We start from the raw sequence: 243,793 nt of genomic DNA, 5'->3' as shown, positions 1-243,793 counted from the left end.
AGAAAAATAACTATTATGCAGTTTTGTATTGTTTTTAGTTAAATTGCATTGTTTGAATAGTTCATCAAGGGATTCTTTTGACAATGAAAAATAAAAGGAAAATAGTACAGTATTTTCTAGGAATATTTTTCAGTCATTTAAGTACAGTCCCATTTTGTAAAATGAATCATGAGAGAATCGTATCGTGAACCCAGTATCATGAATCAAATCGTATCGGGAGTTGAGTGAATCGTTACATCCCTAGTTAAAAGTTTTAAATGGTGGCTGATTACTGATAACCAAGCAGGTGCTTACAGACAGATGAAGAGTCACAGGAAGACTGACGCAAAGTAGCAGATCAGTTAGTGGCTGCACATTCACTCTCAGCTGGAGCCACATGAGTCACGACCTGTACAGACTTCAGGAGTATCCATGACCCTGACAGAAGTATAGACAATCTATCCTCCAACTTAATGACTGAATAGATTTATAGACAGTTAAGCAACGCACTTTTATACACTTAACATCGTCACTCACTGACGTATATAAGTATGAGTATACAAATAAGTATGTTTGAAATGGCATACTTTGTACCATGCACTACAGACTCAATGAGTATATACTGTGTACTATATACTATTAGCATACGCAGAGTTTGCATGGGGGGACATTGCCCTCCCTAGTGATCAAAAGTTTTCATTTAAGTTTTCCCAAATTCATTCAAAAAAATCTAATGATGTAATATAATGTACATAATGTACAAATATTTTAAGTGCCAAAAACACAGTGACTAGGAAATGATAAAAATGTAAAGGTTCACAAAATTAAATCAAGTAAAAAAGTACTGATGCAGCCAATGACATTTGACCCTCCTGCTTCCTGTAGCAGCTCAGAGTTTTGTTTACAACATGGCGGACACCGCGGGTGCTCCGTGGACTCATAAATCTGTTGTTTGTAGTGATACACCAAGAAAACAAGCCGTCTGGAACAGCACACGAGCAAACCCCACACTCTTGTCTGGATATAAAGTGATAGATTTAGCAGTTGTTGTTCTAATCTACTCCCGCCCCCCCACGACAAAAATCGGCATCTACTGGCTACGGGTGGAAGATGGAGTTACATTGTTAGACACTTTAAATCCCATAATCTACGTTGTTTGACTTTTAAATGCGTTTCCTCCTTTAATTCTCTCCTACTTGGTGATTTACAACTAATAGCAAGTCTATCCCTCCATGTTAATCTCATATGTATCACATATCACGTATCATGCATCATAAATAATAACAACTTTACTCTCTCCTTTTTTAACTTACAGTGGGTGCTGAACATTTCAAGCTGCTTTTTGGATTTATTTTGGCAGGTCCATAATACAGCTTTCAAAACTTATGTTACAGAAATGAGAAATGATTATAATAAAAACAGTTAGAATGGTACATTTGTTTTTATTCCTTCTTCTTACGTTCAATATATTTAACTCTTTTTTTTTTTTTTTTGCTGCCCCGCCCTCGACAAGAATCTCAAGCTCATATTGGCGGGCAATGGCAGCAGCTGTGCTTCAAGCAAACAGTGAAACATGCACATTTCTCCTTAAATACGGTATTATATATGCAGATATTTTCACCATGCGTTTATGTACATGACATATTTGTGTGTAATTAATCTGACTATTAGTATGATTAGGATGATGATTGTTCTCACTGAAGTATACTTCCAAGGTTCCCGAGATGTATTTCAAATAGTGGTGTTAAATAAACACATTAATGGAGATTAGTAATTATAGTCATAATTAGCGCGTTATCTTTTTTAATCACGTTAATCTAATTTTTAATTTCTAATTTATTTGCTTTAATGTGCAAGTTGTCTTTTTAAAAAATCCGTTTTCATGAATTGGACCTCTAATTCTTGTGCTGTTGGGGGTGGGAGTCAGTCACTCACACCCTGAAGTGGATGTTGATTGGCTGTCATTGGCCACGTTTACGCGTTTAAAGCGGAATAAAAGTTCATTCCTCTTTAACTTGACCTTGTAAACACATAATTCCTAATTTCATTCCGAATTAAAGTTAATTCCAAAATACAGTAGGTGGCTGGTTTATTCCGTTTTTAATTGCGAATTAGATAATTCCTCTTTCTTGGGTAATTCCGCTTTAAGTTAATTCAGATCGTTTTGCACTTGTGTGACTTGTGGCGATGACGTGCGGGTGACGACATAATCAAAGATGGCGGCGACCCGGACTCCGGCCTAGACTATTTAATAAGAGCCTTAAAACACATTAATATAATGAAAAGATTGGATGGACGGAGACAAACATGTAAGCCTTTCACACGGACACACACAGACATTTTAAACGCACACGGACCTCTGTAAACACGGTAAACGGAACAGGCTTCACCAGTCGGCAGGCACTAGGACCCGGAGGTGGAGTAAATACATTCCCGTACTGCATGTACAGGCTGTAATATCATCAAGTTTATCATTTTACCAGTTGTTAGAGCTACTATCTTTACCAGGGAGCAACTATTTATTCCTGGTGATTGTTTTTCAGCGGTTTACTGGGCTTTATTTACCAGTGATTAGTTCCTATTTTCCTTCCACTCCGCGGTCCAAACTGAAACCGTGTTATTATCAAGCTGCTGCGTCAAAACAGTTCTCATGTGTGGTCGTCTGTGTTATAGCTGACAGTAAAAGGTTTTTTGTGTGTTTCTCCTGATAGACGTGATAGGTCACGTTCTCCCCCTGTCCAATCAGAGCCTTCCCAACCCCCAGACCTAAAGCGGAATTATCTAATATACCAGTTCTCCACGTAAACCTCATTCGGAAATTACCATTTCCATGTAAACACAAAGAAGAACACTTTAATTCTGAATGATTTAAATTGGAATAAATAATTCCAAATTAAAAACATCATGTATCCGAGGCCACTGTGTTTGAGCTTGCTCCCACTGTAGTTGGAAGGGTAAGGCGAGGAGACGTAAAATGGAGGAACATGCAAGAGGTGTTGGTCCAATGAATGGGAAATTTAAATATAAAAAATGCGCTGACAGCACCATTGATAAAAGTAGTTTGATATGTGTTCTTTGTAAGAAAAAGTTTGCTTACCACCGAAGCAGTTCAAGTTTAGCCTTTTACATTTACAATGCACCCGGTTGCGAGTGCAGCTGCAGCTAACGTCAGCAGAGAAGACTTTAGCAATTTAGCGAGCCATAGACCTTTCACACGCTAACCCTTCATACACAATTGTAGTGTATGCGGACGTCCAGTAAAATGTTAACACAGCAGAAAGCCGGGCAATTTAAAATAGATCAGAGAGTCTACACAACTTCCTTCACGGATTTGCCAAAAATTAGCTTTGCCAACGTGGCAAGAGTCGTGGAAGAAAACTCTGTCACCAAGAAGAAGAAAGTGGATAAAGGATACAAATTTTTCCATAAAGAATTTGTCCATAAGTATCAAGGTAAGTAACATTAGAGAGCATTCAGGTTAACTGTTACTGACCTGTTAACTAGAATGATTAATCATTAGTATGTCCGCTGTCAGGGCAAAAATTGTTAGTTATGTTTATTAACATATTTACTCATAGACCTTATTCTTTTTAAGGCTTTAAGTTGAGACTTTTCATTTCTGCTGTCTCATGTTTTCTGCTCTCTTCTCGAGGTCAGCTTCCCAAAACACATCTTATCCCTCAGACACAGAGGCGTCACACACTCACATGCCTACACACACTCACATAGTCACACATACACACCCAATACACATCCATTCATACACACAAACACCATACACGCACACACCTCCAACACTCACGACAATCAGGAGATACCAGAGAACTGATTGTTTTGACCTAAAGAAGAAACTGTCTCTTTTCACCCTCTTCTTTCACCTCCTCTGTCCTCTTTATCTCCTGGGGGGCAGGAGGGAGGGGGACTGAGGGGGAATACACGTGATGAGTTAGAACTGTGGGCCACTCTGTCATCGGACGTCCGCCCGGGGCTGTTACTAATTTTGTCCATCTTTGTACTCCTTTTTATTTAGTTTTAGAATAAACCTTTTTTATAAAAACATCAATGCCTCGCCTGGACTCCGTCACTCAACCAGAGCAATAAATCATGTCTCCAAATGAGGTCAACCGCAAATTTTCCGTGACAGCGCTTAGACTTAGGGTTAGATTTATAGGGTTATGTATGGATAGTATATAAGACATGTACTACTTTATTAAAGCAATATAATAGCCGTGGTTGTGATGTTAAAAGCAATATGACACAACGTGAATGGCCTAAGTGTAGTGACAACCTTTAACTTAGCTGTGGCAAAAGATTGACAAATAGTTACAGTTATTGAAGAAGACATAATATTAAAGGTGGTGGAATTTCTTACCCGCGGGCATTGTCGTCGTCGCATAATCATGGTCTAGTTTCAAAGCTTTCTTTGCAATTTCTTTTACGTCGACTCCTCCTACCGACTTTAACGGCTGCCATTTTTGGCACCGCTCATAAACAGACTCCCTTTTTCCTAAAGAGGTGTAATCATTCCAAGGAAAAAGGCTGGGGACAGACTCTGGTTTCAAGTGGTGAACAATGATCCCAAAGACGTAGTCTTCTGGTGTGAAGTGTCTGCTGCAGACATACAGTAAGTACTCCCCTTTTTAATAGTGAACGTTGGTCCTTCATCCCGCCAAAGAGCCTGAAACCATTTTTGTCTAGCTTCACCGTTAACAGGGAAGAGGTGGAATGATACATAAGGCTGTTTTTTGGCTGACCACAACAGGAAGTAAGTTTCCACAACGATTGCGTATTTCCGGTACAAAATACGGAAGTTGTGTGAAAGGTCTCATAGCAAAGCTCTTCACCAAACTACACTGGAGACCACCACGCGTATGTGCAAGTCTGCCACCGACAGGCTGACGAATGTTATTGCCAAGTGGATAACCCTAACCCTGTGTACCTTGTGAGAGACTGTTTAGCCTCGCAGGCCACATACTGCAGACAAAAAGAGCAGCCTTGCTACCATAAAATGTAACCAAGCTGGTCTGTCTCAGCGACTGGCTGAAGAAAAAGAAATAGAAGTCATTACGTGACGTCAGCACAGCTGCTATGTCCTCTGTAGCCTACTAGAAAGGACTGCTTGATGTTATTTCAGCACTTTATTTTTTTTTTGATGTGCTAATTTACAGCAATGTGATTGATGGGTCTGTTAGACTGTTTTATTTATATCATCTGGAGGAGACAAAAAGCAAAACGTTCTGTGTTCAATAATTGTATTGCAATTTTCCGACTGTTTTTGATGTGCTTGTCTGTTCTATAAAGCCACTTTGTTATATATCATATATATATATATAGACAAGAAGAGAGGCTTTTATTTTGAAAGGGGGATGTTTGATTTTTAGTTTGAAGCTAGTCCCAAGATGAGTTTACATTCCCCTTACACTTCATCATGGGGTGGATGTATACCATGTAGTATACATCCAAGTATTTCTCACATACTTTATTTATCTATAAAAGCAAGGAATCTCTGTCTATGTGTGGCTCAAATATTTCTGCGGTTCAGGGAAAGACGGAGCTGAGACTTTCAACATGGTTGCTGCTTGGTTCAAGGGTATGCAACGTTGGATTTGTTTGGACTGCAGTGATACCATTAATCATTAATCATAATTTCATAAATGTAGCTTTGCAGAACAGCTCAACGTTAAGACATTTTTATGTCACAGTTTCTCTGGAATAAAGCAAGTTCCTTTGCTGACAATGACGTCATAGGTTCTCTCTGAGTCCCAAGCCTGGATGTAGGAGGAGGGTTGGACTTTTTAGCTAGCAATTCCAACCCACATAACAGTGTTTTAATTAAATTTGATTTTCTAATATTCAACAATACAGGACAAAATGTATTTATGTAATGTGGGTCTAAAGCATCAAAGTCATGAAGTAATTAGATAACAAACAGTAAAGTCTTTAACCTGCTTTCTGTGAAGTGTCTTGCAATAACACATGTTATGAATTGGGGCTATACAAATAAAGATCAATTGATTAGTGAAGTTATTTTGAGATGTAATGGCCTCTTTCAATAGCAAAATAAAAAAATAAAAAGCAAGAATCAACAGAAGAAAGTTATTTTGTAGTTCAAACTCTCTCAGCAAGCTGCAGATGTATGCTAGCCTATAAAACAGTGCTAAATATATACATATACATTCCTGGGTACTGCACTAGTACTATCTAATGTGAACACACTACATACTCATTTTGATGTCAAACTTAATGAGTAATACATTAGTATGAAATTTCAAACACAGCCACACTCTCAACCACTGAGCACACATGTACACACACCCATAGCCCATCACAACACACACACACACAGACACACAACCATGATAACATAACATACAGTGTACATAGCACTTACGTGACGATAAAGCTAATGTATTTATTCTATTCTTTCTATGCTATTTCAAGCTTCTTTGCATCTTTCACACACTCAAGCCTTTTTCTCATTTTCTCTTTTCTTATTTGCTAACATTTGTTTGATGTAAAAAAAAAAGTCATCTCCGCCAACCTTGAGGGACACTTTATGAGATTAGATCTAGAAAAGATGCTGAATGTTGGAGACGGTGGAGATGGAAGGGTGATAGACAAGAAGCCGGCTCAAGGGTACTGATCATCAATGTGACAGAGAGGAAAACATAATTACCTGAGCTTTTTTGATTTATGCTGTCACGCAGTCTTGGAGCAGTGCCTGTAGTTTGTCTTGTTGTCTGATTCACTGCAGCGTGAGTCTGCAGGTGTCAGTTTGTGTATGAGGGAGAGCTGAGACACGCAAGTGCTGTTGGAGGAGAAATGAAAGGAGCAGCTGCCCTGTAGGCTCTAAAAACCTGCACTAGATTCTAAATGTCAGAGCTCCCTGCTCCACTGCTTCCTTTAAATCCACACATAATCATTCAAAGGTTACGATGAAAAAGCAGCGAGTTCAGAGCTAGCTAAGCAGCAGCGCAGAGGGGCTTTTACTTTGGTGCTCCAATACCCTCCTCACTTTATTTGGAGGACACACTTAATTTCACGTTGACCCAAAAGGACCGTTTTAGACCAAAACGAATGAGATGTTGCAGCCTTCTGGCTTAGCTGTCAATATATGCAGTAAGCATTCACAACATGGTCCCAGTTAGCTTGAAATCCCTAATGTTTATTAACATAAAGTTGTAGGTGTGCTTTTTAAAACCCGTGTATGTAAGTGAGGAAGCACTGCTTGGTGTATTTGAGCATAAAGTTTGAAATCAATAAAAGCTCTAAAGCTACTGCTGCACTTCATTAAAACAGGAATATGAGCAGCTATGTTAGTGTTTCTATAAAACAGGGTCATTTAAAGCCCTGATGGAGAAAATGTGATTAATAATAACCTCGTAATAAATTGTATACGATTTCATACACTCACTTTAATTGATTTGCACATAAAACATAATATTGGCATGCAGTCCATTGCTGCTCCAACAGAAGGTGATTAATCACATCCCCGATGGCTATTGCTTGGGCTCTGAAGGTTTATGTGCTACTTTCTAATTGATCAGGATGGGGTTTTTTTAAAAAAATAAATTAGTTAATGCATAATTTCTGATATCAATGAGATGGTTTTTTTTAAAACAAACAAACAAGATTCACAAATATTGTTGGTAAATAAGACTATACATCTTAAATTCTCATGATTTACTTTATATTAACGAATATAAAAAAAATTGCAAGTCACAATGATGATCGATACCTCAAATGCAGATCTTAGGCGAGTCACTGGGACTAAGTTTGAGGTTTACTAAGATAACGTGGAAAACGGATAAGTCGACATTAAATGGACTGTAGATTCTAGGAACTGTTTTTATTTTTAGTGATTTCTATCAGTCCTACATTCAAATGTTGAATTGTTGAACAGGAGTTATTTTCTTTAACAATTACTAGTTAAAGCTGCTGTAAACGAGTGGTTCCCAAACCGTGTGCCGTGGGATTTTGTGATAACCGTACTGTTGCAGCGATCTGCCTGAGTGCTCCGAGCGCATAATGCTGGGTGCATGTGCCGCTCCAAGCGCATGCCGGCTCACGCTCATACTGCTCCATGTGCAGTACCTCAACAGGTGAACGCAATCGCACTTAGCTGTGCACAACAGAGCTGAAACCTGAAACATGCACTGCACAACACACATAGGAAAAGGACTGAAACCAAAGGGCTACCGATGAGCTCATAAGGTCTGGACTGTTAAAATGTGAACTCATCATTGTAAAATTAATTTGCTGAGTTAATTAAGTTGTTCATATGAGAAGAGGAAAATAGTTTAAAATTTGCTTAAAACATTGTTTATGTATTTAAAGGCTAAAATAAGTTACGTAGTATTTAAAATATAGTAAATTTCTCTTTGATAAAATTCCGACTGAAAATATTTAATTTATGTATGAAAATAGTATAATATAAAAGTATTTCTGTTGAGAAATTGTAAATTAAAATTGTAATTGTAATATCTGTAACTGATATAAACATAAGAAAAAAGGTTTCAATTTTACAGATGACCTACCTGCATTGATTCAGTAAAAGTTTAAAATATACTTTTACCAAATTAAATGTAGGGGGGAAATTCAAAAACTGCCTTGATTATGGGCGTTACTCCTAAAACACGCCCACTCACAGTGCACAGTAACATCTGTGATCAAATACTATAATCAGACAAAAACAATCCCCACATGAAGCTGCACCCACCCACACACACACTCTACACACACTATCACTGGCGTTCCAGCCTCCGTTCATGGCTCAGCAGAGGCTGATGCGCTGCTTACACACACACAGGAAGACACACACACGCGCAACAAGAACGTCCGCGGACACGGAGAGACAGACGGGAATGCACACATGATGTGTCTGTAAATACACATAGCTTGATAAACCCTCTGATTAGCACATAATCTGCTCTTTATAGAAGCACATACAAAATTTCACAGCTGAAGAGAGCAGTTCTTTCATTTAGGCTGTCAATCAATGCTCACTGAGGGCTGTGATTGGAGGAAACCCTCCTCCCTCCTCTCAGCTTTTATTGGGGCTAACAGTGAAAGCTGATGACGCATGGGAATCTTAAAGAATCTGTTTCAGCCAATATCAAAATTCACTTGTAATAGCCGACATTCAACCCTTAGAGGCCAGTAACTCTGAAATTTTACAACTAAATACCCAAGAGTGGGATGAATAAACAGCACTACTTAATACCCAAATACATACATATATATTCAGTGGGTTTGGGGTTTAATTACTCATTAAGTCTTTGTTTCCTGTTGTCTGTTGGAGTCATTTTAAGTGCTTGCAATCACTTACAGAACCAACAACATTTCTTATCAATTGTGTGAGTATATTTTAACAGGGGCCGATCACACACACACACACACACACACACACACACACACACACACACTTCAAGGTCTCCTTCATGTGTGAACGAGCACAGAATGATGTGCTGATGACATCTAAACAGATTGTATGATTACTCCTGCTCCAGCGTCCCTGGCCTGTAACACAAGTTTATCACAAATCTAAACTTTTACTGTTAGTGAATATTTTGGTACCTCAGGAATTTATGATGTGTGGCGTTTTAATCAGAATCCTTAACCAAACCAGTGGAAGGCTAAAAGCTTTATGGACCTCAGGTGACATTGAATGATTACAGTCCAAAGGAATGGATACATGGACTTTGGTGAGTAGCTGCACACACACAGTGCTGTGTGTGTGACTGACAGACAGGTCAAGTTTATCCCAGTAGAACTATTGCACCCTGAAGCTCTGAGTTTATATCAGACATCAACAAAAACAAGCCGAGAACTCGACCTGTTTATTTGCTGTTTACCAATGGTTTGAGGCTACAGGGGCCAGTGGTCTAAATGTGACTTGCCATGGCAGAATAACACTATAATTTGTTCCATTATTAAACCTGTCTGTTTATTATCCCTCCAGCACTCTTTGCCTTACAGCAGAACAGACCGTGAATATAACAAGTTATTCATACCTACTTAAGAGACATCAAGTACTGCCAAGAGCAGATGGGATAACAAAGCTTTTATCTGAGATGGTTAAATCATAATTTACCCCACAGGTCAGGTTATTTTTAATTAGCATATTAAGGCCACTTCATTCAGTCACTGCATCTGAGTTCATTTGGATTTTCATTTAGATTTTGAACACATTAGGGTTAAAGACAGCATGTATACTGTATATCAAATGTAAGTTAACTTATTACACCAAACTTGTATGTGAACATGCTTGTGCGTTCTAAATCTGAGTATATTCATTGTGTAATTTAGTTGAGTTTGTATCTCTTTTCTAGTTGTTGTGTTTGACATTGTTAAGGTTTGGGTTTTGAGGTGAGAACCTAAATGTACATAATCATGGAGTTTTTACATTTTAAGAACAAATTCACCTGCAATATTTTTACCAAGTAAATAAATGTGTAGTGACTAGAGATGTAACGATTAATCGTAAGGCAGTTAAAAATCGATTCATAGGTATCACGGTTGATATCGATTTTCTGAAAATTGAATCGCAGTACTTTTTTTAACCAGCAGAGGGCGCTATCCACAAGTGTAGGCGGCGGGCGGAGTCTGCTAATACTTTCTTTCTGGCCGCCTTCTACTTTTAAATATATTAATAAATGATTATTTACCCCTTTAACACCGAAAGAATATCTGTAATATTACTTGAATATCTGTAAAAGTCACGTTTTTCTATTAGCTCTGTCTGCTAGCATAGCTTCTCTTCTTCATTGCAAGATATCTGCATGCCAACCGACCACTGTGTTACCCGCGCCCTCTGCTGGTCCAAACAAATATGACGTAAATCAGTGCAATGACATTTTTTTTTTTTTTAAAGTCTAATTGTTAAGGCACAAAATACATTTTCAGTTGCACTTTTAAAAGAAAAATAACTATTATGCAGTTTTGCATTGTTTATTATAGAACCAGAATTTAAATTAATAGGCTTCATTTTCATTTGTATTATTCCTTTATTTATTTCATTCAAGATTTATTTTTAGTTAAATTGCATTGTTTTGAATAGTTTATCAAGGAAATCTTTTGACAATGAAAAACAAAAGGAAAATAGTATAGTATTTTCTAGTTTTTTTCCCAAAAAAAAAATTTGTCTACAGTCCCATTTTGTAAAATAAATTGTGAGAGAATCGTATCGTGAACCCAGTATCGTGAATCGAATCGTATCGGGAGTTGAGTGAATTGTTACATCCCTAGTAGTGACAGCATAGAACACAGACGTGTGTGGCAATATAGAACCCATCACATGATAGTACTTTAGATCTGGGGTGCCTGTGCCGGGGACCAGTACCGGTCAGTGGACTATTTATGACTGGACCTTGACTGAATTTTTTTTTTTAAATTAATTGCGGATGTTTCGATAATTTTACCCCAAAAAAATTGTCACTTTTGCTTTTATACTCAATTCTCCTTCACTTGACTGTATTTGATTAGACTCAGCACTGAAGCAAGGTAGGTTGACTCCATCACAGAGCATATTTATTGCGTGGAAGTCGTGTGCACGTGTGACCTGAAACCTACGCACAATGATCGGTCTAAAGCTAAATAAGAAAAAAAAATTCTAATTCATATAAGAAATGCCTTTGAAGTCATTTATATCAACTGTTAGCCTTTAACTGCACGTAATATCCCTCAATATGTCGGCATCAACGTTAGCATATTATGTTGTCGTAAAGTGTCATCCATCCAGTTCCTTCAATGTTATGACATTATTTCTAAGAAGACCAAAAACATTACGGTGGATGGATGTTGTTGTCCCAACGAAGCAGGAAACAACTTTAGTGCAGTATTTGGACGCCACTATAAGCCATTCAGCCATCTAACTACAGATCCATAAATATGACATGTCTACTTTATGATCGTACCCAGAGTTTAATAATCACACTTTTAAATCATACTGTAGGCTACAAATTTAGGGGGCTGTTTATTTGTTGCATGGCCTGAATCCAATCAGACACTTCATTTTCAATAAATAAAGAGTAAATAATATCAGGTTTTGGCTGACCTTCCACTCATGGGGAAATAAATAAAAAAAATGTCTTGGAGCGGTTAAGACACGCCCACTCTATACCAAAAAATCTCCAAAGAACAATCTATGCTTTGCAAACAACTAGCTACTGAACAATACTCACCTCTGTAGTCAAAAGGTGCTAGTTTGTATAGGAGGGGCGGGGCTTACAGGGACACGAGAAGCCGCCAAAAATTGGATAAAAGTTAAAAAAGAATTTATTTTTAATTTGTTATATTTATTGACAAAATGTAGCTTAAGTCTAAAAGAAGTTTTTTGAAAAGGGGCAAAAATGGGACAAAGGACGTTGCAAAATGACCAATGGAAAAAGGTAAAAAGAGGTTAAAAAATGTCCCCCTTTTAAGGTTTTCTGGATGAAGAATATTTCAAATTAAGACATAAAAAGCCTCATGTTGAGCATCACTGACTTAATAACGGCGTCTACACTGATAATGGAGTGGACTGGTCTGGATAGAAAATGCCGGGGCTGAATTTTTGCAGTAGTGGAAGCCCCTGATGGGACACAAGCCCCTGGCTAGACGGAAGTGCCCCTGACGTGACAAAATTTTAAGTATGATAAAAATGCAACCAAGCAAAAAAACAAGGAATTGAAGTATCAAGTAAGAGTACGCTAACCACGAACATTGGTTCTTCTAACAATTTCTCATTGTCATTTTATAATTTTCTTTGGTGAATCTCTGAGGTAGATTTTCTGAACTTTGGTGAAGTCCATGTCTGTTATTTGAAGTGATTCTTTTCTCACAATTTGACACCGAGCATTGTCATTGATAGCTTTTGTCCACAGCGCAGGATCATCTGATATTATTTGATTTACTATTATCTGAGCACCTTCTGGTGATGTGGTGTCATGGTGAGGAGGTGGTGATGGAATGCTGTGCTGCCATGCTGCTGCTGCTGCATGAAGGTCTCATCATGTCCTACTCTTCTTCTTCAAGACCCCCCTCATGATCTGAGGTTGATATTACTAGAAAGAAAATAGTATAAGAAACAATTGTTTAAAAAAAAAAATATTTGTGTTGTCATATTAAATCAGATACCTCCCATGATATATTTTAAACTTTAACATTCATTTTAAAAAGTTAAACTAAATAAGTTCCCACTTTAATCTAGAGAGGTCTGCTGTTGCTGCTGCTGCTGTTGTTGGTGTTGTGGTGATGGTGCTCCAAAAAACTTTGACAAAACGTCTTTCAATTCTACAGATTAGCCACAGTCTAGACTATATTGACAGCAGGATTGACGCTGGTATTATTTTTACCATTTGACAACAAATACTTTATTCTGGGATAAAATATCATTGGCAGCAAAGGACTAACTTATTGTGTGTCTATGAATGTACAGAATGTACACAGCCATTGGCAACAAGACTTATGATGTGTAAGCAAAGCTGGACTATTAAACATAAAGCTGTTAAAATTGATGTTTAAGTAAGAATAAATATGTGCTCTAAGTTTGTCATCCCACAGAAGTTTGTTGTTAACCAAATTTGAATGGTTCATATATACATATAAACACACTTTATGAATGTGTTTAGAAGTAAATGGCTGAATTCACTTTACACAGACTTAAATGTACAGTTAACTTTTCTGGTGCTGGGTGGATGACTGGGAGTTTGGGACAAAGTGCCTGGGACTAACTGGGACAAACTTTTTAATAATGTAACACACATAGTTTACACATTCTCACTTACCACGATCACATTTTTTCTTTTCATTATCATCTTGCCCTGAGGGATATGTCCACTTCATTTTTTCGGTGTGTTTGATAACATCAGCACGTTGATGCAGGGACCGGTAGTCGTGGGGCCCCATTAGGGAGGTTCCCGCAGTAACACTGTAATGAGGGGTTTCAAGTTGTGTTGCTGATATTTGCCGTCTGTCGGGGCCCCCTACCAGCAATTAGCCAGTGACTACTCAGAAAGGGCCCCGTGCAGGGGATTTTCAATGAACTGTCGCTGTAGCGTCTCAAAGCAGTTTCATTATTTTGTCATTGAAATTGACAGTCAGCCATCCCTCAGGGCCTCCTTCAGGAGGTGGTAGCGTTTAGGGTTAGTAAAAAAGAAAGGTAAGTATCGCAAAGTTGCCAGAACAGTGGATAGGGTTATTGGTCTTCTACATCACTTCCACCCAGCCAGAGGCTTGTCTCATCAGGGGCTTCCACTCCAGGGCTGCAGCTGAATACTACTCATTTTTTGTCCCAGTCCACCCCTGGTTTCAACTCATAGAGGGCAGTCACTCTTCAGGTCAAATTGAAATACTTTGACTAAAATGTCAAGAGTTGGACAAGAATCAATCAACAACACTTCTTCAAACCCAAATACATTTGTTTTTAGCAGAAAAAACTCGTTTTGGGGTTTAGTTACTCAATAATAAAAACAGTCCATCCCATACAAGCTGCTGTGAAGTTATTGGATGTCTGTTTATTACATTACACAATGTCAGCACATTAACACGTGCTGACAAACCAAAACACACGTAAAGGAGTCACATGCTCGAGGTCTGGATGTGAGAAAATAATATGAGGAGGTGGATCCAAGAGGTTTGAGAACCCTTCGGCTCAGGGACTGCTTTCTACATTCAGAATGCCCGTGACACTTATCCCTTTTCAGGGATAAAGAATCTTCTACTGTAGCCTTCAGACCACGCTGTCAATATTCTAAGTCCTTTAGAAGAGGATTAGGAAGGTGAGGATTTGCTACAACAGGTAGACTTACTCATTGCATGAAATCATGCTCACAAAGCATGAAAGCTTTCTGAAGAAGACTTCACGTGTATGCTGTCCATGTGTGGGTACTTGCAGAGGTTTAAAAACCGTATGAGGTATGCTCAAATAAAACGAGAACAAATGATGTATCAAGGATATATAAGAAGTTGAGGTATTTTACGTTCACCAGTTTATACAGCTTACAACACTCACCAGCAGCCACAGGAATAGAGTCTAAAAATCACACTAACGAGACCTTTTCATGTCCCCTCACATCCTGGAAATCACTGACACGAACTCACTGAGAAATGACTTTTTAAGTCTCACAAACCCACATGCGCATTGACAGAGTAACTAATTGTTCCAAGCAGGACTTCAGTCTCAGAGATTACGAGCCTTTGTTCCATCCTGAAGCGCTAGAGTGAAAATCAGCAGAAGCTAATATGTAGCCTCAGCAGTACAAGACAGTCAATTAGGCGCAAATCTTCTAAAGTTATCGTCTTCTCCGTAGTTCTTTGTGCTGCAGCAGAAACAGTTTCTTGCTGAGCAGCAGATATAGTGTCCCTGTGAAGTCCACAGTGAACCTTTCACTTTGACTTTAAAGGAAAATATTTGAAGGCTTTTCAGGGTTGTTTTATTTTTCTAGTTGTATCAAACCTCTACACCATTTAAACACTCATACATGTCAGTCAGGCTAATGCAGATCAAACTTTTATTGTCATAGTTATGAACTCCAATGTTACAAGATACTGAGATTTAAATAATATCATCCTGTGTTTACATACCTTATCCACCTTATTCCTGCCGCCCCTGAACTTTTGTTTAACTTGTGAAAACTATTTCTATTTTGTCATGTTACTAAACAGTTAGCCATGTTTAATGTTCTCTTTTCCCCCTTTTCCAACAGAAGAACCAAGTGCTCGTTTGGTGCTATGGCCAGGGCCAGTGCTTAGTTGGTTCTATTGCGTTCGTCTTAAGAACCAGTTTGATGTTCCATCAGTAAAGATAATGATTTTTAACAATGAACGGGTAAACCTTTGTTAAGCTATGTACAATGTAAAATTAACAGTAAATATGCACTGTGTTGACTTGTATATGAACTGTAAGTATATTAGATTAAAAAAAGTTCTTTATATACCCATTTATGTTTTCATTAGGCTGTATTATAACGTCACATCATTTCAATGTCAACAAACGTAAGACAACCACATTCTAATCACCTAAATGTATTTAGTAAGTGGTTGATAAGTGGCTATTTTAGATTTCTTGCCCACCTGTCTTAAAATATAAGGGATACTGGATTGGTTGGGGTGGTGAGTCGGCTCGAAGTGGGGCCAGAAAATTTTCCATATTTTTAAAACAAAAACTTGACTAGTATGCGTTTGCATCGAGTACAAAGCAGTTAAACAGATGCATTAAGTTGTTTATCGGTATAGATGCTCTTAAGGCTGACTGCTAGAACACCTCTGTGATAGTGCTGCTGGTGGGACTTTGTAGGAAAAGATTTCAGCGCAAGTTTGTGCAAAACGTCTGTGTCCTTGCATCGTTCCATACCATCTGCGATCAGACGGAGGACCTACTTTGTGTGTGACTGAAGGGATGTTGATATATTTATATAAAGTGTGATGAGATGTACAGATGTTAGTGTTAGACCCCGTTCACACCTAGCCGGGTATCTGCTAAAACAAATACATTTTTCTACAGTTTGGCATCCACACAAAAACGAAGTCTGCGCCATCTACCCTCTCCGGTGGTCCACTGTATGGACGGGCTGGACTCACACCAGACAGGCCTCCTACATGGACTGAGTCTCAAACATTGTTAGGCAGGTGAGCTAAACTATAACGGTGCACTGGGACGACAATGCTTTAAGCTGCCAACCACAGAGTGACGTCCATTCACTTGTGGACAGCACGTTTATGCGGTTTTGTGTGAATGGAATTTTTTTTTAAACAATAATGTGTGGATGTAACTTTTTTTAAAAATGGAGGATGGTGGATGTGTGTTTATAAAAATACCCAGCTACGTGTGGACAAGGACTTAAACAGTCCTCTTCATGCTGTTGTTCAACTTGTTTGTGCTGTTATTGATACGACATCCACATTCCTTTTATACCCACTGCAGTTTGATTTGTTTCAGTACATTGTTTGAGATTCTTCTATTTACCGGTAAATGCCATTTTTAGGTCAGTATTGCATGAATTTTTTACATTTCCCATACATTTTTTAAAATCACCTGTCAGGTTCTGTTTAGTTTTAGTTGTCTGGAGCCCTTGTGATTCTCTTTTTGTCCTGTAAGTCTTTGTTGGTTCTGATTAGTTTCCATTATAGTTCTAGTTCCATGTGTTAATTCTTGTCTTTGTTTATTTATTTTAGGGACAAAAAGGGCTATTTTTTTATCTGTAGTCCCTGGACAGTTATGTGTTAGCCTAAAGGAAATAAAATTACAATTATACAAATAACACAATGCGATAAAACACAACACAGTAAAATATATGTTTTTTAAAAACAGCACTCTCAATAACACAAGCCAAACATGACAGACATTACAGCAAGACTGTTACGAACTCAACAACAACAGAGACCAGTCAGACTAACAAACAAAGGACAAGAGACCAGTAGGTAGCAGCGAGAGGTGATCCTGTCAGTGCTGACAGCTCTCACAGGTGGGGTTGATGACAAACCATGTATTACTTTATAGATGAGGCAAAGATGAGAGTATTTGACCATGTTTTTCCAACTGAGTAAATGATGCTTTTGTAATAGTGGACAGTGATGATATGAGAGTGGTTTGCGGTCCAACTGAATATGTGTAAAAATGTGTGCTCGTAGAAGTATGCATTGAACAATAATCAAAGTATTTGTAGAATATAGAGGTAACATACATAAAAATTACAAATCAACTCAATGTATTGAAAAAATAAAACATTTATGCAAAAGTTTTTATCTTCTTTGCTGCCCCTCCAGAAACAACACCATCGCCTCATCAGTCCAACCAGTGCTGTAGAGTTTTCATCATGAGCTGGATGTTGTGGAGCATGGCAATGGTTTGGTCTTTGTCCTGCTGGGTCTGTTCCATGCACCATGTTTCTGACCGCTCCATGGAACCAAATGTGTAAACATCTCCCTTCGATTTTCCTGCATTAAAGCATTCAAAATATTAGTTGTTACTATAGTTTCCTTTATTCGTAAACACAGTTAACTTCAAGTAAATGTTGTACATTGGGATTTCAAGATGGGCCAAAAGATAACGTTGCTTATGTTGATGTTTGCATGAATGAATCTTAATGAATTAGTTCTGAGTGGAAAACGAGGCAGATGAGCAGCAGGAGATTCTGGCTGTGGAAACAGCTGCCTTCAAATAAGCAAGACATGTTATTGATTATATAGTTCAGTAATATTATTAAATGGGAAATATTGTAACAACAAGGGAAGTTCTGAATACAGGTCTTGCAATGTATATTGTTGCTGATTTTGTCAGGGATCCTAAAGCATTGTCATATTTATTAGCTTAGCAGTGGCTAGTAAACAATAGCTGACACCACGTTAAGAGACGTAACGTTTGTAATATTGATGAGGGAATTTTGTAGCAAACGTATTCATAGCAGGCCAACAACAGGTTGAAATAAAACTTTTCATATCACAAACAGGGTTCTGCATAATGAGCTCCGTCATGGCTAAAGTTGGGTTCATTCCGCCGGGCTTTCCCCTGAATCTCTTTGGACAACAACAGTCCCAGGAAGCCCTGGCTTTGTCCTCTGACCTCTGCTACTTTTGTTGTTTTTGCTCCATTTCAGGTTTTCTTAAAGAAAGTTTTGAGATTAACTCCAACAGACGACTCTCAACTCAGATTTAAAAATTGATTTTCCCGAGAATCAGCTCTTGATAACTTCCCGACCCCTAACATATCTGGTGCTTTGTCCTGGCCCAGTCACAACGTGGTGCCTGCTGAACACCGTTTTTTAGCTCCTGGAACAGGTGCCATGTTGGTAGAAACAGAAAGAACCGATGCTAACTTAGACGCGAGCACCAAGTTAGCACCAGCACCAAGTCGGGGAAAAGGGGTATTTGGGGGTGTACGTATTTTTCAAAATAATGAAAAGAGACACAAAATACCTGAAAAAGATGTTTTATGGGGGCCAGATGAAGATCTGAAAAGCTCAAAATCACAAAGCACATCAGGATGAAACTTTGGTCACCATCAACAGACATGTCATTTTTAAATGTCTGACTTCATATTGGATTTCTGTCAGTTTCTCTGATAACAGACTGTCTCTGTTCCTCTGAAGTCAATCTATCCCTGCTCTGCATTCATGTTCAGAGCAATATGTATTAGGGCAAAGTGTTAGCTTCTTCTTTGTTTGCTAGCAAAGCCCCAAGCAGCATGGGATAATTAAGTTTCTCATCTGCTCAACAGCTCATCTGTATTGTGGCCATACCAGCCTGTCACTGCCCGATCTCGTTAGATCCCGGAAGCTAAGCAGGTCTGGGCCTGGTTAGTAGTTGGATGGGAGACCACTGAGAATTCCAGGTGCCACAGTGGGGTCACACGCTCCAGTGGTATCTGTCATTGTGTCCTTGGGCAAGACACTTCACCCACATTGCCTAGTATGAATGTAGTGTGTGAGTGAGTGCTGGTTGTGGTCGGAGCGACTGCTGGTGCACTATGGCAGCCTTGCTTCTGTCAGTCTGACCCAGGGCAGCTGTGGCTACAATAGTAGCTTAAAACCATTAAGTGTGGAGTGAAATAATAATTCCTTAATTCTGTAAAGCGCTTTGATAAAGCGCTATAAAAAAGTTCCATGTATTATCTGCAATATTACAACTTCTATTTTTCAGGTTTACCAATATTTTCCCAAAAAGATTTGAAAGATTCAAACAAGATTCTTGCTTGGATGCTGATGTATATGTTTTGCATGTAACCCCAGGAGTGCCTTCACATGCCCATAGGTGAAAACAACTGCTTCAGGGGCCTCCCAGTGGCAAAGAGTTTAATGACAATTCAGTTCAAACAACATTAGGAACGCTGCTCCATTTGGTGCTACAGTATGTACAAGGAAAAACAGTAAACATAGCATTAAAATAGACAATTTAATAAAAGTTAAGTTGTGTATTGTATGCCCAGTGAGGGGGTGGAGGATAGCACATACATTTATTGCACAAAAGGAGATTTGTATACAGTGAGTTATGTGTTGATGAGTGTTCAGAGCCTGTCATTTCTGAGGGCTATTCCATAAAGTGGGTTATGTTCAAACTCTGAGTATATTTGGGCTCAAATGAGGGAAATTCATCCCATCCCATTCCTAAACTCGATGTATGTTCTTCTCTGAATATGTTACCATGGCAACATTGTCCGTGACCTAAACCTGGTCGCTGGCAGGTTTTATCGAAGAAACCCTGGGTTTCTACCTGGCTCCGCCCACCTGAACACCGTTTCTGAACACTTTAATGCATCTTGACACTCTTCTCTGAAATACATTAGTAACATTACACACCACAGACGTGTTCACATCATTACTAATGTTGTGTTGCTTTATGTTTTTTTGGGGGTTTTCTGTGCAAATGGTAGTTTTCTGTATAACATTGTGGATACAGAGCAATAAGTGAAAGTCACTGAGAGGTTGATCTGCAATAAAACATCTACTGACGTCTGTAGTAAAGTTCCCTGGATACAAACCTGTGCAGAATGTAAAGGGAGGAGATGACATTTTTAAATGAATCCACTTTTAAGGCTCGATTGTTGTTTTATACTGTAATACAGTTTGATCAATAGATCACATGTCTTTGAAGTTATGGTGGCACAGTGAATTATGACACCGCTGTTGGAAGTGATAGAACACAGGTTCACGCCCATCTTCAGTCTTTCTTTATGACATTCTTTTTTGACATTGAGATGACTCCGGCGACAATTTTACATTAAAAATCAATATAAATGATGCAATATTAAGCGGCAGTCACTGTCTTTATATCCAGTGTAACAGGAGGGCTCTCAATGCAGCCATCCTATGCTGCTGCCACGCCTCCTCAGACACATTTTATTCATGTTATTCACCACTCATCATGTCACTGAAGCAATAAAGTGATGAAGTGACCAAAAAGCGAGACTAATCACGGGTGATTTAAGCCACTATAGTCACTGAAGGTGCGTTCTAGTGTGAATGCACCTTTAGAACAGGCTCATATTCCTCAAATGCCGGCTTATTTCACCCATCAGGGTGAATAAATCACTCTCTTCCAGGTGGTAGCCATGGTAGTTCGTCTAACCTTCAATACATTGATGATGTTTTTTTATAGCGCGCATGCACGCAAGTAACCTAAGGTTTACATACTCAGGGTTGATTAACCCACTTCATACCAGCTGTAATGGAATCAGATACCCAGAGTTTCCCATCGCGGGGTATGTTGACCCAGAGTTTATGGATAGACTGAGAGTTTGTTAACCCTCCTTTATGGAATATCCCTCTGGTCTTGTGTGACCTGTAGTGCCAGCCTGAGAGCAACAGGCTGGGATGATCCTTTAGGGCCTATGCTACGAATCTAGATTGATTCATCTCCGTTAGCTGGCTTCAACTAACCAAACATTCCCTGTCAGACAGGAGCTGTCCTACGAATGTTGATCGCCTCTGATCACAACACGCTAATTTAGGCCAAGTGATTACAGCCACGCTACATGCAGGGGTGGAGATTGCAGGGTCTGACCAATAAATGGAGAGAACTGGCAGACTGAGTGTCTTTACAATGAATGGAGGAACAGTTTATGATCTTACAATCTTCTTATAATCTTCTGCATGAGGACCTACGCCGTGCACACGGTGTAGGTCCTCACGCAGAAGTATATATCAGGCTTAAGGCTGTTGAAGAACAGCTAATAATCTTATCACCATAATTTTTCTCTGTTTGTTTTCACAGCAAACGTTTTGCAGCCTCTGATGCAGTTCCATGAGCTACTTAGTTTGGGACACCGTTACTGAAGTAGAGGGCAGACAAACAGAAATGAGAAGAAAAAGCTCTCATCCATTGAAAATTCTGCCTTGTCAGCCTGTTTTGTTTCACACTGTAGCCGATATCCTGTCCACCCACGATGCCGTGCACTTTAAGTCGTTTGTGTTAATAGCGCACCTGAATCGCTCTCGATTGCGTGTCCACACTAGCTAAACCAGGCGGACTATCCGGGAAAATGAACCCACTCTAGGATTCTTTCACTTAAACTCATCCTAAATGTTTAGATACTGCAGATCTTCAGGCAAACCAGATTTGCCAAGATGGGATTTAGTCCAAGTCACTGGTAAACTTTGAGAACAGAGAACTGTTACAATTAAGACTCACCAAGCCAGACTTCTCCATCAGAGATAGAGGGTGGATGGATGTAAATTCATATGACACACTTTGAAGTTCAGTTTATTAATCTTCTAGCACTGCCCCACATTTAGAAACAGGGAGACTTCTTCACTACATTCCATCTGTTATGATTTTAGGATCCATTATAGAAAGCAGGAACCCTCCCATGCACTGTCTGGGAGACACAAAGCAGGTGGTGCAGTCTACTTTGTTATCCCTCATCCTTCCCGGAGATCTTCATCAAAGTGAGCCTAAAAATAACCTAATTGTTTCCAGAAAACAGTATAATTTTATTCGCTGTGAAGCGATTCATCATTGTTTCATTGTGGAAGGACATTTATGGAGGCATGTGAGGATATTGACATCTTCTTTGAGCTTCTATTTTCTTGATAGATGAGAGTGATGAGGGGTTTAGTGGGAAGACAACTAAGGATGCTCACATGTAGATCAATCATTGTGTTCACTGGGGTTTGGATGGAAGAGGATGGGATGGGGAGCAACACACAAGGGACACACAAGCATCAGACACACACAAAGCCCACCTGTCGTGTCAATATAGGTACATATAGGTAAAACTCTATTTCTAATCACCACAATGGTTAATTCTTCCTTCTGTCCTTTACTACAAGACCGTGCAAACCAGAAACAACTGAGACGTGGATAAGACCTCAAATTAATCATTTATGTGCAAAAATTCTTCTCCCCCCAACCCCCCACCACCTCCAGATTTATCTGCACTCAAGTTCAAGTGAAGTGAAATTACTTTATTTTCGCCCTGGGACCATGCCTTTGTTTCCCCCTGTTGAAACGAGCCAATGTTTTCTCTCCTCACAGCGTACGCACGGCCATCAGCAGCAGTAAAAGCCTCCTTCTGTCTTCACCTGTTTGTAAAATGGACCGAGACACTTCTGCGTCCCAGGAGAGGCACCTTGTTTTGGAGCACAACAACAGACATGAAAGAGGGCATGAATATTTATGAGTGGTAATCACTGTGAACTGTTATCATCATCGCCACACATTCTTATTCAAGAAACACAAAGGCTGCATATATATGCAAATAAATTAGGTTCAACAAACAAAGAAACTTGAACATGATTAACTTAAAAGGACCATTTAAACTTTATGATGGAAACCAGAGTTAGTAACATACATATATATATATATATGGTTCATGCTGTGCTGCTCACAGCTCCAACAAACCTGCTTAAAACAACTTATCAATTAGTGAGATTGAAGATTGTGAGGAAAAGCAGTGTGTTATTTAGTGTGTCATAGATATTGGTATTAGTTAAGGATGTCACTTTGACACGTTAAATGTAATTAATTAATTATAGGAAAAAATAACCTCTCATTTAAAGAGTTCCCGGTATACCCATAATACTGATGCACAGACTACAATAGAAGAAGGGAGACTACTGAGCTTCTCAGCTATGTTGGTGTTCATTTTGGCTAATAAAAACACTGGATGGAAAACAAAAGCCCAGTTGTGTGCAAATTGTGCAAGAAAGAGTTTGCGGATCACCGGAGCTTTGTAGCCTCCGCTACCACCTCAATGCTAAACATGTAGCAGCTAGCACAGAAAGCTAGCATGGACACTCGGACAGTGTTAACTGCTACATGCTGTGAGCAGGGCTGACTCTAGGCATAGGCAAACCAGGCGTTCGCCTGGGGCACCATCTACTGGAGGGGTGCAAAAACTTCCTGGTCCGGGACCATGGAGGCTCTCTGATCCTGATACACCGAGGACCTCCCCGCAGTGATGTGATGTGACTGGGGCAGGAAAGACTGGGCGCAAGGTGAGCCTCCGCTTTGTCAGCGAGTTGTGGCGGGTTTAGTTTCAGCGGGGACGGCCTCTGCAGGGGCCGCACTCTAGGGTTCACCTTACGGACGGATCCCCAGGCACAAGCTTTGGGTTTATTATTTAAACGTTGTCCTTATTTGTATTCACCGAGGCCTACCCCCAAACCCCCCCTCTGATATGTCATTACAGAATCTCTCCTGGTCAGTTCTGGTCAAACTGCCCCAAGTACAGTCGGCCAGATACCATCGTACTGATAACATTTACCAATGTCTTTTCTCAGAGACTCTGTCATTGTTATTGTTAGTGCTATCAGCAGCATACAAAACCCTGAGAGCACAGAACAGCTACAGATTCATGGGACACAGACACTGAAACCTTTGAATCCCAGACCGGTCTGCCCCAAAAAACCCTTAGACCAAATAAAACCCGTGTCCGCATTTCACCTTTAACCCTTCAACTTGACTTTGTCTCTTCTCATTGAAAACCGCAACACCCTCAATCCCACACTGCTGACCTAAAAGAAAAGCTATAGGCGACTTCCGGTAGAATCCTTCCAACCAAAAGCAAGTAGCACCCCCCCCCCCCCCCCCCCAAGTGATTGCTTATTATTTAACAATTTCTATTAATTTTGTCCAATAAATGAATAGTAATACAGGGACTAGATTAAAACAAAAATACATTTGCTTCTATGTTAGCATTTTTAGATGGTTAACACAAGTAAGATTAAACACATAGGTGATCATTTGAGTTATTTATAAACCGCAAAAGGAAAATTCTTTACAGCAGCAATAAGAAAGAATGAGGAAAATGAAGAACATTTTGCGACAACGATCCATAAAATATATACATATTAATAATAATAGTATCAACAGATGCTTGCTCATTTTTTTGTTTTGTTTTTTTAAATTAAAACAACTATATAATGTGTCAATGAGTTGACTTGTTGTATTTGATGCTGTACAAATAAAGTTGAATTAACTTATGAACATTGATCATGATAATAACTATTAGTAATTAATTAATCACACAATTTTTTAAATCTCTTGACAGCACTAGTATTAGTATTAATTAGCACTTCAAACAAAGGAATATACATATTGATAAATGGGTTACTGAATTTAATCGATAAACACAGTAAATTGACAACAAGCTGCGTGATTTAGTTTTAGTTGTCAGTGGTATTGTTTTGTATTGATTTTCATATGTTAGGTTTCTGTTGGGAGAATTGTGAATTGCAAATAGAAAGGTATAGTGAGTATTGAGTAGCCTACAAACAGTGGACTAGAATTTAAAATACAGTATATGAATATATTTTGGACTGTGAGTTGAAGCCGGACAACAGAGCACCCAAGCACGTTGACAACAAAGTTTCAGGTCATAATGATGCTAACCACCACAGCTATTCTCCTAAAACTCTACAGTTGTGATAATAAAATAATAATACTACATCCAATTTTTATAGGGCTTTTTTGGACACTAAGACGCTTTACATGGGGAATAAAACAAAAAACGAGATTTATGGAAAAGCCAGTTTGAACAGGTGAGTTTTTAGTAATGATTTGAAGTTTGGTAGTGAGTCAGTTTCTAATGGTCGGTAGGAGTGAGTTCCAAAGGGTGGAGGCAGCGATGGCTAAGGCTCGGTCCCCCAAGGTCCCGCGGATAGTGCGGGTGATGGGAGTGAGGCTTCTCCTTTCCTTCCTTATGTTTAAAGTTTGAAATAATTAAGATAAAAAAAATTATTTATGAAATCTATCTTTAATAAATACATTATACAACAACATTTGTTTTTTTTCCTTTTTATTACAAATTTTATATTTTGAAAATGCTTTGAGATGACTTGTTGAAATTGGCGCTATACAGTATAAATAAAGTTGAATTGAATTTCATTGAATATCTTACCAATGGCTCTTTCAACTCTAGAAATCAATCAAAAATCTTAAAAAAAAATAAAGAAATGCTTCTAAATGTATTCATGCCGCCATTCATCTTCTAAACCTAAATTTTCTCCTACAGGTAATTTAAAGTCTCTAATTAAACAAACTAACAGAAAAGGTTCTTGACTGTTGGAGGAAATCAGAGTATCAGGGGAAAATGATACATAAGCTTTAGAACTACATAAAACCTTCAGAGTAAAAACTTAGACCACTGTTTTGCCATGATGCAGATTCTGGTTGACAAATGATTAAAAATCCATATACTGCTGTGTCATTGTATAGCACTTAGATATGACATGTGCACAACAATAGCAAAGTAACGCATTAAGGATTCATTCATAAAACAAGTATTCTAGAAATGGGAGATGATGATTCATCAGTCCTGGACAAACTGTCTTCAGGGGTTAGTCTGACTGCTAATCTGTTTATTATTATTATCATTATTATTATTCTAGCCAGTTTATAGTCTGTGTGTATATACGTAAAGCACACAATATTATCTAAACAAAACTAAATCTGTCTCTTTTCAGCCATATTGCACTGTTTATTTTATACCTTGTTATAAACCTGTGTGCAGTATCATCTTATGTGGAGGATTGATATACGAACATCACAGATTTAATTTAATCTAGTTCAGCATGAATAAATTCGAGTCTGATTGATAAACAGAAGCCAAAGGATGTTTTCACAGCGTTTTACTGACATCTAGTGCACAAACATGAACACGTCTGCAGTGTTCTACCCATGCATTAGTGCAGGGGTGTCAAACTTATTTTAGTTCAGGGGCCAAATAAGAAGCAGTTTGACCTCAAATGGGCCACAGATTTTATCCACGTATTTTATTCTACGTATACATAAAATACAAAAATATGTAGTAAACTGACAATATCCAAGCAATAAATGATAGATATATTGACTTATTTATATAATGATTCATATTTTCTCTGTCATTTTTACTTTCTCCTGCAGGCCATGACTTTGAAACATGTACATTAGTGAGTGCACTTCAGGTAGTCTTCCTTTGCTGTAAAGTGTTTACATGAGATTAAGGCCAATAAATTAGCACTGATTCATTTAAAGAAACAAGTTGGATTTAATATACAGTGTGACAAATGACTTTGATCCCAATTTAAACAGCCACAACTGACCTATGTGAAGTCATACTCTGAGCAAATGTGCTAAAGTCGTATCATCTGCTTCAGCGCTACAATGACAAAAAAAACAAAACAAAACAGCAAATTTGCATGTAATTAGTAGAAATCAATTTTAAATAATGGTGTTGAATATAGATGAAAGTCTTAAATAAACAAAAGCAAGGTTTAAAAAAAATGTTTAATACAAAAACCAACAAACAAGTTCATAAACCACAGTCGTTTAGAGAGAGAGTTGCGACATTTCTTTTTTTTTTTTTTTACATGGAGCCTTACAATAGTTTCCGGGAGTGAGCAGTTGACAATAGAGGGTTTTCACGCCGTGATATGCAGCAGGTAAACAAAGCGCACACACACAAGCAAATCCCAAATTTCGAGCGAAATGGTGAATTCTTGCCGTGTTTTTGGCTGGACCAATCATTCAGACCGTGAAAAACAGTTGGAGTTTTATAAACTGCCAAAAGTTATAACAAATCAGGGAGAACAATGTCAAAAGTTGTCAGAGGAACGGAGGCGCTGGTGCACCGGGTCCGGCGACATGAGCGAGGGGCAAGCAGGGCCTTAAGAACCTTCTGTAAATGTCTGTCTTCATGTCCCCCTTCCCTCGAAATATGATTTTATATTACACAAAAAATAAATACATCTTTCGGCATAAGCGGAGGCCAGAGCGCGCACACACATTCTGTTATTTCACCTGTCCGACCTGGGCTTCGTGGTAATCATGGAAAACAACATGTCCCCAGCACAGGATATTGTTTTCCTGGGGCTGTTCCTGCACTCGGAGCCTTTCGCGGCATGCGTCTTGGCGCAACAGTTGAAAGCTTTCGGGGCGTGTCTCTTGCTTTTCCAACCGGGAAAATCTGTTCGATTCAGGTTATGTCTGCGGTTACTCGGGCTGATGGCGTCTATCATCCTCGTAATCCAGCTCGGTCAACCCAACATAAGAGAATACCAGCTGTGGGTGGCCTCATGCGGGCTGAATACTGTGTGTCATGGCGCACGGACAATGCTTATGGGCACCATCACGTCCAGGATGGTGGTCACCACGGATGCCAGATCTGTGAGGGGCCACTGGAATGTGGACCTTCAGCGCTCAGTGTGTGTGTGTGTGTGTGTATGTGTGTGTGTGTGTGTGTGTGTGTGAGTCAGTTATCAATCAATCAATCTTTTATTTGTATAGCGCCAAATCATAACCAATGGTATCTCAAGACACTTTACAGTAGAGCAGTCTTAAGGACGAACTCTTCATTTTATGGATACACACATATGCATATATACGTATATACACATACATATGTATCCCACACCCAACATGAATTCATCATGGCGGCAAGGAAAACCTTCTGTTAAGCAGCAGGAACCTTGTGTGGATCCCATTCCTATGATGAACAGCCATCCACGTTATGCTGTGTTGGGTGTGTGCAGAGGAAAGGGTGGAGACAGAGTTGTTGAGACTCTGTAACTCCACACTGAGGATCCCACGGACCTGCAAGACAAAAGCCAGAAGGAGTACAGGAGCAAACACACAAGAGAAGAAGCAGACATAGAGGGAGTGTTTGAGAGAGGAATGGGACCCTCTCCGGTCCCTCTCTAACCTAAATGACCTCTCTCTTAACGCCCTCTCCAACCTCTCTCCAACCGAGCATGCCAGACCCCCCCACCAGCAGTCTATGCCTATTGCATCTTAACTATGAGCTGGTTCCTAACTAAAAGCTTTACCAAAGAGGAATGTTTTGAGCCTAACCTTAAAGGTAGAGAGGGTGTCTGCCCCCCCGAACCGTGGTTGGTAGATGGTTCCAGAAAAGTGGGGCCTGATAACTGAAAGCGCTTCCTCCTAAACTACTTTTAGAAACAAATGGAACAACGAGTAGTCCAGCATTTTGAGAGCGTAGTGTTCTGGGGGGATTGTATGGCACTACAAGCTCCTTGAGATAGGCTGGTGCCTGTCCGTTTAGGGCTTTATAAGTGAGAAGAAAAATCTTGAATTCTATTCTATATTTTATGGGAAGCCAATGCAGAGAGGCTAATACAGGAGTAATGTGATCTCTTCTCCTAGTTTTAGTCAGTACACATGCTGCAGCATTTTGAACCAGCTGAAGTGTCTTAAGCGACTTGCTCGGGCAGCCTGCTAAAAGAGAATTACAATAATCCAGTCGAGAGGTAACAAAAGCATGGACTAGCTTTTCGGCGTCGCCCTGAGACAGGATAGATCTGATTTTAGCAATGTCACGGAGATGAAAGAAGGCAGTTCTTGAAGTTTGTTTTATGTGAGAGTTGAAGGATAAGTCCTGATCAAATAGAACCCCAAGGTTTCTAACAGTTGTGCTTCGTGCCAGAGTAATGCCATCTAGGGCAGTTAGGCTAGCATAGGTTTCTCTAAGGTGTCGTGGGCCCAGTACAGTGACCTCAGTCTTGTCTGAGTTAAGAAGAAGAAAATTTTGGTCCATCCAGGCCCTAATGTCCTTTAGACAGGCCTCAAGTTTAGATAGCTGATTTGTCTCACCTGGCTTCATTGATACATACAGTTGGGTATCATCAGTGTAGCAGTGAAAGTTAACAGAGTATTTTCTCATAACATTACCAAGGGGGATCATATAGATACAGAAGAGGATTGGACCTAGCACAGAGCCCTGAGGAACCCCGTAGCTTACTTTAGTGTACACAGAAGACTTATTATTCACGTGTACAAACTGGTACCTATCAGATAGGTAGGACTTAAACCAGTTTAGGGCAGTCCCTGTGATTCCAAGTAATTCCTCTAATCTCTCTAGTAGAATATAGTGATCTATAGTGTCAAAAGCTGCACTAAGATCTAATAAAACCAGCACTGAGAGTCGTCCTTCATCTGAAGCCCAGAGTAGATCATTAGTTACTTTAACTAAAGCAGTCGCAGTCATTGCTGGCCAGGGGGAAGCTAAGCTAGAGCTAGCACGGTCCGCACCGGCTAGGTCCTGCTTGCTAGCTTCGGTTTTGGTATCAGGGGTGCGGAACCGCTTCTCCAGATTGTTGATCCTCGCCTCCATATCTAACAGTACGCTACACTTTATGCAACTACCATTGTCCCTAAAGGAGGACGAGGAGTAACTAAACATCTGACACACCGGGCAGGAGAGCGGAGGGGAGGGGAGAGAAGCCATAGGTGCTAAATTTAAGCTAAGCTAAGCTAAGGACAAAAGGACGTTTAAAGGAGATTACACTGCCTATAAGAGGCGAGATTACTTTTTACTTAACCTTTGTACGTTTAACTGTACGGTAAAAAATTAAAACAAGTGTTTTCAAGGCTAAAATATCAATGACAACAAGTTTGATTAGAGTTAGCAGAACACAGTAGTAGAGCGTAAACAGGAAATGATCAATACTTCACCACGTCAGCAGCACGTCCAGAGCAGTTAGTTTCTGTGGAGCCCTAAAAGGAGGAGAGAACAGAGGAGAAGGATGGGAGTGGAGAGGTGTTTATAGGACACACAATTTATGTAGCCTGTAACAGTTTATTTTGTTAGATGGCTTTGTATATTTACCTATATACAGTGCTACATTTGTTGCTGTATACAGATGCACTATTTTGTAAATCTACAGATGTTCTCTGTGGCACTTGTTAAAAAAAATTCACAGTGCTTATGATGTTACGAGCTGAAACATAAGTTAGACAAGATCTGGACCCCTTCCTATTTAATTTTGGAGTGATGGTGAACGGCTGCTGTTTGTTTTGTGCCAATTTGTTTAGGGGACATAAATACTGTGTTGATTGTATGATTGTAGTAAAGCAAAACACAAAACCTTTATGTACAGTATATTATTTGTTGGTGTTTGTTGTGTTAGAATTCACTAGCATCTCCTATGAACAATATGGACTCCCACTAATAATCTCTGGAGCCCCACCACTACGCTGGTGGTACTAGCAAAGCTAAACCAGGATCTACGAGGCAAAAATCTGGACAATATCCAAATTTATTCGGCCCATTTCTTGTCAGGTAAGTGAATTTAAACTTTGATAATGATAAGTGCTCTGTAGTTTTTGTGTAGTGTATGCAGAAATGTAGACATAAAGAAACATCAAAAAGATAGTTAAATATAGCCGCAAGCGGCAATAAACCCTCACCTTTGCCACGCCCCTTTGCTGCATCGCCCTCACCAAATTGCACCACCTTTGCCATGCCACCTTCGATGCACCGCCTTCGCTGTGCCGCCTTGGATGCGCTGCCTCAAGTTCATACAAAGACATAATATAACAGTGAATTTTATACTATCAATGCATTATTATTGATTTGTTTAGACAGAAATGTACTATTGAGATATAAACTTGGACCTATTTATGATTTTTGTTGTTGTACTAACACATTCAAGAACAATGCTGGAGTTGTAGTTGTAGTAGTAGTTGTAGTAATAGTAGCTCCAGGAAGCGTGTGTTAAAGTTTGAGGTGACGATTTTTAAAATTTGGCCAATTTCCTGTTAACACAAAATTGAGAGTATTTAGACACGATAAACATAAAGTAAAAATCCCTCGTAGTGTGGCCACTACGAGAGCAAGAGGCCTTTCGCCAGCTTGTGGCGCTCGGGCCTAATAAACAAAGACTAAAAAAAGATGTTTACATACAGTAAACTATGTTGCATTAAATACTATGCTTTGATGTAAACTATAACTAAATGCTGACACAAACAAACCCAGGATAGTAAGTGTTACAAAAGCAAAAGTAAGTTATAGCTAAATTAATAAATGCAAAATAATTTATGACAATAAGTGACAATGGGGTGAATCCACTCCTCCACTTTGTCACAGTATAACAGATTAATAATTTACATCCTAAATGATGTAGCACTTGCATCCTCCAGTTTGAGGTCACGGTGATCCAGATAGGAATTCAGTCACACCCACAGCTGGACAGAAACCAATATTAAAAAAAAAAAAGAACCATCTTTAGGAGCCACCTCTGTGCGGCATGTTAATACTCTTAGGTATTCCACATTGACTATTCCATTATTATTATTATTGCAATGTAATTGTATTTAATCACGTTTAGATTAATGCAGGGGTTATGCTGTTGTTATTTTTTGTCATTGTATCTCCACACAGTTCAACATAAACACACCACTAGAGGGAAGCTGGGTGAACTGAAAATAATGTCTCTTTGTAATTTAATTAGATTCAACTTCATTTATATTGTGCCAATTACAACAATAAGTCATCTTATAGCACCCATTACGAACAGAACACAGAAAAAGTTAAAAATAAATGACAAAATAATACTGTACTACTGCCATGTAGAAGATGGTAACTTCCTTAAAGTGATTTTACTTTAGTTTATAGCTCCTCTTTTTTCTAAACTTTGAATGCTTCTTTTGGAAATGTACTGCATTAATAAAAGTCACGTCTCTGTCCACATTAGGAAGTAGTCTGGACCATCAGCGCACCCATCTGATTACGCTTGGACCAGTGAACTTTGGACATGATAATGTTTGAACAGGTCGAACACAAACAATAAATTACACGAGCACAACATACCAAGAGAAATTAGGAACAGTGTGACACAGATCAAACATGTGACTGTACAGTTGTTGGCAGAATGAAGATTCTAAATTTCACAGCAATCTTCCAATTTGAACCCTTTATTTCAAACATATTGCGATCTTTTTGTTCAATAGTATTTAAAAAAAGAAAAGTAAAATTAGTAAAAAAGTTTAGCAAAAGTTTTAAACCACTGAATCTAAGAACATGTAAGTATCACAGCCACACTGTACTTACTCAAACTAGAAGCCAAGTGAATAAACGTACATGACATAACATGTACTGTATGTCAAACTTCAAAACCCTTAACCCACTGCCCTCACCCACCACGGTTCAACATGAGGGCATAAAACTGCAGTGGACTTTGAAAGAGAACATAGTCTCATCCTTATGTAACACAGTGAGTTAACAACAATCAGTCTGTCAGGGTATGATAGTGTTTCAAGCATCCATGATGTTTGGTTACGATTGGAAGAAAGAGTCAAAAAGACTTCTTCAATCTCTTACACATTTTCTCATCTACGGCTTAAACGTGTCTTAAATAAATACATTTTAAAATCAATGCAAAGATGCAAAGACAAACACCATAATGATCACATACCTATGCACATTTACACCAGTGGTCAAACGCTTGAGAAAGCCACCACAGACAACACCGTAACCAGGGGTGGAATGGGTCTAAAATTCAGCCCTGGCATTTTCTGTCCAGACCAGCACACTACATTATCAGTGACGCCACCTAGAAGCTGTTATTTAGTCAGTGATGCTCAACATGTGGCTCTTTGTCTTAAATTTAATTATTATTCCCCCAGAATACCTTAAAGGGATAAACTTCTTAAACTCTTTCTACCAATTTCCTTTGGCCATTTTGCAACTTCTTTAGCTACCTTTTGCCAAAAAATACCCCTTTCCCCCTATTTTTTGTCCATTTTTCAAGTTCTTTTTGACACTTGTCCTGCCATTTTTCATCCAAATAAGCTAGCTTTAACCCAATCAATACCACTTGTTCCCTTTTTACACAAAGTTTTGCTTCTTTTTGTTCCACAGTTTTTGCCCTTTTTCACTATTGTTGCCACATTTTGCTCATTTATGCTACCCTTTGCCATTACATACCACCTGGTTCCTCTTTATTTGCCAATGTTTTGACAACTCTTGACCTGCTTTTGGCCCATTTGAGTCATTTTACACTCTTGTCTTAGCACGTTTTGGCCACTTTTGGCCAAGTGATACCATGTCTGTCTCTACTCACTCGTCATAAATAACTAAATCTTAGCAGGCCGGACCAGCCCACTCCGGGTGGACGTCCCACCGGGACAATGCCTGGAATGCCAGTCCACTCCTGACCTTAAACAACTGAGTTGAGAAGAAAGAGAGTTTCATAAATTAGGGTGACCATATTTTGATTTCCAAAAAAAAGGACACCATCATACTCAAAGTACTTGATGTTTTCTTAATTGAATATATACATTTCAATAAATAACTGTGAAAGTTTGCATTACATGGTCCCATGTGGATTTTCTGTCTGTTTTCTGGGAGGTATTTCGTAGGTGTAGACCAGATGATGAAACTGTGGAAGCTCTGCTCATGGTTTTCGTGTCCACTCTCCATGTACTTGAAGAAGAAATAAACGAAAAGTTACATATAGTCATTTCATTGCACATTTCATCAAAAGGTAAACTGAAATCGATGGAAACAATCTCTTTCTTCGATAGAGCAAATAAAGAGTAAAGACATTTACTGTCTTTTAAATAAGCCTTTTCACACTCGGAAATCTTGCTCTCGTTCAGTTCTCGCGCAAGAGTTCAATGGTCCAGAGGGATAAACTCGCCTTGACTGACAACGAGTCTCACAAAGATTTAGATTATTTTTACTGTTAGAGCGTTGATTGCTTGAAAGATATTTTGCAGAAACGTGGTATCGGTCTCCATGGCAGAAATGCTACACATGGCTTTTTAAACAGTGACCAATCAGCTCATCAGTGCTGGTCACTTATCGACCTGTCCATATTGTGCACTTCCTTCAAATTTGTCAATTTAAATAAAATAATAGCTTAATAAAAATAATCATGGACCTGGTTAGTGAATGGTGTGCACCGTACAGTAAATTTACCTTTTCAAAGTGAGAACTCACACTGTCCTTTTCACACTCAAATCTTGCTTGTCCCATCAATAATAATACATTTTATTTATGTGCACTTTTCCAAAACTCTAAGACACTTTACAGATGTTAAAACAATTACACAAATCGAAAAAAAAACTAACAATAATAAAGGTAAATACACAACCATAAGTTAAAAGCTCTGGAGAAGGAGTGTGGAAGCAGAGGAGGTCAGTTGCTTTGATACTGCTTCTCTCATTGGTTTTACAAAAGTGCTTTGATATGTGCATCATTCCCGGATAAAGTCCACCCGCTGGAGACCCAGGTAGTCTCTGTTTTAGTGCACCAGGTATAATCTGTGTGGAAGCAAGGGGACTGCATCGCTTCCATACCAGGTTAGTCAAATTTTTGTAAACATGAATCAGCTGATCAGTGTAGTGTCACTTAATCAGAAAATACATTATTTATTATTCAGTTAAATAAACGACCAGTTTTACAGAGTTCACTTATTAATCAATTGTATTTGTCAAAATAAGTAAATGGAGGTTGTTTTGGCAAATGTATGGGTTCTGTCTACACTGCTTAGGCTCCATAAAGTGTTCTAGGTATATTGTGCTGGTATGATGTACAGTACTAAACATGATAAAAGGCCAAAATAATGGTCAGATTCAAGTGATTAGAAATAAGTGATACAGTATACTCTGTTCTTCTGTGTATTTTCACCATCTCACAGTACCACTGCCATTTGTTTATTTATAATATAATATGTAATTTATATTCATCAATTTTAATCACATATTCAACTAACCATAGGTCATGTCAGGCACATTATTTTTTGCGACTCCTCGTCCATTAGAAAACATATCAAAAATCAGGCTTCGACCTTCGATGCGTACACATCCATAGATTATAACTACCAAATTTCAGCCTAATCCGTTCACGAATAACAGAGAAGCAGCGATTTTAACTAGTTACACTACTTTTAAACAAACAATATGTGTACAGTTTACAGTGCAAAATGAAGCATTAAATAAGAATTATTAAAACAATAATTTTAAAACATTTACCCTAAAATATAAAATGTACCAAAGGCTAAATTTATAAATACACTATTATAAATGTAAATATTGCAGATGATTAGGTTTCTTTAATCATGGGAACCATAATCGTAATTAAAATTTGATTAATTGTGCAGCCCTACAGGGCTGTATTAGAAAGTACACACTAGTCACCCTACGTTGTCATGCAGTTACCCAGTACTTATACTCCAAGTACCCGGGACCTCCCCTGTATGTAACAGGGACCTTTGCCATAAGTACCAGGGACCTCCACTGTAATTACCAGGGACCACACAAAAAAAAAAACAAGAACAAATTTGGCCCTCAACACTTTCTATTTGCGCGATTTAATTTTCTTTTTTTTCTGTTTTTGGAGGTGCTTTTTCTTCTTTTCCTCATTTTTCTTCTTTTTCTCCTTCTTACCCCATAAGACAGCGAGCGTTACCCCGTAAGACAGCGAGCGTTACCCCATCAGACAGCGAGAGTTACCTCATAAGACAGCGAGAGTTACCTCATAAGACAGCGAGAGTTACCCCGTAAGACAGCGAGAGTTACCCCGTAAGACAGCGAGAGTTACCCCGTAAGACAGCGAGAGTTACCCCGTAAGACAGCGAGAGTTACCCCGTAAGACAGCGAGAGTTACCCCGTAAGACAGCGAGAGTTACCCCGTAAGACAGCGAGAGTTACCCCGTAAGACAGCGAGAGTTACCCCGTAAGACAGCGAGAGTAACCCCGTAAGACAGCGAGAGTTACCCCATAAGACAGCGAGAGTTACCCCGTAAGACAGCGAGAGTTACCCCGTAAGACAGCGAGAGTTACCCCGTAAGACAGCGAGAGTTACCCCGTAAGACAGCGAGAGTTACCCCGTAAGACAGCGAGAGTTACCCCGTAAGACAGCGAGAGTTACCCCGTAAGACAGCGAGAGTTACCCCGTAAGACAGCGAGAGTTACCCCATAAGACAGCGAGAGTTACCCCATAAGACAGCGAGAGTTACCCCATAAGACAGCGAGAGTTACCTCATAAGACAGCGAGAGTTACCCCATAAGACAGCGGGAGTTACCCCGTAAGACAGCGAGAGTAACCCCGTAAGACAGCGAGAGTTACCCCGTAAGACAGCGAGAGTTACCCCGTAAGACAGCGAGAGTTACCCCGTAAGACAGCGAGAGTTACCCCCGTAAGACAGCGAGAGTTACCCCGTAAGACAGCGAGAGTTACCCCGTAAGACAGCGAGAGTAACCCCGTAAGACAGCGAGAGTTACCCCGTAAGACAGCGAGAGTTACCCCCGTAAGACAGCGAGAGTTACCCCGTAAGACAGGCGATTTACTTAAAAGAAATTGAATAGAATTGTTTTTACCACTGTCTTTAATGTATAACACTTCACAAAATGTAGACGCTTAAAAAATGTGAAATAAAAAAAATATGAACTATAATATCAATATATTTACCACAAAAGAAACCTCCTGTGAATAAATAATAAGAGCAATAAAATATTGTACATACAACAATTAACATCAGATTTAAATAACCACACTGTTTGCAACAAAAAATATATACATAAGCTACATTTATAATACGTAATAACTATATACAAAAGCTGTACAACATACTTGTATACAACTATTTGCAAACTATGTACAAAAAAGGCATTCATAAAGTCATTGCAATATTCAGATTGTTCACAATCAGTAATTCAAGTTGTACAACATAATCATTCATTTTCATAATTGGGCCCATTCAAAACCAAGGTTGGTTTACAAAATAGAAAAAGGTAATTTCATCAAGGAAAAAAATAGGTGTAAACAACAAATGAAAGCGTTTATCAAACATCCAATTGTTCCCTGAAGTCCAACCTCTGCTTCGGTTTAATTAACTTTCAAAAAGAAATAACAGTTTTCTATACCTTGACGTAACTTCGTTTAGATGTAATGTGAAGAGTCGATGGCTCGCCGGGTTTCCAACATGGCGCTTAGCTCCTCCGCTACAAACAAACGGGAAAACTACAGATATCTCTTTTTAAAGATTATAGTACTTAAAACTGAACAGACCGATACACTCACCGTTGAATCCGATTAAAGGTCGCTTTTTGAGCGTCGATCCATTGATTTAATTCGGGACGTTTGTGCCGGTTCACGGTAGGAGTTTAACACAAATGCAGCTGGGTTGCCGATCAACCGGAACTTAAAACAACCATGACCCCATCTTGGAGGCGGAAAACACTGGCGCGCCGGAAGATTTTCAAAATAAAAAAAATTCGAGTAACGTATTTTCCCCTAATTTTCTAGCACCCCGCCTTAGGCCACAGCGCCCTTAGCATTTGTCTTTACTGCCTAGCCGCCAGCCGCCAGCCCTGGATACAAGTCATATATTTGTGCTCTTGGGTGAAGCACGGAACAGTCCTCATATGCGCTCTTACTTTGAAAACAGCAACTTCCGGTCTAATCAATCGTATCAAAAAACGTACTTTTTGTTGTGTTTCTGTCTTCCACGAGTTAATGCTTTTGCTTTTAGAAGAAAAAAATAAACCGGTTTTTAAAGTTTTGCTTATCTCTTCTCGACCCTGAACTTTCATTTTAAATTAAAAAAATTAAATGTAAAAATTAAAATCATCCTAATTTTTCTGAATGGAAAATCCATTGACTAAAACACACTGACCATTCGGCTACATTAGGTGTTTAAATACTTTCTGGAAACAGTGGAAAGGCAGCAGCAAAAAGAAACAACAATGCACAGGGTTATAAATAAATAATGATTATTAAAATAAAAAACTAAATTCAAGATTATCTTTATTTTTGCCTGATCATATTAATATAATCCACTGAAGTATTTATCAGTCAGTGATTCAACCAGTCTCTGTGTGTCGCTCCACCTACAGTACATGAGGCAATATTGCGCAATCGGCGCATGCCTGCGATCTTTCTACCGCGTCAGCAAACACCGGCTCAGCTCAGCGGACCCGGGACCCCCACCCCCAGGAAACAGCTGGCTACCACTGGTCTGTCAGGTTAGTGGTGTGTGTGTGTGTGTGTGTGTGTGTGTGTGTGTGTGTGTGTGTGTGTGTGTGTGTGTGCGTGTGCGCATGTGTGCGTGTGTGTGAGATGGGAGACCTTGACCCCCAATGTGCGCCCCTCCCCTCTGCCTCGCGCACATTGGGTGCACCCTCATGGCCAGTTTGATACCTGGTCAGGACCCACTCCACACCCACTATACTTAAAGAGATCCCACCCATCCTTTAACCTGCTCTCTGTTGGATATCACAACTAGAACAATATTCCTTCTTGGACTGGATTTAGACTCAGTTTAGTTACATTTGAATCATCCAATCAGAGATCAGCATGGCTCAAGGTATGAATGCAGCTACAAATATCATTGTTCAAAATAATCTCTTTATAATTGCTTCTGTCTGGAAGGTCTGGCTTATTTGTCAGGTAATATAAAGATGACACCACAATATGAACTATGTCACATGTGTCATTGTTGATAATGCAGGAAGGTTTCTTTTTCTTTCTTTTTTTCATTCATTTATGATATAATTCATATTATAATTCCTCCAGATTGACAGACACGTGTACACTAGTGAATGGAAATAGCCACAAATCATGTTTTCAATGATTTGCCATACCAGTTTTCTTAACCACGCAAGACTATAGTCAATGATCTATAAATCGAGCAGCCAGTGTGGACGTTTGTGACATAATGTTATCTCTGAAGTCTGAGAAAATATGTAAAGCAAATGGGGTGTACAAGTCTGTACCGTTTCTTTCTAAAAATTGGAATTAAAATCAAATGTTCACTAAAAAATGCTACTGAGAGATTGTAAATCTGCATGATTGGTAACACTTCAGTTTTCTACACAAGGCTGTCATTATCATGAAGGCTGTCATTAAGTGTCGTTTACTTAATTATGACACCTTTGGAGCTATGTTGGCATTTTTTGGCTCAGGTGGAGGGATCTAGTGGGGTTAGGTTAGATTAGGTTAGAGCAGCGGTCTATAACTTTTACTCTACAAGGAGCTATTTTGCCTCATCTCACCTGGATTAAAGTCATTCCGGAGCCGAAAAAATACCTTCTCAATGAAGACAATACAGTGTATTAAATTATATACAGTTAAAATGATATAAAATAATGTTTGATTTAATTTAATGTTGATTTTTATTGATCATGTAAATGGAAACTTTAAAAAATAAAATAAATTGACATCAAGAAATAAAACAGTATCTTGCATCTTCAAATTCTTGCACATCTCAGTTTACATGAACACAATGTTATATAAAGAAGATTTTTTTTAGTTAATGTATTGAAAGGCTACAAAAAATGATGATGTGGTGAACACATGCTAATTACTCATTTCTTGCCACACGTAAAGCATGCATATTTAACCCACACAATTATAATCTCTATTTTCTTCTAGAATAGTGTTTTTGTTGGTTTAATTGTCTTACCAGGGATTTAAAACTTAAGGTTTGTCACAGGAAAGTTGATGGTCTGTAGATGTTGCAGGAGGTGAAGTAGAAAGATGCTGGAGTCATTGCACAACGTGATTTATTTTTAAGTTAACAAATTGTTATATATTGATTTTATTTGTTATTAATCATTCATAGCATCTGTAAGAAAATAACAACTTTTTATTTCAATATATATATTTTAAAGCTATAGGGAGCCATTGCAAAATAGTCAAAGAGCCACATTAGGCTCCTGAGCCGCAGGTTGCAGACCCCTGGGTTAGGGTTTGGGTAACGCACGACACTTAATTACAGCCTTCATAAGACCTATTCATGCTAATTACAGGTGTTATGTCATAATAATGACAGCGTGATGTCAGCATTTATGTATAAAACTTCAAGTAAGGTGTTAACACATGATTTAAACATTCCAATTCCTATTTTTTAATTTCTTTATATGCAAGTAATTGTATTTGCATTAATATCGAGTACAATCGATTTATTGGTTTGCAATTTCATATTTGGTCATTTCTTCTAAATAAAGTTCTCTTATCAATCACTGTCAGACTGAGTAGTGTTACTGAAACATGAGCTAATGATTCTCCATGTGTCTCTAAACAGTTCGTGAGGATATGATTGAGTTCTGGAAGGAACATTCTCAAACTGGCACCGTGGAGGAGATGATGCTGGATTCTCACGCTAAGGAGCTGACTCAGCAGGAGGTGCCAGAGATCCTGTCCATGCTGCCCAGTCTGAGTGGGTGCAGGGTGCTGGAGCTGGGGGCGGGGATCGGGTGCGTCACACGGTTTCATTCATTGCACTGTGGTTTGATGCTGAAGGGCACTAAGTAGAGACAGTATGGTTTACCATGTCCTTTTTATTTTCAGTCTATCAGCTATTGCCATGAAAGCATATTTAAAGAAAGATTACAGATGTATTATATGATACTGTATTCTGTCCCTTTAGCCGATACACCAGCCACTTCCTGACCATGGCTGAGCACGTGACTGCTGTGGACTTCATGGAAAGCTTTGTGGAGAAAAACAAAGAGAACAATGGCCACCATAACAATGCAACCTTCATCCAAGCTGATGTCACAAAACTGGAAATTCCTAACAACAGGTGACTTTTGACACAATTGCTGAGAATACTTAAATACATTAACGGTTACACACTGATTTACACATATATAGAAATACATACAAATGGATATAAACACAAAATTGTTCAAAAGTTAAAAATAATAAAATAAATTGAGTTGTCTGTAAAATAATTTGGTTTATTTGATTTATTTGTTAACTCTCACTGAAAACTGATTCATTAATTTAAGCCAAAATGACCCGAAATGTAACAAGACCCGAATTGTGACCCAAAATGTAACAAAAGTGCTGAGCCCGATAAGTAATTATTATTTTTTTCAATAAAAACCAAAATGTTACAACTGGTCAATAATATAACAAGATGATGACCCCAAAATGTACAAACTTTGTGCCGTCGTTATTACATTATGGGGCAGGGAAAATATATTTCCCCTAATAATGTAATTATTCTATTACATCTTAAAGTGATTCAATGATTTATGGATTAAAAGGCTTATTGCTTCAATGTAGAATGTAGTATCATACACAAATGTGTGTGCGTAAATATGCAGTTTGTGTGTGTGTGTGTGTATATATATATATATATCTATATATATATATATGTATACCTGAGTGTTTGGGCTGCTTAGATGAACATTCAGCTCCATATTTAATGCCAATGCCAAGTAACTTGTTTGACGAAATTATTGAGTCTTGTTTTAAACTTCTGTCTCTCACACTTGTGAGAATGAACACCACTACAGACACTCTTCTCCACACATTATTCTCAAGGTAATAGAAATGATGCAATACCTACAGCCAGAACTGACCAGCAGATGGCAGCAAAGCCATAATAATAATAATAATAATAATAATAATAATAATAATAATAATAATTTACTTTGTAATTGTCATGGAAATTCTGTAAAAGCTAATCTACATTGTATTTAAACAAAACTGGAGAATCATGTTACAGTTCAATGGCTTACACATACGAAGTTAACACTTAATAAAAAATGTTTAATCTCAAGTTTACCTGTCAGTTCTTTTAATGATCATTTTACCATTTAAAAAGAAATTGAAATTTAGGGATATTCTGACAGAAAAAAGGCTCTGATGCCCACACCAGAAATATTGATACCAATATTTTTGATGGATAAGGAAGCCTAACAAGGAAACCAAGAGATGGAAAACAAATCATTGACATGGGTCAAAACTGGCCCGTTATCATAAGAGATGCTAACACAAAGCTAACACAAGAAGAATTAAAGGTTTTTATGGGATTATTTAATAAAGGCTCAGTAATTGTGATTGATTATAATTTAACTTCAATAATTGTAATTGACTTTCAGGGGAAAAATAATAATGGTAATTTTAATTGTAATTGGAAAAAATGTGGGTCAACGTATTTGGAATTGAGTTGAAATTGAACATGGATAATTGAAGAAGTAATTTTAAATGTAATTGATCCCAACCCTTTGTGGCACCATGTAAAGGGAAAAAATAAGTAGCCTTAGAGACTCTGCCCTAGGTTAAGGGTCTTTGACACAGACAGGCAGGTTAGTTGTTAAGATGGTTTATTGCTTTGCTCAGTTTTAACTTAAATATACATCATAGTGCCAGAAACAGTATAATATAAAGCAGAAGGGACCTCGCTATAAGTGCAGCAAATCATCCTTGTCAGAGGTGTTCCCGAAACCACCCTCCCCTGATATAGGAATTTCTATATTTAGATTTAGACAGATTTCACAAAGATCATTGATGAAAAATAACATTATTATTTATTCCCATCAAGTTTTCTTGCAACATATAATATTAATCTGCTAAACGCAAATGTTTTTTTTTAATTTTTTGTGCATGTTCAGAAACATCAGCTTCCAGCTAAACATTAATGCAACTTGAAATACACACAAAATTAATGAAACCTCAACTTTTAAACACAACATCATTCCAAAAACAAACAAAATGGCAAAAAAAAATCAAGATGATTTAAAAAATACACAAAATCACAAAAATATACAAAACGACATGAAAAATTTACGAAACGAAAGAAAAATATTCTAAATGATTACAAAAACACACAAACCGTTTGTTGTTTCCTGTATTAATGCTCAGATCAGTCATTATTTTAAATGCTGACATGAATGTTGAACCTTGGTTTAGCCAGTGTTTCTCAAATGGGGGAACACGATGGCACTACAGTGGAAAACTAACAAATAAAAACATTAAAAATATGGGAATTTTTGGTTAAAATGATGTATCACAAAACGAATCCTAATAATGATGATGAAAATGATCTTGATTTGAACATAAACTGAAAATAGAAGAGTCAGTCTCTGTCCCACACCAGGACTGAGATGAATGTAAATGATAAATAAATCTATTCAGAAAGCACTAAATACTGTTTCATTCAACTTATTTACAAAGTTTGATTCTTTAAAATGTGTGTTATCACTCATCCATTTCATCATTATTCTCTATAGTTGTTTTTTTTATTGAATTCAGAGCATAATATTGTATATGGATAAAGTGGGTACAGTACTTAGATTCAGAAATAAAAAAGAAGCCAAAACATTTTGAGAACAACTGCTTTAGACGATCATAATATTGTGGCCCCCACTGTGATAACAGCTGCCTTTCCCTGCTGTACACGATAGAAAGGAAAGAAAAACATTACAGGAAATAAACTATGAAGGAAATATAATGTGTCTGTGTCTTTTTTTCTTCTCAGTATTGACTTCATTTTCTCCAACTGGCTTCTGATGTATCTGAGTGACGAGGAGTTGAAGTCCTTAATGGAGAAAATGCTCCATTGGCTGCGGCCTGGAGGCTTTCTTTTCTTCAGGGAATCCTGCAATCACCGCTCAGGTATTTTTATTCTCCCACAAGTAAAACCTGCTCTTTTCTATTGTTCTAAGAAATCACTTCATAACTGTCAACATAACAGTTTGACTCCTTTGTGCACTGAGGCTCTGCATGTGCAGCAGGAGCATAGTTAGTCATTGTTGACTTCATGAAAAGGAGTGGCATGGTTTATTCATTTCATATAAGAATGCAAGAAAAAATCTCTTCAAAGTCTGATTTGATTTCATTTACATGTTGTAATGATTACATTTTTGTGAAATTTGCAGTTTTCAGCAGGGTTGGGGTCAATTACAATTGTATAATCGATAATCAATTACAATTATGGCATAATTGTAATTTCATTTAAAAAATATGTTGCTGTTGTAATCAGAATTAAATTTTAATTGAGTTTAGATAATGGACTTTGTAATTGCAGTTGGCATTAAAATTGTATAAAAAACTTCAATTATAATTTAATGCAAAATTGGGGAACCGTCTTACAGTTCTATTGACAGTTTCATACATGTGTAGTTAATTATTATTATTAGAACATGTTTCATACCAAGCTTTACCACATTTTGCCATTTTAAAGAATTGAAATGGCGGTGTATACTGACACCACACCAAATATATTAAAACCTTTATTTTCATTGATTAGGAAGCATAACAATTTTCCAGCTGATTTAGGACCTGTTATCATAAGAGATGCTAACAGAACGCTAACACAAGAGGGACGTTAACTTTTATTAGGTTATTTAATTTAGATTCAGTCATTTGTATTATTGTAAATAGGGGTGTAACGATACACAAAAATCACGATACGATACGTACCTCGGTTTTGAGGTCACGGTTCGGTTCATTTTCGGTACAGTATGGAAAAAAATGCAAAACATAAATTTGCTTGTTGTTTATTCAAATCATTAGTAAACCAACAATGTATTTAACATTATACAGAATATGAAAATAAAGTTAAAAAAATTACTATACTGTTGTAAAGTGCTGCCTGGTAATAATAATATTCTCAAACAAAAAATACATCAAATATTATTAAAAAGAAATAAGCTCCTCATAGCTTGTTAACAGCTTTTATCCACTGCTATAAAAACTCAGATGGCAGTTGTTAAAGCCTTGACCAGATCTGAATTTTTGCTTGAATGTCAAAGTCAGCTGCGTTTGCACAAAGGACGTTTCTTGTCACAGTGATATTCTCGGGTGGTGCCGTTTCAAGTGAGTTAGCATGTTTGTCGTGTTCCCGAGAACATACCCGATCTCAGCTGAACAAAGTCGGCACACTGTCCTCGTATTATCCATTGGTCTTTCTCCGTTGCAGTATTTCACCTGGAAGCCGAAGTGTTCCCAAGCAGGAGACTTTAGCGACAGGGGAGGGGCCTCCAGCTCTGGTTTCTCGCTAGCGTTACCCATGACATGCACGGACTTGCACATATAGCTGCAGGCAGAAGTAAACACACGTATCTTCCGTTCCGGGAACTCACCCGTGCACAACCCTGTACCTCAACCGAAGAACGTCCTGTACCGAAACGGTTCACTACAAATACATGTATTGTTACACCCTTAAATGTAATTGAACTTTAGCAATTGAGAACATAATTTTAATTGACTTTCTGAGGATAAAAACAATTGCAATTCATTTTTAAATGGAGAAAATGCTGGTCACTGTAATAGTAATTGAATTTTAATTGAACATGGATAATTGAAAACGTAACTGAAAAATGTAATTGACCCCAACCCTGGTCTGTGTATGTTTAAGCTTTCATTCAAATGATCCCAAAGAAGAATCTCTGTCTCATTTATAGCAGATTGTGTGGTGTTTAACGTTCTCAATTTGAAACAACTGTTTGTTAATATAATGTTCTATCAAGGTGACAGCAAGAGAGACTTCAACCCCACCTGTTACCGCACTGAGGAACAATACACCCACCAGGCTACGTCAGTGGAGGTGGAGGTTCCAAAGGCTGACCAAAAGTTTGGTTTTGACATTGTGTTAAAGAAGAAAGTTCAAACTTATGTTGAGGTAAAGACATTGTAGTTGTTTATAATCATCAGGACTATAACGAGTCTGCTATGTATTCTGAAACGGATTCACTTAAATCCTCTGTTTCCAGATAAAAAACAATCCAAATCAAATCTGCTGGCTGCTGGAGAGGGTTCCCCGCTCCTCCAACTCCCAAAACGGTTTCAACACTTTCCAGCAGTTCCTGGATAACCAGCAGTACACCAGCCGTGGCATCCTGCGCTATGAGAAGATGTTTGGGTCAGGTTACGTCAGCACAGGAGGGCCCAGCACCACTAAAGTACAATTCCAGTTTGAGAAAACAGATATAAGTGCATTAGCTCTGTTGTTTTTTACTGGATGGCAAATACAAGTGCTAATCATGTTTTGTTGAACAGGAATTTGTGGACCTACTGAATCTTAAACCTGGACAGAAGGTTCTGGATGTGGGTTGTGGCATCGGCGGGGGAGATTTCTACATGGCAAAAGTAAGAGACAGAAAATTTAATACATGGTTAATAAAAGAAGATTACGAAAGCGTATTGCTATTGCAATCACTTGGAGAAAAAAATCAGATTTTTCTGAATAAGTAATTTCTTTGGTTTGTTTTTTTTCCACTAGTACAGTACCCGTCGGAAGTACGTATTCATGTGGGAGCTTAAGTAGAGTTGTCAATTATTGGCAAATGAGTATGTGTTTGATGGTTGGATGTATAAAGAGGTGTACATACTCTGTAGTAGGGATGTAACGATTCACTCAACTCCCGATACGATTCGATTCATGATACTGGGTTCACGATACGATTCTCTCACGATTTATTTTACAAAATGGGACTGTAGACTTTATTTTTTAGAAAATATTGTACTTTCATATTTAATTGTCAAAAGAATCCCTTGATAAACTATTCAAAACAATGCAATTTAACTAAAAATAAATCTTGAATGAAATAAATAAAGGAATAATACAAATGAAGAAGAAGCCTATTAATTTAAATTCTGGTTCTATAGTAAACAATGCAAAACTACGTAATAGTTCTTTTTCTTTTTAAAAGTGCAACTAAAAATGTATTTTGTGCTTTAACAATTGGACTTTAAAAAACGAAAAAAAAAAAAAGTCATTGCATTTTATTTACGTCAGATATTTGTTTGGACCAGCAGAGGGCGCTGGTAACCCAGTGGTCGGTTGGCATGTAGTTATTCTGTGCAGTGAAGAAGAGATGCTACGCTAGCAGACAGAGCTAATAGAAAAAAACTTGACTTTTACAGATATTCACATAATATTACAGATATTCTTTCGGTGCTAAAGGGGTAAATAATCATTTATGAACATGTTTAAGAGTAGATGGCAGCCAGAAAGAAAGTAGTAGCAGATTCCGCCCGCCACCTACATTTTTAGATGAGGAGGATAAATATATAGCGCCCTCTACTGTTTAAAGAAACTACTGCGGATCAATTTTCAGAGCATCGATATGAACCGTGATACCTATGAATCGATTTTTAACTGCCTTACGATTAATCGTTACATACCTACTCTGTAGTGTTATAAAGGGGTATATTTGCCGTTGGAAATAAAAATAGTCTGTGCGATTTCCGTGCTTTAATTCTATGGGACATGCGCTTAATGAATTGATAACTAAAGTTTGTGCAGAGGTGATTATCGTGTGTGCGTGTATGTGCGTGTGTGTGTGTGTGTGTGTGTGCGTGCGCGCGTGTGTGTGTGTCTCACGACCTGTCTGTGGGCTCCTCCGTGGGCGAAAACAGGAATTCAAAAAATTAGAATACTGTGAAGAAATTACCATTTACTTCTCAGTTAAATCCAGTGTGAAATATCCAGTCAGTCATGATTCGGGGTGCAATGTTCTGTTCTATTCGTCACCCGTCTTCCTCCAAACCCTTGGACCTTGATTGAAAGACACACTTTACTTTCATCAGAAAAGAGGACCTTTGATCACTGGCCAACAGTGCAGTCCTTCTTCTCCTCTTTTTTCTGCAAAATCCAAGAAGTTAATGGTGATTTCTTCACAGTATTCAATTTTTTTGAATTCCTGTTTTCGTGGGTTTTATGAGCTGGAAGCCCAAATTATGTAAAGATAAACAAATAAATACTTTTTGAAATTTGAAATTAAACTTCTCCATGATATTCTAATTTTTTGGAAAGGGCCTGTATATACCAAGGATGACTCAGTCTCTTACCATATTCATCATCACCTTCTCCTATTCAACAAATAACTTTTAGCTTAAAGGTAAGGCTGGAACAAAGATAAAAACAACAACAAAAAAAGAACTTTAGCTTTACTTTACTAAATTTGGCCCTCAGAGATGTATACATTGTAAAATTTTCCACACCAATGGCACTCGCTCGCGCGCCACACAATCCCCCTATGCTGTGAAAAATACCTGACTTTACGCAGGCACCTGAGGACTTTGCTGTTGTTCAGGAGGAAAGCCCATTCAGATCTGCAGGACATAGTGAAGTTTCTCCATGATCAGTTCGACAAATATGCCATGTTCCATGGATATAAAATTATGCATTTGAAGTGCATTCAGGCTGAAGATATGATCAGGAGACTGCTGGAAATACTGGATCTGCACAGTGTGCAGCAAGGAGTCGCCATAGGGCGGATGTTCTCGCGGGATTTCCAAGTATCTCGATAATAAAAAAATAAAATGAGCCCCAAAAAACAAATTAGAAAAAAAAACACTTTTTTTAGCAAATGCAATACGCTTCTATAGTACAGTGTTTTTCAAATGGGGGTACGTGATGGCACTATAGGGGGTATTTGAGAGAGAGAGAGAATGGAAAATTAACAAGTGAAAACATCATAATGTTTATTCTTAACTGAAAATTTATAATCATGCTAAATATTACTAGCAACTCACAAAATGACAACAATAATACAAAATGAGTGAAAAATATACTGAATAATAAAAAGAACAGACAAACAACACCAGAATACACAAAGTGACATGTAAAACACAAACACTAAGAGAGGAATTTACTTTATATTACCAGCAACAGACAAAACGACAACAAAGACACTAAATGACTGAAAAATACACGAGATCACTACAGAATAAAGAAAAATGACAGAGAAACATACAAAACGACACCAAAAACACAAACATTGAGAGAGAATAATTTAAAAGTTAACGTTTATTCTTAATTAAGAAATTACAATCATACTAAATATTATCAGCAACTCAAAAAATGACAACAAAAACACACAGAATAAGGAAAAAATATACTGAATAATAAAAAGAACAGACAAACAACAACAAAACACACTAAATGACACAAAATGATAATAGAAATGATCTTGATTAGAACATGAACGTAAAATAAAAGGTTCAGTCTTGATCCCATATCAGGAGGTAGATGACAGTAAATGATGAAAAAATTATAGAAATAAATCTATTCAGGAGGCACTAAATACTGTTTCTTTCCACTTATTTACAAAATTAGATTCTTTTAAATGTGTGTTATCACTCTTTCATTCCATCATTATGCTATAGAGTTGTTTTTCACGGAATTTTGAGCAAAATGTGTTAGTCGAACAAAGGGGGTACTTTGATTCAAAAGTTAGAGAAAGGGGGTATTTGAGACCACTGCAGTAGAAAATGACTAATTTTCTTATAAAATAAATATTGTTCTATCTTTTTTCAAGACGTTTGGAGTTGAAGTGCTGGGCCTGGATCTGTCCGACAACATGGTGGACATCGCTATGGAGAGAGCAAGAAATGAAAAGTTACCATTGGTACGTACATGTCACGCATATGCCACTGAACTACACAGAGAACAGAATATTCAGCGAACGACTTTGGTTTGGTTTGGTAACCTCAGGTGCAGTTTGAGGTGGCTGATGTCACTAAGAGAACGTTTCCTGAAGCTTCATTCGATGTGATCTACAGTCGAGACACAATCCTGCACATTGATGACAAACTGGCTCTTTTTAAACGCTTTCATGTGAGCTTATTTAAAACGTTATTTAATCTGTTTTTTTTATTCCATAAGGTAGGAAATCATAAACACTAATAGTCTCTTGATACTTTGTGTCCAGTCATGGTTAAAGCCAGGCGGTCAGCTGCTAATCAGTGACTACTGCTGTGGAGAGAAACCCTGGACACCAGCATTTGAAGCATACGTCAAACAGAGAGGCTACATCCTTTATACACCAGCACAATATGGAAAGGTATGTAAGGAAAGGTTCTCAAATGGGGGTACGCAGTGGCATTACAGGGGGTACTTGAAAGAGAGAGAGTGGAAAATTAACAAATAAAATGTCAGTCTTGGTCCCACACCAGGAAGGAGATGACCGTAAATTATAAAAAAAACTATTGAAATAAATCTATTCACGAGGCACTAAATCAGTGTTTTTAAACCTTGTGGTCAGGACGACATGTGATGTCGCCTGAATTTTTTAAAACATTTAAATAGGGATGTAACAATTAATTGTAAGGCAGTTCAAAATTGATTCATAGGTATCACGGTTCATATCGATACTCTGAAAATTGAATCGCAGTACTTTTTTTTAAACAGCAGAGGGCGCTATCTATTTATCCTTCTCTTGTCCAGAAGCGTAGGTGTCGGGCAGAATCTCCTACTACTCTCTTTCTGGCCGCCTTCTACTCTTAAACATGTTCATAAATGATTCCTTACCCCTTTAGCGCCGAAAGAATATCTGTAATATTACGTGAATATCTGTAAAAGTCACGTTTTTCTATTAGCTCTGTCTGCTAGCATAGCATCTCTTCTTCACTGCAAGAATATCTGCATGCCAACCGACCACTGGGTTACCAGCGCCCTCTGCTGGTCCAAAAACAAATATCTGATGTAAATACAGTGAAATGACTGGTTTTTTTTTTTAAAGTCCAATTGTTAAGGCACAAAAAACATTTTCAGTTGCACTTTTAAAAAGAAAAAGAACTATTATGCAGTTTTGCATTGTTTACTTTAGAACCAGAATTTAAATTAATAGGCTTCTTCTTCATTTGTATTATTCCTTTATTTATTTCATTCAAGATTTATTTTTAGTTAAATTGCATTGTTTTGAGTAATTTATCAAGTGATTCTTTTGACAATGAAAAATAAAAGGAAAATAGTACAGTATTTTTCAGTCATCATTTTTCTACAGTCCCATTTTGTAAAATAAATCGTGGGAGAATCATATCGTGAACCCAGTATCGTGAATTGAATCATATCGGGAGTTGAGTGAATTGTTACATCCCTAAATTTAAATAGTTTTTTATTATTATTATTATTAAAAACACAATCTTAAACAACTGTGTTCAGCTAAAATGCAGCAAAAAAAAATTAAATATCTGAGCTCAAACATTATCAAAATTTGAGGTCATCAAAAATGGGGTCACGATCGAAAAAAAGGTTGGGAACCACTGCACTAAATAGTTGGGGCGTGGGTAAGGCCTGGGTACGGCGTGGGTACATGAACGCATCTAATTTGTTCTTTCCATTTGGACTAGTGGCAGGGATTGGTCAGTTTTTACTGGATTCCATTGCTGCAGAGGTTCAATTCATTCATTTCCTGTTTCTAAATACATAATGTATTGTGATTATTATATTTCACCCAGTATAACAAAAAGTGTTTCTGAACTCCACCTTTAAGTAATATATTACAATAAACATTGTTCCTATTGCTCCTGACATCATACCTGATGTACTACTGCTGTCAATTCCACCGAGGACTAGGGCTGGGCAATATGGACCAAATATAAATCTCAATATGTGTAACTCAATAAAGTCCTACAAGAAAGACATTTCTGGGTTGAATTTGTTGATATAAATGCCATGTTACGGGTTCCAAGGATGAAGGACCACAATAACAAATAAAAGCACCTGTATAATGCAGGTGAAACAGAGAAGTCAGGAAACGATCTGTGTTCAAAGCTCTCCAGATTACTTCTCATTCAATGACATACATCATCAACCCTTTCAAACAATGCTACAAGCGAAACCTGGTTAAGAAAAGATTTGACATATTTGACCAAATACCTTTTTTCTTTTCCTATGTTATCCATTAGCTGTCAGAGTGAGAAAGATGTGTGAGGACTCAAGCACAGAAAAATGGGAGGAAGGAGGAATAGTGATACAATTTAATGATGTTTATTTAAAAATAATAAAAAACGAAACAAATATCAGTGAAAAAGTCGACCGAGATGTGATTTCTTTTTTTTTTTTTTCGGGCTGTTATGATACAGATATTGGGGATTCTTAAAAGGTGATATTTGATGTATTTGTTGATGTATGAATTAAAACATATATTCAGGCTCTAATGCTGTGTTCACACCGGATGCATCACAAAATGTTCGTACGTCCAAATTACATACAAAGTCAATGGATAGATGCGTCCCAGATGCGAAATCTTTCCTGTGCGGCAGTGCAGTCCGATCCGCACATCAAGAGCGTTGGCCGTGCGAGCGCGCTCCCGATTTTATGCATATCCGCACATTCGCAAGAGTTGAAAATATTGAACTCCTGCGACTGTTTCGCATGATGAAAGCCAATCAGAGTCTTTGTTGACGATGACGTCAGACCGTTAACACGGACACCGGTCTGTTCACCCATTCAACCATGGAGTAGAAGCTGTATGTGACCACCTGGAGCTGTATGACATGGTCCTTATAACTGGGACCGGACTAGGAAGGATTTGGCGTGGAGGAGAATCAGTGAGGAGGTGGTAGTAGCAGAAAAAAGTTCTCTCTGTAGTTTTCATCTTTGAAAGTCGGCACTTAGCTAGGGTAGCATTAGCCGCTAATCACACCGGCTTTTTTCACTGGTGGTTTATGTTTGTGAGAGGAGAAAAAGGAGCACAGCTCCTCGCTTCAGCAGGCAGTGAAACTCACCCAGTTCAATGTGTCGCTGGTGGGCGGGGCTTTTTTGATCCTGCGGACCCTGCAGTATGTTTCGTGTGGCAGATGCGTTCAGTGCCGCAGAAGACGCATTTGGTGTGAACGCAGCGTTATAGTACAAATCAAATCCTGATTGACTCACTAACTGACATGCTGGGAAATTAAAGGGCACAAAGCAACCAAACCAACCATTAACTAAATCAGGAACTAAAACTAAAACTTATTAGCATTTGGGCATAGCTTTGCACATGACATCAGTAAAAAAGTTTAGGGAAATTGTGGGAATTGGAAATGCAAGTCCCTCCAAATATTACAGCTTTGTTATATATTAATTATGAACCTCTGACTTTCCGTTTTAAAATGTCCCCAATTCTGTTTCAGAGTTTCTGTGTCAGTTTACGCATTTCCATTAAATTTCCATTTTGTTGGCTTTACCTAATCAGATGTCTTTATAGACATACTGTATATACAGTACATTCACCCACAACACACCCACGGGTTAGGGCAATGTTAACTCCCCAATGAAGAGGCACTATAACAGGGTGGTGGGTGGGCCTGCATGTGCCCGGGTGCCCCTGATTGGGGGCAATGGCCCCGCAGGTGCATGCAAAATCGGCATCCCCTGCCCGCGTGAGCACGCATTCATTCAGCGAAGGTGAAGTTACGCTGTTAGAGACTTTTAATGCCGTAATCTATGCTGTTAGTCTTTTAAATGCTTTTAATACTTGTCAAAACACCGCTCATCGGACACGTTGACTTGTATCCAGACAAGTGTGCGTTGACCACGGTGTTTGTTCGTTCACTGTGGTGCATCACTACACACAATGGCCTCATGAGTCTACAGAGCATCCACGGTATCCGCCATCTTGTAAACATTGCAGGCTTTGAGCTGCTACAGGAAGCAGGAGGGTCGAATGCCATCACACGACTGCGCTTTAACCATTGAATTTTATATTGTTTTTTTTTTTTTTTTGGTACATTCCTAAAATATGTGTGTATTATGATTGTTATTATTAATTTTTTGAACACTCAGATTACTGTGGTCACTTCATGTGACAATCAAATCTTTAACTCTTCCACAAATACAGAGGATAGGTCCTGTTTTACAGTGATAATAGTCCTCAGCCCTCAAAGCAGTGGCTACTAAAGCATCTATTCCTTCTCCTACTGCAGTTCATCCAGGAGGCTGGTTTCTGCCACGTACGAGCTGATGACAGGACAGCCCAGTTCATTCAAGTGATTAAGACGGAGCTGCAGAGAGCCGAGTCCATCAAAGAAGAATTCATTGAGGTTAGTATGGAGAACTCAATCAGACACAAGGACGATGTGAAACTGTAGACCAGGGGTGTCCATGCAGAAAATGTACTGAACGTGCACATGACTGAATACCATAAACCCCTTCAAAGTTTAACGAACCTGTTTCTGTCCCTTGCAGGAATTCTCAGAAGAAGACTTTATTGCAATAATGAATGGATGGAAAGAAAAGCTGGAACGATCCAGCACTGGGGACCAACGATGGGGACTCTTTCATGCAGTGAGGAATTGATTGATGATCATGAGAGCAGATGAAACAATAAGTTATATCGTTGTATTAGGCAGTTTGTGCTAAAGGATTATCTATAATCTGGTCCAACCGAGTTTTTCAAGGTTATCTCTCTTGTATTTACAGTCTGTTCAACAGTTTCAATTATATCAACATGTTCCACTCACATAAACAACCTAATAGAAATAAAAGTCACAAATATTTGTTTCGATAATTTTTCTTTTGGGTTGAGCAGACTGCCCCTCACTCCATAATGTGCTGACCTAATATGTCAAAGTGTATTAGGAAGTGGCATTATCTGCTTTAAATGTGTTGCTGTTTTCAAAGTCCAAAAAATACAAGTTCTCAAAATCAACAAAAAAATGCTGTAGCATGTTCTGTATTCAGGCTTTGTGTAAAAACTTGTTTAATAAAGGGGGACTTACAGTTTTAAGCCCTGACATGTGGCTCATGTGTGTCTTAATTTTAATTATTCCCCCAGAAAACCTCAAAAGGGGGAAACTTTTTAACCCTTTTTTAGCTATTTCCTTTATCAATTTTGCAACTTCCTTTTTCCCATTTTTGTCCATTTTGACACTTTAGTTACCTTTTGCCAATAAATATCCCTTTTTCTAGATTTTTTGTCCATTTTTGCAAGTTCTTTTTGATACTTTTATCCAATTTTTGTCCTTTCTTTAATATTTTTCACCACTTTTCATCCAAATAATCTTGTTTCCTCTTTTACCTTTTGTTACACATTTTTGCCCTTTTTCACTATTATTTGCCACATTTTGCCCATTAAAGCTACCCTTTGCCATTACATTTCACCTGGTTCCTCTTTATTTTTACCCATTTGGCCACTCTTGACTGCTTTTGGCAAATTTTAGTCACTTTTCACTCTTTTCTTGCCATGTTTTTGCCGATTTTGGACAATTTTTGGTAACCTGTTTATAGATGTCAATCTTCTAACCAGCCTTCTCACGTTTGGGTACATCAATGAAATGGAAGCAGATGGTGCCTGGGTCTCGAGATGTTTATGCTGCATTTTGGACAGAGTTTAGTGATTAAACTACTGAAGGACAAAACATGAGAGTCCCAATACTCTCTCCAAAGAGGAAGGAAGAGGAATGGAAATCCATTGGTCGCATCCTGATGAAAGGGTTTCAGGACCATGGATATTTCCCAGATCACACAAGTATTCACTGTTGCCCTACTGTTTGGTGAAAAATCTGTTACACCAGACTTGCTATTTGACTCATTTCTGTCATACATCAGCATGGAAGAACGGGATCTTGTGAACAAGGCTTCACAGGAGAATTTGGATGAGGAAGAGAAGGAGGAACTGGTTGGTTTTTTTAGACTGCATGGGAGCCAAGTCTATCCCAGCAAAAGACATCTTGGAAGCTACAATGTCGCTCACAAGCGTTTTATCAAACAGCCGAAGTATGCTTTATATAAAATGTGTGAGGTTGTGGGTTCTAAGCTCAGACAAGCTTTTGGTAGTCTGGCAACATTCAACAAATCTATGAAAAAGTGAAACCCACCACAAAGAAAGTTCTCAAGTTGCTGGAAGGTTCCCTCTCTACACGAGCAGAGCATCAGAGTCTGCGATACTTAAAACAGTATATTAGAGGATTAGATCAGTCTGGCCCTAGAAAGTTTTTGGGGTTTACTACTGGCTCTGATGCACTTTGTGTTAACAAAATAAAGATAATGTTTACACCACTGGATGGAGTTGAACACAGGCCAGTCGCTCATACTGTACATGTCCTTCACAGAGCTGTGAGTAGAATTTGATCATATCCTTAATAGCAATTTCTGCTTTGTTATAGATATTGCATAGAGAAAATATCGAGTGCCTTTCAATTGTGATGCACTACAAATGTTGATTTTCCAAAACAGTGTTTTATCAGGTTCATAAGGCATGTTAAGCATGCTACAGTTAGCACTATGAGTTAAGAATTAATTGAAAAACAGTCTGTTCTCCAATGTGCTGGGAAAAAATATAAATTTATATGCACTCATGTTCAGCTGTATTAAAGGTGAAACCAAAAGTGCTATTTTGGGCACATTCCTTTTTGAGTTTTAAGTATTTTGTGAATTTTATATTTAATAGTTGAATAAAAGTTTTTGAAGCATTTTGTACTGGTTTATGTTTAAAATTATATATACAGTAGATATCATCATCGTCATATACATAGTGTGCCCAACAAACACCAGAAGGGATTATTGCTCATCATAAACATTTCTGTGTAGTGTTTGTGATAAAATATTTGTCTATTTTAGTACCTTTAAGTGAAAAAATCTATAATACTCCTTCACACCTTCTGTTAGACTACCCTAGTAGATTTTCATGTTCCTTGGACTCATTACGCTGCTAAACATGCAGCTAATTTAATCAATAGCACACTCCTAAACATTAGCTGGGTCCTGAATATGTTTTTGGCTCTGGTAACATTTTTTTCAGAATGTATCACAGCTGACAATTCATTAATATAACTAATAATTAAGAAATTAACCACAAGGCAACTGTCACATACGCACCTCAATGATATTTAAACAGATGAAAAGAATCAGCTGCTTCTCCAAGAAATCACCAGTGAATTAATCCAGAACTGGGCCTGATGTGTCCTTAGAAAAGCCCAGAAGCTCTCCATACGTTGGTTGTGCTGGATCCATAAAAATACAGCAATTTGTTGCATAGGTGTCATTGTGTTCTAAGTGCAAAAACTGTTGTATGTCTTCCACAGTCCCCAAGTCAGCACGGATTCCTGCAGCAGTACCTCCTTTCTGTTCAACTTCAGAAATAAAATATCCAGCAATCTTTCTAGAAAACCCGTCCACTACACCATTGATACAAACACCATAGGGCTTAGGTTCCCAAAGTGGGGTACGGGTACCACAGGGGTAAGCAAATTGTCATCGGGGTACGTGAATAAAAATTTAAAACACTGACAACTTTGGAAATTAGAATATACATAGAGCAGTTAATGTTAATGCTAGGTTAATGCTATTTCTAACTAATGCTAGGTTGATGGTAATGCTCGGTTAATGCTACTTCTAACTAATGCTAGGTTAATGCTAATGCTAGGTGGATGGTAATGCTCGGTTAATGCTATTTCTAACTAATGCGAGGTTAATGCTAATGCTAGGTTGATGATATTGCTCGGTTAATGCTATCGCTAGGCTAATGATAATTCTAGGTTTAAGCTAATACTAGGTCAATATTAATGTTAGGATAATGCTAGCTTAATGTTTTTGCTATGCTAATATTAATGATGATGCTACCCAGATAGCAATCATATGTCTCGCCGATGTCGGCCTCAGATCGAGCGTCGGCATTCTGCTCCTAATGCGTAATTTTCTGTGTTTTTTTTTAACCCCAAATCGGTAAAATGTCACTTCCATGAAGCTGTTTTTGTGCTGGGGCTCTTTTGGCTATGCTGTTGAAAATACATTTATGATCATGAACTGTGTCTCTCTTTTATTTGTCCACACATAATAAGCTATTTAGTGGTAGTATGTTGTTTTTTGTTGTTTTGTTGTTGTTGTGATATTGCCATATTGTTATCGCTATAGCCTTAAGTAAATACTCGACTATGGATATGGAGATATTTATACTAACTGAATGATCTGAGCTAAATAAAAGTTAATATAAGATGTAGAGAGGCCACGCTGAGCATCTTTAATTCATCAAACATTGGCCAAACGGTAATGTCTCCGCAACGTCTGCCCAAAGAGCAAACGCTCTCCATAATACGTCTCGCAGATGCAACTTCATTCATCATGCTGACGTCGGCAAGATGTATGTGTGCTATCAGGGTAGGTTATTGCTAGGCTAATGCTAATGTTAGATAACATTAATGCTAGGTAATTCCATTGCTAAGCTAATACAGTGTGACGTGGGCCAGCATCTGCATCCTCATTTGTATTTTCTTCAGGAAATGCAAATATTCTAATTATTATTATTGTTACTTATATTGTTAGATATCATTCCTCAACAGGATAGGTGAAATTCATGTTGTTTATGACATTACGTTATAATGTTTTTTATTGAGATATTGGGACACTGCAGTGGACAATTTACAGGCATTAGTGTAAAGGAACACCTTTTTTTTAATTTTTTTTTACCAATGACAGCATTTTTACAATAAACATGTATTCAGTGTCTTTCTGTTTAAACGAGAGGTTTTACTTGCATTGTTTTGATTGATAGAAGTTGTCCTTCGTCTCTGTCCTTGGCTCTTGTGTCTCTAACATGCTGGGAATAAAAACTTAATCTCTTAACTCTTAACAAGCTAACTAAACTTAAATATACTTACCTGTTCAGGAGAGTGACAAAGGAACCTTGCCCATCATAAAGAGAGAAAAAATAAAATCTTTACCATATAAAAAGGTTAAGGTGCTAGACGCTGCCCGGGACATCAGAAACCCCACAAGACGCAAAGGCCAGCTGTGATTTATCACCTAAAATGACTTTTAACAAAAGGGTCAGATTATATACACAAGCCTCAATGTGACTGTAACCAAAGGCTGAGCTAATTCTGCCAGACGCAAGGACTAGCTGTGAAAGATGAGTACCCTGAATGAACTCTGTTCATGGAGAAGAACAAGAAAATGACAGAAAACTCTAAAATGAGTCACAACTGTCTCCTCACCAAGGCTTCTTGGTCCAAGACTCACACCGACAGTCAGAGCCGGACGATGGAGGCTCTTCAGAACTTACCTGTGGTCCAAACCCAGAGGGTCAACCATCCTGGATCCAAGCCCGAAACCAAGCCTGGAGGGTCAGACCAGCGAGCGTCGGTCCAGGGAGGAAACAAAACCAACGGCTCGGCTCGGCCTGCGACTGAACCCTCAGGATTGGCCCAGCCTGCGACCGAACCGTCAGGGTCGGCCCAGCCTGCGACCGAACCCTCCGGCTCGGCCCAGCTTGCGACCAAACCCTCAGGGTTGGCCCAGCCTGTGACCCAACCCTGTGGCTCGGCCCAACCTGCGACCCAACCGTCAGGGTTGGCCCAGCCTGCGACCCAACCCTCAGGATTGGCCCAGCCTGTGACCCAACCCCCAGGGTCGACCCAACCTGAAATAAACAAAGAAAAAAAAATGTTTAATGAACAGTGATATTGAAATGTTTTTATTTCATTACATTGAAAATATTAAGTTTTTAAAGCTCTTTTCTTAACTGAAGCATGTTTGGACCTTTCTTTAGTTGCATATTTAAACTGTCCTACAGTCTCACATACAGAAACACCAAATGTTTTTCTTGTTGTTTGTAGAATGTTTTCATTTAAATCCTGATGCCTTTCACTGAATCAATTTGAAATATCTTGGTGGTCTTGGAAGTGGTCTCTGTGGTGGGTTGGCCTGGGGTGTCCTGTCTTGCTGTCATGGGGGGTGAGAGGCGTGGCACCTAAGGATAGTGCTGTCTGCGGGGGTGGAGCTCATTGTTTCAGCGGGTGAGGGGACTGCGGGCTGCCTGTTGGGGTCTTACTGTGTACAGGCCGGGTGTGTGCGGGCGTCCCTGGCCAAGGGCCGCTGCTTTGCATCGACATGTGCGCCGTTAAGTTTGTCTCCTCCTTGGGAGTGGCTGTCAGTCGGTGGGAAGTTATGAGGATTTTCATCTTGGGGCCTGGTCCGGGGCCTCCCACAGGTGGACTCTGTGGGAGACTAGGCTGGATTGATGTGGGCCTTCTGGGTTGGGCATCATGGGCCTTGCTCTTACATACCTGCTGGTGCGGCCGTCCCCTCTTGGGCGACGTTCTGGTGTGCTGTGGTTCGCCGCTAACTTGTGTAGTGGCTTGTGTGGGGTCGTGATGGGGCCTGGTCCTGTTCGCGCACCTTGTTGGGTGCTGTGTACTTAGCACTGTCGGCCAGGGTGATGAGGGGTAGGCTTAGGGCTTTCTTTGGAACTCAACTGATGTTACTGGGTTCTGGTGGGGTGTCTTGCGGAAACCTCCTAGGTGTCCTGGGCGGGTTGCCACCAACTCTGGTTACTGGCGGGCGCCCGCTGACTGCCCAACTGGCGGGGGGCTTCACTTTTTTTGCTGAGATTTTGCTCGGGGGAGCCTTTTTTGTATTGTTTTGTTTTGTTTTGTTTTTTTGTTTTTTCAAAAATGTGAAAAAATAAATCAAATAAAATTCAGACACGCATTTTCATTGTGAAAAAACATATCTGATGAGCTTTATCAATATGAAAAAAACCAAATCTGATGTAAATTTTAGATATATTAAAAAAAAAAAAATACAAAAAAAAAGAACCCATTAAAAAAACAAAACAAAGGATTTCAATGTACAAGAGTGCCATCTAATGTGAAAACCCATGGTTTTCGTTGTGTTTTTTTGGTTTTCAGTGTGTGTTTTTTTTTTTTTTTTTTCACTGTGTTTTCTCCTAAACGGCCTCCCATAAATAATTGTGTCCCTTTTTTTTCCTTTCTTAATTTTTTAAAGAAAATTGTTTTTTTTTCAGGAATTTAGATTTAGTATTAGGGTAGGATGAGTTAGGTTTAGAATAAATTAAAATTAGGATCAGGATTAGGGCCAAATGGGTAAAATTTAGGATCAATTAATATTAGGGGTAAATTAAGATTAAAATTAGGGCCAAATGGGTTAGATTTAAGATAATTTAAGATTATGGTTAATTTAAGATTAGGATTAGGGCCAAATGGGTTAAATTTAGGATACATTAAGATTAGAATTAGGGCCAAATGGGTAAGGTGTATGATAAATTAAGATTAAAATTAATTTAGGTTTAGGATAAATTTAGATTGGGGGTAAATAAGTTTTAGGATTAGGATTAAATGGGTTGACATTAATATTAGGGGTAGTTTTAGGGTTCGGATATGATGAAAAAAAAAAGAGGGAGGTGGGGGTGAGATTAGGATTAAATTAGGTTTAGGATTTAGGATAATAGGGGTTAGAAGTTATGGCTCAAGGTTTAGGATTAGTGATGGATTTAGGGGATCCAGCTCTTAAATCTAAATCCCTAATAGTGAGTGATTATTAAACCTTGTTTGCCTTTAGTGTCTGACAGGAGTATCCATTGTCTCTATGCTCTTTTTCTTTCAGGATCTTTCAGAAATCCTGCCTTTTGTTGTATCTGATGAGCTGTGATTTATCTAATCCTTGGTACTGTATGTGTGTTTGTACTGGTTGAATTCAAAATCAGATTTATTGTCAATAATGATTCTAGTATTTCTTGGTCTGGTCTGCCCTCTTCTGGGTATTTTTGGAAAATGTTTTTTACAGTTTTCAGTCCAGCCTCAGTGTCGATATGCGTGTACAGGCTGTCGATATCAATGGTGAAGAAAAATGTATTTTTGGGAGGATGTAGCTTTCTAATCATACTAATAAAGCCATACGTATCTTTAATGTTAAAGTATAAATACAATTCTATGAATTCTGCTATCCCATAAGTGACACTACTACAATCAGTATCGATTGGTCTCCCAGGAGCAATTTTTAATGGCACAGACTATTTCAGAGGGTCCTTCTGGATCTTTGGTAAAATAAATCTCCTAATTCTTGGTTCTCCATTTCCTTTAAAATATGAACTCTGTTTTCCATTAATAATCTATTTATTTTTTATTTTTTTTTGTATAATCTGTCCACAATGTGACTCACTTTTGGTATTGTTTCTAAGTAGATTGGTTCTTTAAGTTTTTTGTAGTACTTTGTGTCTTCTAATGTTCTTCATGTATATATTGTTCCCTACTTAAAATAACTACAACACCGCCTTTGTCTGCTTTTTTAATCACTAAACTTTTGTTTCTCAGTAATTCCTTAAATGCAAGTCTCTTCTTTTGAAAGATTATCCTCCTCTTTTTGGAACAGGAAGTGTCTCTTAAAATTATTTTTATCCTTCCTGATGAGAGTATTTATCTCAGGGAATAATTCTTCATGTGGTGGCGTCCACGCTGAGGTAAGTGTGAACCGTGGTGTTTCTCTTTCTTGTTCCTTTCCAAAATATGTTGCTAATTTGATCTTTCTATGATAATTTTGCAGGTCCAATTGGAATTGTATTTTCTTGTTTTTTTTTTTTTTTTCTTCAAACCAATCATGGGGACAAAGGTAAGTCCTCTGTTAAGGAGGCTGCTTGGTGCTACTGAGAGTTTGACATTTTCTGCTAACATGATTACATTTTATGAAATCAGGGAACCACTTCTATTACTCCCCTCCTCTGAGGCTTATGGGGACTACACGTTTAAAAATGTAGACCAGTGTTCCAACATGGCTTCTGCAGTATTCCTCGTCCCATGGACATTATCGTTCCCTGTCTCAAATTTGGAATCCTTCAATGCCGGGATGAACGGGAGGTTTTTCTGTAATTATTTAGGACAGGGGTTTCCAAACTCAGCAGTGCCACGGCCCACTTAAAAATCTGACAGCTCTACGCGGCCCACCCAATACTGTATGGGGTGCCAAGTGTAAAAATTTAGTATAAAAAGTTATAGCTAACACATTTTCATTATTTATCTCACTTTTCTCATATTTAACACATTTTTCTATATTTAACAAAATATTTAACCAAATATATAGAGGTAAAAATAGCATTAAATCTAAATATTTAAATCTAAATGGTATATGTTATATCTAAATGTTTAATCTATATCTAAATGTTAAATCTATATCCAAATATCTAATCTAAATCTAAATTCTAAATCTAAATGTTATATGATATATCTAAATGTTACATCTAAGTCTAAATATATAATCTAAATCTAAATGTTTAAATCTAAATCTAAATATTAAATCTAAATCTAAATATTAAATCTAAATATAAGTGTTGAACCTAAATGTTTTGCACTAATGCTAATTGACCCCGCCCCTTGTAACCTCACACAATACACAAGCAGAGACACACACAGCCGCCCCCACAGGCCTCTTCACCGATGCCTGCCTGGGTGATATGTATGGCTGGTTCTCTCCCGGCTGCAGAGATCGAGCGCACGGTCATGGCAGGTGAAGGAGCTGCACTTCACAGTAAACTCGCACTTTACCATGCAAAAGCCAGCGGACTTCAGTGTGTAGGAGAAGCTGACGGTGTCCTCTTCCCATCTCCGTGCACAAAACTCCCAAACAGGCGGGACTGAAGAGGACGGCTTTTGATGAAATTCACTGTTTTTACAGCTTCATCCAAAACCCTCTTTAGATTTTCTAGCATAGTTTTTGTGGCCAGAGCCTCACGGTGAATGCTGCAGTCGACAGGTGTAATCAATGGAGCCACATCCTGAACTCCATCCGTCTCACACATTTTCCCCATTCGATTTCGTTTGCAACCATAAATTCATTTATGACTTCAAATATGGCTTCCCATAAAGCTAATACCAGTTTTGATACTGTGCGATCGCTGTGTGATTTTTACATCAGAGCTTGGGCATTTGACATTTTAGTTACCTTTTGCCAATAAATATCCCTTTTAATACATTTTTTGTCCATTTTTACAAGTTCTTTTTGATACTTTTATCCAATTTTTGTCTTTTCTTTAATATTTTTGGCCACTTTTCATCCAAATAAGCTAACTTTTGCCCAATATTTTGCCTCCTTTTGTTCTACATTTTTGCCCTTTTTCACTATTGTTTGCCACATTTTGCCCATTAAAGACAACCTTTGCCATTACATACCACCTGGTTCCTCTTTATACATATTTGGCCACTCTGCTCTTGGCCAATTTTAGTCACTTTTTACTGTTTTCTTACCACATTTTTGCCACTTTTGGACCATTTTTGTTCACATGTTACCATGTCTGCCTCCACTCGCTAGTCAAAAAAAAAAAGTAGTGGACCAGACCTAGGGATGTAACAGTTACTGGTATCACGATAAACCACGGGGAAATTTCCGATGGTGAAGGTTACCGTTTATGTTTTAATTACCATGGAAACCGCCGCGGTCGATAACCACGGTGTGGAAAACTCGTGAGATAGTTTATCAGTCTCCCTACGCAACAGCTCTCTCTGTCAACATGTCAAAAAACTTTAACGTTTAGGGTTTCTTCAGCTTCAGGTTTGTTTTTTATTGGGTTTACTTTGTACTTAGTTATTAACCAGAGTTCTTATACGTGGGTGTGTTTAGATGTGGTGCTCTCTGCCTGTCGGAGATGTTTTTTGCTTTTTTTAACCGTCAGCAATTTCACTGAGTGTCTGAAACTTTCTTGCTGTATTTCATTAAAAAATAAAGATAGTAGTGGTATAAACTTATTCATATTTACTTAATGTGAAATTACACCTGCACTTTTTTTTTACTGTGGTCATTATTGCATTGTTGCAGTTTTGATAGTTTTTTAAAAAAATTTATTATTAAAATATTTATTTTGAAACGTTTTTATTGAAAAAAAATACTGTGGTTATTGTTAATGTTGCACAGTTTTGATAAGTCTTTTTTATTTACTGTATTTAATGTTTATCTTGCACAGCTTTTTTTATACTTAGTTAATGTTAACTTTGCAGTGTTTTGTTCAGGTTGTTATTGTCAAGACGTTAATATATAACAAATCTATTTAAATATAAATTTTGGTGAAATTATTTCAATTTATCAGTGTTTTTTCAACATTTTGAAGAGATTTTAAAAATACCGCTGTATACCGATAACCATGATCATTTTGGTCACTATAACTGTGGTGTGAAATTTTCATACCGTTACATCCTTAACCGGACCGCCCACCAGGATGATGCCCGGTATGCCAGATGGCCAATCCACCCCTGACTGTCATAAAAACCCAAAGCTTGTCATCATTCTTAGAAGCGCACACATATTTATTATAACTGTTAACACAATTCACATGTTTCCAGACAAGTCTCAATATGCAAAACTCTTGCAGCAAAACCTTACACTAAAGTGGCCAAATCAATAAATAATTGCACTGTGTTCATTCAGTGCACATGCACTCAATATAATTAACTTTTATAACCTAAACTCAGAGACCACACCAATCAGAATTGTGGGTCAATAGATAAATAAAGGCCTGGGGGCTAGATCCAGTCCTTTAGAGCATCTAATTCGGCCCACAGTAGAAAAAAAAAAGAAAATATTAATTTTTGTATAAATTACCAACTAATTCAGTTGTTCATTTATCAGTCCTTCCAAATACACAAATTTAATGAAACTGAATAATATTTGCTGGGGCTAAAAATTTTCCCCAGACTTAAATGACATGCTGGCAGTCAATTTTCTGAAACTCTTAACAGAATTCTTAACAGAATTCTGAATTTTAATTTGTCTGTATTGTTACTGTATTCTACAAATTTTATTTTAATAAAGAATAAATTAAATTCTGAAATTGGTCACAACATGACGGAATTTTAAAGTGAACATCCCAATAGAAGCGACTGCTTGCATATGATCAGTGCCTTGCATACTGTATACATCATAGGACACAATAATGTTGAAATTGCTTGTTTTCCCACCAAAAATCTGTGGCCCACTAACTGTAATAATAATAATGATTGGATTTATATTGCACTTTTTTCAGGGAAACAGAAACCATTATTCATTCATACCAATTATACAGGTGGCAGTAAGCTACAATGTAGCCACAGCTGCCCTGGGGCATTTTGACAGAAGTGTGGAGGTCATTTTACGCCTACGGCCCCTCTGACCACCACCAAAATTCATGCACAATTCATACCCATTCATACAAGGCAATGTGGGTAAAGTGCCTGGCCCAAGGAGACAACAACAATGACTTGGACAGAGCGGGATTTGAACCCCCGAACCCAGTTTTTGGACGACCCACTAAGTACATCAAACCCAATAAACATTCCTTGTACTTCTAAATTGCTTTTTAAAAAATAAATTATTTGCCAAACTTCACAAATAAAATAACAAGAAATGCATTCAACTTAAAGCTGCAGTTTGTAGAATCCTCTCTCCACTCAAAACCGAACCTCACTTACCGGTATATTTTGTGAACGCTCTTAGCAACTTTTTTCTTAATAGAGACTAGTGACGAATGTATGTAATTTATGTTGTGTTATGGGAGATTTTCTGGTGTTTTAGAGCCTCTGACATGAATGTACGTATCACTGTAGTTATTGTCCTGAGCGGCGACTACTGCTGTCAGCCCCTCCCCGGCAGAAAGCACACACAGAGGGGACTGCACTGATCCCAGCTGTCTGTCACCCAGCGCAAAGTAACAACCATCACTCTGCATTCAAAAGTCAAAATTAAAGGTGCAGTCTGCAACTCTACTTTTTGTCATATTTGTTAAAGCTATCACTATGTAAGGACAGCTTTACATGAAACTAGTAGTTTGTGTGAAAATAAAAAACAGACTCATTGAGTCCCCCTGCTGCTCCTACAGCCTTTGGCAGATTGCCAGAATGCACCCGACTGCGCAAAAAGAACCATTTAGAGCCAGGATTGTGTTTGATGGGTTGCCTGACAGCTGTTGCTCAGCTGTCTTTTTTACAGTGTATGATCTGGAGGAGTAGAAGATGGAATTGGTGACTTTTTGTCTTGAAAGTTCATTACGGCAGCTTGATTTACATTATGTTTGATTTGTAATTGTTACACTAGAACTTTGTAGTACATGTGCTGTTGCTGCTGCTGCTAAGTTGGTGTACTGTGTGCACATAGAGAGAGAGAAGCGCTGCAGTAATATGCTTTTCACAGAGCATGTTATATTACTGTGATGGAGCTGTCTGGCTAACGTTAGCTTGTTAGCTCCTCTGAGGGAGGGACTTTGGAAAGTTTGGAGGCAGGGCTTGTAGGGTTTACGCGCAATTTATCCCATCTGTTATCACTCTCTCTCTAACACCAGTGTGTGTGTGGGATGAACCCTGCACAGAAACAAGGATCCATGAGGACACAAAGTAATCCGTTCCACCTCAGGGTTCCTGCCTTTAAACTGTTTCTTCTCCACCTCTGTCTGTCTTTTTCCGCTTGATTTGCTGTGTAACTGTTGTGTCTAACGCTGTGATGGATACTTTGCATGGACGTCCATCATTACACTTTCACTACCGAGGGTACCTGAACACGCTAGACTTAAGTCAAGCAGCCAATAATGATCCAAAAACAGCTCATGAAGCACACGTGTTTGTAGAAAGATCTCTGAATGGCTGACATCCAGATTACAGGAGCGCCACGTTCCTGTATTTCTAAACTTACTTTATAGGTCCAGGAGAAGGAGAAGAGATTCACTGTCCACTCAGAACACTTTGGATTACAATATGCTAGTAGAAATAGATGATTATGTATTTTTGACCAAATGATGCCAAAAAAGTTACAAACTGCAGCTTTAAGTGCCCATGCTCAACACTTCTTTAAGGGATCCTCCACTGTTTTTACAAGTGTGGCCTCAAATCTTTGAAATGTCCATATTAGAAGATCTATGAGTAACTTCATTACTTTTTTAAAAATGGGACTACTTTACAATTTAAGAGCCAGTGTTCCACCATCTTAAATGTTTATTTGATCATTTAGCAGCTTTTTCAGTCAAAATGACAACTTGTGCTGCTTGTAGTTGTCTCTTATGCTCAGTGGTATCAACGAGGCTGGACGACTCTCTGGCTAACTCAGCTAAAGCTACGCTGCAGGCCAATATGGGGATTATTGCATATTTAAAGCCAAATTAAAAAGATGTGTCTTTAGTTTTATTTTAAAAACATGAGTGGAACTTGTCATCGGTAGGCCGTTTCATTTAAGCAGTTGGAGGAACAGAGTAGAGCTAAGGCCACGTTTCCAGGTGCAGACCAAAGTGTATTTATTAATGACTCCCAAGTAGTAAAGCATTTACAAAGAAATAGGCAAAAACAAGGTTAAAACATGTGCAGCGCTCCAAACATAGCTCACATCATGCAGCACTCTTCCCCAACAATGTAGCTGAGCAGCTTTTATAGGCCGACAGATGATTAAGTCCCAGCCTATTCTGCAACACACTATACATTACAAATCTAACAATGTAAAAACATTTCATAACCTCTACCAAATATATACGTTTTATTAAGTTAATGGTATCTATATTAAAACAAACATCTAATTTAGCACAACATTTAAATCAAACACCCCTCCTGCTCCTCACACAATGGTCCCTCCTGGAACCTTCTTAAGGTGCTCCGGCTCTCTGGGGAATCTTTCAGCCGGAACACCTGGGACCAGACCAGAGAAACAAAGTAAGACAATTATACGTTTTACATTTAGTTTCACTCATACTTTACTCTCTGTTGCAGGTCCACAACCATGGGAAAAGACAATCAATAAACATCTCTTTTAAAAAGATAATATGCATGCGTCTTTTGTAAACAAGTAATGGACTTGCTTCATTACAGAACTGGATGATCTAATGTGGAGGGGAGTTGAGTTCTAGAGTTTAGGGGCATAAAAACAGGTAGAGTTTGTATCGTTCACACAACACAATGCTTTACATTGAAAGAAAGAGGACAAGAATAAAAAATCTAAAATAAGTCCCGTCATTTCCCGCCACCCTCGATCCCAAGTGTAAACACCGAAATGCAGCTGACTGACATCGTGAAGAGGAGAAAACTCAGATTTTTGGCCATATGATAAGACTGAATAACATCTACAGAGCATTGCGAGAAGATGTTTTTCCTACATCTAGTAATAGATTGTTTTACTGTAAAAACTTGTAATTCTATAATGTGTAGATGCTCTTTATTCTTATGTATAAAATGAGTTAATTTTGTTCCAATAATCATGTTTTCTGTTTTGTTGTGGCTTTGTCTTTAGTTTAGTCTTCATTGATGGGCAACTTTAATCATAGTGAGGGCCACAAAAATATGAATGTCTCGTCTAAGGGCCACATTATCAACATTCATGTAAGCATTTAGACTAATGTCCAATCTGCAATAACACAGTAAAGAACAAAGGGTTTGTGTGTTTTTATGACTTATTTTTGTTGTCTTCTCCTCATTTTTCAGTAATTTTTTGTGTTTTTGGGGTGTTTTTGTTGTCTTTTCTGGAGTTTTCAGTAATTTTTTCAGTTTTTTGGACTCATTTTGTGTATTTTTGTTGTCCTCTCTGTAGTTTTCAGTATTTATTTGTGTTTTTGGAGTCGTTTTGTGTATTTTTGCTGTCTTTTCTGTATTCTTGAGTACTTTTCCGGCATTTTGTGGGTATATGGAGTCTACTTTGAGTATTTACTTTGGGGGCCACACAAAGTTATACTGAGGGCCACCTGGGCCACCTGTCTGGTCTAGTTGATTCTGTCTTGTGGGTTGGAGCTATACTTTGCCACATTGCCATTATCTGTTCTGCACTTTTTAAGGAGAGGCTGTTCATCTTTCAATCTATTTTGCTATTTCCTTTGTTTTCCAGCCACTGTTTAAGCTTGTTATTGAACTTATTGATACAGTATATTAAATATTAAGCCATTCTACTTTACCTGTATGGCAACGCCTAAAATCTGCATTCAACTCCTCCAACACCACTCAACACAATTTGACACACATGAAGAAGGAAAGAGGCGGGGGCGGGTGGTGCAGGCCGCCCTAACATGCCTGCGGGTGCGGCGCCCTGTGAGCCGGGCTCTGCGGTGTGGCTGGACCCTTTGGTGGGGGATCGGTGGGGGCTGTCTAGGGCTCATCGCACGGGCGGCATCAAGGAAAGGAAATCTGGCGCGCTCTGGGGGTGCTCTGTCGGTGCGCCTAGGGGCCGGCGGGGCGACTTGCAGCATCCCCTTGGTGCCCTCGGCGACTATGGGTGTGGTCGTCGTCCCTGGGGGCGCTGCTCTCGGTGCTGCTTTCGTTCCGGGTGCTTCAGACCTGGGGTCCGGTCCCTGCTGGCTCTGGGCCCACCGGCGCGGCTCTGGCCGTCTGCTGGGCATGGGCCTTAACTCCTCTGCTGGGGTCTCGGGCGGGGGGCTCTCTGGGCCCTCTCCTCGGGGGGTTGGGTGCTTGGGTGTGGGCGGGATGCTGGCGGGGGGCCTGGGGGTTGGGGTCGGTGGCGGGATGCGCTGGGTGCTCGGCTGCTTGGGGCTTAATCAGATGTGTGTGTGGGGGGCAGTGGCTGCCTCTCGGCCTGGGATCTTGGGGGCTGCTCGGGCGTGGGGGAGTGGCCTAGGACTCCCTGGCCCCCATTCTTTCTGCTGGCCTGGCTGCATCTGCGGGCCTGGGGCAGTTCCTGGGTTTGCGGTAGCGGTTTTTGCACAAATACTGGTCTACGATGCACTGGCACCCCTTGGGATGTGGGATAAAACTCATACTGGGCGTAACTTTAGACATGTTAATCCCAAATACCTGCTTTAGGTACTACCACTCACTCATTCCCCCTGTCCACAGCCACCACCATTATAGCTAAGCTTCACACTTGTCACTATACTGGCTTGATTACACAACATAATAAGCACAATATATTCTACAACTTCACATTTCACCCTCACTGTAAAACAATCTATTCTCCCCACCCTTTCTATTTCCTACCTTGAGTCTCTCCTCCCTGCTCCCTTTCCCCTCCCCCTCCACCTAGGTGTAACACTGCTCTCCCTTTTTATATCCTCCCTGTAATAAAAGGGAGGATATAAATCAATTTATTTTATTGCAAAACATGCATTGCTGTCTCATAATGATTGCACTTCTTGTAGTGTTGACCTTTGACAGCATGTGAAGACAAGTAGGAAAAAAAAAAAAAAAAAGGAGGAAAGAGACTGTGCTGCAGTGAAGTTGCTCCACCAATGAGTGCGCTCAGCGTCAGCTTAGCCCTGCTGTAGGCGGGTCACACCAAAAGGTGCTGTTTCTCCACCTGAGCCTCCAGCAGAGTCTGACAAGCAGCCATAGGGACACCATGGCACGTTTGGATGAGCAGGGGATCCCTCTCAGTTCTGTATGTATCACCAAAACCTTCCAATGAGTTGATATTCTTTGACTCATGAGCTTTTTCAATAAACATATATATATATATATGTATATGTTTCATGCACTGATTTGTTTTTCCAGATGAGCCCGTCCTTCCTGCACAGTAACTCTACCAGTCACACCACTCCCTTCAGCGCTGTGGCAGAGTTGATAGGTAAGAGCTAATAAATAACAAGATAACAAGGAAACTGGTGTCATGTGCCCTTTAACAGCAGTTGGGAGTAGTTTCCTCAAGTTGGCACAAATGGTATATTTCTTCATTCAGCTGAAAAGCAGAACTGTCAAAAGTTGTCAGGCATATCGCTTGTTTTAATCAGAATCAGATGTACTTTATTTATCCTAGGGGGATAAGAATAAACACTAAACAAAGAAAGAAAAAGCAAAAATAAAATGTACATATTTAAGTAGAAGACTGTTAATTAAATAAGGATTGAATACAAGTGCACACATTACAGTAGAAAAATAGAAAGCACAAATATAATACAGATATATACAAGAGGTGCTAAAGTGAGGATTTATATAATGAACTTCTGTGAAGTTCCTACTCACTACTCAGTGTGTTTTACACAAAGAGTTAGAGACATTCAATAAACTTATCTTGTATCCTTTAACAGCAGTGCTTTTCAACCACCTCAACTTTAGTAACTTTTCTAATACAATGAAACCTCTCCATGTCAGTACCACCGCCTATTACAACAGTAGCTCTGGATAAACGTATTTCTGATGCTCATTCAGAGTTTTCCATTAAGCAGAAATGTGTCCTTTTTACTCGCCTCATGAAGAGACTTATAGCATGTAGATGGAAACCTTTTTTCTCTTCTTCCATGATGTATTTTTTTCCTTTTGAGTCCTTTACTGGGGTCCTCGAGGTGGGGTGGGTGTTTATGGGCTGGATGGGGTGTATTTTACTTTACATTTCTCCTATGCATACTTATGTTGTAATGACAGAGAACAGAGGGACAGTCTTATCTTAATCATGCATGTTTTATTTGGACCGGTCACCTATTTGTTAATTATTACTATGTATATGCAAGTAATCTTCCCTGTCTGTATACTACCTTCTAAAAACACACAACGCTATGTACTGTTCTGAAAATAATAAAAGATTGATTAAAAAAAGTATTTCTGATGCTTTAGCCATTTAAGTGTTTGGACTTTTCATGTCTTCAAAGAGATGTTGCAATTCATTATTTAAAAAAATGATTTTCTTCCCTGTGCAGACAATGCAGCAGACCCCGGTGTGTCTGCTCAGACAATCCGGATTGATGTGATAAACGAGGCTGGTAACCTGTGTCTTACTTTCACTGATGACGGACTGGGCATGACGCCCAGCAAGCTGCACAAGATGCTCAGGTGAGGAAATTCATGTTTGCTGCTGCATCACAAATACTGTAAATGTTGAAAAGGCATTTTTTCATCCAAAAAGTTTCACTTGTATATATAGTTGTCACAATACCAAAACGAGTAACCACGATACCATACCAGACAAAGTATCACGGTTCCAGGTAATATTGCGATACTGAAGCCTATTTATTTATTATTATTATTTTTATGAACTGCAATGTATTTGTACAAGTTAGAAATACTTATTAATTACTGATAGTGTTGTTGGGTACATGAAAAGAGTACATGAACAAAAGCATATAAGCAATAAAAACTAATTAATGAAGTGTCTTTTTTTTTTTTTTTTTTAATTAATTTTATTTGGTAAATCCCTTGGTAAAATAAGTGTTTGGTCACCTATAAAACGAGCAAGATTTCTGGCTCTCACAGACCTGTAACTTCTTTAAGAGGCTCCTCTGTCCTCCACTCGTTACCTGTATTAATGGCACTTGTTTGAACTCATTATCAGTATAAAAGACACCTGTCCACAACCTCAAACAGTCACACTCCAATCTCCACTATAGCCAAGACCAAAGAGCTGTCAAAGGACACCAGAAACAAAATTGTAGACCTGCACCAGGCTGGGAAGACTGCTATAGGTAAGCAGCTTGGTGTGAAGAAATCAACTGTGGGAGCAATTATTAAAAAATGAAAGACATACAAGACCACTGATAATCTCCCTCGATCAGGGGCTCCACGCAAGATCTCACCCCGTGGGGTCAAAACGATAACAAGAACGGTGAGTAAAAATCCCAGAACCACACAGGGGGACCTCGTGAATAACCTGCAGAGAGCTGGGACCAAAGTAACAAAAGGCTACCATCAGTAACACACTACACCACCAGGGACTCAAATCCTGCAGCGCTAAACGTGTCCCCCTGCTTAAGCCTGTACATGTTCGGGCCCGTCTGAAGTTTGCTAGAGAGCATTTGGATCCAGAAGGGGATTGGGCGAATGTCATGTGGGTTGATAAAACCAAAATAGAACTTTTTGGTAAAAACTCAACTCGTTGTGTTTGGAGGAGAAAGAACACCATACCTACTGTAAAGCATCGGGGTGGTTGTCCTGGTCCTTTTGCAGAGAAACAGCCACAAAGCATGACTGATCCGTGTTAAGGAAAGCATGAATGGGGCCATGTATCGTGAGATTTTGAGTGAACAAGGGCATTGAAGATGAATCATGGCTGGCTCTTTTAGCACCACAATGATCCCAAACACACCACCCGATCAACGAAGGAGTGGCTTCGTATGAAGCATTTCAAGGTCCTGGAGTGGCCAAGCCAGTCTCCAGATCTCAATCCCATTGAAAATCTTTGGGGGGAGTTGAAAGTCTGTGTTGCCCAGCGACAGCCCTAAAACATCACTGCTCTAGAGGAGATCTGCATGGAGGAATGGGCCAAAATACCAGCAACAATGTGTGAAGACTTACAGAAGACGTTTGACCTCTGTCATTGCCAACAAAGGGTACATTACAAAGTATTGAGATGAACTTTTGTTATTGACCAAATACTTATTTTCCACCATAATTTGCAAATAAATTCATTCAAAATCCTACAATGTCATTTTTCTGGATTTTTTTTTTCTCATTTTGTCTCTCATAGTTGAGGTATACCTATGATGAAAATACAGGCCTCTCTCATCTTTTTAAGTGGGAGAACTTGCACAATTAATGGATTTTTTGCCCCACTGTATATAATTTGTAAAGATTGTTTGTACATTGTAAATATCTCTGTAAATAAAAATAGTCTGTGTGGAAAAAAACAAAATAAAGTGTTCCCTTCTTTGGCCACTATAGCTTGGTGACAACGCCTGCACAGTGGATCTCCTATTGCTTTACCGTCTCTGCCTTGTTTAAAGCCAAAATAGTTCCAAATGGGACTTTTGGAGTTTAGTTTTTTTAGCAAAATTAGTGATGCCACTGACGACGACGCTGCGGCAGACACGCTGCCTGGGCCCGGTGCTTCTGCCATGTGTTGTCTCATGTTTGTAAACCGTGGCAAGACAGAACTTTAGCTTGTTTTTTTTGTTTTGAAGTGAGTTTCTGTCAAAGCAGAGCTGTCTTCTGGAGTTCGTTCTGCCAGCAGAAACACACGAACAGCCAATCGGCTACAGGCGGGCAGACCCAGCGTGCAGAAACAGCCTATCATATCTAGGGACGTCACCAGTAACAGGCAAACAGCCAATCATTCAGCAGCTGTGGAGTTCGGTTGCCATGTTGGTATGTTTTGAATGTAGTGGTACAGTATGTAGTGAATAGCGTGCAGTGAACTTAGACTGTGCAGTGAGAAGCCGGTAGGAGTAGTATCTTAGTCCACGGTAGTACCGTTGTGTAGAATTTCTAGTATAGTAGGAACAATGATGCAGAGTTCATTAAAATCAGAATTGTGTTGTTCAGACTGTCTCTAACAGATCAGATACAGGTCGGATATGGGCAAAAAGATCGGATTTGTGTGGAATTTACCTGCATTGTGAATGTAGCGTGTGTGCTCTCCACTTGTGGAACTATTTTTGTTGGTGGAGTCAAATGATTATATAAACAGATCAATTTTAATCTCTTGTCACTAATTACTGTTAACTAATAAAATGTGCATGTAGAACTGTTGTATAAGAGCAATATCATACGAGACGGAGTGCTTTGTGCTGAAATATCAGCACTGGTGTGAATATCTACTGCATTGTTTCTCAAATGGTACTACATGGGGTACTTGAGAGAGTGAGAGAGAGAGAGTTAAAAGTCAATGTAGAACTCTGCCATACAGTATATGCCACTGTTTCTCAAATGGGGGTTTCTGTACTTTGGGTACACGATGGCACTGCAGGTGGTAGTTTAGAGAAAGTGGAAAATTAACAATTAAAAAGCATTAAAAATGGAGTTTTTTGATAGTCATAATAATGATGATAGAATGAATAGAATATATATACAAATAGAATATATACAAATAAATCTATTCAGTTCAGTTGCCACTAAATACTGTTTCATTCCACTTGTTTACAAAATGAGAATCTTACAAATGTCTATAGTTGTTTTTTTATTTATAGAATTTTATGCAAAAAGTTGAAATTGGACAAACGGGGTACTTGGAGTCAGAAATAAGAGAAACAAATGTACTTGGGCCAAAAAGCTTTGAGAACCACTAATCTAAGACACTCGGCCAACGACCGAATCACACCAGTGCTGATATTTCAGCACAACAGCGCTGCCTCACGTGTGATATTGCTTAAATATCTTGTTCTTGACTTTTGTTTGCAGCTTTGGTTTCACAGACAAAGGCTCAGGTAAAGCAAGTCAACAGGCCATTGGCATCTACGGCAACGGCTTCAAGTCTGGCTCAATGCGCCTGGGCCGGGATGCACTCATCTTTACCAAGAACGGCGGTTGTCAGACGGTGGGATTACTGTCACAGACATACTTAGAGAACATCAAAGCCCAGGCTGTAATGGTTCCCATTGCGCCCTTCAGCCAGCACACAAATATCCTTCAGAAAGAATTATACACACATGGAGAGAAGATGGCGTGTGTGTGTATAATCTTAGTCTATGATCTTTTGACCTTAATTCATTTTCACAGTCTCTGATTGTGACAAAGGACTCCATAGCCAGCCTGGCAGCTATCCTTCAACACTCTATCGTCACCTCTGAAAAGCAGATTCACACACACTTCGACTCCATTGGCTCAAAAAAAGGAACCAAAATTCTAATCTGGAACATTCGAAGGTGAGAATTCTACTTAAAATCATTCATATTTACAAGGCACACAACAAAAGTAATCGAAAATTACTTACTCAGTATAAAAATTTAGCTTTTCTTTTCAAACTTTTCATTTTAACCCCATTTTTTGTGTCTGCGATAAACTCATGCACTGGCCAGGGTGTAGCCCCACATAGTGCTCACTGAGAACTGAAAATGGGCCCCTACAGCCCTGAATAGTGTGTCAAAAGATGATATATATACATAAATTATCAGTTTATTGTTGTTCGAAACAGTGGTTCTCAAACATTTTGGCTCAAGTAACCCTTTCTCTTATTTCTGAATCCAAGTACCCCCTTAGAAAACTATTTAAAAAGAAAGTGTCTATTTGAATGGTTGCCGTACGGACAACCCCCAGTGCTATTGGTACGTTTACCAAAGTACACATACGTAGCGTCTTAGGGTTTGGTTATCACCCTATATTGCAACAATTTTTAGGGTTAGGGTTAGGTTTACGGTCAGGTTTAGTCATAGTCACATGACCTAAACTGGCCAATGACTGACCTATCACGTGACCTAAACTGGCCAATGAGGGGCGCTGCGTACGGATAGAATGTTGGTATATTGATACGGCAACCACACGGATAGCCACTGCCTTTTAAAAACAACTCTAGAACATAATGATGGAATGAACCAGCGATAATAACACATTTGAAAGAATCTTAATTTGTAGAATAAGTGGAGAGAAACAGTATTTCAGAATCAGAGTCAGAATCAGAAAGGATTTCATTCGCCAAGCAAAGTTTAAATACGGCACAAGGAATTTAACTTGGCAGTTGAAGAACACATGCACCAATACACCAAGGCAGCCACCTGCGGTGCCATCATGAAACAGGAGGAAAGGTAAGGGGGAAAAGGTAGGCCCTAAACTATGTTCCCTATGGGGAGCACAGTGTGGAAATAAGAAAAACCTCCTCAGCGTACAGGCTTTTTTTGTTTTTTTTTTTTATTTAGTGCAGTGGTTACCAACCTTTTTTAGATTGTGACCCTATTTTGATATCAAGAATTCCTGGTGACCCCAAAGACATTTTTTTCCTAGAATTAGTTTTCGATCATGTTTGAGCTCAGATTTTTTATTAATTTTTTTTACTGCATTTTAGTTTAACTAGATTCATATTTGACATAGTGAAAGTATAGAAATACAGTTGTTTCAGATTGTGTTTTAATTTAAAAAAAAGAATGATAATTAAAAATATTTAAACACCAGGTGACCCCACATGGGGTCCTGACCCCAAGGTTGAAAATCACAGTTTTATTTCTGTAGTTTTAATCATTTCCGGTCATATCACGCCTGGGATGGGACCAAGACTGACCCTGTATTTGTTTATTTTCCACTCTCTCTCTCCCTCAAGTAGTAGTGGCATTGCTTACCCCCATTTGAGAAACAACAGTTTGAAAGAAGTAAAGTATGTCTTTTGTTCTAAATCTGCAAATGTCCAGCAGATGAAACGGTTTTAGATTGGGTGTGTTCTGTTCATCATGAGTAAACCTCAGTAAATAATGACAACGTAAGCTTGGACGCAAATGAGTTTGAGCACATGGATATTTGTTTAAGCGCATGCAAAGCATCCATCCATTTGACTTTTATATCAGGTTATCGTGACCAGGGTTGGGTGGGGATAAAAGAGCTTAACCTGGTTTACTGAGACACACTCAACAGAGAACACATACTTATTGAATGCAACACACAGTTTAGAGCAGCCCTTTTTCTTGGCATGACCCCATTTTTATTACAAATTTCTGTTTTTTCTCTAAAATTTGTTATCAATTATTGTACTGTGTTACAAATATTAGTCAGTATTAGTGCACAAAGTGACAATACGCGCCATGGCTCAGATATTTTCAAACTGCATTTTATTGTAGCTATACATTCATATTTGAGAAAGTGAAAGAATAGAGCTATGTTTGAGATTGGGTGTGGTGTTTTAATTTGAAAAAGAATAATATTTAAGCTCTTTGAGTTTTCTTCCTCTTCCTGCACTGTATATCCATCTCTGTGATATTATGTATTGTTGTTTTATTTGTGCAAAAAAGATCAATTAAATTGTAAAAATTAAAATTGAAAAAAATAAAACAATAAATAAATAGTAATTATTTTATTTCAATATTACTAGACATTTCAAGCAACCGCATTTTAATTTTATTTCTATCCGACACCAACTGGGGTACTGACCCCAAGGTGGAAAACTCTGCTCAAAGGACACTGCTGCAATTAAAAAAATGAAGAATTATTTTGTTAAAAAAATATGTATATTAATTTTTTTAATACTATTATTATTTCAAGACATTTCAGGCGACCCCACATTGGGTCATGACCTCAAGGTTGAAAAACCCTGCATGGTTTAGGGTCCCCTATATACCTGTTGGTGGAAATAAGATGCATTTGCTAAAACCAGATCCATCAAAACTAACTTACCAGTTTACAAACAATCGCCTCAAGGCGTAACCTTGTGTTTTATATAATGGGCCTGATTTACTAACATCCCATACACAGAGTGCTAAATTGTGTGTGCACACAAATGAACTGCACGCTGTGTGTTTGTTAACTAGTTTTAGTGACTAAGATTGCGTGCACAGACGTTAACAAGGACAGAAGTTTATGATTTTCAACATGGAGAATGTGGGAGAGAAGCATAGCTGCAAATTCAAAATAAATAACAAACAAATTGGTAAGCTAGTGTCACACTACCATTTACATATTATATTAAAAAAAGAAAACAGTATTTGTGCACCTATAGACATGCCCGGTTAAAAAACAGTGTCCAGTTTGGACACTTTTTTTATGCACATAAAACTGTAGAGCAGTTCAACCTTGGGACTGTGACCCCTTGTGGGGTCACCTGGAATTGAAATAGAGCACCTGAAGAGTCTAGTAACTAATAAAAGAAAAAAAAAAAAGCATAATTTTTAACTGCATTTTTAATTATTATTCTTTTTCAAAGTAAAACAACACACAATCTTAAACAACTGTATTCAATACATTAACTTTCTCAAATATAAATTCATATAAAATGCAGTATAAAAACATCTGAGTTGGCACAACTCATCACTAACCCTGGCTATCTGTATTTGTAACAGTATAACAAACAAAAACTCATTATAGGGGGAAAAAATTATTATTATTATTATGTGGGATCGCCAGAAATTTGTGATATCAAAATGCGGTCACGATCCAAAAAAAGGTTGGGAACCACTGCTATAGTATATCTGACCCCATTAGAACTGTGAGTGCGTTTTGAAACCAAATCTTTAGGGTATTAAGTACAACAGGGCTTTTAACGTACCTTGAGACCCTGACTGGGAGAGATGAATATACAAGAGCAGGCAGAGAAGATGCATTAGAACAAGATTGACTTTCTAATTTGCACCAAATTAACTGAGGAAATTCAATCCAAAAACGTATTTTATGAATATGTGTTGCCCAATAATAAAATTCAAAGTTTGGTAGGGCAAGTCCACCACCAAACTTGCACCTCTGCAATAACGATCTCCGGACCCTCGGGGACCCCGAGCCCCAAATAAAAGAACCAAACATTTTATTCAAAGTGTCAAAAAAATGTTTGGGTAAAAATAAAGGGATCGATTGGAATAGATAGAGAAATTTTGGTAGGATGTTCATTTTAATAACATTAATCCTTCCAATCAAGGAAAGGGGCAGACTATTCCATTTCTGAAAATCAGACTTTACTTGGGCTATAAGTGAAGTAAAATTAGCCGAAAAAAGATCAGAAAAAGTACGAGTCACATGGATCCCAAGGTACTTGAAACCAGAGAGAGTGATCTTAAAGGGCAAGTCAGCTTGTTGGAGTAGTGAACCAGCTGCATTAATGGGGAAACATTCACTTTTATTGAGATTTAGCTTATATCCTGAGAATGAGCTAAACTTATCCAAAACGGAAAGGACACCTGGAAGACAGGATACAGGATCCGTTACATACATCAACAAATCGTCAGCGTACAAAGATAAACGGTATTCAACACCATTGCGAATAACACCTCTTAGTGAAGTGAAGTGGAGGACCTTAATGAGATGGCCAATGGTTCGACCGCCAACGCAAAGAGCGATGGAGACAGAGGACAGCCCTGGCGTGTCCCGCGTTCCAGAGCAAAATAGTCAGAGCGGACATTGTTTGTATGAACACTGGCTTGTGGTGAAGTATATAATAGTCTAACCCAACTAATAAATTTAGTGCGTTGAGTGCGTTTTGATAAATGGTATTAGTTTTTTGTAGTCATTTTATAACGACATGCGATGAAACCAAAGCCGATTCTAAGTTGAAAGGAAAAGCAAAAGGGAAAAGTCATCATATGTGATGTACTCCATAATACAAACCCATATACCTGTCAAGTATCCTGTTTTGGCCGAGAAACTCCCGCATTTTACCCCTCTTTCCCGCCATCTTCCCGTATTAGTATTTTCCTGTAAATATCCCATATTTTAATGTAATAATAATGAAAAGATGCCTTACTAAACTGAACGCCGTCACTAGCCTCGTGAGAACTTCCACCTGAAATGACCTGAGTGGCAGTTCTCACGAGATTAGTGCTGACAGCGGCAACAAACTCAGAAACAACTCAGAACAGAGATGATGAATAAATAAATATATCTAATGAAAATAAAATGTTAATGTCTAACTTAAAGACAAACAACGGGAAATTAACAGTAAATATACAACGTGCTGACTTGTATATAAACTGTAAGTATATTAAATAAACACATGTCCTTCATATACACATTTATGTTTTTATTTAGGCTGTTTTATAATTTAGGAATTAGGGCTGGGCGATATATCGAGATTCAAGATGTATCAAGTTTAATATTTTTGCGATATAGAAAACTATAATATTTATATTATGTATCAAAATACTAGTTTTAGGAGTCGCTGCTTTTACTTCTCAGAACAACATGTAAAGCTCAGTTAGATGATTAATGAATGCACATAATGATCAGCTGTTTGTTAATAAATGTCCCTGTGTGGCATTTCGTATCAGCAAATTTAACCCAGAATTGTCTTTCTGGTCAGACTTTATTTGATAAAACGATCTAGATTTATATCATATATCACCATTTTGAGAAAATATATTGAGATATGAGTTTTGGTCCATATCACCAGCCCTAGTAGGAATGTTCACATCATTCCAATGTTAATAAAGGTCGACCTACCATATTATAATCACATAATTGTATTTAGTAAGTGGTTGATAAGTGGCTATTTTAGATTTATTGTACACTTGTCTTCAAATATAAAGGATACTGGAGCTTGGTTGGGTGGTGGGATGGCTCATAGTGAGCGCCAGAAAATTTCCCTTATTTTCAAATTCAAAACTTGACAGGTATGACTCATGAGCTCCCAATAAGTCAGTTTCAGAATGGAATAAGCCTCTTGGATGAGAGGTGAAAAGTCCTCAAGATAAACTTTCATTTCCTCAACTAAGCTTTAGTAAATATCCCATGTAATGTTTTTTATTTGTTTTTTAAACAAACTTACATATAAGAGAGATATACAGTGCTAAACAACTGACTTATCAAGTTTCTTTGGTATATTAGTCACGGAAAATAAAGCTATTTGATCCAAATAATGTTTAAAACCCAACAGGATTGAGTACAAACGTTCTTAGTCTTAGTAACGTTTCATCATAACAGTGAATGTAACGCTTCCTAGAACATTATAGGCATTACTAGGTGTACACTTCTTTATCACACTCGGTAACTGCAGATAAACACAGCAGTGATGAAAATGTAGGACCTTTATTTTCTGCCCAATTCAAACAACCCAAAGCCTGAGACTAATGTCATTTATTCTCATTGTTTTGGCTTTTTTCTAAAAATCCCATGAAGAGACAACGATGGAAAGCCGGAGATTGACTTTGTGACTGACAACAGTGACTTTACTTTGCCTGAGATTCACATAAAAGAACTGAAGAAAGACAAATCCTTGAGAACTGGAGAAAACAAGCCAGACATTTGTCACAGTCTTAAGGTGAGTGTGTACTAACCCTAACCCCTCACCCATAACCCTATGTTACCCTAACCCCTAACCTTTTTTACCTTAACCCATAATACTAACCCTAACCCCTCACCCATAACCCTTTGTTACCCTAACCCCTAATCTTTTTTACCTTAACCCATAATACTAACCCCTAACCCTTTGTACTCTAACCCCTAACTCTACCTAACCCAAACCCTACTGAACCCCACTAAATCCCTCCACCTAACCCAAAAAAGACGAACAGCTCCAAAGGTGTCATCATTTAGTGAACGACACTTAAGAGAGAGAACGTCATTATGTCCCGCCCTCAACAACTCTACTTCCTCCCCTGCCTCTGCCAATCTACCAGAAGCCACGCCTCTACATTTGTGCACACGCATTGCAAAACATAAAGTTGCATAACTACAAAAGCTACACATTTGTTGTTAGCGCCATAACTTTTGACTAAAACATGTCCATGAGAAATGTCGCCAAATTCTGGTTTGTTCGGAATCCTTTAAAAAGCAGGAAGTCACTCTACCTTTGAAAAGCAGCTCCGAGATAAATTCTGTTGCGGCCACAAAGACGTTTATCTACAAGCTTTGTACCCGTACTTTTCTTTTCTTTTTCAGTAGAAGCTTCATACGTTAAAACTAAAAGAGTTATCTGTAGTTCTGGAGTGACCAACTTGTACCTTTTCACTCATGTAAACAAGTTTATTTTCTCCTACAGGCTTACCTCCACATCCTGCACCTGAAGCCAGTGATTGAGATCATACTGAGGGGGGAGAAGATTCCAGTCAAGCAGCCAAGCCTCACACATGTTAAACATGAGCTGTACAATCCTCATTTCAGCGTATCCACTGACATTTGTTCTATACAGAGAAAGCAGGAAGCGTTTGGATATTCAAAGAGTAGCCTAATATAGCTTATATAGGTATAGATTGTTAGCATCAAAACACAACTCTCTAGAGCAGTGTTTTTCAAATAAGGATATGTGTACCCCTAGTGGTACGATCTGGCACTACAGGGGGTACTTGAGAGAGAGAGAGAGAGCATTAAATGTGTGGTCGCTGGGAATTAAAATGGGGAAGTAATAGATAAAAATAAATTAATTAATTAAAATTGTTTTTTTTTTCAAATTATTAATTATTATTATTTAATTATTCCACCACACACAATCTCAAACAAAAATATTCTCAACTTTCACTTTCTCAAATATAAATATAGTTCAAATAAAATCCAGTGTAAAAATATCGAGAATAAATGTCTCTGTGGTTGCCAGAAATTTGCGATATAAATAATGGGGTCACGAGCCAAAAAAGGTCGGGGACCACTAAACTAAATTCCACTTATTTACAAAATAAAACTTTGCGTACAATGTAAAATGAATCCACCTTGGTAAATATTTTTTTCAAGCTCCTAAAACTACATTATTCAACACCTACATTTGCTGTGTTTTGTATTTTATGTCTTTACAATGTGTTGTTTAAAACACAATTTTTTAATGCTACATGCTAGCTTCCTTTCTGGTTGTTAGCATAGGAAAAAATGCTTTAAAGGGACACTTTAAAGAAAATAGTATTTTTTAAGGATTTTTTTTTTTTTTTTTACAAATTAACATTGTCGCTGACTACGTTGTTGATGAATTTTCCATGTTTTCAATATACAACAGTAACTGATAAAAATAATAATTTGATACAAAATTGCAAGTGCATGACATTTAGAACAAAGACATAAATCTTTGAATGTGATATACAATGTGGTAAGCAAGATATCAATTTTAATTTTATTTCTAACAAAAAAAAAAAAAATCTGAAAACATCCGTTGCTCAACCTCCATAATCTACATCAGGGGTGTCAAATTCATTTTAGTTCAGGGGGCCAATACAGACCAGTGATATTAAGAGGGTCACAGATTTTAGGTGGAGAAATAGCAAATTATGCTCCGTGGTTTTTACCTCCACATCCATAAACGATATAAAAATGATAAAGTATAGGAGTATATCAGTCCCTGCAGGATCTTCACTTAAATTTCTCTGACTTTGGAAATATGGGAAAATTTCACGAAATAATTTGAGGAAAATTTTCCAGATTTTCTTTCAACAATTTGAGATTAAAAATGACTGCCATTATGTGATATAAGAAGTGGAAAATTGAGTTCTACAAATGTTGTGGATTTTATTTTATTTATTTTATTGTAGGGGCTGAGATATCTACAACTGAATTAATTGGTAATTTACAATCAATCAATCAATCTTTTATTTGTATCATAACCAATGGTATCTCAAGACACTTTACAGTAGAGCAGTCTTAAGGACGGACTCTTCATTTTATGGATACACACATATGCATATATACGTATATACACATACATATGTATCCCACACCCAACATGAATTCATCATGGCGGCAAGGAAAACCTTCTGTTAAGCAGCAGGAACCTTGAGTGGATCCAATTCCTATGATGAACAGCCATCCACGTTATGCTGTGTTGAGTGTGTGCAGAGGAAAGGGTGGAGACAGAGTTGTTGAGACTCTGTAACTCCACACATTTACAAAATGTTTGTTTTTTTATATCATTTTTACTTCCTCAAGCGGGCCATATTTCATGCTCTAAAGGGCCTTATTTGGCCCCCGGGCCCTGAGTTTGACACGGGACGAGTGTGAAAATCTAGTTTTTGCCTTTCTTTAATTACTGTTTTGGTCATTTGACCTTTTCTCTCATCCTGCTCTTATGTTTTTGTTTGGACTTTTTCAACTTGAATCCACTCATGTCACGTTATCCCGACTCACTATGACTGACAGGTGGTGATTGGACACATGATCTCCTTCCTCCAGCCCTACGCTAGGCTTTCACCAATTGTTAAATCAGATAACCACACTATTAGACGAACCCACTAGTACAAATCAACCTAGGTATTTGAATCAGGTGCTGTCTTTCTATATGAAGTATGATGATCTTACAGAGCCATCCTCCTCCACACTGTTGCCTTAACAGAGTCTGCCAGAAAGAGAAGGCACGGGTGATTTTTGGCATAAACCAAACCAAGCAGCCCTATGGCATTATGATGTACCACAAGAACCGACTCATTAAAGCCTATGAGAAAGTGGGCTGGCAGCTGATGGTAAAGTCAAAGGTTCATGCTGCATCTCTTCAAGGTTACGAGAATAATACCATTGTTCACATTGCCCATGTTTTCTTCCAGACTTCAGGTAAAAAAGGAATAGGTGTCATCGGCATTGTCGAATGTAACTTCCTCAAACCAGCTCATAACAAGCAAGACTTTGTGTACACCAACGAGTACAGGTACTGCACACGTACGACATGTAGATTACACATTATTCATAACACGATCAAAATATGAATGTAAAATTGTGATTGATTTAAATGTTATTAAATCTGTGTCAGGGTGTGTGGGAGAGGTTGAGGGACATCATGTAGAAATAAAGCAGAAGGAAAGCAAACCGTGGTGACATAAGTCTAATTCGTTTCAAATATCAAAATCAAATTAAAAGAAACAACAAAGACCAAAAGTGATTTGTGAGGATGTAAATTATCCTCGTTGTTTAAATAGCACAAAAACTATGTTTTCTGTCTACTGTGTACTCTATTTCTATTTTTGTTCTATAAGACATAACACAAATTTAGTAGAAACTTTTGGACTAGGGTACCCCAGCAAACAGAATATTGCTGTTTTTGTAAGTTTGATTTGAATTTATTTGCACAAATGAGACAAAATGTATAAAGTGGTTAAAAGAACATAACTGTGCAGGAGAGAGTGAGAAGACCATTATAGGTCTTATAAGACCACCTCCCCATAGTCAATTTAAACATGAACATGTATGAGCAGGTAAGTCAATGTTTAAATATATATATATATACGTACACACACACACACATATACACTTGTTAAAGATTACTTGTGTAATAACATTCTTTTTAGCTGTCTTTTAAAAGAGTCAAAAGTGGAGCAAGAGATAAATGATTCCCTCTATATTTGAGTGTATGTTGTCTGGCTGAAGTTCTACAGAAAGGCCGATCTCTGCAATGCCTGGAGGAGTAGGCAGGAACATCAGAAGTATATGTGAAAAAAATGCTACAAACTCTGGGCATAACATTGGACACATGCACATATTTATACACAAAGACAAATGCAACAGATATTAACATTATATATTGTCAAAACATTGAGGAGCAGATGAGGACAATCTATTTGAAAAATCATATTTCTTAGAATATTTTTGTAACAATGAAATCTTATTCAGATATGTTTGGCATGTAGCAGCCCAAATCATATTACAGTAAGTTATATGTGGATAAATTAAACTATAATACAGTGTCATCATACATTTAGGATCTATTAAGGAGCGAATTCTACTCAAAATACATATAGATTTAATTATTTTTTTGACAAAAACAGTTTATTGGTTATTAACTGTTAGTTATTATATTACAGTTCACTGTATTAATAATTCTAACTCCGATAGGTTATACTGACTCAGGGGGGTTCAGCATATGCATCCTCACTTGCATTTTCTTTGAAAAAAACAGTTTGTCTAGTTACAATATAAATGAATGAACTGATTTTTTTTAATTGTATTTACACATGGTACACTATACTTCCTCCCTGAGTTCAATCATGCATTTTCAGATTGTAAAGTCTAATGTTATTCACTTTCCTGATAGTGACCTGCTCACAAACATCTGCAACATTAATCAGCCTAAAAATGTGTTGTTTCATGTTGCCTAACCAACTTGTTTAACCAAAAACACATGACACACTCTCGTGGCGTGGTAGAAAATGTACAGAATGTTTTTGCAGACACCAAAAAATCTGAGAAGGAAATGTAGGCACTGGTGGATCTCTGCACATAAGTATTCCACATGTAAATTCCAGCTCAGGTCATTTTGGGTTATGACGCGTAGATATTTAAAATTATTATATCATTAAAACAATTGTGTAACATGAACTTGAGGACAATAGCATTTCCAATGTTTTTCTGGTGTTTCATCTGCAATTGATTGGCATCACACCAGTTTAAAAACAGATGTAGCAGGTTTTTCAAGATGCTTCAAGACAAAGAGTGTTAAAGTTAGTATGGCATTGTGCCAGGGTGTTCCTTTCATGCATTTGAATGTGGATCAAGGTTTGCCTGAATATCTTTATGAAGCTTCTGTATAATGAGATTTTCCAGAGTTTTAACAAAGATTGAGGTAACAGCCACTGGCCAATAACCATTTGTAATAGTACAATGAATGATTCTTTTTTGTTCAGAATAGTGGTTTTCAGTGCATGTATTCGTAGAAAGCTGAGTCAACCACAGCATATTCCTCTGCAGATGCTTTTAAAACAAAACAGGACATATGGTCTTGCACAGTGATTGGTGATTTATCACCTACAGTATCTATCACTGGGCCAGACCACATGACCACTTGACATAGGGTCTGGCCCAGTGGCCTTACTGGTGCACAAGACAAGAAAAATCTTAGTGGTTTTCAAATACCAGTCCATCCTTATTAATATCACAAATCACATTGTCTAAAATTACAACTCTTTCATAGTATGTATCACTTTCAAAGTGTGAACGTTCAGTTCTTTGGTGTGTAAGGTGTTGCTAGGGGCAATGAGGGGATTCTTCTTTGTCAGCATGTTTCTCATATATTCTGAATAGAGTTCCAAAGTGCTTGAAGGTCTAATTTGTATAAATTATTTTCTGAACAAGCTTGTTGCTGAAGCTGAGTGTGCGTCTGTCTGCATAACACCAGGTGATTGATGGAACAGCCTTAGGGAACCGAGGCTGGCTTTGGGAGCCAAAGAAGATCAGCAATTTGTTTTCGATTTAAGCTAGCTCAATACCGATAGCCTTGAGTCCCTGGCCTCCCAGCAGTAATCCAATAGTGTGGCCTTTTTAACTAGCAAGCCGAGCATTCAACTTCTCCAAGTTGAATTCAATTTTGTGTACATGTTCCAAAAGCAGCTCCTGTTTGCTTTTGAGATCATTCATCACACGAGTCTGTTGAGAGTGTTGAGAGCCCTGCCCCATCCTTCAGAAATGACTGGCAGCCTTCCCAAAACAGCTGCCAACGTAATTCGGACATTGCGATTGGTCAGAAAGCTGCCAGCTCCAATCAGCAGGATGCCTACTACCATAATTCCAATCATATACTGTAGATGTGGATGGCTGTTCATCATAGGAATGGGATCCACACAAGGTTCCTGCTGCTTAACAGAAGGTTTTCCTTGCCGCCATGATGAATTCATGTTGGGTGTGGGATACATATGTATGTGCATATATGTATATATACGTATGTGTGTATCCATAAAATGAAGAGTCCGTCCTTAAGACTGCTCTACTGTAAAGTGCCTTGAGATACCATTGGTTATGATTTGGCGCTATACAAATAAAGATTGATTGATTGATTGATTGATTGATGTCTTCCACATCTTCCATGGAAAGTATTGACAGACACACAACTTGCCACTTGTTCCAGGGCTCAAGTGCATATCCAGCTGCAAACGTACCGCTTGGACACGCGGGCTCATCACTGCCCGATCTTTTTGTCGAAAAAATGTGGTTGATTGCAACTGATGAATTTCATAATTCCATAATTCCAGTTTTGGATAAAATGCCAACAGAGGCTCCTATTAGATTCACAACACCAGACAAAACAAAAGCAGCAGCAGAAAGGGAACCTGGTCATTTACTCAAAACACACACACACGCACACAAGACAGGTCAGGTAGTGTTGAAGCATGCGGTAAGCTTGACCCACAGACTAACTAAAAATGAACCCAATACCCAACCCAACGCACCACCAAACCACCTAAACATACTCTACTACTACTTAACACAAGACCATAACATGCATCCTACTTTAATATGACAGCATATCAGCTGTTCCCTATCAACACTATGTTACATATTTTAAATGTATTGATATAATGTTAAGTTGTGACTCTGTTTTCTTTTCTTTTCCTTAAAGACGCACTATTGCTACTTTGGGCCAGAAGCTCAACGATTACTGGAAAAATGTTGAAAAGGTTGTCAAGGAGAAACCCCAAGAGCAGGTGTTTTTGAATGAAAGCAAAGATAAAATTCAACATAATGCTCATCAGTAAGTAACAAAACTGTCTGCGAAATATTTCCAGATAAAGAATAAATGAAATGACTTTCCAGCAGGGGTGGACTGGGACAAAAACAGCCCTAGCATTTTTTGTCCAGACCAGCCCACTACATTATCAGAGACACCATGTAGGAGGCGTTATTAAGTCAGTCATGCTCAACATGTGGCTCTTTATGTCTTAATTTTAATCATTATTACCCCAGAAAACCTTAAAAGGGGGAAACTTTTAACCCCTTTTTACTTTTTTCCATTTTGCAACTTCTTTTGTCCCATTTTTCACTATTGTTTGTTACATTTTGCTGAACTCTTTTCTTGCCACGTTTTTGCCACTTTTGGAACATTTATGGCCACCCGTGACCACGTCTGCCTCTGCTAACTCATCAAAAAAAAAAAAAAATGTAGCGAGCCGGACCGTCCACTTCGGGTCTACGGCCCTGATTTCCAGTATGTAATACACCAATTCATCTGTGTAAAAACACTGGGTATTTGTTTTTGTTTTTTTGTTGTTTTTTACATTGTCTGGGGGTTTACGTCTCCACTGAGACACGGCACTGATCCGGTTTTGCCCTGCTGTCTGCCGTTCGGTAATCCCCACTGGTTGCGTTTTGAGTGCGCCTGTGCGGTTGGACGATTGTGACATCACAAGACAGAGCAGTTCTCATGATATTTATATTATCGTGCAAGAACGGAGTTAAAGGTATGTGTTATAAACTCAACAATAAACTGATAAACAGGTCAGTGTTCCTAACGAAGGAGAACAAGAAGGTTGGACCCTCTGGATTTGTCATAGCCACATTTTTTATCAACAGCCAACAGAGAAAAGATAAAACATGAACTAAATCAAAGTTACTGCAGTTTACAGTGCAGTTACAGTATGAGAGGAATCAATATAGTGAATGTGATTTTATTTTTACACATTATGACCTTTTGGTGATGTAGTTACTTGAAATATAATCTGAAGTGTTTTATTTTGAAAAGTAATCAGATATTTTATTGCGGAGTACGTGCTTCATTTCCTGTTTAGCTTCATTTGCTCTGTGCTGATTGATGCGTCGTGCTCCGGTGTCCGCCAGAAATAGAAGTCCTGCGTATATCTGGTGGAGGACACTGGACTGTCGGAGCTGGGAAGGAGCAGACACGCACCGCAGCGGACCCGGTGGAAATTAACACATAGAATAAAGTAGAAACCTATCAGCGCTGGTGGCGCGGCGGGGACGTAACGCAGCGGAGCCACATCCAGTGAAAATTGGGGGTTAGAGTCCTCGCGGATCCCCGTCACTGTATCTCTAAAACACCAGAAAAATCTCCAATAACACAAGATAACATCCCTACATTTTTCACTATGTCTCTATTGAGAAAAAATTTGCTAATAAAATTCACAAAATATACCAGTAAGGGAGGTTGAGTTTCAGTTTTAGTATCAAAACAGAGCGGAGAGAAGATTCTACTAACTGCTGCTATAAGCTCCTGTTGAAATTTTCCAGATACTTTACGTCCCTTTGCGACCCTACCGAAATATCCATAACTAAATTATTTGGTCATTTACACTGTTTTCTCAGCCATTTTTTACTTTCTCCTGCGGGCCGATTTGGATGTTTTAAAGGGCCGGATTTGGCCCCCGGGCCTTAAGTTTGACACGTGCTTTATGAGTTTCCATGACTTTCTTGCTGTCAAACCTGAAGTCTTACATTAAAAACATGAGTTTAATTTTTTTGCCGGAATTATGTTTTGTTTTTCAGAGAGCAACCTGAAAGCAGAAAAGAGAAAAAATCATTAGAGGTTTGTTAACTACACTTTAGTATTACTGTCTGCTAAAGCACCACTCACTTTGTTTTGTTTATGTATGTTGTGTTGCAGGAGTCCAGTAAAAAAAGTGCTGAGCCGGTTCTGCATTTACACAGACTTAAGTCAGTGGGAATAACAGTTGACAAGTCTAAACCTGTGGAAGAGACATCAGTTGTTGATCAGGATATGGATGTCAAACTTGTCGATCCGGTTGATCACACAGAGAGACGCACAAACACGAATGCAAGTCTAATTCCGGTCACTTCACACTTAAGGCAGACATCGCCAGGAAAAGGAATCAATAAGCTATTATTTCACCAACAACAGGCAAAAATCCAGACCTGTGATCAGGGGCAGATCAGTGTCAGAAATGACACAAATGTGCAGAGACAAATGAAACATGTAGACATACCAAGGTGGGTAATGACATACATTGAGGAAGTTTATCTAATAATCAGTTAAATCTGCTTTTTAGAATAGCATTAGCAGCAGCAGGCTAGCACCTCCGTACTCAGATATACAATGAACAGAGGTGTAAAGAGTTATATAAGATATATCCTACTCAAGTAGAAGTACTGTTACTTGATTGAAATTGTACTCAAGTACAAGTAAATCCTACATAAAATACTCAAGTACAAGCAAAAAGTAGCTCATATATACTCAACATAAAAGTTAGTAGTTACTTTCACCCCCCACATTCATTTTTGGAAATAAGTCTCGTGGTAAGACGTAAAGAGAGGGTTGGCGATTTTCAAAAGCGAGCATGATTTTTGAATGTAGCCTCCCTGATGGCTCCGCCTTTACCCCCCTTGCCCCTCCCCTCTGTGCTCCGTCTCACTCACATGCACGCGCACAGCTGCTGCTGAAGAGGAGCTCAGCTCATTGTTTGTATTGTGTAGAAACGTCGTTGTCTCATGTCTCATTCAGCAGTAAGTAAACAATAAACTTTACCATTATATATGTTAAAAATGTGGCCAAAAACTCTGTTTTAACTCTGTCAGTGGTGACACGCTTTCAGTGTGAGCTCGTGTATGTGAGGGATCGAGAACGAGCAGGGAGACAGAGAGACGTGATTGGTTATTACAGGTTTACAGCTGCTACAGATGATGGATTTTCTTTGTTCCTTTTTCAGAGCACATAAGATCTTAATTTCTGTCAGGACATAAAGACAATTTCAACCAATAACTTAAAAAGCGTATCTGGAGGAAATCACCTAGCCTAGCTTTAAGACTCACCAATTAATTATTAGACTGACATAACCAGCAGACAATGCTGTTTTGGTGCGGTGCTTTACATTTAATCGGATTGTTCAGCTATAATGTGATGCATTTGATTATTTTTTTCATTTTTTGTAGTTTCACAATGTAATTTTGATTTTAAAACATTACATAATAATTTACTCAGTAACGGTTGGGTGCATAAATCATTTCTCGTTATTTTAACAAGTTATTTTACTTCTTTTAAAATGTACTTAAGTACAAGTAACATAAATGATTTAAAAATATAATCAAAAAAGCACCCATAAAAGCTACTCAATTACAGTAACGTGAGTACTTGTATTCTGTTACTTTCACCTCTGGCCATGACAGTGTAATCACTTTTCTGAACAAATGTTTGTACTAACATTGTTTATGTATAGTATTAAATCATTTGCCCTCTTGTTTGCCATAACATGGTTCACTCAACGGTTATAGTTTACTGTTGTAACACTGATTTTGAATGAGGTAGAAATATAAGCATGTATACTATAGTGATTACCCCAAGTTAAGCTGGTTTAAATCATGTGTGAATAACCAAACTCTACTATCTGCAGGAACAAGAGGAAGTCAGACTCAGTTTGTGGTGTGATGGCGAAGCGTTTCACTATGGAGATATTTCATGGAAAAGGAGATGCATTTGATCAGAAAAAACAAAGAAACACATTCAACACAGTGAATTCAGAGAGTCCGAAAGCCATCAGCAAATGCAGCACAGTGCAGAGTTCAGAGGGTTCAGAGCAGACCTCTCTGCTGTCCACTCTGCCTGTGACAGGGAGTCAAAGTGAAGGGCCACAGAGCCAGCAACGGCTCTCAGAGAATGACCAAGAGGCTAAACTACCAACGGTAGAGAGAGAAGTCCAGAGGTCTCCGACTCTTCAGGGAAGAATAAAGGAAAGTGTGAGTGCAGCTCATAGCAGCACTGGAAACCAGAGGGAAATACTGGTGATAAGAGACGACGGCTGCCAGACGACCGTGACTAAGGTCAGTAGACGTCAAAAAGCAGGAATGTTAACCCTGTGAAGCCTGAATCATCAAATAATTGAGAATATTCCAATGTTTTGAAACTGGAGACTTTAAAATCCGTGTACCCTTCGTCTCTAAAACACCAGAAAAATCTCCAATAACACAAGATAACGTCCCTACATTTTTCACTATGTCTCTATTGAGAAAAAATGTGCTAAGAAAATTCACAAAATATACCAGTAAGGGAGGTTGAGTTTCAGTTTCAGTATCAAAACAGAGCGGAGAGAGGATTCTACAAACTGCCGCTATAAGCTCATGTGGAAATTTTCCAGATACTTTACGCCCCTTTGCGACCCTACCGAAATATCCATAACTAAATTATTTGGTCATTTACACTGTTTTCTCAGCCATTTGACTTTCCCCTGCAGGCAGATTTGGATGTTTTAAAGGCCCGGATTTGGCCCCTGGGCCTTGAGTTTGACACGTGCTTTATGGGTTTCCACGACTGAAAATGCAGCAATGGAAACCAGTGTGAAGCCTGAATCATCAAATAATAGAGAAAATTCCAATGTTTTGAAACTGGAAGCTTTATAATCCGTGTAAACTTTGTTCTTTGGTTATTTTGTTTCAAAACCAAACTAAAAAATGAAAAAAACATCTTTTTTTTGTTTCATTAATTTAAAACTTGAAACAGGAAAATGGAAAAACCACACAAAAAAAGGTGTATTTCTGATCGGTTTTAAAATCAAAATAATAATGGTAACGTTATATTTTTTTATTTTTTATTTTATTTTATTTTATTTTTTTGTAAAGCCCAGTTGATTCTATGTCTATACACCTTTATCCAGTGACATCATCATCCGGGACACTTGACCGAGCAACGCCCGCCGCCATCTTTTAACTTTTGCTTGACAGCTGCTATTTACACTATTTACCACAGACAACACAAAGGTTTTACTCAATGTCCTACGAATATTTCAGCAGATTAGAGCCAAAGGCCAAGCACCGGTGGTTTACACCACTTCTTTGTTTTTTGTTTTTTTGCGTCTCTTCTGAGTTGTTTCTGGGTTCTCGCAAGGCTCGTGACAGCATTCAGTTTAGTGAGGCAGAGGAATGTTTTTATTTATTTATCTTTTGATTATTATTACATTAAAATACTGGAAAATAATATTACAGGACGATAGCGGGAAAGATGTGTAAAATACGGGAGTTTCTCGGCCAAAACAAGATACTTGACAGGTAGGTTTATTCCCCTTTCTTTTTCTCTTTCTCATGGCCCGACCCAGCGGCCAGATGGTGGCCTGGCCCACCGGGGGACTCCTCAGTGTCTCCGTACGCCAGTCCGACCTTGCCTACCATTAACAAACATTAAACATACGACTACTTTAATTTTGGGCTCCATGTAGTTCCGTCGTTGATTGTTCGCCTCAGTGTTTGGATCCATAATTTCCGTTTCTGGCCTTTTTCTGTAGGTATTCTGTAAAATTGCATCTTTTCCTTCAGCCAGGCGTGGGTATGACAGCCAAATGCTACGCAGGATTTGGGCATTTTACGTTAAAAATCCGCCAGACTGCAAGATCGCCACCTGTGTTGTCAGCGGTTAATGGCGGTTGTCAAGCAAAAGCATAAGTGTTTAACCCTCTTAAAATGGCGGCACGCGTTGCTAGGTCAAGTGGTGACATCACGCGAAGAGGCATATCCCAGAAAAAATCTGACCGGAGGTGATGACAGTTATAAACACTGCAGGTTCGAGCTCTACACGGGAATGATGCACATATCTGAGCACTTTTGTAAAAGCGATGTGAGAAACAGTATTAAAACTACAGACCTCCTCTGCTTTCACACTCCTCTCCCAAGCTTTTAATTTTTGATTGGTGTGTATTTTCTGTATTTACTTTATTGTTGTTGGTTTCTTTTTCTGACTTGTGTAGTTGTTTTATCAACTGTAAAGTGTTTTAGAGTTTATAAATAAAAGCGCTTATAAATAAAAATGTATTATTATTATTGACAAGGACAGTATGAGTTCTCACTTTAAAAAAGTAAATATACGAGCTACACCATTCACTAACCAGGTCCATGATTATTTTTATTAAGCTATTATTTTAAATAAATTTGCAAACTTAAAGGAAGTGTACAAGGTGGACAGGTTGATGAGTGAAACAGTTGGAAAAGTCAGGAAAAACCAGAATTTCAGCTCGTGGCAGCATTAGCTTTGGCAGCTAACTCGGCCTTTCTGCCTTAAAGACCGATACCATGTTTACCTAAAAAAATCTTTCAATGAATCAACGCTGTAACGGGTAAAATAATCTGAATCTCTGTCACACTCACTTCCTACACTGTCAGCCATGGCAAGTATGTCCCTCTTGATCTTTGACCTCATGTGACAGAACTGACACGAGTGTGAAAAAGCTTGTTTTACTCTATGACAAAAAAAGACCAACGCACAAGTCACATTTCTGGTGAATAGAAACATTATCAATACATAAATAATAAATCAAAACAAAAAATGAACGTTACGAAAAGCACGCACGATATGTGATTAAAGCAACCAGAGGTGGTGTACTGAATCTACTGGTGCTCCACGTTTCTTGTGATCAACTTCAGTGTTTGTTGACGGCTGCCGTTAGTGGCTCATGGTATTATAGTACTAAAACCTGCCAAATAAATATATTTACTGCCCTCAAAAAAGCTGCGTAGTTGTCAAGTGTCCAGTGGTAGAAATTTTTTCAGCTATTGTTTCTCACACCAGCCTCACAGTCGACAGTCAGTCACCAGTTTATTTGGATACTATTTGGACCATAACACCATAAAACAAAACATAAACGTGAGCAGCTTTTTACGAGCTAAAACATCTACAGACTTCAGGACCAGAAAACTGCTGAAATACATCCTAAACAGTCCTATTGTGTGAGGAGACCTGGTCCAGGACCTGAGGAGTGGACTTCAGTTATTGCTCTAATTTACCCTTAAATATCCAAATATCTCACAAACTGAACAATAACTAAATAAATAAAAACACTGCTTGTCTGGTTTTTAAGTTTTGGTTTGAAGTCATTAAAACAACAGATGTCTATCACAGTTCACTTATTTTTCCTCATTTTGTGGATCACAAACTTTTTATTTTGCATGGTGGTGGTCGACCTGAAAACTCTTCCTGTCCTTGTTTAGATATAAATGCTCTCGTGTGTTTCCCATGTTGGTTATCAAATTATGAAATTTAAACATTTATTCAGTTTACTTGAAAAATAAAAATTAAAAACACTTTTTGTTGCTTTATGATATGTAAAATGCATGAAATGCAATAAAATTACAATTCACTGATTTAGAGTTGCATGACCTCATAGACCTGCTGTATCAAATCAGATAGACCATTTTCAACACGGTTTTACCAAAACAAAAATTATGAAATATAGACTAATATCACACTGCATCAACCCAGTAACTCTTCCTATTTATGTTTCAGTAAAAATGTGAATGTTTTTCATACCTCATTGTTTTCAAAATTGAAAAAGTTCTTCCTCTAAAACCACCTGTGCATCTTTCCTCATCAATTACAATGTTAAAGAGTTGCTGGAAAAACCTCTGCTGAACTAATTATTGCCCCATGGTGGATTATCCTTGTATTGCATGTATATAATCGTATACATTGGGTTTAAAAAAGAAAAAAAAAACATCACACTGATCATGTAGAGCACATGTGTCAAAAAATAAAAAGACAGAAAAAACAAATCAATGTGTAAATTACATCTAATTCGATTGTAGATATTATAGCCCCTTCAAATGCACAAATGTAATGAAACTTTACAGTATTGGCCAACGCTCACAGTTTTCCCACGCTTACAGCATGTCACATGATGGCAGTTATTTTTTGAAAGATAAATTGTTGAAAGAACTCAATTTTTTTCCCAAAATATTTCAATTTTGCTCAAATTATTTGACAAAATTTGACCAAAATAAATTCTAATTAATCACAAAATCAAGTAAATCTAAGTGTAGATCTTGCAGGGACTGAAATCTGTCACTTATTGCTTGGATATTTTTGGTGCCTTACATACATTACTTGTCATTTTAAGGTGGAAGTGCAAAGTAGGGCAAATTATTGTCTTGTTTTGCCACCTTATAATCCGCAACCCACTTGAGATCAAACCGGTCCACATTTGGCCCCTGAACTAAATTTAGAGAGTTCCAAGACTCATGTATCAAATATGATGCATTTGGCGTTAGAGGATTTTTAAGTCATGCAAATCCACTCAGAAATGACAGAACTTGTTTCTCTTGCTTTCTTTCAGCGTTTCTCAGTAGCAGCTGAGTCGGTGGTTGAAAAAACGAGAGACATGTCTGGTTCAAAGGAGCTGCCTGAACTCAATGGACTGCAAAAGAACCAACAGAAGGTCTGTGACTGTGGAGAAAACAGCAGGTGAGAGTGAAAGGGGAAGTCAAACACTTTGACAAATTGATATATTTTAATTCATTGGTAATTAAAGCAAGGCAAGCTTTCTGGAAGTTGCAATTTTGTATACGGAGAAGGAGAAGAGGCTAGCCTACCTGGAGAGCTGAGTGGAGGAGCTGGACTAGTACACCGAGATTAATGATGATATAATCTCTGGGCTCCAAATAAAACGCTGCTCTCGGCTTCTGACAGCTTTACCGTAATACGCGATGTAAACGGGCATTCTACTTTAAACCGTTGATTATCTCAGGCCCTGAGTTACTGTCTTGTGCCCCTGCCTGACTTAACTACCTCGAGCCTCGACTTATTAACTCGGGCCTCAAGTTAATATCTCATGCCCCCGACTTAGTAAGTTGGGATCCCGACATAATTACCCTCCTTTTTTTATCTCATCCATGTCCCATTCCGTGCTCCGTAGCTTAGAGAGAGAGTTGCAATGACTCCGTTCACTCCAATGGTCCATTTTTTTTTTTCTTTTTACAGCAATGGCGGTTCATGAAGTTACACAATCGTTCCCGGAAGTGAACACAATGCAGCTTGAAGGGAGTAGAATGTAGGCTTATTCAAGAAGGTAACCGCTTTATTTTTATTCAGTTTATTTCCGACATGGTTACATTCACTTTTTTTTTTACATTTTTTTTTTTTTTGTACATGCCGAAAAAGGAGACGAGAGAAGCAGTTTGCTTATCTGGGTCCCGTCCCCTGTTTTACCATCGCAAATTTACATGGGTTTACATGTCTCTCTGGTCAAACATTCTTGAGTTGTTCTGAACAGTCCTTTTTTTTGTGTATTCTCATCTGTAGCCCCGGTACGTTTAGGAAGCCTCCCGCTGCCCGTCTCACTGTAGTGGGAGGGAGGACCTTTAGGGGGAGCACTAAGCGCAAGTTACTTAGTTCTGCTTTACCTAAATTCCACTTTAAATTCCACTCATTGTTTTAGATTTGTAGATTAAGCTTTAGGAAATCAATGTTCAAGAATCAGTTAGAGGTTTTTGGAGAGCCGGCTGTTCCACAAATGAAAACATATGAAACTAGAAAAGCACTCGGAAAGCGCAGACCTCTCCCAAGCAGCTCATTTCCACCCATATTGTGATTTCCACCCTATGTTGTAGTCCTACATTGATTTTATCTACACCAGTGATTCTCAACTGGTGGATCGGGACCCAAAAGTGGGTCGCCGACCTGTACTGGGTGGGTCGCGCACAGCTGGTCAAAAATAAATAAATACTTAATGTCTCTCATGGTGGACTTGTCTTTTATTAAGAAAGAAATATTTCTTTTGACAGACTGTGAAAATGAATGTTACACAGGAAAATATATAGATTTATGTTTGAAAAAAGATTATATATGTGTGTTTTCAACAGCTATTTTTGAAATTCTAAAAAAAAAGTGGGTCGCGATTTAATGACCGTGGCAAAATGTGGGTCCCAGGTTGAGAAACACTGATCTACACTATTGCATTCATTGATAATCAAAACATACCTATCAAAACATATATATATATATATATATATATATATATATATATATATATATATATATATATATATTCTTTTGGTAGCCAAAACATCACCCAAATGTAATCACCTGTTCCTTGTCCCATTTATCAATTTTCATGAAAATGTCATCCAAATCCGTTCATAACGTTTTAAGTTATCTTGCTAAACACACACACAGACGAACAAATGGAGGGTAAACCGTAACCTGACCGCTCTGCGCTTCGCGCTTGACAGACGTAGTTATGAAGACGGTAGTTATGATATGAAGAGTGGGTACAAATGATTTGACAAAAATGCAAAGAGGGTACATAAACAAATAAGATTAGGAACCAATGCTGTAGAGATTAGCCTTTTCCAGGCCTTTGGATTGAGCTGCAGCTTTTCCCTGGCACAGACAAAAGAGATGGATCACTTTGTACGATGTTGGGACTTACCGGAGTTGATACAGGTGCAGATGGTATATTTTATGGAAACTGTGGCCATAAAGTGCAAGCAAGGCCAAATGCATGTAAAATAGTTTTTCCTCATTTCAAAGCTTTCCATGGTTGGAAGTGGATCAAGGCAGTATATGATTCTCGTTATGACACTTTAAATTACTTGAGAAATCTCGACTTGCCCCTGGCAGAACACCAAGAACCGTCCTCTTGCACACAGAATCTTTTTTGTCAGGCAGTAGCTTAAAAAGTGCCAAATTGGGTACCGATCCCTACACCTCGGGATGTTTCATGCAGGGTTCTTTGTATAAGGTTTGGGGGGCCTTCCTTTCAAGAGCTGCCCCGTTTAATGTCTTTAACTGTCTCCACTTGTTGTCCACAAAAGAAGCCCTCCATGGACACACAATTAACTGTCTTTGAATTAAATCTGGGTGAATTTACTCACAGTTTGCAACAAACTGCAAGTAATATTACCTTAGCCCCTTTAGAATCCAGACTCAACACTACTGTCATGTCTAAGGTCAAAATTGGCTAGCTCTGATTAAATATAAATTTTACATATTCATCAGAGCGGAACGCGCTATATGGATTGTGGGTGCATTACGATGCGCTGAACAAGTGCAGTCCTGCATCCCTGGTGTTTGTACCACTTATTAGCGTGTGGAGTGACGTTTGCACACATTTTAATAGCCGTAAACCTTTAGTGAATTCGCCCCAGAGAGTGTAAAACAATAAGACTGATGTGACCTGTTTTCCAATCAGATCTGTCCATGAGAAGCTGGTGAAATTGCGTGACAACGTAGTGCTCCTCCTCACGACTGTCCTGCCTCGACTGGATCTGACTGGAATCTGCCTGGAGACCTCTGATGTGGACAACATCCTGCAGCAGATCATTGAGGTCAATTCACTGAAGATGTGATCGTTGTCTGAAGTTTTTCTGCAATCCTGTCCTGGAGAAAGAGTGTTATGTCATTTTCCTAGGTAATATTTGTAATTTTTAAAAAAAATGTATTTACAAGAGATTAATTTATCTCAGATAGATTTTTTTTTGTATTGCCTTGTTTGATTTTACACAGCTTGTTGAGTTTTACAAATAAAACTTAAATAAAGAACTGCTCTATATGTTTTTTTCAATGAATGTTGGTACACAAACTATCATTGATGTATTCTTCTGGGTTTTGCATTTCCTTTTCTAAAAGTGTACCTGTATTAGTTATGTTAATTGTGTTTTAGGTATTTCTAATAAATAAAAAAAAAGTGTCACGCATTGCGTTATAGGGGACTCAGATGCAGGGAACGCGAGAGGCCGAAGAAGTTTCAAATAAAAGTCTATTAAAGGTGCAGTCCGTAACTCTTATAAAAGTTACTTTTTGTCATATTTGATAAACACTGTCCCTATGTAAGGACAGCTTTACATGAAACTAGTAGTTTGTGTGAAAATAATCAGACTCATTGAGTCCCCCTGCTGCTCCTGCAGCCTTTGGCAGATTGCCAGAATGCACCGAGCAAAAAGAACCAATCAGAGCCAGGATTGTGTTTGATGGACTGTCTGACAGCTGTTGCTCACAGTCCCCGCCCCATTCCTCCATGGCCAAAACACAACAATGGTCTTAGCAAGGTAGTGGCTTTTTTTACAGTGTATTGTCTGGAGTAGAAGATGGAATTGGCAAATTTTCAGCTTGAAAGGTAATTACTGCTGCTTGATTTACATTATGTTTGATTTGTATTTGTTACACTAGAACTCTGTAGTGCATGTGTTGTTTGTTCGTGTGCACGCTCCTCTCACTGCAGCCTCTGTGTGGGCTGCTGTGAGTGACACATGTTGTTACATTGCTGCTGCTGATAGATTGGTGTGTGCACATTGAGAGAGAGAAGCGCTGTAGTAATATGCTTTTAACAGTGCATGTTATATCACTGTGATGTGGCTAACGTTAGCTCCTCTGAGGGAGGGACCTTGAAGGCAGGGCAAGAGAGCAGCGGGGAGGGAGGGATCTGAAAAAGCCAACAACTATATATATACAGTATATATCATAAAACCATATCATAAAACCATATATATCATATTCAATTAGTGACCTAGTAAACATCCCCACTAGCCTTTTTGCACTTACTAGTAAACTAGATGGAACCAACATGTTTACTAGTGAACTAGTAAAAGTAAGATATCTACTAGTTGTAAATAAACACTTGTGAACTAGAGGGGCTTTATACTAACTTAATAGCATAAGGAAAAATAAGCACAAGTGAACTAGATACACAAACCACAATCATAATGATAAGGTGTGAGGAGAATGCATTGAGGCTTCCTATTGGCTCCCCAGTCCAACAATGAACATGAAAACCAATGAATAACTCAGGATTACATTATCCTGCCTGCTTCATTTGCACTAATTACTAAGTGAACATGTTTCCTCTGGAAATGCAGCAAGATAGTACAGAATTTTTTCTGTTTAGTTTTCGTTTAGAAATTTCTTATTTTTGCTGACATTGAAAGTTCATTTAATTTGTCGTTACATGTGGATCACTGATCAACATAAAACACGAGACATGAGAAGGATAACACAATTTTCATCTTCAAGTCACAGCGTAAGACAATAGCATCTAATTATATTATTGTGAATTATTGATAGAGTGGATGGATTGATATTTAGGTTTTTTAAGGATAAACACAAAGGTTAGAAAATGACCAAGTGTCCAAAATGTGTTTGATCAACTTGGTAATAAACAAAATTGTATTATTTTAATGTTACAATCTACTGCTTAGAATTATTATTTTAAGTTTTATTTAAAAAAAAAATGGATCCCACCAAAATCAAAGCAAATAATAATAATAATAATCATAAAAAATACTGAGATTAACAGTAACTATTTAATCAAAACATTGGCAGCCATTCCACTGACAGTAAGCTATTGTATTGTGTATATGTGTATATTCTGTTTATTATGTATCTGTGTAAATATTCTGTTTGAAGGTATCCTAGATATGTGGTTTAGTAATGTTAATAATAACGTAGTTTCTCAAAAAAAATCCCTAAAAAACCGTTCAAACATATCGTTGATCAGAGGCTGCGAGTTTTCATGTAAGAACACAACAGCTTGTAACACTTGTTTTTACCACTAGAGGGATACAAAGCGTTATTTTTAGCTTTGTTACTGCTTCACATTATAGTTAAACCCATATTTTCAGAGCTGTATCAATTCTGAACCGCACATAAATGTATGAAAAAGGAATAGTTCTTCCTTTTTTGTTGGACGAGATATATTTAAATGATAAAAGTCCTTCATATCATCAACATTGAACTTTCAAACAGATCTGCTTGTGAATGTGGGATTTAATCGAGTAAATTCTTCAGGTCGTTGACTTTAAAATTGTGGTGAAGTGTCATAATGCTCCCACCTCTGTTTAAAGTTATTCTCCCAGTTGGAAACATAAAGCTTTATTCAACCTAAGTTTTTTTATTGGCAAGGATGTGGATGTCATGACACTCAAAGTGGTGTTTTGTTTCTAAAGATGTCCAGAAACAAATTTGACTTTGGTGAATTTCAGCGATGTCTGAGCTTTTCAAATCGAATAGCTCTAGGAGTCTTTCTACTGCATTTTACTGCTAGAAATCATATCCACACTGCATTTGAGGTATACAGCATTAAAAACAAGCAGCTCTGTAACTGACAGGGTTGTTGCTGTGATTTTAAAAGGGAATTGTGGATCCAAACCAAGCTAAATTATCAGCTGTTCTCCGTCCATTCCACCAGAATCATTTAAAATAATAATAATAATAATAATAATAATAATAATAATAATAATAATTAAAATGTACTTATACAGCGCAAATTACAACAAAGTCATCTAAAAAAAAAAAAAAAATAGAGTTCATAGTAAGAGAAAAAAACCTAATAAGATCCACATGAACAAGCCATTAGAACAGTGGGAAGAAAAAATTCCCTCTTTTTTTATAGGAAGAAATCTCCAGCAGAACCAGGTTCAGAGGTGGCAGCCATCTGCTTCGACTGGTTGGGGTTAGTGAACAAAAGGGCAAACAGAATAGGATAGAGGGATAGACCATCCGGGTGTCCCAGACTAGTTGAGCCACGAGCCATTGATCAGTCCATCCGAGTGTCCCAGACTAGTTGAGCCACGAGCCATTGATGAGTCCATCCGGGTGTTCCGGACTAGTTGAGTCACGAGCCATTGATCAGTCCATCCAAGTGTCCCAGACTAGTTGAGCCGCGAGCCATCGATCAGGAACCGCCAGCTCCAGCATCAAGACACCTGAAACAGAAAAGAGAGTGAAGGGTGAGGAGAAGGCACAGACTGCAGGAAAATCATGACACCTTGTGATACACTCATTCCTAGTGGTCTCCAACATTCTTTGAAATGCTACCACTACAGACAGAGCTGCCAAGCCTCACGCTTTGAGTGTGACAGTCACGCAATTTGACACATTCTCACACCACACGTCACACTTGACATTTCACACGCTTATATTTCCCCATTCCCCATTTTTTCATGATAATGAACTTTGATCCTCGCAACCTGCTGTAGCTGGAGTAACTCTGATTGACTGACCTAAATAACCAATCCCAGACCAAGCCATGTCTCCTTGTGCCTAAATCTTGTGCCTAAATCCTTGCCCAAGATCACAGCGACAATGACTTGTATAGAGCGGAATCCAAACCCCCAACCCTTTGGTTATTGGACGACCCACTCTCCCACTGAGCCACGGTCGCCCCACCGCTGAGCCACTAAGATTAGATTTTCTCGTGGACTTGATTATGCCCGTGGGTCTTCAGTTTGAATGAAATGAATGAAACAAACTCAGTAAGAGGACTGAAAAGAAGATAAATTAAACTTTTAGGGTGTGAACCATAAAACATACAACCATTTACCACTACCATAAACAGGTAATCAGAAACTTAAAATACTTACTTTGAGCGATTAAAATACAGAACACAAGAAAAATAATAATACGGATGTGATTGCTTTTAAAGTAGCCCTATCCTCTCCATTAGTAGTCTTCAATTCACCAAACATTCTCAATCCCAGTGTAGCTGCACTATGAAGCTGGTTATCAACACGTTAACCTAAGCCAGAGGATTTCAACCTGAATGTGTGTACACTCACATGAAACAACACTGCTGTTGCAGCAATAGTAGGAATGGAGGAATGCAGTCAGATAATAGATGACTTAATGCTAACATTTTTGAGATTATACAATATCAATTCATGGGAGAATAAGTGGACACTGATTAGTTTCTCTTTACTATGGCACAGACTCTATTCACATATCTGCCTCATTTTAAGTGCAGTCTGTGGCTCTAATGCTGTGTTCATACAGCTCCGCCTACATCATAAGGTGGACAATATTTTATGCAGCCTGTATTACGTTACAGGACTGAGGCTATCTGTGTCGCCAACAGCGTATATGAAGGAATAAATGAATGAATTTATCGGTCAGAGAGCGCCTGACGCACACAGGCTTTATCAGCTGACTAATGTAGGTTTATCAGATAAAAATCTATACCTTTCCTATACGATGTCATCTGGTAAATTAAAGGATTTCATTAGTCCGTTCTCTCTCTCCTGTCACCTGTCAGATCTGATCCATGCAGCACCGTGTACAGAGAATTGATTGGTCAAGTGGCGGTGCCTTTATACAGTACTCGCTGAACATGATGGAGTAGACAGTAAAGAGAGATGCAGTGTAAGGTAAAGAGTAGACAGAGATGGACTGGCCATCTGGCATACCGGGCATGGTCCCGGTGGACCATCGACCCAAAGTGTCCGTTCTGCTATGTTTTTTTTTTTTTTTTTGGCAAGCTAGTGGGGTCAGACATGGTAACAGGTGGCCAAAAATGGCCCAAAAGTGGCAAAAACATGGCACGAAAAGAGTGTAAAGTGACTAAAATGGACTAAAAGCAGTCAAGAGTGGCCAAAAATGGCCAAATCAAGAGGAATCTGGTGGTATGTAATGGCACAGGGTAGCTTTAATGGACAAAATGTGGAAAACAATAGTGAATAGGGGGAAAAAATGTGGAACAAAAAGAGGCAAAATGTAGGGAAAAAATTAAACAAGTGGTATTTATTAGGCGAAAGATGGCTTATTTGGATGAAAAGTGACCAAAAAAATTCAAACAAAGGACAAAGATTGGACAAAAGTGACAAAAACATTTTTTTGAAAAGGGGCAAAAATGAGACAAAAGGAGTTACAAAATGAAAAAAGGTAATAAGGGGTTTAAAAGTTTTCCCTTTTATGGTTTTCTGGGTGAATAATAATTAAAATTAAGACATAAAAAGCCACATATTGAGCATCACTGACTTAATAACGGCTTCTACGCGGTGTTGCTGATAATGTAGTGGGTCAGTCTGGACAGAAAATGCCAGGGCTGGATTTTTGTCCTAGTTCACCCTTGGGTGGAGGTACTGGTGGGAAAGCCCAAACAAAGGACACACTTGGACATATATGCTGGTTGGATTGTAAAGATGGAGTGACTGATATGTTCAGGCTGGCGAGTCAGAAAGACAAAGATGGGAAGAACATGCAGCAGGTTAGGGTATTAGAGTATTTTGAAGGTGTATGAAGAAAACAAGAGTGAACGAATAGTAGAAGAGATGACTGTTGTGGTGCAGGAGGTAATACAGATTAGTAAGACTGACATGAGGCAGACATTTAAGAAGATAAAGAGTGGAGATTGTACCCAGAGAGGAGCTGTGCTATTGTATGAGGAGTATGTTAGAGTGGAGCAGGACATGTATGAGAGCTGTAGGATAGGTGGGAGGTGTGCTGTAGTTGTGACAGAGGAGAACAAGGTGGAGCAAGAATGAAAGGAAAGGTGTACAGACAGTGAGAGCAGCCATGTTGTATGGTTTAGAGACAGTGGCACTGAGGAACAAACAGGAGGCTGATCTGGAGGAAGCAGAGATGAAGATGTTGAAGTTCTCTTTGGAAGTGACGAGGATAGTTAGGTATGATAACAGGTCATAAATCAGCTGTAAAATACACTAAAAACACATATCTATCATCTAATTTCTATATCTATTGGTCACCTTGTTAGGCTTCCTAATCAATGAAAATACAGTTTTTCATATTTTTGGTGTGGGTGTCTGAGCTTTTTTTTGGTGTCAGTATACCCCTAGATTTCTTTTTTTAAATGTGGTAAAGCTTGATATGAAGCATATTTTAATAATTGATTAACTACATATGTGTAGATCTGTACGTAGAACTGTAACATTGTCCAGTTTAGCGTTACATTATAATTGACCATTTTTTCAATACAATTTTTATGGCAATTACAATTACAAAGTCAATTATCTAAACTCAATTACAATGTCATTATGGCTACAACAGCAACAGTTTTTTTAAAATGACAAATACAGTTATAATTATGCCATATAATTGTAATTCATTATCAATTAGGCGATTACAATTACCCAACGCTGCTGGCTATATTGTCGAGCACGTGTTGCCAATTTCCATCGCAGACTCCGAAACATTCTGATGCATCGCAGAAAAAATACCGGCCAAAAACGGCGTCAAGCTGCCACAGAGAAAGTCAGAAATATAAGTTACAAAGTGTCTTTTTGTACAGTTGCCGTAGGGACAACCCACGGTGCTATTGGTATGTTGCCGAAGTACATGTACGTAGCGTCTAAGGGTTAGGGTAAGTTTATAACCCAATATCGCAACAATTTTTAGATTTACGGTTAGGTTTAGTCTTAATCACGTGACCTAAACTGGCCAAAATGAGGTGCTGCGCACAATAGAATGTTGGTCCGTACGGATAGCCACTGCCTTATAAGTTAATAGAAGTAAGAGTTGTTTTGTTTTATTAAAATTTGGTGGAATGTGCAGTAAATAACTTTAAATGTTCAACAATTTTCTTCAAGTCCGAAACTTTTTGCATTTAATTTCATTTTTGCTTGATGCAGTGTAAAAGTGTTAAAAAATTTAATAAAACAAGATTTGAAAATATTGTTTAGTTTTTTTTTATGTGGAACATATCAAAAGAATAGAATTAGGCTGTTTAATATTTTGTGCACCACATTTTTGAAAAGTAACTTAATTATATAACGTAAAGTAATTTTGAAAACATGTAATCTAAAGTAACTGGTTTATTTCCTTGGAGGAATACAGTAATCATCACTATTCACTAACTACTTACTATTTCCAAGTAACTTGACCAACACTGGTCTCGACCCACGTGTTTAGTACCACAACCATGTGTTCTGCGTCCCCACCCACTGCACCCTCAGCCTTTAAGTGGCTCAGCCCGGGCATGGTGATAGTAGAGCAGGAAGCCTGACAGAGACATGGACCAGTCCTCCGTCCTCACTGCGGCTCTGCTGCTGCTGCTCTGCGGCTCCGCTACCGCCGCTACAGTCCGACAGTACTTCATCGCTGCTGTGGAGATCGGTTGGGATTATGTTCACCTCCAGCATGCAGAGAGTGCTCCCTACCAGAGGTGAGAAACAGCAGCTGCTAGCGCTTCATCATGTGTCACTTATTTTTCATCATTTCTAATGGGGCGTCGATTGTAAAGTTGTTCAAATAAACTGCAACATTTAGCAACAAACCACGTTTAAAAAACGTATGTGGATTTGTTGATGTTACTTTTGACCAGATTTACAGCAATATGTGTCACATTTGTAATATTTACTTTTCTCTTAAAAAATGTATTGTCAATGACAAATATACATGTTAATGTTAAATCTAAAGGTGAATCCTATTCATTGCTAATGCACACTTTCTTTATTACGTTTTTTTTAGTAACTTTTTAGCACTTGAATTCCCCCTGCTGGGGATGAATAAAGCATCTATACTGTATATCTATTTATATATCTATCTATTGCATATGTAATTAATTGTACAGATCAGGTCAAACAGAAAACAGGACATACTGGCAGGCAACATGAGTGCACTTCTGGTGAATTTGCATATTAACCAAATATTTAGTGACATTTAGGTTTAACATTTAACATTTTGATTTCACATTTAAGAATAAAATTTTATATTTAGATTTAACATTTATCATTGACATTGTATTTTTTCGGGAGAAAAAAATCACAATTTTCACAAATATTGCTGTAAATCTGGTCAAAAGTAACATAAAAAAAATTCAAATAAGTTTTTTTTAAGCGCGGTTTGTTGCTAAATGTTGCGAAAAGTTTTAGTTTATTTTAGCACACGTAACTTTACAACTGGCGCCCCATAGATTTCATCATTAATCTTTATACTTTTTTTTATTTTTTAAGATCTAAAGACATTCCTCAGAAATACATCAAGGCAGTTTACAGGGAATACACGGACCAAACCTACACTGTTCCCAGGCAGAGAGCCCCATGGACAGGTGGAGACACTTCCCTTTTTGGTCTCTTTGACCAGTTTATTAACAACATTACTGTGAGTGATTTCTAGAGTAATGCAGCAAAAAGCCAAGTGGTAGAATAAGTTTATATTTTCCTTTTTTTTAAACTTTGTTCTTGTTTTTAAAAAGATTATATAGGCCAGGGGTGTCAAACTCATTTTAGTTCAGGGGCCAAACACGGAGCAGTTTGATCTCAATTGGGCCACAGATTTTATGTGGGAAAATAAGTAATTTCAACATTATTGTGCCTTAGTTTACATTTTTACATATACATAGAAATCAGTCCCAATAGGATCTTCACGCTAAATTTCCTAGATTTTGTGACCAACAGTTATCTCAAAATTTGAGGAAAATTAAAGGATTTTGTAAAAATTTAGAGTTTTTTCAACTGTTTAACATTAAAAATGACTGCATTCATGTGATATAAGCACCAGGAGTGTTGAGTTTCATGTACACAATGATTATAGTTTTCTCTGTAATTTTTACTTTCTCCTGTGGGCCGAATTGGATGCTCAAAGAAGCCGGATTTTGCCCCTGGGCCTTGAGTTTGACACATGTGATATAGGCTAACAGAGCCATACATTTAAAGCAGGTGTAAAAAGCCTTCAAATTCTCTCTGAAACATGATTTGAAAACTAGATTTTGATTTTTTTTCTAAACTTTTCTCCCATAATTCTTTTTTGTTTGAAAAAACTAAAAAAAATCTTTCTTTTGTATGTTTTGGCATTGCATGAAACTTGGCTTTATTTGCTTTTAATGATTTTCTATATTTGGATTTTAGAATTTGATTTGCTTTTACAGTTTGTCTTGTGTTATTGGGTAGGCATATATCATTTTCAGTTATTTGTTCCTATGCACAGCACTTTGTTTGGGCTGCGGTTGGTCTTTAAGTGAAAAATAAAGTTGACTTTTGAGTTTTCTCGTCAGTACATTTGTCAGTTTTTTTTTGGTTTTTTTTGTTTAAATGTCTCACGTTTTCTCTTGGATTTGTCGAAGCTTTTTATTAAGTGTTTTTTTTTGGGGGGGGGGTCTTTGGTTGCAGGTATTCAAGGCCCAGTGATCGTGGCCAATGCTGGTGACAGAGTGCTGGTTCACTTCAAAAATCTGGCCTCTCAGCCTTACAGTATCAGCCCTGTGGGAATCTCCTACTCTAAGCAGTCTGAGGGTGAGTGAGCTGACGGGCAAACACTAAGTCTCTGTATATTTCTCAGGTACAAACTGTCTGTCGGTACGTGTGCTGTTCTAGGTCCGACCCTTACTCAGCAGGTTGACTCACACTGCAGTGTCATAGCACAGGAGCAAAACACTCAAGCTGGAAGCGTTTTGTAGCTCTGCCATGACTCAAAACCACATTGGTTTTTACTGAATCATATCTTTTTTGACTCCATGGTTTTTCATTATGTAAACGTTATCCTTCCTGATTAAAGTTTGTGGTTTAAGGGAAAACAATTTGGCAGCTTCTGTTACCTAAATATTTGCTCTATGTTCCTAATTGTCAGTTTTTAATATCTATGTGTGCAGATTTCCAGAGGTGAAAGTAACTGATTACAAGTACTCACGTTACTGTAATTGAGTTGCTTTTATGGGTACTTCTAAATCACTATTTTAACTCTTTAAAGAGTAAGTACACCCCAAACCAACTTTTTTCTGCCGAATATATGTGTATATGAGTATTAACTAGTGCTGTTGATTGATCCTAGTCCCACTCTTCACATTTTAGTAAAAGCATTTTAATTTTGCGCATTTACCTGTAAAATGTCTGGTATCACGGTCTGAGTTTACCTCCGTACTGAGATTATAACCCTAACATATTCCAATAAACAGTAAAACACGTCTGTTCACTTTGAAAACAAAAATCAATTAATGTTTTTTAGCAAAAATGTATTTTTCAGTGTGCGCGCGCATGCACATATACAATCTCAGTACGATGTGAACTCAGACCATGACACCGGTATACTGGTCATTAAGGGTTATTACAACTGAATTTTGCTATTGGTAAGCTCTTGAAACCCCTGCGTCATCACTTTAGCTGTTGGCCCCGCCTCTCCTATAAAACCTGACGCCCGCCTTCTGTAGTGCGTAGGTTGGATTGACGCCTCAAATGACCTCTCTGTGGCAAAAGTGTCCGCACTGTCAGACTCACTCATGTTTAGCTCGCGAGCTAGCAGTTGTGATGGGTTTTGATTCTGTGTGTGCGGGGGCAGAGGGGAGGGGGCGGTTACTGAAAGTGGCTGGGCGTTTCTTAACTGCTCCAGGAGTTAAGAAACTCCTGGAGCAGAAAGCAGGGGTTTCGTTATCCTTTAAAGAGTAACTAAACCCCTGCTTTCTCCTGACCTGCCACTAGGAGGGAAATTCAACAATATGATTGATTATGGGCGGGGCTCCTGAAGCAGTTAAGACACGCCCAGTCCAAACTATAAAAGCTCCATTGAACAATCTATGCTATGCTAACTAGCTACTCATTACTCTATATACCTCTATATTCACTCTGCTCTCAATCCAACCTACTCACCACAGATTGTAGAGCCCACAGGTGCTCGTTTTTATAAAAGGGGTGTGGCTAACAGGGCTTGTTTGTGATGCAAGGTGGTCCCAAAACGTCACATGAACTTGTTCTCAACCAGTAGCAAAAATCAATTGTAATAGCGGATTTTAACCAATAGAGGGCAGTCGCTCTGACATTTTACAACTAATTACAATAAATTGAAATACTTGGACTAAAATGTTAGACCAGGATCAATCAACAGCATTACTTCATACCAAAAAAGCGGTTTTGGGGTTTAGTTACTCTTTAAGTACGTTTTAAAAGAAGTAAAGTCATTTCTTACATTTCTAAACCCATTATTTAATGCTATACATAATCAATGTTAGTATAAACATTTGTTCACCTAAACAGAAAAATGATTACACTGTCATGGCCAGAGGTGAAAATAATGGAACACAAATACTCACGTTACTGTAAATGAGTTGCTTTTATGTGTATTTGTACTTTTTTGAGTATATTTCTAAATCAGTAATTTTACTTGTACTTCAGTACATTTTAGAAGAAGTAAAATAATTTGTTAAAATAACAATAAATCATTTTTACACCCAACCATTACTGAGTAAATTATTGTTATTATTTTTTTAAATGACCAACGGATATTGTGAAACTACAAAAAACTAAATGCACAGACAATAATCAACACATCTCATTAAATGGAGGTTATTTTCTCGGTTTTAGAGTACATAAATGTACGTATACATAGAGCCTGAGAATGTATTTGTGTATTTTTAATTTAATTAATTGGCATTATTTTTAATAAAAAAGAGTTTTTTTTGACAAACCATTTAATTTTATACAAATGCCTTTGTGGAAAACTAAATTCATTTCCACTTGTGCAAGATTTGGTATTTTCCTTTTTAAGTTTATACATGAGATGTTCACTGTATGCAAAGGGAACCATGGCAAGATTTATTACCTACAATAAACGTGGGGGGTGACAGTAACTATTAACTTTTACTTTGAGTACTATTTAATAAAGCAGTTTTTTACTTATTCTTGAGTACTTTATGCATGACTTATTTGTACTTGTACTTGAGTACAATTTTAATCATGTAACAGTACTTCTACTTGAGTAGAATATATCAGTGCTCTGTACTCTGTAGATTTCAGTCATTTTGCCACTACAATGTGAAATTGAGCCAGTAAATGTCTCTGCAGAGAAGTTTCCTCCTGTGGAATAATGTAACTGTAATCGTAATCCAGAGAGCAGGAGCTTGTTGTTGTTTGACAGCAGCACACATTGCTGTTCTCTTTCACTGCCTTATCCTGCTTTCAAGCACTTCCTGTTGTTAAAGGACTGGCATTGTGTGTTTTTGTGCAGGAGCCGGGTACGATGACTCAACAGCAGGGCAGGAAAAGGAGGACGACTCCGTCTCTCCTGGAGGTTACTACCAGTATGTGTGGGACATCAGCCCCAAGGACGGCCCCACCACCAGCGACCCCGACTGCCTCACCTACATGTACTCATCACAGGTGGACACAGTCCGAGACCTCAACTCAGGACTCATCGGGGCTCTGCTCATCTGTAAAACAAGTCAGTTCCACGGGGCTCACTGGCCACGTTTACATGGGAGCTTTAATTCCTCTTTAAAGTGGAATCAAAATTAATTCCTCTTTAACATGACCTTGTAAACACGTAATTCCTAATGCTAATTTAATTTCAAATTAAACTTAGACCTGAATTAAGTGGCTGGTTTATTCCGATTTTAATTCTAAATGAGATAATTACTCTTTCTTGTAAACACTTAACTAGGTTAAAGCCGCTTTAAGTTAATTCGGATCGTTTTGCGCTAACAAGCGGACTTACACACAGACTTAGTAAACACACACGGTCTTCGGTAAACGGGACGTCACTGGACGGCAGGCACTAGGACCCGGAGGCAGAGTAAAAGCGTCCCTGACTGCATGTACAGGCTGTAATATAATCAAGTTTATAATTTTACCAGTTGTTCGAGCTACTATCTTTACCAGGGAGGAAATAATTATTCCTGGTGATTGTTTTCCGGACTTTTCCTGGGCTTTTTACCAGTGATTAGTTCCTATCTCCTTTCGCTCCTCAGTCCAAACTGAAACCATGTTGAGCTGCTGCTTCAAAACTACAATCAAAAGTGAAAACAGTTCTCATGTAGTCGTCTGTGTTGTAGCTGACAATAAAAGGTTTGTTGTGTGTTTCTCCTGATAGACGTGATACGTCACGTTCTCCCCCTGTCCAATCAGAGCCTTCCCAACCCCAGACCTAAAGCGGAATTGAATTAAAGTGCATAAACCGGTTTTCCATGTAAAGCTCAGTTCGTGAATTACTATTTCCATGTAAACACGGAGAACACTTTAATTCTGAATTCCGAATTAAAAACCATCATTTAACCGTGGCCACTGTGACCACATGATTTCCTCATATTTTTCGTGCGACTCGGAACAATTTTTTTTTTTGTGCTGCTTGGAAGGAATTTTGAACATGTATTTGAATCAGAAGTTATTCCCCTTGTCCAGAAGTCGGCAAAGAGCCATTTGAACCTGTTTCCAACAGAAAAGAAAGCATGAGGATCCACAAACACTTATGAAATTTAAAATGAAGATAAAACTTCATACAGCATTGTTGTTTTTGACCTTTATGATGTATATTAACAAACTATAGTGTGTTGCATTCAGGGTTGGGGTCAATTACATTTTTCAGTTACAATTACAACTTCAATTACAAATAAATTACAAAAAATCTTTTATCCTCACAAAGTAAATTACGTTTACTAAAGTTCAATTACAATAGTCACATTTACTGAGCCTGAAATAAATAACTATGAAACATATTTTAATGATTGTAACTACATATGTGTAGAACTGTACATTGAATTGTAACATGGTTCCCCAGTTTAGCGTTAAAATAAAATTGACAATTTTTATAGAACTTTCAAATTAAAATTACAATTACAATTATGATTATGCCATAATTGTTATTAATGATGAATTATGCGATTACAATTATAATTGACCCTAATCCACTAATCCTTACCATTTCCCCCAGACTTCATCCTAAACAACCCCTAATTATGAAGGGGTTTGATTCATTTTGTTTCCATCTAAAGCATGTTTTTGTTCCAAGAAGCATGAAAAGAAAAAGTAGGTACAATTTGCACAAAAAAAATGAAGAAATCATGTTAGAAGCGAAAGAGGGAGAGTTTCACAATCCTCTGTCAGATTGGGTTGCGTGCCTTTTTCCTGCTTAATTACTTTTCCTTTCTTCAATGTGTCGAAGTTTGAAGCGTCTCAGCCACAAAGCTATCTGCTCTGCGTTGCCAGATAGAGTTGGTGTTTCCACCCTTAAACTGTCAGCAGTTCAGCAAAATGTCACCCACAACGCCTCTTTCAGGAACTCTAAATTGTATCTGGAAACTCTCTCTCTGTTCGGCTGTTTTGATACTTTTCACACAGACATGTCTGATTTTAATGATTTACAACCACTGGTTTCTATCAAACCAGTGGTTGTAAATCATTAATGTAGTTGCTGTTATGTTAGCAAGTCGGGCGGATTCACTAAGATCTGAAATATAGAGGGTGGTAAACAGGTTGCTTCCCTAAATCCTTTGTTGACGCAATTTCCTAACTTGCTGTGAGGAAATCATGAAGATTGCAGCAATGATTAGTGCACGTGCAGAAGTGGTGGAGACTGCCCTATTTAAATAGCGTTTTGCTCGTGTAATGTGGAGATGTCAGTGCACAGAAGCACACAATAAAATTTGAGGAAGTTAAATTGGAGGCAGATTGAATTCTCTGTCTGCTGCACAAACATTTCATAATGTAGAAAACTAAATAAACAAATAAAAATGTTTTAAAAAACAAAACAAACAACTTTAAAACTTAAAGATATTTTTCCCCCTAATTGAATGTGGCTGCAGTCAGGTCCTGTAACTTTGCTCTGATCAGTTCATGAAAAATAGGCAGATTTGGACAAAAACTGTCTTATTGATCTGTCATTGATTGAGTTAATGCAGCAACACAGTTTGTATATCAGTCTGCACCATTTGAAGATGACCATCATTCAGCAGGTCTGAGCTCCTGAGTAGCACTGTGTCACCACACTCTCATATGTGAACATTGTGCCATCATGCATAAATTACGCATCTGATCAGCCGATTCGGCCTGATTCTCATGCCATCAACGCGACAAGAGAGTTTTACATTCACAACGTGGAGAGAAAGACACAGGAGCTCACTGGAGCTGTGCGTCCGGAGTGACATCCATGATCTTTTTTTTTTTTTTTTTTTTGTTACTTGTCTGCACATGCTGTCAAAGGTCAACACCACAGGAAGTGCAATCATTATGAGACAGCAATGCATATTTTGTTATTGCAATAAAATACATTGATTTATTTTATTGCTTAATTGTGACCATCACCAGCCGTCCCTAAGGAAGGGTAAGAAAACTTTTATTAGAGGGGGATATAAAAAGGGAGAGCAGTGTTACACCTAAGTGGAGGGGAAGGGGAAAGGGGAGGAGAAAGGGAGCAGGGAGAAGAGACTCAAGGCAGGAAATAGAAATGGTGGGGAAGAATAGACTGTTTTGCAGTGAGGGTGAGATGTGAGGTTGTAGAGTATATTGTGCTTATTATGTTGTGTAATCCAGCCAGTATGGTGACAAGTGTGAGGCTTAGCTATAATGGTGGTGGCTGTGAACAGGGGGAATGAGTGAATGGTAGTACCTAAAGCAGGTATTTGGGATTAACGTGTCTAAGGTTAAGCCCCCCGCCCGAGACCCCAGCAGAGGAGCTAAGGCCCCCGCCCAGCAGACGGCCGATCTTTGCGCAAAGCATCCTCTCTGCACCGCAGTCACTGGACTTTTCTCTCACTCACACACACACACACACACACACACACACACACACACACACACACACACACACACACACACACACACACACACTATACTATACTCTGCATTTCATTCAGTGGATGTTAATATTGACTATTGTTTTATTTGAGTTATTTTTTTTACTAGGTGAACTGGAGCCTTTTTTTCATCTCCACTGTGTTTTGTGTCGCAGTGATGACATCTGCGTGTGCAAACAGTTCCAGATTTGATGAATTGCATTGCGCCCACTGCATTCATTTATTTGCATTTCCTCCTCCCATTTTATTGCTCCCCTTGGGAGATCCGGCTACTTTACATGTTTATCAGAGGGAAACACGCTAAATGGTTTTTGGGCGCATTCTGACGCGCATCAGCCACGCACTCCGGATTCCCTGGGGTTTGTACCCTTTATTATCATGTGGAGTGACGTTTGCACACATTTTAATACCCCTTTAGTGAATCCGCCCCTCGGTGTTCTCATCTCATCCACAGTTGATGAAGTAAAGGAGGTTCATTAGCAGCATGCTGATATAGTGGTTAAGACTTTAACCACACATCATGAATGAGTTAGATCAGGGTCAGCTCATTTTTAGAACTACTCAGAAAGTGGCTTTTCAGAGGCTCAAACAGGCGAGTTTGGGAATATAAACCTCAAATACTATGTTGTTGGGGTTTTTAGAACAAATGGAGATGGGTGAAAAATAACATGATATGGAACCTTTAAAAAGAATATTACATTTTGACAAACCTTTATTTTTTTACAGATGCCTTTGTGGAAACTAAATTATGTTCCAATTGTGTAAGGTTTGGTCTCTTCCTTTTTAAGTTTGTGCATGAGATTTTTACTGTATGCAAAGGAATGGTGACAAGATTGATTACCAAAAATAAACATGGGGGGTGAAAGTAACTCGTAACTTTTACTTTAAGTACTATTTAATTAAGCTACGTTTTACCTGTTCTTGAGTATTTTACGTATGACTTACTTGTACTTGTACATGAGTACAATTTCAATCAAGTAACAGTATTTCTACTTGAGTAGAATATATCAGTACTCTTTACACGTCTGTTGGTTTGTTCTCTTCGTCAGGGTGTTCAGATGGATTTTAGCCAAAAACTATAATCTGATCAAGATTATACATTCGCTTTAGTCAATGAGATTTCAATGGTATTTAAAACAAGAACCACGTTTATTTAGAGGCCGACATGGAGAAATGAAGCATAACTGAATGAATCTTCAGCTAAAGCTCTAATGAAATATGTCTTTCTTCAGCTGCCTTCAGTGACGCAGGCCAGAGGAAGAATCCAGCGTTCGTCCTGCTGTTTGCTGTGTTCGATGAGACCAAAAGCTGGTACGGAGAGGTGGGAGAGAGGATGAGCAGAGAGAAGTTCAGAAAGTCCACGGGCAGGAAGCAATACCACACCGTCAATGGATATGTCAACTCCACACTACCAGGTAAAGAAGCCGTGCCTGTTCCCTGTTAGACTAACTATTAGTCAGAGTATCAGTAGCTGAACATGATGTTACCAGCAGTAGGATCTTCCACCCTGGTTTTCTATTTGTCTGTTTCTCTTTGTGTGTAAAGGTTTATCGATGTGTCAGAGTCGCTATCCTGTGTTTTGGCATCTGGTTGGAGTGGGAACAGCTCCGGAAATTCACTCCATTCGCTTTCAGGATCACTCTTTGCAGGTGAAACAAAAAAAAATCCCACCAATAATACTTCTATGCACCTGATAAAAGTGTATTGTGTGATAGAATATGTGCTGTAGTATGTATGTTTTGAAGAGGTTTCCCATGTTTTTTACAGAGTTTTTAATGAGTGCAGCGATTTCTTTTTTCTTTCTTTGTCTGCACATGCTGTCAAAGGTCAACACTACAAGAAGTGCAATCTATTTAAGACAGCAATGCATGATTTGTTATTGCAATTAAATAAATGCATTTATTTTATTGCATAATTGTGACCATCACCAGCCCTCCCTAAGGAAGGGTAAGAAACACTTTATTAAAGGGCGGAGGATATAAATAGAGAGGGCAGTGTTACACCTAGGTGAGGGGGAAGGGAACAGGGAGGAGAGACTCAAGGTAGGAAATGGAAAGGGTGGGGAATAGTTGATTATTTTAAAGGTCCCATATCATGCTATTTTTCACCCATCTCCATTTGTTCTAAGAACCCCAAAAACAGTATTTGAGGTTTATTTTCCCAAACTCACCTGTTTTCCAGAGTTTTCGCCTCTGAAAAGTCACTTTCTGATCAACTCCACACAAACAGGCTGATTTGCAGCCTTCTTTTGCATATTCATGAGTGGGCGTGTCTATAGATGAATCACTGACTTCCTCCTCCCCACACGGTGACGTAGGGCCAGAGGACGTCCCACCCTCCTCCCACCCACTCCGTAGCAGAGCTCATGCTGCTTTATAAACATGAGACAGAGCGTGAGGGCGGGGCGTTCACTGGTACATACATAGACTGTAGAAAATACATACATAGCACTGCGGGAAGGACACTGAAATGCGCATCTTCGTGGGCGTGTCTGTTTACATGTCAATCACGGCAGAGAGCTTCCTGGAGGTGTGGCTTCTCCAGCTCAGTGCTGCGTCAAATTTGTCATCAAAGTGGGAACGCGTCATCAAATTGGAGCGAGGTGTTTGGGCTCACCCTGCAGTAAGAAAGAAGTAAATCACCCTCTAACTAATGATTGAGGGAATCAATGAAAAAAACACTTTGTGCATGTGTATGAAGCCCATATAACACTTTGATCATGTTTAAAGCACAGAAAAGTAGATTTAGCTTAACATGGGCCCTTTAAAGGGAGAGTGAGATGTGAAGTTGTAGTTGTGCATATTGTGCTTATGGTGTTGTGTAATCAAGCCAGTCTGGTGACAAGCACGAAGCTTAGGTATAATGGTGGTGGCTGTGGACAGAGGGAAGGAGTGAGTGGTAATACCTGAAACAGGTATTTGGGATAAACGTGTGTAAGGTTAGGCCCAGTACGAGTTTTATCCCACAGCCCAAGGCATTCCAGTGCATCGTAGACCAATGTATGTTCAAGAACTGCTACTGCAAACCCAAGCGCTACCCTGGACCTGAAGATGCAGCCAGGCTAGCAGAAAGAAGCGAGTGCAGCTATTCTTAAAACAGTTAGCAGTCGTTCACTCTGGCAGCTCAAGTCACCACAAAACCTCAGGCATAATTTGGGTGGAGATGAAATGACCATACTGTAAAACTGAGGATGTAATTTAGATACTTTTCATTTAAATACAAGTTTGAAACTCAATGACAGTAAGTTGCTTGTTAAAGAACTGCTTAGTGCTTTATGGCTTCCTAGAGGAAGCTGTTTTCATTTAATGTTGTGACGTTTGAAACTGTTTGGTAACATTTTACTTGAAGTTTTTTACATAAAGGCTGACATTACGCTGTCATTATTATGACATGATATCTGTCATTAGCATGGATAAGGTGTCATTAAGTGTCGTTCAATTACAATTAAATTACAATTGTTTTTTAATCCTCAGAAAGTCAATGACTAAAGTCCAATTACAATTAATCACAACCACTGTGCCTGAAATAAATAACCTTATGAAGGTTCTCTTGTGTTAGCTTTCTGTTAGCATCTCTTATGATAACGGGTCCTAAATCAGCTGTAAAATACACTAAAAACAAATATCTATCATCTAATTTCTTTCCTATCTATTGGTTGCCTTATTCGGTTTCCTAATCAATGAAAATACAAGTTTTAATATTTTTGGTGTCAGTATAGCCCTAGATTTAAAATGTTTTAAATGATAAAATGTAGGAAAGCTTGATATGAAACATATTTTATTAATTGTTAACTACTTATGTGTAGAAATGTAACACGTTCCCCCGTTTTTTATTGAATTAAAATTGAGAATTTTTTGTAGAATTTTTATGGCAATTACAATTACAATTTATTAGTCAATTATCTAAACTCAATTACAATTTCATTATGATTACAACAGCAACATACTTACAATTGAAGTTATGTCATAATTGCATTTAATTCCCAATTACGCAATTACAATTATAATTGACCCTGACTCTACCTAACCCCACTAGATCCCTCCGAATAACCCAAAAAAGGCCAACATAGCTCCAAAGGTGTCATGACTTAGTGAACGACACTTAAAGAGTAACTAAACCCCTGCTTTCTGCTGAGCTGCCACTAGGAGGGAAATTAAAAAACTGCCTTGATTATAGGCGTTAGTGCTGTAACAGCAAGACACGCCCACTCAGGCAGCGCTGTGCTGTGCGCAGAGACAGACAGTAATATACACAACGATGTGTCTGTACACACACACACACACATAGCAACTTCACACAGCTGATATGTGTAACTACAACCACAAGCCCTGCTCTCCCACCACCTCACACACACTGCAATAAGACGTACACACGTCGTTGCACACGCAGAGACAGACGGGAATACACACATAGCATGATGAACATCTTTTTAGAAGAACACAGTCAAAAACTTCACTGCTTGGAGTGGGCTGCCTGTCACTCAATGCTCACTGAGGGCTGTGATTGGAGGAAAACCTCCCCCCTCCTCTCAGCTTTTAGAGGAGGGGCGGGGCCAACAGCGAAAGTGGTGACAGGGGAATCGAAAGAATCCATTTAAGGCAATAGCAAAATTCACTTGTAATAGCCAGCTTTCAACCCTTAGAGGGCAGTATATCTGACATTTTACAACAAAATATGTAAAATTACTAAAATGTGAAGAGTGAGCCTAGGATTAATAAACAGCACTACTTAATACCCAAATACATACAGTATGTATTCAGCATCAAAAAGTAGGTTTGGGGTTTAATTACTCTTTAATGACAGCCTTCATGACACCTTATTCATGCTAATGACAGATAATGACGGCTTAATACTGTCACCTTTATGTATAAAACTTCAAGTAAAGTGTTACCAACTGTTTTTTCAGGTTCTGACCCATCGTAAAGTCAGCATGGAGGTGACCCCAATGACCTTCATCACTGCTGAAATGAAACCAACCACCACTGGCCGATTCCTCATCACTTGTCAGATACACGCTCACAGACATGGCAAGAGATCCCGACATCCTCGACTCTAATCTAAGCAAACCAAACGTCTTCTCTGTGTTTTATTACCACCTGATTTGTTCTCACGTTTCCCTGCGATACAGACGGCATGGACGCTTTGTTCACGGTAGAGAAATGCCCCGAGCCCGTGACTCCGCCCTCACCAGACCGGCGCAATGTTAAACACATGGACGAGAATGAAGACTACTACAATGATGAAGACGTCGAGGATTTGTTTAATACCATCAGCTTTCAACCCAAGAAGCCACTGGTAAACATCAGGGCCAGCAGAGGACACCAGTCCAAAACCTGGGTGCACTACATCGCTGCTGAGGAGGTGACCTGGCACTACGCCCCCCACCTCAAACCCACAGACAGGTACAGTACAGCTCAGTGGAGGTGATCACATCACAATAGGGTTGGGGCCAATTACATTTTTCAGTTACAATTACATTCTCAATTACCCATGTTCAATTACAATTGAATTACCAGCATTTTTTTCCAATTACAATTCAATTACAATAATTTTTTTATCTTCAGAAAGTCAATTACAATTACATTCTCATTGACTAAATTACAATTACTCACAATTACTGAGCCTGAAATAAATAACCTAATAAAAGTTAACCTTCCTCTTACGTTAGCTTTCTGTTAGCATCTCTTATGATAACTAAATCAACAAACAATTTCTTTCCTATCTGTTAGTTTCCTTGTTAGACTTCCTAATTAGGGCTGGGCAATATATCGTGATTCAAGATATATCAACTTTTTCATTTTGGTGATATATAAAATTACAGTATTGCTTATATTGAAATATTTTGAATTTATAGCTTATTTTGTTTTAAAATACTTGTTTCAAGAGTCGCTGCTTTCGTTACTTCTCAGAACCACTTGAAAAGCAGATTCTAACTAGGGGTGGGGGAAAAAATTAATTCACAGAAGAATCGCGATTCTAATCATCCGCAATTCTGAATTGATTTATAAACTTCAAAAATCTATTTTTTTTTTTTTTTTTTTTTACATGAAAAACTCTTATTCAGAAGATCCACTTAGAGTCTTTAGTCAGGAAACACTGTAAACTGAACATACAAATACATAGTAGTGTTCTCATAAATAGAAAATACCACTGTACAAAAAGTAACATTTACCGCGATTGGCGGTGATTTATATAAGACACCGTTTATGCTTAACTTTCACAAACACAGTCTTAGAGAGTGTTATCAAATAGTACACTAAAACATACTCACAAACATATGTTTTTTTTCAATCCGAAAATACAAGAACTTAGTAGAGACCAGTAGGTCATGGGCTCTCAAGATGGTGACCTAGGACTACTACGGCAACAGTGTTAGGCCAAAACACACAAACTCACCCAGATCTTTACAGTCTATGACACGATCCCAACAGGAAACAACAGCGACCCTAACTTACATTGTAATACTGTATTTTAGCATGAATAAATGTTACCTTTTGTCTTAAGTTTGCCTTTGTGTGATTACATCATTGGAATCAGTTTATTCAAAATTACCTTCTACAAACTGTATTGTTTTGATGTCATAATTTGCCTTAACACACTATGCATTGTATCAATTTTTGAATCGAGAATCGTTTTAATTGAGAATCGTATTTTGAATCGAATCGTGACCCCAAGAATCGGAATCGAATCGAATCGTGAGACACCCAAAGATTCACACCCCTAGTTCTAACCCAGACCTTCATCTAAACAAGCCACACTACAGAACTCACTCACACGTGCTGTCCCTTACAGGAGAAAAAGCCAAAAGTGTCACATACTGCATTGAGCAGCTGTTTGTTAGTAAATGTGTCTGTGTGGCGTCTTGCATCAGCAAATTTGACCTAGAACTGTATTTCTGGTCAGACTTTTTTCAGTTAAAAATATCAAGATTCATATTGTATATCGCTATTTTGAGGAAAAATATCGAGATATGAATTTTCGTCCATATCGCCCCAGCCCTATTCCTAATCAGTCTGTATTCTCCTTCATTTCAACGTTTTTAAATGGTAAAATGTGGGAAAGCTTGGTATGAAACTTATTTTAGTAAATGTTAACTACATATGTGTAGAACTGTACATAGAACTGAACATGGTTCCCCAGTTTTGCATTAAATTATAATTGACAATTTTTGTAGAATTTTCCCGGAAATTGCAATTACAAAGTAAATGATCCAAACTCAATTACAATTTAATAACGATTATGAGCGCAACAGATTTTTAAAATTACAATTACAATTATAATGATTGTAATTAATGACCAATTACGCGATTACAATTCTAATTGACCCCAACCCTTTTGACTTAAACTGAAAACTATTCTTCATCTTTTTTTGCTAAATCAGGGAGTTGCAGTCCAGGTTTTTACCCACAACTCCACATCACCTGAGCTACACGTATAAAAAGGTTGTGTATGTGGAATACACTGACGGATCGTTCACTCAGAGAATAAACCCTGACATTACACTGCTGGGGCCACTGCTGAAGGGGAAAGTCTATGATGAATTTCATGTAAGCCAATCACATGCTGAAAACACAGATTTCTTGTGTAAATGAATAAACGCACACAGAGTGACCTGATAAAGCCTTTTTAACTTAGTAACACTAACTCATTTCTATTGTTGACAGATCACTTTTAAAAATCTGGCGAGCCGGCCCTTCAACATCTACCCTAACGGACTCACTAAGATATCCTCACTGCACACATCCAACAGTGGTAAGCTGAATGTGTATAACATGTATGTTGAGATTTATAAAAAGACTGACTTTTAAGTGTGTGGGTTTATTGGGGAGGGTGTTAGTGGTTTGACGTTTCTAGAAATGTAGCTTTAGCTACTCCTGTAACTTCCTGTTACTTCATAAAACTGAAAATTTGCAAATCAGAACCACTGGTTAAATCAGGCACCCTACAAAGAGTTGTTTTTAAGTCAGTGATACTCAACATGTGGCTGCTCTCAATGACTTTTATTCCCACACAAAACCTTAAAAGCGTAAACTTTTTAACTTCTTTTTACATTTTTCTTTGGCAATTTTGCCACATCCTTTGTCCCATTTTTGCCCCTTTTCCAAATAAAATTGACAGTTTTTTGTTTTATCAGATTTGAGCTTCCTTTTGTCAATACATTTTGTCCATTTTGCAAGTTCTTTTTGACACTTTAATCCAATTTTTGTTGATTCTTCAACCATTTTTGGCCACTTTTCATCCAAATAGGCTACCTTTTGCCCATTAAAATACACTTGTTTCCTTTTTTCCCTACATTTTGCCTCTTTTTTCCCACATTTTTGTCTTTTTTATACTATTATTTGCCACATTTTATTCATTTAAGTTACATTTTGTAATTATATACCACCGTTTTCTCTTTTTTGTCAGTTTTTTGCACTCTTGACTGCTTTTGGCCCTTTTTAGTCACTTTTCTTGCCACATTTCTGCCGCTTTTGTCATATATATTAAAAAAAAAACAACATGTAACACAATAACACACACTCACAAATACATCTAAAGCTGAATGTACACATTAAACAATAACAGTCACATACCTAAACACCTAATCCCCCTTTATTGAAGCAACTTCCTGTCACTTCATAAAACTGAAAATTTGACAAACCCAGCAAATCTGAACCACTGGTTGAATAAGCAGCCTACGAAGAATTCAAAGTATTATAGAAGAATATTGCGTGTTATCATTGGTTTTGCCCAATTTTAAGCAACTCCCCCCACCTCTCATTTGCATAAAACTAGTTTCAAAGGATAGCATTTTGAGGGATCAGACATTATTATGCACCAAATCTACTTCAAGCTATGGTCACTTTATTTCCCCCTACTCCCATTTTTTTCTGCACGCTGCGTGGCAACAGTCACACATATACTGCCTTGAAAAGTTAGTGAAACCCAATTTTTTTCAGAGTAGCACATAGAATATTTAAATATACATAACAAGCTCCTATAAAACCACACGTAGTTAATTCTTGTGGTGGGGTTGGGGGTGTAAGGTGGGCCCTTCTAGCCCACGGACTAACACTTTTTTGGCTGGCGAGCCGCCTTTAAAAGGTCAGGTCAATGCCGTGGACCATTGTTGAGGAGTGGGATTAGAAGGATATCGTTTATGATGGAAGTCTATGGACACACACACCAAACACACACAGTATTGGCTCTAAAAACTGCTCATTCATACACAGCACATCGTCTGATGCTGTTATAACCTGCCTGATCTACAGAGTGGGGGAGTGGTGCATTACGGAGCCTTGGTTGACAGCCAATACCTCCGTGTTGTGCACCCATGGGTTAGATCTAGCATGTTGGTTGAGTTTTTACCTTAAAAATGATGATAGATAAGGATTTGGACAGTGATCCCTCCAAAAAGTAATCAGTACTAAGGATCACTAAGTTTGTGGTCTAAGATTTAAAACTTGGAAGCCTCCAATGATCTTCACCCACTTAAGTCACTTCTGAAAGATCTCCATTAAACCTTGTATTTTTGTTACCCTAACCTTAACCCTGACCCTAACTATACCTAACCACACTAGATCCCTCCACTTAACCCAAAACATGCCAACATACAGGGGTGGAGCACGGGTAGGGCAACCGTCAACTCCCAATTTAGTTTATTAAAATAATTTACTAAAATCATGATAAAGCTGGTATTAAGTCAGTGATGCTCAACATGTGGCTCTTTATGTCTTCATTTTAATTATTATTCCCCAGAACACCTTAAAAGGGAAAACTATTTAACCCCTTTTTTATCTTTTTCTTTGTCCATTTTGCAACTTAATTTGTCCCATTTTTGCCCCTTTTCAAAAAAAATGACAGTTTTTAGTTTTTTCAGATTTTAGCTTTCTTTTGCCAATAAATATCACTTCTTTTCAAATTTTTGTCCATTTTTGCAAGTTCTTTTTGTCACTTTTATCCATTTTTTGTCTATTCTTTCATCATTTTTTACCACTTTTCATCCACCGACCATTTCTTTGCCACCTGTTACTCATTTTTTGTCACTTTACTTACACTTTACTCATCACTGTTAATTCTTTCTTTACCTTTTCGGAACCTCGGCTTTGTCAAATGTCTGGCTGTGATTGTCTTGATCACCATTCAGTCAATCTAACTGGTCCAATATGTTTTCAACAATGAATCCCTCTGTAAAATGCGAGGGGGATTAATTATTGTTTTTATGAAAGTGCGGGTGTCGCGTCCCCGCATCCCCCATGGGTGAGACGTGTCTGCCAACATAGCTCTAAAGGGTGTCATAATTTAGCAAATGACACTTAATGACAGCCTTCCTGACACCTTATTTATGCTAATGGCAGCATAATGTCAGCCTTATGTATAAAACTTCAAGTAAAGTGTGACCATATTTACTTTCTTTACACATGTAAAATGGCGTAGAGAGTCAGCTGGAGTTCAAAATAAAACTGCATGTTAAACTCTAGTACTATTACTATGTAATAAGTACTCAATATAAAGTATAGATAGCCATGTCTGTTCTTAATGGATCTGCAAATCTTCTCAACCAACTGCAGGCCAGAACCTGCACTCAATGGAAGTGGCTCCCAACAGTACATTTGGCTACATCTGGAGGCTGACGGCAGATGACGCCCCCCTGGAGGGGGACCCCACGTGTCTCACCCAGTTGTATCAGAGCACTGTGTCCCCAGACAGAGACTTGGCCTCTGGACTGGTGGGCACGTTGCTCATCTGCAAGTCGGATGCCTTCGATACAAGAGGACAACTGGTGAGAAGAAGTTTATGCTCAAGGTTTATACCACGATGCTCTATGACTCAGTGTTTCTCAAATGGGGGTACGCAATGGCACTGGGATAGAGAGAGAGGAATATTTAAAATATGATTCAAAATTTAAAATATGAGGTTTATTTTTAGGTTAAAATGATAATCACACTGAATATTAACAGCAACTCAAAACAACAACAAAAACACACAAAGTAAGAGAAAAATGTACTGTATAATAAAAAGAACTGACAAACAACAACAAATTAAACAAAATAACACCAAAAACACACACCAAGGGCCTATACTACGAAGCTAGATAATTATAACCTGGATTTATCTCCGTTAGCGGGCTTCACCTAACCAAACATTCTCATTAAGACAGAAGCTGTCCTACAAATCACCATTACAACGCGCTAAGTTAAGCAAGTTTATTTAACCCTGGTTACGTGCGCGCTCTTAGAGGTGGAGATTACAGCGTCGGAATAATCACAATCACAGAGGAACTGGAGAGCAATTTACTTCACAATTGAGGAATAATTCTTAAAAAATATGGAGAATTCAAATCCATAATTCAGACCCAAAACAACACTGTTGCTGCAGTAAAAGCAGAAAGTAATTAATGCAGGAATTGATGAGTATTAATGATTAAATTAGTGAGATTATAAACGGAGAATAAACAGACTCTCTGATCAGTTTCCACTTGTCTGTGGCTCTGATGCTGCGTTCATACAGCTCAGCCTACATCATAAGGTGGAATTCATTTATATTTTATATAATCTTACAGGATGGAGGCTCTTTGCATCACCCTAGAATACATGAATGAATCAATAAATGAATGAATGAATTATTTTTTCAGTCTGAAAGCGTCAGATGCACACATGCTTTATCAGCTCACTTATTTTACTTTATCAGTCCATCAGCTAAAAATCATATCATTTCTATAGGATGTCATGGGTAAATGAAAGAATTGCATCGCAGCCTAAATATTAGAGGTGTCCCGATCCGATATTGATATCGGATATCGGTCCGATATCAGCCAGAAAACGAATATCGGATTTTATCGGACTGCATCTAAAATCACTGATATAAGCGCTCCGATAAAATGTTCCGCTCCAGCACTTCTACTGTATCCATTGGTGACTGTGGTTCACACTCCAACAAAGTAACCTACTGTTGCTGACTATTGTTCTCTGTTTGAGTAATAAGAGAATAAGACTATGATTTATCATCATTTGTATCGATTTAGAATCTTAATTAAGTATTTACCATGATATTCTGTTTCATTTCCTATAATACCGCATTAAGTGTTGTAAAGCATCTAAATGACTTCTTTAATAATGATGACGTGGTTTCATGTGAGTGCGTCTGCAGCTTAAGCCAAGCCTGCTGCTTCAACCTGGTCTGGAGCAGGTTTGACCCACGGACTGTGTTACTATGGTAACCAAGGTGTTTTCTCTTTGATGAAACAGCCATTCCAGTTAGAACCCGGCTTAATGGAGCTGGACTCTCAGGTTAAACCTGGACTTAACCCAGAGCTGGCTTTGATCAAATACCCTTCAGGCTAGTCGTTCAGCCTTAGTTACCATGGTGATTTAGCTCCATAAGACGTTAGCCAGCTTCGTAGTCCAGCACACACTGATTAAACCTGGTAGTTAGCGTGATAAGCTTTGTAGTATAGACCCTAAGGGGGTATGCTACGACTGTAGATCACCTCTTATCACGCTAACTTCCGGGATTTAATCAGTTTGTGCTGGACTTCAAAGCACGCTGAAGCTTAATCACTATGGCAATTAATGCTGAACGGCTAGCCTGGTCGTGACCAGGTTTTGCTCTGGCTTGGATGTTAGCGAGTCCTAAAGCCCCGCCTCCTGACCAATTAGATCTCTTAGAAAATGATCTGCCCATTGATAGAAGATCCTGGTTGATGCAGATCTGACAGCTGCATTTAGGAAATAAGATTATTTATTATAATTATAAATGCAATCCTTTCATTTACTGATGACATCTTTTAGGAAAGATATAGATTTATATCTGATGGACTGATCTACAGTCAGCTGATGAAGCCTGTGTGTCGATCGTATGAGCGGAGAGCTGAAGTCATTCATTAGTTCATTCATTCATTCTTCTACTAACTGCTTCAGCAGAGACATATACTACAGTTAAACAATGAGCTCTCATCCCAGTGTGTGTGATAGAGGTCTAATCGAGTAGAAACACGTGTGTGCTGTAATAAAAATTAACTTCAGAGCGCGTTTATCGTCCAATGAATTAATATAATAAATAATCAGCTTCCTGCCTGAGTTCTCTCATATCTGCCTTTTCTGTAACAACAGGGTTGTCTTTGGTCTGAATTATGGATTTAATTATTCATCATTGTAAACTTCTGCAACCCGCTCGGTACCAAGTTATGAAGTGGATCAGATCTGAGCGAGTATAAAAGCTCCGCCTCCTGCTGCGCACTGCACTAACACTGTTGCTCTTCACTGTCATCATGGATTTATATTGATTATATTTGTTTAAAATCATAAGCTGTTCTTACATTCATTAAAGACGCTCACTCTGCCAGTTCTCTCCATTGATTGGTCAGACGCTGCAATCTCCACCCCTTTCATGTGCACACGCATGTAGCGAGGCTGTAAACACTTGGTTTAAATTAGCGTATTGTGATCATAGGTGATAAACGTTCGTAGGACAGCTCCTGTCTGACAGGGAATGTTTGGTTAGTTGAAGCCAGCTAACAGAGATGAATCCAATCTAGCTTTGTAGCATAGGCCCTTAGAGAGAAAAACACGTACTATTACCAACAACAACAAAGACATTGAATGAGAGAAAAATACACAAGAAAAAACCAAACGACACCAAAAACACAGACACTGAGAGAGAATAATTTAAATAATACCAACAACACACAAAAATGACAACAAAGACACACAAAATAAGATAAAAATATGATGAACAGACAAACAATAACAACATACACAAAAACACACCAGAAACACACAAAATGACACAAAAAACTAAAAAAATCATAAAATGATGATAGAAGTGATTTTGATTGAAACATGAAATGAAAATACAAGAGTCAGATGACCGGAAATTATAAAAACTATAGAAATAAATCTATTCAGGAGACACTAAATACTGTTTCATTCACTTATTTACAAAGTAAAATTCTTTAAAATGTGTGTTATCACTCTTTCATTCCATCATTATCCTCTATAGTTGTTCTTTCACAGAATTCTGAAAAATGTTGTAGTCTGACATAAGGCGGTACTTGGATTCAAAAGTTACAGAATAGGGGTACTTGAGCCAAAACAGTTTGAGAACCACTGTCCTATGTGACCTGACGTCCTGTTGTTTTACACGGACTATCTTTGGATGCAGCTGGGCCCTGATAAGAAGCTGAGCCTGATATTCGCTGTGTTTGATGAGAACAGGAGTTGGTACTTCAGTGAAAACATGCAGAAGTCCAGCCAAAACTCCTCCTCCAGCTCCGATCAGAATTTCTATGATTCCAACGTGATTTACAGTGAGTTCACCTCTGAGTTCCTGTCATGGATGTGGGAACGTCTTCCTGACATGTCCCTCTGGTTCCCGATCCAGGTGTAAACGGCATCATGTTCAGTAAGCGGCAGTTCGTCATGTGTCAGTCGGACGTTCCTTTCTGGCACGTGGCTCACGTCAGCTCGCAGAGCGACTTCCTGTCCGTTTACTTCACTGGGAACCTGTTTGAGCACGACCACCACTACCAGTCCGTCATCACACTCTTCCCCATGACTGCAGTAACCTTTCCCATGGAAACTGAAATTATTGGTAAGGTCAGCATGAACATTTTTCAGTTACAATTACGTCCTCAATTATCCATGTTCAAAATTATGATGACAGTGACCAACATTTTTTCAATTACCATTAAATTACAATATTTTTTTAATCTTTCGAAAGTCAATTACAATTACATTCTCAATTACTATAGTTCAATTACAATTAATCACAATTACTGAGCCTGACAAAAGTTAACCTTCCTCTTGTGTTAGCTTTCTGTTAACATCTCCTATGATATCTGGTCCTAAACCAGCTGTAGAATACACTAAAAACAAATATATATCATCTCATTTATTTCCTTTCGATTGTTAATTGACAGAAAATTCCAATGTTTTGAAACGGGAGCCTTTATTGGTTTCTGTGAACAACCCAAAAAAAATGTAAATATAAATGTCCATTTATGAGTTTTAATTTGTATCATTTTTGATACATCCGGTCTCAATGCTCAAATATTATTTTGAGGTTGTTGTTTTTTTACCAACAAAAACCTAAGAAATAACCAACATGTCAACAAATGAGTAATTCCATACATACACAAGAACATGTTTAGTGCTATTTTCATGCAACATTAGAACTGGCACAGAGAACATTTCACTTATTTTTCCTCATTTTGTGAATCACAATTTTTTTTTATTATGTCAGACAGATGCACTCCATCCATATTTCTCACAGTATACATGGGAAAAGTGGCCTGCACAGTGTTTACATCTCTGTCTGTTTCCCCTGTTGGTTACCAAATGATGCAATTTAAACATTTATTTAGTTTACTTAAAAAATAAAAAAAATGCTTTTTGTTGCTTGATGATATGTAAAATGCATGAAATGCAATAAAATGACAATTGACTGATAGACCTGCTGTATCAAATCATATACATAATTTTCAACACGGTTTTACTAAAACAGAGATTATGAAATAGAAACTAATGTTTTTTTATTTTATTTGAAATACTTTATTAATCTTTGAAGGTTAATTACATTACACTTTGTTATTTTTAGGAACATCTCACACACACTGTAGGCCTGAATCACACACATGCACTAACAGGACCTGTGGACATGCATTAATGAAGAGATGTCAGAGTGGGGCTGCTTTTACTATAAAGGGAGCACACCAGAGCAGTGTTGGGGTTTGGTGCCTTGCTCAAGGGCACCTCGGCAGTGCTCAAGAGCTGCCCTGGCACCTCTCCAGCTACCAAAACAACTTCTGTTTTTTGGTCCGCACCGAGACTTGAATCGACGACCCTCAGGTTCCCAAACCATGTCCCTACGGACTGAGCTACTGCCGCCCCAAGTCACACTGCATCAGCCCAGCAACTCTTCCTATTTATGCTTCAGTTCAAATGTGAATGTTTTTCTTACCTTAATGTTAAAAGTTCTTCCTCTAAAAACCACCGGTGCATCTTTCCTCATAAATTACAATGTTGTAAAGTTATAGGAAAAACCTCTGCTGAACTAATTATTGCCCCATGGTGGATTATCTTTTATTGCATGTATATAAACATATACATTGGGTTTCTCAAGAAAAAAAAAAACCCATCAAACTGATCATGTAGAGTTCCAAAACTCATGTATCAAATATGATACGTTTGGCTTCATAGGATTGGAGCAGAAGATCTAAATACATCCTTATTAATGTTTAGTGGCATTTCAAATGTCAGGCAGGTTCGCTGGAAAATGATCTCTTTACCACTACAGTTATCAATAACATCCCATCTCAGCTCAGGCTTCTACACTAACCCTTACTTTCTTCCAGGTGAGTGGGAGATCAGTGCGTTTGACAGCAGCCTCAGGAACAGAGGGATGAGCATCCGTTATACCGTCCGTCCTTGTAACAGTGGAGATCTGCCACTGGTTGATCACGACGATAATGAAGATATCTCTGACTACATGGATGAAATCGACTTTAATCCCAGAGGCTTTAGACCTGAAAACCACTCAGCGTTGGTTGAAAAGTGTCAGAAAGTGGTGGAAAGGAATGAGAGTCAGTCAGTGAACAGTTCCAGGGTCAATGACCAACGGAGGGTATTTGAGACTGTGTGTCAGCAGAAGGAAGGAGGAGAACCTCAGGATTTGTTAGAGGAAATGGAGAGAGATGAGGAGCAGAGAAGGAATAATGAGAGTGAACCTGTAGAACATGGCAGCCGCCGAAAGAGAAGAGAGACAAATGGTAACTGGACAGAAGACGATAACGTACCAGATGAAGACGCTACAGTAGAGATTGTAGTAGAAAGTACAGAAAACACAAACCTGGAACTAGAGGAAGAGGAACCCAGTGAAAACCTGAATCAAACCAACGTCATAGTGGAGGAAAATGAAGTAAACAACGAGATCTTAATCATCAATGAATCCCTGCTGATGAAAAGGGTTCTTTCTGAAGATTTGCATCAAAACGCTTTAACGGAAAATCACATCCTGTTTGATGAACTTCAAGGTTTGGACAACGAGGAGGAGACGAATGACAACACGACGACTGAAGCTTCCCTGGAGTACGATGACTACAGTGATGAGGTAAGGCTGAAAGTCTGCCTTTACTGCTGTTACGCTCTTAAAACAATTACATATAAAGGTTTCTAAATGTTTGCCATTAGATGAGTATTGTTTCACAAAGCATAAATGAAGGATCTGTAACTTTTTACTGTATGTTTATGAAACACACCTGGATGGAAGGTGTAGCTCGTTAGTTATACATTTATGAGACTCATAGGTGCGTTAGCTGAGAGAATCCAAAGCATGCAGGACAGTCGCTCTCCAGGTAGGGCTGGGCGATATAGACCAAAACTCATATCTTGATATTTTTTCTCAAAATGTGAGTGAGTTAAGGATGCATTTCATATTATGAGGAGTAGCAAAAGCAGTGACTCCTAAAACAAGTACTTTAACACATTCAGTTTCAGCCATTTTCAAAATTTCTACCCCCTCAGTGCGAGCTGTTTTAGAGCATTTTGACTGATTTTTAAAGAATATTTTGTACTATGACAATCTGAAAGATTAAAGTCTCTACTTTCATCAACAACAAAAAAATGTTTGTAGCTTGTTTCGTTCTTCCGTAATCAGCCGTCGAATAGAGCAAGTTTTACACAAATCACCAGTTTCAGAGCAAAAAGCTGAGAAAACAGGCTTTTTCTAAAAATGACTTTGGAGCATTTTTTTTAATTTTTTTTTATTGAAAACTATTTACTTCTAAAAAAACAACAACAACACAGACAAGGCTTTTGATGGCAAAATTATTATTATTTTGCTATCTGGCTCACAGTTGTTTCGCTTATTGTATTTTGTATCTTTTGAATCTCGATATATTGCCCAGCCCTACCAGAAACACAATTCTAGGTTATATTTGCTGGTGAAAAATGCCACACAGGTACATTTATTAACAGTAAGTGCCACTTTTGGCTTTCTCTCCTTTAACGGACAGCATGTGTGAGTGAGTTATGTAGTGTAGTTTGTTTAGGGGGAGGTCTGGGTTAGGGCGCACTCTGCAATTCATCTAACTGTGCTTTTTATGCTGTTCTAAGAAGTATTGAAAGCAGTGACACCTCAAATGAGTATTCTCATAAAAAATAGGCTATGAAATAAAAATATATTGATATAATATAATATAATAATTTTCTATATCACCAAAATATAAACTCAATATATCTTGCGTCTTGATATATTGCCCAGGTCTTTGTGCAGGATCAGAAAAGAGAAACCCTGTTACTTATAGACCAACAAGAATAATCCTGTGTGTTCTTTATAACACCATCAGCTGCAGCCTGACAGTGATGTTGATGTTGTTTTCAGGTAAACAGCAGCTCAGATACATACGGGTCAGATTACTTTAACATGCGCTCTGGAGAGGTCAGACCTCGTCACTACTACATTGCAGCAGAGGAGATCTCCTGGGACTACGGCATCCGCACGCCACATCAGCTTTTCAAACCCAAGTAGGAACACAGCTGTGTACTCACTTCACTTCAGTCTAGTTTCACTAGTTTTACATATTTCAAAGATAAAAACAAATTTGGCAATTTTTGGAGGGAAAATGATTACTTTCTTTGTCGCCGTGATGCAAATACATTACTTTACAGTGTTGTTTGAACCATAAACAACTAAACATTAACAAGGATATGCATTACTATTTGAAGAATAAGTTTTTTTTTCACATTTTGACACAAAAAAAAGTTATGTTTAGACTGAAAACAAAAGATAATCATGGTACTACATTAAGTTTATTTTATGTTTTATCTTTAAAGGGTACTTGTACTTTAAATGGACTACAAGGACTTCAAACATCCAGTATCATTTTGATTTATTATGATTTTTTTCATAACTTCAGGTAATTGTAATGAAATTATTTGAGTTCCCAGGAGAATGTTTCAAACAGAGGTTGTAATCTTTAAGGCGATACAGCACACGTATCCTGTGACATGTTTTGTGGCCCAAAACAAGTCAACATTTGTACGGATTGTTGTTCATCTTGTAGAGAAATGCGACGAGGGATGAGGAAGTTCCTACATGAGTATAAGAAGGTGGCGTTCCGAGCTTACAAGGATAAAGACTTCCTGCACCCAGTGGGCCGAGGAGAGCTCCAGGAGCACCTGGGAATCCTGGGACCTGTCATCAGAACTGAGATCAATGACCTCCTCACTGTGAGTGCTGCAGTACAACACCAGTTTGATTCCTAAAGGGCTGGGCATCTGATCTTTCCAGTCCATAATCAGGTTTCCAGTAAGTTACTAGTGGGCCATGTCATGGGATTTTCTACATCAGCAACTGGGGGTTCAATAACTGCACCCATCAGTGTTTGACATTAGAGGTTACTGTGCTCTAACATCACATGGTGATTTGTGAGTTTAAAGCAGTTTTTAAATTTAAAGAAGTCACAAGCACACTTTAGTTATCTTCTCTTAGCATTGCTAGTTTGCCAGCCAGGATTTTTTTCACTTAACTTTACATGCAAGTAATTGTGGCCAATTGTTCCATTTTTTCCATTTCAAGACGTTCCGGTCAGATGTCTGAGGTTGTCTTTTAAGCTGAAATAAAAAGGGAAAAACTTTGTATTTCCCATTGCACATTACATCAAGAAACAATAAAATTAAAGGTTAAATCAACAGTTGTTGAACATTTAAACCTACTGTATTTACTGCACATTCCACCAAATTCTAATGAAATAAAAATACTAACTTATATTTCTGACTTTGTCTGTGGCAGCTTGACGCCGTACTTCCAAACAGCTTGGACATGCCCTCTCTCACGCTCCATTTGTGTGTATGTTGTGTGTACCAATGATGTCACGCCGCCTACGTCATTGGCTTGAGACTACGGTGTTTGACTGACTGGGTTGTAATGCGCAATGAAACATGCCCAACAAACAGTAGCGAGACGGTTTCATTTAGTAACGTAGCCTTCTTACTGATAAACGATTGTTTTTTAAATTATAATCCCTTACTTTACTCATTAATTGGGAAATTACAGTAACGCGTTACTGCCCATCACTGGTTGGGGTAGAGAAATTAAGAAAGAAAAAAAGAAGTAGTGTTGTTCTTGTCTTTTTTCTATCTTGTGCTTGCACTGCACTCTATGCTGTAAGAATCTTAGTGTGGGTTGTAATAACAGTGAGGTGTTTACATCTGTTACAAACTAAAGACTAGGCTTCCAGGATGTGCCAGGAAGCAACAAATGCCCAATGCAGAGCCCCACAGTGTAAATGAAGCTTAGTAAAGAGTAGAACTACAATTAGCTAGATTGGCTGTTGTGATCCATGACTGAGCTATTTCTCTGTGTTGTTACCCCAGGTGATCTTTAAGAACAACGCCTTCAGGCCTTACTCCTTTCACCTACAAGGAGTGTATGACCGCAGTCAGGGGGCTGGCTTCACCCAAACCAGCTCCACCTCTGCCCCCCCTGGGGTTCCTGGAGAGCCCGTACCACCTGGAGAGGCCCGCACTTATAACTGGAGAGTAACCAAGAAGCAAGGACCCAAAGAAAACGAATTTGACTGCAAGACTGGTGCTTACTATTCCACCGTGGACAAGGTCTGCACAGTACAGAAGTCACATTTCCTAGATATTTTTTGTCAAAAATCCGTGTACTGTTTGTTTTCATTTTAAAAACCAATTAAAAATAACAAATAACCAAACAGAAATACAGAAACATCAAAAACCAGGTAAGTAGCATTTTCCTGTTTTAAAATTAAAACAATAATGATGAAATGTTGTGTTTGTGAGATATTTGGATATTTACGAGGAAATTAGAGCGAGACCTTAAGCACGTCACATTCTATCAGAGCGAACAGAACCAGAACTGAAGTCCACTGCAACTGGTTTCCCTCCACAGGTCCTGGACCAGGTATCCTCACACAATAGGACTGTTTAGGATTTCTGGTTTTCTGGTCCTGCTTATGTTTTCATGCAGTCTGTGGATGTTTCAGTTTTGTTTTGTGGTGTTACGGTCCAAATAGTATCCAAATAAACTAGTGACTAACTATCGACTGTGAGGCTGGTGTGTGCAAAAACAATTACAGTTATTTTTTCTGGATGTTTTAATATCACGAGTCACTTACGGCAGCCGTCAACACGCATGGAAGTTTAGAACAAGAAACGAGGAGCACCAGTAGAATTATTCCACCACCTCTGGTTCCTTTAATCACATATGTGCATGGTTTTTATAACATTCATTAAAAAAATAATATACGTATCAATAACATTTCAATTCACCAATCATCAGTAATGTGACTTATGCGTTGCTCCTTTTTTTGTTAGGGAGTAAAAGTCCACCCCTGTCTGTGTGTCCCCTTAAATATCCAAATATCACATTATAAAATCAAGATTTAATTTTAAAACAGAAAAACGCTGCTTATCTGTTTTTTTTTTCTTTCTGTATTTCTGTTTTTGTTTTAAGTCAGTAAAACAAAACAACCACGCCGTGCATTTGTTACTTGGATTTGGTTTTAAAACAAAATAACCAAAGAACAAACAGTACATGGATGTCAAAGGTTACATTATCCATATATTTGTCATGTTTATTCACTGAAGATATAGTCGCAAGAAAATATTCTGTTATTTTTGTTCTGTTTTCTAGGAGAGGGACCTTCACTCTGGACTGATCGGCCCTCTGGTGATCTGTAAGTCTGGTACGCTGCACTCCCAGCTGAACACACAGCAGGGCATCAAGGACTTTCCCCTGCTGTTCCACACCTTTGATGAGACTAAAAGCTGGTACATGGAGGAGAACCTGCAGCGACACTGTGCTCCACCCTGTCAGGTCAACACAGAGGACCCCTGGTACCACACCAGTAATACATTTGCAGGTGAAGAGACACTTTTAGAATGTTTATTTTTATTGTATTTTTATAATGAAACTGCCTCAAAAGTAACACCAGTCATTTTATTCAGCCATAAATGGTTATGTCGCCGAGACGCTTCCTGGTTTATTGGTGGCTCAGTACGAGCCAATCAGATGGCACCTCCTTAATGTTGGAGGGGACAAGGAGTATCACGCTGTTCACTTCCATGGTTTACCTTTCACTGTTCACACTAAAGAGGAGCATCGTCTGGGTGTCTTTAACCTCTTTCCAGGTAAAATCACTGAATAAAATAAAACTATTTTCTCACAGCACATTTCTTCATTTTTCTTAAATGTAACAGAATAAAATCTAATAAATGGTCAGATCATTGGACATTTTAAATATAAAAATGTTCCTGTGTTTAAAAAGTAGATGAAAGACAATGATTAGCTCTGTAGTTTTGTCTGAGCTTTGTTTGTCTTACCATGTTTTTATGTGACTCACCTTCTCACAGGTATCTTTGGCACGGTGGAGATGCGACCTCCCACAGTGGGCACGTGGCTGGTAGAGTGCACCATTGGCGATTACCAGCTGGCTGGCATGAGGGCAAAACTATTGGTCTATAATCCACGTATGTTTCCTTTTCATGCATCTTAACAGAGAAATAAGAAGATGTGTTTATGCTATTTTTTAGACCCTCATTTAGCTGCTGAATAGTATGCAGTGCTTGTTTGGTTGGTCGTTTCTTGGCTCTGCTCATATAGGGCTTTATTCTCCCGTCTGGACTTAAGTGATTTTTTTTGCACGCCTGCAGTTACGCGCTTCTCTCCTAGATGTATTCTCCTGTCCAGGCTGCTGACACGCCCACCACGCGTAAGGTAGACCAAAAGCGCGTATGTGTAAATGAAGGCGGACTGAAGGAAAGGAGGCGGTGATGTCATTTATTTTTGGGCTGTCTAGAAATCACGGAACATGGAGTTTTCCCAACGCATGTAAATGTCATTGAAATCTGTGAAAATGATAAAGTTCACTTTTAATTTGAAACTCCTTAATTGATAAACAATATAACAAGTTGATTTGATCAGATCATTAATCAGATTATTGCAGTGTGACTAAGTCACAGTTAAAATCTCTTTCCTTGATCATCATCACCTTCATCATCACCGTCATCATCATCATCGTCATCATCATCACCGTCATCATCACCCTCATCATCATCATCATCATCATCACTGTAAAGCGTGACTGAGTTAGATGAGCTGGAGATATGAGGAAATAACGCGGCCGCAGAGCGTCCTGCTTTAATACAGAGGATGTTTGCAGTGAAACAGAATTAGTGGCTTCCATAATACACAGTTTTAAATATAAATTGTTTAAAATGACCTGAGCTGAGCCTCATTAAAATATGTGTGGGAACAGTTTGTGTTCCATCCTCATCTGCATATGACAGCTTGTTTCACTCTGTAGTGGATCAAAGTGTGACTTTACGTTGGACATAATATGAACTCAGCAACCGCTGAGTGATCACAGCTGCTGCTGCGTGACGCAGGAGTCCGTGTGGCTTCAAATGTAACCAAGTGCATATTTCTAGTGCAATAAAATGTTTCACCTTATCGAGGTGCTGCAGGGTTAGAAGCGCGTTAGAGGAAAAGGACTTACGCACACGGAGAGGGTGTCAGCGACTGACTTAAGTACAGGAGAGAATAGCACACAGCCAAAAACAGCACCACTGCGCGGCTTTTTGGACTTACGCACAGAGCCCTTAATGGGTTTGCATCTTGCTTGGTTACTTGATTGGTGACTTGCTTATATGGCTCTGGTTGGTTGATTGGTTGCTTGGTTACTTGAATGCTTTTATTTGTTGCTTGCTTATTTAGCTCTGGTTGGTTGGTTTGTTGCCTAGTTACTTGCGTGATTGCTTGGCTGGTTGCTTGCTGTTTTGGCTTTTGTTAGTTGGTTGAATACTTTCTTTATTGCTTGCTTATATGGCTGTGGTTGGTTGATTGGTTGGTTGGTTGCTTGGTTACTTGCTTGACTACTTGGTTGATTGGTTGGTTGGTTACTTGGTTACTTGCTTGACTACTTGGTTGATTGGTTGGTTGGTTACTTGGTTACTTGCTTGACTACTTGGTTGATTGGTTGGTTGGTTACTTGGTTACTTGCTTGACTACTTGGTTGATTGGTTGGTTGGTTACTTGGTTACTTGCTTGACTACTTGGTTGATTGGTTGGTTGGTTACTTGGTTACTTGCTTGACTACTTGGTTGATTGGTTGGTTGGTTACATGGTTACTTGCTTGACTACTTGATTGGTTGGTTGGTTACATGATTGCTTGACTAGTTGCTCAATTGGTTGATTGCTGTTTTGGCTTTGGTTGGTTGGTTACTTTAATGCTTTATTTACTGCTTGCTTATATGGCTCTGGTTGGTTGGTTTGTTGCTTAGTGACTTGCTTGATTACTTGGTTGCTTGTTTCTTTGCTTGCAGATTTGGTTTTGGTTGGTTGCTCACACTGTCATCATAACATTGGTCACCCTGACATTGGCAGAATAAAGTATGTAACATATAGACTGTGACTGTGTGGTTATAATAACAATGGGTCTGTGGTTCTGGATGGGTCGCATCTGCCTCACAGCAAGAAGGTTCTGGGTTCAAGTCCTGGGGTGGACACTTTCTGTGTGGCCTTTGCATGTTCTCCCCATGCTGCGTCGGTTTCCTCCGAGTACTCCAGCTTCCTCCCACAATCCAAAATTATGACTGTAAGGTTGAATGGAGTCACTAAATTGCCTGCAATACACTACCGCTTTGTCCAGCGTGTACCCCCGCCCAGCGTGAGCCCAGGGTTGCGGTAGACCCCCACTACCCTGAATAACAGGAACAAGCAGGTCTAAAAATTGATTGATAGATGGATGGTTGTGGCTGACTCAGAGTTGTGAATTAATGCTGAGTCACCACAAATAATTGGATTACAGGTTGTCTAAACCTCCCTCCTTTGGTGTAAACGTCAATTACATTTCCTGTTAGTATTACATCTGAAATTCATAATAAATCCTTTCTATTTAAAGAACTACTTGTCTTTCGCATCTCCACCAAGGTAGCTTCACAAAATCAGCTCATTCACCCATTCACACTCACACAACAATGTGACAGAGCTGCCATGCAATGCGCTAGTCATGACCATTGGGAACAGCTTAGTGTTCGAACTGGGCACTGGGATCAAACCTCCAACATCTCCATCAGATGACAACCCCTCTAGCACCTGAGCAATGGTTGCCCATATTATGACAATATTGTTCTCAAAATTGACCCTCCGGCTCCCTCTGTAAAGATTTTCTAGAGACGCCATAGGTTAGTCAGTCGGTCAGTTCGGGGTGGTTAAATGGATTGGTGAATTGGTTACATTGTGTTTACCTAACACTGTGAGGTTAAATGAATGTGTTTGAAAACTTAATGTACCGCTGCATGTGTCCCTGTTATTGTGATTCAAGATATGACAATGTGTGTTGTCATTATGCAGGATGTGCTGTCCCATTGGGAATGAAATCTGGGAGAATTGATGATTCCCAGATCACGGCGTCGGATTATGTGGGTAAGTAAACTGGGAGGGGCTTATTTATTATATTTATTTATTTATTTGATTGGGACAGTGCATGTTAATGGACATACATGAATAGCAAATACATGAATGTAAACAGATTGTAGCCAGTGGCTAATCTGTTGTCCCAAATGGGGCCGGGGTCACAAAGGGCTGGGTTACAAGGGGCTATATACAAAATAGGACAGTAAACCATACACAAATACCAAAAGTTCATAATGAAACACATGAAGTTAATTCATTTCATACATACAAAAAAACACATTCACGAACCAGACACTACTCACTATATTGGTCTCCTCATTATTGCACACACCCCACTATTGCACTCAACCCAGTGTTGCTATGAATGAGAACAGGTTTGATTTGACCATGAGCGTTAAAAGTGCTGAATGTTGGGCATTCTCTCAGTGTTATCGTTAGAATATTTCACAGGTTTCCGCCTTAGACAGATAGTACAGTTTGGCCAAAGGTAGTACGTCTATGAGGTATCACCAGGTCCCCTCTGGTGGTGGCTCGTGTTGACCTTTCAGAATGTTCTTTACGTTTAACTCATTCAGTACCAGCCATTTTCAGATTTTCTACCCCCTCAGTGCCAGCCGTTTTTGAGCATTTTGACTGATTTTAAAGACCCACAGAATATTTTTCACTGTCTATCTAAAATCTGACACCAGATTCTGAAAGATTGAAGCCTCTACTTTCATCAAAAAAAAGAATTTATTTCTGGCTTGTTTCGTTCTTTTGTAATCAGCCGTTGAATAGAGCAAGTTTTACACAAATCTTTAGTTTCAGAGCAAAAAGTTGAGAAAAAAGCCTTTTGTAAAAAAAAACCCTGTCAGTGACTTTAAAGCTATTTTTTTTGCTTTAGTGACAACTCTAGCATTGATGGCAAAATTATTATTATTTTGCTATCTGGGTCAGAGTTGAATGGATTTCTTACTGTATTTTGGCGTTCCTCAGGTTTCTCTCCCGTCAGTCTGCACACTCGCAACTTCCTCTTTCTCCCGGACATGCAGAGTCACTGCGTTCCCCGTTTTTTTTTAATTTTTTTTATCGTTTCATCTCACCATCGCCGCACAATCCATGAGTTCCACACATGCTCTGGAGCTGAACATTGTTTACGGAAGCTCTGCACAGTGTACAACCGCCACCACCCCCCCGCACACACCGCCGCATGTATGTGAGGCGCTCGTCTCAGCGACCTGAAGCTGCCGTGCTGCGATACATCATGGACCACTACTTGGTTAAAACCAGACAACCATCCAACAAAGTGAACCAAATCAAGTTCCTCCGTCAGATCCACCCAAAGTTCCACAAACACGGGGACAGAGATGAACCTGTAGCAACGATTATGAACTGGAAACTCAACTAAAGCTAAAGCTTGAGATTATTACACATAAATATACTGAATCATTTAATCATCATCTTGATCTGGTTTAATTATAGGAAATCAGAGAGTTATTTATTAACCATAACTTTATGTAACTCATTGTCGGATATGAAATAAACAAGATTCATCAGCAGTAAAAACACTATTGGAGTTATTTGTGCTTTTCATGTGCATTTTTTTATATATAATTTGATTTCAAGTGAGGAAATAAATGAATTACATACATTAACACTAATAGGGACCCACTTGCACAAATATATTCCATAAGTATCAGCTCATGAACTCTTTGACTCAGCAGTTATTGTAGCCTTTTTAAATGTGTCTAGTGTTGATGTATTCACATTTATTTGTGTTTGTAAAGAACCTGTTTACACTAAGTTGTGATTTTTTTTATTTATTTTTTTATCTTATAGTTTTTATTTATCGTGATTTTTATCGTTATCGCGATAAATACCAGAAATTATCGGGATAATTTTTTTTTGTCAAAATCGGCCATTCCTAGTGTGTCACTAATTTTTAGTTTTATATCAACATTATTCCACAAATTAACCCCTAGAACAGACAGACATATTTGTTTAATTTCTATATTGGCTTTTGGTGAAATGAACATAATTTGATCAGTTAGGCTGTATTTGCTGCTCTGTAGATAAAAGTATTGAACACCTTCTGGTAGAGAATTTATTTTATCTTTGAACGTTATCTGTGTTATTTTATAATAAACAATATCCTTACATTTTATAAGTTTTGATTTAACAAATAATGGATGTGTGTGGTCATAATATCCTGCTTTTTTATCATATATATATATATGTATGGGTTTTTTTTTTGCAATAAAACAATATGATTAAAATCATTCAGCTTGAGATGGTTGATAACTGTTGGTTTGTTTTTTTTCCATGTCTATGTGGGTCCAGATCACTGGGAGCCAAGACTGGCCAGATTGGATCAGTCTGGTTATATCAATGCGTGGATGGGCAAAAACAAGAATTCGTGGTTACAGGTGAGCAATTATTGATTAAGACTATTTACACAAAGTTTTACCCCATTATCCTGATCAGAAGAATTTATTATCATACCAATGATTTGTATTATTATCTAATATAGTGCTGAAATGAATGTTGAAAAGTTTGTGTTTGTCAGAATGAGTATAGATCTAAAACAATGTTCAAACATAAATCAGTTTAATAAATTATTTCACTAATCACCAGTTGTTTTTTGTTGTTATTTTCATGGTTAGCGATGGACTATTTGTGAATATTAAGATTGTTTATTTCATGATATATGGTAATTCATAAAAAAGCTAAATGGGTAGTGATTAAAGGGGTAGGATTAAAACTTCTTCCTACTATAAGTCTATTTCTGCTGTTGTAATTCATTTTTATTTTTTTTATTTTCTTTTATCATTTCACGTGTTCGAAACAAAGACATCAATCAATAAATAAACAAACATGTGTTTTGGATCAGATTGATCTGCAGAAGCCTGCCTTGCTCCACGGTGTGCTGACTCAGGGCGTTAGGGCAAAGCTGAGGGATCACTACATCACATTCTTCACCGTCTCCTACAGCCTCAACCAGGAGACCTGGACCAGCTACAGAGGAAACAGCTCTAGGAAGATCTACGTAAGTCCCCCTGCTTCTCCATTGAAATTACAACACCATATCTTAGTGTTTCTCAAATGGGGGTACGGGGGAATTGAGAGAGAGAGAGAAACAGGAAAATTAACAAATGAAAGCATTAAAAATATTAGTATTATATTAATGTTTATTTTAGTTAAAAATCATAATCAGACTAAATATTACTAGCAAAGCACAAGAAGACAATAAAAACACGCAAAATAAGAGATAAATATACTGAATAATGACAAGAACAATTACAAAATACACAAAATGAGAGCAAAAACACACACACTAAGAGAGAAAAATACACAAGATCACTACAAAATACACAAAAATAACGGAGAAACGTACAAAACGACATAAGAAACAAACAAACAACACCAAAAGATAAACTGAATATTAAAAAGAACAGACAAAATACACAAAATAACACCAAAAACACACAAAATTCCTAATGTATTTAGATGTACAATTATATTTACTGGGTATTATCCCAAAAAATGTCGGAATAAAGATAAGAAAAATTATTAAAATGATAATTACAATAGCACGTGTTGAATATGGAAAAAGTAACCCCAAGAACAAAATGAAAGAATTTGAGCACCTGTGGCTACCCTCAATGCTAGAGACAATGGAAATCTAACCACCCCAAAAATTTGTGCATTTTTGTTCTAATTCTGTGTGCGTTTTGAGAATTTTTGTAGCCTATTTTATTTTAATGTTTAAAATTCAACCTCTGCTGTTACTATGGGATGCAGTGTACAACATATTGTGTTGTACATTTTAATAAATGTGCCTGCAAATTGAAATTGTAATCTTATAATTAAACATGGTAGCACTTAGTTAAATGTTACATTCAATAGCTGATGCATCGTTATTTAAAAAAATTGCAAATTGTGCGTCAAAGGCACTTATACCATTGTACGATGCTATAATAGATAAGTTATGGACACAACTTGTGCCACGTTTTTGCTTCCACCACTGTCACACTGTGCTCTAATGGCCTTGAATAGATCTTAGCTGTTCAAAACTAAGTGATGGATATTTGGTAAAATCATTGTGAATAAGTGTGGGAACCCTGAAAGCTGGGCTATTGAGTATCCAAAATGACTCTCTTTGTAGGAGTTTTTTTTTACTCTGTCTCCACCCTGTTTATAGATTTTTCACGGAAACATGGACAGCTCAAAGGTGAAAGCAAACAGCTTCTCTCCGCCCTTTATGGCTCGCTACGTCAGGATTCATCCGTTCCGCTTCATGCAGAGACCCGCTCTGCGTTTGGAGCTGCTGGGCTGTGATCTGAACAGTAGGTTTGGATTGGAGTGACAGAACTGATGTAGCATGTAGAAATTCTGGGAACGACCCTCCTGAGTGTGTCTGTGTGTCTCCAGGTTGTTCTCTCCCTCTGGGGGTCCAGAGGAGGCAGATTCCTGATAGCAACATCACTGCCTCCTCATATTATTCCTCACTGCTAAGAACCTGGAGCCCTGCCCTCGCCCGGCTCCATCAGCAGGGCAGAGCCAACGCCTGGAGGCCAAAGGTCAGCTACACCACAGAGACAGGGCTCTATGCACTAGTAGTAAGGTGCACGTTAAATAGTAGTACTATTGCTGTATTTTTAGTCATTATTTATGACTGTAGCTCGCAGACCACGTGTCAAACTCAAGGCCCTGGGGCCAAATCCAGCCCTTTGGAGCATCCATTTTGGCCCGCAGGAGAAAGTAAAAATGACAGAGAAAACATGAATCATTGTTTAAATGAAACTTAACATTATTTGCAGGGGCTGCCTCACAGTTTTCCCAGTGCTTATATCACATGATTGCAGTCCTTTCTAATAATAAACAGTTGAGAAAACTCAAATTTCTTAGAAAATCCTTCAATTTTCCTCAAATCATGACATAATATTTCCCGTAATTTATTGGGTCACAAAATGTAGGAAATTTAAAGTAAAAATCCTGTGTGTTACAGATATCTGTTACTTATTGCTTGGATATTGGCAGTTTCTTACATATTGTGTATTTTATTAATACATTATTGTTGAAATTATTTGTTTTCCTGCATAAAATCTGGCCCACTTGAGATCAAACTGCTCCATATTTGGCCCTTGAACTAAATGAGTTTGACCATCACTGTAGACAGATACACAGTAAAGCTGTGTTACGCGTTCAGCCTCGTTGCTCATTCTCTCAATGAACCACACGTTTCTTGTTTGAGTGGTTTTTATTCTGAGCTTAGTTCTGGCATTCCCATCAGAACATAACTGCAACACAGTTTTTCTCTCCCTCTCCTGCTCAAACGGAACCGGAAACACTCACAAACAAAAGGAAGTAAAAACACACTCAGCAGGATCTAGAAGCACGTTCCTTGCCTATCAAAATAAAGTGCAAAAAGAAACATTTAACATCACACAGACGAGACTGATTTAGAACATACTCCAAAAAGCTGTCTTTATATCTGATGTTAAGCCACTCAAGCAAGATAAATGATGAAAAATATAAGAACAAAATAAGATAAAAAACTTTCATTTTTTTAATTTTTTTATTTTGATTCACCAATGTTTTCTTATCTAATGAATTATCTTGGGTAAGAGAAAATTCTAAGAGTGATCAAACCTCACTGTCTGTTAAAAGAAAAAAAACCTAAATAATACAGTCAAACTTTTTAAAGTGATAAAAAAAAAATACTTGGTCAAGCATAGCGGGCGACCATTGCTCAGGTGGTAGAGGGGTCGTCTTCTGATCCAGAGGTTGGGGGTTTGATCCCAGTCTTTGTGTGGAAGTGTCCTTTGGTAAGACACGGACACCTAAGTTGTTCCCAATGGTTGATTAGCTTTGTCCCATTGGTGTGTGAGTGTGAATGAGCTGATGTTATGAAACACCTTGGGTCTACCTCTGTGGTTTTAAAGCGCTATATAAATCATGTCCAAACAGTGTATTTCCTGCTTCTGGATGTGTTAGCAAACCAAACCAGACTTTAAAGGGTACCTGTAGTGACAATGTATATCACAAAAAACCTGTTTAATGTATTACCAATAAACAAAATATGTGCACATCTTTATAAAGAAAACACATTAAAAGGACTTTTTAGAACGATTTTATACCGATGGGCATTAACTATGGTGAGCCGCCATTTTGCACAGGATATGACACACGTTCGTTGATTCCTGTATGCTGTTGCTAGGCAACGAGGCCTACATTTTCTGAACAATGGAAGAGTGTAAAGCTAATGATTGCTACAACAACAAGAGAAAAAAATCCACAGAAACAAGTCTTAATGCAGCTTGCAAATGTACTTGTTTCTGCTTACATGGGTGGGTGTCATGGCACTAACCGCACCCCCACCAGATTGTTGCCTCTTACTTTCTTGTGACTACATTTTGAGCTGTTACCTTTTCTTTTCTTGCTGTCGGCGTCGTCAAGTGAAGACGAACACAAGTGCGTTATGGTGGCTCTCCATAGTTGATGCCTGACGGTATGAAATCGTAAAAAAGTCCTTTTACTATTTTGTTTATTGGTAATAATTAAAGGATACCTGTAGTGAAAATGTTTATAACAAAAAATGGTTTAAAGACCATGTAAAGCAAATTCAGCCATTTTCTTCTAAACACATTAAATAGGTCATAAATGTATTCCTTAAAACATGTACAAAGCCATTCAACCATTTCTAATTTAATTATGGAGCTAGGCTTCACACACTGTGTTTCAAATGTATGTGTTCAGGATTTAATGGGCGGGTCACAAATCATAGCCGCGTTATGAAACGGAGCCATCATTAGCATAAACCTGGGCGCAACTCAGCCCCTAGCCAAAAACAAACCACATATTCGGACTCGGGGGAATAAAACGCGTCCGCTGGTGCTACATTTTTAATGTAATGAGCACTTTTTTTGCACTGCGATTGTGTGTTTTGGCTCTAGCGGGCGTAGTTCTGACTATCCCTGAGGGATGCACATGTTTGGCCTGGGGCGGAGCAGACCTTTCCGCTGACACCTTTTTTGGCCCAATCTGAGCACTTTTGGAAAACTAATGGGAGAAGCACTATCGATGCTGGAGTCGTTTTCACACTGCTCTCTCCCATAGACAGTACACGCAGGCAGCACTAACTGACACGCCCCCAGCGTCTCAGAGCAGAGAGAAGTGTTTGTTTTTCCATGATTTTTCCATAATTGTATATACTTAGCAATTTTTTTGGTCTTTGAAATGTGGCCCAGTGGTCAATGACATGTTTCTGTGGTGTGACAAACTCATTAAACAAAATGATTTCTGCTTTACTTGGACTTTAAGAAGAGATCACATGTTTAGAGATCACATAGATCTACTGAGACATGTTTTCTGAACCGTTTTAGATCGACAGTACCACCGCTTCTATTATTTCCCAAATCCTTCCATCTGCACTTGGCTTAAGCAAGATGCTTTTTTTGTTTCCATCTTTATGTGAAACTATTTGCATATGCTGTTAATTATCTCTATCTCTGCTTTGTTCTTATTTATCACTCTTATTTATTGTGCCCTCAAAAACCAGCAGCTCTTCTCTGCCAGTGACTCATGTTTCCTTTATCCCAGGTGCTAACTAACATTTGGGAGGAAAAACAAGGCTTATCCTTATTGGAGGCAATCTCAAATGCATGTTTCTTCAAAATATGGCAACATGAAAAAAGTAATACCACCGGTTCTCCAATGAATATGATGCCAACAAGCAATTCTTAAAACAAAGAAGTAACTGAGCACACCACACACTATCTCTCATACTACTTTTATGCTGTAGCATCTCCATTCCTCCTTTCTAGTTTGTAGTTGTCTCACCCTGCAGCACTGATGGGGTTGAGATTAAAGATTAAACCAAATGTGTTTCAGTTTCACTACAAAACGATTCAAAATTATCGTAAATATGAAAGTTTTTTGTATTACAAGGACAAAGAATCATTGAACATGAATTGTTTTCCTGTTATTACCCCTCCTTTAAAACATTTGACGGTCAAAGTCTTTAACAGATATTATGTAATACAAACACAAACACACACACACACACAGAGCCAGGAGTATTTTTCCAGTGCCTCACTCTGTAGTTATGCAGTTTGACTTAGATTCTGTTTGCTGAAGCAGTAACTTCTAAGATCTTTTTTTTTTGCTTTTCTGATCAAAGCTGGGAATGTTGGAGTCCATCCCTACAGTCTGTTTTTAACCTTCACCAAACCAAAGAAGCATGTTGGAGGATCTGTAAAAAACATCTACATCTACTCAAGGAGAATGAGTACACTCCTCAAATGAAGACTTTTCTGTGTTTCTGATTGTTAAAAGATAAAAACAGTAGAGAACACAGATTTATTCTGTCTAAATGTTTAATACTTGCTTGTACATATGTGTATTTTTCTATTTTATTTATAAATTCATATAAGGGCTTAATGAGGGACTTGGGTACGTAATTTCATTTAGTGTTTCCCAACATTCCTTCCTTCCTCCTACCTTTTAGTTCATGCTATGCATTGTTTATTTGAGTGTGCAGGCTCGTCTACACTGATTCTGGTCCAACTTTAACCTTGGATTTAATAAAGGATAACCGAAGTGAAAATTCTTCGCCTTCACCTAACCAAACATTCGCTCTACGAGAGCCCCTTTCCTACGAAGCAGGATATAAATATGTTAACTTAAGCCAAGTGATTGCAGCGTGTGACCAATCACAATCATGGAGAAACTGTGTAGAGCAAGGGTGTCAAACTCATCTTAGTTCAGGGGCCAAATATAGAGCAGTTTAATCTCAAGTGGGCCACAGATTTTAGTAATTTCAACATCATTGTACCCTACTTTGCACTTCTACATATACATAAAATATAAAATATGTAGGGGGGGGGAGAGGTCAGTCTGCCGGAGGTGAAAATTAGATGTGTGTGTGTGTGTATGTGATGTCTGGGGTAGGTTTGGACGTGCTCTGGCCTTGGAGATTAAACTGAGGCCAACTGACATTCCTTTAGAGAAGCTGTATTATGGGAGTATGGGCCCACTGACTTTGCAGGAAGAGTGAAAAGACATCAGACCGGCGTGGAAAGTTACAAATTGGGGTATTAAGTTGAATGAGATCAAAAAGCAAATATATGAGTATACATAATTAATCAATTTTGCCACCACAGTCACAATTACACAATAATTCATGTTTTCACTGTAATTTTTACTTCCACCTGCAGGCCGAATTAGATGCTCCAAAGGGCCAGATTTGGCCCCCAGGCCATGAGTTTGACACTGCAAATTTACGTCACAATTGAGGAGTAATTCTTTAGAAATATGAAGAATTAAGATCCATTATTCAGACCAAAAACCACACTGAGCAGGAAGGAAGCAACACAGGCAGGAAGTTGCTGACACTGTTAATTCATAAAAGCGAGAGATTGTATAATATTAATCCATGGGATGATAAACGAACAGCGCTCTGATCAGTTTCACTTTATTACATCACATCCTCCTCAATTTATCACACACACTGGGATGAGAGCACATTGTTTGACTATAATATGTTCCTCACTATAGCGTATGTATCTATGAATGAATTAACTAATTAATTAATGAGTTAATCCATCTGCGCATATACACAGGCTTCATCAGCTGATTGTAGATCAGTCCATCAGATGTAAATTTATACATTTCCTAAAGTATGTCATGGGTAAGTGAAAGGATTGCATTTATCCAATAATAATCTTTCTGTCAGATCTGCACCAACCAAGAGATCTGATTGGTCAGCAGGCGGGGCTTTAGCACTCGCTCAGATCTGATCCACTTCATAACCTGGTCTGCGTGCGAATAGTCCCTACTTATCTCCTTACCTATCCACTTTTCCTTAACCCCATGGATTACATTTTGTGTGTGTTTAGACTTTAAAATGTAACGTGTATCTGGCAACACTGCTTGTTGTACTAGTCCTACATTACATTACATTGCTTACGTTAGCGTGATTGTTATGGTTTAATATCGGAGCAGCGCAAAACAAACAATAGGAGCTGAAATTAAGTTGTTAAATTAGTTCGAAAAAAACAAACAATTGTGGAGATATTTGTATTTTTCTTTTACAATTTTAATGTATCAACTAAAATATAAACTATTAAAAAGAAGCATTAATGCATTAATGAAAGGTGTTAGGAGACTTCCTAAAGGAATTACGAAAAAGCCATCACGTAGTTTTGACAATCAGACACACTTCTACTAGGTGAAGGTTAGCGGCGTCTGCCGTGGTGAAAAAACTACAAATTTCTGAAAATGGACGACTAAAAGCACATTTATAACACCTGTGCCTCTAACCGCTGATAAAATATCAAATATCACAAGGTTTGATTGTAAATCAAAGAAATAAAGGTTACCAGGCAACGAGGAACAAAAGTGAAACTAACAGAACGCCACATTGAGAATGGTTGCTCAATCTCGCCTCGCACTCAGAAACCAACATTAATCCAAAATAAGTTTGATTTTATTCAATTTATTTTATTATTTTATTAATCTATGCAAGATATAGGCCTACATAACATTGTAGACATACACATATACAACTGCACAAAGCATTCCTTGGTGAATGAAACATAATGGAGCTAAAAATGTCTCTGATCCCTTTTTCTTGAACCACAGAGTGCTCTGTTTAATGTCAGTTATAATCTGATAATATGTCTTGCTTATTATAACATAGGAGTTTTAGATTATTTAAAGTTGTTCAAGGCCTATTATTGCATTGGTAACTTTCCCTTTTCAGTCATTGTGAGTTTTTGTGAAGGCTCGGATGAGTGGGTCCCTTTAAATGTTGTTGCCACAATGAATTATGGGATAGAATTATCTGTCTTCTTTGGTAAAGGATGCATCAGTCTTTCCTGGGCTTAAGGAGGTTGTAAAGGAAGCATTGAGCTGCCTTTTCTTAGCTTTTAAAGGATTTGAACGCCCCTTATCATGGCTACCACTTAAACACTTCTGGGGGTTAAGGAAAAGTGGATAGGAAAGGAGATAAGTAGGGACTATTCGGACACATCCTTAGTCCCGACCAGGTTTAGATTCAGGTTACACGTGCCCCTGGTTGGGAAGATATACTGTACATGTTCACATGACGAAAAAACCTTAGGTATTTACTGTTAGTAGTTTAGGAAATCAGGTTCCTGTTTCTGTTCTACAGCTGCATGTGTATGTGTGTGTGTCCATTAGTGTGTCCATTAGTGTATGTGTGTGTGTGTGTGTGACTAATTTTCTGTTTCCTCCTTTCCTCAGAATAACAACCCCCATGAATGGCTACAGGTTGACCTGGGGAAAGTTCGCCGCATCACTGGAGTCATCACACAGGGAGCCAAGTCCCTAATGACCAAGATGATGGTGACAGAGTTCTCAGTCACGCTCAGTGATGACGGACACGTTTGGAGCAGCGTGTTGGAGACCAGCTCTCACAGGGAAAAGGTACACATTAGATCTAAAGAGTACTTTTTAACGTCAACCTGCAAACATGCTGTGACTCATTGTGGTTGTGATGCAGCACAGGAACGTGTCAGTGTTTCCTAACGGCTCTGCCATCCTCTCCATCATCAGATCTTCACAGGAAACACAAACCCAGACGAGGAGGACGAAGAAGCGCTCAGCGTTTTTGATCCTCCTCTGTTCGGTCGATACATCCGTATCCATCCTCGGGGTTGGATCAATGACATCGCCCTGCGTCTGGAGGTTCTGGGCTGTGACACACAGCAGAGGCCCTGATCAGAATCCTGCTTATATTTTTCTTTTTCCTTTTCTTCTTTTCTTTTGTTCCTCTTTTCTCTTTTTTTCCTCATTTTTTCTTTTTTCTTTCTTTGTTTTATTTTTCTTCTCTTTTTTCTTTTTTACTTTTTTCTTTCTTTTTTCTCTTTTTTCCCTTTTTTCCTTTATCCTGCTTATGCTGGAAGCTGTTGTATTAACATGGGATCACAACAGTTTCAGATTACTGTATTGGGGTTTGCTGAGTGAATATAACCCTGTGAGGGTTGAATAGTAATAGAACTGACAGACTTATTTGAGGGGGAAAAGTAAATGTGAAGTAAATGTATTATCTCTAACTCTATTTTAAATACCTGCTTATCCTGATCTGAGACACCAGTCTATTGACATGATCACATTTTATTCCAGTGGTGCCCAAACTCAGTAAGAATGACATTAACACTTTGAGTGACATGAGTTCTATTTACATTAGTATTTGGCTTGTAGTTTTTCTGGGCCTCGTCGTAGAGCTTCAGTGTACCACGACATCTTGGACGATGCTATGCTTCATTTGGGGAAGGCTTTTATATTTTTACTCCACCATGACTGTGTCCCAGTGCACAAAGCCAGCAGCATAAAGACATGGTTTGAACCCCATCCAGCACTTTTGGGATGAACTGGAATGAAGATTGTAGGATATTACTTCTTGTCCACAATCAGTGCCTGACCTCATAAATGCCCTACAACTGAGTGGGGTACGCAAATTGTCATAGGGCAGTGGTTCCCAAACTTTTCATAGTCCCGTACCCCTTAAACATTTAACCTGAAACCATGTACCCCCTACTCCTGCACACTTACATAATAATGTAAAGTCATATACAATGTAGCCCTACAGGGAAATGTGTCCCTGAATTTAATCTATGCTGTTTAGGAATAATATATAATAAGATTTTTTTTTTTTTTATGTGTAAGCACACAATAAAACATGTTATTTAGAATTATCATTATTATTTTTATTTGATTAATTAGCCTACTGACACTTTCAGTGAGAAAAATCTCTCATTTTTCATCACCTTGGAACTGTGAAGCACAACTCACTACAACTTTAATGAGAAGGATGAGGTTGAGAGGATGAACAGAACTCTGCAATGTTTGGATGAATTTGAGAGAGTCTGAGTCTTAAGTTGTTCTGTATTTTGTTTTCATGTTTGTCAAAGCTGGAAATCCACTTTCACAGTTCAAGTATGTGGTAACAAAGGGCATCAAAGTCTTGACAGCATGTTTGGTTTTGCGCAACTCATTGTAGTTTTCATCCTTTCGTTTGAGCTTTTTTTAAGAAATAGTTTTTTCTGTCACCACTAGAGGGCAGTCTTACAGAGGCCAATGTGTCATTTGTGGCAATGCATGGAGGCTCCTGACTGCTGCTCTGTTTATATTCTAGTTGTCAAGCTGTTAATTAATTTCTATTCACGTACCTCCTATGATAATTTGCATACCCTACTTTGTAAACCTAGGTCATTGAGGGTACATGAATATAGCATTTTAAAAAGTGCAAATATGACTAGAACTACATTGCTTTGCACCAGGTGCGTCTCTCCCGTAAGGTTTGCAACACCTGCACTTTCATAACTTTCATCCCCCTCACTTTTTACATAGGGATTCATTGTAGAAATCATATTGGTCCAGTTACATTGATTTAATGGTGATCAAGTCAATCACAGCCAGCCATTTGACGAAGCCGCTGTAAACGGTTAATGTGGCAAGAAAAGAGTGAAAAGGGACTAAAATGGGCCAAAGGAGTGGCAAAAAAATTACAAAGAAGAGGAAACAGGTGCTTTGCAAAAGGTAGCTGAAATAAGCAATATGTGACAAACAATAGTGAAAAAGGGCAAAAATGTGGAACAAGAAGAGACAAAATGCAGGAAAAAGGAAACAAGTGTTTTTTATTGGGCAAAAGGTAGCTTATTTGGATGAATAGTGTCAAAAAACTGTTAAAGAATCGACAAAAATTGGATAAAAGTGTCAAAAAGAACTGGCAAAAATGAGGAAAAAGGGTAATTTATTGACAAAAGGTAGCCAGGATCTGAAAATGATTTTTTGGTAAAGGGGCAAAAATGGAACAAAGGAAGTTGCCAAATGGCCAAAGAAAAAGGTAAAAAGGTGTTAAAAAGTTTCCCACTTTTAAGGTTTTCTAGGGGAATAATAATTAAAATTAAGACATAAAGAACCACATGTTGAGTATCACTGACTTAATCACAGCTTTATCATAGTTTTAGGAATAATTTATTAAAGTAAACTGGGAGTTGACGGTTACCCTACCCTTAGAACACCATCACTTTTAAAATGGCTGCTTCACCCCTGCTTTGCACGAGCCACCACGTGTTTGTGTGAAAGTGGATTTTAAGCTTTGACGAACATGAAAACAAAATACAGAACAACAAATACAACCTTGCATGGAGAACGATTTAAGACTCAGACTCTCTCAAATTCAGTCAAACATTGCAGAGTTCTGCATCCTCTTAACTTCTCCCTTCTCATTAAATTTGTGGTGAGTTGTATTTCACAGTTTCTAAAGTCTGAAGTGGCACTGGCATTGTGAAAAGATTGGAAAAACCACTGCTCTGCAATAAGCACAAATTCCCACAGAAACATTACAACATCTTGAAGACAAACATTCCACTGTTACAGCTGCAGAAGGACTAACTCCCTATTAAAGTAGACGTATCGAGAAAAACATTGTCTTTATACTTTGTCCAAATACTTTATTTCATTTAGTGTAAAAATCTGATAGATTTGTCAGTACAGCGTTCTGGTATTTTTTAGTTGATTTCATAAGCTTTTTGAGGTAAACATACAAATGAGCACTTGATAACTTGTAAATTGTTGAAACCCTTTTTTCTTCCAATGTTTGTGTTTAGAAGACTGTTTTAAAGTAGGTTTAATGGGTTGTAATGTGGGAGAAAATGCACAGTTGACCTTGGTTTGCAGTGCATCTCCTTTTGAATGTATGTATATACTGTGTTTGATGTTCAATGCTGGAAAAGGTTGTATTTTCATGCTTATTTTTTTAGCTATAAAAGTAAAAACTAAACCTTGTTTTACTCTCAGCTCTTCAGTTATCTTCTTTCCTTTCTCCGTCACATTCCTGATGTGTTATTGTGCCTTATCCACACGTAGCAGACACTCCTGACCCAATGAAACAATGAAGCCATCGGCTTCAACGTTTTTCTGGGACAAGTTGCAATCTGCATCGCTGTGAAACAGTGTTGGTAGAAATGTGTGGGATACGTGAGCACTAGAGTTGGATCAACATGGCGTGTTTAACATGTGAAGTTGTATCTTTTACTATTGTAGATGCAGCATGAAACGAAACGCGAGTGCAGTGTTTATCAGCTCTTTATCAGTGGGGAAGTTTTCAGGCGGAGGAGTCGGTGTTTAGTTTGGAGGAACGGAGACGTGGCAGTGCTGCGTTAGTGTCTCACTGAGAACAATAAACACACTATGTACCTGCAATGCTCTCGCTGGATAAACAAAGATGTCAACCAAATGGAACAGAAGTGATGGGGTACCACAGAAGTGATGGGGTACCATGTACGAACATTGTCGGGTAACACTTGACACTTTAAGTTTAATACATAAAGCTAACATTACGCTGTCATTATCTGTCATTAGCATGAATAAGGTGTCATTAAGTGTCACCTAAGCTAAATTATGACACCTTTGGAGCTATGTTGGCATTTTTTGGGTTAGGGGGTCAGGGTTAGGGTCAGTTACATTTTTCAGTTACAATTACCCATGTTCAATTACGACTACAGTGAAGAGCATTTTTTCCAATTATAATTTTTTTTTTATCATCAGAAAGTCAATTATAATTACGTTCTCAATGACTAATTCAATCAATTACAATTAATCACAATTACTAAGCCTGAAATAAATAACCTAATAAAAGTTAACCTTCCTCTTGTGTCGACATCTCTTATTATAACATGTCATAAGTCAGCTGTAAAATACACTAAGAACAAATATCTATCATCTAATTTATTTCCTATCTATTTGTGACCTCATTAGGCTTCATAATCAATGAAAATATAGGTTTTAATATTTATGGTGTGGACAACTAAGCCTCAATAGGTCAATATACCCCTCAATTATTTTACATTTTTTAAGCTTGATATGAAACATATTTTAATAATTGTTCACTACATATGTGTAGAACTGTACGTAGAAACGTAACATGTTTCCCCAGTTTTGCGTTAAATTATAATTGTATATTATATAAATAGTATTTCCATGGCAATTACAATTACCAAATATTTATCTAAACTCAATTACAAATTAATTATGATTACGACAGCAGCAGATTTTTTAAATTACAATTATAATTATGTCGTAATTGTAATTAATTATAAATGACACAATTATAATTATAATTGACCCCAACCCTGGTTAGGGTTAAAGGGGACATATCATGGTTTTAAATCCTTCCTTTTTACATATAAATCATACAGTTGTGGTCTATATAAAGCGGAACTGCAATGCTTGGGTCTGAATTCCTCATTATTATAGCTCCACCCCTTTTCTACCCCTTTTCTGATGTGCTTCTGAGAGCAACTCGTTTTGGTGAGGTCTCTTTAAATGCAAATGAGACACTTCATACCCCGCCCCCTCTTCAGGTGACACTCGGTTCAACCCCAACCTGCTCGGCCATTTTTGTAGTTTGATAGAAGAGAAACGGTTATGTAGCGGCGCAGAAAATGTTTATTCAGAGGTTATTTACAAAATGTCAACAACAGAAGACTTGTCCATCCAGCCTTACATGTTCGAGCCAGAGTCGGACCCGGCAGAGCGAGATGAAAATGAAGATGATGAACCTGCAGAACCCTAACAAATGAGGTAACCACAAGCACCGAGCTACCGCTAGCGCCAAGCTAACGTCACGAAATGCATTTTAATACAGTCTTTTCAAAGACAAAAACGCCAAAATGAAATGACTAATGAAAACTTTAGACTTAAATTAAATCACGTAGGCCATATCATCAAGGATCTAAAACGAGCACACAGCGCTAACATATGAAGTCTGAAGACGGTGCAACTGCTAATGCTAACAAAACAATGACAGGGACGTCTTATCATCACACTTTTTAGCGTTATTTACAGCTTACCGAAGTGCTCTGTTCACCGTCTCCAAAGATAGAAGGAATTGAACCCTCAATCAGACAAAGTCTTGAGGCAAATCCTTCTTTATACTGGTGGAGTTGTACCTCTGGTAGTATCGCGGTGGCTTAACACGCTGTGGTCAACTCTGCGTAAAACTCACCCAAGAGTAGCAATCAATGCGCCCAAAGCAGCCAGCCGTCAGCCTACACCAGAGCCCTGGAGGGAAAGCACTTTTGAGCGCAAAGTGACAGCCAATGGTGCGTAAAAGGCAGCAGATAACTTACCAACGAGGAGGAACGGTGGTGATTGACGCAGGGTGACCACAGCGTGTTAACCCACCGCGATACTACCAGAGGTACAACTCCACAGACTCACGGAGGAGGAGAGATCCGCGCACAGGAGCGACCAAGGAATCTGAGCCACAGCAGACCTGAACCTAAATCCCTTCGGTGCCCGCCCTGTAATCAGCAGACAACCCAGGTGCGCAGGGAGGAGCGCTACAAGAAGCAGGTAGGAGGAGGGCAGAAGCATTCCACCCTGTCACATCTACCCCCCTCCTTTGTATCGTCGTCCCGACGATAGAAAATCAAGACCAAGGCCTAAAAATAACAGCCTGCAGATTGGAAGTGGGTTCCGGAGCCCTACCACCCCGCTCGGTAGTCTGGGGAAGCCGATACATGTTCGAATGTTGACCAGCCGTAGACCGAGTGGTTCGACGTAATGCTTGAGCACTGGTACTTGGTAGATTTAGGTCAGCTAAAGACGGTTCTTGAAAGGGTGTTGCCGTGGGCCCACTCGTCTGGCCAGGACCTGGGGCACCCAAGACAGAGGCCCCCAAAGGAGCCCGGAGAGAGACGCTAGGGGCGCCCACAGGCTGGTGGAATTCTGAGACTAAAAGCCACACGTCACCATCTGAAGAGTCCAAATCTTCAAGTGGGACCGAGTTTGGTAGAGGGGGCAAGCGGGGTTCCCGGTCAACAACCTCCTTAGGCTCCACAACGGCTTTCAACATGTTGCGATGTACATTCCGGACCTTATGCAAATCATCAACAGGAGCCACTGTGTAAACTGCGCCCTCACCAGATGGAGCGCTCACTACCTGATGAACAACCGAACTCCAAAGATCCTGAATTTTATGGCGCCCTCGGAAACTATGATCTCTGACATACACCCGCTGACCCACGAGCAGTGGTGCATGCCGCACTTGTTGGTCATGACGCTCTTTCCTACGATTCGCCGCTGCTAAAAGCCTCTCACGAGCACAACCAAACGCGAGCCTGAGACTCTCTTGGTGCTCCGCCACCCAGCCTTGCACCTCACCCGACCTTGGTTTCTCAATCCTCCCAAGGAGGAAGTCGATTGGAAGCCTCGGCTCTTGGCCAAACATCAAGTAATATGGAGACTCTCCTGTGCCCTGATGTGGTGTTGTGTTGTAAAAGAAGAGGACTTGGGGCAGAGATGAAGCCCAATCCCGCTTCTGTGGCAACGGCAATGTCCGAAGAAGATTATGAAGGGTGCGATTAAATCGCTCAAATTGTCCATTGCCAGCAGGATGGTACGACGTGGTACGAGATTTTTTCCACCCCATACAGCGAGCAAAGTTGCTGAATCAAGGCACTCTCAAAACTTCTCCCTTGATCAGAATGCAAACGACCTGGGACACCAAATTTATAAAACCATTCTGAAATCAGCACCTGGGCCACAGTAGAGGCTGTTTGGTCCCGTGTAGGGACTGCGACGGTGAATTTACTAAACACGTCTGTCATGACCAGGACGTTTTCGTACCTGTTCCATGAGGGCTCAAGCAATGTGAAATCCATGGCAAGGATCTCATTGGGCCGGGAAGCGAGGAGATGGCCCATGTAGCTGTGAGACACTTGGCCAGCATCCTTTGCCACTTGGCACCGCTCACAGTCCTGGACCCAATCCCGTGTGTTAAGGAACATTCCTGGCCAATAGCACTGCTGACGGACCAACTCAGAGGTCCTTTCCATGCCCTGATGACCATGCTGCTGATGGAGTAGGGTCAGGGTTTCCTGCTGTAGGGAAGTTGGCAGAAGAAGTTGGAGAACTTCCTCCCCAACGTCAGAACGGTAAGTCCTACGAAAAAGAACCCCATCTTGCTCCACAAGGCGCTTCCGTTGGCGAAGCAAAGCAAGAGCACGCTTTGAAAGATGGCGTCTCTCAGAAGAGGAGGGTTGAGTTTTCTGCCGCAAAAACACAAGGACCTCCTTCAACAGAGGATCGTGTTCCTGTAAGGACCTGAGGTCAGAAACAGAATGGCCTGGGAAGGCTGAGATCAACGACTGGGTCGCCGTTGCAACCGGATTGAGCACCGGCCCATACTGCAATGCGAGAGGGGCTGCGGTACCCGGCAGGTATTGGGTCAAGGCCTCAGAGCCTGAACCCTGTCTGGATAGGGCATCAGCATTCTTGTTACTTCGACCTGAACGATACCTTATGTTGAAGTCAAAGGCAGCAAGCTGAGCAGCCCATCTTTGCTCTGTTGCACCCAGTTTCGCAGTCTGGAGATGGCTCAGCGGATTATTGTCAGTGTACACTGTGCACTTGTGACCCAACAGATACTCGCGGAACTTCTCCGTCATGGCCCACTTGAGCGCTAAGAATTCCAACTTCATGGAGCTGTAAGTTACCCCCTGCTTGCGTAGGCTACCGGTCTCACACCACTGTTTGTCTCTTGGGAGAGAACAGCTCCCAGTCCACTATAACTAGCGTCCACCTCCAAAATGAACGGCTTTGAAAAGTCTGCAAACGCGAGAACGGGTGCAGACACTAGCTTCGCTTTCAACGCCTCAAACGCCTGCTCGCACTGTGGAGTCCACGCAGCCTGTAGAGCTTGGTTCGAGCCCTTCTTAGACCTGGTGCCAGCTACCTCAGCCACCAATCGATGCAAAGGGGTAGCCAACTTGGCAAATCCCTCTACAAATCGGCGATAGTAGCTGGCGAAGCCCAAGAATGAGCGCAGCTCGGAGGCATTAATGGGACGCTCCCATTGGGACACAGCCTTTATCTTTTTAGGGTCCGTGGAGACCCCCTTGTCCGAGATGACATGACCTAAATACCCCACCTCATGCTGGAAAAACGAGCACTTTTCGAGCCTCGCCTTGAGGCCCTCTGTTTTGAGCCGACCGAGCACCATTTCCAACCGGTGAAGATGTTGCTCAACAGAGGACGAAAAGACAACAATGTCATCAAGATAAAGCAACAGAGACTGGCCTTGCCAGTTGCCAAACATCCTCTGCATCAACCGCTGGAAGGTACTCGGGGCGTTACACAGACCAAAAGGCATGCGGTTAAACTCGAAAAGGCCAAAGGGGGTACAAAAGGCCGTTTTAGGCCTGTCTGCCTCAGTCACAGGGACCTGGTTGTAGCCACTGGCCAGGTCAAGAGTGGAGAACCAAACGGCCCCAGACAATGCATCCAGTGTCTCGTCAATCCGAGGCAAAGGAAAAGCGTCCTTGCGTGTTTTACTGTTGAGCAGGCGGTAATCCACGCAAAGGCGCAGACTCCCATCTTTTTTTCGCACTAAGACAATGGGTGAAGCGTACGGGCTGCTGCTCTCCCGAATTACTTGAGACTCAAGCAGTTGATTTATATGCGCCTTGACGGCCTCATACTCCGAAGGTGGGATGCGACGATACCTTTGGCGAACTGGGACTTCATCGACCAACGGTATATCATGCGAGAGAAGAGTTGTACATCCCAAGTCATTTTCGTGAGTAGCAAAGACTGATTCGTACCCTTGCAATAACAACCTCACCTTCTCCTTATCCTGATCTACCAGAGCGGACAGTTCCAGCAACGCTATCCTATCCGGCATGGAGAGCGAAACAGTCTGAGAGTGTGTATAAGCCAACGTGGTCCGATCCTCGGTGACACCAACCGGCAAACTCACAATCTGCGCCTCGCTAAGACTACCAAGCATGGTCCTTGGATACAGAACAATGGCCTGGGTTCCCACATTAACCACAGGGACATACGCGGTCCCTCGAACCACTCTCACCAGGCATGATGAAACAAGCAGGCCAGCGGGTACCCCCGTCTCTGGTGGTTCTAACAAGGCGTTTCCTTCCGCAAACTCCCCAGAACAAGTGCTAGCCACTTATCTCATGGTACCCCCAGGCACGTGCACTGCTCGTCTCCCTCGGACCTTCACTGTGCTAATCGCCAAATCCTTTTCCGCACACCCCTGGTGGCATTTTTGTAGCGCAATGATGACTGGCTGGGGGGCCTCGAACACAGCCGGTGAGTCAAACAGAGAAGCCCCTAGTGCACTGAACAGCTCAGCATAACACCGTCGAATGACATTCATCCCCAAAATACCAGGAACGGATGAACCCGCACCAGGGGGGTCACCTACCACAAGAATCCCGCAGCGCGGAATGACCTTGTCACATTAATAATAATAATAATAATACAGCCTAAATTAAAACATAAATGGGTAAATGAAGCACATTTGTTTATTTAAAAACGAACCATTGGAGTGAACGGAGTTGACACTACTCTCTCTCTATACGGCTCTGGGCACAAGAAGACATGGATTGGTCTAAGATTGGTCATCTCGGTCAGTCAATCAGAGTTACTCAAACTACGGCAAGCCGCGAGGACCAAAGTTCATTATCATGAAAAAAATAAATAGAGTATTGAATGGGGAAATATAAGCGTGAGTAATGTCAAGTGTGGCGTGTGGTGAGAAAGGGTTAAATTGCGTGACTGTCACACTCAAAGAGTGACGCTTGGCAGCTCTGGTCTGAATCCTGCCAGCTGTAGACCCAGGTAGTCTGTTTTTTTTTTTTACCAGGGGTCACCTGTGTGGAAACAAGAGGACTGCCCTTGCTTCAATACTGCTGCTTGAAAGTGGCATCAGCGGAAAGCCCTTGTCCCCTCCTCCTGTCTGAATATGTGTAATATTAATAATATAAACATGATTAAAACAATAAAGATCCCTGGACTAAAATTACAAATGCTGTTAGGTTGGAAATATCAACAGAGTGAACAAGCTTGTTAACATTTTTGTCCCTCTCGACCTGTGACCCCCCCCCCAGTAGGTACAGCCTGTGGAGGAAAGCATAAAATGTTAAATAATAAAGGCTCAGATGGCTTCGTTTGCGCAGTTTGCTTTAGTTTTGTTGTGTTTTGTTGAGTAGCAAATAGCAATGCATGATCCACTGTATCAGCCTGAGTCAGCATGTAGCCTACAGGGCACACAGCACAGAGGAAATCCCAGAGAAGCCCCTCCTCCTTTCTCAGTTGTTTCATCATTAGACTTTTCAGTCTAAAACAAGCTGTTGTCACATGGCTCCAGCAGCAGTAAAACTTATCTCTCTTTGGGGTTGCCATTGTGTTCCTCTTAAGGTGATGTAAAAATAGAACATTTCATTATAAAACATACATTAAACAAATTACATGTACACATGCAGACAAACAAAAGACTGGGCAGGCGGCCATCTTGGATCAATGACACACGCAAGTTGACGTCATTAAATTACCTCAGTCCATGAGGATCCCACCCTGGATATCAAAACAAGTCCATTTTTCAAAATGAGGACAGCCCTTGATGAAAAATATAAAATAAAGAAAATAATCTAGTTCAAGCACAGGCTGAACCATCACATTTTTTAAACCTTGTTTGTGGAACTTCTGGGGAAAAAACACTAAAAACTAAATGAAAAACAAAAAATGGAAATATAAACTGTGTTTCCAGGTTTCAAAAGGATTAAATAATGAAATATTGAGCTGGATTTTTCTGTCACATTGTGGAGGAGAACTGTAGGAGAGGTTTAGGGAGGTGGAGGAACCAACCACACAAACAATATTTCACAATTTCTTTGACATTTTGTTATAGTTGGAGTTTGGGAAAACATTTTGTATGACTATAATAACATAAAGTTAACTGCTTCATTGTCAGAGCAGCAGAACTCTAACACTTACCCTCAGAGAGTCTAATAAAATATTCTAACATGTCATGTGAAACCATAATTACAAAGAACACCTTCACCCCTTCAGGGAGAACCTGCAATCATGCCACATAAAGACCAGGGCCACTCAGTATTTAATCCTAACTTATTCTTAACTCAAGCAAGTTCATTTTGTCTTCTTTAAAAAAAAAACATTTTTTCAGGAAATTTACTTTGATCTCCTGACATGTTTCAACTGCTAACTGTCAGTCTTCCTCAGAGGCATCTACTGATTGTTTTCTTATTTTTGACCGTCTTCTGCACTGAACAATTACGATATGTATTTTTAATTGAAGCATTGTCTTATCTTAAACAATACACCAGTAAGTATATGCGTGCATAGGACTCAGTGGGTCAAAGATCACAACCACTGACAGTCCAATGATTTACATTATGCGTGAATTATGCTATTTTAGTCCATAAAACACAATAAACCAGGGGTGTCAAATTTTTTTTAGTTTGGGTTCAAATACGGAGCAGTTTGATCTCAAGTGGGCCACTGATATAATGCAGGAAAATGACTTCTATGTATAAATAAAATACAAAATATGTAACAAACTGACAAAATCCAAGCAATAAGTGACAAATATCAGTCCCAACAGGATCTTCTCTTGAAATTTCTTACATTTTGTGACCAGTTTTTTATTAAATTAAGGTAGATATTATGTTATAATTTGAGGAAAATTTAAGGATTTTGTAAAAATGTATTTATTAAACATTGAAACTTTGAGCCCCTGCAAATATTGTTGGTTTTCATTTACACAATGATTCATGTTTTCTCTCTAATGTTTGCTTTCCCTAGCGGGCCAAATTGGATGTTCCGAAGGGCCGGATTTGGCCCCCGGGCCATGAGTTTGACACATATCTCTTCCTGCATTCAACGAAGGGGTCACATTTTCTCTGCTCCCTCTCTCCCACCCTTCTCTGCCCTTGCTGCTGCTTGTTTGGACTTGATTCTTGTGAATCGTATAGGAGCCTCTCTCTACATCTCTATCCAAAACTGAAATTATGGAATTGATCAGTTGGTCTCTCAACGCAATCAATCAATTTTTTTTCGACAAAAAGAACGTGCAGAGGACATCTACATTAGGGATGAGTGAGCACATCATTATCTGTATCTATATCTGTGTCTGTTAATTATAGGAATTATCTGTATCTCTAACAGTACTCTAAGTGGGTGGGGCCTAACCCTGAAGTGGGTGCGATTTAACCGAAAGTGGCTTGTCTTGAAATAGGCAGGGCTTTGTATGTTATTTTGAAACTGATATCCAAAGGTTCTGAGAAATCTATGTTTATGTTTGATTCTTTTGAAATGCGAAAAAATACCTAACAAGTCTTTTACTATGGTCTACTGCCATTCATATACATGAATGTATATAAGTCCCTCCTTCGTCCTATAAACCCCAATACAAATAAAAACGAGCGCCAACTGTGCCCAGCCAATAGGCTTCAACTTCCTGTTTTTGAGACTGTCAATCAAAGTGAATGTGGAACTTTGCACGGAAACAAGGCCGCGCACCACAACAGCAAACAGGTAAATATGATTTTGGCTCTTACCTGACTCATAGACCTATATCAATGCGACCCGATGCGACCTTGTTAGAGGCGTGGCTTCTGGTAGATTGGAAGAGGCAGTGGAAGGAAGTGAGGCTGTTTAGGGCGGGACGTTGAGACGTTTCTCAGAAACTCCAGATATCAGCTTTAATCTTGTCTTTTCGACTTTAATCTCAAAAATAAATTATTCTCGACATTTCAACTTTATTCTTGATTTTCCCAAAAACGTTTTCTCCATCAAAAGTGGTCCTTCTGTAAGTTTACAACATGTCACAACCTAAAAGCTACACAAACCTCAGTGCTGAGTGTAGCTCCTCAGCAACCTTGTTATGTTCCGCGATGCGCGGAAGGATATCTCATGTGCTAAACAATCATGTCTGGTGAATATTGTGCCTGAGCTCCTCCTTTCACTTGCTAACATCTATCAGTCTTTGGTGGAGCCGTTTTGCCTAATTAGCCATAAAGGGTAACTTTGATGAGCTTCAGGTGTGGCGCTGGAATGGGAACGTTGTGTGGAGTTTACTGTTTATCATACCCTGCAATAACTACAGCATTCTGGTTTTTGGTCATCTCATCTGCAATAAATGGATTGACACATCTGACCAGACTTCATCTCCTTTGGTACTTCATTTTTTATATTTTGGCTACAATAGCATCCACTCTACACTGCACGCGTCAGCCAACAACAAAGCGCCACTACAGTCTTCTTTATTTGCAATATTAGATCATTTCTATTCTCTATATGCTTCCTCTTCAGAAGATGGTCAGAATCTCAGTTCCTGGTCTTTTATATCAGAGTTTTCTCTCATTTCCACCCACAAGCAATGGCACATAGTCCCTTTGTGTCTGTGATGGACAATCCCAGTGTTTTTCAACTGTTTTATAGTCAAGGTACATATTTTCTTTGAAAAAAATCCAAAGTGACACCACCAACCAGAAGTATTTAAAAATGTTAACTTTGTAGCCTAACAATATCCAGTCATTATTATCATAGTGGCTTGAATAGGAACCAAATAAACTCAATGAAAAATGTTTTTCTTTCATATTTCTTCTTTTGAATAAAAAGTAAAAAAAAAAAAAAATGCAGTATTTTTAATAGGAATCAAAAGAACAACAAGAAAAATCTATGATTGTTTTTTTTCTAAATAAAAAAGTACCATTAACAATCTTTATCTTATATTTATATAATATATATGAATTCATTATTATTATCTCTATAATTATTATTTTAGCAGTAGACGTAATAATATTACATTTATATAATTCAATTTTGTTCTGTATTGTTAAACGTTAAGAGTATCAGATTTGATCCCAAGGCTGTTATGGAGGGATATGATGTTCACGGCAGCATAATGGCAAATTTTCAGACAATAATTAAAATGTTTTCAAAATCAATGAAGTGAAATTCAACAATTTTCTCACAGCACACTAGCGTACCACGGCACATGAGCTGAAAAATCCTGGACTATCCTAAAGTCATCCAGAGGGAGATTGTTCATCCTGATCAGGATATAACGTAGATCAGCAGGGGCTGTTATTGCCATTTATCAAGTGTGCATTTTGTGTATTTTCGTCATCATTTTGAATATTTTTTTCATTTTGTTTGTACTTTGTTAATGTTTTTGATGCCTTATGTGATTTCTTCTTGTCATTTTGTGTGTTTTTGGAGTCATTTTACCATTTTGTCATTTTACACTTTTTTCTCTCATTTTGTGTGTGATTGTTGTTGATTTGTGTTGGTCTGTGGTCATTTAGTGGGTTTTGTTATTGTTTTGTTTGCTTTTTAAGCCATTTTGTGTACCTTTATTGTCATTTTCTATAGTTTTCCGTCACATTTTTAGTTTCCGTATTGCTTTTTTTTTTTTATCATTTTGTGTATTTTGGTTTTCATAATATGTGTTTTTGGACTAATCATGTGCATTTTTGCTGTTGTTTTTGAGTATTTTTCATTTTTCTATGTTTTTTAGCATTTATCTAGGGAACAAAATTAGACAAAGGGCTAATGTGCTGTGGCTCACAGTTGCACATACATAAATGTATCTTAGATGCAACATAAAAATGATATGATATCTATCACTAAATAGTCCACATTTATCTTTTTATTGAGTTGTTTTTTGTCTCCGATTTGAGAAAACACAGTCAGGCACTGAGGTCTTCAACAAACATTTTACCAGTTTCATCTTCAGTTATCAGGTTAAAATCAGATCAAACCATGAGACTGAGAAAGGATGATTGACACACTGTGGACACTCAAGTTTGCATTATCTATGAAATTTCCACAGAATTTTTTTGATTTCAACATTTCTATAGTGTCACTAATAACGGTCATCCCTGTCGTCCCCGTTTCTTCTGTTAAAAAACGGACTTTACCAGAACGCGTCTCTCTATGGGATGTTTCCCACTAATCTAACGGAAGGAAAGCTGTGGTACAACACATCACCATTTCTTACATCACTTCCTGTGGCCCCTGAGAACCATTAGATAGATCTGAGCAGAAAAAAAAGGAAACAGGCCTTTGTTGAGCGTCTTTCCTCGCAGTAACATTTACAACAGAAAAGTGACATCAACATAATCTGTTACAGCCATTTTAATATGAAATCCAAAATGACATCATTTCATAATTTAATACAAAATATTTTGAAGTTGCAACAATTAGCTACACTACAAAAATGTTTGTTTTTAATCTGTATAATGAAAAAGGATTATATCCTTTATAATTAGTAATTTTATTCAAATCTGTCCATTAGTTTTACAGAATAGGTAAATACATAAATCTCATAGGTGGAGGAACAGAAGAGCTATTTTCACACATATTCACTTTCATATTGATTAATCAATCAATCAATCAATCAATCTTTATTTGTATAGCGCCAAATCATAACCAATGGTATCTCAAGGCACTTTACAGTAGAGCAGTCTTAAGGACGGACTCTTCATTTTATGGATACACACATATGCATATATACGTATATACACATACATATGTATCCCACACCCAACATGAATTAATTAATTGTCTTTTATTATATGTTTTACATTTTAGATTCATTTTCAGCTTCTAATTTTGCAAAATAGTTTCTATATGATTTTGTTATAGTCATTTCCTCTATTTTCTCTCTTTTGACTGATTATGTCTACATTACGTCTGTTTATCTAAATGTAGAGCAGAACAAAACTACATTTTGATTTTGTAATTCAACATTAAACTGTATTATCCTCAGATGAAAGAAGGGTTGATAGATTATTAATACTTTATTCATGTGATTATTTATATTACTTTGCAAACAAATCCATGTTTAGAATGGTAAAATAATCTGTTCTAATCTGACATGTGACCAACTAGTGGAAGACTTTGTGTGGCACTAGTAAACTACTAGTGGACATCTGCTTTGGACTAGTTTACTAGTTGTTTGCTACAATTTAACAAGTTTACATGCTGGGCAGCCAAGGATTTAAAGGATTTAAACAAGTTAACTAGTTGATATCTGGATTCATTTTACTAGTTAACTAGTAAGACATAAATGATTACTAGTTAAACACAGATGTCCACTAGTATGCTGTTTTGTCCACAACTAGTTTACTAGTGCCACACACAGTATTCCACTAGTTTACTACTGAGGTCAAAAACACTAGTGGACATTGAGGCACTACGAGTTTACGTGTGAACTGTATGGGACTTTACTAGTAAACTAGTGTGACTAGTTAACATTTTAGCATTTACTAGTTAAGCGGTAAACATTTCTGACCCTCACTAGTTAACTAGTAAGGTTTGAAATACTCCAACTACTGTGACACAGTTTCTCTTACAAGTTACCTAGAACAATAATAGAACAAAATAATTCTTCACTAGTATAACTAGTAGACATTATGAGTTTAAGTCTTACTAGTTAACTAGTCAGATGAAGACAAATATAATCTAGTTAACTTGTTTAAGTCATTTAAACCAACTAGTTGACTAGTGTACAATATGTAAATGAGGTGGGTGGGGTTATAACAAAATCCTGGGTCCTGATCTGATGTTATTTTTTATTGGAAGCATCAATCTTCACTTGTTCCCCTCATTATCATTTTGTTCAACAAGTGTTACTCATTTTAGATCTAACTAGTCTAAAACATTTCAGTCTCATTGGTTAACTAGTATGTTCTCTTACTAGTGAACATTTACACTATTATGTCACATAAAGCCATCTCTAGTATAACTAGTGAACCTTTTTACTTTTACTAGTTAACTTGTAAAAACGGTGTATTCTAACTAGTTAAATAGTAAGGTTAAACATAGTTAAACTAGTGGACTTCTTGGCTCTAACTAGTTAACTTGTAAACATTTTGAGGCTCACTAGTTAACTAGTAAACACAAAATACATGTTACTAGTTAACTAGTGGATATATAGCACCTTACGAGTTAACATGTAGGGATTGTTCCTCTCTACTAGTTTACTAGTACATGTTTCAGTGTTCTACTAGTGAACTAGTGCAGTCAAAGACCTCACTAGTATATGAGCTTTGGTATCAAAGATATCTAATATATGCTTTCCATAGAGAACTACTTCCTTAGAGCAAAGACAGTGAGGACCCCTAGTGGACAGTGTTGGACATTACAGTAGTTACTGCACTTAAATGTGGTCAGATAGAAAAACACTCAGATTATTACACAAATACAAGATCATAATCGTCTTATATTTATTTATTTGCTGTTGTTTAATTGGTATATATATTTCCTTGAATTTGAGGTTTGATTAAAACACTTTAGATTAGAACTGCTGCCTGTATTGGATTATCAAGAATCACTCAGATCTTTAATTAAAAGGCTTCCTTTTTTATGTGTAAATTTTTAAAATGCATTTTTTTTTCTTTATGTAGTTTATTCAACAGAGCAATAAAGCCCGTATTTTAATCAGTTTTTAGTCAAATAAACTCTGTACTTTCTTCACTACATTTGTGTCAATTAAAGTTGAAAGTCTGCACATGAGCATTTATTTGTTTTATTTCAAACCAATTGTTGGTGTGTATGTATGTATGTAAAAATGCTACAAATGTGTCTTTGTGTAATCATCTGATTGGCTCCTTGGCTCCCATTGTTGCTGCCGGCCTGGCAGCGGCAAATGGTTCTCAGAAGAGGTTCTTACACAAACATTGGTCATGGATACACTGGCCTTGGGCTCTTACTGGGCTTAACCAGTAAGAGTTTTATCAGCAGATATCAGCTTACATACATAAACAGCATATCATACATAAACAACATATACATATATACATATACAAACAGCATATCATACATAAACTCTGAATATCAGCTTAACAGCTGATATTCAGAGTTTATGTATGATTCTTTTGAAATGCACAAAAATACTAGTCTTTTACTGCCAGTGGTCATTCATATACATTAATGTATTTAAGTCCCTCCTTCATCCTATAGACTCCTATACAAATGGAAATGATCGCCGAGTGCGCCCAGCCAATAGGCTTCAACTTCCTGTTTTTGAGTCTGTCAATCAAAGTGAATATGGAACTGTGCCCGGAAACAAGGCCGTGCGTCACAACATCAAACAGGTAAATATGATTTTGGCTCTTACCTGAGACATAGACCTATATCAATGCGACCCGATGCGACCGTGTTATGTTCTGCGATGCGCGTGCAGAAAAGTAGAGGCGTGGCTTCTGGTAGATTGACAGAGACAGTGGGAGGAAGTGAAGCTGTTTAGGGCGGGACATCGAGACGTTTCTCAGAAATTCTGGATATCAGCTTTAACCTAACCTAGATATGTTGAGCTCAAATACCAGTTTTATGTAAACCACTCACTCCTTCCCTCTGTTCACAGCCACCATCTTTACACTTAAGCTGGGTGCTGTGTCACCTGCTTTAATTTCTCCACACTTGTCACCAGACTGGCTGAACTGATTACACAACACAATATGCACAACTATAACATCGCATGTCACTGTCACCTTATAACAGTCAACTCTTCCCCACTACTTCCATTTCCTACCCTGACTCCCTCTTCCCTGTTCCCTTCCCCCTCACCTAGGTGTAACACTGCCCTCTTTTTTTAATATCCTCTCTATTATAAAGTGTTTCTTACCCTTCTTAAGGAGGGCTGGTGATGGTCACAATTATGCAATTAAATAAATTCATTTATTTAATTGCAATAACAAAACATGCATTGCTGTCGTGAAAATATTGCACAACATGTAGTGTTGACATTTGACAGCATGTGCAGACAAGGTATAAAAAAACACTTAATGGACTCTGACAAAAATGTTACACCATGGAAGATTCCAATAAATTTTGGAGGGGATCCGGATCAATGATATGATTCTGGATTAGTTTAAAAATTAGAAATCAATGGTAAAATTTTGAAAACACATATCTTGGTTCATTATTTATGACATTTTATTTAGTTATTTCTGGTTGGTTCCTCAATAATCCACCTGAGTTTCATCTTAATGTCTGGATTGCACATTTTATAGTGATTTTTTAAAATAAATTGGACCTATTGAATCGTTAATTAATGGGGATAGAAATGTATAGTGTGAATGATTGTTCCATGATCAGGATCATTGATCCAGATGTGAATATCTGACAAAGAAGAGATTTGGTGCTTGGCTGAGGTTTTCACTCTCTGAGTGCTCTTGTCTTAAAAATCTATGTAATATTTACATGAAATGCTGAATGCTGTAAAGTGTGGGTTATTTTTCTGAAATTTTGTTTCATGGATGCGGAATTAACAAGTAAAATCATCAGATTAATTGTTTGTCGTAGTTATTTTGTTTTTGTATTACAAAATTATATCTTTTGCTGTCAGATTTACTGTAACTTTCAAATTATTATTCAAAAAACGTTCCATATCCTTTCAGAACAGTTCAATTACTGGAGCTGGACATTCGTAAAATAGGTGCAATATTGGTTTCTCACAAATGCATCAAAGAGAATTCATGTTATGACGTAAACGTAGATTTCTCTGTTCATACGACACAGATAAGTTACAGGCCTGAGGCTCTGCACTGAGCTCAGACTGTGATCTTAGACACACACACACACACGCACACACACTAAGAGACCAACAAGAGTCCTCATGACTGAGGTTAACTCAGGAAACAAGGAGTCAAAGCAGGACCATCACAGGCTCCCGTTGCCATGGCGAGGAAGACGAGATAATTCCTTTGAAGGCCTGTCCCTGAACAGCAGCAGAGGATGATGTGTCTCATGTGTCTTTGTGCATACAAAGGGGTCTGAGGTTCATCTCCAACAGGAAGTGCAGTGTCAGCTGAGGACGCAGAGCAGAATGATGACAATAGAGCGGCTGGCGGTGACAGCGTGGGTTATCAAATTACATCTTTATTATCGGTTTAATAGGAAAGAAATGTGCCTCGGCCAGTACAGACGCAATAATTATAAGTACAAACATGAATATTTATTTTATAGCACCATGAATTGATTAGTGAATTTAGATGTACACCTGGCCTTATTTTGTTAGCTTAAGGGGATAAAACTGGAGAAAATCTTGATATAAACGAGTACATGGGCTGAAAAATGGAAAAGTATAGAAGTAACTGAAGCACCATTGATGGAAGTCAAAGAAAAAAGAGTTTAGCATCGACAGAACATGAATGGCATCATGGGAAAGATCCATCCATCCCTTTTCAGACCTGCTTGTTCTTTGCCAGGGTCACGGGGGTCTGCTTTTGCCTATCTTCAGCTCTCATTGGGTGCTAGGCGGGGGTACACCCTGGATGGGGCGCCACTCCATCGCAGGGCAACACAGACACAGACAACCAACCACTCACATTCACACCTACGGGCATTTTAGAGACTCCAATCAACCAAACAGTTATGTTTTTGAATTGTGGGAGGAAGCAAGAGTATCTGGAGAAAACCCAAGCACCACGGGGAGAACATGCAAACTCCACACAGAAAGGACCCAAGTGTCCACCCCAGGGCTTGAACCCAGGACCTTCTAGCAGTGAGGTGTACGTGCTAACCACTAAGGCATGGGAAAGATGTCATGTTGATAGATAAACCAGTCAAGACAACAATTTAAATCTAGAGATTCATCCACCTTCACTCAGGCAGAATGCTGGTATGGACCCCTCAACCATAGAGGAGGGGTTTTTCAGCGTTATAACCCACTGACTCCACTGTGTTGTACTATTTGGTGCAGTTTCACGATATTTTTCTTTTTTAAAGTTAAATTGCAAGTACACCCCAGGTTTTTGCTGACCTGCCACTAGGCAAAAATTGAAAAAATGCCTTAATTATGGGCGTTGCTCCTAGAGTAGTTAAGACACGCCTAGTCACAGCAGCCCCGCCCCCACAGCGCTGAACAGTTTCTCATGGAGCTGTCAATCAATGCTCACTGAGGGCTGTGGGAGGAGGAAACTAGTCCCTCCTCCCATCTTTTATAGGAGGGGCTGGGCCAACTGTGACGGTTAGGGACGTCTCTGATCCAAAAAGACGTCACTGATCTAATCTCAGCCAATAGCTGCTGTTCAACCCATAGATCGCAGTCACTGACATTTTACAGCTAAAAACACTAAATTTAAATACTTTGACTAGTGTTGTGAAGAGTGGGACTAGGATCATTAAACTACATTACTTCATACCTAATCATATACTGTATGTATTCAATAGAAAAAAAGTGGTTTTATGGTGCACTTACATTTTAAACCAGGGGTGTCAAACTCATTTTAGTTCAGGGGCCAAATAAGGAGCAGCTTGATCTCAAGTGGGCCACAGTTTTTCAGTGGTAAAACAAGTAATAACATTATTGTGCCCTAGTTTGCATTTCTAGGTATACAAACAATACAAAGTATGTAAGAAACTGACCATATGCAAGCAATAAGTGACAGATATTAGTCCTAAAAGGGTCTTCACTTTAAATTTCCAAGATTTTGTGACCAACTTCTATTTAATTAAGGGAAATATGTCATAATTTGAGGAAAATTAAAAGATTTTGCAAGAATTTTGAGTTTGTTTGTTTTTTAACATTAAAAATAACTGCAATCATATGATATAAGCACTGGGAAAACTGTGAGCACCTGCAAATATTGTTGAGTTTCATTTACCCAATGATTCATGTTTTCTCTGCCATTTTTACTTTCTCCTGTGTGCCGAAATGGATGCTCCAATAGGCCGGATTTGGCCCCCGGGCCATTTGTTTGACACGTGCTTTAAAGTGTCAGCAGAGAGAGCGACACTACACACAACGGAACACACAAAACAAGATTTACCACAGCTGGACTTTAGTCAGGCCTAAATGTGAAGAAATCTGTTTAACAGCTGGTGAAAACTTTTGCCTTAACGTCATGTCAATAAAACAAATAGTTATAAGAAATGTAAAGTTTTACCAACTAAAATTGTAAATATTAAATGTTAACAAGAATATTAGCATTTCTTGAAGAAAATACAATGGGGATGCAGATGCTGGTTCACGTCATTGAACACAGCATTAGCCTAGCATAAGAAATAGTTAGCATTAACCTAGGATTGGCATTAGCCAAGTATTAGCGTTAGCCTACCATCAACATTAGCCCATCAATAGCCTAGCATTAACATTAACCTAACATTAGCATTAACCTAGCATTAGCATTAACATTATCCGAGCAATAGCATTAACCTAAGGTTAGTACCAAACTAGCAATAACCTCAGGGCTGCCAACATGATTTTGGCCTGTTTTAACGTTGATTTCTACCTTAAGACCAGTGACGTGCCGTGACCACTAGGGCTGGGTAGGCACGTTGCAAATCGAGACCACCAATGACAATTTCATATGTTTCTGCTGTCAAGTGTTAATTCAATTCAAATACACTTTATTTGTATAAAGCAATTTCCAACAAAGTCATCTCAATGCGCTTATGAAAATATAAAAATCATAATAAGAAAGAAAAAAACCCAACAAGATCCACATGAACAAGCATTTAGCATCTAAAAAATCAACATCATAAACACCATTAAAGAAACATAAACAATTAATTAATATAGTCTCCATACTCTCCATACAAGATATACTGTATCTCATGACACGGCAGCACATCCGTTGTTTGTGTTGGAAACACAGAAACACGGAGAAAAAGACAACAACAACTCAGAACAGCCTCAATGAGGAGCATCCACAGAGTCAATCCTTCCTTTTGTACCATTCACTGTGAAAAGTATGAAACATTTTCTGACCTTACCTTTGCTGAAGCTCTGGTAGCTCAGGTGTTGGTTTCCCATCTTTTAAAAGCTGTCGTTTTTCCTCAAAAAAAAGTTTCTCTATCATCTCTAGCGCTGTCATCCTGCCTGTCATCCATCCTACCCACTAGCTAGAGAATGTAGCAGCAGCAGTCACATGACATCTATTCACTAATGCACTGTGAACTTACGTATAACATTTAGCATAGCGCGGTTACGTCCAAAGCCAGCTCCCTACGCTGCCTTTGGACGTACTGTAAATGGTTGCCATCTTGGGAATGCAATGGGAACAGAAGCAGAGCAGCAACGTGCCTTTGGGAGGGGGCGTGGCCTCCCTCTGCCTTACAGCGGAGTGAGACTGTGCAGCTGTTCCAGGAAATAGCGCTGTTTAGTAATTTGCGCTATGAAATGCACAAAATCCAGACACTTTCAAACTTATAGGTACTGTAGGCTATTGAAAAAGGAAAAATAAATAATTTATAATTATATTATAATTAAAACAAATAATCAAAATATCAATTCACCCTTGGGTAAGCACTGCCTACCTTGCCTACCCTGACGGCACGTCACTGCTTAAGACTGATGTCCTCAACTCCATGCCATCGGCTCTCCCTGCACTGTTGCCTCCTAATGCTAGTTTTAATCAACCAGAAATTAGAAATGAAAACTAACAAGAATTTTGACAAAATACATTTATTTGTCAACATTTCATTTGAACCAACTCTCCATCATTTAGCTGGGGACATGTCTCATATTGTAGGTGTTTGTCACAGATGTCGATGCCTCAATGACAGAGGCAGGGGGCTCCCACTTAAAACACTGTGGCCCAAGGCAGTGCTACCTTTACCTCAGCTCTCCTTGTCTACATCAGAAAGGAGGTCATTAAAAAGATAATCCTGTAAAAAAACATTAAAACATCAAGTGATTTTTGATTGAATGAATGTCTTAGCAGCAGACTCATAGTCCATAGAAATACACTATTTTTTCTGGTGATTTCTATTTGTTATTGAGGTAACACACTCACATTAATAAAATCCTACTTAAAGCAGTGTTTGAACGTCTCATTTCACACAGTTTAGACAATCATATCCTTTACCAGACAAAATGTTACTGCTTTGGTTACATTAGGCATGGGAGATATAAACCAGTACTCATATCTCTATATAAACCATTTCTTTTTTATCAATAGTTTTACAAGAAAAACAATAATGGGTCAAAGTCAGTGGAGCCACAAAGACCCTTTTATTAATCACTAGCAGCACAATAACATTTTGTATCACTTTTGACTTTTTCCTTCATTTAGGCTGAAATGTGATTAAATGTAGTGTTGCTTGTTTCAGGGCAGCTCTGAGTTGTTGAAAGTAGTTTTTATAGTAAATCACATTCAGGACCCTGTCCCTTTAAGAAAGCATCAGCAGCAGCTCTGCTACACAGAGTTAGAGAAGAAAACACATGCAGTGTTAGTTTTTTACACGAGTAAACTAACACTATAACACACACACACACACACAGCAATATAAACAGTGAACAAAATTGAGTAGCTACATACCATCTCAGAGGGCGTCTGTTCTCGAGAAACTTTCTTTCTGAATGCATGTCGACAAGTTGGTGCGTTGTGTGAGGTGTCGTTAGACATGGCTCGTCAAGACTTACGTTGCTTCTGATTGGTTCATTATTGTGTGATGCCTACCGTGGTTGGTTACATTTAGGCACCAGTAGACATAGATTGGTCTGGGATTGATTATCTCGGTCAGTCAATCAGAGTTACTCGAGCTCTTGTGAGGACCAAAGTTCATTATCATGAAAAAAATAAAAAGAGTAGTGAATGGGAAAATATCAGCGTGAGAAATGTCAAGTGCGGCGTGTGGTGTGAGAATGCATCAAATTGCGTGACTGTCACACTCATAGGGTGAGGCTTGGCAGCTCTGGTTAATAACCTTAACCTAGCATTAACATTAATCTAGCATTAACATTAGCACTAAGCTAGCATTAACATAGCAATAACATTATCTTAACATTAACATAGCATTAGTATTAACCTAGCACTGGATTAGCATTTGTTTAGCAATAGCTTAGCAATAACATCATCTTAACATTAACCTAGCACTGGATTGGCATTTGTTTAGCATTAGCACTAGCAAATGAACCCTCTGTGAAATAATGCAGAAGATATGATCAGTAATTGTTGAAATAGGTTGAAGGATTTTAATTAATCTAAATAAAGTATAAAAAGGTTGAAGGTTTTAGCTGAAAGTGAACATAGAGCTGAACATTTTGAAGGTTGAATGTTTAAAATTGGTTTACGAATTGCTGAACAGCTGGAGTTAAAGTTAAAGGTTTAAAATATTGAAAATGGCTGAAGTGGATGGGGAAATGAATGAGAATAATCTTGAATAAAGAGTTGAAAAATTAAAAAAGTTGAATAGTTTATAAAAACTTGAACATAGCAGAGATGTCCTGAATTTTCTGAAAATGTTGATACCTTACTTGTTGAAATGGGGTTTGAATTGTGCAAGTAGTTTTAGGGCACGGAAGAATAATAATAAAATAGAATAATAAAGTATACAGCTAATAGTAGTGAGGATATCTCCTACATGTAATGACACACAGAAAGCACAACCAACAACTGCTCAAATAACTTGACAAGTACCAAACAAAAGTTGCAGAAGGTTTATTAAAACAAGCGCTGACATTAGTTGGACATACGCATGGATCAGATAAAAACACAAAGGGCTCAGCTTTAAGTGCTAAACGTGACTAAATGTCAACTTTACAATGACATGTCGGAGACCCCCACCCTCAGACGTCAGACAATGAAGCAGGTCACAGGAGGTGGACCCGCTTCCCAGACCTGAAGAGACAAACCACACTCTCTTTCCAGTAGTATCACAACAAAACCATTATCCTTACAAAACCACTTGCATTTTATTTTAGCAAAAAATAGGCATGACGTTTTGGATTTAAGAATATAAATATATTTTTCTGGGTACAAAAATAGTGCCAAAAGTCAAAAGTTTGTTGCAAGTGCCGAATAGAAATCTTCTGTCATAAAGTGATAGTCACCTGCGAGATCTTTAGTGTGGATTTACTAAATTACTTGTTTTAAATTAACTTCTACCTAAAGCAGTAATTCAAGAATAAATGTGACTTGTTTTATTATTTCTGTCTTTTAGACCAGCTTGTTCTGAGTGAACAAGACACGTAACGCACATATTTAGAGACTGTGGGAGGAAACTAGGGGAAACCTCGCGGATGATTTTCCAGCGGGAAATCAGTGTCACAGTCTTTAACCTGAGTTTGTTACATCAGGAAACAAGAAAACAACAAATATCGAAGCTGTTTGTCATTCTATTATTAATAGAAATGACACATCTAATTCAACGTTGACAGGAAACAGGGTTTGTTTAACCAAATGAGAAGCAATATGCTTTATTATTCAAACACTTTAAGCTAACAATGTTCTAATTTCTAATTAAATCCAGAGTGTGTTAATAAAAAGGTGCCCTCAGCTGGTTCTTACCAGAAACTGAGTGAGTTAGTAACCGCATGTAAAATAATCTCTAATAATCCATCTGTGCAGCCTCCACACTCATTGGCTCATTCACTTCACAAGCATGGTGGGTCCATTCCTTTGACAGTGTCTTATACTTGTAATTTCTGCTTGAGTTTCTTGATTTGAGAACATTTAATGGTATGTATTATTTATCAGCAATATGTGACTAATAATCTTAATTTTTTAGCTGTAGAGCAGATGTCTTCTAATCTAAGTCTTTTATATATCATATAAAACGACAGCGTGTCTAAAAAGGTAACAACATGAAAATAGTTGAAAGGTTATGTTCACAGTCAAAACACTAAGTCTACACAGTGTTATTTCAAACATTAGAAATCAGGACCTCCGATTTTCTGTGATCGCAGGAAACGGAACTCACATTCTGCAACGGAAAAATCAATGTGACTTGTTTTTTTTCTCCTCTTTCTCCATTTAAAATCAAGCCCCAACATGACTGCATTTAAATTTAAAAGGCACTGGTACAAAGATAGGTTTAGCTGTTGGTGTATTAGTTGAACTGGTGATCATTTAACCTGGTGATACGTTACAGGAGAAGTAGCTCCTCGGCTGCGCAGGGTTTCGTGCAAAAATGGGGGTTGTGGCAATAATAATGTGGCGATAAATAAACGTTTCATTAATAATGCTTTGGGAGCATATCACGCATTTCAATGGTATTTTTTCCCCAATAAACAGCTGGCTAAGGGGCTAGCAGTGTAGCTAACATTGCGTGAATTCAGCGTAACCCCCTCCTCCGATTTGCATGTTTGGTAGAATTTTGGGTGCTTTAATAGCCATTAAAGTTATTTGAATAAATAAAAAAGAACCAGAAACCAAACAGAAAAGTGTAGTGTGACACAGACGGATGAGTAGCGGAAAGATCAGTGTTAATTCAGGAGCAAGATTATTTTTAATCCTGCAACAAAATCTGAATTAAAAATGTAATGGATGCTATTTACACGATTAAAGTATTTTAAGGCGTTTGGTTTTGCAGTCATACTGAAAGCATCCCCGACTCACGTTCACGTAACAAGTCTTAAAACATTTTTGCCGACTCCAGTTCAATAATCAAAACTCTTATTTTTGTCGATTTTTAGCTTATATCTCTGGCACGTGGACGGTTCACACTGTTCACACCTTTAGTCACGACTGAGTCTGTTGGCTTTTCAATTGATATAAGGTAACATTTAAAATGCAACAAGTAAAACATGACTTTTCCCTCACACTAAATGTAATGTCAAGCGGTAAAACATCTAATCCAGGTGCTGCGATCCCAAATTAACATTCATGTATATAATAACAGAAAGATAAACATCTGTGCAAACATGAAAGGTGTAGGAGAAACTACTCATAATGACACATTGACATGTGTATCATCCAAGGGCATTAAAATTAGCATCCCTTCAGTTACAGGCTGGAATAAAACGAACACGATGAGGGAGAAATGACAGTCGGTAACTGTGAGGAGGTAACAGACAGCAGGAATGATGAGGATTAAAAAGCAACAAATAAACAAACATGAAGGCAAATAACAAATCTGAATATTCATCAGCTGCTTGTTAGCACACAGGTTTGTGTGACCTAAACATACGTATATAGAAGAGGAATCACTCCTAGTGTGGCTTTGTATGTTGTCCAATGGTTAATGTCAATGCAAAGCAATGACCCACTGAGGGCTGAATATACGGAGGTATCGGTGTTTGTTTGCCTTATAACAGCTGAGGAGCTACACTCAGCACTGAGGTTTGTGCAGCTTTTAGGTTGTGACATGTTGTAAACTTACAGAAGGACCACTTTTGATGGAGAAAACATTTTCGGGCAAATCAAGAATAAAGTTGAAATGTCGAGAATAAAGTATTTTTGACATTAAAGTCAAAAAGACAAGATTAAAGCTGATATCCAGAGTTTCTGAGAAACGTCTCGATGTCCCGCCCTAAACAGCCTCACTCCCTTCCACTGCCTCTTCCAATCTACCAGAAGCCACGCCTCTACTTTTCGAACAAGGTTGCATCGGGTCACATTGATATAGGTCTATGGGTCAGGTAAGAGCCAAAATCATATTTACCTGTTTGCTGTTGTGACGCGCCGCCTTGTTTCCGTGCAAAGTTACGCATTTCTTTGATTGACAGTCTCAAAAACAGGAGGTCGAAGCCTATTGTTTCCATTTGTATAGGGGTCTATAGGACGAAGGAGGGACTTATATACATTAATGTATATGAATGACCACCTGCAGTAGACCATAGTAAAAGTTAGGTATTTTTCGCATTTCAAAAGAATCATACATAAACATAGATTTCTCAGAAATTCTGGATATCAGCTTTAAAGTAGAAATTTCGGAAATGAACTCAAAATACAATATTGTGATAAAAGTCGAAGGTTTGCTAATGAAGTCAAATCTACGGAAGCTGACGAGGGCCAATTCATCCTACTGAGCAGGATTACTATTGCAAAAACAACTAATCAGTAGGGTAAAACTAACCTGTCTCACGACGGTCTAAACCCAGCTCAGGGGTTTAGTTAGTCTTTAAGGACTTTGAAGAGATATTACCAAAACTTAAACTGTTCAGAAGGAAAAAACTGTCAAGTTTGGAGGAGGTGGAGCATTTAGTTCATCTGTTGTTATTCAGGAGCTACGGAAACAGATTAGGGCCAGTTTTGATGGAGACTATTGTTGTATATGGTAAATCGGCCCCAGTCTGCTTCCATAAATTTGACTTCATTAGCAAACCTTTGACTTAAATCACAATATTGTATTTTGAGTGTATTTTGACATTATTCTCATAATTTCAACCTTAACCTTTATTCTCGACATTTTGACTCTATTCTTAATTTATTATTTTTATTTTATTTTAATTTTTAATTTATTCTTAATTATTTTCTCCATCAAAATTGGCCCTGATCCGCTTCAGTATAAACTAAAAAATGGCTCTCAAAGCAAAAAGAGGAATTCCCCCAAATGAAAAAAATGCTGAGCGCTTCCTTGAAGCAGGTCCCGTTTTCACTGCTCGCTTAAACATGTCACTACAAACTGGAACTCTAACAGTCGATTATAGCAGCACGGCTCATTCAGTTTCATTGTTTACGAGGTATGTGGTCCAAATTAGTCGCTCTGACTCTCAACAAGAGACTTTGTTTCATTAGCAACGCGCTGCACTTCGTCCTTGTCACCAGAATAATTGGACAATCTGTTCCCTTGCGTGAACAGATCATACAGTGTGGCCTCATATTACAAAACAGCCTCTTGTATCAAAACGCGAACCGCACTTGTACACACTCACGTCATCTGATGTGGCAGATGAAATGGTAAAATTCTGTCTCGGCACACGCTGAGTTCCTGTGTGCGCTGTAAAAAGACTGCCAACTACACTTATCAAAGCACAGTGATGCAGATTGGTCCTGCACGCTGCTAAACATTTGCAGTAAAACTTTAAAAGACCAATAAAACCTTAACTGCTTGTCCAAACATTACAGAGTCTGCAGAGCTTCCGTCAATCGCAGAGTTTAGTTTATGGAAATCCTAAAACGAAAAGCAATAAAAGACTTAATATATCAGTGTTTGATGCACTGGAACCAGTTGCCTGCAATAAAATGCAAATGATGGACCCCAGTCTAGACCTAATGGGAAGTTTGGTTTCTGTGACTTCTTCTGACGGCTCATCTTCCCAACAAACCGTGTCCTACGTTTGTTAGAGGAGATTAGGCCTTCTCTGATGTCGCCGCCATACAGCAACACATCAACGGTACAAACCAGCTCAATATGGCTAACCTGCTGGTCGATCAACTGAGATATTATATGAGGTACGAAACTGAAACATAATACAACGCTTACTGAAAATAAATCAAAAACATGAGGTACTACATGTGGAAATGTATCCCTTCACTATTTTAACGTTGAATGCCTCTTCATCTGAATTAGGACAAGAGTAGAAAACATGTTTGGATTGGATTCTCGTGTTCTTTGAAGGTTTGTGCTGCTACACTACTTGTGTCCTTCACCTTCATCATCCACGAGTACAGTCTTTCAGTCTTCTCTGAAGCAAGATCAGCAACTTTTTCCTGTCACATTTCAGAAAAAAAAAAACTAAAAAAAAAAAAAAAAAAAACATCGACTAAACAGTCTACAAGTGTCCAGGAGGATCAGAGGTGAGATGTGAGACACTGTGGAATACTACAGATGAGAGACGTGCTGCTGTTGTTGAGTTCCTGAGGAAAAAAATAAAAGTCAAATGTGTGTGTGTGTGTGTGTGTGTGTGTACACTGAACAAAAATATAAACACTTTTGTTTTTGCTCCCATTTTTCATGAGCTGAACTCAAAGATGTAAAACATTTTCTATAAACACAAAAGACCTATTTCTCACAAATATTGTTCACAAATCTGTCTAAATCTGTTACTCTATATTTTGTTAAGCGCTTTGACATGACTTTGTTGTAATTTGCGCTACATAAATAAAGTTGAATTGAAGTGAATTGTTAGTGAGCACTTCTCCTTTGCAGAGATAATCCATCCCACCTCACAGGTGTGGCATATCAAGATGCTGAATAGACAGCATGACTATTGCACAAGTGTGGCTCAGGGTGGCCACAATAAAAGGCCACCCTGAAATGTGCAGTTTTGCTTTATTGGGGGGGGTTGCTGGATATTGGCAGGAACTGGAACATGCTGTCGTATACGCTGATCCACAGAATCCCACACATGCTCAATTGGTCACACGTCCGATGAGTATACTGGCCATTCAACAACTGGGATGTTTTCAGCTTCCAGGAATTGTGTACAGTTCCTTGCAACATGGGGCCGTGCATTATCATGCTGCAACATTAGGTGATGGTCGCGGATGAATGACACAATGGTCACGCTCTGGTGGACATTCCTGCAGTCAGCATGCTAATTGCACGCTCCCTCAGAACTTATGACATCTGTGGCATTGTGATGTGTGATTTTTAGAGTGGCCTTTTATTGTGGCCAGCCTAAGGCACACCTATGCAATAATCATGCTGTCTAATCAGCATCTTGATATACCACACCTGTGAGGTGGGATGGATTATCTCTGCAAAAGAGAAGTGCTCACTAACACTGCTTTCTTCTTGTAAATAGGACATTACATTTTATTTATTTTTACAGCAGTTTTACTGTGTTTTGGACTAAATGCTGAGATTCATTGTAATGTCTTAGGAAGATTTTAAGACCACCTTTGATGGAATATATGGATTTAATTAGACATAACATCGCTTTAAAGGTGAGCAGTGCTGGCTTGTTTATGTTGTAATTTTTTTTCCAAGTTTGACAAAATAATTGACTGTTTGTTGAGATGGTTGTGTCTTAGAATGGTTTATATGGTTAAAAACGGAAGATTCTAAACTTTCAAATGCTATATGATGCTGGTCATATGCTGCTGTATTTGAGAAGCATTTAAACCCTTAAGAGTGTGAATGAGTCAGAACATGCATTTTGATTTGATTTGATTATTCAGGACGGTAGACGTTACAAATTTTTGTAGTCAACATTATCAATAATGTCACTAATCATTTTTGCATTATTGTATATGTTACACATATTGAGGTTGTCGCGAATCTCGAGACAGTCTATATATTCAATTTTATTTTTTGTTTTCCCCCCCTGGCAAGAATCTCAAACTCTGCCTATTGTGAATACTTGAGATGTTTGTAACCTGTTCAGTGCGTGGATCAGATGTGTGTCTCCATGTTGGTGTAACCCGGCAAGACGTCACCGTTGGTGCAGCTCTTGGGTTCTGCGGCTGGTTGGCAGGTGGGGAGCATGTGTGAGGTAGAGGACGGCTCGTCGGGCGATGTCTGCCTCTGCTGCTGCTGGAGACGACGCTGTATCATCGGCACAAAGAACAGCACCACCCCACCAACTATAGGAGGGACCCCGGCCAGAGAGAAGGCTACCGTGTAGTTCCCAAAATAACCACGGAGGAGACCTGAGCAGAGGAGGATGGGAAGAACAAAAAGACATCAGTACATGTGATATCTTAGAGGAGGGGCCAATTGAGAAAGCAAAAAATGTTATTGAGAGCTCAAATTCTGCTTAATATTATTCTATTTCTTCACAAAAGCAGTATTTTTTTTTTTATCAAATATTTTTCTATCCTTTTACCATCAGCCACAAAACACAGTCTAAAGAAAATACAGAATCCAGTAGGATAGAATACATTAGGATGTACATACAAACCAAGATATCAAGAGTCAGCAGCCAAAAGTTCTGGTCACTGCTGGTGCAAGTTATGGTGAAAACAGTCTGTCACAACTGGTAATTTGGGGGGGGGTTATGTGTTTCAGTTAATTTGAGATCTTGGGAGTATTTATTTTTTATAAAATTAAATAATAAAAATGACTCAAAACACCCTAACAAATACACAGAAAGTAGGCAATAATAATAATAAACAAGAACAACAAGAATCTACAAAATGAGAAAAAAAAAATGACAAAAACAAAACAGCAAAAAGTAACTCCAAAAATACACTGAACAACAAAAACAACCACAAACAATGCATTCTTTCCTGTATTAATGGAAAGATTGGTCAGTATTGTTAATGCCTACTTTTGATAATGTGGCCCTCAGCTGGCATTTTTGTGGCCCCTGCTGAGATAGAAGTTGCCCTTCTCTGCTGTAGGGGTTTCTTTCATTGGGCTTTTACCTTCCTTGTGTAATGCGTTAGTTACTTTGTCAGATGGTGTTTTGCCTATCCTTTCAGCTATTACATGTTTCAGTTTGGTTAAAAATACCTTCTTGTGTATTGCACTCCCTGACCTGTCAGTGTGTGAGTACAGAGAGCATGAATACACAGTATCTACCTCTCTGTCCCTCCCACATCTTCCTGATGACCCTCTCTATTTAAGGAGTGCTTGAACACTGTTAACTGGTGCATGTTCAGTTTCTAAAGGTTTGTTTCTTTTTGTATTTCCCAGTGAGTACCCATACTTTTCTTTCATGGATTCTGTTTCTTTGCAATTTGCTGGTTCAGTTATCGTTTTTCTGGGACTTGCTTCACTTGAAACATGCTTGAATAAATTTTCAGATAAAAAGTGATGTATGAAAAGTGAAAGTTTTCATACATCCAGATGTCTGTGACTTAATAGTTTGCCCCTTATAAGATCTTCTGATATAAGTAAATATTTACACTTTTACATACAATTGTAGAAGTGTACCTTATTTCCGATCAGAAGTTATTCTGGTTTGGCTCTTTACAGCTCACACCTGGCCATGTGTGGACAATAAATAACATGTACTTGACTGTTCTGTTTTAAAGAGGGGATGGTGTGCAACCTTAATCAACTCCAGCTGAACATCTCCAAAATCAAAGAGATGGTAAAAGACTAAAGGAAGAGGAAGTCTACTCCAGTTCCAGTCACCATTCTTGGAAAGGAGGTAGATGTTGTTTCAACTAAAGATACCTGAGAGTATGGGTGTGCCATCTGATGATAGTAGATAGTGAAGGATTAAAACAATCTGCCAAATCACGGAGATTGTAGAACCATCTGCAGTGTAGATTTTATCCCTGGCGGTGCCTCGTCTGTGCCATATTTCTGTGGCATAGAAAGGCTTTTTTCTCTGCTAAATCACACAATTTGCTAGTCAGGGTCATATCAGTACTACAGACCCACCGAAGGATTAATCAGAGTAGAAGTACAGTCCAGTACCACTCCCTTCCCCTCCCCTCCCTCCCAGTGCACGGAGTGTGAGGAGCTGTGCTACTTTCCCTCTGTTAGTGGCTGCCTCTTGGAGGCTCAGTGCAGATGTCCTTCTGTTCTGTAAAACTTCATCAGTTCTGAGTGTTGGAAGCACTGAGAGATGTTTGAGAAAACACTACATGTATTTCCCTTCTGTAACTAACTCTGTGTGTCGCTTGCCAGCAGCTCACAAGGCTAACACACCTCTCCAGGCTGTGACTTTCTTAAAGGGACCACGACTTGAATGTGGTTTGAAAACTACTTTGAGCAACTCAGAGCTGCCATGAAAGAAGCAACAATACATAATTTAATGACACATTTAAGCCTTAATGAAGGAAAAAGTCAAATGTGGCATAAAATGTTGATATTGAGCTGCTAGTGATTAATAAAAGTCTTTGCGGCATTTTTCTCCATGAAAAACTATTGCGTTTCTGGTAAAATTAGTTTATATCGCCTATTGCCATTTTGAAGAAAAATATCGAGATATTAATATTGGTCCATATCACACCACAAAGCAGTAATGTTTCATCTTATGAAGGATATTATTGTCCAAACTTTGAAATGAGGGGTTCAAAACACTGCTTAAAGTAGGATTTTATTAACATAGGTATGTTACCTAAAAAACAAGTAGAAATCACTATACTGATACGGTGCCTTGTTATGTAACAAGTGTTGCTAATGCTACACCACTTTTGTTAAACAAAGTAAAAAGACTGTGTGTGACTAAAATAACTTGCATGTCATCCTTTTTGTTTGTTGTTAAATGCATCTGGAAGAAGTTAGATAAATGGCTTACTTAATTTTTTGAAATATGTTTGAAAAGTGCGCTGACTTAGATGATCCGTTATCTCTTTTTTCCATTTAGGGCAATGATTTTCAGAATGAGTTTGTTTTACTGGTGAATAACATTAAAATAGTCTAAATAATCTGAATGAAAAAATTGCCATAAAATCGTGGTCGTTGTTTTACAAAGAAAAAATTGTGATATGAATCTTTTTCCATTTCTGCCCACCTCTACCTGAGAGTAGTGGATGATAAACTAGAATGGACCAACCACATGAACACGCTGTACTTAAAGGGTCAGCACAGCAGGCCATCACAAGGTCATTTAACAACAGCAGACCTTCTATCAAACTGTGGTGACCACTGCTTTGTTCTTTGTTGGTGGAAGCAATCTCGCCTTAAGGGACAGAAACAGACTTAACGAAATGATTAAAAAGTCGAGCACTGTCATTGAGAGTTGAACTGGGGACAGTCCATCGGGTGGCAGAAAGAAGAATACTTATTCACTACACAGTGAACAATGGCAGAGCATCTTCAGCAACAGACTCATTCCAGCTCCGGGAAAACAAACAATTTCAACATTAATGTCCCCAAGTTTGTACTTCCACTTATGAATGATACATATAGGGGAGAATTCACTAAAGATTTACGGGTATTAAAACGTGTGCAAACGTCACTCCACGCGCTAATAAGGGATACAAATCCCAGGGAATCAGGACTGCGCGTGTTCAGCGCATCACAATGCCCCCCACACAATCCCTCTGATGAATATGTAAAATAGGCGGATCTCATAAGGGGCACAAAAATATAGGAGGGAGAAATGCAAATAAATGTATGCAGTGGACGCAATGCAATTAATCAAACTGGAACTATTTGCGGTGACTGTTTCTGCACCAGAAAATAGTACGACCCACATTCAGGTGCAAACACACACACAGAGATCATGGCTGCACTGAATGTTGACACAATACAGAGCATGCAGAGATGTAAAAATGCTCCAGTTAACCCTTCTAGTACAAGAAAATAATTTAAATAAAACAATAGGCAATATTAACAGCCACTGAATGAAATAATGCTGAGTAAAGTGTATGTGAGGGAGTGAAACAGCTGAACATCTCAGGTAACACGTGTGGAGTCTGGTGTGTGTGTGTCCACTGTGGTGGACACACACAGGGGCGCTCCAGTGAGCTCCTATGTCTTAATTTCCATGTTTTTAATCAAACTCTCGTGTCGCGTTGATGGTAAGGAGCGTCAGGCCAGAATCAGCTGAGCAGCTGCGCAATTTACGCAGCGATGGTACAATCTTCACATCTGAGTGTGCGTGACACAGCGCTGCTCTGGAGCTCAGACCTGCTGGATGATGTTTTCCATGGACTGATAAGAGCAAAGTTACAGGAACTGACGGAGCAGACACATTAAATTAGCGGACAAAAAATAACATTAGGTTTTAACGTTTATTAAAAAGCATTTTGTTTTCTACATTATTAAATGTTTGTGCAGCAGACAGAGAAGTCCACCTGCCTCCAATTAAACTTATTCAAATATAATTTAGTGCTTCAGTGCACTCACCTCTCCACATTAAACGAGCAAAAAAACGGGCGGTGTCAACCATGTCTAAACACGCAGCTATTAGAATCACAATGTTGACGCACCTGGTTTACCACCATTTATTTCAGATCTTAGTGAATCCACCACATAGTATTTAAGGCGCCGACAATATTCAAGCAATAAGTGACAGATATCAGTCCCTGCAGGATTTCCTCTTTTAAATTGTATTGATTTTGTGACCATTTTTATTTCATTTGGGGAAAATATAGTATGTGAAGTAATTTGAGGAAAATTGAGTCCTTTGAACAATTTGAGATTGAAAATGACTGCAGTCATGTGATTAAAGCATGGGAAGTTTGTGATCCTCTAAATCTTTTTCAGTTTCATTGAATTTGTGTATTTAGAAGGGCTGAGATATCTACAACTATTCAATTTCACAATAATTCATGTTTTTTCTGTCTTTTTTTTTTTCACTTACTCCTGCGGAGCCGAGTTAGATGGTCTTAAGGACCAGATTTGGTCACCGGGCCTTAAGTTTAATACATGTGATATCGAGTATCTATGTATTCACATGGTTTTCAATATATGTACGCACAATATATCTTTTCTTCAATGATATCTAATGAACTGCTGCTGTTGTAATTGTGTGTTTTTGAGTTTCCATAATAAAAGCTCTTGGAATAGTTTGGAATATATTAATTTGTTAGACATAACTTTTAATGTTGCTCAAAGATTTGTTATTGTTATTTATGTTTGTATTATTGTTGTTATTTTATTACTGCTGTTGCTATTAATTCACTCAGTGCCATTGACGAGATAACTCGTCATTTGCGTTTTTTCACGGGGATTACTAGAAAACACCCTGGCGGAGGTCCCTCATCAATATCTAAACTGCGGGGTGTTGCAGTGACCAACTGTGCCCTGAAGATGGCAGCAGTACAACTTTAGATGAGAGATTAGCCACTGATGCTACCCAGCGAAGGAGGAAGAAGCAGGAACAAGTGAGATTATGGCGCTACGGAGTGATATTGTGACGTATCCAGCAGCTCACAGCTCCACATACTAACACAGAACATGAGTGGATTATTGATAATGTTGCGATGGTGAGATAAAACCATCAACTAACAGCCTGTGAGTCAGATAGCAAAATAATAGGTGACAGCGCACCTTTGGACAGAGAGATCATCCATGCTCAGCAGAGCTCAGAGGGAGAAAGGAAAGGTGTTTACGAGAGAGAAAATGGCACTACGTACGAGATTTGACGTTCCCAGCAGCGCGCACTCGACCAGAGCATGTGTGGAACTCATGGATAGTGTGGCGATGGTGAGATAAAAAGATATTAAAAAACGGGGAACGCAATGACACTCTGCATGTCCAGGAGGAGGGGGAAGTTGCGTGTGTGCAGACTGACGGGAGAGAAACTTGGAAGAACACCAAAATACAGTAAGAATTCCATTCAACCCTGAACCAGATAGTAAAATAATAACAATTTTGCCATCAAAAGCCCGGTCTCAGTGTTTTTTTTTTTTGTTTTATATAAGGAAACAATGTTCAGATGTTATAGTTGTCATTAAAGCAAAAAAATAGCTTTAAAGTCACTGACAGGGTTTTTTTTTTTTAGAAAAAGGCTTTTTTTCAGCTTTTTGCTCTGAAACTGAAGATTTGTGTAAAACTTGCTCTATTCAACGGCTGATTATAAAAGAACTAAACGAGCCAGAAACAATTTTTGTTTTTGATGAAAGTAGAGGTTTCAATCTTTCAGAATCTGGTGTCAGATTTCAGAAATCAGTCAAAATGCTCAAAAACGGCTGGCACTGAGGGGGGGGGGGGGGTAGAAAATCTGAAAATGGCTGGCACTGAATGAGTTAATATGAAAAAAATCATACTGTTGTTATCATTTCTAAACCATAAATTCTATCTTTTACTGCTTTTCGTTATCTTAGCGAGGTCATTTGTGTCTTTGCAGGTCAGCATTCAAAAACTGATGTCTCTCTGCATATGTGAAAGCGTATTCAATTATAAAGACATTGTTAAAATAATCCTAGTTCTTTTTGACTCACTGTAAAATCAGAATGCAAAGAAGCATTCTTATGTCTGCTGCTTATATTCCATTCCAAATCTATTTGCATGACATGAAGCAAACAAACGACAGCAGAGTGACGGAGCCAGGTCAACAAGTTTAACAAGCTGAGCCAGTGACATAAGGGGGAGGAGGTGGGTGCACTTACAGCGCTGCCTGTTACGTATGCATTCTTGTTCAGGAACTGAACAGGCTGTACTGAACAGCCTATGGAGACACTGGAATATCATTTAGACATGGACTCACCTGCTGTGAATGAAGAGCAAATTAAAAAGAATAAAAGTACCGTACATACTTTATTAAATAAACTGTTTTATAATGTCACTGAGAAAAGCCGTATGTGTGTTGCACGAGTGCGGTTCCTCCCAGGATGCAAAGCCAAAACTGAAACCATATGCCCAGTAGTGTTGCTGTGAGACCACGACATGCATTAAACAGTTCCTGACTCACAAGCATCTGAAAAACAAAACCTCAGGAGAAGTGTCTCATCCCCTTTTCTGATGCTATACTATTTACAGAGAAACGTCACAGCTTGACACGAACCTGTAGACAATTAGCACGTAAGAAAGAGGTTTGAACTACTGTCAAGATTTAGAAGATTACTCTCAATATACCACATTCGCGGATATCATCAAACTAGAGACATGCCTGTTTTTGGGAGAAACCCTGAGGAATCTAACATGTTTAAAAAAAAAAACCCAGAACATACAAATTCAAAGACTGGTGCCAGCAGTGCTTAAATTGAACCCATAATCTCCTCCTCTGTGAGGCCACAATGTTTCCCATCAGGGTACTAAGAGCTCCAACAGAAAAATCAATTCACTGAAATATTAATTAACTCTGTGCTTGAATTCTCCATGATCCCAGGAAATCGTTTAGATCTACATGTGCCAGCTCTAAAGCGCTGAATTAGCCTCAAAGTGAAAAAACACAAACCTTATCATATGCATTCAGCCTATACATCGAACTGATTGAAAGCTGAAGTCATAAAGGAGATGGAGGAGGAAGGCAGTCAGAAAAAAAAGAGCATTGAGCGGTAAAAGCAGAGCAGACTGAGTACAATAAGAGTGAAAGGATGTTTGAGTCACATAATTACTGTTCTACCATTATGGTGATTTTAGAAAAAGCTCTTATGTGCTAACTGGCGCCAGGAAGAGGCAAGAGGAAGGTAAAGTGCCGTAATATAAAAGTGATGAATGGAAGAGCTTGTTGGAGAGGGTAAGAGGGGATTCAAGTTATCAAATAAGTGCTCTTATACATACAGTTTGTGTATTCATGAGCTGGAGAGAGGAAGTGCAGACGTAGTGATATCAGAGCGATGTGATCAGACTATTCAATGGTTCTCTACCCTGTTCAAGGACTCCTCGGAGACGGCCTCCAGTTGGCTAACATCCCAAATGTCTGTAAATTTACTGTAGCCTAAATGTGGCTCCACATTCTGACTGTTCATTTGGAAAAAATACATATATATATACATATATATATATTGCATGTTTATCATGAATATTGACTACTTATTTGAAAACAATTGCTCAGAGGTTAAAAATGTTAGCTTCTTTATATCAATAAAATACAATGGTTTAAAGCAGTGGTTCCTAATCTTTTTGTCCCGTGTTACCCCCTTTTCATTTTTGTCAAAGCATGTGTTCCCCCTCTCCATATCATATGTACCCTCTCTATAATTTAATCGACTTTTTTCATTTGCAGTGTTGTGTTCAAGACCACACTATCCGAGACCAAGACTTGCCCGAGACCAGAATGCATCGAGACCAAGACAAGACCATGAACATTTTTTTTTTTAATTTAAAAAAAATTAATAAATAAACAAAATTATGACAAGGTTCAACAGTTAAATAACATTCTCTCTTTAATTTTAGTTTATTTTAAATACATTTGACGGACAAAAAAAAAAAAAAAAAAAAAAAAAAACAATTATTCTACATATTTGAAAACAAGATTTTTATGTCAGCTGAATGTACAGCAAGTGTTTAAAAGCATTTCTGCCAAGAAATAATGATTCTTGATTCTTTTGAGTTGTGCAGGTCAACAGGTCACAAATTTCACAAGATAATTTTTTAATTTGAAAAAGGCTTTACACAGGCCATTTTTATTAATTCACTTAGTTGATATAGTTTAATTTGGTTACTGTAATGTACCAAGGGTCGGTAGGCACTAGGACCCAGAGGCAGAGTAAATGCGTCCCTATAGGTTATCATTTTACCAGTTGTTAGAGCTACTGTCTTTACCTGGGAGATGATATTTATTTCTGGTGATTGTTTTCCAGAGTTTTACTGGGATTTTTACCGGTGATTAGTTTCTATCTCTCTCGCGCTCCGTGGTCCAAACTGACACCGTAGCCAGACACTCACTCACTCACTCACACACACACACACACACACACACACACACACACACACACACTCACACACTCACACACTCACACACTCACACACGCGCACACACACACACACACACACACACACACACACACACACGCGCGCACACACACACACGTCACTCAGTCACATTAGGGAAGGTTGTGGTCATTATACAGGGTGGATTAAATAATGAATAAAGGATTGTTTTATCCCGTTCTTCTCCGTGTTATTATCACATTATAAAAATAGCAGGAATTAGTGCTGGTCTTGAACGGTCTTGACGGAAAATCCAGGGTCCGAGACAAGAGTCAAAATGCTTCAGCGTCCGAGACGAGACCGAGAATTTTAAAATTTGGTCTTGAGACCAAGACCGGTCTCGACTACTACAACACTATTCATTTGTGAAACAGTGTAATTTATTTATTTCTTAAAATCCCATAACATTTATGTGATTACTCCAACTGTAAGTAAATACCTTCTCCTTTGTAAAATGTAGCTAATTATTGTCTCCTATTGTCAGAAGTGTGATATAAAAAAGCCTCTACACTCTAAAATAATCCTGTTTCAATAAATTACAAGAATATATAGTGTTTTATTGAGTAATAGTACTGTTAGTTTGTGGTGAATTTGTCCATAAATATAGCCTAAATAAAACTATAGGAACACTTCCTGATTATTATTTATATTAACTGTTAAATCTTTACGAGTACCCCTTGCAATGTGCTCCTGTACCCCCAAGGGTCCATGTACCCCTGTTTGGGAAACATTGGCTGGGAGCATGTGCCAAACTCAAGACCCATGGGCCAAATCTGGCCCTTTAGACTAGAGCATCCAATGTTTTTAATCCTAAAGAACTCTGAATTTTTACAAAATCCAGCAATTTTCCTCAAGGTATTCCACAAAAGACATTGACACAAAATGAAGGAAATGCAGATGTAGATCCTGAAGGGACTGATATCTGTCACCTATTGCTTGGAGATTGTTGGTGACATATACTATACAGTATATAATTTAAAGGTGGACGTGCAAACTAGGGCACATTATTGTTGAAAGTTTTCCGTGGCCCACTTGAGATGCAACTGCTCTGTATTTTGCCCCTGAACTAAAATGAGTTTGACACAATATATCATAGAGAGAAATGATAAAGTACAGCTCTATGGTTCAGTCTGTAGCCTTGCTATAAGAGACATTACTTTAAAGTTCAAATCTGCTATTATTAGTACATTTTTCATTTATTCTTTCTTTATTTCTGACCTCAGGTGTACGAAGGCACCCACAAAACAAGTAACGAGACATATTGGAGATGCAATATGTGAGAATGCTTTATGAACAGTCTCCCCCGAAGGCTTTTGAAGATGATGTCACAGCTTCTCCTCAGTAAAGGTATAAATAAAGGTTGCCCTCAGGGTTGAATTGAACTCCTTTCTGAGAAAACCACTTGGTTGTAACATGCCAATAACCCAGAAAGAAAAATAATTCCACAGGGTTCTCTTTCTGCCTGTGTTTCCCAAGATGCATTTCGAACCTACAACGACAAAAACCTGAAGCACACTGAGACTAAATAACTTCATTGATTCTCCACTTTTGAAAGTTCTGAACAGATTTTAGGTGAGAAAGGGACCAAGAAGAATATCAACATGTGGTCATTTGATCCATAAAACTCACAGAAAGAAGATTTTTGGAGACCCTCCATTGTGCTACTGATTCAACTTCCTGTTAACTTCAAAACAAGAGCCCCTACGTGTCAGGAGCCTGGACCACAGAATACGCACAGGAGAGAGGTGGGTAACTGCAGGCGCGCAGAAAAAATATCACTGATATCACAGTTCAGTCACACACAAAAACAGATCGTTAGGGGGAACAAACCTCTCAGTAAAAATAAAAATATCATAAAAACATCCAAGAACAAATGGACACGTTCTGTTCTGTTACAGCTTCGTGTTAATCACTGCAAGACAAACTATAAATAACAAAATAAAAAGGTGAACTAAAGTTCTCACCAGCAATGGGAGGACCAGCCGTCATGGGGAGAGACATGAGGCCCAGGAGGTAACCGATGGCCTGGGACGCCTGCATGGGTCCGACCAGCTCAAAGGCTATGGGAGCCATCATGGTGAGGAAGCATCCGTCACACAGTCCCAGGAACACACACACCACCACCAAGGCCTCGAACACAGCACACTGAGGGATCATTATGGACATCAGCCCCAGAACCATGAAGGACACCACCTGAAGGAGACATCAAAAACCCATTACAACAGTGTTTTTCAACATGGGGGGAGGGACCCCCAATGTTGATATACCAGTGGTGTCAAACTCATTTTAGTTCAGGGGCCAAATATGTGGTTCACAGATTTTATGCGGGAAAGTTTGCACTTCTATGTATACGTACATTAAAAAATATATAAAAAAAACCAACCATAACAAGAAAAAGGTGACACAGTCCAAACAGGATCTTCAGTTTAAATTTTCTAGATTTTGTGACCAATTTCTATTTAATTAAGGGAAATATCATGTCATCATTTGAGGAAAATTGAAGGATTTTGTAAGAATTTTAAGTTTTATCAACGGTTTAACATAAAAAAAAAAAGACTGCAATCGTGCGATATAAGCACTGTGAAAACTATGAGCTCCTGCAAATATTGGTGATTTCATTTACACAATGATTCATGTTTTCTCTGTCACTTTCTCCCGTGGGCCAAACTGCATGCTCCAAAGGACCGATTTGTTTGACAAAAATTAATCAAATTAAAAGCACACACAATCTTACACAACTGTATTCTATACTTTCACTTTGTCAAATATAAATTTAGTTAATAATAATAATAATAATAATAATTATAATAATAAAAGGCATCATTCGTGCTCTGATCATCTCACTTTATATTTTCAAATTTCACTAACAGATACAAATAACAAAAAAGTTAATTACATAAATCATTTTAAAAACAAGTGCTTTATTATTTTCCATACTAATGTGAATCGAAATTAAATGTTATTTCGGCATTTGAAGCAAAAGCTTAACCACACCTATACCCCATTACAAAAAACAAAACAAGGCTCTCTCGATAATATATAAAAATAATAATAATAATAATTAGGAAACATTCAATATATATTCTTCACAAAGATGTATATATACTGTATACAGTTTATACATGCACATCAAACATATATACAGTACATAAATGTTCATACATTTACATACATGTAATATACACAGGCATGTACATAATATTAATCATATACTACACTGTACAAGATTTTCAACAAATTATATGAATTACATTTTAAATATTAAAAAAACGTGTGGCAATATTTAAATTATTAATATTCTCTATCACAATATATACCTTTTATAATAATAATATTAATGCATTTTATTTAAAAACTCAAAGACACTTTACAGTAAAACAATTACACACAAGTCGAAAAAGAAACTTAAAAAGGTAAATACAATTATTATGTTTATTAAGTATTAATTCCTTTTATACTATTATGTACATATTATATATTACTGCTGTCCAAGGGTAAATTGTTGCTTTTTTCTTATCCTTACTAACAAAATATGATTTTAAAAGCTTTTTAAACTGGTTTATGTTGCTGCTTTGTTTTATTTAATCCTTTAAAAAAGTTCCATAATTTAACCCCTGATATTGTTATACTCATTGTTTTCAGTGTGGTTCTAGCATATTGAATCTTGAAATGTAGTTTTCCTCTCTCTAACAACCCTTTTGGAAGTGAACCTTTACTTGCTTTATATATAATTTTAACAGTTTGGAGTTGGATGAGATCTGGGAGTTTTAAATCTGGTGTTTTTAGGAATAATTCATGTGTGTGTTCTCTGTATCCTGCGTTATGTATCAGTCTGATGGATCTTTTTTGCATTATGAATAACGGTTGGATGTTAGTTCTGTACGTATTTCCCCAAACTTGTTGTGCCTTGTTATGCCCTGAGGAGTATTCCATAAAGGCGGGTTAACAAACTCTTAGTCTATCCATAAACTCTGGGTCAACATACCCCGCGATGGGAAACTCTGGGTATCGGATTCCATTAAAGCTGGTATGAAGTGGGTCAATCAACCCTGAGTATGTAAACCTTGGGTTACTTACGTGCACGCGCGCGACAAAAAGCCATCATCAATGGATCACAGATTTAATCGAGCTGCCATGGCAACCAAACGGAAAATAGTGATTTATTCACTGTAATGGGTGAAAAAAGCCGGTGATTGATGAATATGAGCCTGTTCTAAAGGTGCGTTCAGTCTTCAGTGACTATAGTGGCTTAAATCACCCGTAATTAGTCACACTTTTTGGTCACTGACGTGACGAGCGGTGAATAATATGAATAAAATGTGTCTAAGGAGACGTGGCAGCAGCATAGGATGGCTGCATAGAGAGCCCTCCTGTTACACTGGATATAAAGACAGTGGCTGCTGCTTCATATCACATCATTTATATTGATTGTTAATGTAATATTGTCGCCAGAGTAATCTCAACGTCCTAAAGAATGTCATAAAAAAACACTGAAGGGGGACGCGAACCCGCAACTTGTCACGTTCAAGCGCAGCGTCACACTTCACTGCGCCATCATAACTCCAAAGATGCGTGATCTACAGATTTAACTGTATAACAATATAAAACAACAATTGAGCCTTAAAAGTGGATTTATTTAAATTGTCATCTCCTCCTTTATATTATCCACAGGTTTGCATTCAGTGAACTTTACTACAGACGTCAGTAGATGTTTTAATGCAGATCAACCTCTCAGTGTCTTTCACTTAATGATCTGTATCCACAATGTTAGAAAGAAAACTACCGTTTGCACAAAAAACAAACAAAAAAAAAACGTAAAGCAACACAACATTAGTAATGATGTGAACACGTCTGTGGTGTGTGATGTTACTAATGTATTTCAGAGAAAAGTAGTAAGGTTTATTAAAGTGTTCAGAAACGGTGTTCAGGTGGGCGGAGCCAGGTAGAAACCCAGGGTTTCTTTGATAAAACCTGCCAGCGACCAGGTTTAGTTCACGGACAATGTTGCCATGGTAACATACTCAGAGAAGAACATACCTCGCTTTTTGGAACGTGATACTCAGTTTCCCTCATTTGAGCCTGAACATACTCAGAGTTTGAACATAACCCGCTTTATGGAATACCCCTCTTGACAGCAATACTCCTCGCCAACTTCCCTTTGATGTATTTACGCCAACTTCTCTTTGATGTGTTTAATGTGTGACTTCCTGCAGATCCCGTGGTCCAAGATCACACCCAAAAATGTGACTTTTTTCACTCGTTCTATATTGACATTGACTATATTTACTTTGTTGAAGGTTAGTTTGCTTTGTTTTTCTAAAACCCTGACTAAATAAATGATTCTATCCATGAAATAGAACAAAGCAGAACACCTGGGGACCTTCCTGTGTGGAGGAAGGATTTCTCTTTAGGTTCTCTACGTAGTTTCTACAGTTTTTCTGACTCAAACAACCATCAAACCTTGTATATGCTCTGGACTTTAGACATTGCTGAATGCACCAGTCTAACTTGTTGTAATATGTTGAACAATTCAATGTTAATTAAAGCACACATGATAATGCATAGAAAAGGCCAGTAGCACATATGTTTCAATTCTCTTTGTCTGGTACCAACGCTGATTGGAGGAATCATAAATACCACAGATCATCTATGACTACTACATTTAAGGGGAAAGTGAACAGCTTTAACAGATTATTGATTGAAGTCCATTGGGGTCTTTGTTGAACATTACGTGCATTATAACAAGTATACATTACCTTCATATGAAAATATACGTCATTTACTTTATGGTTACCGCATATAAACTCTATATCAGACATAGGCAACTGGCAGCCCAGGGGCCACATGCAGACCCCAAACAAAATTGTGCATTATTGAGGATACAACACTCACACACACTTACTGACGTGAGCGCGTGTATACGCCTGCATGCGCAAGGGCCTGATATATGTTTTTCTAAGTGAAGGTCACCTGATAGCTATAGCTTCACTCACGCCACACCTGCCACTACACCTAACGACTTAAATTAGGTAAGTTTAGTGAAAGTTAAGCAGGCAGGTATGCGTGGGATGGACTGGTGCGCATTCATTTAGAATGGATTCACCCCACACATGCACGCTATGGGGGGTGGATCGCTTCTAAATTCATGCACAGAAGTCTAACGCACGCTTACCTGCCTGTCTAACTTTCACTAAACTTACCTAATTTAAGTAGTTACTGTAGGTGTAGTGGTAGGTGTGGTGTGAACATAAGTTGGACATCAGAAATGAAAGAAAGGGGTACTCGAGCCAAAAAAGTTTGGGAACCACTGGTACAGTATATACTACATTTGTTCTTGCTTGTTTATGGATTTATTGCATGGTTTATGAATTATTTGCAATACATGTGGTTAGTTTGAAAGCAGTTCTATAACTGTAATTCTCCTTACTTATTTGTTCAAAGCTACACAAACCCTGTTTTTGGTCTATTTTGGAGTTGTAGCCCTCCCTGGAGAAAAATATACCAGTCGTACAAGAAAATTAGAATTTGTACTTTGGTAGATTGGTGCAAACAAATATAGAGACAAAGACAAGATGACAATATTAACAGTGCAAAAAATTAACAAGTGTACAAAGAAACAAGAGCAAAATAACATTTTGGGGAGAGGATGATAGCTACATACAAGGTACAGTATATAGAAAGTACATGTAAGGCTGTGCAATTAATCCAAATTTTATTACAATTTAGATTATTACACTTAACGCTTACAAAAATAACAATCGAGAAAAAATATGTATGTATATAAATACAGTACATATGTTTTATTTGCTAAATAAAACAAACTTCCATGATTTAGGATATCTACAACGAATAAAGCTTGGCACACACAAGAAAAAAAAAAACAATTATTAATCCTAACTTTGAGCTGTTTAATGCATGTGCATGCAAGCTCCTAAGCCCCGCCTCTCTCAAAGCTAAAGCTAGCCTGCAGGCTAACACTAGGGAAGTTGTTGCTAGCAGTCTTGAAACATGGCAAGAGAAGCGCAGCAAAAACGCTTTGGTAATGAAGAAGGAAAAATTCATACTTTACAACTTTTTTATTTATTTGCATTCAAATAATATATATATTTTTTTTTTTTTAAATATTTTTTGTTTTGTGCAAAAGTGATCATATTTGAATCAAGTATAGTGTATTTAGGATTGTATTTATGTTTAAAGAATATGTTTTACATTGTTTATGTACATTTTTGGGTAACAAATGATCATTCGTGATTTCAATTATGACTAAAATAATCGTGATTAATATTTTTTCTATAATCGAGCAGCCCTAATGATATGTATTCCATAGGTTTGCTGACTCACTGTGCAGACCCTGTTGCAGCATTGAGGCCAACAAGTTATCGTGCATTGCATTACAACAAAACATTAATACTTACTAATTATTATTACCAATGAATCCAAACGCATTCATTTGTCAACGTGTTTTAGTTTTAATTATTGTATTACTGTGTCTCCCTCTGCTAATCATGCTCGAATCACCTTCGGTGCGTGCAGCGATCACACTGGCTCTGACCAACATGACTAATGGATGATCTGCATGACTGAAGTCAGCAGGAACTGTAAGTACAAACCACTATGACCTCTCATTCTGCGCTCTGCATCTGTGCCACTTACAACCAAGCATGTGACTCAAGTCTGTTTGCAGACATAAAGCCGTCAAGACTGAGATAAATAATAATAATTAGTTGATAGAGATGTAACGATTCACTCAACTCCCGATACGATTCGATTCACGATACTGGGTTCACGATACAATTCTCTCACGATTTATTTTACAAAATGGGACTGTAGACAAATGATGATTGAAAAATATTCCTTTATTTTTTGGGGGAAAAAAAACTAGAAAATACGGTACTATTTTCCTTCTATTTTTCATTGTCAAAAGAATCCCTTGATAAACTATTCAAAACAATTCAATTTAACTAAAAATAAATCTTGAATGAAATAATTAAAGGAATAATACAAATGAAGAAGAAGCCTATTAATTTAAATTCTGGTTCTATAGTAAACAATGCAAAACTGCTTAGTTATTTTTATTTTTAAAAGTGCAACTGAAAATGTATTTTGTGCCTTAACAATTGGACTTAAAAAAAAAAAAAAACAGTCTGCATTGTATTTACGTCAAATATTTGTTTGAACCAGCAGAGGGCGCTGGTAACCCAGTGGTCGGTTGGGATGCAGCTATTCTGTGCAGTGAAGAAGAGATGCTATGCTAGCAGACAGAGCTAATAGAAAAACGTGACTTTTACAGATATTCACGTAATATTACAGATATTCTTTCGGTGCAAAAGGGGTAAGGAATCATTTATGAATATGTTTAAGAGTAGAAGGCGGGCAGAATGAAAGTAGTAGCAGATTCCGCCCGCCGCCTCAGCATTTGGACAAGAGAAGGATAAATATATAGCTGCTGTTTAAAAAAAGTACTGCGATTCAATTTTCAGAAAATCAATGTGAACCGTGATACCTATGAATCGATTTTTAACTGCCTTACGATTAATCGTTACATCCCTATTAGTTGACCATGATACCACAGAGGGAGAGAGAAAACAAAAGGTTACATTATGAGTACTTGCCATACTGACCTTTCGCAAAAGCCCCACCCCACTATTTTACTTTTGTGATGTTCGTCATGTTCCTGAGTTGTTCTCGTCTGTAATGGCTAAGAGAAATCTACCGGTGACTCTTTTTGCAGCAACACCTGCAAAATATCCTTCAGATTCAGGCATAAGGGGTTACATTATGCTGTGGAGGGATATATTCAACATAATAAAATAAATAACAAAGGGGACGTTACATCTATCAAAGCTAAAATATACCAGACCAGTCATGCTCCTGAAGTGCTGGACTTCTGTGAATATCTTTCTAACTTTACTGAAGTCACTGCTGGGTAAGTTTTCTTATATTATATTGTTTGGATCCTCCTTAAGCTATAACAGCTTTACCACAGCTGATGGGTATCTTAATAAAACAAACTGTTACATTAGCTAGCTAGCTGAACCTACAGGTATCCCAAGGCTAATAATATAGCAGCTATTAAAGCTGCTATGTGCTAACAATGCCTGTTAATATAGATTGGGAGACTTTATGCTTCAGGAGGATGTTGACTGTAATATTGATCGTAATATGGTAATATGATAGTTGCTAATAACTGTATACTTCAGTCGTCACCATAATCACCCCCCCCCCACTAGGTATGCTAATGTATAGTTATGTCAAGGTACTGTAATATCTTTTCAACAAACAAATGTTTTGATTAGAATGACATCTTGAGAATTAAGACCAGGTTTTTCCTCAAATGTAATTTTCCTGAACTATTATTTCTCTGTAGCGGTGAGTTATATAATATAGCTTTGATAAGGGGATGCAGATGGTCTTAAACAATGCTTAGGTGGTGTCAAAATAACAGCCACATGGAGGGCAGAAAAGGAGGTGGTAATCATCATGAACAATAGTACCAGTTTGAATCCATAAAAAAAACCCAAAGGCCAAAATCCCAACCCCCACATTAGAGAAATAGACAAAACATCAGTTTTCCTTTTTTTCTATTTATGTACAACCCTAGCATTAATCTAACTATAACCAAAACCTTGTTTGTAATTGAACATTTGTTATAAAATATGTAATGATTTCATATTTCTACATGAAATATGAAATCAAATTTTTAATATGGGGTTGGGATTTTGTCCTTTGGAATTCCCCTGACTGAATCATAACACAACACAATCACTACATTTTCTGGTTCAATAAACAAGTAGAGATTCAAATTATGATGCAGCTGGTTATGATTTATATTCCGCATAAACAGGACTGAATCATAACGTAACATAACCACTACAGCGGTGTTACTAGGCCACTGGGAGTAAGGCCCAAGGCCAAGACAGGCTGACTTGATAATACTGTATCAACCTTCTCCTCGTCCTTCTCTCTCTTCTCTATTTCAGGTGTCGTGAAGCTGATGATGGCAGTTCCTGATCTGTGGTTCACAGCTCAACTAGTCTGGGACACTGTGATGTTCTATCTCTCTATCCTGTTCTGTTGGTTCTTCTGTTCACTAACCCCAACCAGTCGAGGCAGATGGCTGCCACCTCTGAACCTGGTTCTAAGGGAGATTTCTTCCTGTTAAAAGAGAGTTGTTTCTTCCCACTGTCGCTAAATGCTTGTTCATGTGGATCTTGTTGGGTTTTTATTTTCTTATTATGAATTTTACATTTTGATAAGCGCATTGAGATGATTTTGTTGTAAATTGTTCTATACAAATAAAGTTGCATTGAAAAACGTTTTGCTACCAACATACAGTCCTCGCCAAACTCCTAATGCTCGGTCTAGATTTCAACACTTGAACATTTTGTTCACTTGTTGCCTAATAATCCCACCATTTGCAGGTATTATAATAATGGGCTTATTATTGGAATTTATGTTCCACTTGAGTGGTCGTAATGGCTGAATTATGTCATGTACACCAGTAAGTGAAGGAGAACAACTCAATGGGGTTTTCATGTTAAGCGATACCTGGCTGAGACTGTAACACGGTAAGAAAAGTAGTTTGTCTGAAATGTTGCACACTGTATGTATGAGGTAAAACAAGAAAGAGCCCAAAAACCAGACTGTGTTTTTTAATGTGTTTTAAATTCTCTCACCTGCATGTAGATCTTCTTTAGACCCGGAATGTGGTCTCCGATCTTTCCAAATGCAAGGCGTCCCACCCCAGACGAAGCTCCTATGCAAACCAGGAGCACCCACTCCTTTTGGGTTCCTTTGAACTGCTCCTTGACAAAATTAATCTGAGGGATTTGAGGAGAGAAAACACATTTACTTCATATCTGGTTTTTCTATCTGTATAGCACCATCATGCTGTCTTCATTAAAACACCACAAAACCTGCTGGTGAACTTTGAGCATCTGTTAATAATTTGTTCCCGAATTGGTCTGCATTAACTTTGTGAAAGTACTTTACATCAATAACCATATCTGCATTTTACATAAACATCCACTGCAAGAGCGGAAGAACCAATGTGCACAGATGGGACACTACCCATGACCCTTCCCAACACATGTTCAGAACAAAACATTGTTTCTGAACACGCTGGCCCAACACTGCTCTGAATGGATCTCCATTTACCATCGGCCATATAGAGGGTTATGTTTAGGAATGCAGCGAGGCCATACAGGAAAGGTTTCCTGAGGTGGTCAAACTAATACAAAGGCCGGAGCTGTGTTTACATCTGGGACTGGGCCTGAAACAACAGACCTGACGGAGGGGGGCCGGAGCTGGAGAATCCGACATCTGGAAAAGGGGGATCAACGTCTCAACTCGATGCTGCAACTTTACACTCCATCATGCTCTTCACTTTCCGAATATCGAAAAACAACCTGCTAAAGGCAAAATGCCTTTGGCAAACAGTTTTAACTTTTCATGTTTAAATGTGCATATTTAGTATTATTTCAGAGAACGTAATATTCAAACGCCGTTTTGACTGCACAGAATTATATTTAAAAGATTTCTATGACAATTTTGCCGAGTCAAAACTTAATTGAGGATATCTAAAACAACCCAGATCAGATACTTTTATTTGAGGGAAGTACTGTAAACAGTAGTATTCCACCGCCAGGTAATCTTAGATTTAGGTAAATCAAACCATTATAGTCCGGTAGATGCTCTACCATGTAGCTTCGGATTGCTACTTCGGCTACACCCAGCGACCTATGAAGCAGCGGAGCCTCGTAGCCGCGGTGTCCGCTAGCGGAGGACACGTAAGCGGTATGATCGGAAGCAGAAGCGGGGATACCGACGGGGCTAGCAACCAAGCTAAGTCTATTTTGTTTTCCTTGTCTTTTGCCTCCAAACAGGCTGGATGACAAGAGGGTTCACCCTCAGCACCTGAGCATGTTTGTTCCATAGTGGAATGAGCGCAGTAAACTGGAAACTATTTGGTCCATTCTGTATGGTTTAAGACTGAATGAAAACGGAACAGAAAGAAACAGGGGGAGGCGGGGCCGCTAGCTTTGTTGTTTACAAAGGTTCTAACTAGATTGGAAGTGTTACCTGTTAAGGAACTATATACCTCTGTGCCTCAATGTTTCATATTTATTGCAAGTGAAATTTAGTTTTTTAAGAAATACTTGATAAAGCATTTTATTTATTGCTTTGGTTGTGTGTGGTTTTACATTTGAGGTGTGTTTTTTCTTAACAGAGACGGGGTCTATTTTATTGTTTTTGTTTGTGATATTTATTAAAGTGCAATTTTTTGCTAACAGCGACTGAGTCCATTTTATTTTAATTGTTTGTTTTATTTGTACAAAATATTGCAGTTGATTGCATTTGAAAGGGTGTACTTGCATTATTATGATATGTTGTCATTACATTAGTGGTTAATTTGGTATAAAAAAATTCGACATTAATATCGTTTATCGGCAATAATTTGTAGGACAATATATCGTCCAGCAAGATCTCTTATCAGCCCAGGCCTACATGACACCTGTCATTAGCCTGAATAAGGTGTCATGAAGGCTGTCATGAATTACCCTAACCCCTAACTCTAACCCTTCATTGCCCTAACCTCTAGCCCTCTCATCGAGAACATTCGTCTACCTAACCCCAACCCTGACCCTATTTTCAATTATAATTGAATGCAAAACTGGGGAACCATGTTACAGTTCTATGTACCATTCTACACATATGTAGTTAACAATTATTAAAAGCTTTCCCACATTTTACCATTTAAAAAAAATTTAATCTAGAGGTGTACTGACAGAAAAAAGGCTCAGACACCCGCACCAAAAATATTAAAACTTGTATTTTTAATGATTAGGAAGCCTAACAAGGAAACCAATAAAGAAATTAATGATAGATATTTGTTATTAGTAAATTTTACAGCTGATTAAGACCCGTTATCATAAGAGATGCTAACAGAAAGCTAACACTTTTATTAGGTTATTTATGAAAGGCTCAGAAACTGTGATTCATTGTAATTGAACTTAAGTAATTGAGAACGTAATTGTAATTGACTTTCTGAGGATAAAAAAGTATTGTGATTTAATTGTAATTAAAAAAAATGGTCACTGTAATCGTAAATGAACATGGGAAATTGAAAACATAATCTTAACTAAAAAATGTAATTGACCCCGACTCTGCAACTTAGCAAATAAAACCCAATGGATGATGATCTTGTAAAGTGGCTCAATTGTCAAAAGACAATCAAAAAGATAAACAGAACTATGATGGAACAGGAAGCTGAGCCTGAAGTGATTGCGGATATTGGCTTGGCATCCATCATACATTTCTATGTAAGTTTCCTCAGGCAGACCATCAAATCTAATGTCTTTGCTGATGAAGGTTGGCTCTTTTATTGCATTTATTCTGAGTTAACAAGTGACCTGAGACTAAAGCCTGCTTTCACATTGGAAGAGTCCCAAACTGAGACTGAATGGATGCAGAACAGCTGATAATTTCAACACGTTCCTCCTCAGTGTGTGTGAGTGTGTGTGGGTTAAAGATATGACGTCTTAATACCACTTAACATTTTATTAACTCGTCATTCTGTTGACTTTCTACAAACATCCACCCACAGCTCGTGCTGCAGTGCTGCTGTCTGTCAGTCAGCTCTCTGTCAGACTTGTGAATTACATTGGAAATGCCATTAGACCGCTGAATCCAACCAATGTAGCATTCCATTGGACTGTGCTTGCCTGCAATGAAGCAGACTTTCCAGGGAAACGAAATGCGCCCCAACAGTGTGAAATATTTTCAACTACTAGAGCTACAAGTGACTCACAGCAGCCAGGAAATGAGAAGCAAAACAAACCAAAAAGAAATATGAATGAAACAGATAAAATACAATTTAAAAAATACTGAGGTGAAAGTACCGAATTACAAGTATTCACGTGACATGACTGTAATTGAGTTGCTTTTAGGGGTACTTGTACTTACGTAAAAAAGTAAAGTAATTTGTTTCATTTCTACATCCAACTGTTACTGAGTAATTTATTGTTTTTTGTTTTAAAATGATCAACTACAACATTCAAATTAGATCCAATCCCAACTCCACTATTTAAAGATGTTCTTCCACTAATATGGTGAACTGGATTAACACATCTCTAGTAACAGGTTATGTACCAAACCTCTAATTAAAAAACCTACCCTCGATCCAGTGATTTGTCCAATTATAGGCCAATATCCAATCTCCCTTTTGTTTCCAAAATTCTTGAAAAAGTCATCGCAGGTCAATTATGTGATCACCTACTTAGGAACAATTTATATGAGAGCTTTCAGTCTGGCTTTAGAGCTAATCACAGCACAGAGACTGCCTTAGTAAAAGTCACCAATGATCTCCTCTTAGCCTCAGATATAGGGTTGATCTCAGTTCTGGTGCTCTTAGATCTCAGTGCAGCCTTCGATACAGTGGATCATCATCTACTGCTGCAGAGACTGGAAAGTGTTTTTGGGATTAAAGAAACAGCGCTGGGTTGGTTTAAATCCTACCTATCAGACAGAACCCACTTTGTTCATGTTAATCTATCCTCAGCGCATGCCAGAGTTAATCATGGAGTTCCACAAGGTTCAGTTTTGAGACCAATACTCTTTACATTATATATGCTTCCACTAGGTAACATTATCAGAGAACATAATACATATTTCCATTGCTATGCAGATGATACACAGCTTTATCTGTCAATGAAATTAGATGAAACTCATCAGTTATTAAAACTCCAGGCTTGTCTTAAAGACATCACATTCTGGATGAGCTGTAACTTTCTCCTTCTAAACCAGGATAAAACCGAAGTGATTTTATTTGGTCCAAAACACCTCAGAAAGAAATTATCAGAGCAAATAGTGTCTCTGGATGGCATTACTCTGTCACCCAGCACCACAGTAAAAAACTTAGGCATTATCATTGATACTGACTTATCTTTTACCTCTCATATTAAACAAATCACAAGGACAGCCTTCTCCACCTTCGTAATATCTCCAAAATCAGGAATATCTTGGTTCTAAGTTTTTTCTTCCCACTGTCTCTAAATGCTTGTTCATGCGGATCTTGTTGGGTCTTTCTTTCTTACTATGGACTTCATATTTTGTTAAGCACACAGAGATGACTTTGTTGTAGTTTGTTTGATATAAATAAAGTTGAATTGACTTTGAAAACTGGCAGCAGCTAAAAATCCACAGCAGTTATTCTCACAAATCTAATGATCACAATGAAAGGGACAAGCCTGGTTCTGAGCCAGAGCTCATTTACCCCGTTCACACGCATTCCATTGGCCTCACTCTGAAAAGCCTAAAGAAGAGAGACGGCATCAAACCACCTACTCACTGCACTTTAAAACAACAATCTGACAGTCTAAACCACTGGACTTAATGTATGTGAATAAAACTAAACCCAGCAGTGTTTCTTTCACATGTTGGACAATATCAAACCTTTAATAAACTGAATTAAATTAAATCAACTAACATTTTAAACTCTAATATCCAACATTTATAACATTTCAATACTATATCTAAGTTTTATATTGTATATTAAAGAACATGACATTAGTTTTTCAGGTTTAATATACAAATGTACTTGAAATATTGTTATGTTATGTTATGATTTTACCTTGTACCACAATATTTTTTGTTTGGTAGTGCTTCATGGATACTATAGAAAAGCACAGGTGAGTGTTTTTTTTAAACTTTTACTTATCCAGGATTGAGGTTAAGAATCTCTTTTTGAAGCAGTTAGGTAAAGGGTATTGTCTCACATTGGTTTCAAACCTGTAACCCCACAGTTACAAGCCTGCTTCCTTAAGCGTGAGGACACCACCGCCCAAAGATCTTTATTTTAAATGTCCCTTTACTTGACTTTCATTGATTTATTTATTTATTTCTGACATCTGATCTGATAATATATATTTATAAATAGAAAGTAAGAAAGAAATAGAATAATAGATTAAAGCCGCAAGCGACGTTGCAGGGTCCGAAGAAGTAGCCGCGGTCAGTTACCCAAGGTCCCGTATCCTAATGTTGGAGATTAGGTGGTCAATTTGTGGAAATTTGGTGCAAATTGGTCAAAAATAGCTGATATATTTAATTTAGAATGCTTAGCATTAGCATTAGACTTACAATAGCATTAGCATTAGCCTAGCTGCGTAGGCATTATTTTACAGATTTTTTTTCATTCCGCCAAATTATAAAGGCCTTTTATAAAGGCCTTTTTACGAGGCCTGAGGAGGCTACCAATTTTCGTCTGCTTTCAGGCATGCTCAGGGGCCCCAATTAGTGATCAAAAACAAAATGGTATAATAATTAAATAAGCAAAAACAATGGGGTCCTTCTGTCCCATTCTGAGACTACAGACCCTAACAATATAAATAGAGATAAGACTTTAGAACAAACCTGTTCAAAAAAATGCATAAACTTAATTTTAAGAACGTTATTGCATTGTAAATAATAACAAATATCATTTTTATGTGTTCTTACCAGATGGACATATGGCACAAAGTAGCCTAACACGGCTGTGGCCACTCCAAACGCCCACACACGGTACGTAACAATGTGAAACACACGCAGGTTGAAGTACTTCCTGATTCTGGCCATTATTCTGCTCCACTTGCCCCCAGCTTGATTTGTGACCTGGGTTTGAGAATCACTGTGTCCGTGACCCATGCCCGGTGGGCCCATGCCTCCACCAGCAGGCAGTAATGGTTTAAAAGTTAATGCCAGCAGGGCCTGAACCAGCATGAAGAGGCTGAGGATCTGAAAGGTTCTGCTGAGGCCCAGTGGCTCCACCACTTTCTTCAGGAAAACTGGGAGCCCCATGGAGAACAGGCTGGCTCCGGCCGTCACCACGCCGTTCACCAGACCCAGGCGTCGGCGGAAGTAGTGCCCGAGGATGACCAGAGTGGGCTGGAAGGCGAACGAGGAGCCGCAGCCGAACAAGATGCCGTATGTGAAGTAACGAAGACCCAAAGAGCTGCAAGTGATGAGCAGAAGTCACAAAGAAACAGGATGAGTCAGCAAAATCCTGTTGTAAATGAGGATTTGGAAAAAATGCACAATGGTTCAAAATTAACAAACTGTCTCTGAACATTAAAAAAATGTTTTATATATTCAGTCAAAGTTTGAAAAATAGCCTGTTGACATAACTGTTTATTGACAGTGTCTTAATTTCTTTTTTTTTTTTTTTTTTTTTTTTTTTTTTTTCTTTTTTTTTTTGTCTGCACATTCTGTCGAAGGTTAACACTACAAGAAGTGCAATCTTTTAACAGCAATGCATATTTTGTTATTGCAATTAAATAAATTTATTTATTTCATTGCATAATTGTGACCATCACCAGCCCTCCCTAGGGAAGGGTAAGAAATACTTTATTAAAGGGAGGATGTAAAAAAAGAGAGGGCAGTGTTACACCAAGGTGAGGGGTTGGAGAGGGGTGGGGAAGTTAACAGGGAAGAGGAATACAAGATAGGAAATGGAATGGGTGGGGAGTAGTCGATAGATTTCAAGTGATGCGATGTGAAATTGTGGTTGTGTATATTGTGCTTATTGTTGAGTTATCAAGCCAGTTTGGTGACCAGTGTGCGGCTTAGGAATAATGGTGGTGGCTGTGAGCAGAGGAAGAAGTGAGTGGAAATTCCATAAAACAGGTATTTGGGAACAACGTGTCTGTGGTTGAGCCCAGTATGAGTGTTATCCCACAGCCCAAGGCCAGTGCATCCATGACAAATGTATTTCCAAGAACCGCCACTGCAAAACCCACGAGCCGCCCCCGGGCCCCGGAAGCAGCCAGGCCAGCAGCAAGAGCGGGCAACCCGGGGGCCCCCGGCGACCACCACACGGCCAAGCAGCCCCCCGAACGCCCCCAAGATCCCAAACCGAGAGGCAACCATCGCCCCCCCCATACACACCCGAGAAAGCCCCAAGGAGCCAAGGACCCAGCGCACCACGCCACCAATCCAACCCCCAACCCCCAGACCCCCCACCCCATCCCCCCCCACCCCCCCCCACACCCCCGCGCCCAACCCCCCGAGGGGAGGGCCCAGAGAGCTCCCCGCCCGAGACCCCAGCGGAGGAGCCGAAGCCCACGCCCAGCAGACGACCAGAGCCACGCCGAACGGGCAGCCGGCGGGCACCCGCCGCCGGGCCCAGAGCCAGCAGGGACCCGACCCCAGGCCAGAGGGACCCGGAATGAACGCAGCACCAGGAGCAGCCCGCCCAGGGAGGACGACCACACCCCAAGCCGCATAAGGCACCAGGGGGCCGCCGGGAGTCTCCCCGTCGGCCCCCAGGCACCCCAACCTAGCCCCCCATGGCGCCCCAAATCACCTATTGTTGATGTCGCCCGCGCCACGGGCTTTAGTTTTTTTATTTTTTTTTTTTTTTTTAAAAAAGCCAGGGCCCCCTCCAAGGGCCAAGCCAGACCGCCTTGTGCATCCCCAGCACCCTGCCTCACGGGGCACTGTCCAAGCAGGGGCCGTACCATTAGGTATGCAAGGGCGCGGCACGCGGCACCCGCCCCGAAAGACCCCCGCCAGGACCGGCCCGGCCAGCCAGCCAATCACCCCGGGCCTCAGGAGCACCCCCCGGGACCAGGACCCCCCAAGGGCAAGTCCCCGGGCCAAGCCCCCCGGGACGCACCCCCCACCCCCGCCCAGGACCCGGCCACAGCCCAGCAGGACCGCACAGCCCCGGACAGCCCAAGGCCAGCAGCCCAGGGCCCGCCGCCCCCCGGGCAGCGCCAGCCACGGAGCAGCGCCACCCACCGGCCCGCGAGCAACCGGCGATCCCCACCGCGGGGACGGAGGCACCCCAAAGGCACACATCAAGTGCGGAACCGCAGCCCCGAGCCAAAGATGCCCCGGACCCACCCACCAGTCCGCCGATGGCAGGACAGACCCACCAGGCGGCCGACAGCAACCTCCACCACCGGAACAGCTAGCGCCGCCCCCCAGTAAACAGCATCGCTCCGAGGCACCTAGCAACCCCGCCCCAACCCCGGTGAGGACACCAGCACACCCCCAGCACACCCACCCCCCAAACCGGCGAGGCAGGCCGCCCAGTGTCTTAATTTCTAATGTCAGGTCAACTCGTTTTCTTGGTGTAAATATTGATGAAAACTATACCTGGAAGCCTCATATCTCACTTGTTGAATCAAAGATGGCCAAAAATGTCGAAATAATCGGGAGAATTTAGTATCCCCTAAATGTAAAAGGTTTGCAAAATCTTAACTATGCAATGATTTATCCTTTCATTAGTTATTCTAATATTGCCTGGGCCAGTACAAACTAAACTGGAGCCAATTTTTTGTTTGCAAAAAAGAGCAGTGAGAATTATTACTTTCTCAGCTCCAAGAACTCACTCATACTTAACATTTATCAAATCAACAAACTTCAAATTACTCAATTCATACATGGTTCATTAAATGAAGGTAGTGGCTATCCGTACGGTTGCCGTATCTACATATCGACATTCTATTTGTCGGCAGAGCCCCTACTAGCCAGTTTAGATGATGACATTTTTGGAGATTTTCACATGGCACATCTGAAGATCTGTACAGTGGATAACTAAAATGCATTCAAAAAACAAAAAAACATGATCAAAACCTAATTCTAGAAAGAAAAAGAAATGTCTTTGGGGTCGCCAGAAATTCTTGATACCAAAATGGGGTCAAGATCCAAAAAAGGTTGAAAACCACTGCACTAAATACTGTTTCTTTACACTTATTTACAAAATGAGATTCTTTAAAAAGTGTGTTATCACTTGTTCATTTTAAGTAGTTTTCTCGGCAAAATCTTAGTTGAACAAAGGGGGTATCTGGATTCAGAAATAAGAGAAAGGGGGCACTTGAGCCAGAAAAGTTTGAGAACCACTGCTATACATCATTTGTCCTTGATCAACCAAAATAGGATTAACAAGTTGAAGAGGAATGTTTTCTTTATGCCCATCATTGGACAGATGTCCATTAAAACATGTCTTACTTTGCAAAGGACGTGCTGAGGAGCCCTATAAAAGCCAGTGAAGCTCCTCCAACTGCTGTTTTCCTACAGCCAAAGTGATCAGTGAACATGCTGACCACCGGTGAGCAGAAGAAGATCATGCCCATGGCCAGGGCTCCCACCCAGGCTGCAGACAAGACAAGAAGAGGACACTTCATCAGAAACAAGGTGAGAAACAGAAACACTTCTGCTGTAGCTTTAAAAACACATGCTTGATGAGCACATCTCAGTTCATGCTAAATAAAACACTCAATGGAAGTCCATTGCTATAATACGTGATGAGTGCTGTAAGTGAGTGATATCCTAAGAATGGTGTTTTGAAGCTTTGGTGAACTAAAGGTCTGTTTATGCACTGCTCTGGGTTTCAGTTCTTTGTTCTCTTTCTGACTCTTCCCCTACTTAATTTGATTTGCCATTAAAAAAAGAAGCCACTCTGTTTGATTCTCTCTATTACTTTTTTGTGTAGATTAGATACTCCTTAAGATTTTTCATGGTGATTCAGCATGTCAATAAGCTCTTCTAGTAAAATATTCATGCAAAGTTAATCTGGATGTTCCAGTAAAGACAGAATGTCCTGTTGAACAGACAAACACAAACTGGATCTGATCTTCCAGGGAGCAAAGGTAGATTTAATGTCTACCACAGTGTCTGGTCTGCGGGTCATATTGATTTAACGGTCCAATGCAAATGAGGCTGGAAAGACAGATTTGTCCGCGTGCTTGTGTGTGCATGCACACTGAGCTCTGAGTGGAAGCATGAACTCACCCACACCGCAGTGCAACAGCACAGAAAGTCTTTGTTGTGGAGTTTGACCTAAACATACTGTACTGTACATGTATACACTTGCTGGTACATACAGTACACTACAAAGCTAATGTTTTGAATTGTTTCAGGGTGTGACTGAAACCCTAGTGTTCTGTAGTTTATTTACCCAAGTGAAACAGGAGAGGGAGTTTTCCGTCATGTGATATGTACCGCATGAACTCCCACCATGTTAAAGCTTTTTACATAAAAGCCCTACATCCACAAAACACCTCATTAATCTTTGTTGAAGGTGTTTTATTTAAGGCACACAGCTGATTCCCTGTATGGGAGATAAGGAATGTCCCTTTTTAGCATAGTATTGCATTTTCAAAACCCTAAGGGCAGAGTAATTATAAGGTTTTAGATAGATTTCAAAATGTATAAAATTACAAACTCCAGGATATCACACTTTTTGTTCTGTATTGGTTACACATTTCTCTCTGATGTCTAATGTGACAGAAACTAAGAATGAAAGCCCGTTATTTGTGTTATTTTTAAATGTGGGATGATATATCACAATATTAAAAAGTCACAAGATGTATCGTTGAGAGTACGAGTGGTATCAAGAGAGTGGTCATTAGTCAGATTTAAAAAATCCATGCAATCTTTATTTTTCATTTAATTTTTTTACATCCTCTTGAGTCAAAAAGTTTGTGCATGAGTGAGTAAAAATGTACTAAGTATGTCTAGAGTTAAAGTCACATAAAAGCAAGGTTATTTTTCCAACTGCACTTTTTGTCCTTTTTTTTCCTTTTCAAAAAACAGTGCATCATATTATCATCACAAGCTGATTATTGTTTATTGTATCGTATCGTGAACTCAGTGGATCATCACACACCTAGTTTTATTTGAGGTTCTGGCCATTTCAGATTTGAGAGATTTTTTAGATAGATTTTTGATTCATCTTATTTCACAATTAATCATTGATGAGATGGTAAACTTATTACTAATGTACTTTGTTTAAAAGAAGCAGCTCAAATGACTCAGGATATTGCCTCGTAATCTTGGAAAATAATTAATTCATGGGGTTTTTGTGCTAACATGTGAATCACTGCCTTAAATTGTAGAACTATGCAATGAAAATTTTCTTTTAGTTAAGGTCCTCTAGGTTACATTGTTGAAACCAGAGAAAACACAGAAGGAAGGTCAGGTTTTGGTTCATTCTAAACATTTGCATGTTAACAACTCGTAAAGTCTTTAGCAAAAACTTACAACATAGAGCTGCTCCTGGCAGCTGCTGTGTGTGTTTTGTAGGAAAGCTTTGTCATTGCTGTAGTTATTAATGGAATAAACTTGTGAGTAGTGGAGCACCAAGGCTAGGGTTGTTGCATAATTGTTTAAACACATGTTTTCCAGAACCACCTCACAGGATGCGTAGATTTGCAACATTTTACTTCAAATGCAAACTGCAAATGGATAGAAACGGCACAACAACATACCAGTACATACAGGTCTGTCTGCTCTCTAAAAGTAACCAGCTCCAAATCAAGAGCAGACTCCCATCTTTTATCTATTCCCACATTGTTTTTATCCTAACCAGTGACCACACATCTTAGCTATCCAAATGAGTGTTACAATATTTGATCTGGTTTTATTTAGTTTAGTCGTTTTATTGTCTTTGAGCTGTGTAATTTTATCTTTTATTTGTACTTTGTTATTTTGGTTTTATTTCTGCATTTTCTTCTTTGTTTTTTTATTAAAATGAAAGTTTTTTGTTAAAACATATTCTTATTCTCAACATCTGGGTCCTTAAAACCTTCCATCATTGTGACATTATCCTCCATGGACATGTGTGAATCTACACCATAAATGTTTTTACGTTAATAGGTGTAATAGGAAAAAACACATTGAAGGTCAAGTGACTAACCCTTAAAGCCATAAGTTAATCAACATCTCGTAAACTAAAAACCCATTCAAACATACTGTATGTCAAGCCTTTCTTTGTTTTAAAATATCCCTCATCCTATATAATGCCTCAATCAATATCAACCAGATTTAATTTATATTTATTTTACCTTTTTACAGATATAAACAATAAAAATGACAAACCCAGTAAGTAGTTTATTCAAAGCTGGTGATTTTTCTTTGATTTTTCTAAATGCTGTACCTATGAATCGTGTAAATAATTGCAATAAATAATTGTGTATGAAATTTGCTATGCAACTAAATTTGTTTTGCCTTTTTATGAAAAACTAAAATAGACTACACTAAATCAGCTTGTCATTGAAACATGGTGTCAACAATACATGGTCAAAAATAAGTAATTGGCAGTTTCTTGTAACTAAACCTGTTCAACATGAAGAATTTCCAGAGTTGTAGCTTGGATAGAACAAAGAGTTAATCATGGTTTCCCATGAGCAGTTGAGCATAGCTCTTGAGCTCCACAGATCTAAAGAGCTAAAGAAACACTCTCTTGGGTGCTCACATGAGTCAAACACTTAAGGGATTCTCAAATATAAAAAGATGATCTTTTTGAGATGTTGTTAGTAGCATATAGCCATAAGCTATATCATGTTGGTATTCACAGCACTGAACTGGTTCACCTCATTTTACTGAAAGTAGTTTCCTTGTGTGAATAACAAGCTGTTATTCACTAGTGCCTCAATCATGGGCCCTCAACTTTTCTGCCTTTACACGCAGATGACCTGTTGGTATACCTGTCTAAACCAAAGAAAAGTTTTTCCCCATGTGCATTCATGAAACAAAAACCTTCATCTTGATCAAGAACAAAATTGATGCATTTTATTCAGGCCAGAATAACTTTGATTTAATTGGTGTCCAAGACTAGCAGTCAGAAGAGAAGTCTTGGGTTCATATTTGACCAGCAACAATAGTTTGGTATTGTTGTCAAAGACAGAATTCCTTAGCTATGCCATCTAATCATGGTCAAACCTTTTTGCCTCAACTTTCAAATCTTCTATCCACACTTTTTGTTGGGGGCTTACTCTGCCAAAACTGGCCTTTGACAGATTATTTCTAGATCAAGAACAAATATTATTTGTTTTTATTCACTTGTTTCCTTGGCTTCCAAGTCTTGTTTTTTTTTTGAAGAATTTATATATATGATCAAAATGGATCAAAAACTATGATTAAACCAAACTTTATGAGGTATAACAGGACACACACACACACACACACACACACACACACACACACACACACACACACACACACACACACACACACACACACACACACACACACACACACACACACACACACACACACAGGAGTTCCTATGTTGGCACCAAGACTTTGGAACCAGTTTCTTCCTAGCTCAATCTAAATCAGTAGACTTTAAATCCTAGTGGCAAAATGATATTATTCTTGATCTGTATCCATTTTATCATGACTGCACGTTTTATTGGCTTTTACCTCTGTGGGTTTTTTTGATTTTTCTGTGAAGCACTTTGGTCAATTTCATGGTTGCTGTAAATGGCTAAAAAAAAAAAAATGTAGATTGATTGATCATCCAGATGATGTGGCATATTCAAAAGTACAAAAGTAAATGGTTGAAATTTATGCAACACATGTTCAGATTTGCTTAGATCCACAGATCTGTATGTGTAGTCCTCTGTAATGTCTGGAAAGTTGGAAAATGATTTGCTGCAGCTTTGAGCGCTCTTACTACTGGGATTACTTTTGCCCTCCCTGGTATTTTTCCAGCCTCACATGTTTTGATGTTACCCTCACAAGACCACCAATGAAAAATTTCAACATCCTCCCCATTAATACATGTCCAAGTGGTATGTTGGTAAAGGCCACTGGCTCCCCAGTGTATCCCATTTGGACATGATCTGTACATGTCGTCTCCTCATGTGTCTTGCTCGGTCTCCTAGAGTCCATGTGTAAAAAGAGTGGGGCACATTATCTGCTGAAACAACTGAAGAAATGGAGACTACATCAGGCTGTTAGTAAGTGAGAGCCAGAACATTGCTATGAAAGCTCCACAGCTATCAGACAATGCTAGTGTCTGTAGACAACAATCAAGATCTCATTTCTCACGGCATCCCTCTCCTTTCTATAATGTGACCAGTTTCTCTTCAAAGTGTTAAGGATAGTGTGCAGACTGAATGCAGTACACTCGCTCGGGTTTTGGTCCAAATGTGTTCAAAATAAAATAAAAACACCACAGGGAAGAAGATTAATGCAAACTACAAAGATGTGAGTGTTAGTGTGAAGTAGCAGTGTGGAGCTTGAAACAGCTTTCCCCTCTTCATGTGATAGATGCAGTCTGACAGCCACACACACACACACACACACACACACACACACACACACACACACACACACACACACACACACACACACACACACACACACACACACACCCTATAGGCTCCATCTGTATATTGGGGGGTGTCAAAGATCTGCAGTTAGATCTTTAAAGAGACACTGTTTCATAAAGTGCATAATATCGGACTCATAAATGATTAAATAATGAAAATATGTTAGTATACTTTATACCACTATACCAGTGGTTCACGACTGATCTGGCAACAGAAATATTTGTAAGGTAAAGATGCCTGAGAGGGAAATATTTCCCTTTATTCTCAAAGAACCTCACTTAAAAAACTAAGAACTTTGTCTTGGGAGACCAAACATGGCCTTTTTAACCACAAGCTGAAACATTCATTCAAACTAAAGTACAAGTTCCAGATTAACTAAGTCTGTTTGACTTAAAGAAATACAACTGTTAATGTTTACTGGGCTTAAGAAAACTATAACATTAAATTAGCACTGGTCATTTCTAAAACCTAATAGTGAATGTCAAAAATAAACAGAAAATACTTAATAAACAATTCATACAATGTTGGAATTCAACATTTTACCCATTATTTAACGTACAGATTTAGACATAGAAACATTTTGTTGATGCTTTTTGCCACACATTCATAGACGTATCTGATTTAGAATTTAGCACAGCTGGAGTAAGAAACTCATTTAGATCAGATATGAGTCCTGTGACTCCGTTTCTTCCTCTATAAATACAATGTTGGCTCATACCAGATCAAACAAATATAGACGGATTACTTCCTAGCAAACCATTGTTGTATAGAAATACTCTGATGTATATAATGTTTGGGAACAGAGCTTTCCTAAAAACATCCTGCATGCACAACAAAGTACTTTTTTATTTCTATAAGTGAAATCCTGTCAGCTGTGCCACAGAGGTGCTCTGACTCTTGCTGACACAATAATAAACATCAGCCAAGTATTTGATTTAAAAGGATTAGAAAGACTTGCCTAAGTACGAGGCTACAACAATATATGTGAAAGATCTTCTCTCAAAAGCAGGTTATATACTCACTAAAGTATTTTAAAAGTGGCAAATGCTTTAGTACAGTTTTGGTCTTGAAATTAATTTTGCTTGATGATAATTAGTGATGCACTGAAAACTCGGTCACTGAAAATGTTTAAAATTTGACTCTCTTAAAGCAGCCCAGTCAGTTATAGGCCTGTACAATATTATTTAATGTATGAGTGGGGTCAAGTTACTCATTTTTTATTATACTTTATATTGTGCATTGTTGGAAAGGCAGTGCTAAATAATTATTTTCATACTTTTAATTGATTTATTCTTTGAAGCATTATTACTAATTGGTGCAAATGCAATTATATATACTGTATATATATATATTGATATTGGATATCGGTCCGTTATCAGCCGTAAAAAATTAATATCGGATTTTATCAAACTGCATCTATATATATTTATATATATATATATATAATATTTATTCAATTGTAGAATACTGTAGATATTATGTTGAAGGTTAACATTTATGTAACAAACTAGTAAATAATAAATGAGTTTTTCTCATACTTACTGTTGCTGATTATTGTTCTCTGTTTGAGTAACATCACCTGATGAAGCTTTTTTTTTTCTAACGTTCAATACTACAAAATAAGTCATAAAAGTATGTATGATTTGTGCTGATATCATATTGGATCAATATTGGTATTGACCAATATTCAAGGCGTCAATATCGGTATTGTATCGGAAGTGAAAATGTTGTATCGAGACGTCCCTAAAATTAACTAAACGAACCTATTTTTTTTTCACTTTCACACCATAGTGTAAACAAATAGGGTTCATTGTTCACAAAATGATCAAATTTCATATTTACCCTTGGTTAAAAAGTAACTAAACGACCTTTTCTGCTGAAAACAAGGGTATCTGGGTATGATGTATTGTTGATTGATTCTTGTCCACCTTGGTGTTCTGATTGACTCAGATCTGACTATCAGCAGTCAGATCAAATCTATCACAAAAACAGCTTCAACCACCTAAAGAACATCTCCAGAGGGAAAGGTTTAATGACTCAGAAAGATCAGGAAAGGCTGGTCAATGTTTTTATCTCCAGCAGACTGGACTATTGTAATGGTCTTCTGACAGGAATCCACCAAAAGTTCATCAAACATCTACAGCTGGTTCCAGAACAAAGAGGTCAGAACACATTAGTACAGTTTTAAAGTCTTTACACTGACTCCCAGTCAGCCTCAGAATAGACTTTAAAGTTCTGCTGCTGGTGTATAAATCTGTGAATGGGTTTGGTCCAGAATACATCAGTGACATGTTAGTCAGGTCTGAACCCAGCTGGTCTCTGAGATCTATGGACACAGGTCAGATAGTGGAGCCCAGAGTTCACAGTAAACATGGTGACACTGCTTTTAGTTGTTATGCTGTAAAGAAGTGGAAAAACTGCCAGCAAAGCTGAAGTCAGCATTCATTGTGAACATTTTTAAATCAAAGTTAAAGAATCTTTTTCTCTACTCGCGAAATCCCAAAGGTACTGAGAAAGAGGAAAAGGTTTCAATCAATTATTTATAGAAACTATTTTTATATATAATAAAATCTATAATGAATAGCAATTTTCCATTAATTTCATGTAATTTTAAGGAAGAAATACTATATCGGGATATCATTATCAGGATATAAATCTACCTATATCGTGAAATAAAATTTTCTCCATTAGGCACAGCATGAAATAGGGGTATAGTAAATATTGAGTAGGTAGTTAGCATAGCATATTGTTCTTTGAAAATGTTAGAGAGTGACTGAGCATATCTTTACTGCTACATGAGCCTCACTAATAAAGTATTTTTTCCGATTTCAGTCGAGACGCACGTCAGCCAAAAAAAAACTCAGGGTTTGGATACTTTTTAAGTTAATTTTTTACGTCGGACCAAACTTAGGGATAACTTCATGCAGTTACAGAAGCCTTATTCAGTTACGCCTCAATGCCTCCCTGTGGTGACAGCCTGATGCAGTTTTGATCTGAATCTTTCTGCCGATGTCCAGAGTGAATAGCGTTAATCAGAAGCTGTTGAATGTTTCTATTTTGCCGTAGAAGCTGTCACAACCAACAAAGGAAAATGTTGCTTTAGACATAAAGCAAATGCAGAACAAGATATTACATTAATATTTACACTGTGAGCTGAGTTTTGGGCACCAGAGTTTGAAAGCATTTTCACGTCTGCACAAAGGTAGTTCGCTATTTAACAAAACTAATTATGGTCTGTATGTTTAAAATCCACTTAAGAGTATAAGGAAAACAATAACCCATTGCATGGTCCTATCAAGATCAAAATCCTAGTTTTCCTTCAGAACACCAAGAGAGCTGAGGGAACAACCTCTTGTGCATATTTTTAGTTGAGAGAATGTGGAGTTGTATAACTTTCAAGTAAGACTGCTCGTAACCAGCGTAATTGTATTGTCAGGGTTTTGAAGATCATAAAGAGAATGCCAGCTGCCACCCAAGAGCACAGTGTGTCTCACTAAACCTGTAGTGATCAAAACACACCACTTACCAGATGCCTTCCCACGACTCGTAATACAAATGGAAACGTTGCTTAAAATAAACTACGTACCACACGGCTCATGCAAGTGTCCTGGGTACAAACTGGTAAAGAAACAATGGCCCCAACATACTGTAAATGCTGTTATAATCAGATATTCAAAACAAAGATAGTCCCACTTCAAAGCAAGGTGAGATGGCTTTAGCAGATGCTAATGCTGCACAAAACAATGGGACATGACTTATTCCCCAATGTGGAGAAAACATGATCTCAATTTCTCAAAAGCACAACAGTCTAATCACGACAACTACCTAGAGTTTTGACCCAGGATTTATGAATCCACATATAGCAAGAAACGGCTATATCTCCTGCAATTATTCTCTTAACATTTATCAAAAAGTGATTTTAATGATACAGGCTGTGTTCGAAATCTCATACTAACGTACTACTCATACTAAGTCTGACGTGAAAATTAGTAGGTAGTGCGTAATCCTGGGTGATAAAAACGATATATATCACGATAGAGATGTAATCAATATCAATAGAAGATATGTGTGATAGAATGTTCGATAATTTCACCGAACTCCATGAACTCGGAAACAACCCCTGACCTAGAGCTGGGAAAAAAATCAATTGAATCAATTTATCAAATTTGTAGATAAAAACAATTTTTATTTTGCAAATTTGAGCCAGTAAAAAGTACACCGCTTACTGTCATCAAACCACAAAGGGCCGCCAATTCACTAATGGTAAGATTTAACATTTTTATGGAAGGATAAAAGCTAACGTCATACGTCATGTGAAATAAATGTTATCATTAAATTAACATCACTATTAATCTGTCCCAACTTGTGATATATTTTAATTATATTTCACGTGTTCACAGACAAAGCTGGCCCCATTAGACAGTAATGTAACTATTGTGAGTATTACATCTAAATATCCCATTAGTAATGCTCTCAGTATTTAATGATTAAATCATCAAGTCTGATCTGGTTTAATTATAGGAAATCAGAGAGATATTTATCAACCATAACTTTATGTAACTCATTATCAGATATAAAATAAACTAGATTCAGCAGCAGTGGTTTATATTAAACAGTAAAAACACTATTGGAGTTATTTTTGCTTTTCATGTGCTTTTTTTTATTCATTATTATTTTAGAAAATTTCATTATAAATGAGGAAATAAATGCGAATTTCCCCCATAATATTTTATTAATACATTTGTACTATGCTGTTCGTTTCATGTCAGAGATAATTCAGCTGTGCACTGATTATTTATAAAATGTGCTGCACATTTTCTTTGATTAAGCATTTATTTAATGTCTATATTTTTACATTTAGCAGGTTTTTTATTTTATTTTCCATAGTTTTGTTGAGCTCTTTTTAAATGTTAAAGATTACGCTTAAAATAAAAGTATTTAGATGCAGCCTTTTTTCTTCTGGTCCTTATTTTGAATAGGTTAAAAAAAAATGAATCAACAATTATCGATATCGATTGATATGAAACACATTTTTCAGGCATATCGCCCAGCCCAAGTAGTGCATTCACATTAGATAGTATGGAGAGACTGAGTACTCGAGAAATACCCAGATGTATACAATATTGAGACAATTCTTAAGTATGCACGGTGTGCACACTAGTCATACTCAACTGTCTAATGATCATTGCGAGTGGAACGTAAAATGTCCGGCTTCAAGCTATAAGTCAAACATCTCCTTTTCAAAACAAAAGCATCTGTTCCTGTCTTCCATTTGGTTTTTTATAGGGCTCTTGTTTTGAAGTTAACCAGTAGTTTTGTCAGTAGCACAATGGAGGATCTCCAAAAATCTCTGAAATGTTGAAATGAAAGGTGTTTCTGGAAGTATTATAGATCAAATGAGCACATATTGATATTCTACTTGGGCACTTTCTCACTTAAAATGCTTTCATAACTTTCAAAAATGGAGAATCAAGAGATATTTAGCCTCAGTGTGCTTCAGGTTTGAAATGCATCTTGGGAAACTCCAAAGTATACTTCAGTGGGAACGGTCATCATCCTAATCATACTAAAACAGTATATACTCATTAAATTTGTAGTGTATAGTACGGAGTGTGACATTTCGAACACAGCCACAATTTTTACTGACAAAATACTGTACATCATTGTATTGGTGTACCTCTAGTACTAAGTAACACTGAACTGATCTTGTGAAGCTGTCGTGAAATGTTTTCCTTCCACAGAATGAATGAAAAGTTATACTAAACAGACAATGGAAAACATCCCTATAGCTTAAACCCAGCAAAGTCAGGTTATATTGCATTCCGTCTTATACAGGTATGTGTCTTATGGTTGTAAATCTTCTGGTAAGAAAAATATTTCACTGCAGCACAAGACTGAAGATTCCTCGATGAACAGATTTAGCGTGTTCGTGTTCAGATACGTTGAGCAAAGTGAACAATGTACCGGTAATAAAGTGGATTTGTAAGAGTTAGTAAAAACCTTTGAGAATAATCCTGACGAAAACTATGTGACAAGTTTGCTAAATCCGGATCTGACAGAAACAAACACCTGTTCTCTCCTCAGTATAAAAACAGCACGTTTTTAAATCACAGATTACCTTTGTAGCTGCTGAAAAATGATCTAAAAATAATTTAATGAAGGTAAACTCTCACTCCTTGTTGCCAAATCCCGAGATGTAACGTTCTGATCTTGGTTAACCAAACCTTTGGAATATTTGTCCCTTTCCTGAAGTTCAGTTGTTTCTCTGCTGTCTAAATAAAGTCCCATTTGTCTTCTCGCACCTACAGTACATGTACTCTATCATTGTTAAGTTGAGTCTCACAAGGATCAGATCCAACTTGAACTCATTGACTTGCCCTCAGGAATGCGAAAAACACCACAATGCACACCTTTCTGCAAACCTGGATAATGCTGGACAATACTGTCTGCAAAGCACTGTCTGTAAAATAGCACCTGTTTAAAGGATGTTTATATTTGCTTAAAACAGCTTTATAGATAGTCAAAGTAACTGAACAACATGACGGAGAGTCTTTTCTTGAATAATAACTCAAAATCGGAGCTGAAGTTATTAGCATGGGTTCTAGTTACAAGCATTTCCAATGAAAAGATTACCACCATTGTTCGTTTGTTGTGTTAAAGATTAAGAAAAGAAAAGTTGCAGGCTTTGGTTCCAAAAGTCAACCAAACTACACAGATCGAGGTCACCCTGAGACACATTGTGGCATTAACACACGTTTGAAGCTGGTTTGGATCATATCACTCAGTGAGCCAGGTACAGTAAATATCTTGTTAAACAGCAAGTATTCTGCATGTCTGGCTGTCTAAGGTGAATTGTCTTTTAAATATGTAAAAAAAATGTTGTTTTGTTTTTAATTTCCTGTACTTGAGAATGGATTCTGCAGAGAAGAACATTGAATGAAACAAGTTTAACACATCAACTGCACTATATACAGTATTTTTCTGCATCTCCACATTCAAACACAATCAGGACAAAATTGTCTTTAATGAGCTTGGTGTCTCGTCTCAGTTTTCACCAACTGCTCTATTCCATACAATGAAAATTGTATCTCATTCTTTCGGTTCTTTCTGCTGCTTGTCACAAATTTCCAGCTTCTCTGCTGCACACGATGCAGCATTTCTTTTACTTATTCTCCAGCGCTTTCTCACACCTCACAGCGCAGCGGGCCCTTCACTGTATGACAGCAAAGCTTTTTCTTTATTCTTTGTTGTTTTTTCATTTTTATGCAAATGCTCTTTGTATAAAATCTCAAGGTGGGGCACAATTAGCAATACTGTGACAGTATAATCACTTTACAGCAGGACTCAATGCTTATTCATGCAACATTTATTACAATTTGAATGCAAAAAGAAAAAAGATAAAGATTTAGATCCCCTGTCTGAGTATTCCAAGTACTAAAAAATAAATAAAAATAAAAAACAGAAAAATCTCATGAATGAATTATACCCTAAACATTGCAATGTTTTGTAAGGCCAAAGTGAACAAGTGCGTTTTAAAGAACAGTTTTAAAAGCAGAGAATCAAAAAATCATTACTGATTAAAAGTATATTCAAATAAAAAAATTAATTATGAAATGTATATAGTCTTATCTATTAGTCTATATTATACATTACATAAAATCTTTGAGTGCTACAAAATGACTAATGCTGTAATTAGTGCTGTATAAATAAAGTGAATTAGAAAATTATTAAATTATTTTTACAATGAAAATACAACATACAATTGTACTCTATACTTTCACTTTCTCAAATATAAATCTAGTTCAAATATGATGCAGTATAAAAATATCTGAGCTGGCGCAATATGCCACTAATCTTGGATACTCCATATTTTTAACACAGTATGACAAACATCATCAAAAACAAATTCTAGAAAAATAGAAATTCGTGATATTGAAATGGGGTCACGATCCAAAAAAAAGGCTGGGAACCATTGTATTAAACCTATTTATCAGCTATTTTATATTTTTGGTAGTTACAGGTAGACACAAAGATTTTATACTTTAAATTATTATGCCAATTATTTGTAGCATTGCATTTATGGTTCTCTTTCATAATATTCGTTTCAATGTCTGACTATGGGATATACGCCCCTGCGTCATTCCTCAGAAGCCTAATCTCATTACTAATCCTGATTGACTGGTGAAACGTATCCGTTCGCCGCAGGTAGTTCCACCTACTATAAGTAGTGTGGGCGGAAGATACTACGCCATTCAAACACCTCTTCTCACTCTGAGCTATTTTGCGTTCACTGGCTGCTCAACTGACAGTTGGCCGACTCTTCTTTTGGATTCCGTCGCCGGACGCTGCCAGTAGATGCTTTTATCGCCAGGTCGACCAGCGCTACCTTGCCCTCCATGCTCAGTTTAGCACTGCCCTCGACACCACACTTTGGCCGTCAAGCACCAACTACTAACACGCCAGTTAACGGCTCGGTTCATCACTCACTCAATAGTGTGTCCTCCCCTCCCCGAGCTGGGGACAGGGGGGTCCCCGTGCAGCGCTGTCCCCCGGGGCAAGCAGACAATGCTCCCCTTGGGGGCAATGGCACGGCTCAGCCGATAGAGGTGGCTGAGGCCCCTCTCGGTGGACCGGCTGCAGCAGGTACCTACTCTCTCCCTCAGAGACAAGAGATGTACCGAGCTTGCAGCACCGCCCTGGGTGTTACACACAATCTCAGGGGGTTGAATTAGCCCATGTTTTAAAGGAAGAAATTCTCACACTGTTAAACAAAGAGGCAATCTCTGTCATATCTATCTGAGAGCGACACACATCCCGGGAGCCCGATGCGCCGATTTACAGGGAATGGAGGTTACACCAGGAGGTTGTGGAACAGGTGTGGGCCTGTTACGCACTGGTCGAGGTGGACCTATTCGCCGCGGAAGAAAACTTGCAGTGCACACTGTTCTGCTTCCTACACGACTCGGGTGCTCCCCTCGGCTCAGGCGCACTAGCGCACGATTGGCCGCACGTACTGCTCTACACCTTTCTCCCATTGGTACTGCTGCCCCCACCCTCTTCGGGGTGCGGGAGACTCTCACAGTGTGTGATCCACCATACAGAGCGCTCAGGCCTCCTCCATTAGGTCTCTGTGCATATTTAAGTGAAGGGTGTTTGAGGGGTGGTGTCACCGGATGGGACACACCCCCTTTCAGTGTCTGGTGGGAGTGATTTTGTCATTTCTACAGGATCTGATTGACAAACAGAAAGCTTTCTCCACGGTGAAAGTGTACTTGGCAGTGATCACTGCCTGTCGCATGAGATTTGGAGATAAAACTGCGGGCCAGCATCCGCTGGTATGCCGTTTTATGAAAGGAGCACGCAGACCCCCCCCCATGTCCAGGCCACTGGTGCCACCGTGGGATCTGGCTGTGGTTCTGGAGGGACTTAATCATCCTTCTTTTGAACCGCTGGGAAAGCTGACTTGAAGTTTGTGTCCTTGAACACAACAGTGTTGCTGCTGGCTCTGGCGTCAGCTAAGCGAGTCAGTGACATTCATGCACTCAGTTCTTCCTGGGTAATGTGAGGTGGTCTTGAAGCCCAACCCGGCCTTTGTGCCAAAGGTGGTGGGCTCATGTTTTCCTATTGACCTCACAGTCTTCTCTGCCTCACAGGGTGAGCAGTGGCCTCATGTGTTGTGTCTGGTGCGTGTGGTGTGCTCCTACGTGGACATGACTGGGAGCTTCAGGAGGAGCGACTCACTCGCGCACACTCGACTTAGCCACATCCTGGGCCTTGTTCAGGGGAGTGTCTGTTCAGGACATTTGTGCTGCGGCGAGCTGGTCCTCACCTCTCACGTTTGTCCGGTTTTACAGGCTGGATGTATAGGGGCGGTTCTCCAGTCCTGATCGAAACAGTGCTTGCCCTGCGGGCTGGTGTACGCGTGATAAGCTTGTCTGCAATACGTGAGCTACCATATCCCATAGTGAGACATCAAAACGAGTATTATGAAAGAGAACTTTAGATTATTTACGCTGAGTAATATGAGTGAGATGTCTCACCAGACAACTCTTCTTGCTGGGTGAGTGAGAAGAGGTGCTTATTTTTGAATGGCGTAGTATCCTCCGCTCACGCTACTTATAGTAGGTGGGACTAACTGCAGCGGACGGATAAATTTCACCAGCCAATCACGATTGGCTTCTGAGATTAGGCTTCTGAGGAACAACGCAGGGGCATATATCCCATAGTGAGACATCTCACTCATATTACTGTTATGTAAATAACCTAAAATTATGACTTCACTAAAATCAAGCAGTTGCAATTGCATAAATAAATAAAATGATTAATCAATTAAAAAAGTATGTAACAATATTAATTTAGCAATGACATTCCAAAAATGCACAGTATAAAATCCCATTAATGAACTCTACTGAAAACATCGCTGTATTCAGTTTTTTTTTGTGTCCTCTATATTCCGACATTATTTGAAAACATGATCCGCACACGTGAGTGAATTTAACCAAGCTTTGCTGAACCAGCAGTTCAAAAGGAGCTTTTATATAATTTTGTAGCTTGCCGTTGGCCAATGTTTACCTCCGTTGCTGAGGAGAAAAGGTCAGAACTCAGCCCACACACTTAATCCTCTCACATATGAGAGTACAACTGAGAATTGAATCCCAAGAACAGCTGGAGATCAAAATCCTTCACAAGTTTGAAAAGGGCGGAAACGGACAAAAAAGCCCGATGACGGCAACTGTCCTCTCCTCTGATGTCTGTAACATCTAAGGAATAATTAACGTTTCAAATTTCTCTTAAAAGGCTCCAGCCTGTTTCTTAAGGCACGACATGATTAGCGATCTGAGGCTGGTGAGCAAAACAAAGCCTGAATGTAAATGACTCCATACATGAAGTTAATTTGACTGAACACAAAGAAATACTTAAACATTGTTGTCATTTTAGTTTAAAACACTTGTTTCTCTCCAAATGGGGATTATCTGTGCTGTAACATCTGACACTTCAAGGAGAAACAATTATCGACTGATAATGAACTTTATGATGGCCAACTTCACTATTATTTTCCCACAATTGATGAATGTAAAGATGAGAGTTTACTTTACGCAATCAAACCTCATCTGGAAACAAATTGATTACAGATTAGAACACATGGCCCGGGGACAAAATTCAGCCCTTTGGAGCATCCAATTCAGTCCGCAGGAGAAAGTAAAAATGACAGAGAAAACATGAATCATTGGGTAAATGAAACTCAACTACAGTATATTTGCAGGGGCTCACAGTTTTCCCAGTGCTCATATTGCATGATTGCAGTCATTTTTCATGTTGAACTGTTGGGTAAAAAAACTCAAAATCTTACAAAATCATTAAATTTTCCTTAGATTATTACATAATGGTTCCCTTAATTAAAACCTGTATGGACTGATATCTGTCACTTATTGCTTGGATATTGTCACTTTCTTACATATTTTTTATTTTATGTACATATAGAAGAGGAAACTATGGCACAATAATGTTGAAATTACTTGTTTTTCTGTATAAAATCTGTGGTCCTCTTGAGATCAAACTGCTCCATATTTGGTCCTTGAACTAAATGAGTTTGACACCCCTGGATTAGGAGATCCGATGATGTGATCCAAGAAGACAATGGTTTAAATTAGGGTGTCAAACACGTGGCCCACGGCCCAGATCTAGCCTGTAAGACGGTCAAGACAAAAACCTTATACAAAATATTTTTTAAAAAAGAACTTTGTTACTGATAACACTCAAAAACAAGTTCTTTACATAGCATTTGTTGTTAAACTTCACAGATTACTGTATAAACCCCAGAATCCCCATTTATATAAGTGTCTGTCATTCTGATTAAATCAATATGAATATGTTTGTGATCTGTACTTATTTAGGTGAGGTTTCTCTTTTAGAAATCATCTTGATCATTTTTTTTTTTCATTAAAGTTTTTAAGCCCATTTAAAATATGTAAAAAAAAATCTAAAAAAAAAAAAAATAGATCTGATAGATAGATCTGCTTTTGATTTCCTGACATTGAATTGCCACTGTTTGATGCCTCTGAACTAAAAGTGGTTCACCTGCATTAAATGAAAATGTGTGGAAGAAAGAGTAACATTAATCTGATAATATATTGTTTGATCATTTAGAACATATGAGAGAATAAAAACATTGTGTTAGAATTTTTGCATTTTGTCTTTTTAATCAGGCTTTTTACCGGAGATGCTTTGTAAAAGATTTCTAAAAAATGTGACATTAAACATTAATATTCTGGTGGTAAAATATTCACCATGGTACATTATGTATACTTATAAAAAAAAATATCTTTTTATCTTTGACGTTTCATGTTTAATAAATGCATTGCTGCTCATCTTGTGCAGCTATGACTGGAATTTCCCATTTGGGCACAAAAAAGTGTATCTTTTCTTATTGTAAAAATAATAATAACACAAATATTTACTGTATTTTATTATCCAATTTAGTACCTAGTGATATTGTTTTTTTGTTTTTATTGGTTTGGTTGTTTTTTCAATTATACGTTGTGTAATTTATATAATACATTTTGGTTTTCCTGAATTGATGAGATAATAATAAATTCATAAAAAATAGCCCGTTTTTCTGTTGTCATGGGAAATATTTTTTGGTTTTTCTGAGTTGATGAGAAGTTGTTATAGGAAATTCAGAAAATGTCCTATAAAAAAATTTATCTCATCAACTCAAAAAAACAAAATAATATTTACTAGAAAACGGGCAACATTTTTATTTACTTATTTTTATCTCATTAATTAAGAAAAACTGAAAAACATTTCCAAAAAACAAACAAAAAAACTGTGCTTTTTAACTTTACTAACTCGTAATTATGACCTTCTATCTCATAATTATGACTTGCCATAGTGATTTATTATTTTTTAGTGGTGGAAATAGGCTTCCATTCCCACCAGAAAAAGAAAAAAAAAAACTAGGAAAAGTAAAATAAGTCATGATTATGAGACATTAAAAAAATTTAAAATAATTTTCTCATAAATATGACTTCTAATCTCATAATTATGAGTTGCCAGAGTGATTTTTTTTTTTCTTTTTTAGTGACAGACATGGGCTTCCTTTCCAGTCAGTTAAAAAAAACAAAAAAAAAACGTCAAATTTAAACACTTTAAAAATATAATTCATAATTATGAGAAACTAAGTCATTAAAAATAAATTTCTCATAATTATGACATTCTTTCTCAATTATAGCTTTATTTCTCATAATTATGACTTTACTAACTCGTAATTATGACTGCAGACATGGGCTTCCATTCCAACCAGTAAAAAAAACGAGGAAAAGTAAAATTTCAACATTAAAAAATCTAATACATAATTATGAGATACAAAGTCATTAAAAATAAATTTCTCTTAATTGTGGCTTTTTATCTCATAATAATGACTTGCTTATATGATTTTTTTGTTTTGTTTTAGAGGTGGAAACGGGCTTCCATGAGGTGGTGTGAAAAACTGAATAGTAATAAATGGTGTATTGGCACATGTTGGCAGTACTCTGGTAATAATACACGCTGATCAATACGCGTGTGTGAGATGTTCCATGTCAGTAGGCAGTAGGTACAGGTACAGACCAGGGTCTGCAGCATCACCTCACCAGACTGTCTGTCTGATCCTACTCACCCACTTTGAACTGGGATGTCTGGTCCCCCGGGTCTGTGTGTTCCTTCACCAGCATTATGTGAAGGATGCCAAACGAGTTCTGGATCCCGAAGATGGACCCGTTGCACCAGGTGGCTGCAAACACGACCATCCATCCGAAGCCCCCCTCAGGTGGGACAAACCCTCCTCCGTGCCCGTGCCTCTCCACCTGGACCCCAGCATCTGAGCCGTCTCCCTGGCACACACCAGGCGACTTGCACCCGGCCTCGATCAGCTGCACGTCGGAGTCCACCGGGGAGGTTTTCCCCTCGGTACCCACAGCCTGGTCCTCTGGAGCATCTCCAGGCTCCATCCGCTGCTCGGTCTGAGACGCTCCGTTGGGCGGCTGCCCCTGGTTGTCTAGACCGTTGATCCCCATGCTGTCTGCTCGGCTGGAGACTGGAGAGGTTAGTGTGGGGCTCTCCGCTCACATGAATGGGATATAGGTCACTAAGCGCGTCGATTTGAATAGCAGCTTTGATTGGCTCTAGATGTGTGAAACGCGTAAAACGGACAGTCCTTCTCTGGCAACCCAGTCTCCTACACGCTGCTCTCAGCTGAAGTCTGGGACACAACTTCACTACTCACACGCAGACCTGTGAGCGGCGTTTCCGTCATAGTGTTGACACACAGAACCATAGAGAACATGCAGCATAAAGTCAGCTATCAGCCACCGTCTCACACTGTGACTGTATATAAGCTCTGACTTACAGCCTGTGTTTACTTCTGCTGAGCCAAGTACAGTCGGCCAACCCGGGTAAATGTCCGCTCCGACTCCACACCGAGCCGTAATGACGCGCTGCCCTCACGGAGTCTACTCTCCGACATCCCCCGGTGTTCGGCGCACTGCTACCGCGCTGCCGTATCATGTGTCTGCGCAGTGGCAACATGTAACATGTGAAGAAGGCCCAGTGTGTCCCATAGGGAGCCTCAGCCTCTACCTTTGCCTCTGCCTCTCAACTGTCATTCAGCCGCTAGGCCCCGCCTCCCCCACGGCCCGGGCGATGGTCGGAGCCAATCACAGAGCTCCGCTACAGTAGATTCGTGTCTCCACGGAAAAAGCCGAGTGTACCCGAGTGCGACAAGGCGACATCCTGGACGCAGTGTTTAAACATGGGATTCCCAATTTACCACCAAGGTCGAGTCAATACTGTTTCTTTCCACTTATTTACAAAATTAGATTCTTTAAAATGTGTGTTATCACTCATTAATTCCATCATTATGCTATAGTGGTTTTTTCAGAGTATTCTGAGCAAAATGTGATTGTTGGACATAAGGGGGTACATGGATTCAGAAATGAGAGAAAGGGTGTACTTGAGCCAAAAAAGTTTGAGAACCACTGGTATATATTACTACTATATACTATATTTGTTCTTACTTGTTTCTGGGTTCAATAACAATAAATGTGGTTAGTTTGAAAGCAGTTCTGTAACTGCAATTCTTATTTGTTCAAAGCTACACAAAACCTGTTTTTGGTGTATATCTATTTTGGAGACATGGAGAAAAATGCACGAGCCGCCACTGGTCGAGTGGTACATTGAATTATTTATCTATTTTTTTCCAAGATATTAGACAGTGTTTTTTAATCTTGAAGTCATCTAAAATGTCTAGTAATTGATTAAAAAATGTCAATGTCAGCTTTATTTTGTTGATATGAAATATTATTAATCTATCGTTTTTTTAAGACATACTATGATTATATATCCTTATACTAAATGTCCGTATACAAAAAGCCACAAATAATTATTTTAATAAAATATATCTTTTGTCAGCCAACTTTTTCAAGACCTGTTTTTGGGAACATCTAAGGACAAAGTTTCAAAGCATCTGATTTCAACTAAATCTAAATCTAACACACATATGTCAAACTCAAGGCCCGGGGGCCAATCCCGGCCCTAGAGCATCCAATTTGGCCCACAGGACAAAGTAAAAATTAAACTTGAAATTAAACTTGAACTTGAATTATTGTGTAAATTACCAAACAATTCAGTTGTAGGTGGACAAATTCAGCAATTTAATGAAACTCCACTATGTTTTAGGGGCTTGCATGTTTCCTTTGTCTATACCAAATGAATGCAGTCATTTTTATTTCAAATTGTGGAAAGAACTATACATTTTTGCACAAATCTCGCAGTCACAAAATGGCACAAAATTCCTTTTAATTAAACAAAAGTTGGTGACAAAATCCATATTTTTTTGAAGATAATCGAACTGATAATGAAAACTAGAGCACAATGATGTTAAAATTCTTCTTTTTACCCCACTAATAATCTGCTGCCCACTTGAGATCAAACTGGTCCATATTTAGCTTTACGTAGGCAATGAGACGAGTCAGATATAAACAAGCTCAGGACAGTCAGTTTAACACAAAAGACCAAAAAAAAAAAAAAACAAATAAAAAGTCTGCCTTCTGTTTTAAACACTAAACTTAATACCCATTAAACAACTCATATACATATACAGTCCCAAATAATCCAAATAAGCATACACTATTGCATTGCTTTAAATCAGTCGTAATTTTAATCTTCTTTTAACTGCAATAACCCCCATGGCTACACAAATTGCCATTGAAAGTACATTAATAAAAATTAAAAACAATGTGACAACTTTGGAAACTAGAATATAAATAGAGCAGCAGTCAGAAGCCTCCATGCATTGCCACAAATCACACATTGGCCTCTGTAAGACTGCCCTCTAGTTGTGAAGAAATTCATTACATGGCCAGTCGCCCTGCTTTCACTTAGACTAACGTAAAAATGAATGTGTTGAAATAAAGATAAAACAGATAAAAGAGTCAGGATTAGAGCCCCGTCATACAGCCTCAGAAAGAGAAACAATCTCATCAAAAAAAAAGGGCAAATATGAAATTCAGCATAACATTGTAGAGTTCTGTGCATTCTTTCGACCTCACCCTTCTTACAAAAGTTGTATGTAGTTTCAGGGTGATGAATATGTTGTATTACTGCTATATGGTCAATCAACAAATGTTTGGTAGACTTATTTTTCAAAAAAAAAGATTTGTTTCTAACTGAAAATGCCAGTGGGCTACTTAAAGACACACTGTGTAACTTTTGGCCACGGGGTGGCACTCCCTCCTACTCTCTGGCCTTGCCGCCGTCGTCGGCTCCCTTCGCGAGGCCAGGGAGTAGGGGGGAGCGCCACCAACGTTGCAAGGCGGGCCGAGCACTGGGTCTTTGGCGGCGGGTAGAAGAGTGCGGCGGTGGCGGCTGCTCCTCCAGTCCATCCTCCAGCCCATAGACCGTAGGCGCGGTGCAAGTCCAGCCCTACTTCGCACCCCAGCCCGAACAACCCAGCCCTTAGAACCAATCCTTAACCCAAAGTTACGGATCTGACTTGCTGAATTCCCTTACTAAAGAATCCATGTTTAACTGAACTATCGTGGTGATTAGTGCACCATTAACCCAACACAAAACTACCATATTGTGCTCTTTTGGCTGTAAACAGAGGCTAACTTGTTTCAGCTGCCCACAGCAATGGCACCGGGTTGGGAAATGCCCGTATGTTGTGACGTCACGTGGGAACTATATATGTCAGAACCTGTGGTCACGTGACTGCCGTAAAGTGAAACGTTCTCCAGGCATTCTCCAGGTCACATGACCTGGTGAAAGATGGTCCGTCTCCTCCAAACTTACATAGTCAATATTTCAAGAGGGAAGCCTCGCTCTGAGCATTGATACTATCAAGTGCCGTATATTAGCCTGAGGAATCATTTAAAATAACTCATATGGATCAACTCTTTAGGTCAAAAAGTCTACGGTGTGCCTTTAAATAAATAAAACCAACAAGTGATAATTCTGAATAAGATGTTTTCTTGTGTGCTTACAGATTATTATTCTTTTTTATTATATATTATTCCTTAACAGGATAGGTAAAATTCAGAGACAAAATTCACTGTAGGGCTACATTGTATATGACAATACATTATTGTGTATTTTATGTGTGCAGACCTAGTGGGTACATGTCTTCAGGTTAAATGTTTGAACGGGTACGGGAATGAAAAGTTTGAGAACCACTGGCCTGCATTATGTAATAATTAACAGGCCTATAACTGACTGGGAAGCTGAAATATAGTAAAATTAAATATGTTATCTTGTAAAAACAAAAAGTGGATTTAAGTTCAAGATGAAGAGCAGCTTCTCTGCATTATCACAGTGAAGTCTGTTTCTGTTGTCATTGATAACCTGAGCAGTAGCACTGAACAGTCTCTCTCTCTCTGTCAGTGCTCTGATCTCTTCTTCCTCTCCATGCGGGTTCACCCGAAAAGTGGAAATATTTTCTTGACAGGGTCATGCTTTATAGTGAGCTCATGTTGGTTCGCCTCATCCATCACAGGCTGGATCTTTTCTTGTGCGCGCTGCTTTATTCCCACATCCAAGTAATGATCTATAGAGGGAGAGTGGGGTAAGATGAGCCAGTGCTTAAGTTGAACCACCCCTCGTATCTTGGCTCCTGTGCACATGATTTGTCATGTGACAATAAATTAATCACTAGCGTGTTTTTCTTTCTCATCATCTCATATCTCATCACTCTTGTTATTGATTTCAGCCAAAAAACTGCACATTACAGCAAAACACATGGCTATTTAAGCAGCTATTGTGATTGTGAGTCAGGAAAACGCTGCTCCACGGTGTGTTTATCACGTCAGCAGCAGAGTCAGTCAGCTGTTTCAGCTGTTTCAAACACTAACTGGAGCTGCTACGTTGCTTTATTGTCATCCTCACCACTCCTGATTACAGGAATAGTCCATACAAGATCCACTGTTTTGTCCAACCGCTGCATGTCACAAACAAGTCATGTCAAAGGCGATACGAGGCGGTATAACGTATACTAAAAATGGAACTGATTGTAACAGCTCCCTGGGCGCTACACCGTGAATGCCCACTGGTCCTCAGCGATGGGTTAAACACATTTATGTATGTAGCTTTACATATATGACAATAAAGTATAATGTATATTCTATATAAAACAGCAGTGTTTGTTTTACCTGTGAGGTAGTTTGAGAAGGAGGAGCTCACATTCTTATAGGGTAGGAGGAGCCAGAATTGTCAGGAGAAGTTTCCGCAATGTGACATCACATGGTTAGAAAAATCCAATTCGCCCGTTGGGAGCTGGCTTTTTACAAATTGTGGAATAACCAGGAAGAGAGGAAACATAACTTTTTCAACTTTGGCCCTCTGAATGAGGCTAAAGGGATGTATATCACTGTAACAAAACCATAATAATGTGAATTTTTCATAATACTGCCCCTTTAAGACCTATTACAACAGAGCTCTTGATGGTTGGATGGGATCCAACCTATGCAAAACAGCCACCATATACCAACTCCATGGCTCTGTGAACTGTTAGATGACATGTTCAGGTCCCGTTGTTGATGCTCTTACACTGACGTCATGAACCTGTGTGATGAGCATGTGCGGAAGTTGTTAATCAAGTTTGGAGACAAGTTCGCTCTGCAAATGGCTAAAGAGGCGACGAGTGTGTGATTCCTCCATGAAATAACAATGATTTATCCAGCTATTCAGTCCTTAAAATGTCAGCCCCAACATAACCTGTGCCCAGGAAGGAACAAGGAAGCCGATGGCACTGGTTGTATTTCCACGGGGACAAGAACGAGTTATGGGAAACAAAGTTTCTCGGACACCTGCGGCTACAAGGGCTAAAGGGAACCATCCTGAATGAGCCCGAGGGAGAAGTGGCTGCAGGAAGAGAACATACCATGAAAAATGAGGAAACCTATGCCAAGTTAATACAGGCACTGGATGACAAAAGCCGTTCCCTCGTGATGCGAGATGCAGCTGATGATGGGAGAAAAGCATTGAAAATCCTGAGGAACCATTATGCGGGTAAGGGAAAGCCACGTGTGATTAGCTTGTACACTGAGCTAACATCTCTGCAGAAAGGCATAAATTAAAGTGTTACTGACTATATAATTCATGCGGCGACAGCCATAAATGCACTTTTAAATGTAGAAGAGACTCTTAGTGATGGCTTGTTAACAGCATTGATTGTGAAAGGTTTGCCAGAATCTTATAAGCCATTTTCCATCCACGTTACTCACAGTGACACAAAAATGATGTTTGCTGAGTCTAAAGTGAAATTAAGAGAATATGAAAGCACAGAGAAGTTCAACTCAGTCTCTACAGAAGATGACGTGATGAAGAAAAGTGAGTGGAAAAGAGACAATGAAAAGATGGAGCGTGATGCAAAATTCACCTGTCATAACTGTGGTCGAGCAGGACACAAAGTACATGAATGTACTGCTGATAATAAAGAACAGAAGCAGTGGTGCAGTTTCTGTCAAAGCTCCACACATAAAGAAGAACGTTGCAAAAGAAAACATAAGGACAAAGTAAAGCAAGCAGCTGATGAAGAGGACCACTAATTTGCATTTAAAGTCAGACAAATAAAGTAATGCAAAACCCAGGAGTTGAAAGAAAAAGAGCTGATGGTTAACCATCAACATCAGCAACATCACATATAGTAACACATTACCAAGTTCAAAGAATTTTACCAAACTTTTAAAGGTGCAGTCCGCAACTCTCAGATCCCTCCCTCCCCACTGCTCTCTTGCCCTGCCTCCAAACTTCCCCAAGTCCCTCCCTCAGAGGAGCTAAAGAGCTAACGTTAGGCCGACAGCAACAACACAGTAATATAACATGCTCTGCTAAAAGCATATTACTGCATCGCTTCTCTCTCTCAATGTGCACACACCTCAGCAGCAGCCGCAACAACACAGTGTCACTTACAGCAGCCCAAACAGAGGTTGCTGCACGCACATGAACAACACATGCACCACAGAGTTCTAGCGTAACAATTACAAATCAAACATAATGTAAATCAAACAGCAGTAAATACCTTTCAAGCAGAAAAGTCGCTAATTCCAAATTCTACTCCTCCAGACCATACCCTGTAAAAAAGACGGCGTTCTAGCTCCGGAAAAGGGGCGGGGACTGTGAGAAACAGCTGCCAGACAGCCCATCAAACACAATCCTGGCTCTGATTGGTATTTTTTGCTCAGTCGCGGTGCATTCTGGCAATCTGCCAAAGGCTGCAGGAGCAGCAGGGGGGACTCAATGAGTCTGTTTTTTTTTCACAAACTACTAGTTTCATGTAAAGCTGTCCTTACACAGTGACAGCTTTAGCAAATCACTTTTATAAGAGTTGCAGACTGCACCTTTAAGCCAGAAAAACACATCTTGGAGTTAGCAGATGGAGTGAGAGCTACCGGCATCACGTTGAAAAGAGGTGTTGCAGAGGCACAGCTGAGAGACAACCATGGTCGAGTGGTGAACACGTTGCTGAAGGATGCACTGTACATCCCATCATTTCCAAAAGACATTTTTTCAGTGAGGGTGGCAACATCAAAGGGAGCTACTGACGTTTTTCAGGAAGAACAGAATGAGCTTATTCACAAAGATGGTACAAGGTTTGATATCAGTGTTTATGGGCACTTATTTTACCTTAATACCATGACTGACAAAGAGGTTGATGAATGCTGTGCATGTTACGACATTCAAACGTGTCACGAAATCCTTGGACACTGCAACTATAAACATGTGTCAAAATTAGAGAATGTCACAGAAGGAATTAAAATCGCAGGTAAAATTGAAAAAGGCAACCAGTGTAAAGTGTGTACAGAAGGAACATTTTCCAAAGCAGAAACAGAGAGCCAGATAGAAGAGTAGAGTCAGCACTAGAGCTTGTGCATACTGATTTGGCTGGTCCTATCGATCCCCAGGCAAAAGATGGATTTCGACAAACACTGGCATTTACTGATGACTATTCAGGAGCAACTTTTGTATATTTTTTGAAAAGAAAGAGTACTACCCTAAAAAGTACTGAAAGGTTAATTGCAGATGTAGCACCTTTTGGGAAAATGAGGTGCATAAGATCAGATAATGGGGCAGAGTTCACATTGAATGATTTTAAATCCTTGCTGAGCAAAAATGCCATAAAACATAAAACCTCAGCCCCCTACTCACCCCACCAAAATGGGACAGCTGAGAGAAAATAAAGGACACTGTTTGAAATGGCAAGGTGTATGCTACTTGAGAGTAACTTACCTAAAGAGCTATGGGCATATGCTGTTATGACTGCAGCAGTCATTCGAAACAGGTGTTACAACAAGCAAGTGGGGCAGGCTCCCCAATACATAATAACAGGGAGGAAGACTAATTTTTCAAGAATGAGGAAATTTGGATCTGTATGCTATGCATACAAAAATGATAAGAAAAGGTTAGACTCACGATGTGAAAAGGGGATTTTTGTCGACAAAAACAGCCGTCTTATCTAGTCCATCATCCAGACGCAGGAAAAGTCACCAAAAACAGGTTAGTGAAGTTCCTCACAAAAGGTGTAGTTGAGTGTCAGACACAGACAAGCCTGGAAATTGATGATAATGCTGATGTGCAGACAGCAGGTACTAAACCTACCTTATCAGAGGACTACAGACCTTAACAAATCTATGAAGAGACACCAAAGTCACAAATACAGATTTCTGAAAAAGATAATATTATACATGCTCAAAACACACGCTATCCAAGCAGGGAGAGAAAAACTCCAAAGTATTTTAAAAGATTATGATTGTGGTGGAGAGAATGACAATGACCAAGTCATGACAAATATTGATTATTGCTATCGAATAATGAGCAATGTTCCAAAAAAACATTTAAAGAGTCCAAAAATTCATCATCAGAATCAGAGGTTTGGACAAAAATTATGAGAGAGGAAATTGATTCTGTGGAAGAAAACAATATATTTGCTTTGACAACTTGACCAGAGGGTAAAAGTGCAGTCTACAGTGAAAGACAGTACAGATGAAACAAAGATGTACAAATTGAGATATGTTGCCAAGGGCTATAGTCAAATAGCAGGAATCGATTACAAAGAAACTTTCTCCTCAACTGCCAACATGACATCAATACTGATTTTAATGCAGATGGCAGCCCAGTATGATTTTGAGTCACATCAAATGGACATGAAAACGGCATATTTACACGCTCCAATGGAATGTCAGGTGTATATAAATGCTGCACGGTTTTTTAAGTGAAAATGGATTTGCACAAAACCCAGCTGACCATTGTTTCTACAGTAAGAACAATTAACTGAGAGAATAATCCTGATAATTTGGGTGGATGATTTAATCACTGCAGCGAGTGACAACGACCTACTATGTCAATCAAAAGAGATGTTGGGAACAAAATTTAAGATGAAAGATCTGTGAAAACATAAACATTTCTTGGGTATTGATTTTTTTTACAGGAAAAAGGAAAAATAACAATGAATCAGAAAAGATATGTAACTAAGATACTGGAAAGATTGAACATGACTGATTGTAAGCCAAGATTGACTCCATGTGAGTATAAACAAACTTTTAACAATGACGGTCAACAAAATGATCAAAGAAAATACTGTGAAGTTGTTGGCAGCTTGATTTATGTGATGACATGTACAAGGCCTGATTTGAGTTGGATTGTAAGCAAGTTATCACAATATCTTTTTGAGCCCAAAGAACAACACTGGGTGACAGAAAAACATGGATCGAGAAGGAGCAGGGAGACAGAGAGATGTGATTGGTTAAAAAAAATGGTTTGTTTTTTTCCATTGTTTGAAGTTATTACAGCTGCTACAGATGATGGATTTTCTCAGAGCACATAAGATCTTAATTTCTGTCAGGACATAAAGAAAATTTCAACCAAAAACTTAAATGGTGTATCTGGAAGAAATCGCCAACCCTAGCTTTAAGTACAAAAGTGCCTGTTATCTCATGGAGAACAAAGAAACACGCAACTGTTGCTCTATCAACGTGAAGCTGAATACATGGCATTGGCTGCTTCTACCCAAAAAAGCTTGTATCTTATACAGCTACTGAACGGACTGGACAATGGACATTTTTATGCATCAGTAAATATGTTTAAGGAGAATCAGGGTGCGATTTTGTCGAATAATCCTGTGTGTCGTAAAAGATGCAAACGTGTCGACATAAAATATCATTTTGTTCGCTCTGTTCTGAATGATGGGAAAATGTTGATTGAATTTTGTCCAACAACAGACATGGTTGCTGATGTTATGACTAAGACTGTGAGCAAGTCAAGAATGGAGAAATGTATTGGATATTTGTTTGGAGTGTAATCTGTTAAACACAAAAGTGCACATTAAGACCAACAGAGTCAAAGAAATGTGTGAGAGTTAAAAAAAAAAATAGTTCAATATACAATGTGTACAGTATAAGAGCAAGTGGGGGTGTTAGATGACATGTTCAGGTCCCGTTGTTGATGCTCTTACACTGACGTCATGAACCTGTGTGATGCGCAAGTGAGTAAGTTGTTAATAAAGTTTG

The 243,793-nt window shown here is 38.5% G+C and overlaps 4 protein-coding genes, 1 long non-coding RNA gene and 1 pseudogene across 11 annotated transcripts; 4 read left to right on the top strand and 2 right to left on the bottom strand.

Moving 5' to 3' along the window:
• Nucleotides 1–17,530: 17,530 nt before the first annotated feature.
• On the bottom strand, nt 17,531–38,807 carry LOC114471388 (uncharacterized). 2 transcript variants are annotated; one of them, XR_003674967.1, is made up of 8 exons: nt 37,700–38,807; nt 37,543–37,620; nt 33,985–34,096; nt 33,735–33,838; nt 31,081–31,428; nt 30,346–30,387; nt 22,859–23,023; nt 17,531–17,895 (listed from the first exon to the last, which is right to left on the bottom strand). It is a non-coding gene; the product is annotated as an uncharacterized LOC114471388 (long non-coding RNA). The 2 variants fall into 2 exon arrangements; XR_003674966.1 differs by having other exon boundaries at nt 31,081–31,182.
• On the top strand, nt 19,183–19,300 carry LOC114471706 (uncharacterized; annotated as a pseudogene).
• On the top strand, nt 38,520–54,457 carry pmt (phosphoethanolamine methyltransferase). Of its 2 annotated transcripts, none has more exons than XM_028460159.1 (12): nt 38,520–38,643; nt 40,704–40,875; nt 41,049–41,204; nt 43,893–44,029; nt 45,886–46,037; nt 46,129–46,317; nt 46,415–46,504; nt 49,681–49,770; nt 49,857–49,979; nt 50,074–50,205; nt 54,053–54,169; nt 54,315–54,457. In XM_028460159.1, the coding sequence occupies exons 1-12, from the start codon at nt 38,544–38,546 to the stop codon at nt 54,423–54,425; spliced, it is 1,569 nt and encodes a 522-aa protein (XP_028315960.1). In that variant the 5' UTR covers nt 38,520–38,543; the 3' UTR covers nt 54,426–54,457. The 2 variants fall into 2 exon arrangements, with proteins under 2 accessions (XP_028315960.1, XP_028315961.1); XM_028460160.1 differs by lacking the exon at nt 38,520–38,643 and adding an exon at nt 38,701–38,984.
• Nucleotides 54,458–71,066: 16,609 nt separating this feature from the next.
• On the top strand, nt 71,067–100,938 carry LOC114470847 (MORC family CW-type zinc finger protein 4). 4 transcript variants are annotated; one of them, XR_003674915.1, is made up of 16 exons: nt 71,067–71,174; nt 71,288–71,360; nt 72,427–72,559; nt 75,839–76,059; nt 76,155–76,302; nt 82,175–82,316; nt 83,037–83,159; nt 85,315–85,431; nt 85,513–85,613; nt 89,292–89,423; nt 91,172–91,211; nt 91,290–91,633; nt 93,031–93,457; nt 97,729–97,856; nt 98,373–98,460; nt 100,585–100,713. XR_003674915.1 is itself a non-coding variant. In XM_028459184.1 (16 exons), the coding sequence occupies exons 1-16, from the start codon at nt 71,136–71,138 to the stop codon at nt 100,739–100,741; spliced, it is 2,241 nt and encodes a 746-aa protein (XP_028314985.1). In that variant the 5' UTR covers nt 71,067–71,135; the 3' UTR covers nt 100,742–100,938. The 4 variants fall into 4 exon arrangements, 3 of the variants coding, with proteins under 3 accessions (XP_028314985.1, XP_028314984.1, XP_028314986.1); XM_028459184.1 differs by lacking the exon at nt 98,373–98,460 and having other exon boundaries at nt 91,290–91,460; nt 91,545–91,633; nt 100,585–100,938; XM_028459183.1 differs by lacking the exon at nt 98,373–98,460 and having other exon boundaries at nt 100,585–100,938.
• A 7,181-nt stretch (nt 100,939–108,119) lies between these two features.
• On the top strand, nt 108,120–156,672 carry f8 (coagulation factor VIII, procoagulant component). Its single transcript, XM_028459182.1, has 27 exons — nt 108,120–108,282; nt 109,073–109,167; nt 110,228–110,350; nt 113,052–113,264; nt 117,843–118,025; nt 118,156–118,259; nt 121,517–121,637; nt 121,739–122,012; nt 123,992–124,157; nt 124,275–124,362; nt 127,161–127,372; nt 130,753–130,897; nt 130,972–131,181; nt 132,944–133,698; nt 134,971–135,113; nt 135,653–135,818; nt 136,965–137,204; nt 138,250–138,478; nt 138,564–138,746; nt 138,969–139,085; nt 141,970–142,041; nt 144,352–144,437; nt 144,902–145,057; nt 146,213–146,357; nt 146,443–146,591; nt 153,280–153,462; nt 153,592–156,672. The coding sequence occupies exons 1-27, from the start codon at nt 108,131–108,133 to the stop codon at nt 153,754–153,756; spliced, it is 4,875 nt and encodes a 1,624-aa protein (XP_028314983.1). The 5' UTR covers nt 108,120–108,130; the 3' UTR covers nt 153,757–156,672.
• A 25,946-nt stretch (nt 156,673–182,618) lies between these two features.
• slc16a2 (solute carrier family 16 member 2) lies at nt 182,619–233,812 on the bottom strand. Of its 2 annotated transcripts, none has more exons than XM_028459478.1 (7): nt 233,416–233,812; nt 214,648–214,792; nt 211,153–211,645; nt 205,335–205,478; nt 196,623–196,851; nt 185,811–186,083; nt 182,619–184,346 (listed from the first exon to the last, which is right to left on the bottom strand). In XM_028459478.1, the coding sequence occupies exons 1-6, from the start codon at nt 233,810–233,812 to the stop codon at nt 185,827–185,829; spliced, it is 1,665 nt and encodes a 554-aa protein (XP_028315279.1). In that variant the 3' UTR covers nt 182,619–184,346; nt 185,811–185,826. The 2 variants fall into 2 exon arrangements, with proteins under 2 accessions (XP_028315279.1, XP_028315280.1); XM_028459479.1 differs by having other exon boundaries at nt 233,420–233,686.
• Between the last annotated feature and the right edge of the window lie 9,981 nt (nt 233,813–243,793).

Source organism: Gouania willdenowi, chromosome 10 (assembly GCF_900634775.1).
Source record: "Gouania willdenowi chromosome 10, fGouWil2.1, whole genome shotgun sequence".
Classification (NCBI taxonomy): domain Eukaryota; kingdom Metazoa; phylum Chordata; class Actinopteri; order Blenniiformes; family Gobiesocidae; genus Gouania; species Gouania willdenowi.
The sequence above is the reverse complement of the archived record's forward strand: the minus strand, read 5'-3'. Positions and strand labels throughout refer to the sequence as shown.

Excerpts from the sequence above, each read along its gene's own strand:
- pmt (XM_028460159.1), top strand. The coding sequence starts at position 38,544 with ATGCCTGCGATCTTTCTACCGCGTCAGCAAACACCGGCTCAGCTCAGC. Across the intron at positions 46,505-49,680 it reads GAGATTTCTACATGGCAAAA|ACGTTTGGAGTTGAAGTGCT; the intron begins GTAAGAGACAGA and ends TCTTTTTTCAAG. Across the intron at positions 49,771-49,856 it reads GAAATGAAAAGTTACCATTG|GTGCAGTTTGAGGTGGCTGA; the intron begins GTACGTACATGT and ends TGGTAACCTCAG.
- f8 (XM_028459182.1), top strand. The coding sequence starts at position 108,131 with ATGGACCAGTCCTCCGTCCTCACTGCGGCTCTGCTGCTGCTGCTCTGC. Across the intron at positions 118,260-121,516 it reads TTCAGGATCACTCTTTGCAG|GTTCTGACCCATCGTAAAGT; the intron begins GTGAAACAAAAA and ends CTGTTTTTTCAG. Across the intron at positions 139,086-141,969 it reads ACTATTGGTCTATAATCCAC|GATGTGCTGTCCCATTGGGA; the intron begins GTATGTTTCCTT and ends GTCATTATGCAG.
- LOC114470847 (XM_028459183.1), top strand. The coding sequence starts at position 71,136 with ATGGCACGTTTGGATGAGCAGGGGATCCCTCTCAGTTCT. Across the intron at positions 76,303-82,174 it reads CTAATCTGGAACATTCGAAG|AGACAACGATGGAAAGCCGG; the intron begins GTGAGAATTCTA and ends AATCCCATGAAG. Across the intron at positions 91,634-93,030 it reads AAACATGTAGACATACCAAG|GAACAAGAGGAAGTCAGACT; the intron begins GTGGGTAATGAC and ends TACTATCTGCAG.
- slc16a2 (XM_028459478.1), bottom strand. The coding sequence starts at position 233,812 with ATGGGGATCAACGGTCTAGACAACCAGGGGCAGCCGCCCAACGGAGCG. Across the intron at positions 211,646-214,647 it reads CTCAGCACGTCCTTTGCAAA|CTCTTTGGGTCTTCGTTACT; the intron begins GTAAGACATGTT and ends CATCACTTGCAG. Across the intron at positions 205,479-211,152 it reads TTGTGCCATATGTCCATCTG|ATTAATTTTGTCAAGGAGCA; the intron begins GTAAGAACACAT and ends CAAATCCCTCAG.